At 42.3% G+C, this 288,358-nt stretch overlaps 4 protein-coding genes and 1 pseudogene across 5 annotated transcripts; 2 read left to right on the forward strand and 3 right to left on the reverse strand.

Moving 5' to 3' along the window:
- Nucleotides 1–11,393: 11,393 nt before the first annotated feature.
- On the reverse strand, nt 11,394–12,766 carry LOC106605644 (serine/threonine-protein kinase TAO1-B pseudogene; annotated as a pseudogene).
- Nucleotides 12,767–16,853: 4,087 nt separating this feature from the next.
- Nucleotides 16,854–119,148, forward strand: LOC106607177 (neuroendocrine convertase 2). The gene is made up of 12 exons (XM_014203849.3): nt 16,854–17,371; nt 38,576–38,680; nt 53,301–53,414; nt 53,875–53,983; nt 59,966–60,003; nt 67,423–67,499; nt 70,002–70,090; nt 74,463–74,638; nt 83,725–83,940; nt 87,723–87,823; nt 109,678–109,905; nt 117,944–119,148. The coding sequence occupies exons 1-12, from the start codon at nt 17,186–17,188 to the stop codon at nt 118,428–118,430; spliced, it is 1,926 nt and encodes a 641-aa protein (XP_014059324.1). The 5' UTR covers nt 16,854–17,185; the 3' UTR covers nt 118,431–119,148.
- Nucleotides 119,149–120,089: 941 nt separating this feature from the next.
- LOC106607169 (filensin) lies at nt 120,090–133,050 on the reverse strand. 2 transcript variants are annotated; one of them, XM_014203834.3, is made up of 8 exons: nt 132,464–133,050; nt 131,810–131,870; nt 130,942–131,037; nt 129,244–129,336; nt 128,599–128,706; nt 126,845–127,065; nt 121,882–121,973; nt 120,090–121,593 (listed from the first exon to the last, which is right to left on the reverse strand). In XM_014203834.3, the coding sequence occupies exons 1-8, from the start codon at nt 132,832–132,834 to the stop codon at nt 120,662–120,664; spliced, it is 1,974 nt and encodes a 657-aa protein (XP_014059309.1). In that variant the 5' UTR covers nt 132,835–133,050; the 3' UTR covers nt 120,090–120,661. The 2 variants fall into 2 exon arrangements, with proteins under 2 accessions (XP_014059309.1, XP_014059300.1); XM_014203825.3 differs by having other exon boundaries at nt 128,599–128,712.
- Nucleotides 133,051–155,801: 22,751 nt separating this feature from the next.
- LOC106605652 (prokineticin receptor 2-like) lies at nt 155,802–166,398 on the forward strand. Its single transcript, XM_045696169.1, has 2 exons — nt 155,802–156,271; nt 165,623–166,398. Exons 1-2 carry the CDS (start codon nt 155,802–155,804, stop codon nt 166,326–166,328), a joined length of 1,176 nt encoding a protein of 391 aa, XP_045552125.1. The 3' UTR covers nt 166,329–166,398.
- An 84,953-nt stretch (nt 166,399–251,351) lies between these two features.
- Nucleotides 251,352–262,295, reverse strand: LOC100195610 (pleckstrin). The gene is given in 9 exon segments (NM_001140639.2): nt 251,352–251,947; nt 253,753–253,825; nt 254,056–254,139; nt 256,899–257,003; nt 259,147–259,331; nt 259,461–259,552; nt 259,681–259,862; nt 259,965–260,120; nt 262,147–262,295. Coding segments are annotated over 9 exon segments (1,146 nt in total). The 5' UTR covers nt 262,276–262,295; the 3' UTR covers nt 251,352–251,807.
- Nucleotides 262,296–288,358: the final 26,063 nt, after the last annotated feature.

A 288,358-nucleotide genomic window follows, 5' to 3' on the forward strand; every position in this document is an offset into this window, starting at 1 on the left:
TCTCCTGGAACATTCAACTCCCTTGCCTGGCCGTCGGTGGATACAGTGACGTCATTGAATCCACCCATCTACTCTCATCAATTCACCTCCGCTGCCGCTTCGTCTCCTGGATCACTCAAATTACACATCAAGACTACCAATAAATACTCACCTTCATTTTACTCACCTTGTCCTGGTCTGCTTCTGGGTTCTGTCTTAGAGAATCGTGACAGAACGATCCGGCCAACAGTGAACCCAGCGGACCTGGACTCCGTTCGACATGCCATTACCCTTCAGGGTAAGATGTTCGAACAACACAACACGACACTACAGGAGATTGTGCTTTCGGTTCAGAATTTTTCTACTATTCTGACGAATATCCAGGATCAGCTCAGGTTGCTGGCGGATCATCCACCACCTGCTACACCCCTCTCACCTGTTGCTTTTGGAGATGTTTCCTTCTGTGAGCCCAAGGTTCCGACACCCGATAAGTACGAAGGGGATTTGGGAAGATGCCGTTCGTTTCTTATGCAGTGTGGACTAGTTTTTGATCTACAGCCCTACTCTTACGCCACGGACAAGGCTAGGATAGCCTTTGTTATTGAACTGCTGCGTGGAAGAGCTCTGGAGTGGGCATCAGCCATACGGGAACAACAGGACACCTGCATGGGGTCATACCAGGTGTTCACGGCAGAGATGAGGAAAGTTTTTGACCACCCTGTCCGAGGTAAGGACGCAGCTAAGCGGTTGTTCTCCCTTTGCCAAGGAGCTCACAGTGTGGCCGATTTTGTTATCGAATTCAGGACATTGGCTGTGGAGAGTGGGTGGAATGAGGAAGCACTACAAGCGGTGTTTTACCAGGGGTTGTCGGAGCAACTCAAGAATGAGTTGATCTCTTATCCTGAGTCTCGGGATCTGGACAGTCTGGTAGCATTAGCTATTCGGGTGGATAATAGTGTCCGAGAGAGAAAGAGGGAAAAGCAATGGGGCACGTCCAAGCAACCAGCTGCTCGGTTACCTATTGGGTCAGGTAATGGACCGGAACGAGTCGATCGTGATTCTACTCACGGGATTAGTGAGGGGGTTCTGCTTCCAGATCCTGAACTTATGCAAGTGGGGCGGTACGGGTTAACCCAGGAGGAGCGCCAACGTAGACATAAGACCAACAGCTGCCTTTACTGTGGTACCTCGGGACATTACATCTCCGCTTGTCCTCAGCGCCCGTTAAACGGCTGGGCTCGCTAAGGGTGGGAGGTCTTTTAGCGAGCCAGATACAACCTCCCAATAGTTCTGTTAGACCTCTTTTCCCGGTTACCCTCATGAACAAGACTCAGAGTTTAGCGATTAACGCATTATCGACTCAGGTGCAGATGGCAGCTTTATAGATGCCAACTTAGTGGAACAGCTGGGGCTTTCTAAGGAGAAGCTACCGGAAGCCATTGAAGCTACCACTCTTAACAGCAATAGTCTGGCTCATATCATGATGAGGACTGAACCGGTTAAGATGTTGTTGTCAGGGAATCATTCAGAGGTTATATCCTTCTTCATTTTGCCTTCTTCCCATGTTCCTCTGGTTCTTGGATATCCCTGGCTGAGTAAACACAATCCCACATTCGATTGGGTGACTGGCAAGGTAACTAGTTGGAGCACTGAATGCCATGCTAACTGTCTGAGGACGGCTTGTTCCCATTCGGTTCCCAGTAAGGTCAGTGATTCTAACTCCCCTGATTTGTCCCTGGTTCCTGAAACATATCACAAATTTGGTGAGGTGTTCAGTAAGCAGAAGGCACTGTCACTTCCTCCCCACCGACCGTATGATTGTGTCATTAACCTGTTTCCTGGAGCTGTCTATCCCAAGGGACGATTATACAGCATCTCTCGACCTTAACGGGAGGCTTTGGAGACCTTCATAAAGGAGTCTCTAGCGGCTGGTCTCATTCGTCCCTCGTCTTCACCACTGGGGGCAGGATTCTTTTTTGTTAGTAAGAAGGATGGTTCTCTTCGACCGTGTTTTGATTACCAGGGGTTGAATGATATTACGGTCAAGAACAAGTATCCCCTGCCTTTGATGAACTCTGCTTTCGATTCCTTACAGGGTGCGACGGTGTTTACTAAACTTGACCTACGCAATGCGTATCATCTGGTCCGGATCAGAGAGGGGGACGAGTGGTTGACTGGGTTCAATACACCGATGGGTCACTTCGAATATCTGGTGATGCCGTTTTGATTAACCAATGCTCCTGCAGTGTTCCAGAGCATGGTCAATGATGTATTGAGAGATATGATCGGTCTGTTCGTGTTCGTTTACCTGGATGACATTCAGATTTTTTCTAAGGAGCATTCCAGCCACGTCCAGCATGTCAGGCAGGTTCTGCAGCGATTGCTGGAGAACCGCTTGTTTGTGAAGGCCGAGAAGTGTGACTTTCACGCCCACACTACATCCTTCCTCGGATACATCATCTCCCGGGGTGAGATAAAGATGGACCAAGAGAAGGTTAGGGCAGTTCTGGATTGGGCCCAGCCTGATACGAGATTGCAGCTCCAGAGGTTTCTGGGGTTTGCGAATTTCTATTGTCGGTTTATCCGAGACTACAGCCATGTGGCCGCTCCATTAACTACTCTGACTTCTAGCACCAGGACCTTCTGTTGGCATCCGGAGGCAGATCGTGCGTTTCTGGAACTGAAGAGTCGATTCACCAATGCCCCGATTCTCTCTCAACCTAACGCTGCCCGACAGTTTGTCGTGGAAGTGGACGCGTCTGATGTGGGGGTTGGCGCCATCCTGTCCCAGCAACGCTCCACTGACGGCAAACTCCATCCCTGCGCTTTCTACTCTTGTCGTTTGTCGTCGGCGGAGAGGAATTACGATGTGGGTAACCGGGAGCTTCTTGCAGTGAAACTAGCCTTGGAGGAGTGGCGCCACTGGTTGGAGGGAGCGGAGCAACCGTTTATTGTCTGGACTGACCACAAGAATCTAGCGTACGTGCAATCGGCTAGACGTCTCAACTCGCGTCAGGACAGGTGGGCTGTTTTTTGGATGTTTTAATTTTTCCCTGACATTCCGACCTGGATCTAAGAACGGCAAGGCGGACGCCTTGTCCTGGATGTTCTCCAAGACGGAGGAGAGTGGGGCCAAGACCGAGACGATTCTTCCCCAGAACTTCGTCGTGGGAGCGGTCACTTGGAGGATTGAGGAGGAGGTTCTGGCAGCCCTGCGGATGCAGCCCGGTCCCGGTAACGGTCCACCTGGTCGGTTGTTTGTGCCTGAGTCTGTCCGGTCTGCTGTCCTCCACTGGTCACACGCCAGTAAGATGGCTTCTCACCCTGGCGTGGCTCGGACGATGGTGTTACTACGCAGACGTTTTTGGTGGCCGGCTATGGGAGAAGATACCCGGAGGTTTGTTGCTGCATGCCCAGTATGTGCACAAAATAAGAGTGTCAATCGGGCCAGTTCTGGACTTCTTCACCCCCTACCTATTCCCCGGCGACCATGGTCGCATCTGGCTCTGGACTTTGTTACGGGATTGCCCCCGTCTGAAGGAAACACGGTCATTCTGACTATTGTGGACAGATTCAGTAAGTTCGCCCACTTTGTGCCCATCTCCAAGCTTCCCTCTGCCTCAAACGTCCGAGATCCTGGTTAGGGAGGTTTTCAGGGTCCACAGGTTGCCTAGTGACATTGTTTCCGACCGTGATCCTCAGATTACCTCTGCTGTCTGGAAATCCTTCTGTTTGGCCAATGGAGATACAGTCAGTCTAACATCTGGATTTCACCCCCAATCTAATGGTCAGGCGGAGAGAGCCAACCAGAAGATGGAATCTACGCTGCGCTGCCTTGTCTCCTCCATCCCCGCCTCTTGGGCCTCTCAGTTGCCATGGGTCGAGTATGCCCATAACACTCTCCCTACATCTGCTACTGGGATGTCTCCCTTCCAGTGCCTGTACGGTTACCAACCTCCCTTGTTTCCTTCTCAGGAGAAGGATCTCGCGGTACCCTCGGTCCAGGCCCACATTCGTCGTTGCCACCGGACCTGGCATAGGGCCAGAAAGGCTCTCCTAAGGGTTTCTGACCGTTATCAGCTTCAGGCGAATCGTCGCCGGATTCCAGCTCCAAGTTATGCCATTGGAGACAAGGTATGGTTGGCTACACGGGATCTTCCGCTGCGGACGGAATCTAAGAAACTGTCACCTAAGTTCATTGGTCCGTTTGTGGTGGAGAAGGTGATTAATCCCGTGGTGGTTCGACTTAAGTTGCCTAAAACTCTCAGAGTCCACCCCACCTTTCATGTCTCCTGCCTCAAGCCTGTGCACCTCAGTCCTCTGCTACCCCCTCCGCCTCCTCCTCCTCTGCCTCGGATGATCGGAGGTGGTCCTGTCTACACGGTGCGCCGCATTATGGATGCCAGACGGCGAGGTCAGGGTTTTCAATATCTCGTGGACTGGGAGGGGTATGGTCCTGAGGAGAGGAGTTGGATTCCTCGGCGTCAGATCCTGGACAATACCCTCCTTACCGACTTCTACCGCCTCCATCCTGGCGCTCCGGGTTGTCCGCCCGGTGGCGTTCGTCGGAGGGGGGGTACTGTCAGGAATCCCGCTTCCTTAGTCTGTTTCTGCCTGAGATGATTGTTTTTTGTTTGGAGTGTGTCGAAGGGTGCATTCAGAAACCTATCTGGTTGCTAGGCAACGAAATTAGGCGGGAGATCTAGTGATTACCCGCACCTGCATTTCATCAACCTTCTGCACACCTGGTCCTGATCATCAACCCTTCTTAAGCCCTGAGCTCACATCCATTCCCTGCCGGATCGTTAGCAACGAACAGTATGTTGTGCCAGCGTATCAGCCACATGTTTCCTGAGCTAGTCTTGTTATTTTGTTCTTGGTTCTGGTTACTCACTCCCGTTTACTCTGTCTACAGTCATTCTCCTGGAACATTCAACTCCCTTGCCTGGCCGTCGGTGGATACAGTGACATCATTGAATCCACCCATCTACTCTCAATTCACCTCCGCTGCCGCTTCGTCTCCTGGATCATTCAAATTACACATCAAGACTACCAATAAATACTCACCTTCATTTTACTCACCTTGTCCTGGTCTGCTTCTGGGTTCTGTCTTAGAGAATTGTGACAGCTTTTCTGATGTATCAAATACTTATGTCATGCAATAAAATGCAAATTAATTACTTTAAAATCATACAATGTGATTTTTCTGGATTTTTGTTTTCTATTCCGTCTCTCACAGTTGAAGTGTACCTATGATAAAAATGACAGACCTCTACATGCTTTGTAAGTAGGAAAACCTGCAAAATCGGCAGTGTATCAAATACTTGTTCTCCCCACTGTAGCAATAAAAACTGTACCATAGAGGCACAAAAAGAACTGGAGGAACTTATTCAAGAAAGATCAAGTGATATATCTTATAAAAAATAAAGTGAACTGGATGGAATATCTATTTTACAACATAGAAATTCTACCAAAAATAATTAACTGAAATTTGTTCCAAATGATGGAATAACCCATGATTCACCAGATGATATTTGAAAGAGGAAGTAAAGTACTTTAAGCATACGTTTCCTCCATCTCCACTAACCAAAGTTAATTGCAAGGATTTCTTTCTATTAATAATGTAAAATGAACAGCTCTACAGAAAGACTCACGTGAAGGCCAAATTACAGAGGAGTAACTGCTTGAATCAATCAAAGGCTTTAAGTCCAGGAAAACTCCAGGGCTGGATGGCATACCAGTTGAGTCATATCAAACCTTTTTTGATATACTCAGAGGACCATTATCAGCATTTTTTAACCACTCCTATAAAAATGGTAGATTATCAGATACTCAATAAGGTCTGATTTCACTGTTACTGAAACAGAACCAAGGTGGTATATATAAAGATCCAGTCCACAAAACAAAATGGAGGCCTCTTAAACTTCAGTGTTGTGATGCAAAAATTCTAGCAAGATGTATAGCGCATAGAATTAAAAAGGTATTGTCGGATATTATTCATCCTAATCAGACAGGTTTTTACATGGATGGTAGATTGGAGAGAATATAATACAAGTACTGGAAACAATAGAACACTATGAAACATCTGTGAAACCAGGCCAACCTTTTCTGTAAACCAGGCCTGGTATTCATTGCTGACTTTGAAAAGGCTTTTGTTAACACCTCTTACATCTAGACGTTCCGCTAGCGGAACACCTGCTCCAATATCCAATGATAGGCGTGGCACGAATTACAAATTCCTCAAAAATCCCCAAACTTCCATTTTTCAAACATATGACTATTTTACACCATTATAAAGACAAGACTCTCCTTTATCTAACCACACTGTCCGATTTCAAAAATGCTTTACAGCGAAAGTAAAACATTAGATTATGTCAGCAGAGTACCCAGCCAGAAATAATCAGACACCCATTTTTCAAGCTAGCATATAATGTCACAAAAAACAAAACCACAGCTAAATGCAGCACTAACCTTTGATGATCTTCAACAGATGACACTCCTAGGACATTATGTTATACAATACATGCATGTTTTGTTCAATCAAGTTCATATTTATATCAAAAACCAGCTTTTTACATTAGCATGTGACGTTCAGAACTAGCATTCCCACCGAACACTTCCGGTGAATTTACTAAATTACTCACGATAAACGTTCACAAAAAACATAACAATTATTTTAAGAATTATAGATACAGAACTCCTTTATGCAATCGCTATGTCCGATTTTAAAATAGCTTTTTGATGAAAGCACATTTTGCAATATTCTGAGTAGATAGCCTGGCCATCATGGCTAGCTATTTTGACAACCACCAAGTTTGGTACTCACCAAACTCCGATTTACTATAATAAAAATTGGATTACGTTTGCTTTTCTTCGTCAGAATGCACTCCCAGGACTTCAATAACAAATGTTGGTTTGGTTCCAAATAATCCATAGTTATATCCAAATTGCGGCGTTTTGTTGTGCGTTCAAGACACTATACGAAGGGTGACGAAGGGTTACGCGCCCGACGCGTTTCGTGACAAAAAAATTCTAAATATTCCATTACCGTACTTCGAAGCATGTCAACCGCTGTTTAAAATCAATTTTTATGCTATTTTTCTCGTAAAAAAGCGATAATATTCCGACCGGGAAACCCTGTTTTCATTCAAAGACGAAAAAATAAAAACATGGTGTCGCCTCGTGCACGCGCCCCCGTCTCATTGTTCTCTGATCGACCACTATCCAAATGCGCTACTGTTTTTCAGCCAGGGCCTGCAAAGTCATCATTCACCATTTTGCCGCCTTCTGAGAGCCTATGGGAGCCGTAGGAAGTGTCACGTTACAGCAGAGATTCTCAGTTTTCAATAAAGAGAGTGTAGAAGGCCAAGGAATGGTCAGAGAGGGCACTTCCTGTAAGCAATCTTCTCAGGTTTTGGCCTGCCAAATGAGTTCTGTTATACTCACAGACACCATTCAAACAGTTTTAGAAACTTTGGAGTGTTTTCCATCCAAAGCTAATAATTATATGCATATTCTAGTTTCTGGGCAGGAGTAATAATCAGATTAAATCGGGTACGTTTTTTATCCGGCCGTGAAAATACTGCCCCCTATCCATAACAGGTTAAAGTACGACCGGATTTATATATAATATATATAGTAAGCCTAGGTGTTATATTGTAAATAATGGCTACTTCTAAGAAAGTATATAACTGTCAAGAGGAGTAAAACAAGTTTGTCCATTGTCAGCATATCAATTTTTTTATGGCCATCGAAATTTTTGCTATTAAAATCAGATCCAACAATAATATCAAGGGGCTAGAAAACCAGGTTTTAATAACAAGGTGTCATTGTAACCCGCAAAACACCAGTCTCAACATCGACAGTGAAGAGCCGACTCTGTAATGCTCGCCTTCTAGGCAGAGTTCCTCTGTCCATTCTCTGTGTTCTTTTGCCCATCTTAATCTTTTCATTTTATTGGCCAGTCTGAGTTGGCTTTTTTTTTGCAACTCTGCCTAGAAGGCCAGCATCCCAGAGTCGCCTCTTCACTGTTGACGTTGAGACTGGTGTTTTGCAGGTACCATTTAATGAAGCTGCCAGTTGAGGACTTGTGAGGCGTCTGTTTCTCAAACTTGACACTCTAAATATACTTGTCCTCTTGCTCAGTTGTGCACCGGGGCCTCCCACTCCTCTTTCTATTCTGGATAGAGTTTGCGCTGTTCCGTGAAGGGAGTAGTACACAGCTTGTACGAGATCTTCAGTTTCTTGGCAATTTCTCGCATGGAAATTCATTTCTCAGAACAAGATTTCTGAGACTGACGAGTTTCAGAAGAAAGTCTGTTGTTTCAGGCCATTTTGAGCCTGTAATCAAACCCACAAAAAATGCTGATGCTCCAGATACTCAACTAGTCTAAAGAAGGCCAGTTGTATTGCTTCTTTAATCAGAACAACAGTTTTCAGCTGTGCTAACATAATTGCAAAATAATTTTCTAATGAACAATTTGCCTTCTTAGATTTGTATATATTCCATTAAAAATCAGCAATTCCAGCTACAATAGTCATTTACAACATTAACAATGTATACACTGTATTTCTGATCAATTTGATGTTATTTTAATGGACAAAAAAATTGCTTTTCTTTCAAAACAAGGGCATTTCTAAGTGACCCCAAACTTTTGAACAGTAGTGTACATTGAAACAAAGAACTTGATTCATTGGTTGTATTGTCTCCTGACTAATCAGAACTATTTAATATGCAGTTGGGGGTTCTTGGGATCTAATTTGTTATATCGCAACCGTATGGTAAATCACAAGTGCATCGACTACATTTGGGAAGCCTGCAATTCATGCAGTGTGGGTGTGGCAAATATGAAATAGGAGATTGTCAATGGAAACATTATAAATAGCCCTAGACCTATCGCAATATTTTAAAATACAAAATTTGGGATAAACACAAACATCCCATATATTCAAAATGACCATTTTAAATATCTTATTGGTAAAACTTTACAATAAGGTACAAATTGTTTGTAATTGGGTTATAAATACATTATCAAATGTTATTTAATCATTCGTAAATGCATTATAAACCATTAATAAGCGGTTATATCGTATTGGTCAAAATTGTGTAATAACTGGTCAGTTTGCTGAATAGTGAGCCATATTTACTTCCAGTTATTAGCAATTTATGAATACACTTACAAATGCTTATAAAATAAACTCTTATTTATCATCATGCAACCTTATTTCCAATAGTTGCACAGTTGAACAATAGTTATTTTCTCTTTTGGGTGTGATGCATTGTTGCTCTGTCCCAGGAAAAGAAAAGGTTGGTTTTCATGATGTGTCTTGACCAACCTTTGAAACCCTGAAGCACTGGCCAAATTCACATACAATGTTATTTCTTACATGCGCTGAATACAGGTGTAGACCTTACCGTGAAATGCTTACTTACAAGCCCTTTACCAACAATGCAGTTTAAAGAATATAAATATATATTAAATAAACTAAAGTACATTTAAAAAAAGAATTATGAGGCTATATAAAGGGGGTACCAGAACCGAGTCTATGTGCAGTGGTACCGGTTAGTCAAGGTAATTTGTACGTGTAGGTAGCTGTAAAGTGACTATGCATAGATAATAAACAGCGAGTAGCAGCAGTGTAAAAACAAAGGGCGGGGGCGGGGGGTAAAAGCTGTTAAGGAGCCAGTGGGTGACTGGAGTCTGACGATTTTTTGGTAATTCCTCTGATACCGCCTAGTATATACAGTTGAAGTCAGAAGTTTACATACACCTTAGCCAAATGCATTTAACTCAGTCCTCAGTTCCTGACATTTAATCCTAGTAAGAATTCCCTGTCTTAGGTCAGTTTGGATCACCACTTTATTTTAAGAATGTGAAATGTCAGAATAATAGTAGAGAGAATGATTTATTTCAGCTTGTATTTCTTTCATCACATTCCCAGTGGATCAGAAGTTTACAAACACTCAAATAGTATTTGGTAGCATTGCCTTAAAATGTTTAACTTGGGTCAAATGTTTCGGGTAGCCTTCCACAAGCTTCCCACAATAAGTTGGGTGAATTTTGGCCCATTCCTCCTGACAGAGCTGGTGTAACTGAGTCAGGTTTGTAGGCCTCCTTGCTCACACACGCTGTTTCAGTTCTGCCCACACATCTTCTGTAGGATTGAGGTCAGGGCTTTGTGATGGCCACTCCAATACCTTCACTTTGTTGTCCTTAAGCCATTTTGCCACAACTTTGGAATTATGCTTGGGGTCATTGTCCATTTGGAAGACCCATTTGCGACCAAGCTTTAACTTCCTGACTGATGTCTTGAGATGTTGCTTCAATATATCCACATAATTTGATGCCATCTATTTTGTGAAGTGCACCAGTCCCTCCTGCAGCAAAGCACCCCCACAACATGATGCTGCCACCCCCGTGCTTCACGGTTGGGATGGTGTTCTTCGACTTGCAAGCCTCCCCCATTTCCCTTCAAACATAACAATGGTCATTATGGCCAAACAGTTCTATTTTTGTTTCATCAGACCAGAGGACATTTCTCCAAAAAGTCCAATCTTTGTCCCGATGTGCAGTTGCAAACCATAGTCAGGCTTTTTAAAGGCGGTTTTGGAGCAGTGGCTTCTTCCTTGCTGAGCGGCCTTTCAGGTTATGTCGATATAAGACTAGTTTTACTGTGGATATAGATACTTTTGTACCTGTTTCCTCCAGCATCTTCACAAGGTCCTTTGCATGTTGTTCTGGTATTGATTTGCAACTTTCGCACCAAAGTACGTTCATCTCTAGGAGACAGAACATCTGACGGCTGCGTGGTCCCATGGTGTTTATACTTGCATACTATTGTTTATACAGATGAACGTGGTACCTTCAGGCATTTGGAAATGTTTTATTTTACCTTTATTTAAATAGGCAAGTCAGTTAAGAACAAATTCTTATTTACAATGACGGCCTAGGAACAGTGGGTTAACTGCCTTGTTCAAGGGTAGAACGACAGATTTGTACCTTGTCAGCTCAGGAATTTGATCTTGCAACCTTTCGGTTACTAGTCCAACGCTCTAACCACTAGGCTACCTGCCGCCCCAAATCACAAGTGTGTTTAGTTCAGTGTGTGTTAAGATGGTTGTTACACCAGCTATGTGTGTTTCAAGGCTAACGACAAGTGTGTTCATCTTCTGTGTGTGTGTGTGTCTTCTGTGTGTGTGTGTGTGTGGTGTGTGTGTGTGTGTGTGTGTGTGTGTGTGTGTGTGTGTGTGTGTGTGTGTGTGTCTGATAATTATTTAACCCATTGTCTTACAAACCTTGGGAATTAGTCAAGGCTTATTGATTGTTGATTATTATCATTAAGATATAAAATTCCATTATCAGTGTCTTCAGTCTGTGTGTGTGTGTGTGTGTATGGGTCTTCAGTCTGTGTGTCTAGGTGTATGACAGGTGTGATCCGTTGGAGATCTGGGAGGTGATGCTGGCGCTCCTGCTCTTGCCCTGTTCGCTCCGCCCACCTCCCGACGTCGACGCCCTCCTCATAACCTGGGGTCTGTTCCTGACCCCCCCACGCCCACTCCCCCTCTGACTCCCCCCTCCAGAGGGCTGGTGCAGGCTCCAGGGAGGGGGTCCCCCAGCCAGCACAGGGTGACCCCACAGCTGCTGGGAGCTCGACCCCCCCTGGTGATGGCTGTGACCATGCTGAGATGCTCCAGATCCCCCTGGGCTGCCGTGTGCGTCTGAGCCCTGCAGGTTGGACAGGACCACGTTGCTGAAGCCTAGTCTCATGGACTCTGAGTCGAAAGCCTCCATCTCTCTGGCCTGGCACTCCAACAGAGACCTGATACGCTCCACACACTCATTCTGCAGAGACAACATCTCCTCCTCAATCTTGTGTTCCAGTTGAGCCCTGCGGAGCGACATTCTCTGCTCCAGATCCTTCCTCTCTCTGTCGTGCTGGGCGTCTGTCTGCATCTTGATCTTACTCTGGTAGGTGTTCAGCACCTCCAACTCCTGATGCAGTTGCTGCCTCAGCACCTGACACTCCCCTTCCTGGGCCTCGTCCAAACGCAGAGCTTGTGTGGACAACATGTGGTTGTTAGAGTGGTCATATTGCTCGGCCAGGATGGCCAGTTTCCTGGTCTGCTCCTCCTTCTGTCTCTTGACCACAGCCTTGTGGTCGGCTTTGGGAGTGCTCTCCAACAGGTGGTTCCTCAGGGCCTTGTACTGACGCGTCTGGATCTTACACGTGTCCTGGAACTGCTTCTTAATCTGCAGCTCTTTAGACTTTAAACTCTTGGGTTGCTGTCGAACCTCCATGACGTGTTTACATCTCAGCTCTCTCTCCCTCCTCTTGTTGTACTCCAGCTGATTGGTCAGTTCCGTCTGGTGCTGCGTCCTGATAAGCTCCGCCGTCATCTTCTGGATGGTTCCCAGATGTCTGAACTCCAACTCCTGCATCGACTCGTGATGTCTGAGCAGCATGGCATGCTCCAAGTCCTTCTGGGTCTGACGCTTATTCAACTCCTCTCGTGTCAGATCCTGCTCCACGTTGTGCCTGGCTATGAGTATACTCCGTTTGAAGCGTCGACACTCCAGCTCCAGGTACTGCCTCTGTCTCCTCAACAGGTTGGCTTCCTTCTCAGCCTGGAAGTGCTGGATGTTCTCCTTCTGCTTGGACAGCCACTCCTGTTTCTCCTTCTTAAGGGTAGACTGATTCTCACTCAACTCCTATTTGAGCCCTCCTTGCGTAGTTTGTACTCTTGTTGAGTGATGTCAACTAGCCTATCAGAAGCTTCTAAAGCCATGACAGAATTTTCTGGAATTTTCCAAGCTGTTTAAAGGCACAGTCAACTTAGTGTATGTAAACTTCTGACCCACTGGAATTGTGATACAGTGAATTATAAGTGAAATAATCGGTCTGTAAATAATTGTTGGAAAAATTACTTGTGTTATGCACAAAGTAGATGTCCTAACCGACTGTAACACCCTGGCCATAGAGAGGGTTTTTTTGTTCTTTATTTTGGTTAGGCCAGGGTGTTACATTGGGTGGGCGTTCTATGTTCCTTTTTCTATGTTTTTGTATTTCTTTGTTTTGGGCCGTGTGTGGCTCCCAATCAGGCACAGCTGAAGCTCGTTGTTGCTGATTGGGAGTCACACATAAGGAGCATGTTTTTCCTTTGGGTTTTGTGGGTAATTGTTTCTGTTAGTGTTTGCACCTGACAGGACTGTTTGGCTGTCAGTTTTCTTGTTTTGTTTGTATAGTGTTCTTTCTTTATTAAATATTCTAATGATGAACACTAACTCCGCTGCTCCTTGGTCCACTCTCTCTTCAGACAGCCCTTACACCGACTTGCCAAAACTATAGTTTGTTTTCAGCAAATTTTTGGAGTGGTTGAAAAATGAGTTTTAATGACTCCAACCTAAGTGTATGTAAACTTCCGACTTCAACTGTAGGTTCTGGATGGCAAGAAGCTTGGCCCCGGTGATGTACTGGGTCGTAAGCACCGTCTCTGACCTCCTCCCTATAGGCTGTCTCATCGTTGTCGGTGATCAGGCCTACCACTGTTGTGTCGTCAGCAAACGTAACGATGGTGTTGGTGTCATGCTTGGCCACGCAGTCGTGGGTGTACAGGGACTACAGGAGGGGACAAAGCATGCACCCCTCGGGGCTCCCTGTGTTGAGGATCAGCATGACAGATGTGTTGTTGTCTACCCTTACCACCTGGTGGCGGCCCGTAAGGATGTCCAGGATCCAATTTCAGAGGGAGCCTTTGAGGTTTTACCTCATTCTAGCTTGCTGGGTAGCTAATGTTTCCTAGCTAGATAGATAGGGCAGAGGTGCAATCAAATGTTAGCTATCTAGCTAGCTACTTAGCTAGCTGAGCAGTGTACTGAATCAATCAGCAGAACAAAGTGAAACAAATTGCATGGAGAATTTACCCTCTCCTCTGTCAACATTTTTTATCTTGTAAACAACTTTTATTTTGCGCAATCTCTTCTACCTGGCCTTGAAACACTTCTTATAGCCTCATCCATCATGATTCTTCACGACACACTGTCACATGATGTCAGTGTCAACAAAACATTCTGGGCTGAGCTGCTTCCACAAACATGAAACTCTTATGTTGTATATTTAATTTTGTTTGTTTACTGTTGGACTCGGACAGTCTGCCTGTTCTGTCAGCGGTGTTGGCAATAGGCCTAATAACGGGCTTGTTTGCCAAGGGACGTGTGTTGTTTCTTGGTCACATTTATCCTGTGTTGTGTTAAATGATGTAACGTGATTGCACAAATTTTCTTTTAAATATATTTGGGTGTTTTTGGTGTATTTTGCTGGAAAGTGTTGGCCCAGTAAATTTTACTCATGCCCAGCCACATGGCAATTTCTGCCTATGCGACTGAAATGAACACCCCCACACAATGTTTATTGAGCTTTGTTGTCATGACTCCCGCCGAAGTCGGCTCCTCACTTTGTTCGGGCGGCGCTTGGCGGTCGACGTCACCGGTCTTCTAGCCATCGCCGCTCCAACTTTCATTTTCCATTTGTTTTGTCTTGTTTTTCCGCACACCTGTGTTACATCCCCTCATCACTCTACGTGTATATTATCCTCTGTTCCCCCCATGTCTGTGTGTGCAATTGTTCGTTACGTGTCATGTGTGACGCTTCATGCTGGTTTTTTCGCCGGGTCTTGTTTGGAACCCGTGGTATTGTATGCTGTACATTATTTGTGTGACGAGTGCGCTATTTGCTTTTGCCTTCGGGGGAGGGGCGTTACGCAGTTGCGTCCGACTGTTTTCCTTCTACCAAATAAAGTGTGCCTGTTCACTCATCTCTGCTCTCCTGCACCTGACTTCAGTTAACCAGTTGCGCACACTGTTGACATTTGTATTGTTTTGTCATTACTATCAACGAGCTATTTCATATAATGGATTAATGGATTTGATTGATGGATTCAGTCTTTTAATGAGAAACAAAGTGACAATTTGTGAGACAAAATTGTCAAATATTTGCTATTTAAGACCTGCAAAACAGAACGAACTGACCTCTCCCAGCGTTTGTCAACATTGGTTTGCAGATGCCTGGTGTGCCTAGTTTGTGACTTACAGTTTTCTTTGTCGCAGGAAGAAATAAGGATGCTTACCTTGCCTGGCTAAATAAATCATTGTCTCACCACTGTAAAAAAGCAGGTGTGTGGGAGGGAGTCTGCAGGGAGGATGGAAACACTGATTACTGGAGAAGATAATGTTATATAAAAACACATCTCATTAGTAGGATCAATGTCTTTTTCCATGATGATATCAGGCCAGTCTCTGGGGAGGATACTACTGTATAGGTATTCCCTTGCATGATCCATCACGCCAAACCTTTATGTGGCATGTTAGTAACTGTAATTGACACAGCTTTACTCTAAGTGATAGATATAAAACATGTGTAATGGTGTAATATAAAAAACAAAGAAATAAGAAAATGAAAGCAGTCCAAGATTACTCATGTCTGGTTTCACTGTTTTCATTCTCAGATACACCTTTGAGATGAGGTCACTGTACCTGAGAGAAATACTGCTACAGATATCATGGAATCAATAAATTGAGAATGATGACACACATTTTGGCTGACTGTGTCTGCGAATTGTAATGAGGGAAGTAATAATCAAATAACTTGCTGTTTGGTATTGGTTAATTTCCAAATCTCCCCAAACATACTCAGCAGATAATGCTTTCTCTTTGAGAAAATCAACTTTTTCAGGGGCAGTCACAATGTGAGATATTGCCTTTTATAAAGCAGTGTAGGGTGTTAAAGATCTACAGCATGTTGTGTACAACACAGCCATGGAATATTATTAAAGATATAGTGAAAAAGATTGCTTTGACTGTTGTTTTGAAGCTCCTCACATCATCTCCATTCTCCTGTTGATTACAGTGCAAGGCCAAAGGAGCACCATTGTCTGATCTCCCATGGTTATAAAGAGTCAGGGAGCTGCAAAGATGTGCTCTATTGATGGGTAGATTGCAATGCTGCCAGACACAATCCTTGCAAGAACATGTAATGAAAACAACCAAATTTACATAGCTGCTTGTGTGAAAAGACAAGGTTTTATGCTACATGGTATTGTGTTATAGACTCAAAGACTTGTACCCTGGTTTGCTTAGGGTCCAGACCTCCAACCAATGCCCCATTTAGAGACCTGAATGGCCTTTTCTGGTTAATTTCACTCAGAAGAAGATAGCCTCAGACCCATCACACAGCAAGCAGAGAAAAATGAAAATATCATGTCTGTATCTGGGAGCCCAATCCCAAATACTCATTCACAAATTCTCTCCACACACATTTGCACCACAATATTTAGAAACAACTTGGGTATCAGATTGGCTCAATGTAAAACTCCCAAATTTGATTTGTTTTTCTTTGTTTCATTTTGCTTATCAACACAGTCTTCTCTGTTTCAATATAATAGTTTCTGTGAACCAGCTGCAAACAGAGACTACAGCACATTATTACCACCATACGGCAGTAAAATATGAGGTCCATTCAAGTATAGGCTACAGTCTATATCGTTGTGTATGAAATAAATAATTGAGGCACCGCTTTTCTATGCCCAACGCTACAAAGTCTACAGCATATATAGCCAATGTTTATGCCTGGTGCTGTACTTGGACACGTGTATTGTTCTGCACACCACAAAGTCAAATAACACAAGAAATCATACACAAACTTATTTGAGGAGCACAATATAGGCCGAGTTGCTGTAGGTGTTTCTATTCAGGACTTCCCTTGTCTGCCGCGCTAGTGTGCTTAGCACAATTTCTGACCAGAGAAGGAATTCTCCAGGGTCCTGAAAGTGTCCTCGCGCGCTCGAAAGTGCGAACATTCCTCTCTTCCAAAACGCACCAGAGCGGAGAGAGAGAGGAGGGAGACACCCGCCGGAGCCGATTGGTGGAACGTCACGAATAGAGGACCCGAACAGAGGGGCTGATAAATAATAGATGAAGGAGGAGAGAGGGAGCTGAGGATGCAGGTTTAGTCCCAAACACAATCATCCATCGAACCGTCTCGTAGCATCGCCCACGTCAAAGAGACGCTAAAACCTGAAGGACGGTCCAACTTCCACTAGCCCTCCGCTGCGGAGGAGATGTATTCCCAAAAGGACTGATTCATACATCTCTTCAAAGGAGCATCCCGCCCACAGAATTCACTTCGACAGGCACCTTGATACAAGCTAGAAATGATGATTGGATCTCTCAGATATGGGACAGCAGTTGTATTGATCTTACTAAAATCACTGTTTCTTGCGACACACGCCACAGAGGACGGGATCTTTACAAATCATCTCTTGGTTCAGTTGCATGAAGGTGCACATGATGAAGCGCACCAACTTGCAACAGAGCACGGGTTTCATAGTGCCCGGAAGGTAAGACATGTTAGGCTACAATGTTGCAGAAAATGTGCATAATGTATGCTAATGATGGGTTGTCGATTCGATATTCCCATCAAGCCAATAATTTGCATTGATGAACATGTCCAGTGTTTTTGTCACTCAACTCCACTTAAAAAAAATGCTCATGTTTCTTTTTTTATTTATATTACCTAGAATATTAAAAATCCTATTTTGGCTATGATGTTACCAACATAAATACTTGTTATGACTTCAGTTAAAACATTTCAATATATAGCCTATTATTTGAAATATGCCTTTGCCTATTTGTTTTGTTTTTCAGATGACCATCAATTAAGTTGATCTGTATAATTTATTTTGTTACATAATATCTAGGTCTATGTCGCCTCATTAAGTCTTAGGCTACAATAACATAAATATAAAGTCAGCCTTCATTTCTGCTAAATTCAAACATTTTGCCAATCTATTTTTTGTCCCCCAGTAATTTTGGAATGAGAAATGTGGGGTGAATAGATTATATGAATTAAGGCAGGCTAATAGCACAGTGTTAAAATTAAGTGCTTTGTACAACAAAACTAGTGGCAACTGAGGTGCCACAAACATGAAGGAGACGAAACCTTAACTTTACCTGAGTATTGAAACACATCATCCTGAGATGTTTTGAAACATTACATGGTGTGTTGTAACACCACTAAATCAAGTATTGTGCAACACCTTCCCAGGGACTGGGAGAACTAACAGAAAAGATTGATAACAATAGTTTTGTGTTTCTAGTCCTGTTTAGCGCAGAATTAGATACTTTCTCTTTTGGTGTCCTTTCCTCTCTCTAAAGCTTCTAAACACCATTGTGACATTTTGAATCCTGTCCAGTGCAGAATTAGATCCCCTTTTCTGAAATGTCTATGTTTAACATTGTTTTATGTATTTGATCATTTGCCATTATATACCGTTTGGAAGGCATTGTCAAGCACAGTGTTCAAACCACCAGCACTAACTGGAGATTGAACTGCAAGAATTGAAGATTCTGCACTTGCCTCTTCCGTTGACAATCATGAATGTGGGAATGGATGCTGTAGCCTAGCGGTTAAAAGCATTGGGACAGGGACTGAAAGGTAACCGAAAGTCACCATTGGCCTGATGGTGAAATCCCTGAGCGGTATCGTTCCTCTCCGGCAATTGAGTTAGGAAGGACGCCTGTATATTTGTAGTGGATGGGTGTGTTGATACACCATCCAAAGTGTATTTAATAACTTCAACATGCTCAAAGGAATATTCAATGTCTGCATTTTTATTTTTACCCATATATCAATAGGTGCCCTTCTTTGCGAGACATTGGAAAACCTCCCTGGTCTATGTGATTGAATCTGTGTTTGAAACTTACTGCTCAACTGAGGGACCTTACAGATAATTGTATGTGTGGGGTACAGAGATGAGGTAGTCATTACAAAATCATGGAATGAATCCTTGCAACTTATAGTGTGACTTGTTTAACAAATATTTACTTAGGCTTGCCATATCAAAGGGGTTGAATACTTATTGACTCAAGACATTTCTAAAAACCTAATTCCACTTTGACATTGTGGGGTGTTGTGTGTAGGCCAGTACACAAAATCTAAATTTAATCCATTTTATATTCAGGCTGTAACACAACAAAATGTGGAAAAAGGCAAGAGGTGTGAATACTTTCTGAAGGCACTGTATGCTTCATGCTCTTTATTCAAGATTAATTAACTGAATTCGCAATATAGAAAATGGACACCATTTTATCAGAAATCAACAGATTGCTTTCTCTTCAGATGTGGCAGTTGATCACCCATCTATTTATCCAACCACTTATTAAACAGCCCTGTGAATGCAGGCCTTGTCTGAAGAGGGAAAATTATCCCCCTGACTGTACTGCCTTGTCAAATGTCAGAATAAGAGTGCGAGTGCAATTAGCTGGAGAGCAAGGCACTGAGGCGTAGCCTAGAAATCGAGGGTATTGTGGTGTTGTGAATTAAGATGTTCACCTCGGCATTCAAGTAACAGCATGCCACTCTTGGCTACTCATTATTTGATGTTAAATTTGACTTAATAAGTAATAATTATATACTGAATGTGTTTTGTTTTGACTGAGGTTTAATGGCAGCATCTCTGACTTGTATTGTAGACACAATCATACAGTAGGCTACCCTCATCCATCCACTCCTTCACTGCTTCACACATACACCGCCTCTGGATTATGTAATCTCCAGCGTTATTTGTATCCATATCTGTGCAGTTTCAATGATCTCTTATTCATGCTTAATTAATTTAGCAAGCATGGAAACACATACCGGTGAATATACTTCAAAACAAAAATACAATTTATGCACGCACAAACACACACAAACAAACACCTCCGCATTAAGACAGTTCCCTAATGTACACTTTATACAAAATGGTGCCGACAGACACGGTCGCCCTGTTTCAAGCTCCTAACTTTGCAGTGTGTTGTTTTTTTCAGTGTTATTTCTTACATTATTTGCTCAGAACGTTTCTTGTATTAATACCTACAGCCGGAAATAACTTTTGGATATTAGATCTGCGGTCACTCACCAGAATTTTGAGCAGAAATTCGACTTCCCTGACCTGGATCCTTTGTGTAGCTATATTAATTCCGGGGGCTGCACCAAAACGGTGACGTCGAAGAAGAGGTAGAAAGAGTCAGGCGGCGTGCCTACCATCGACCGCTTCCAAGTATATTACTCGCTAATGTTCAGACCCTGGACAATAATGTAGATGAGCTCAGGGTGAGGATCTCCTTACAGAGACTCGCTCAAAACGGATCTGGTCAGATGACGCGGATGCTACACTACAGAACTGTTTTGCTAGGATTCATCTGGGATTCAACCAATGGCATTGAGGAATACACCACCTCAGTCATTGGCTTCATCAATAAGTACATCGATGACATCGTCCCCACAGTGACTGTATGTACATTTCCCAACCAGAAGCCATGGATTATAGGCAACATCAGCATCAAGCTAAAAGATAGAGCTACCGCTTTCAAGGAGTGGGAGACTAATCTGGACGCTTATAAGAAATCCCGCTATGCCCACAGATGAACCATCAAACAAGCAAAGCGTCAATACAGGATTAAGATTGAATCGTACTACACCGGCTCTGACGCTCGTCAGATGTTTCAGGGCTTGAAAACTATTATGGACTACAAAGGGAAACCCAAATGCTAGCTGCCCAGTGACGCGAGCCTACCAGATTAGCTAAATGCCACTTGGAGGCAAGCAACACTGAAGCATGCATGAGAGCACCAGCTGTTCTGGATGACTGTGTGATAAACACCTCCCTCTGCAACTGGATCCTGGACTTCCTGACAGGCTGCCCCCAGGTGGTAAGAGTAGGCAACAATACGTCTGCCACGCTGATCCTTAACACTGGGGCCCCTCAGGCCCCTCAGGGGTGTGTATTAAGTCCCCTCCTGTATTCCCTGTTCACCCTCGACTGTGTGGCCAAACACGACTCCAACACCATCTTTAAGTTTGCTGACGACACAACAGTGGTAGGCCTGATCACCGACAACGATGAGACGGCCTATAGGGAGGAGGTCAGAGAACTGGCAGTGTGGTGCCAGAACAACAACCTCTCCCTCATTGTGAGCAAGACAAAGGAGCTGATCGTGGACTACAGGAAAAGGCCTATATCCTGAGGCCGCTTTTACTGTAGTTTGGAGTTTATCCAGTTAGACCTCAATAGAATTCTAGAATGCTGCTTAAGATTACTGAGAATTTTAAAGATAAAACGCATTTCAAACAAACAAACAGACATAGGTAAAAAATGAAGAACAAATGACAATTACAAGTCTCTACAGATCGGGGTCCCACCCTTGGGATGGTTGAGATAATGTGTGCTAATGTGATTAGCATGATGTTGTAAGTATCAAGAACATTTCCCAGGACATAGACATATCTGATTTTGGCAGAAAGCTTAAATTATTTTTAATATAACTGCACTGTCCAATTTACAGTAGCTATTACAGTGAAACAATACCATGCTATTGTTTGAGGAGAGTGCACAGTTATGAACTTCAAATGTTATTAATACACCACTTAGGCACATTTGGGCAGTCTTGATACAACATTTTGAACAGAAATGCAATTGTTCATTGGATCAGTCTAAAACTTTGCACATACACTGCTGCTATCTATGGGACAAAATCTAAATTGTGCCAAAGCTGGAATAATACATTATGGCCTTTCTCTTGCATTTCAAAGACGATGGTACAAAAAAAATACAAAAAAAGTTTGGTATTTTCTTTGTATTATCTTTTACCAGTTCTAATGTGTTATATTCTCCTACATTCATTACACATTTCCACAAACATCAAAGTGTTTCCTTTCAAATGGTATCAAGAATATGCATATCCTTTCTTCAAGTCCTGAGCTACAGGCAGTTAGATTTGGGTATGTCATTTTTGGTGAAAATTGAAAGAAAGGGGCGGATCCTTAAGAGGATTTTAACTTAGTTCTAATAAGCACAACTTAATACGACACCACATTCATGTCAATAGGAATAACATACATTTTGTCTTCAATTGTGTAGACACTCACTATCAAAAATCTACTAACACCCAACACAAGAAAAACCTTTATAGTATTTAAATTGTCGCACATTTGACGAAATTACTCAGTCAAAATGTACCAAGTATAATATATTATACTTCGAAATATTATTTACATTTAAATATTTCAAAAATATTCCAAAATGGGACCAGAGAACAATATTCAGAGTATTTCAAATCCCACACAAAGTAGGCTCTTGAATTGACAAAGATTCTTTCTTCTGTAACAATTTTAAAATGCAGACAACTATTCAGAAACTATTTTAAAATGTAGATAACCTCTCTCAATAGGACTTAGTACAGACTAGGCATGAAAAAAATTATAAATAGTTGCCAACTTTGACAAAAATTCAGTAAATGACAAGAATTAGAGAAAAATTCCAACTATACAAAGTATTAGATAACAGAGATAAGATACAAAACACAAAACTGTTAAGAGAAAAAATTTGAAGTACACAATTTCCCTATAAGATTTGTAGGACAAATTCATATTTCACACTGTCATTTAAGTGTTTGCATTTAGCCTGCAACATGTCATGGAACTTTTGGAAGCACGGCCCCATCCTACAAAGTGGCACAGAATACGTAGAGGTTTCTACACATCTCCCACTCTTTGTCCTGCGTCCACTCTGGATACACAGCACACACCCGCTCTTGTGTCCTTCAAACTTCACCAGGGAGTGGCATGCTTTCAAATTATGAGTAACAACTCCTTCCCTGAGCTATTTGTGGACAGAAAATACACATCTCTTTTGTCTACCATCAAATTTGATCATTGCCTCATCCACAGAGAGGGTTTGCCAAGGGTGAAATTGTTTGGGGAAGTTATGTTGCAAAATTTGGATGAAAGACCTAAAGATTGCTTTATATAATCAGGTAAAATTTTAAGCTAACAAGGGGTACGCCTATGCTTTTAGCCATTTTCTTTAACAAAAGCCACAATACCCTCACTTACCCCCTTAATGCGAGCCCTGCTTTAAACTTAACACACCAAGCTCTTCACTGACACTGACATATTTAAGGAGTGCATGCTGACTGAAGGAATTGGCTGCCAAATCTATGGATATTAGACTATAATTTAGTATGTCAAACAGGTAGGCCTGCATCTTATTTCTTGAATAGGAATAAATAGTTTCAGCACAAAGGCCTCTTGTTGTTAGTAGCCAAAAGTCAAATTAAAATGAAGACTGTTTAAATGAATCAGGCCTTCTCGAATTAACCTACTTTCAGCAGCCATGCTCTGTCCATCTCAGCGGCTGCCACTTCATAGTAATGTAAGTGATGTAAATTACTCAATATTGTGAGGACAATAAATCTAATGGCTCCATTATGGGCAACAAAACATATTGTTTTGAATAAAATCAATTATAAAGGTCGCAAGCTTACCTCTGGTCCTCCTTCCCATCTTCCCGGTCTACTTTTCAGACTAAACAGGACATCAGTAGACCAAGTCCTTGCATTTTTTACAAATAAAGAAATAATTTTTGGAAGAAGCCTTTGACTTGCCTCCTGAAGTGCTACCGTACACAGCGCAAAAGGCTTTATATCAGCAACAGCAGTGCAGGCCGGGGCTCATGAATGGGAATGCCAATCGATTGCAGTGTGTAATGCAGTATAACATTGTTTTATACACAGTACCAGTCAAAAGTTTGGACACACATACTCATTCAAGGTTTTTCTTTATTTTTACTATTTTCTACATTGGAGAATAATAGTGAAGACATCAAAACTATGAAATAACACATATGGAATCATGTAGTAACCAAAAACAAATCAATATATATTTGATATATATAAGTTGCCACTCTTTGCCTTGATGACAGTTTTGTGCATTCTTGGTATTCTCTCAACCAGCTTCACCTGGAATGCTTTTCCAACCGTCTTGAAGGAGTTCCCACATATGCTGAGCACTTGTTGGCTGCTTTTCCTTCACTCTGTAGTCCAACTCATGCCAAACCATCTCAATTGGGGTGAGGTCGGGTGATTGTGGAGGCCAGGTCATCTGATGAATCACTCCATCACTCTCCTTCTTGGTCAAATAGCCCTTACACAGCCTGGAGGTGTGTTGGGTCATTGTCCTGTTAAAAAACCAATGACAGTCCCACTAAGCACAAACCAGATGGGATTGCATATCGCTGCAGAATGCTGTTGTAGCTATGCTGGTTAAGTATGCCGTGAATTCTTAATAAATCACAGACAGTGTTACCAGTTTCATCATAGAACTTGATGGTTTTTGCGACTGCACTTGAAGAAACGTTCAAAGTTCTTGAAATTTTTATAGATTGACTGACCTTAATGTAACATGCGCTCCTGCTGGTATATCTCACTGGTCACCCCCAAAGCCAATTCCTCCTTTGGTCGTCTTTCCTTCCAGTACTCTGCTGCCAATGACTGGAAGGAACTGCAAAAATCTCTGAAGCTGGAGACTCATATCTCCCTCACTAGCTTTAAGCACCAGCTGTCAGAGCAGCTCACACATCACTGCACCTGTACATAGCCCATCTGTAAACAGCCCATCTATCTACCTACCTCATCCCCATACTGTATTTATTTATTTATCTTGCTCCTTTGCACCCCAGTATCTCTACTTGCACATTCATCTTCTGCACATCTACCTTTCCAGTGTTTAATTGCTATATTGTAATTACTTCGCCACCATGGCCTATTTATTGTCTTAACTTACCTCATTTGCACTCACTGTATATAGACTTTTTGTTTTCTTTTGTTCTACTGTATTATTGACTGTATGTATTGTTTATTCCATGTGTAACTATGTGTTGTTGTATGTGTCGAATTGCTGCGCTGTATCTTGGCCAGGTCGCAGTTGCAAATGAGAACTTGTTCTCAACTAGCCTACCTGGTTAAATAAAGGTGAATAAAGGTGAATACTCTTGCCCAGAAATGAGAATATGCATATTGTTAGTAGATTTGGATAGAAAACACTCTGAAGTTTCTAAAACTGTTTGAATGGTGTCTGTGAGTATAACAGAACTCATATGGCAGGCAAAAACCTGAGAAAAATTCAACCAGGAAGTGTAGGATCTGAGAAATGTAGTTCTTCAATCTAGTCCCTTTCGAAACTACAGTATCTGTGCTGTTACGTTGCACTTTCTAAGGCTTCCATTGGCTGTCTAAAGCCTTCAGAAAGTGGATTGAGCCTTCTCCTGTCTCTGGGCAGAGTATAGGAGCTCAGTTACTGAGTGGTTTGCCTGAGGACAAAGGGATTGGATATGCGCGTTCATGCGAGCACGATGTTTTTTATTTTGCTCCTTGAATGAATAGACTATTGTTGCATACACTATTATCGCAATTTTACGTTAAAAATAACATTAAAATGTATTTTAAACAGCGTTTGACATGCTTCTTTGTACGGTAATGGAACATTTGATTTTTTGTGTCTCGAAATGCGCTCGTGCGTTACCCTTTGGATAGTGACCTGAACGCACAAACAAAACAGAGGTATTTGGACATAACTATGGATTATTTCGAACAAAAACAAAATTTCTTGTGGAAGTAGCAGTCCTGGGAGTGCATTCTGACGAAGATCAGCAAAGGTAATGCAATATTTCTAATACTAATTCTGAGTTTAGGTTGCCCGAACTTGGCGGGTGCCTGAATAGCTGTGATGGCGAGCTATGTACTCAGAATATTGAAAAATGTGCTTTCGCCGAAAAGCTATTTTAAAATCTGACACAGCGATTGCATGAAGGAGTTCTGTATCTATAATTCTTAAAATAATTATTATGCGTTTTGTCAACGTTTATGATGAGTATTTTTGTAAATTCACCGGAAGTTTTTGGTGGGAATACATTTTCTGAACATCACGCGCCAATGTAAAAAGCTGTTTTTGGATATAAATATGAAATTGATTGAACAAAACATACATGTATTGTATAACATAATGTCCCAGGAGTGTCATCTGATGAAGATCATCAAGGTTAGTGCTTCATTCAGCTGTGTTTTGGGTTTTATTGACATATATGCTTGCTTGGAAAATGACTGTGTGGTTATTTTGGTCTATGTACTCTCCTAACATAATCTAATGTTTTGCTTTCGCTGTAAAGCCTTTTTGAAATCGGACAATGTGGTTGGATTCAGGAGAGGTTTATATTTCAAATGGTGTAAAATAGTCGTATGTTTGAAAAATTGAAATTATTGGATTTTTGAGGTTTTGTATTTCGCGCCATGTGATCCCATTGGCTGTTGGCTAGGGGTTCCGCTAGCGGAATGCCTTGATGTAAGTAACACTTTTTGGGTTACTACATTATTCCATATGTGTTATTTAATAGTTTTGATGTCTTCACTATTATTCTACAATGTAGAACTAAAGAAAAACCCTTGAATGTGTAGGCGTGTTCAAACTTTTGACTGGTACTGTACACCATCCCAGCAGCGCAAAAAACTTGGGAAGGAAGTACATTATCTTAGAAATATAACTTTGCCCTATGCTTCCCCGAGTATGCTCTTTCTATAGCCTAGGTCTATAGCATATACTATAGGCTATGCATCATTTTATTGAGACCACACTAGGTGCACTTGATATTGCGCGCCCAGCAGCGAATCAGGGATGAAGGGAATCACGGGCACACATCGAGATACTACAATCAGCAACTCATTCTCAAACCCTGAGCAATATGAAATGTAATCAGTTACATATTACATAACCCTCCCCTGGACAAAAATACATAAATACTAAACTCTTTCCCTGACTGAAATTGAAAAACCATGACCCTCCCCCATTTTCATCTGGGTAACAATTGTTTCAAGTTCGACCGCTCCCTGCTAATGTTAGCAGATTAGTTACTGGTAGAAACAAGAGAAAACAATAAACTTGTTAGCTGGCTATGTAAACAACTATCACTGCAAGTCAATATAATTTGAGTGCCACTGCGTAAGCTTTTACCATAACATGTCAGCTAAGCAAGCTGTCAAATTAATAGGAAAATGAACTAGTATGAATATCTGTAACTAGCAAACATGACAAGCCATATTCTAAGTTCAACTGATGAACACTATTTCATGGATAGCTAGCTGGTTGTCTGTATGGCTAATGTTAGGTAGTGAAAGTGATGGCTTTACGCTTCATGAGTACAGCACACATTTAACATCACACAACTTTTCTAGCTAGCCTGACAGACGAATCTGGCTATACCAAGCAGCTTGGGTCTTTTCCATATAAATTACTTTAGTAGAAACAAGACAAAATAATCAACAAGTTAGTATAAGCCTACTGCTTAACAATGCTCCACCGCTGATGTGCTCACCTGTATCAACCTGGTGATCATGACATGACTTGCTAATCTGAGAGCTATTCCCCAAGTTTCACAGCATCAAACTTTGTCAACACCAAATATCTGCTGTTTAATTATTTCACTCACCTCTACGTCATCATCGCTTTCAAAGTGAAAGGAAGTGTCCGAATCCGTATCACCAACCAACACAGCCTCTTGCACAATGAAAAGTTGTGGTCGCTTCGGTGCCGTAACGAAGTGAAAAAAAAACATATAAGAAGTCATATGACAGCATACCCTGCTTCAAATCAAATCAAATCAACATTTAATTTATTGGTCACGTGTTTAGCAGATGTTATTGAGGGTGTAGTGAAATGCTTATGCTTCTATCTCCGACATTTCTTGTTAGATATTACTGCACTATCTAACATTTTCACATCATATACCCAAAATACACGTAAATCTAAGTAAGGAATTGATTAAGACTATTTCTTTCCTTCTTAATGAGTTTGAGCCAATCAGTTGTGTTGTGACAAGGTAGGCGTGGTATACAGAAGTTAGCCCTATTTTCATGTTTCTGGTTGATGACAACAGCCATACAAATAAGACAACTGGTCTTTGTCAACAATATTGACACAAATTTTATTGTTAGGAAAGCAAAGCTGTTCGCGGCCACTGTAGTAATTTAAAGAATGGCTGTCAATGGCCGCTATGGGTTCTAAACAGTTCATTAATAAAGGAAATCTGAAGAAAATGCTTCCAAAATTGTATTAACACATCTCCTGTGCTACACGGAACCTGGATCATTGCTACTGTCCCTTCCACTACAAGGCCCTCCACCGGCCTCCCTTCGACAAATCGGAACAGACCTCCATTCTGCTCTTCCCCACCTATAGGCAGAAACTTAAACAGGAAGCTCCATTGGTAAGGACTGTTCAACGTTGATCTGACAAATCGGAATCTATGCTTCAAGATTGTTTTGATATCAGCGGTCTGAGAAATGTTCGCCTCTGAGAATAGTATCGATGCATACACTGACTTGTTGACTGGGTTCATCATGAAGATGCATAGAGGATGTTTTTCCGAATGTGATGATTAGAACTTATTCAAACCCAAAACTGTGGATAGATGGGAGCATTCGCACAAAACTGAAAGTGCAATCCACCGTGACTGCGAACATGGACGTGTACAAATAGACCAGCTATGACGTCTATAGAGCAAACAAAGAGGCAAAACTACAGCACAGGAAGACATACAGTGTATTTGGAAAGTATTCAGACCCCTTAACTTTTTCCACATTTTATTAAGTTATAGCCTTACTATAAAATGCATTAAATACAATTGTTCTCATCAATCTATACATAATACCCCATAATGACAAAGAAAAAAATGGTTTTTAGAAATGTTTGCAAATGTATAAAAAATTAAAACAGAAATACCTTATTTACATAAGTATTCAGACGCTTTGCTAGCTGAGGTCTACCCTGTTTCCATTGATCATTCTTGAGATGTTTCTACAACTTGATTGGAGTCCACCTGTGTTAGATTCAATTGATTGGACATTATTTGGAAAGGCACACACCTGTCTATATAAGGTCCCACAGTTGAAAGTGCATGTCAGAGCAAAAAGTCATGAGGTCGAAGGAATTGTCCAGAGAGTTCCGATACAGGATTGTGTCGAGGTACAGTTCTGGGGAATAAGTTTCGAACCATCAAGACGCTTCCTAGAGCTGGCCTCTTGGCCAAACTGAGCAATCGGGGGAGAATGGCCTTGGTTAGGGATGTAACCAAGAAGCCGAAGGTCACTCTGACACTGCTCCAAAGTTCCTCTGTGGAGATGGGAGAAACTTCCAGAAGGTCAACCATCTCTGTAGCACTCCACCAATCAGGCCTTTTTGGTAGAGTGGCCATATAGAAGCCACTCCTCAGTAAAAGGCACATGACAGCCCGCTTGGAGTTTGCCAAAAGCACCTAAAGACTCTCAGACCATGAGAAACAAGATTCTTTGGTCTGATGAAACCAAGATTGAACTATTTGGCCTGAATGCTAAACGGCACATCTGGAGGAAACCTGGCACCATCCCTACAGTGAAGCATGGTGGTGGCAGCATCATGCTGTATGGATGTTTTTCAGCGGCAGAGACTGGGAGACTAGTTAGAGTAGAGAGAAAGATGAACGGAGCAAAGTACAGAGTGATCCTTGATGAAAACCTGCCCAAGAGCACTCAGGACCTCCGACTGGGGCAAAGGTTCACCTTCCAACAGGACAACAACCCTAAGCACACAGCCAAGACAACGCAGGAGAGGCTTTGGGACAAGTCTCTGAATGTCCTTGGGTGGCCCAGCCAAAGCCCAGATTTGAACCCGATCAAACATCTCTGAGAGACCTGAAAATAACTGTGCAGCGACCCTACCCATCTAACCTGACAGACCTTGAGAGGATCTGCAGAGAAATGTGGAAAAAGTGAAGTGGTCTAGACACTTTCCGAATGCACCGTATTTGGCAAGGACTCCAGACAATCACGGATTATAGAGGGAAAGCCAGCCACGTTGAGGACACCAACGCTTCACTCCGGATAAGATAAACACCTTCTTCACCCACATCGAGGAAAACAACATAGAGCCACCGATGCGGTCCCCGACACTCTCTCGTTCTCCGTGGCTGATGTGAGTAAGTGATTTAAGCGTGTTAACCCTCGCAAGGCTGTCAGCCCAGACAGCATCCCAAGCCACGTCCTCAGAGCACATGCAGACCAGCTGGCTGGAGTGTTTACGCACATTTTCAATCTCTCCATATCCCAGTCTGTTGTACCGACTTGCTTCAAGATTTCCACCATTGTTCCTGTACCCAAGAAAGCAAAGGTAACTGAACTAAATGACTATTGCCCTGTAGCACTCAGTTCTGTCATCGTGAAGTGCTTTGAGAGGCTAGTTATTAAGGCCCATTTCACCTCCACCCTATCCGACAACCAGGACCCACTACAATTTGCATATCGCCCCAACAGATCCATGGATGATCCAATCGCCATTGCACTGCACACTTCCCTATCACACCTGGACAAGTGAAATACCTATGTAAGAATGCTGTTCATCGACTACAGCTCAACCTTCAACACCATAGTGCCCTCCAAGCTCATCACTAATCTCAGGGCCCTGGGTCTGAACCCCTCCCTACGAAACTGTGTCCTGGACCTCCTTACAGCCCAACCCCATGTGTTGAAGGTAGGCAACACCACCTACGCCATGCTGATCCTCAACACGGGGGCCCCACAAGGGTGCATGCTCAGCCCCCTCCTATATTCCCTGTTCATCCATGACTGCGTGGCAACTTACGTCACCAGCTCAATCATCAAGTTTGCTAAAGACACAACAGTGGTAGGCCTGATTACCAACAACGATGAGATAGCCTACAAGGAGGGGGTGAGAGCCTTGGAGGAGTGGTGCCAGGAAAATAACCTCTCCCTAAAAATAAATGGAGGAGCTGATCGTGGACTACAGGAGACAGTAGAGGGAGCACTCTCCCCATCCACATCGACAAGGCCGCAGAGGAGATGATCTAAAGCTTCTAGTTCCTCGGTGTGCACATCACTGACAACCTGAAATGATCCCTTTACACAGACAGCATGGTGAAAAAGGTGCAACAGCGCCTCTTAAACCTCAGGAAGCTGAAGAAATACGGCAAGGCCGCTAAGACCATCAAACTTCTACTGATGCACCATTGAGAGCATCCTGTCGGGCTGTATCACCGCTTGGTACAGCACTTACACCGCCCGCAACCGCAGGGCTCTTCCAGAAGGTGGTGCGGTCTGCCCAATGCATCACCGGGGGCAAACTGCCTGCCCTCTAGGATATTTACAGCACCCGGTGTCAAATAAAGGCCAAGAAGATAATCAAGGATCTCAGACACCCAACCCATGGCATGTTCACCCTGTTACCATGTAGAAGGTGAAGACAATACAGGTGCATCAAAGCTGGGACCGAGAGACTGTTAAACAGTCACCACTAGCCAGCCTCCACCCAGTACCCTGCCCTGAACCTTAGTTACTGTTAAAGCTGGACACCACCCGCATTTCTCCTTTGCCAAAATAATCCTTCTACCTGACAAGTGTGGCATATCAAGAAGCTGATCAAACAGCATGATCCTTACACAGGTGCACCTTGTGCTGGGGACAATAAAAGGCCACTCTAAAATGTGCAGTTTTGTCACACAACACAATGCCACAGATGTCTCAAGTTTTGAGGGAACGTGTAATTGGCATGCTGACTGCAGGAATGTACATCAGAGCTGTTGCCAGATAATTTAATGTTAATTTCTCTACCATAAGCCGCCTACAACGTCATTTTAGAGAATTTGCCAGTACGTCCAACCGGCCTAACTGATGTTAACGTTGTGAACAGAGTGCCCCTATGTGGCGGTTGGGTTATGGTATGGGCAGGCAAAGCTACGGACAATGAATACAATTGCATTTTATCTATGGCAATTTCAATGCACAGATACTGTGAAGAGATCATGAAGCCCATTGTTGTGCCATTACTCCACCATATTTCAGCATGATAATGCATGGCCCCGTGTCACAAGGATCTGTACACAATTACTTGAAGCTGAACATTTCCCAGTTCTTCAATGGCCTGCATACTCACCAGACATATCACCCATTGAGCATGTTTGGGATGCTCTGGATTGATGTGCATGACAGCTTGTTCCAGTTCCCGCCAATATCCGGCAACTTTGCACAGCCAATGAAGAGGAGTGTGGCAACATTCCAAAGGCCACAATCAACAGCCTGATCAACTCTACACGAAGGACAGGTGTCACTCTGCATGAGGCAAATGGTGGTCACACCATATACTGACTGGTTTCCTGATCCACACCCCTACCTTTTTTATCTATCTGTGACCAGCAGATGCATATCTGTATTCCCAGTCATGTGAAATCCATAGATTAGGGCCTAATGAATTTATTTCAATTGACTGCAAAAAAAATGCAGTGGTCCTAGGAGCAAGCCACTGGAAAGGGCAAGTTCACAGCAACGAAGCCACAGTCAGCAGCACACCACCTAGAGAGCACAGTGGAGGAGGAAGAGCATTATTCCTACAACATGTTTAATGTGAGTGAGCCGCGTGCAGAGCCTATCTATGCTACAGAGGAGGTAGATGGAAAACAGATGAGGATGGAGGTTGACACGGGGGCCTCTGTTATCAGTGAGGAGACCTACAAACAAATGTGGGGCTCAAACCAGGCTTCTGCCCTCACACCGGTAGAGATCAGACTGCGTACATACACTGGGGAGACCAAACCATTGCTGGGGGCTCTGGGAGGTGGACATTGTATGTTCTACAGCCAGGAAGCGAGAGCACGGCTCCTGGTGGTAAAGTGTAACGGGCCTAATTTACTAGGGCGTGAAAATACAACTAAAAATACAACTGAACTGGGGTGAGATAAAACACATATGAGTGACTGAGGATGTCATTCAAAAGTACCCTGAGATTTTCAAAGATGACCTGGGCACACTGCAGGGCACTGCAGCTAAGCTGTTCATGGATCCTCAGGCCGAGCCTGGCTTTTTCAAGCCCACGAGAGTGCCATACGCCATGAAAAAAAGGTTGAGGATGAGTTGGAGTGGCTGCAGGAAACAAATATCATTACTCCCATCCAGTTCTCCCGCTGGGCAGCTCCAATCGTTCCCGTTCTGAAAAGTGATGGCACGGTGCGTATATGTGGGCACTACAAACTCACCATCAACAGGGCCTCTAAGCTGGATGCTTACCCGCTGCCGCGGGTGGAGGACCTGTTTGCGACGCTTGCTTGAGGCAAGACATTCTCAAAGCTTGACATGAGTCATGCCTACCAACAGCTCCTCCTGGACGAGGACTCAAGAGTATGTCACAGTCAACACTGACAAAGGCTTGTTCAGGTACAACCGCTTGGTTTTCGGAGTGGCATCCAGTCCAGCCAATTCCCAGAGGACAATGACAATGGACAATCTGCTGCAGGGGATCCCTCATGTAGCAGTGTACCTGGATGACAACATGGTTACAGGGGAGACGGAGGAGGAGCATCTCCACCATCTGGATCAGGTGTTAGAGAGATTCTCCAAGGCATGGCTGAGCCTGAAGTGTAGCAAGTGCACATTCCAAGCACAGAGTGTGACATACCTAGGTCACAAGATCACAGCGCAGGGTCTGTGTCCTGTGGAGGACAAAGTCAGGGCAATCAAGGATGCTCCAAATCCCAAGAACGTGTCTGAGCTCAGGTCCTTCCTGGGCATGGTGAACTACTATGGTAAATTCCTCCCGGAGCTGTCAACAGTGTTGGCTCCACTTTTTCAGCTGCTCCACAAAGACTGTAAATTGAAGTGGGGGCCAGCTCAAGAGAACGTTTCAAGGAAGTGAAAGCACTACTACAATCACCCCAATGCTGGTTCATTTTGATCAAGACAAAGAGATCATTCTGTCATGTGATGCCTCGCCCTATGGCATCGGGGCAGTACTCTCTCATCAGATCGAGGATGGGTCAGAGAAACCCATTGGATTCACATTTAACGCTGACAAGTACTTAGAAGGGTTACTCACACTTAGATAAGGAAGGCCATAGTTTTAGCTGTGAAACGCTTTCATCAGTACCTCTACGGTCGTTATTTCACCATATGCACTGACCACAAACCACTGATGAGCCTTTTCATTGAATCAAGATGCATTTCTCCCATGGCAAGGATACAGCGCTGGGCCCTCACACTGTCAGCTTACCAGTACACTATCGTGTACAGAGTGGGGAAGGACAATGCAAACACAGATGCATTCAGCCGGCTCCCGCTGCCAGAGATGCCCGCTACAACTGTGGTGCCTCCGAGACAATTTTCCTAATGGAGAGATTGTCAAACTCACCTGTAAATGCCAAACAGATCAAACAATGGACAAACTGGGATCCTATCCTGGCTCAAGTGAAAAGATTCCTTATGCAGGGCTGGCCTCCTGTAGTAGAGGATGATGGACTGAGACCTTATGCCAAGTGCAAAACTTTGCTGAGTGTATAGGATGGCTGCATACTCTGAGGGTCCAGAGTGGTTGTTCTACCCCCTGGTCATTCATGGATGAGTTCCATGAGGCTCACCCAGGTGCCTCCCGTCGAAAGGTTTAGCCAGATTTTACATCTGATGGCCGAACATGGATCGGGAAATGGAAAACAAAGTGAAATCATGTTCTGTGTGCCAGATCAACCAGAAGATGGCGCTACCCGCACCACTATATCTGTGGGAGTGGCCTGATCGCCATGGTGCAGGCTGCACATAGACTTTGCAGGCCTTTTCGTGGGTCACGTGTTCCTTGTCACGGTGGACGCACACTCCAAGTGGCTGGAGGCTCACATCATGAGCAACATCACAGCAACCACAACCATCGAAAAGCTTCGGCAGGTGTTTGCAACCCATGGTCTGCCTGACTCTCAACAACCTTTACTTGTGATTTGTTCCAAGAATTATTGCGGAGAAAAGGGATTTGCCATGTCCGCAGCGCGCCGTTTCACCCGACCTCGAATGGCTTAGTGGAGCGGGCTGTGCAGACACTGAAAGAGGGGATCAAAAAGATGACTGGGGGAACCATCACAACTAAGCTCTCTCGGTTCTTGTTCCAGTACCACATCACACCACAAACAACAACAGGACAGGCTCCAGTTGAGATGTTGATGGGCAGAAAGACAAAAGCTCACCTGGATCTACTGCGTCCGGACATCAAAGTACGAGTGGAACGGAAGCAGGAGAAACAAAAAGAGAGACATGACCACCACACGAGAGAGAGACAGTTAAAACCCAATGACACTGTCTACATCTGCAACTTCACAAGCAGGCAACGTTGGTTGCCAGGTACCATTCTGAGTCATTGTCCACGACTGATGTTCGAGTCATGCACAGACACCAGGACCACATTGGCCTGTACTATGACAAAGAAAATGCCATGTTTTCAGATGGAACAGCTGGTAGTATACAAGTGGAAACCCTACAGGAAACAGTATCTGAGGAACACGGCATTCATTGGTTCCTGCAAAGGGTGATGGACTTCCTTTCACAAACACCCAACCGGCTCCTGTGCCCTCAGACCCATCTCCACTGGGACACGCCTTACCTGTGTCTCGTGGCACACCAGGAGTACTGCGCAGATCACAACGTAGTCACAAGCCTCCTGAAAGACTAACTCTGTAGTTGAGACCAAGAGGCTTGTGGTGTTAGTGTTTGTTTGGAACAGCAGACTTAGTTGAAAATAAATAAGGACTGTCATTTTGTTTGTTTACATTTACAGTAACACCAGCAGAAGTTCTAAAGTCTTGAAAAGAAAAGAAAACACTGATGTGGTTTACTTGTTCATCTTATTTTCTTTTCTCACAGCGGGGATTGAAATTAAGGGGGAGAAGTGTTTTATATATATATATATATATATATATATATATATATATATATATATATATATATAAATAATTACATTGAATAGGTTATTGTACTTACCTGCAGTATAGTATGATTACTATTCATGTGTTCAAGGTTATTATTGGCATTGGCCTTGACTGTGACATTTCCGCTTTGATGATGTCATCTCCCAGAGTTGTACCTGTTCAGTGTGACTCTACCACAGGTTGAGTGGGCTGTATCTCTTTGCTGTGTTTGCACCGTTTGTACAGTGGCTTGTGAAAGTATTCACCCCCATTGGCATTTTTTTCTATTTTCTTGCCTTACAACCTGGAATTAAAATTGATTTTTGGGGGGTTTGTAACATTTAATTTACACAACATGCCTACCACTTTGAAGATGCAAAATATTTTTAATTGTGAAACAAACAAGAAATTAGACAAAACTACAGAAAACTTAAGCATTCTACAAGGCAAAACTGCTCCAGCTCCTTCAAGTTGGATGTGTTCCACTGGGGTAGAGCAATCTTTAAGTCATTCTACAGATTTTCAATTGGATTGAGGTTTGGGCTTTGACTAGCCCGTTCCAATACATTTAAATGTTTCCTCTTAAAGCATTCGAGTGTTGCTTTAGCAGTATGCTTAGGGTCATTGTCCTGCTGGAAGGTGAACTTCTGTCCAAGTCTCAAATCTCTGGAAGACTGAAACAGGTTTCCCCTCAAGAATTTCCCTGTATTTAGCGCCATCCATCATTCCTTCAATTCTTACCAGTTTCCCAGTCCCTGTCGATGAAAAACATCCCCACAGCATGATGCTACCACCACCATGCGTCACTGTGGGTTGGTGTTCTCGGGGTGATGAGAGGTGTTGGGTTTGCGCCAGAAATAGCGTTTTCCTTGATGGCCAAAAAGCTTAATTTTAGTCTCATCTGACCAGAGTACCTTCTTCAATATGTTTGGGAAGTCTCCCATATGCCTTTTGGCGAACACCAAAAGTGTTTGCTTATTTTTTTCTTTAAGCAATGGCTTTTTTTCTGGACACTCTTCTGTAAAGCCTAGCTCTGTGGAGTGTACAGCTTAAAGTGGTCCTATGGAGAGATACTCCAATCTCCGCAGTAGAGCTTTGCAGCTCCTTCAGTTTTGGTGGGCGGCCCTCTCTTGGCAGGTTTGTTATGGTGCCATATTCTTTCAATTTTTTAATAATGGATTTAATGGTGCTCCGTGGGATGTTCAAAGTTTCTGATATTTTTTATACCCCAACCCTGATCTGTACTTCTCCACAACTTTGCCTCTGACATGTTTGGAGAGCTCCTTGGTCTTCATGGTGCCGCTTGCTTGGTGGTGCCCCTTGCTTAGTGGTGTTGCAGATTATGGGGCCTTTCAGAACAGGTGTGTATATATACTGAGATCATGTGACAGATCATGTGACAGTTAGATTGCACGCAGGTGGACTTTATTTAACTAATAATGTGTCTTCTTAAGTTAATTGGTTGCACCAGATCTTATTTAGGACCTTCATAGCAAAGGAGGTGAATACATATGCACGCACCACTTTTCCGTATTGTATTTTTTTAAATCTTTTGAAACATGTTATATTTTCCTTTTTACTTCACCAATTTAAACTATTTTGTGTATGTCCATTACATTAAATCCAAATAAAAATCGATTTCAATTACAGGTTGTCATGCAACAAAGTAGGAAAAACGCCAAGGGGGATCAATACTTTTGCAAGGCACTGTACATGGCTGTACACCTTTTATTAATTAGGTTGAAGGTAAAGGAAAGTAATGTTGAATTGCATGTGGGCATTCCTTGTCAAGTTACTACACATAGATTAGGGCATAATGAATTCATTTAAATTGACTGATGTCCTTACATGAACTGTAACTTAGTAAAATGTTTGAAATTGTTGCATGTTGCGTTTATATTTTTGTTCAGTATATATAGAGTCATTGAACACTTTAATAATGTTTACATACTGTTTTACCCACTTTATATGTACATACTGTATTCTAGTCATGACTCATCTTATGTAACTAATACTGTTCACACCTTTTCTATTGATATACTGTCCATACTGACTTTACACAACATTATATGTATATATTTATATTTCGGTCATTGCTCGTTCTGATATTTATTAATTTCTTCATTTAAAAAAAAGAACATCTGGATTATGTGTTTATTTCATTTATTATTGCTAGGCAATACTGCACTGTAGGAGCTAGAAACACACGCATTTCACTGTACCTGCGATAATATCTGCAAATCTGTGTACACGACCAATAAACTTTGATTTGACTTGAATCACCAGCATTTACTGTAGCTAACATCCAGTGAAAAGGGAAGCCAGGATTTGTTCTTGAACATCCTCTCATATCAGCTATTTACGGTCAGTCTTACTGTACTGTACCATTGCAGTGAAGTCTGCTAATCAGACATTACCATAGCTCCATAAGCATACTGATTCCCATAGATCAGACTGGCACATCAGACTGGCACATAAGAATGTGTTTCATTAAAAACAGTGACCTGGCACCCCAGCCTTTATTACAGCATATGGAGGTATTTAATCTGACTAGGGAGCCTTAGGCATGGCTCATACCATGCATCTAGGTTCTTCCCTCAATGATTTATTCTAGTTGATTCCAGCAGTGCACTCCACTGTCTTAAAATAGACCATGTGTAGTGAGAATGTATTTATGCTGACCTTGTAGCTCTCTCTCTCTCTCTTTCATCTGCTCTCTATTCATTCTGTCACTCACACCATTACTTTCTATTTATATATTTCTGTCTATTGCTTCAATTTTACTTTCTCACCTGTGTACTTCTCTCTCTATCACTCTCTCTGCTTCCGTCAACCCCTCTTTCTCATTCCCCCATTTTTCTTTCCATCCTGTCATCTCTTTACCTTCCTTCTCCATTCACCAACGTCTCACTTCATCCCTCCCTCTCTCTTTCTCACCTTCTCTCACACCATTTTCTTTCTCTTTCCCAGCTTCCCTTTGGAGAGGGTCTTTTTCACTTCTACCCCCAGAACACCCATCAGAGGAGGAGCAAACGCAGCCTTCGTCACAGACAGCACCTGGAGAAGGACCGCAGGGTAAGTAAAACACACAGGCACACATGCATGTTTGCACACACACACACACACACACACACACACACACACACACACACACACACACACACACACACACACACACACACACACACACACACACACACACACACACACACACACACACACACAAACGTTCCCATGGATATGTGCCCAGATCCCCCGCCAATGCAAAACAATGGTTAAAATTTGAGGCGAGCTCCTCAACGGACAAACTAGCCAAGAACAAGTGTATTTATCAAAGGTATCGTCTTGTCTTGGCACACAATAGTATTTTTTAAATCCCTCATTCTTCTGCGGTATGAATATACTGATTAGGAGAAGTTTGGGCTGTAATAACCTTATCAGGTTTGAAGGTAAGACCCAGGTGCAGACAATGTCGAAGTAACAAAAGTTTATTAAATCGAACACGGGCAGGCAAAGGTACAGGACGGCAGGCAGGCTCAGAGTCAGGTAAGGAAGAAGTCGGTAATCCAGAGTAGTGGGGCAAAGGTACAGGACGACAGACAGGCTCGGGGTCAGGGCAGGCAGAGGTCGATAATCCAGAGTAGTGGGGCAAAGGTACAGGACGGCAGGCAGGCTCAGGGTCAGGACAGGCAGAAATGTCAAAACCGGGCAAACTAGAAAACCAGGAACTATAGACAAGACAGGCGCAAGGGGAAAACCGCTGGTAGGTTTGATGAACAAAACGAACTGGCAACAGACAAACAGAGATCACAGTTATAAATACACCGCGGATAATGGGGAAGATGGGCGACACCTGGAGGGGGGTGGAGACAAGCACAAAGACAGGTGAAACAGATCAGGGCGTGACACTTGTGTGTTTAGTGCTGAAGTCAGTTTGGTTTCTTACAGTAGCATAGTCACTTAGCAACAGTGTGTTATTCCATTCAACCCGTGCTGCGATGAAAGTACTAATTCAGTTCTTAAAACCTCTTGAACGTTATCGCAAAATGTAGATTTCCGCCTAAATAGATATACCCAAAAGTAGTTTTTTTCATGAGATGTCCATAAACAATACCTAGTAATCGAGAGCAGATAAGGTACCATCTTCAAAAATATGTTTCTGAGATAATTGGCTTTAATATTCCGAACCCTCATTGGCTTCGATGGTGTAAGTTATTTTTATTTTATTTTCTGTTGAACTTAACAATATTAGTTGGGGTATTAAGAGTACTATATAGGTAGAGAACATTGAACAGAACAAGGCAGTGTCAACATCTACATTTTGACAAAAACGTAGATTTTATAGTCTCAAGATCTCGTAATGCTGCATAGTTCTAGAATGGTCTGGAACTCACCTTTCTAGTAAAAATAGTAATACATCGTTGAGGTGTAATCACTTTCTAGGACATGCTCAATTACCTACCGTAGTACAAATGTTATGAAAATATGAAAAAGCATGGTGGGTGAATGAGGCTTGAAATGACTGAAATGAAATCTATTATCAATATAGTAACAATTCAATTATATAGGACTTACTATAATATCTCACTCTTCTTATAACTGTAAAATAAATATCATCAGTGACAGTACAAATTTTGCCCCATTTCATATACAGTGCCTTCAGAAACTATTTACACCCATTTACTTTTTCCACATTTTGTGCCACTGATCTACACACAATACCCCATAATGACAATTTCATGCATTTTTATTTTACATTTTCAAAATTAATAAATAATGAAAAGCTGAAATGTCTTTAGTCAATAAGTATTCAACCCCTTTGTTATGGCACGACTAAATAACTTCAAGAGTAAATATGTTGTTAACAAATCACAAAATAAGTTGCATGGACCCATTCTTTGTTCAATAATAGTGGCTAACATGCTTTTTGAATTGTTTGAAAGACTACCCCATCTCCGTTCCCGACACATACAATTATTTGTAAGGTCCCTCAATCGAGTTGTTATTCAACCACAAAGACCAGGGAGGTTTTTCAATGCCTCGCAAAGAAAGGCACCTATTGGTAGATGAGAGATGCTACCTATCCCTGTGAGCATGGTGAAGTTATTTATTAGGCTTTGGATGGTGTATCAGTACACTCACTAAAAAGATACATGCCTGCTTCCTAACTCAGTTTCCAGAGAGGAAGGAAACTGCTCAGGGATTTAATCATGAGGCCAATGGTGATTTTAAAACAGTTACAGAGTTTAATGGTTGTGATATGAGAAATCTGAAAACATCATAGTTACCCCACAATAATAAACTAAATGACAGAGTGAAAAGAAGGAAGCTATATTCCAAAACATTCATCCTGTTTGCAACAGGCACTTAAGTAATACTGAAAATATTGGGGCAAAGAAATTAACTTTTTGTCCTGAATACAAAGCATTATGTTTGGGGCAAATCCAACACAACACATCAGTGATTACCACTCTTCATATTTTCAAGCATGGTGGGAGCTGCATCATGCTTAGGACTGTTATGGTGACACTTACTATCTGGACGGCAGTCAAATTCCAGATGACCGTGTAGTCATGGTAGTTAGGCTTCTTCAAGCTCTGATGCTGCTGGTCAGTAGTAGCCTACCAAGCTTGCTAACTGCCTGGTACTCCGCACTCTATTATTCCTCTAATCACTCTGACAACAATGCAAATGTTAGCGAAAATCAAATTAAACCCTTCATGAGAGCCCATGAGCTTATGTTGCGCAACATTTCTATAGGTTATGCAATTGCGTGAGAAAACAGAGTGATGGCCTCTATTAAAAAGAGGAGGATCCTATCAGCTTCCTACAGGCTAGGCCTGCTATATTTATTTCTCAACTCTCCTAATATTAAGCACATTGCTTCTCTTTTCAACAGGAGTATAGCGTACCTGGCTGGCATTTAAATGAACCACGTGAAAGCATCCTCCATTCGCTATTTAAGTGCATAGATGACATGAAGTTTTTTCCGCTGCCCCTTTTTTTTTCACAGGTGCATAATAATGGTCCATTCTAAATCAAAACAAATTTTACACATATATTATTTAGTATATGTAAAAACAAGATTCAAATAACAATAGTGTGATGGGTGACAATATTAGCCTATCACTTGTGAATGAAATATTATCACTTGTGAATGATGTCCATTTTAAGGCAAACATCACATTCTTTTTTTTGCGACTTTTTCAAATCATGTTTTATTTATTTTTTATTTAACCTTTATTTAACCAGGAAGGGCTCATTGAGATTTGTCATTTATTTTTCAAGAGCGTCCTGGCCAAGATAGGCAGCACCAAGTCATTACACGAAGACCAGACAGACAACATGAAAAACTACATATAATTTAGTAAAAAAAGATTGAATTCACAAAAGTATAACAAAATCATTAAACAGCAAATTAAAAACATTGACAGGTCAGGGAATCAGCCTCAAAATCCTTCATCAATAGGGACAAGTGTTTCAGGTTTAAAAGTATTTTGTAAGGCATTCCAAACTGATGGCGCAGAGTACATGAAAGCCCTTTTACCAAATTTTGAAGAGTTTGGAACAGTTGGCCAAGCCCTTAGACCTATATGTTTAGATTAGTTATGTATCACAACAAAAGTGGCCAAATAACTTCTTAAAATAAAGCACATTAATCCGCTTTACAAGGGGTGTAGAGCATAACTGGCATATATATGCAGCCATACGTTTCAAGTTTGGGGAAGATAATTCTCTCCATAAAAATGCAACTTTATAATAAAAGCAATTCATGCATAATCACATTTGTGGAATGAGGGGTTAATCCGGTAATCGGGGGGAAGCTATAACCTTTAACTAACCTCGTTCAGTCTCCTCAGGACTTTAAATGGCCCCACAAACCGCGGACCCAGCTTCCGGCAGGGCAGGTGGAGGGGCAGGTTTCAGGTCGAGAGCCAGACCCGGTCACCCGGTGCAAACACCAGGGCCTCACTGCGGTGACGGTCTGCGATGGTTTTCTGGCACAGCGCGGCCCGCTGGAGGTGAACATGGGTGGCGTCCCATGTCCCCTCCGCGTGCCTGAACCAGTCATATACCGCAGAAGCCTCGGGCTGACTCTGATGCGAAGGCGCCAGAACCGGCTGGTACCCCAGTATGCACTGGAAGGGGGAGAGGTTAGTGGAGGAGTGGCGGAGCGAGTTCTGAGCCATCTCGGCCCAGGGCACGAACACCGCCCACTCCCCCGGCCGGTCCTGGCAATAAGACTGCAGAAACCTGCCCACATCCTGGTTCACTCTCTCTACCTGCCCATTAGTCTCGGGATGAAACCCTGAGGTAAGGCTGATAGAGACCCCCAGACGTTCCATGAACGCCTTCCAGACCCATGTAGACCCAATAGATCAACCGGTCACGGACAGCAGACGGAACGTACAGACGCCCAGCGGGACACTGGAGGGGAGTGGGCTCTGCATGTAACGCCTGCTCAATGTCTGCGTCCAGCTCCCACACTACCGGCGCTACCAGGCAGGAGGCCGGGAGTATGGGAGTATGATCCATGGGCCGCTCCTCTGTGTCATACAGCTGGGACAGTGCATCTGCCTTCATATTTTGGGAACCTGGTCTGTAGGAAAGGTTGAAAACAAAACGAGTAAAAAACATGGCCCACCTTGCCTGACGAGAATTCAGTCTCCTCGCTGCCCGGATGTACTCCAGGTTGCGATGGTCAGTCCAGATGAGAAAAGGGTGTTTAGCTCCCTCAAGCCAATGTCTCCACGCCTTCAAAGCCTTGACCATAGCCAACAGCTCCCGGTCCTCCACATCATAGTTTCACTCCGCCGGGCTGAGCTTCCTCGAGAAGAAGGCACAGGGGTGGAGCTTCGGTGGCGTGCCCGAGCGCTGAGAGGCGGGTGGTCGAAGACTGCCTGGAAGCGGCGGGTGAACTCCTTGAAGTGGTCCAATGCTGCATCTCCCTCTCCCCACACGGCGTTAGCCCACTCCAGAGCTCTCCCCGAGAGGCACGAGACGAGGTCAGACACCCTCTCCCTTCCCAAGGGAGCTGGGTAAATGGTGGCCAGGTATAGGTCCAGCTGTAGTAGGAAACCCTGGCAGCGTGCCGCCGTCCCATCATATTCCCTGGGAAGGGTGAAATGCATCCCACTGGGACCGGGTACAGGAGGGACGAGTAGTGGTAACTACTGTTGTGCTGGTGGAGGCACTGGAGGGACTCTCTGTCTCTCCCAGTGGTCCATGTTCTGGACGACTCGGTCCATCATGGCGCCGAGATGTTGCAGCATCGCCGCGTGCTCTCTGACGCGCTCCTCGACCCCTACAACCGGGGTACCTGCTCCTGCTGACTCCATGGTGGGTGTGTAATTCTGTCAACAGTGTGTGCAACTGGTTAACTGAAGTCAGGTGCAGGAGAGCAGAGATTAGTAAACAGAGCCGCTCGAACAAGGAGAGGAGCTGACTTCGGCGGGAGTCGTGACAAAAACTGTTTTTTTTATGCTAGTGGTTGTATTAATTTCAGATCGATCGCATTCCACAACTATCCCAGACTATGTTTGGAATATTTATTTCTCGCACAGAATAGAATAGGTCAACTTTTGTACTATGGGGGATAGTAGATTGACATAGGGTAGGGCTTTTGCGGTTTGGTAGGCCTACAAATACATTTGGACTGTCTTCACTTGTAGCCTGTGATGAAGAGCCATGTGAGTGAGAGGTGCTTCGGCAAGCAGCCGGGAAAAGGGAATTATTATTATTATTTTCAGCCCAAGGGCACAACGGTCGCTGGCCGCAAAAGGCATGGCTTTTTTTAGGGGGCATTACGGCCACACAAAGGGGATGCAGCTGGGAAATTTGAGGCATTATCAAGTGCTTGTCACATTGTGAATTAGAGACTGATGAAGTGTGTACAGCCTGCACAAAAAATAGAGCAGAGCTCATGCCTTTCATGCAACTTATTTCAAATCATCATTAGAGCCGCATCATGCAGCCTTGAGTGTATTAAAAATCAAAACATATTGCCCGCCATTTTTATCACAACTAGTTACATAAAGAACTCTAAATGAACTACCTCAAATTGTTTGGAGAACAGATCCTTTCTATTTTCAATTGTATTCTTCATACTATAAAATAATATTCTAAGTAAATCTTGTCTGCTAGTAAATGAACTAGTGTAGCCCACAGCCACATGGCATAGCCAGATCAGGGCCTAACATAAGGACAACTCAGAGTATGCTATTTTGTTCTTCTGAAATACACTACATTTTCTTCATATCATGTTTCTTTAGACCTGTCTAAAATAAATAATGGATTTATTGTGTTGCCTATATTACATGGATTTATGAGACTTTTTAAAATGTAAATGTTCCAAAGAATTTTGAAAATAGAAATGGGTAAATATTGTATAATCCAGGTGTGCAAAGCTCTTAGAGATTTACCCAAAAAGACTCACAGCTGTAATCGCTGCCAAAGGTGTTTCTAACATGCATTATCTCAGGGGGGTGAATACTTATCTAATCAAGATATATTAGTGTGATATTTATCGTAAAAAAATTGACATTAGAGTATTTTGTGTAGATCGTTGACCAAAGATGACATTAAATCCATTTTAATACCACTTTGTAACACAACTAAATTTGGAGGGGGTCAAGGGGCGAATACTTTCTGAAGGCACTGTACCTGACGACAGAGCATTATCTGCCAAGCCTCCTCAGAGCAATGCAGAGACAGACACCATTTGAATGTCTGCAGAGTTGTTACAACTTCATCTTCACACACAAAGTGATTACATCCCTCTGTGACCAAGAGAAAGTGGTTGTTTTTCAATTCTATGAAATTATTTAGTATTTTTTCATATTGAGAGCTCTAAATCCAGCTGAGAATATCACAGCAAGATGAGACAATGATTGCTAGACTGGCCCCTTCCTTGTGCTATCTCCCAGGTTGGGCTCCGTCGATCCGAGCGAGAGCAAATCGATTCTTTGTATGGATAGGACAGAAAATGTGACATGTCACTACATATGCAAATGTGGGGTGTGAAACCTGACAGTTCAAGTCAGCTCCACTGACAGAGTGGTAACGGAGAGCAGACCGATGGGGTTTTCTGGCACTATAAGGCACTGGACTTTACGATGTTCACAGAGCGCTTTGTACACAAAAATGTCAGTCGGAACTGGTCCAGAACTGCTAGAAGTCCCCAATATATGGGACTTAACATCAAAGAGGTTTATCGTTAAATATTTCACTATCTAGCCAAGTTTATTCACATAGATGTACTGTAAAGGTGAAAAAGGCATCGACAGCCCCTGGTTACTGGCTTGAAAAGAATGCCTACAGCAAATAGGCACCTAAAGTAGGTTACACCAAGCACATAGAAATGGCCTCAAAACTGCTGCAGATTTTATTCAGAGATTGAAAAGAAGAGCATAATATCAGTACTTCTTCATGAATGGGTTGCTTTTATCAGGATATGGAATGCAATTTCTGTGTTTAAGGGCGAAACAATTTTGTCGAAGATGCAATAGGCAGGCCTAACCACAATCATTATGATATATTATACACCGAGCAAGGCTATACAGAAAGGGTGCTCAAACTTTTGAGGGTATTGAAATAATAGCTTTTTTGAAAGTAATCACTACGCCAGCATGTCTGTGTCAATAACTGATTTCACCTGTATTCCTACACTTTGGACTTCAAAGTAACACTCAGCTTTGTTAAAAATACACTCAAGTAAAACTATTATATTCAGGAGTATAATATTCTCCACCAACATTAGACAACTATACAGAAATCCCTCAAATTGCTGAAATAAGTCAATTAAATCAATAATGAGAGAATAGTCAGATTAACTGATAACTAAAATAGCAGTGCAGATGACACTCTTTTGCTAAGTGCAGAGATGTTTTATAATTAATGCATCTGTAGGGGACTTTTACTAATGCTACAGACTTTGTGGCACAGCAGAAAGTTCAGCTATGTGAGCCACTCCAGATCACTAATCTGGCAAATGGACATAAATCAGCACCAACATGAGCAGATCTACATCTGGGATGCTCTGGTTTAATCAGCTGTCTGCTTGACATGATCTTTTGTGGTCCTGCAGTTATGGATTTTAGATTTTTTTGGTTCTGAAGTGTTGGGAGAGGTTAGCTGCACATTGTTGCTGCCTCCATCTCATTTGAAGTATTACTAGCTGGTTCTTCTGTTGTCTTTTGTATGTTTCTCCTAGCACAATAGATTGTATGACCCAGATAGAATCCCTTTCGATTACTTTGAAAGCAATTTTCTATTACTTTGAAAGCAACTGTCCTTTTTGCCACTCTTGTGTTATGAAAGACCACATTAGATTTTTTTCAGGTCATAGTCATTAATCTGAATTAGAAAACAAATACCCAGGTAGGTGTAATTTAGTTGCATTCATGAGCCTCTGAAAATTAATTTAAACAGACATAAGGAGTCATCCTGATCTTCCAGCAAGCCAGCCACAAAACATATTTTTAAGTGGCTTGTTGACTTAAGTAGAGTATTGATTAGGAGTTTCTGGATTAGATGTTTTTCCATCTCTCCAATAGAAAAGGTTGGGGGTTGGCTAATGCGATTCTAGATCTGGTTAAGTGCAACTTTTCCCTCAAGTTAACTACAGGTCTGTGACACGTCTTCTTGTGTCTTCATTTTTACATGATCCCTCTCCCTGTCCTTTCATGTCATGGCATTCATTCCATTAGGTGAATATGACCTTTCAATTATAATCCATTGGCCTACATTTCTGACCAAGAATGTAAAAGGTACTCTATCTTTGTACTTTATACCATCTTTGATATCACAAGCCATATAAAAAAAAAATCCACTCCCTTGTTGAGACAAAGTAACATGTTTGAAGGGAATGAACGTGTGCTGTATCTTGGTGCTCTGAAATAGAGATGATTTAGAGAGAGAGAGAAAGGGAGGGAGCGAGCGATAGAGGAATAAAGAAGGAGTACAGCACAGCCCTTTGAAATTATGTCTGGGTTGGTGGCATTTCTAGCATGCAGCCGAAACAGGGAGCAGGTGGAGAGAGGGTGGGGAGCAGAGAGGGTGGCGGGGTGCGGGCTCCGTCTGATGATGTGAGTAGGCGATATGACACGCTGGGTCGAGGGCTGTCTCGAGGGAAACACCAGTGATGTAATGGAAAGAACCGCTGATGGATTGATGGAGGGATGGAGGAAGATAAAGGGAGGGGGAGAGGAAGATGGAGGGAGATAGGCAAATTGAAGGAGAAAGGGAGAGAGATGAAGGAAGATGGATGGTTACTTTACGCGTGGCTACATAAAATGGCTATACAGCACACATGAGTTTATTCCATCTATGCTGTTGGACAGTTTACTGTAGCTAAAGGAAACGGTATACAGTATACAAAACATAAAATGCGTCTGAGACTGCAATTCTTTTGTGTCAAAATGTTAAACCTTTTTTCTGTAACATAGGATTGTCACGGGTCCATACTGAGTGCTATATCTGTTGCAGGTACTTAGGCAGTAAAAGAAGAAATATGTTTTCTATGGGCTTGATCCCTTTTAAAGACAACAATAAACTCAGCAAAAAAAGAAACGTCCTCTCACTGTCAACTGCATTTATTTTCAGCAAACTTAATTAACATGTGTAAATATTTGTTAGAACATAACAAGATTCAACAACTGAGACATGAACTGAACAAGTTCCACAGACATGTGACTAACAGAAATGGAATAATGTGTCCCTGAAAAGGGGGGGGGGGGGGGGGGGGTCAAAATCAAAAGTAACAGTCAGTATCTGGTGTGGCCACCAGCTGCATTAAGTACTTCAGTGCATCTCCTCCTCATGGACTGCACCAGATTTGCCAGTTCTTGATGTGAGATGTTACCCCACTCTTCCACCAAGGCACCTGCAAGTTCCCAGAAATGTCTGTGGGGAATGGCCCTAGCCCTCACCCTCTGATCCAACAGGTCCCAGACGTGCTCAATGGGATTGAGATCCGGGCTCTTCGTTGGCCATGACAGAACACTGACATTCCTGTCTTGCAGGAAATCACACACAGAATGAGCAGTATGGCTGGTGGCATTGTCATGCCGAAGGGTCATGTCAGGATGAGCCTGCAGGAAGGGTACCACATGAGGGAGGAGGATGTCTTCCCTGTAACGCACAGCGTTGAGATTTTCTGCTATGACAACAAGCTCAGTCCGATGATGCTGTGACACACCGCCCCAGACCATGACGGACCCTCCACCTCCAAATCGATCCCGCTCCAGAGTACAGGCCTCCGTATAACGCTCATTTCTTCAATGATAAACGTGAATCCGACCATCACCCCTGGTGAGACAAAACTGCGTCTCATCAGTGAAGAGCACTTTTTGCCAGTCCTGTCTGGTCCAGCAACGGTGCGTTTGTGCCCATAGGCGACGTTGTTGCTGGTGATGTCTGGTGAGGACCTGCCTTACAACAGGCCTACAAGACCTCAGTCCAGCCTCTCTCAGCCTATTGCGGACAGTCTGAGCACTGATGGAGGGATTGTGCGTTCCTGGTGTATCTCGGGCAGTTGTTGTTGCCATCCTGTACCTGTCCCGCAGGTGTGATGTTCGGATGTACCGATCCTGTGCAGGTGTTGTTACACGTGGTCTGCCACTGCAAGGACAATCAGCTGTTCATCCTGTCTCCCTGTAGCACTGTCTTAGGCGTCTCACAGTACAGACATGGCAATGTATTGCCCTGGTCACCTCTGCAGTCCTCATGCCTCCTTGCAGCATGCCTGAGGCACGTTCACGCAGATGAGCAGGGACCCTGGGCACCTTTCTTTTGGTGTTTTTCAGAGTTAGTAGAAAGGCCTCTTTAGTGTCCTAAGTTTTCATAACTGTGACTGTGTTGCCTACCGTCTGTAAGCTGTTAGTGTCTTAACGACCGTTCCACAGGTGCATGTTCATTAATTGTTTATGGTTCATTGAAAAAGCATGGGAAACAGTGTTTAACCCCTGTGCGGCCTCCGTCCCGTATGCGGGACGGACATCCAGCGAAAAATCCTATCTTTATTAGCATAACAAAATGTAATAATTTTTTTATTTCAATTTTTTTTTCTAATTATATCGTTTTATAGATACACCTCTCCTGAATCGAACCACATTGTCCGATTTCAAAAAGGCTTTACAGCAAAAGCAAAACATTAGATTATGTTAGAGGAGTATATCGTAAAAGTAGCCACATAGCCATTTTCCGACCAACCACATGCATCACAAATAACCAAAAAACAGCTAAATGCAGCACTAACCTTTGACAATCTTCATCAGATGACACACCTAGGACATCATCTTACACAATACATGCATTCTTTTGTTCGATAAAGTTCATATTTATATATAAAAACAGCATTTTACATCGGTGCGTAACGTTGACTAACTATTTTCCCTCAAATGCATCCGATGAAACAGCGCTACAATTTACTAAATTACTATTCGAAAACATTTTTAAAATGTAATATTGTCATTCTAAGATGTATAGATGAATATCTCTTGAAAGCACCTGTAATGCCAGATTTAAAAATAACTTTACTGGGTAATCACACTTTGCGATAAAAGGGGATGCAATACTCAGAAAATTACCTAGTAATACAGGTCAGCGCCATCTTGGAACAATCGCATATCACATCTAGTCTTGTATACTATTGTCAATAATCCCTTACCTTTGGTTGTCTTCATCAGAAAGCACTTCCAGGAATACCAGGTCCACAACAAATGTTTTTTCGTTCGAAAAAATTACTCCTTTATGTTCCAAGAGCTTGTTCTTGTTAGCGCGTCTGAAGGCTGATCCAAAAGCTCCGTCCGCCGCGGGACAGCTATTTCGAGAAAATGCATTTTTTTTCCATTTAGGTTCGTTCAAACATGTCAAACGTTGTATAACATAAATCTTTAGGGCCTTTTTCAACCAGAGCTCCAATAAGATTCAAGGGGGATGATTGCATTGTCTTTCAAAACGTTTCGAAAGGGGAGGGTAGCCAGGGCCGCCGGCGTCATAATGGTGATGGCCCTCCTCATGTGACCAATTTCAACAGCGTCTCATTCATTCCGTTTTAACAGTAGGAGACTCAAACCACTTTGTAAAGACTGGGGACATCTAGTGGAAGCAATAGGAAGTGCTCAATGAACCATAGCTCACGGTGTAATTAATAGGCAAAGTGGTGAAGTTGAGTCCACAATTCAGAATTCCACATCCTGTTACGATCGGTCTCGGGGTTTTGACTGCCATATGAGTTCTGTTGTACTCACAGACACCATTCAAACAGTTCTAGAAACTTTAGGGTGTTTTCTATCCACAAGTATTAATTATATGCATATCCTAGCTTCTGAGTTTGAGTAGGAGGCCGTTTAAAATGGGCACACATTTTTTTCAAAAATCGCTGTAGCGCCCCCTATCCTAGGCGACCGTCAAGAGGTTATTAAACCCTTTACAACGAAGATCTGTGAAGTTATTTGGATTTTTGCGAATTATCTCTGAAAGACGGGGTCCTGAAAAAGGGACGTTTCTTTTTTTGCAGAGTTTGTGTCCTCTAGTCTTGTAAAGAGCAGGTTTAACGGCTGATCCCTTATCTATGGTGGTAAAACACATCGGACGATGACTAGTCCACTCACACTCCACCATGTGTGTTTGCACATTTAAACACTCGGGGGGACTTTCTCTCATTCCATATCTTACTATTTTCAACAAGCACGCAGTTGAAAACAAATACTGACAGTGGGTTTATTCAATATTATTAAAATAAAATCATAGTAATTGGTAACCTAGCAATGGTTGAATCACTATTGGGCAACATTTTGCCACTAGCTGCAAGTTTTTATATTTTAAGGCAAGTCTTTAAAGGGAATTGAAAGATTTTGAATTCATTAGTAGCGTTGTGATGAAAATGTACCCTGAGATTATGCAAAATCATGTTAATTCCATCTCCGGATAAGCTGTTAGCAGGAGAGAGACATTTTTAGAGCTCGTCTTAAGACAGCACTGTGTACTGTACCAGTCATTCTGAGCAGGAGTTCTAAACCTTCCAACTAAATTATAGTGTCCTTGAGTAGCTGGTGACAAGTAGAGCAAGGTCCTTTTCTCTCTCTAATAACTTCCAGATAGGGCTGTAGAGAGAATAAAGCATTACTATACAGGCACTTGATTTGGTTCTGATCGCTGTCTGATTCATCTTCATTGCTATACATTTCTTTACCTTAATTTTACTTCCTCAGTGTCGCTGAGAAGGGCAGATGATTCAAGGCTTTTATCCGTTAGATGAGGTCCAATAAAATATTAAGCCAGGTTGCAAATTCATGTAACAATATTGGTTATATTTTCAGACTTCCTCCATTTTATTGACTTGAACTTTTCTGATGATGATATTGTGCATTTTGCTGTATAGTAAATGATAGACGAAAGCGTGTGGATTTCAATACATTTGCAGATGTGGAGATACCTCTGCTTTTAATGCTTGACTGTTGTTACTATCGTGTGTAGAGACGGACTAAGGCGCAGCGTGCTCTGAGTTCCACATTTTTTATTATTGTGAAACTTTACAAAAACAAAAGAGGAAACAAACAACAAACCGTAACTTAAGCGGTGCAGCATGCACTAACTCAAAATAATATCCCAGAAAACACAGTGGGGAAATGGCTGCCTACATATGATCCCCAATCAGAGACAACGATAAACAGCTGCCTCTGATTGGGAACCATACCAGGCCAACATAGAAAAAAACAACCTAGATAACCCACCATAGTCACACCCTGACCTAACCAACATAGAGAATAAAAGGCTCTCCATGGTCAGGGCATGACAACTGTTCAAATATTTCCTAATGGGATTTTTGGACTAAATGCTAAATAGGCTTAAATTACATTGCATCCAGCAAAACACACTGCCCCCTCACTAGATCATTAATGTCTACCTTTCATGTTGAATACTGTTTGTGTCCACAGTCAGTTTATCCTGATTAGATCAGACTATATAACCCACATATTAACAAACCTCTACTTCAGAAACACCATTGTAAGTCTTGAAATCATGAAAAAAACACTCTCTGATGTTGATCCTGTTTTTGCAAAAGGGTCCATGTTGGAGCTGTGAATAAGCTCTTTAGTAAAAATCATAGCACAGAATTCTCTTTGATCCACCCCAAAGTTTCTTTGATGATGGGAACAAACACAAGGACTTTGTCAGGCTAATTGGGATGTTATTTTGTTTACTACGACACCATCTGAAACAGTCTATGTGTGAGTGTTGTGGTACTGTAGGGACCCAGGGCCTCAGGTGTAGGCCCTGTGTTATTTAGATGATTAAGACTAGGACAAATAGAATTTGCCTGTTTTATGTGACGTCCTCCTCCCTACACCAGAGACACAGCTGGACGTGGGAGGGCATTAGGGACGTACTTTAAAACCCACGTATAGTGCCAATGTACCAATGTGCTTTGATTTAAAAGATAGAACGTTATGCCAACTAATAACATTCCCTTTCAATGTGTTCATCTCTATCGAATTAGCATAAATTATCTCCAATGTACACTGTCTTCAGTTATACAAATTACTTTCTGTAAGTGTTTATGAGTGAATTTTATTGTACAGTTACAATATACATACTGACGTACATTCGTATTATACATTCTGACTATATTGATTCAGATGACTCTCAATATAAAGGGCTCATGGTGTGATATTTGCATTTCCTTCCACAGGTAAAGAATGTGTTGGACCAAGAGGGCTTCGGCCGACAGAAGCGAGGCTACAGAAGCATCGATGAAATTTATATCAAAATGACCGACCCCCTATTCAGCAAACAGTGGTATCTGGTGAGTAGTCATCATTCATCATTTCATATCAGCCTCAATTATGTTATTTGACCCACTGATCACTGATCACTGATCCCAGACATATTCACTGCTGCTCCTCCTATGGAGATGATGTCTTTTCATTAGGCAGTCAATATTGCCCATGCCATCTCATCTCCCCGTTCATGTCAGCCCCCTCCCTCAATGTTTACCCTAAACTGGCAAGTGTGACTTTCCTTTCTTCCGGGGCCATGTGCCTTCCATTATTCCACTTGTCAGATTAAATGCTCCCCAGTAGGTTCCCAGCAATGTACCATATCCGTGACATTTACTTTCCCCCTCCCTCTCTTCCTCCACACCTCATCTCTTCCTCCCCCTTCCTTCCCATTATCTTCCTCCATGTTGAGTAATTCTCTAATGACTCCTCGGCTGGGTGTCCTGCATCATGGCCTGTCTCCATATTGTTTGTGTGACTGGTTAGATCAACACTGGCCAGGCTGATGGGACCCCCGGACTCGACCTCAATGTGGCTGAGGCTTGGGGACTGGGTTACACCGGGAGAGGCATCACCATAGCTATCATGGACGATGGTAGGTACCGGTATAGGCCTTACAGTTGAAGTTGTATCACTATCTCAGTAGAGATCATCACTGGGAGTGTAGTTCTGGGCTGGAGTTAAATTCTTCACATCAGGGGTGTCAAACTAATTTTGCCCGGAGGCCACATTCTGTCTTCACCGAGGGCCAGATGGTTGAAAATTCGGTTATATTTGCTCACTTGCAAAATGTGCAATTAATAAAAGTCTTCTATGTTTTTATTTTTATTTTTTATTTACTCTCACTGTTGAGCTTTCTTTTCTGGGATTGCTAGCAAGCTGAACAGAGTGAAGAGAATGTATGTAGAGCAACTATAATTTCTACACATTTTCGATTTGGTTTTAGTAATTTAAATATAGATTGACGTTATTTTTTTATTTTGTCAAACCACCCACGGGCCACATTGAAACGGCTCGTGGGCCAGGGGCTGTATGTTTGATACCCCTGCTTTACACCCTGTAGCTCTTCAAGACCAGAGTTGGTAGCCACTGGTAACCATCGGTGGCTACTACATTGTGTGTTGATTAGAAATAGCTTGTTATTGTGGTTAATTATAGTTCATTGTGACAAGGTATCTACATGTGGTTAATTAACTAATTACAGCGCCTTGCAAAAGTATTCATCCCCCTTGGCGTTTTTCCTATTTTGTGGCATTACAACCTGTAATTTAAATATATTTTTATTTGGATTTAATGTAATGGACATACACAAAATAGTTTAAATATTTGAAGTGAAATGGAAAAACTAAATTGTTTCAAAAAATTATAAAAAAAGAAAAGAAAAGTGGTGCATGCATATGGCGTGCATTAGATCTGGTGCAACCAATTACCTTCAGAAGTCACATAATTAGTTAAATAAAATCCACCTGTGTGCAATCTAAGTGTCACATGATCTGTCACATGATCTCAGTAAATATACACCTGTTCTGAAAGGCCCCAGAGTCTGCAACACCACTAAGCAAGGGGCACCACCAAACAAGCTGTCATGGCTGTCAAAATGAGCGGACCAAAGTGCAGCGTGGTTGTAGTTCCACATTTTATTAATGTCACGTCCTGGCCAGTATAAGGGTTAATTGGTATTGTAGTTTGGTCAGGACGTGGCAGAGGGTATTTGTTTTATGTGGTTAGGGGTGGTGTTTTTCTAAAAAGGGCATTTGATTTAAGTATTCCGGGGTTTTTGGGCACTGTTTGATTTTCATGTATTCTATGTTGAGTCTAGTGTGTCTGTTTCTATGTTTGGGTTCATTGGGGTTGGGACTCTCAATTGAAGGCAGGTGTTGTCTATTTGCCTTTGATTGAGAGTCCCATATATGAGGGTGTGTTTGTGTTTGTCTTTTGTGGGAGATTGTTTTTGCACTGCGTTAGGATAGCCTGCAAAACTGTTGCACTGTCATTGTTTATTGTTTTTTTGTATAGTGTTCACGTGAGCGATTAATTAAATTCAAAGATGAACACGACATCCGCTGCGTATTGGTCTACATTTTCAGACGACGATTTCGCTATATCGTCAGAAGACGAAGACAGCCGTGACAGAATCTCCCACCAAACCAAGACCAAGCAGCGGAGAGAGGAGCAGCACGCTCAGGATACGGACTATGGGGATCGATGGACATGGGAGCAGGTTATGGCCGGAGAAGGCCCATGGAGTAAGGATGGTATGGACCGGGAACGTTTCCGAGGGACACGACTGGCGTTGAAGCACGAGAGGCACCCCCAATAATTTTTTTGGGGGGGGCACACGGGTAGTTTGGCTAGGCCTAGGAAGAGCCGGGAAGCCAGCTACCCGTGGTTTTATGGAGGAGCGTATGAGGTGGAGAGCGCCATGTTTCGCTGAGGAGCGCACTCACCCATACGCACGCACAGGCCGGTGCGTGTTATTCCAGCCCCTCGCAGGTGCCGTGCTAGAGCGGGCATCCAGCCTGGTAGGAGGATGCCTGCGCAGCGCGTCTGGTCGCCGGTACGCCTCCGAGGACCAGGCTACCCAACTCCCGCTCTACGCACGGCTACCATCAGGCCCCTGCACAACACAGTCCGCCCTGTACAAGCACCCCGCTCGTGCAGGGCTACTAGTTCCATCCAGCCAGGACGGGTTGTGCAGGAGGTAAGATCAAGACCGCCTGTGCGCCTCCATAGCCCTGGGTTTCCAGCTCCTGTCTCTCGTGCGGACCCGGAAGTGCGTCAGCCCAGTCCGAATCATCCTGTTCCCGCTCCCCGCACTAGCCTGGAGGTGCGTGTTCCAAATCTGGTACGTCCAGTACCAGCACCACGCACCAGGCTTCAAGTGCGTCATTCCAGTCCGACGTCGCTAGAGCTGCCCGTCAGTCAAGAGTCGCCAGAACTGCCCGTCAGTCAAGAGTCGCCAGAACTGCCCGTCAGTCAAGAGTCGCCAGAACTGCCCGTCAGTCAAGAGTCGCCAGAACTGCCCGTCAGTCAAGAGTCGCCAGAACTGCCCGTCAGTCAAGAGTCGCCAGAACTGCCCGTCAGTCAAGAGTCGCCAGAACTGCCCGTCAGTCAAGAGTCGCCAGAACTGCCCGTCAGTCAAGAGTCGCCAGAACTGCCCGACAGTCAAGAGTCGCCAGAGCCGCCCGTCAGTGAGGAATCGCCAGAGCCGCCCGTCAGTGAAGAGTCGCCAGAGCCACCCACTAGTCAGGAGCTGCCAGAGTGGCCAGACTGCCCGGAGATGCCAGAGTGGCCAGACTGCCCGGAGATGCCAGAGTGGCCAGACTGCCCGGAACTGCCAGAGTGGCCAGACTGCCCGGAACTGCCAGAGTGGCCAGACTGCCCGGAACTGCCAGAGTGGCCAGACTGCCCGGAACTGCCAGAGTGGCCAGACTGCCCGGAACTGCCAGAGTGGCCAGACTGCCCGGAACTGCCAGAGTGGCCAGACTGCCCGGAACTGCCAGAGTGGCCAGACTGCCCGGAACTGCCAGAGTGGCCAGACTGCCCCGAACTGCCAGAGCTGCCAGACTGCCCGGAACTGCCAGAGCTGCCAGACTGCCCGGAACTGCCAGAGCTGCCAGACTGCCCCGAGCTGCCAGACTGCCAGACTGCCCCGAGCTGCCAGACTGCCAGACTGCCCCGAGCTGCCAGAGCTGCCAGACTGCCCCGAGCTGCCAGACTGCCCCGAGCTGCCAGAGCTGCCAGACTGCCCCGAGCTGCCAGAGCTGCCAGACTGCCCCGAGCTGCCAGACTGCCCCGAGCTGCCAAACTGCCCCAAGCTGCCAGACTGCCCCAAGCTGCCAGACTGGCCAGACTGCCCCGAGCTGCCAGAGTGGCCCGACTGCCTGGAACGGCCAGAACCGGAGCCCCCTCCAGATATAGGTGGGTTGGGGAGGGGGGGGTGTAGCACAGTGCCGTCGTTGACGGCAGCCACCCTCCCTTCCCTCCCTTTAGTAGGGGGATTTATTTTTTGTTGTTGTTGTTTGGGGTTGTTGTTTTCTTGTTTTTCTTAAGGTGCTTCCGGGGTTAGCACCTTTAGGGGGGGAGGGTACTGTCACGTCCCGGCCAGTATAAGGGTTAATTGGTATTGTAGTTTGGTCAGGACGTGGCAGAGGGTATTTGTTTTATGTGGTTAGGGGTGGTGTTTTTCTAAAAAGGGCATTTGATTTAAGTATTCCGGGGTTTTTGGGCACTGTTTGATTTTCATGTATTCTATGTTGAGTCTAGTGTGTCTGTTTCTATGTTTGGGTCCATTGGGGTTGGGACTCTCAATTGAAGGCAGGTGTTGTCTATTTGCCTTTGATTGAGAGTCCCATATATGAGGGTGTGTTTGTGTTTGTCTTTTGTGGGAGATTGTTTTTGCAATGCATTAGGATAGCCTGCAAAACTGTTGCACTGTCATTGTTTATTGTTTTTTTGTATAGTGTTCAAGTGAGCGATTAATTAAATTCAAAGATGAACACGACATCCGCTGCGTATTGGTCTACATTTTCAGACGACGATTTCGCTATATCGTCAGAAGACGAAGACAGCCGTGACAATTAAATCCGTGAAACTTTGCAAAACATAAATAACTGAATTGACAAAAACAACAAAACGTGACGCAGAGAGAAACAAACACTACTCAAAATATAATCACCCCCAAAACCCAGGAAGAAAAACCCCTACTAAAATATGATCTCCAATCAGAGGTAACGAGGACCAGCTGCCTCCAATTGGAGATCAACCGAAAAAACAACAACATAGAAATAGAAAAATTAGAACTTAAACATAGAAATAGAAAACATAGAAAAACACAAAACACCCCCTGTCACGCCCTGACCTACTCTACCATAGAAAATCACATCGTACTATGGTCAGGACGTGACAGTACCCTCCCCCCAAAGGTGCAGACTACGAATGCACCTAAAACAAAATAAACCACAAAACAAAAGGGAGGGTAGGGAGGGTGACAATTGTCTATGGCGTCTCAAATGTAGTCCACATAACCTTAACTTCCAGCAGAGGAGGCGGCTCTGGTTCAGGGCATACTCCCTGCTCCACCTGCTGATCCTTTCTTACCACCTGACCGTGGATCGTCGTCGAAAGAACCGGACTGTAGATCATTGCTGGAGGCTCTGGGCTGCAGGCCGCCGCTGGAGGCTCTGGGCTGCAGGCCGCCGCAGGAGGCTCTGGGCTGCAGGCCCGCCGCAGGAGGCTCTGGGCTGCAGGCCCGCCGCTGGAGGCTCTGGGCTGCAGGCCACCGCTGGAGGCTCTGGGCTGCAGGCCGTCGCTGGAGGCTCTGCGCGGCAGGCCATCGCTGGAGGTTTTGTCCTAGGGAGCATCGCTGGAGGCTCCAGACTGAGGAGCGTAGCTGGAGGCTCCGGACTGGGGTATCTGTCCATAGGACCACTTTACGCCGTACACTCCACAGAGCTAAGCTTTACGGAAGAGTGGCCAGAAAAAAGCCATTGCTTAAAGAAAAAAATAAGCAAACACGTTTGGTGTTCGCCAAAAGGCATGTGGAAAACTCCCCAAACATATGGAAGAAGGTACTCTCGTCAGATGAGGCTAAAATTGAGCTTTTTGGCCATTAAGGAAAACGCTATTTCTGTCACAAACCCAACACCTCTCATCACCTGAGAACACCATCCCCACAGTGAAGCATGGTGGTGGCAGCATCATGCTGTGGGGATTTTTTTCATCGGCAGGGACTGGGAAACTGGTCAGAATTGAAGGAATGATGGATGGCGCTAAATACAGGGAAATTCTTGAGGGGAAACCTGTTTCAGTCTTCCAGAGATTTTAGACTGGGATGGAGGTTCACCTTCCAGCAGAACAATGACCCTAGGCATACTGCTAAAGCAACACTCAAATGGTTTAAGGGGGAACACTTAAATGTCTTGGAATGGCATAGTCAAAGCCCAGACCTCAATCTGATTGAGAATCTGTGGTATGACTTAAAGATTGCTGTACCCCAGTGGAACCCATCCAACTTGATGGAGCTGGAGCAGTTTTGCCTTGAAGAATGGGTAAACATCCCAGTGGATAGATGTGCCAAGCTCATAGAGACATACCCCAAGAGATATGCAGCTGTAATTGTTGCAAATGTGGCTCTACAAAGTATTATCTTTGGGTGGTGAATAGTTATGCGCTCTCAAGTTTTCTGTTTTTTTGTCTTATTTCTTGTTTGTTTCACAATAAAAACATATTTTGCATCTTCAAAGTGATAGGCATGTTGTGTAAATCAAATGATACAACCCCCCCCAAAACTCTATTTTAATTCCAGGTTGTAAGGCAACAAAATAGGAAAAATGCCAAGGGGGTGAATGCTTTCGCAACCCACTGTAACTTTTAAGTAAATTACATGTACAGCGTACATGTACAGACCAGCTCCCAATTAGAATGTAATAAGCACAAAGTAAAATCAAAGTCACCATTTCCTTTTTCAGATTTTCTTATAAAAGTCCAAATATCCCCTCAAGACCTGTATTCTTTTGAAGAAAAGAAAAAGAAATATAGCATTACCTCATAAATTTCTGTTGAAATTATGTTACAGGGATCGATTATCTCCACCCAGATCTTGCATCAAACTACGTAAGTACTTGATTATTTCACAATCTTCTCCAATAATTCCCTGTATTGCTGTCCTGAAATAAAATCACGCCTTGAAGTGCCGGTTTTGGCTGGTCTGTTGTTGAGTGCCAGTGGCGGTGCCAGTGGCAGGTGTATTCCAAGTTTCCTTCATGGTTGGCAAGTATCCTTGTGTCCTTTGAGGACAGGGAGACGGGAAGCCAGCCAACCAAGCTGTTTAATGTTAATGCACTCAGCACTGTGGCAGGCGGGATGGCAGGCCGATCTGTCACTAGCACAGATAATGCCAGGGTAGCTAGCGCCGCATAATGTGAGGCTCCAACTCCAGAATACTGATAATAACACCTCGAAGAACTGTCAGTGTCGCTGGCCAGAAAGAGGGAAAAGAGGAAGGAGTAAAAGTAAGGAACTACGTCTTTGAAGAGTATCTTAAATAACTCACCACGCTCGCCTCCCCCTAAAAATGTCACTTGTCTTTTCCTAGTAGCACTGACTTTGCTTATAAATACTTTGTTGAGGGAAAATATAATTGATATGATTGTGATATGTTGGTGTCTCTCCTAACTGTTTTAAGATGAATGCACTAATTGTAAGCAACAATGTATAAGAGCATCTGCTAAATGGCTAAAATGTAAATGTAAAAATGGAACTCACATTACAAAACATATTATTTAACACTGACTATTAACATTGCAGCACTAATGAACATCTCCGGACTATGTACTCAATAAGCTCAGTGTGCAGTGTTAAATGGCTAACTTCTGAAATCCTGAAATGGCTGTTTTGCTTTGACTGATAGTGAGATCTGTGAATCTTATGGTGTCAGATCTGAGCCAATGACAGAGGCTTTATAGCAGCCCAATGCTGATACAGGGAAACAGTCTTTTGTAAAACAGCACCATCCAATAATGTGTTCTCTTATAGAAACACAGTAATGAACAGCACTGAAAGGCTTTGCTGCATAAGTGTAGTTGGACACACACACACACACACACACACACACACACACACACACACACACACACACACACACACACACACACACACACACACACACACACACACACACACACACACACAGCCTTTCCTCCATACCATTTTCTCTTTCTTTTCATATTGGAAAGATTTAGAGCTTCAGAGATGAGAAGGTGAGAGATGAGATGGCAAGGGAGCGAGGGAGAGAGAGGCAGGGAGGGAGAGAGAGGAAGGGAGAGAGATGAATAAATGTAAACAATTTTCTTTCACTCTAAGGATATTGGAAAAGCTTCAAACTGTCATAAACTTTGTGGTTCATGCATGATTCCTGTGTGTGTGTGTGTGTGTGTGTGTGTGTGTGTGTGTGTGTGTGTGTGTGTGTGTGTGTGTGTGTGTGTGTGTGTGTGTGTGTGTGTGTGTGTGTGTGTGTGTGTGTGTGTGTGTGCGTGCGTGCGTGCGTGCGTGCGTGCGTGCGTGCGTGTGTTTATTTCTTGCCTGTGAACGGGGATGAGTCTAAGCCCAAAAATAGCCGTAAGCGTGGCAGTCGGGTTGATGCAGGAGGAGCATGCTCTACTGGGCTGATGGATCATGATGTGTAAGGATCTAAAACTAACTTAGTGCTACACACTTCCTGTGTGTGTGTGTGGTGTATTTGTGTGATGTATATGCGTGTGTGTGTGTGTGTGTTTGTATAGATCACTGTTTCTGATCTTTTCATACTGATCCTCTGCAGCAATAATTCCCCCAACCATCAGTAAAACTATAACACATTGAATATGCCATTCACCATTCAATTGAGATTGAAATACATTTGTGTGTGTGTGTCTGAGAGGTGTCTGAGTGTGTGTGTGTGTGTGTGTGTGTGTGTCTGTGTGTGTGTGTGTGTGTGTGTGTGTGTGTGTGTGTGTGTGTGTGTGTGTGTGTGTGTGTGTGTGTGTGTGTGATTGTGTGTGTAAGAGGCAGATAAACTAATTTAGTGCATCTTCACTCTCTTCCAGGGCCGAAGTTGTTGTTGATATAATTTCTACTTATTTCCTCGAAGCCTACAGACACTGCAAATCAGCCAGTATTGATTGGTCTTCATTATTATGCGCAAGAGCGCACGTTTATATATATGGATGTGTGTGTGTTTGTGTGTGTAGGGATGCCACATTCTGTAAAACCTTGTATGAAATTGTTACCTTGTAGTAAATTATTTATCTTAATTTCCCTATTATCTTTGTGATGAAGAGTTGTTAAAGACCCAGTGCAGTCAACAATGTGATTTTCCTGTGTTTTATATATACTTCCACACTATGAGGTTGGAATAATACTGTAAAATGTTGAAAATTATGATAATGCCCTTTTAGTTTAAGAGATGTTTGAAAAGACCGCCTGAAATTTCAGCATGTTTTGGTGGTGTCACGGCTGTCGAAAGGATCGGACCAAAGTGCAGCGTGGTTGTAGTTCCACATTTTATTGAATCCGTGAAACTTTGCAAAACATAAATAACTGAATTTACAAAACAACAAACTGTGACGCAGAGAGAAACAAACACTACTCAAAATATAATCACCCACAAAACCCAAGAAGAAAAACCCCTACTTAAATATGATCTCTAATCAGAGGTAACGAGGACCAGCTGCCTCCAATTGGAGATCAACCCCAAAAACAACAACATAGAAATAGAAAAATTAGAACTTAAACATAGAAATAGAAAACATAGAAAAACACAAAACACCCCCTGTCACGCCCTGACCTACTCTACCATAGAAAATCACATCTTACTATGGTCAGGACGTGACAGGTGGGATGGAGTTTTGGCTTGCCTGGTGAATTAGTTAATAGACCAATAAGAAAGAGAGTTCCAAATCTCTCTGGCTATAACAGCTAGTTTTCTATTTTCTCCTCCCCACTCAGACCACTCCCAGTCCTAGCAAAATTCTAGCTTAAGAAATTTCTCTTTGCTAAGAATCACATTTTGTTTCCTTTTGACCATTTCAATTGAAAACAATCACGGTAAGGTACTGAATTGTTACCCAGAAATGCGATATTAAGATTAAAAATGGCTGCATTGGAGCTTTTAAAATTCATTGCCTATTGAATGACAGTTAAATCTAAAACCAGTCAATTTACACTCGGTAAATAGGTAAGATTTGTAAATCTACCACCGTGGCATTGTCGTTATTATAATATGAAAGGTGAATGGAGGGCGTTTTCCAGGCAAGTTGTAAAGCTCGTTCCCAAGTGCACCAATATAGTATGGCTCTGATTTATCAATGAAAACATGTGTATGTTAAGAGCAGCAGTTTGATAAACACAATAATTGGTTGCGCAGGCAAATTCGAGAATCGCCACGTATTCCAGAATTAAGGAAGAAGGTTGATACAGTGTATTTGGAAAGTATTCAGACCTCTTGACTTTTTACACATTTTGTTACATTACAGCCTTATTCTAAAATTGACTAAATAGTTTCCCCCCCCACATCAGTCTACACATATTGCCCAATAATGACAAAGCAAAAAACGATTTTTAGACATTTTTGCGAATTTGATAAAAATAATAACGGAAATATCACATTTACATATGTTTTCAGACCCTTTACTCAGTACTTTGTTGTCCATTTATTTTTCTGTCGATCCTGACTAGTGTCCCTGCCGCTGAAAAACATCCACACTGCATGATGCTGCCACCACTATGCTTCACTGTAGGGATGGTGCCAGGTTTCCTCCAGACGTGTTGTTTGGCATTCAGGCCTAAGAGTTCAATCTTAGTTTCATCAGACCAGAAAATCTTGTTTCTCATGGTCTGAGAGTCCTTTAGGTGCCTTTTGGCAAACTCCAAGCGGGCTGTCATTTGCCTTTATGGAGGAGTGGCTTCCGTCTCGCCACTCTACCATAAAAGCCTGATTGGTGGGGTGCTGCAGAGATGGTTGACCTTCTGAAAGGTTCTACCATCTCCACAGAGGAACTCTGGAGCTCTGTCAGAGTGACCATTGGGTTCTGGGCACCTCCCTGACCAAGGCCCTTCTCCCCGGATTGCTCAGTTTGGCAGGGCGGCCAGCTCTAAGTAGAGTCTTGGTGGTTCCAAACTCCTTCCATTTAAGAATGGTGGAGGCCACTGTGTTCTTACGGATTTTTAATGCTGCAAACATTTTTTGGTACCCTTCCCCAGATCTGTGCCTCGACACAATCCTGTCTCGGAGCTCTACGGACAATTCCTTCAACCTCATGGCTTGATTTTTTGCTCTGGCATGCACTGTCAACTGTGAGACTTTATATAGACAGGTGTGTGCCTTTCCAAATCATATCCAATCAATTGAATTTACCACAGGTGGACTCCAATCCAAGTTGTTGAAACATCTCAAGAATGATCAATGGAAACAAGATGCACCTGAGCTAAATTTCGAGTCTCATAGCAAATGGTCTGAATACTTATGTAAATAATGTATTTCTGTTTTTTATTTTGTAATAAATTTGCAAAAATGTCCCAAAAACTTTTCGCTTTGCCATTATATGCTATTGTATGTAGATTGATGAGGAGAAACATTTATTTAATCCATTTTAGAATAAGGCTGTAACATAAGAAAATGTGGAAAAAGTCAAGGGGTCTGAATACTTTACGAATGTACTCAGTATATTCTTAAGTATATGAGACCTCAGGGAACTTTGACATTGACACTCCATATTCAGAAGCTTCTGACCGTACAGCTCCTTTGGATTATTGTACTTTTTTTTATTCATAATGAGAATATAATAAGTGGTACTCTGAGAGATGCATGAGAGCATTTCTAGTGCATAGGTCATTTGAGGATGTGGTGTCCTAATATTTCAATACGGCAACGGATTGAAGATCTAAGCAGTGCTGACATATCTCTTAGTCTCCAAAGTTGAGCTTGGAGACCGGTTCATCCCAATCTAAATTTTTGAACATTAAATCCTGTTTGAACCCTTTCATATGTTTTACAGCTTGATATTAAGTGTGAACAAAGGATCAGCCCAAACCATAGCATGTTTGCCCTAACACCAGTACCTTTAAACCAGTACCTAACACCAGCGCCTAACACCAGTACCTTCTTGCCCTATCATCAAGCCTCAGCCTCAACCCTCTCTGTATACAGAGGTATCATCACCTCCAAACAATCTTACTCATACTACAGGCACAGTGATGGAAGTCATTCTCTTCACCTTCTTACCTGCTCCACACGTCTTTAATTACTGATACAGCAGATACAGCAGAGCAGTAGACTGTAGTGTTTGGCATCTCTTTGTCATTCCTATATCCTCGCTGGTAAATGTCAGCCGGTATCTCACTAAGGTCTGAGCATGCCGCTGGCCCGGTGAATGATCTGATAGGTTCAGCTCTATACTCCTAATGACCACCGCCACACTCTCACCGCCATCTACATTGTTTCTCTGGTGACCGAGGACACAACTCTGTAAAAACTCTGAGTCACGAACGCCACCCACACAGACAACAAGCTACAAATCGAGAAATGAGGGGGAATGGTAATTAGAAAAGACAGGGTTTTGAAAAAGGACTGAGCGAAAGGAGAAAGGAAGATGAGAGCGAGGAGTGGAGAGTTATAAAGAGTGAGAGAAAGAGAAAAACAGACTGTCTGAGAGAGAGAAAAAGGGGAAAGACAGTGACAAGAGACTTGTTGAAGGTGGCTGTTTGAAAAATGTTGGGTTAGAAGAGTGGTAAAAGAGGATGAGGAACATGAAAGAAAGAGTGGCTTTCAGACAACAAGAGAGTTTGAGGGATACATTATTTGAAGATTGTTTCAAATTAGCAATCTCAAAGAGAAGCAGGTGCGATAGAAAAAGAGGGTGAGGTGTAAAGAGAAAAATAGTTTTCGAGTAAAGAACAGATAGAGATTCCTGTAATGGTTGGTGGATTTATAGATTTGCGTGTATGGGTGTGTGCATGCCTTTGTGAGTGTGTGTATGTGTGATACTTCTGCAGAGCAGGCATTTGCTGATTATGCAGGCTGGGTTGATGACTCTCCGACAGATGTGTGCATGTAATGCATCTGTTTTCTCCTGCTTTTCCACTGTTATTTCCACTCTTATTACTTTTGGACACTTGAATTAAATGGCGGGAGTAATTGGTGTGTCAGTGTCTCAGCCGCTGTTCCTTGCAGTGACCATGCATTACTGTGACCATTCATATTAGTGCTGTGTGTGTGTGTGTGTGTGTGTGTGTGTGTGTGTGTGTGTGTGTGTGTGTGTGTGTGTGTGCGTGTGTGTGTGCGCTCGTGTTGGAAATGGTCTTCATATTAATCTGGTCCACATGACATACAGTATTTCCATCAGACTGAAAGGTTTTCATTGTAGTATGTTTGGCATGAGGGAATTCTAAACAATTATTTCTTGAAGCAATTAACCTTTTAAGGTCCCACACAGTCATCCTATTTCCCAAGTAAAAATAGCCTTTGAATGACCAAAATATCACCCATAATATTTTTACGCTATTAAAATGCTCCGAAATTACGAAATGTTAGCTTTTCTCTCATCTCTAACTATCAGGAAGCTTGAAAATACAGGCAGAGTGAGCGGGGATCTTAGGGATGGAAGAACAAAAAACATATAGTGACTATCAGATGTGTTACAGAAAATATACCGCTCACAACTCAAAGCAGCCACAGTTGCATTATCTAAATGTTGGCTACCATATATGGAAAACAGAAAAGAAAATGCTGCTCACTGCTGCTCATGCTCCCAAAGGATGCCTGATGAAGACCTAAGGGTCAAAACGTTGTTATAAATAAAATCCCCTGGGAGCAGCAGTGTGCAGCATTTTCCTTTCTATTCTCCATGTGTTTGCATACAACTCCAGCACCTGCGGAAACTACCTGGATGTGTGTATGTTCTTCAGCTTTTGGCTACCATATATGGCAATGGCTATTTGCATATAGGCCTACTGCAACTCTGAGTACGGACCTGTGTAGAGTACGGACCTGAGTCGTGCCTTTCAATGCAATAGAATCCTACTCCAATGCGCTCTGCCTACAAGGAAATCTCTTGCACAGATAGTTATGCATACTAAGTCTTGCATAGTTAGTTTCGTTTTGGTATGTTACATTAACGTGCCTAATATTGCATTGATTTGAGCACAATTCCCACAGTAGAGCAAAGTTCAATCTCATGTTTCTCTGCATGGGCTGATATTTCTTCTGTGCGACAGTCCAAGGGGAGATGGGCACCTGCGCATGCGCACAGCTTAGAGGGAACATAGATGCAGAGAGACAGCTACAACAAAAACATCAGTTCAGTCGTTAGTAAAGCAGACACATCACAGCAGTCTAGGTTGGGTCTGGTCAAGACAAGACTAGATTTGAGAAGGTCATTGCACCTTTAAGGAATGGTCTGTACTTTTGCGTTAACGCTACTCGTTTCCCCCTCAATCTTCCTCCTGTTGTGTCTTGTACTCTGCCTGATTTTAATGGTTTGTGTCCTGTCCTTTCAGAATGCAGAGGCCAGCTTTGACTTCAGCAGCAATGACCCATATCCGTATCCCCGCTACACGGATGACTGGTTTAACAGGTAAAGACTAGCTGGCCAGCCCATGTCCCTCCAAGGTCATCTGCCCCAAAGCAGTCATCAGCAGTATTGTATTTCTTGTGCCTGTTCAACAGTGCATGCATAGCTGTCAGCCAGGTTGTGACATTAGACATCTCAGTGTTGCCGCTGCTGAGTTAATGCAGCACAGGACTAGTTGGCTAATTAGCTGGTTGTTTATAAATAGCAGACTGTCTGTGGCAAATCATGCTGGGAGTGCAGAGAGGGCTCACTGCAATTACCCTGTGGGAAGCCCACACCGGAACACGCACACACACAGACACAGACACAGACACAGACACACACACAGACACACACACACACACACACACACACACACACACACACACACACACACACACACCACACACACACACACACACACACACACACACACACACACACACACACACACACGTAGACACATTGTCAGACAGTTATTGTCATGCAAAAGGGTGCCGGTCTCATGGTAATTAACCGTTAATTATTAATATAAACATGTTTAGCATCTCCAGGCTCCACACATACAAGCTGCATACAAGCCTCTGATGCACGCCTTTGGAACATCTACAATTAAAAAGTCTAATAAATCAATTTAATATACACCGTCACAATGAATCCATTATTTATTTTAGTCAGGTCTAAAGAAACATTATGATATGAAGAAAATGTATTTCAGAAGAACAGAATATTAGTTGGCTTATCTGTTAACCTCTCTGGGCTAGGTGGCACCATATCGTCCCACCTACGTAACAGCCAGTTGAATCCTGTGGCGCGATTTTCAAATACCTTAGAAATGCTATTACTTCAATTTCTCAAACATATGACTATTTTACAGCTATTTAAAGACAAGACTCTCGTTAACCTCTTACATCTAGACGTTCCGCTAGCGGAACACCTGCTCCAATATCCAATGATAGGCGTGGCGCGAATGACAAATTCCTCAAAAATACGACTATTTCACAGCATTTTAAAGACAAGACTCTCCTTTATCTAACCACACTGTCCGATTTCAAAAAGGCTTTACAGCGAAAGCAAAACATTAGATTATGTCAGCAGAGTACCAAGCCAGAAATAATCAGACACCCATTTTTCAAGCTAGCATATAATGTCACAAAAACCCAGAAGACAGCTAAATGCAGCACTAACCTTTGATGATCTTCATCAGATGACACACCTAGGACATTATGTTATACAATACATGCATGTTTTGTTCAATCAAGTTCATATTTATATCAAAAAACAGCTTTTTACATTAGCATGTGACGTTCAGAACTAGCAGGGGAATTTGCTAACAATTTACTAAATTACTCACGATAAACGTTCACAAAAAGCATAACAATTATTTTAAGAATTATAGATACAGAACTCCTCTATGCACTCGATATGTCCGATTATAAAATAGCTTTTTGGTGAAAGCACATTTTGCAATATTCTAAGTACATAGCCCAGCCATCACGGGCTAGCTATTTAGACACCCAGCAAGTTTAGCCTTCACCAAAAATGTTATTACCTTTGGTGTTCTTCGTCAGAATGCACTCCCAGGACTTCTACTTCAATAACAAATGTTGGTTTGGTCCCAAATAATCCATCGTTATATCCAAATAGCGGCGTTTTGTTCGTGCGTTCTAGACACTATCTGAAATGGTAAATCAGGGTTACGAGCATGGCGCAATTCGTGACAAAAAAATTCTAAATATTCCATTACCGTACTTCGAAGCATGTCAACCGCTGTTTAAAATCAATTTTTATGCAATTTATCTCGTAAAAAAGCGATAATATTCCAACCGGGAATCTGCGTTTCGGTAAATAGAGGGAAAAAAAGAAAGACGGGGGAGACCAGTGCACGCGCCTAAGCCCACTGTCCCCTGATCGGCCACTTGAAAAAGGCAATAATGTGTTTCAGCCTGGGGCTGGAATGACGACATTCAGCTTTTTCCCGGGCTCTGAGAGCCTATGGGAGCCGTGGGAAGTGTCACGTTACCGCAGAGATCCTTTGTTTTGGAAAGAGATGTCAAAGAAAGCCAATAAATGGTCAGACAGGCCACTTCCTGTAAAGGAATCTCTCAGGTTTTTGCCTGCCATATGAGTTCTGTTATACTCACAGACACCATTCAAACAGTTTTAGAAACTTTAGGGTGTTTTCTATCCATATCTAAGAAGTATATGCATATTCTAGTTACTGGGTAGGAGTAGTAACCAGATTAAATCGGGTACGTTTTTTTATCCGGCGGTGTAAATACTGCCCCCTAGCCCTAAGAGGTTAAGTTATCTGGCTATGCTCCATGCCATAGGCTGTAGACTTGATCATTTAGCTGACAACATAAGTCCTGTGACATTATTTTAGATTATATGATTTTAAAGTAAGAAAAATATAATTGAACAATAGGTGGTCAAAGACATGATACATTGACGAGTAACCAATTCCCACTATGTTTTCCAACTTTATCCCCATTCCCCAATCTACCTGTGTGTTTCTGTGTGTAGTCATGGAACAAGGTGTGCTGGTGAGGTGTCTGCAGCAGCCAACAACAACATCTGCGGAGTGGGAGTGGCCTACAACTCTAAGGTGGCAGGTATGTAGACTGCTCTAATACTGTGGTAAATAACATCTGGCTTTGAAGTAAAAGTAATATTGATCACAGTAATGTCAGAAAATGTGTAAAAGTGGCAGTGAGAATAACAGTACTAGTAGTGCTATGGTAGTGATAATAACAGTACTAATGGCAGCTATACTCAATAATAATTATATTATAGTCCATCTTACTTCTCTCATCATTACCTAAAATGGTGAAATGCATCTTATATTTATAAAGTATGCCGCACAGAATAATAATGGACACAGAAATGTTCCGGGTAGCCTCAGCGAATAACATCGATCTACACACTGACTCGGTGAGTGAGTTTATAAGGAAGTGCATTGAAAATGTTGTACACACACTGTGAATATTAAAACCTACCCTAACCAAAAACCATGGATGGATTGCAGCATTCGCACAAAAGTAAAAGCGCGAACCACCGCATTTAACCATGGAAAGAGGACTGGGAATATGGCCAAATATAAACAGTGTAGTTATTCCCTCTGCAAGGCAATCAAACAAGGGAAATGTTGGTATAGGGACAAAGTGGAGTCGCAATTCAATGGCTCAGTCACAAGACGTATGTGGCAGGGTCTACAGGCAATTACGGACTACAAAAAGAAAACCAGCCACGTCACGGACACCGACGTATTGCTTCCAGACAAACTAAACACCTTCTTTGCCCACTTTCAGGACAATACAGTGCCATCGACACGGACCGCTAACAAGGCCCCCCTCTCCTTCTCTGTGGCTGACGTGAGTAAGACATTTAAATGTGTTAACCCTCGCAAGGCTGCTGGCCCAGATGGCATCCCTAGCCGCGTCCTCAGAGCATGCGTAGACAAGCTGGCTGGAGTGTTTACGGACATATTCAATCGCTCCATATCTCAGTTTGCTGTCCCTGCTTCAGGACGGCCACTATTGTTCCTCTAACCAAGAAGACAAGGATAACTGAAGTAAATGACTATCGCCCCGTAGCACTCACTTCTGTCATCATGAAGTGCTTTGAGAGACTAGTCAAGGATCATATCACCTCCACCTTACCTGCCACCCTAGACCCACTTCAGTTTGCACACCGCCCCGACAGGTCCACAGACGATCCAATCTCCATTACACTGCACACAGCTCTATCCCATCTGGACAAGAGGAATACCTATGTAAGAATGCTGTTCATTGACTACAGCTCAGTGTTCAACACCATTGTCGCGTACAAGCTCGTCACCAAGCTTAGGACTCTGGGTCTGAACACCTCTTTCTGCAACTAGATCCTGGACTTTCAGACGTGCCGACAACAGGTGGGGAGGGTAGGCAACATCACCCCCACCACGCTGACCCTCAACTCCATTATCAAGTTCGCTGACAACACGACAGCGGTAGGACTGATCACTGGCGACGATGAGCCAGCCTACAGGGAGGAAGTCAGTGACCTGGCAGTCAGCAATCACTAACTCGGATTGGCTGCTGCCTACATAGAGATTCACTAGTCACTTTAAACAATGCCACTTTAATAATGTTTAAATATCTTACATTACTCATCTCATATGCATATGCTGTATCTTATACCATGTATTGCACCTTGCCTATGCCGCTCGGCCATGTCACGTCCTGACCATAGAAAGATGTTATTTTCCAGAGTAGAGTAGGTCAGGGCATGACAGGTTATTTTTCTCTCTATGTTTTCTATTTCTATGTTCATGTTCTAGTTTTGTATTTCTATGTTGGTTTTGTTTGGGATGATCTCCAATTAGAGGCAGCTGGTCTTCGTTGTCTCTAATTGGAGATCATACTTAAGTAGTGTTTTTTTCCACCTGGGTTTGTGGGAGATTGTTTCTGAGTTAGTGTATGTTTTTACTCTGCGTCACGGTTTGTTGTTCTTGTTCGTTCAGTTTATTGTGTATGTATTGCAAAGTTTCACAGTGTAAATAAAATGTGGAACGACACACACACTGCACTTTGGTCTGCTCCTCCTTTCGACAACCGTGACAGGCCACTGCTCATCCATATATTTACATGTACATATTCTTATTCCGTCCCTTTAGATTTGTGTGTATTAGGTAGTTGTTGGGGAATTGTTAAATTACTTGTTAGATATTACTGCACTGTCGGAACTAGAAGCACAAGCATTTTGCTACACTCGCCTCTAACATCTGCTAACCATGTGCATGTGACCAATAACATTTGATTTGATTCTACACAGACACTCCCCAGTACTGACCAGCTTGTGAACTCACAGCCAAATGATATCTTTGGTTTTATACAATTACTGTAAATGTGAGAATGCAGTTGCAGAAGCAAAATTACAACACTCGATATAGACAATTCCATTCTTCCATTTCTCATTGAATTCTCCCTTTGATTTGGCTCTGGAAGCAGCAATATAGAGGACAAGAAAATTACTATTGTTGCTTTGATTTGTCCACTCGTCCAGAAACCTGACATCAGCTCAGTATGTCACACTTTGTTTTGGGTGGAATTCAAATTTCCAATTGAGAGACTTTTACATTTTACATTACATTTAAGTCATTTAGCAGACGCTCTTATCCAGAGCGACTTACAAATTGGTGCATTCACCTTATGATATCCAGTGGAACAACCACTTTACAATAGTGCATCTAAATCTTTTAAGGGGGGGGGGGGGTTAGAAGGATTACTTTATCCTATCCTAGGTATTCCTTAAAGAGGTGGGGTTTCAGGTGTCTCCGGAAGGTGGTGATTGACTCCGCTGTCCTGGCGTCGTGAGGGAGCTTGTTCCACCATTGGGGTGCCAGAGCAGCGAACAGTTTTGACTGGGCTGAGCGGGAACTGTGCTTCCTCAGAGGTAGGGGGGCCAGCAGGCCAGAGGTGGATGAACGCAGTGCCCTTGTTTGGGTGTAGGGCCTGATCAGAGCCTGAAGGTATGGAGGTGCCGTTCCCTTCACAGCTCCGTAGGCAATCACCATGGTCTTGTAGCGGATGCGAGCTTCAACTGGAAGCCAGTGGAGAGAGCGGAGGAGCGGGGTGACGTGAGAGAACTTGGGAAGGTTGAACACCAGACGGGCTGCGGCGTTCTGGATGAGTTGTAGGGGTTTAATGGCACAGGCAGGGAGCCCAGCCAACAGCGAGTTGCAGTAATCCAGACGGGAGATGACAAGTGCCTGGATTAGGACCTGCGCCGCTTCCTGTGTGAGGCAGGGTCGTACTCTGCGAATGTTGTAGAGCATGAACCTAGAGAGGAGGACACAAGGGAGTTGTCAACAGTGATGGCGAGATCATGGAACGGGCAGTCCTTCCCCGGGAGGAAGAGCAGCTCCGTCTTGCCGAGGTTCAGCTTGAGGTGGTGATCCGTCATCCACACTGATATGTCTGACAGACATACAGAGATGCGATTCGCCGCCTGGTTATCAGAAGGGGGAAAGGAGAAGATTAATTGTGTGTCGTCTGCATAGCAATGATAGGAGAGACCATGTGAGGATGTGACAGAGCCAAGTGACTTGGTGTATAGCGAGAATAGGAGAGGGCCTAGAACAGAGCCCTGGGGGACACCAGTGATGAGAGCGCATGGTGCGGAGACAGATTCTCGCCACGCCACCTGGTAGGAGCAACCTGTCAGGTAGGACGCAATCCAAGCGTGGGCCGCGCCGGAGATGCCCAACTCGGAGAGGGTGGAGAGGAGGATCTGATGGTTCACAGTATCAAAGGCAGCAGATAGGTCTAGAAGGATGAGAGCAGAGGAGAGAGAGTTAGCTTTAGCAGTGCGGAGAGCCTCCGTGACACAGAGAAGAGCAGTCTCAGTTGAATGCCCAGTCTTGAAACCTGACTGATTAGGATCAAGAAGGTCAATCTGAGAGAGATAGCAGGAGAGCTGGCCAAGGACGGCACGTTCAAGAGTTTTGGAGAGAAAAGAAAGAAGGGATACTGGTCTGTAGTTGTTGACATCGGAGGGATCGACTTCTTCATCAGTATGTTGTTAATAACCTCGAACTCGTCAATTTCCAGGAGTTATGGAAGCACCATAATGAAGGCTTTGATCTTAAAATTAATTGGTTTTGAGATTTCATTATGGTTACATAACTTTTTTTCCAAATAGGTGCATCAACGGTGGCTGAATATGTTTCATATATACAGTTTGTATAAAGACTGGCCTAACATAAAGAGATGTTGGTTAAACTGTTGCACCAACACAAATTATCTAATTGCTAACTGGTATATTTTGTTATAAAGTACTTTCTCCAGTTTTTAAACCAATAGTCAAGCCATACAAAATATATTTGGTCAACAGTGGCTTAGCATTTTAATAATGTGTAACCAATGGCTTGACTGATTCATACGATAGACAATGTGTATCTTACACTACATGCCTCTCCCCACCCATCCTCTCCTCCTCCCCCAGGTATCCGTATGCTGGACCAACCCTTCATGACGGACATCATCGAGGCATCATCCATCAGCCATATGCCCCAGGTCATTGACATCTACAGTGCTAGTTGGGGTCCCACCGATGACGGCAAGACAGTAGACGGACCCAGAGAGCTCACTTTGCAGGCCATGGCTGATGGAGTCAACAAGGTGCACACACACACACAAACACACACTGGGCTGACTGGAGATAGCAGGCTTATAGAGTACCTGTACTTGTCTTACTGGGGTAACTGGGTTCTTTGAAGAGGCATACGGTATATTAGACTCAAGACACAGAATAGTAAAAAAAACAGCCTTGCTGTTATACACTTTCACAGACACCCCTTAGACACGCACAGTTAGTTAGCATACTGCCAGTGGCAATTAGTTGCTTGATGATTCACAATACCATGCAAGGGGGTGGTCTGATCTGCTCTGACCCTATCTCATCCAGTGTTGTTGAGGAGGTGCAAAATGTGCTCTAAGCATGGCTAAGATAAACACAACTAATCAAGCAGTATTCCGCTCAGCCTCTTTCATGCTAATGATCACATATGTAAACCATTACGTAGGCTAGGCACAATGCACGTTGTAGAACAACAAAAATAGCACTTTCTTTTCCACCGACCTAAGATGAGAATCATTCAATTCAATTTTTTTCCATTAAACAGCCATGCATGTTTTTTGTTATTCTCTCCAACAGCTGGGGAACACTTGTCACCCCCGCCCCGGTACAATCACTTCACTCTCAACAAGACACTTAGTTTGCATCTTGAGCGAGGTGGCTTCGTTTTGCAAATTGACATGGATAATGGAAATAAATCATATGGAATATTCTGGAAGCGGTGCTAGATACATAAGAGTGCTTCATTTGGGGAGCGCTGGAGACAATAGCCGTGCACATATGTAATCTCACTGTATTTCAAACGGCACTTTGCAATTTAGATGGAGAGGCAAGGAATAGATGTGGTGAGAGGGAGAACATACGTAAATCAGGTTTACCTAGATCAGGGGTTACCAACATAAGGGACCTTCCTTGATTTCAGGGAGAAAATATATACAGCTGTGGCCAAATATGTTGGCCACAACTGAATTATTCTTCAATAATTAAATAAACCCAGTCACTACAAAGATGCAGCCATCCTTTCTAACTCAGTTGACGGAGAGGAAGGAAACCGCTCAGGGATTTCACCATATCACGTTCACTTGTATCTTTGTAGGGACCAGGTGTATTGATACTATCCAAATTGTGATGATTAACTTCACCATTCTCAAAGGGATATTCAATGTCTGCTTTTTTATTATTACCCAATAGGTGCCTTTCTTTGCGAGGCATTGGAAAACCTCCCTGGTCTTTGTGGTTGAATCTGTTTGAAATTCACTGCTTGACTTCAATGCACATTTCACATGTTTTTTATAATTGAAGTAATTCAATGGTATGAGGGTTTTAACTTCTTGGGGCTATGTGGGACGCTAGCGTGCCACCCGTGGTGCACCCTATCAACAGCAGGTGCATTTCAAGAGCGGCAAATTTGAAACCAAATAAATGTCAAAATTCAAATTTTTCAAACATACAACTATCTTACACCCTTTGAAAGATAAACATCTCCTTAATCTAACCACGTTGTCCGATTTCAAAAAGGTTTTACGGCGAAAGCATAAAGTTAGATTATGTTAGGAGAGTACATTGACAATAGCTGTGTGTAATGTTTTGTCAATTCAAAGACAGGCCTCACCAAAACCATAAAACCAGCTAAAATGATGCAATAACCTTTCACAATCTCCATCAGATGACACTCCTAGGACATTATGTTAGACAATACATGCATTTTTAGTTCTATCAAGTTCATATTTATATCCATAAACAGCGGTCTACTATGGCGTTGATGTTCAGGAAATCATTTCCCTCCAATAGCCGGCAGTCAAGTCAGCACCACAAATTAAATAATTAAAATTAGAAAACATTGGTAAAATATTATATTGTCATTTAAAGAATTATAGATTTACATCTCTTGAACGCAATCAACTTGCCAGATTTAAAAATAACCTTACTGGGAAATCACACTTTGCAATAATCTGAGCACTGCGCCCAGAAAAATACGCTTTGCTATACAGAGAAACGGCCATGTTGGAGAGATCTAAAATCGAAAATACTATGTAAATAATCCATTACCTTTGATTCTCTTCATCAGATGTCACTTCCAGGAATCCCAGGTCCATAACGAATGTAGTTTGGTTCAAAAAAGCTCATCATTTATATCCAAAAAGCTCCGTGTTGTTAGCACATGATCTAAGCCAGCCGGACTTCTCGTCATGAACGAGGGGAAAAAATATATTTACGTTCGTTCAAACATGTCAAACGTTGTATAGCATGAATCATTAGTGCCTTTTTTAACCAGAACATGAATAATATTCAAGGTGGACGAATGCATTCTCTTTTATAACGTATTGGAACGAGGGTACCCAACATCAACTCGCGCGCCAGAGTCTAATCGGCCATCACCGTTCCATGGCTCTTGTTCGGTCAGATCTCACAGTAAAAGACTCAAAACACTTTGTAAAGGCTGGTGACATCTAGTGGAAGCAATAGGAAGTGCCAAAACATTAATCAACCCCTGTGTGTTTCAATGGCATAGGCTTAAAGGTAATTCAACACATCAGGTATCCACTTCCTGTCAGAAAATGTCTCAGGGTTTTGCCTGCCAAATGAGTTCTGTTATACTCACAGACACCATTCAAACAGTTTTAGAAACTTTAGGGTGTTTTCTATCCATATATAATAAGTATATGCATATTCTAGTTACTGGGTAGGATTAGTAACCAGATTAAATCGGGTACGTTTTTTTTATCCAGCCGTGAAAATACTGCCCCCTAGCCCCAACAGGTTAAGGTAAGTGGTACGCTGTTCCGCTAAAATGTTGAGCGTACGGAAATTCGTCAGTTATTCTGCGCTCTGGCACACTCAGACGAGAGTGCTCTAAAATCAGAGTAGATAGCCAGAGCGAATTTACCAGCTATGTCTGACAGTTGTCACAGTGACATCATAAAAATTATATTGAAATAGGTACTTGCATAATGGAGTCTTTTGGTTAGACATGTAGCTAACTAGCTAAACAATGCACCATAATCCCAACTCATAAAGTTACTACCCTACATGAATCGACAGGTAGCTAACCAACCAGGTTCAATGTTAGCTAGCTAATATTAGGCTACAACTAGCAATGCAAATGGCTCTGAGGTACGAATAATATTACTACATAGATCATACACATAACGTTAGACAGCTAGCCAGACAGCTAATGTTAGCTAGCTAACAGTACTTTAACTTGAAATGAAAATGACTGACAAAATTAGAAACGTGTAATATCTGAAAATGTAGCTAGCTAGACTCTCTTACCTGTATACATGGATGGACTTTTCTCCCTCTCTGTCACGGATGCTATGCTTGACCTTAGTTTGAAGATGTAATGTTCTCTTTTCCACTCTGTCTGCATATTTGCAATAAAATGCCTGAATTTTCTCCACCTCCTTAGCTATCATACTCTAATTCCACTAATTTAAAAACACGGTCCACCAAAAAGTGGAGAGCAACACTTATGCAGTTCTGCTACGTGATGTCTTATATGCACCTCGGAAATGGATAAGGATGCATGCTGTTGCATCCCGGTGTGTCTGTCTTCACTTGTAGCCTGTGAGAAAGACCCGATCACATGACTGAGAGCCATGTGAGTGAGAGGTGCTTCGGCACGCAGCCGGGAGAAGGGAATTAGAATTATCATCTCTCGGCATGTCCAGCACACTCATTATCTCAGCCAATCATGGCTAGCAGGAAGGTTCCTGACTTTTTCTGTGGCTAAACCAACTAGACCAACTAGACCAACTAACTAATTGAACAATTGTATTCATATTTACAGATGGCATACAAGTGTGTTATTAAGGCACATGAAAGTTCACATGTTCCGTAAGGCATTTCTGCCAAAAAAACGCATTTTGATAAATGTCGCTCCTGTGAAATAGTGAATTGCGACATACACCTAGTTTCTTGAAACGAGTCACATTTACATGTGCAGGGATACTGGAGTGATGGAGTTAGATACTGTGCAACGGGATATAAGATAAACAGAGTACAGTAGCAGCAGCTTGCATGTGAGTGAGTGGGCAGGTCTGTAGAGTCAGTATAAATGTATATGCATATTATGTGTAATTGAGCAAATGATGAGTATTGTGTGTGTGTGTTAGAGTGACAGTGTGTGTGAGTGTGTAGGGCCCTGTGAGTATGCAAATACATATTTGGCAAATATACACTGCTCAAAAAATAAAGGGAACACTTAAACAACACAATGTAACTCCAAGTCAATCACACTTCTGTGAAATCAAGCTGTCCACTTAGGAAGCAACACTGATTGACAATACATTTCACATGCTGTTGTGCAAATGGAATAGACAACAGGTGGAAATTATAGGCAATTAGCAAGATACCCCCAATAAAGGAGTGGTTCTGCAGGTGGTGACCACAGACCACTTCTCAGTTCCTATGCTTCCTGGCTGATGTTTTGGTCAATTTTGAATGCTGGCGGTGCTTTCACTCTAGTAGTAGCATGAGACGGAGTCTACAACCCACACAAGTGGCTCAGGTAGTGCAGCTCATCCAGGATGGCACATCAATGCGAGCTGTGGCAAGAAGGTTTGCTGTGTCTGTCAGCGTAGTGTCCAGAGCATGGAGGCGCTACCAGGAGACAGGCCAGTACATCAGGATACGTGGAGGAGGCCGTAGGAGGGCAACAACCCAGCAGCAGGACCGCTACCTCCGCCTTTCTGCAAGGAGGAGCAGGAGAAGCACTACCAGAGGCCTGCAAAATGACCTCCAGCAGGCCACAAATGTGCATGTGTCTGCTCAAACGGTCAGAAACAGACTCCATGAGGGTGGTATGAGGGCCCGACGTCCACAGGTGGGGGTTGTGCTTACAGCCCAACACCGTGCAGGACGTTTGGCATTTGCCAGAGAACACCAAGATTGGCAAATTCGCCACTGGCGCCCTGTGCTCTTCACAGATGAAAGCAGGTTCACACTGAGCACATGTGACAGACGTGACAGAGTCTGGAGACGCCGTGGAGAATGTTCTGCTGCCTGCAATTTCCTCCAGCATGACCGGTTTGGCAGTGGGTCAGTCATGGTGTGGGGTGGCATTTATTTGGGGGGCCGCACAGCCCTCCATGTGCTCGCCAGAGGTAGCCTGACGGCCATTAGGTACCGAGATGAGATCCTCAGACCCCTTGTGAGACCATATGCTGGTGCGGTTGGCCCTGGGTTCCTCCTAATGCAAGACAATGCTAGACCTCATGTGGCTGGAGTGTGTCAGCAGTTCCTGCAAGAGGAAGGCATTGATGCTATGGACTGGCCCGCCCGTTCCCCAGACCTGAATCCAATTGAGCACATCTGGGACATCATGTCTCGCTCCATCCACCAACGCCACGTTGCACCACAGACTGTCCAGGAGTTGGCGGATGCTTTAGTCCAGGTCTGGGAGGAGATCCCTCAGGAGACCATCTGCCACCTCATCAGGAGCATGCCCAGGCGTTGTAGGGAGGTCATACAGGCACGTGGAGGCCACACACACTACTGAGTCTCATTTTGACTTGTTTTAAGGACATTACATCAAAGTTGGATCAGCCTGTAGTGTGGTTTTCCACTTTAATTTTGAGTGTGACTCCAAATCCAGACCTCCATGGGTTGATAAATTGGATTTCCATTGATTATTTTTGTGTGATTTTGTTGTCAGCACATTCAACTATGTAAAGAAAAAAGTATTTAATTACATTATTTCATTCATTCAGATCTAGGATGTGTTATTTTAGTGTTCCCTTTATTTTTTTTAGCAGTGTATATTTTTTAAAGGTCAAGAAAGATACAAGGTAAACAGTGCGTGTAGCTATTTTGTTAGCTATTTATCCGTCATATTGCTTGGGGATAGAAGCTGTTCAAGAGTCTGTTGGTGTCAGACTGAATGCACCGGTACCTCTTGCCATGGGTGGTTGGGGACTTTGACGATTTTCTAGGCCTTCCTTTCACATCGCCTGATATAGAGGTCCTGGATGGCAGGGAGCTCGGGCCGAACTGACTTGTTGGAAAGGTGACATCCTATGACGGTGCCACATTTAAAGTCACTGAGCTCTTCAGTATGTCCATTCTACTGCCAAGGTTTGTCTATGAAGATTACATGGCTGTGTGCTCGATATTATTCACCTGTCAGCAACAGGTGTGGTTGAAATAGCACAATCCACTAATTTGAAGGAGTGTCCACATACTTTGTTTATATAGTGTAGCTAGCTAGTTAGCTAGCTAAACTAACTTGGCTACATGACATTTAAGGTAAACTCTAACGTTAGTTAGCTAACAGAATTTGCATCCATTCTCCTCAAGTCCGACTAAAGCTGCCACTGTCAGAAACCATTAAAAACCAGAACAGTAACGCCAGCTAACTCAATCAATGTCACGTCCTGACCAGTAAAGGGGTTATTGTAGTTTGGTCAGGACGTGGCAGGGGGTGTTTGTTTTATGTGGTTCGGGGTTTGTTGGGTTATGTGTTATGTAGAGGGCTGTTTGTTTAGAGTGTTCTGCGGTTTATGGGTTATGTTTTAGGTTAGTGTATTTCTATGTTAGATCTAGGGTGTTTAGTTCTATGTTTAGTTAATTGGGATTGTCCTTCAATTAGAGGCAGCTGTTCCTCATTGCCTCTGATTGAAGGTCCTATGTATAGGGGTGTGTTTGTAATGGGAAGTGTGGGAAGTTGTTTTTGCATAGCTGTGTGTAGCCTGCATTACTGTTTGTCGTCCGTTCATTTTCCTGTTTTGTTTCATAAGTGTTCTAAATAAAGTTAAAATGAGCACTCAACCCGCTGCGCCTTGATCCACTTCATACGACGGCCGTTACAATCAATCACCATGCAAGCATGAGATAAGCCTGCCAAATGGCTTGGTTAAATTAACCCATTTATAGAATAAGTAAAATCGAACATTGGTAACTTAGCTAGCTAGCCAGGAAATTTAGGTAATATAGCTAAGGAGTGAAACATTGTCTGAGACAGTCCAGAAGAAGTTTCAGACTAAGCTAGCTAAGGTACCTAGCTGGCTTTAACTAGCTACCATTACAGACACTGACAAAGTTTATACACTTCAGTAAGCTAGTGTCGCGGGCATGGTCGTGAGGCTAACTTCGTTAGCTAGCTAACGTTACCATAGCCAGAGATATTAGAACAGAAAATGGCTAGCTAGCTAACTGTTGTAAGCTAGCTAACTAACACTCAATCTAATGTAAGCTAGCTACCTAATTATGATAGGGCAACCTATTTAACCTGAATGACCATCAAATACATAACTCGTAACATTTGTTACATACAGTTGAAGTTGGAAGTTTACATACACCTTAGGCAAATACATTTAAACTCTGTTTTTCACAATTCCTGACATTTAATCCCAGTAAAAATGCCCTGTCTTAGGTCAGTTAGGATCACCACTTTATTTTAAGAATGTGAAATATCAGAATAATAGTAGAGAGAATGATTTATTTCAGATTTTATTTCTTTCATCACATTCCCAGTGGGTCAGAAGTTTACATACACCCAATTAATATAGGTCAAACATTTCGGGTGGCCTTCCACAAGATTCCCACAATAAGTTGACTGATGTCTTGAGATGTTGCTTCAATATATCCACATGATTTTCCTACCTCATGATGCTGGCTTGCAAGCCTCCCCCTTTTGCTCCAAACATAACGATGTTCATTATGGCCTAACAGTTATTTTTTGTTTCATCAGACCAGAGGACATTTCTCCAAAAAGTATGATCTTTGTCCCCATGTGCAGTCTTTGTCCCCACTGTAGTCTAGCTTTTTTATGGCGGTTTTGGAGCAGTGGCTTCTTACTTGCTGAGCGGCCTTTCAGGTTATGACAATATAGGACAAAGTTTACTGTGGATATAGATTCTTTTGTACCTGTTTCTTCCAGCATCTTCACAAGGTCCTTTGCTATTGTTCTGGGATTGATTTGCACTTTTTGCACCAAAGTAAAGTACGTTCATCTCTAGGAGACAGAACGCGTTTCCTTCCTGATCGGTATGACAGCTGCGTTGTCCCATTGTGTTTATACTTGTGTAGTATTGTTTGTACAGGTGAATGTGGTACCTTCAGGCATTTGGAAATTGCTCACAAGGATGAACCAGACTTGTTGAGGTCTACAATTGTTTTTCTGAGGTCTTGGCTGATTCTTTTGATTTACCCACGATTTCAAGCAAAGAGTATCTGAGTTTGAAGGTAGGCCTTGAAATACATCCACAGGTACACCTCCAATTGACTCAAACTATGTAAATTAGCCTATCAGAAGCTTCTAAAGCCATGACATAATTTTCTGTAATTTTCCAAGCTGTTTAAAGGCACTGTCAAATTACTGTATGCAAACTTCTGACCCACTGGAATTGTGATACAGTGAATTATAAATTAATTAATCTAGTCTGTAAACAAATTACTTGTGTCATGCACAAAATAGATGTCCTTACCGACTTAGTTTGTTAACAAGAAATTTGTGGAGTGGTTGAAAAATGAGTTTTAATGACTCCAACCTAAGTGTATTTAAACTGATTTTTTTGGTGTGTAAATTAGAAGTGTTGACCTGTCTGGTGCACCCATATTTCTCTGTCCTCTGTATTTTTACCTTGTTACTGATTTATAATAGAAAGCTAGAAGGAACAACACATGTTAAGAACAAATTCTTTTTTACAATGACAGTCTCCTGGGGAACAGTGGGTTAACTGCCTTGTTCACGGGCAGAACAACAGATTTTTACCTTGTCAGCTCAGGGATTTGAGTTACTGGCCCAACGCTCTAACCACTAGTCTATCTACCGCCCCAGCACGACTACCAATGTACTGCTATCACTACAGATGTAGGATCTTAATTTGAGCCAGTTTGCTACAGCAGGAAAATAAACCTGCAGCAACAGGAAATGTGAATTATTATCTGGATTATAATTAATGACTTTTTTTGTAGGTGTTGATACATTTTTCGTAAATAAAAATCAAGTCTGAAATGTATAAGTGGAATTACAAACTTCAGAAGCCTTTTAAAACCTCATATACACTATACATTTTATATTTCCTGTATTGTGATAAAAGGTGATAAAATTAAGATCTACATCTGTACCACTTCCACTGCTTCTACCCCTATAACACATCCTGAAGCCAGTTGATGTGTTGTCTCGTAGGGCCGAGGAGGGAAAGGCAGTATCTACGTATGGGCCTCTGGAGACGGTGGTAGCTATGACGACTGTAACTGCGATGGTTACGCCTCCAGCATGTGGACCATCTCCATCAACTCAGCCATCAACGACGGCCGCACAGCCCTGTATGACGAGAGCTGCTCCTCCACCCTCGCATCCACCTTCAGCAACGGACGCAAGAGGAACCCTGAGGCTGGTGTGGTGAGTGTGTGAGAAGGGGTGGGAAAAAAAGAAAGGGAGTGGTTGACCAAGTTCATCTCATTGTTATCCTCAGGCTGAGTACTTTGAGTACACTGAGTGCGTATATCTGCCATCAGGGTAGAGGACTGGGACAATGACATAGCAGAGATGGACTATAACTTTCTGCTTGGTTGTTATAGCTGCATTTATCTGGGGAATTATCTCCACGTGCAGAGTTATCACAAGACAATGTATGAATCATCTGTGCCATAGGGGGCGGAAGGGATGGAGAGAGGGATGAGATAGGCCCTAAATTGACACGTCACTATGGCAAACTATTGATCAAAACCTTGACAAAGTACAAGCTCAGTGAGCACATCCTTGCCATTGAGAAGGGTAGACACAGGAAAAACTGGCTCCCTGTTGAGGAAAGGCTGTGCAACCATAGCACCACAGCAGAACCCAAGACAGAGCTGCATTTCCTGACACAATTTAAAAAATATAAAGAGAGTGTAATTTCCCCAAATTTGAAAGTCTTATTCAAGGATTCAAATACCTCTCTGATGAGAATAGGCTACACGTCCTGTTGGGGGAGGACGCAGAGAGCTGTTTGTTGGCAAAGCACTACATTGCTACCTGCCATAAAATGAGGGACAGTGTCTGACAGACCAACCAACCTGCACATGGCCTCTATGTTATTGTTACTGCTCAATGTATGGTTATTTTGACCCTTGATTATTGTTGTTAATGGGGCTAGGGGGCAGTATTTGCACGGCCGGATAAATCGCCACGCGATTCCACTGGCTGTTGACTAGGCGTCCCACCTCGCCCAGGGAGGTTAATGATTGTCCCATTGACAATCTTGATAATTATGATTTTAATGATGTTAATATTGTAAATGTATCACTTAATCTCCAAAGTACGCTTTGGAAATACAGTGGCTTGAGAAAGTATTCACCCCCCTTGGCATTTTTCCTATTTTGTTGCCTTACAACTTGGAATTAAAATGTTTTTTTGGGGTGTTTGTATCATTTGATTTACACAACATGCCTACCACTTTGAAGATGCAAAATATTATTTATTGTGAAACAAACAAGAAATAAGGCATCAAAACAGAAAACCTGAGCGTGCATAACTATTCACCCCCCAAAAGTCAACACTTTGTAGAGCCACCTTTTGCAGCAATTTCAGCTGCAAGTCTTTTGGGGTATGTCTCTATAAGCTTGTCAAATCTAGCCACTGGGATTTTTGCCCATTCTTCAAGGAAAAACTGCTCCAGCTCCTTCAAGTTGGATGGGTTCCGCTGGTGTACAGCAATCTTTAAGTCATACCACAGATTCTCAATTGGATTGAGGTCTGGTCTTTGACTAGGTTATTCCAAGACATTTAAATGTTTACCCTTAAACCACTCGAGTGTTGCGTTAGCAGTATGCTTAGGGTCATTGTCCTGCTGGAAGGTGAACCTCCATCGCAGTCTCAAATCTCTGGAAGACTGAAACAGGTTTCCCTCAAGAGGCTTCCTGTATTTAGCGTCATCCATCATTCCTTAAATTCTGACCAGTTTCCCAGTCCCTGCCGATGAAAAACTTCCCCACAGCATGATGCTGCCACCACCATGCTTCACTGTGGGCATGGTGTTCTCGGGTTGATGAGAGGTGTTTGGTTTATTCCAGACATAGTGTTTTCCTTGATGGCCAAAAAGCTCAATATTTGTCTCATCTGACCAGAGTAGCTTCTTGTTTTGGGAGTCTTCTACATGTCTTTTGGTGAACACCAAACGTGTTTGCTTATTTTTTTCTTTAAGCAATGGCTTTTTTCTGGCCACTCTTCCGTAAATCCCAGCTCTGTGGAGTGTATGGCTTAAAGTGGTTCTATGGAGCTTTGCAGCTCCTTCAGGGTTATCTTTGGTCTCTTTGTTGCCTCTCTGATTAATTCCCTCCTTGCCTGGTCTGTGAGTTTTGGTGGGCGGCCCTCTCATGGCAGGTTTGTTGTGGTACAATATTCTTTACATTTTTTTCATAATGGATTTAATGGTGCTCAGTGGGATGTTCAAAGTTTCAGATATTTTTTTATAACCCAATCCTGATCTGTACTTCTACACAACTTTGTCCCTGACCTGTTTGGACAGCTTGGTCTTCATGGTGCCGCTTGCTTGGTGGTGCCCCTTTCTTAGTGGTGTTCCAGACTCTGGGACCTTTCAGAACAGGTGTATATATACTGAGATCATGACAGATCATGTGACACTTAGATTGCACACAGTTGAACTAATTATGTGATTTATGAAGGTAATTGGTTGCACCAGATCTTATTTAGGGGATTCACAGCAAAGGGGTGAATACATATGCACACACCAATTTTCCGTTTTTTATTTTTATTTCACTTCACCAATTTGGAATATTTTGTAGATGTCCATTACATAAAATCCAAATAAAAATCAATTTAAATTACAGGTTGTAATGCAACAAAATAGGAAAAACGGCAAGGGGGATGAATAATTTTTCAAGGAGCTGTATGTACATTGTTACATCATGCCAATATAGCAAATTGAATTGAGAGAGAGAGAGATTCATCTGAACTTAGTCATACTACAGTAATTCTGGTCATACTAATCCTTTGAACTCACTCAGGAGGTTTCCCCTGTCACGTTACCCCATAGTGTAGTAGCTTGTTATTGTTTTTTTTTTGTGTGTGTAGGCAATGTTATAAGAAAGCACAATACAAATACAATTTGATTTTATCGTGTTCAGTGAAGGCTATTCTGACAAATAAATCTCCCTCTCAGTATATTAATTATCAAGAGATGTCACACTAATACACTATAAGACCAAAAGTATGTGGACAACCTGCTCGTTGAACGTCTCATTCCAAAATCATGGGCATTAATATGGAGTTGGTCCCCCCTTTGCTGCTAGCATCCACTCTTCTAGGAAGGCTTTCCACTAAATGTTGGAATGTTGGGTTTTGCTTCCATTCAGCTACAAGAGCATTAGTGAGGTCGCGCGCTGATGTTGGGCGATTAGACCCGCAATTCATCCCAAAGGTGTTCGATGGATTGCCAGATGGTGAAGCGTGATCCATCACTCCAGAGAACACGTTTCCACTGCTCCAGCTGAGCCGTTGTTTCTCCTACACGTTTCCACTTCACAATAACAGCACTTACAGTTGCCTGGGGCAGCTCTAGCAGGGCAGAAATTTGACGAACTGACTTGTTGGACGCTGCCACATTGAAAGTCACTGAGCTCTTCAGTCAGGCCATTCTACTTCTAATGTTTTTCTATGGAGATTGCATGGCTGTGTGCTCAAATTTATACACCTGTCATCAATGGGTGTGGCTGAAATCGCCGAATCCACTAATTTGAAGGAGTGTCCACATGCTTTTGTACATATAGTGTATATGAGAACTGTATTTGACAGCACTGTTTGTGTTTTGACTTGCACCAGAAAGCCATGACGGTTGAGAGAGCCAAGGGTTCCCTCATGGGCTTCTTCCTCTCTGACTAATTGGATAAGATCTCTGATTATCTTTAATTAAACTACACATCTGAATCAAATGTTTACTGAATAATTTGCATTCTTGAAGTCTTTTCTTCTCCACTTTCCTCTCCCCTCCTCTCCTCTCCTCTCCTCTCCTCTCCTCTCCTCTCCTCTCCTCTCCTCTCCTCTCCTCTCCTCTCCTCTCCTCTCCTCTCCTCTCCTCTCCTCTCCTCTCCTCTCCTCTCCTCTCCTCTCCTCTCCTCTTGTTGAATGTTGTTAGCTCACTGATATGACTACAGTCTTTGTCTTCCATCGTTGTGTTATGGTAGGCCACCACGGACCTGTATGGAAACTGCACCCTGCGCCACTCTGGAACATCAGCAGCAGCTCCTGAAGCAGCCGGAGTGTTTGCCTTGGCGTTGGAGGCCAAGTATGTACACACACACATACACAAACACACACACACACACGCACGCACGCACACACACACACACGCACCTCATCTGCCCTACTCATCATTTGCCCCACACGCCCATGGACTAATGCTGCCGCTTAAAATATTTATATACCATTACCGGTCAGTGTCTGAAATACTTACTTCTACACAGAATATGGCTTCTGCTGTTCTCACTCTATTAACATGGATGAGATGTTTTGAATAAATGCAGCTCCGCAGTGACTGAAACCATGGCTGTCTCTACCGATTCAAACTACCTATTCCTTTCTCTGTCTTTCTCTCCCAGAGTCAAATTCAAGTTCAAATTTATCTCTCTCTCTCTCTCACACTCTCTCTCTCTCTATCTATCTCTCTCTCTCTCTCCTCATCAGGGCCTTTCTTCTTCTTATCTCCCTCCATTGCTCTCCTCCTCTTCAGACCACTTCATACCTTCTCTCTTCATTGAATCACTTATTTACCGAACCTGCCATTAGGCCCACAGACTTACTCCATGAAAAAAAGTGTTGTCTCGCCCAGTATTTACAAAGTCTCTGTGTTCGTGCCAGGGATACAAATAATGTTTGGCCTGGCTGGTGTTCTTTATACCTCATTACATGGCAGAAGAATATAAATATTTATATTGAAGACTGCGCTCAAAGCGCACATTCATATTTTATTAATTACCGAAAGGCACATATACATGAAACAGAGCGACTCAGCACTAGCTGGTGATGTAAAATGCTGGAGTGTTCTCCCAGCAATTCCAGCCGGGACACATAAGTCATGTTGTTGACAAGTAAACCAGAGGAATACCTCAGCCCATTTCCACAATGAAAAAATCCATAATAATAATGCATAGTTTTGTTTTGGGGTTTTATTATGTTCAACAAAGATTAGCACTATGTCAATAGCGATAATAAAAAATCTTTAATGTCAAACAACATGAATTCATAGCCGATGTGAAAACTTTTAATTTCGTCCTTATGGTCGCAAAAATGTAAAACATATACTAGGGAAGGCAATTGGCACATTTGATATGAATAATATCATATATTTGACTTGACAGTTACTGTAGACACTGTGGGAGCATGTAGGGTGGAGTCCTGCCACTGACCATAGCTAGGCCAGGCTCCAGGGTACAGTGTCTCCAGGATACAGGGATAAGGTCCTAAAATTATATAAATGTAGAATGTTCAGAATATACTATCTTATTAAGTACATGAAGCAACAGAATTTCTAGAAAGGTTTCACCTATTCTCCAAATAATTTTCAATCCCTTTAATTCAGTCTTTTTTACATACACTCTTAAAAATAAAGGTTTAAGTTAGAACCATATGAGTTTTCTGGCTCCACAAAGAACCTTATGTGGGCTAGTTCTTCCAAGAACATTTCTTTAATAAAGCAAACCTTAATAAAGCAAATCCGAGGAAAACGCTACCGAAGTTTTATCAACACATCGTCTGCGCTACTCACTCATCAAGAATTCTTGACCGTTGCTACCTCCCCTTCTGGGAAGGCTACAAGGCCCTTCCCCACCCTCCTTTCGGCAAATCAGATCAAGCCTCCATTCTGCTCCTCCCTTCCTATAGGCAGAAACTTAAACAGGTAGTACCCGTGGTAAGGACTTTTCATCTGAATCTACGCTTCAAGATCGTTTAGTCCATGCGGACTGGGATATGTGTTACCTCTGAGAATAACATTGACGTATACACTGACTCTGTGATTGAGTTCATCAGGAAGTTTATAGACAATGTTGTTCTCACTGTGACAATTAGAACTCACCCAAACCAGAAAATGTGGCTAGATAGCAGCATTCGTGCAAAACTGAAAGTGCTAACCATCTCATTTAACCATGGCAAGGTGACTGGGAACACGGACGAGCACAAACAATCCAGCTATGCCCTTCATAAGGGAATCAAACAGGCAAAACATCAAAGTAGAGCCGCAATTCAACGGTTCAGACATGAGAAAACAAGGTACATAGCGGACACCGACGCCTTGCTCCCGGACACCTTCTTCACCTGCTTCAAGAAAAACACAGTGTTGCCTAGGCGGGCCAACGCTGTTCACAAGGACTGTGAGCTCTCGTTCTCCATGGTCGAAGTGAGTAAGAAATTTAAGCGTGTTAACCCTCACAAAGCTGTCGGCCCAGACGGCATCCCAAGCTGTATCCTCAGAGCATGTGCAGAGTGTTTACAGACATATTCAATCTCTACCTATCCCAATCTGTTGTCCCCACTTGCTTCAAGATGTCCACAATTGTTCATGTACCGAATAAAGTAAAGGTAACTAAACTAAATGTAATCAGCCACCTCCTGTACTCCCTGTTCGCCCAGAACTGTGTGGCTGGCCACGCACGTCTCCATCTCATTCATCAAGTTTTCAGATTACATAACTGATTACCAACAACGATGAGACAGCCTACAGCGAGGAGGTGAGGACCCCAGCGGAGTGGTGCTAGGAAAATAATCTCTTCTCAATGTCAACAAAATGAAGGAGCTGATCGTGGACTTCAGGAGACAGCAGATGGAGCACACTCCCATCCAAATTCATGGGACCGTAGTGGAGAGACTGAAAAGTTTCAAGTTCCTCGGCATGCACATCACTGACAAATTGAAATGGTCCATCCACACAGAAAGTGTGGTGAAGAAGGCGCAACAGTGCCTCTTCAACCTCAGGAGGCTGAAGCAATTCAGCTTGGCCTCTAAGACCCTCATGAACTTCTACAGATGCAACATTGAGAGCATCCTGCAGGGCTGTATCACTGCCTGGTACGGCAACTGCACCGTCTAAAACCACAGGGCTCTCCAGTGGGTGGTGTGTTCCGCCCAACACATTACTGGGTGCACAGTGTCTATCCTCCACTACATCAACCGCTGTCACAGGAAGGCCAAGAAGATCATCAAGGACCTCAGCCACTTGAGACACGTTCTGTTCACCCCGCTACCATCTAGAAGGCAGAGAGAGTATAAGTGCATAAATGCTGGGACAGAGAGACTGAAAAACAGCTTCTATCTCCAGGCCATTAGACTGTTAAATAATCACCACTAGTCTCCACCCAGTACACTGCCCTGAACATTAGTCACTGTTACTAGCTGGCTACCACCTGGTACTCAACCCTGCAAGTTAGAGACTGCTGCCCTATGTACATAGTCCTTGAACACTGTTCAATATAATTATGTTTACATACTGTTTAACCCACTTCATACAGAGTCGTCGGAAACTATTCAGACCCCTTGCCATTTTCCACATTTTGTTATGTTACAGCCTTATTCTAAAATGTATTAAGTTGTTTTTCCCCCTTATAACTCTACACACAATACCCCATAAAGACAAAGCAAAAACAGGTTTTTAGAGAAAAAAAGAAAAACAATACTGAAATTTCACATTTACATAAGTATTCAGACCCTTTACTCAGTACTTTGCTGAAGCACCTTTGGCAGCAATTACAGCCTCTTAAAGTCTTCTTGTGTTTGACTCTACAAGCTTGGCACATCTGTATTTGGGGAGTCTCTGCAGGTCTTCTCAAGCTTTGTCAGGTAGGATGGGTAGCTATTTTCAGGTCTCTGCAGAAATGTTAGATCGGGTTCAAGTCTGGGCTCTGGCCGGGCCACTCAAGGACATTCAGAGACTTTTCCCGAAGCCACTCCTGCATTGTCTTGGCTGTGGGCTTAGGGTCGTTGTCCTGTTGAAAGGTGAACCTTCGAACCAGTCTGAGGTCCTGAGCACTTTGGAGCAGGTTTTCATCAAGGATCTCTTTGTACTTTGCTCAGTTCATCTTTGACTCAATCCTGCCTCAATCCCCGTCCCTGCTGCTGAAAAACATCCCTACAGCACGATGCTGCCACCACCATGCTTCACCTAAGGGATTGTGCCAGATGTGCCGTTTGGCATTCAGGCCAAAGAGTTCAATCTTGGTTTCATCAGAGCAGAGAATCTTGTTTCTCATGGTCTGAGAGCCTTTATGTGCCTTTTGGCAAACTCCAAGCGAGCTGTCATGTGCCTTTTATGGAGGAGTGGCTTCCGTCTGGCCACTCTACCATAAAGGCCTAATTGGTGGGGTGCTGCAAAGTTGGTTGTCCTACTGGAAGGTTCTCCCATCTCCGCAGAGGAACTCTGGAGCTCTGTTAGCTGGACCATCAGGTCCTTGGTCACCTCCCTGACCAAGGCCCTTCTCCCTGATTGCTCAGTTTGGCCCGGGCGGCCAGCTCCAGGAAGAGTCTTGGTGGTTCCAAACTGCTTCCATTTATGAATGATGTGTTTTTGGGGACATTCAATGCTGTAGAAATGTTTTGGTACCCTTCCCCAGATCTGTGCCTCAACACCATCCCGACACCACAGACAATTCCTTTGACCTCATGACTTGGTTGTTGCTCTGTCATGCACTCTCAACTGTGGGGCCTTATATAAACAGGTGTGTGCCTTTCCAAATCATGTCCAATCAATTGAATTTACCAAAGGTGGACTCCAATCAAGTTGTAGAAACCTCTCAAGGAGGATCAATGGAAACAGGATGCACCCGAACTCAATTTCGAGTCTCATAGCAAAGGGTCTGAATACTTATGTAAAGTTGTTTATTTTAAAATACATTTGCAAACATTCTAACAACCAGTTTTTGCTTTGGTATTGTGTGCAGATTGCTGAGGATTTTTTTTTTATTTAATCCATTTTAGAATTAGGCTGTAATGTAACAAAATGTGGAAAAAGTCAAGCGGTCTGAATACTTTCAGAAGGCACTGTATGTGCACTGAACACAAATATAAACACAACATGTTAAGTGTTGGTCCCATTTTCATGAGCTGAAATAAAAGATCCTAGAAATGTTCCATACTAACAAAAATCTTATTTCTCTCAAATGTTGTGCACAAATTTGTTTACATCCCTGCTAGGGAGCATTTCTCCTTTGCCAAGATAATCCATCCACCTGACAGGTGTGGCATATCAAGAAGCTGATTAAACAGCATGATCATTGTGCTGGGGACAATAAAAGGCCACTCTAAAATGTGCGGTTTTGTCACACAACACAGTGACACAGATGTCTAAATTTTTGAGGGAGCGTGCAATTGACATGCTGACTGCAGGAATGTCCACCAGAGCTGTTGCCGGAGAATTGAATGTTAATTTCTCTACCATAAGCCGCCTCCAACATCGTTTTGAGGAATTTGTCAGTACGTCCACGCGTATTCACGCCAGCCCAGGACCTCCACATCAGGCTTCTTCACCTGTGGGATCGTTTGAGACCAGCCACCCGGACAGCTGATGAAACTTTGGGTTTGCACAACCGAAGAATTTCTGCACTAACTGTCAGAAACCATCTCAGGGAAGTTCATCTGCGTGCTCATCATCTTTACCAGGGTCTTGACCTGACTGAAGTTCGGCGTCAAAACCGACTTCAGTGGGAATATGCTCACCTTCGATGGCCTCTGGCACACTGGAGAAGTGTGCTCTTCACAGATGAATCCTGGTTTCAACTGTACCGGGCAGATGGCAGACAGTGTGTATAGCGTCGTGAGGGTGAGTGGTTTGCTGATGTCAACTTTGTGAACAGAGTGCCCCTTTGTGGCGGTAAGGTTATGGTATGGGCAAGTATAAACTATGGACAATGAACACAATTGCATTTTATTCATGAAAATTTGAATGCACAGAGATACCGTGATGAGATCCTGAGGCCCATTGTTGTGACATTTATCTGCAACCATCAGCTCATGTTTCAGCATTATAATGCATGGCCCATTGTCACAAGGATCTGTACACAATTCCTGGAAGCTGAAAATGTCCCAGTTCTTTCATGACCTGCATACTCACCAGACATATCACTTATTGAGCATGTTTGGGATGCTTTGGATCAACGTGCACGACAACAAATTCCAGTTTCCGCCAATATCCAGAAACTTCGCACAGCCATTGAAGAGGAGTGGGAAAACATTCCACAGGCCACAATCAACAGCTTGATCAACTCTCTGTGAAGGAGATGTGCCAAGCTGCATGAGGCTAATGGTGGGCACACCAGATACTGACTGGTTTTCTGATCCACGCCCCTACGTTTTTTTAAGGTATCACCAGACCACCAGATCCATATGTGTATTCTCAGTCATGTGACATCCATAGATTAGGGCCTAATGAATTTATTTGACTGATTTCGTTATATGAACTGTAACTCAGTAAAATTGTTGAAATTGTTGCATGTTTTGTTTATATTTGTGACTCACCGCCTCGATTCGGTCTTATTGGTATATCATAAACTGCAGTTGAGGAACAATGGGAAAGTAATTATGCGTTGAAAGTTTATAAACTTGTAACCCCACCTTCTAGACAATTGCCCTTGAATGTTTTGGTACACCTACTGGAGAGCTCTTCTTTGTCTACACCCATTCAGCGTCGTTCTTATCTTGTTAAACCTTAACCCCACCCATCTCTTTAAGGATTCACCTGTGAGGCTATGTGCTAATCAGATTGAGTAGTGTAGTAAACCACCAAAGATTTCAAGACTAAAAGTGGTAAAAGTAGTAGCCTATAATAAGGAAAAACTCCAGGTAAAAATACACTTGCTCTAGTCCTTGGCTTATATCCTAGTCTGACTTTGGTGCAGGTTATGTTTTCTACACATTACAGTCTCTGGTAAACACACACTACAGTGCATTCGGGAAAGTATTCAGACCCCTTTCCTTTTTCCACATTTTGTTACGTTACAGCCTTATTCTAAAATTGATTAAATCTTATTTTTTACCTCATCAATCTACACACAATACCCTATAATGACAAAGCAAAAACAGGATTTTAGAAGGTGTTACATAGAAGACCAATAATTGTCCATAATCACTGCCAGACACACCTGGCTAACTTGATGGGTCATGTAAACATCTGAGACATGCAGAAAGCCAGTTTAACAATGAACCATAATCCCAACCCATAGAGTAACGTTAGCTAGTGAGCCAGCTAACTTTAGCTAGCTAACAGTACACTTTAACTTGAAGTATTTTGTTTAGACATGTAGCTAGATTGTCACGGATTTCGTCGTGGTGTTGAAGGGAGGACCAACATGCAGCGGGAATGTAGATACTCATTCTTTTAATGAAAATACGTAAAGCATCCACAGAACAAAAACAAAACAATAAACAGTACTCACGACTAGACAGTGTAGCAGGCTCAATAAACGCAGTGCTCACAAACAATTCCCCACAAACACACAGACAAACACACCCAACTAATATAGGACTCCCAATCAAAGGCAACACCACACACCTGCCTTCAATTGGAAGTCCACCCCAATTAACTATACATAGAACAACCCAACCTAGACAGAACATACAAAACACAACTCCTTCTGCCACGCCCTGACCAAAACTTATACACCTACTCCACCTGCTGGTCAGGACGTGACATTACCCCCCCTAAAGGTGCAGACCCCGAATGCACCTTCAAAACAATTAATCCACACACAATTAATCTTCTCCTTTCCCTCTTCTGATAACCAGGCGGCGAATCGCATCTCTGCATGTCTGTCAGACATATCAGTGTGGATGACGGATCACCAGCTCAAGCTGAACCTCGGCAAGACAGAGCTGCTCTTCCTCCCGGGGAAGGACTGCCCGTTCCATGATCTCGCCATCACGGTTGACAACTCCCTTGTGTCCTCCTCCCAGAGTGCTAAGAACCTTGGCGTGATCCTGGACAACACCCTGTCGTTCTCCACTAACATCAAGGCGGTGACCCGATCCTGTAGGTTCATGCTCTACAACATTCGCAGAGTACGACCCTGCCTCACACAGGAAGCAGCGCAGGTCCTAATCCAGGCACTTGTCATCTCCCGTCTGGATTACTGCAACTCGCTGTTGGCTGGGCTCCCTGCCTGTGCCATTAAACCCCTACAACTCATCCAGAACGCCGCAGCCCGTCTGGTGTTCAACCTTCCCAAGTTCTCTCACGTCACCCAGCTCCTCCGCTCTCTCCACTGGCTTCCAGTTGAAGCTCGCATCCGCTACAAGACCATGGTGATTGCCTACGGAGCTGTGAAGGGAACGGCACCTCCATACCTTCAGGCTCTGATCAGGCCCTACACCCAAACCAGGGCACTGCGTTCATCCACCACTGGCCTGCTGGCCCCCCTACCTCTGAGGAAGCACAGTTCCCGCTCAGCCCAGTCAAAACTGTTCGCTGCCCTGGCACCCCAATGGTGGAACAAGCTCCCTCACGACGCCAGGACAGCGGAGTCAATCACCACCTTCCGGAGACACCTGAAACCCCACCTCTTTAAGGAATACCTAGGATAGGATAAAGTAATCCTTCTAACCCCCCCCCCCCCCCCCCTTAAAAGATTTAGATGCACTATTGTAAAGTGGTTGTTCCACTGGATATCATAAGGTGAATGCACCATTTTGTAAGTCGCTCTGGATAAGAGCGTCTGCTAAATGACTTAAATGTAATGTAAATGTAAAATAAAACACAGAACACCCAAAACAAACCGAAAAAATCCCCCTAACTACAGGGAGGGAAGGGAGGGTGGCTGCCGTCAACGACGGCACTGTGCTACACCGGACCGTAGAGGCGCACTGGCGGTCTAAAGCGCAGGGTTGGCATCACCCCTGCTGGCTCGATGCCCACTTTCCCCTGGCACATGCGGGGTGCTGGTACTGAGCATACTGGCCTGAAAATACCAGGCCTTATCATAGCACCTACCCCAAAGCACGGGACCTGTCCAGTCTGTTTACCTCTAAAAAGGGTACGGGGCGCTGGCCTGGGTCTCCAGTCTTGCCCCGTCAAACAGCCCTTGTGCCCCCCCCTAAAAAATTATTGTGGGTGCCTCTCGGGCTCCCTTACCAGTCGTTTTCCCCAGTCCTCGCCAGAATTCTTCCGCTGCTTGGTCCTGGTTGGGTGGGGAATTCTGTCACGGATTTCGTCGTGGTGTTGAAGGGAGGACCAACATGCAGCGGGAATGTAGATACTCATTCTTTTATGCCCTTAGATTGAAGATGTAATCCAGATACAAGTGTTTTATACAACAGCCTTCTGTGTTCTCTTTTTGACTCCCTACGTGTTTGCAATCAAATGCCAGAATTGTATTAATCACCTTATCTATAGACAGAAGGTATAAGATGGCAGAACAATCCAAACTCATCTCTCGGCATGGCCAGCCCATTCATTATCTCAGCTTATCATGGCTAGCGGGAAGGTTCCTGACTTTGTCCATGGCTGCAATAACTAGGCTCATAATTTATTTATTTATTTGTACTTACATATGGCATACAAGTTTGTTATTAAGCCACATTAACGTTCAAATGCCTCTCCTGTGAAGTAGTGACATGTGACATACGCCTAGTTTCCTGAAACGAGTCACATTTTTGTGCAGTGTATATGCTGTATTCTAGTCATGGCTCATCCTATATAACTACTTCTGAACACACCTTTTCTATTCATATATTGTCCATAATGTCTATACACGCCATTATATACATAATAATTATATTCCAGACTCTGACATTGCTTGTTCTAATATTTCTGTATTTCTTAATTCCTTTCTTAATTTTGGGGGGATTTGCATGTTTTTTGTTGTTGTAACTTATTACTGTACGGTTGGAGCAAGTAACATAAGCATTTCGCTAAACTAAGCATTTTGGTAACCTCTTTTGCTGCTATGACAGCCTCCACTCTTCTGGCAGGGATTTCACTAGATGTTGGAACATTGCTGCAGGGACTTGCTTCCATTCAGCCACAAGAGCATTAGTGTGGTCGGGCAGTGATGTTGGGTGATTCGGCCTGGCTTCCAGTCGATGTTCCAATTCATCCCAAACGTGTTCGATGGGGTTGAGGTCAGGGCTATGTGCAGGCTAGTCAAGTTATTCCACACCAATCTCGACAAACCATTTCTGTATGGACCTTGCTTTGTGCACTGGGCATTGTCATGCTGAAACTGGAAAGGGACTTCCGCAAACTTTAGTTTTCTCTATGCATTGGGGCAGGTAGCGTTCTGCTGGCATCGGCCAAACCCAGATTCGTCTGTCGGACTGCCAGATGGTGAAGCATAATTCATCACTTAAGAGAATACGTTTCCACTGCTCCACAGTCCAATGGCGGCGAGCTTTACACCACTGCAGATGACGCTTGGCATTGCGCATGGTGATCTTAGGCTTGTGTGCTGCAGCTCGGCCATGAAACCCATTTCATGAAGCTCCAGACGAACAGTTCTTTTGCAGAGGTTCCTTCCAGGGGCAGTTCGGAACTCGGTAGTGTGTTGCAAACGAGGACAGACAATTTTTATACACAACATTGCTTCAGCACCCGGCGGTCTCTTTCTGTGAGCTTGTGTGGCCTACCACTTTGCAGCCGTTGTTGCTCCACAATAACAGCACTTACAGTTGACCAGGGCAGCTTTAGCAGGGCAGAAATGTGATGAACTGACTTGTTGGAAAGGTGGCATCATATGACGGTGCCTTATTGAAAATCACTGAGCCCTTCAGTACGGGCCATTCTACTCCAAATGTTTGTCTATGGAGATTGCATGGCTGTGTGCTCGATTTTATACACCTGTCATCAATGGTTGTGGCGGAAAAAGCTGAATCCACAAATTTGAAGGGCTGTCCACATTATTGTGTAGCTCTGGCTGTAGGTAAAAAGCTGGTGTGTGTTAGTGAGTGCAAAGACCCTTTTTACTGGCCAAACACACTTGAACTGTGTGGTGTCAGGAGTCAGTGAGTCAGCACAGAACAAACTGTCATTCCACAGTAGAGATAAGAAAGAGACGTGCTGCCAGATGTCTCAAAGCAAAGACCCTTTATGTTCACACATCTGAGGCTTCATCATTAGTGTATCAAGAGATCAGACCTTTATTCCATTCATTACTTTTATGAATGTATTAAATGCACCAGAATCCATTCAGTCTTTTATTGGATTTTTGTATAATTTCCCTTACTTTGTGATCTACAAGGAGGTATACATGATTAAGTACATGATTTGCTGGATTCTCAATTTTCTACTTTCATGTAGTCTACTGTGCTGTAGATAGGTGGTTTTGATAGCTTGCTTGTCAAGGTGAATTAGATTAATATTTTGTCAATAGATTAATGAATATGTTTTTATCTACCACCCCAGTCAACATGATATCATAGGAAATAATCCTTTCACGTTTTTCTAAAAGTTTTGATTCAACCAATTGACACTTTTGTCAATACATCACAGTCAATGGGAAAAGATGACTGCAATTGAGCTAGCTAACCGTCTTTCCACACAACCCATCGTGACCTTATAATTCCTTGTGCTGAGTTTCAGTTTGCTGTGGTAACAGGAACAGGCTTCATTCTGTCCCTGCAGTTACACAAAAAAAACAGTCTTCCATCCTCTCGAGAACGGTCAATACTTAATGTAAAAACTCAGGGCATTGTTAAAGAGTGTCCCCAGGAGGCCTTTCATTGAATTTCAGCTTCCTGTAATTACAGGAAGTAACTTAAAGGGGAATGGAAACACTACGTTTTAGAACACCAGCTAACTGTAACTGTAAATCCCATTTATTGGCATTGCTGCTTCACTGGCAGGATTTCCCAAAACTGGCTGAAAGACCATGAACTCTGCATGCATTAATGAGCAAAATATGCGGGTGTCAAACCAAGTATGAAATGATACATATTTTGAAAACTGAAGAACAGCCCTTTCAAATGATATGACATACAATGGCACCATATCAATCAAATTGTAATCAGACAAGAAAAAACACCTGTGAAAATGTGTATGTTCAAATTCTATAGAATGTTCAATTACAATAAAATTTGGTAACACTTTACAATAAAGTTCCATTTGTAAAGGGTTTATAAAGGGGTTAAAATGAAGTTATTAATGATTATTTAATATTTTGTAAATGCATTATAAACCATTCATAAATGGTTATCGCATTGGTCAAAATAGTGCAATAACTGTGTCAGTGTTTGCCAAATAGTAATCCAATATTTACCTCCAGTTATTATCCATTTATAAATGCCCTGACAAATGCTTAAAAGATTAAACCTTATGTATAAAAATACAACCTTATTTTGAATAGTTGCACAGTTGAACAATAGGTATTTTCTCACTTTTGGGTGCTCTGTTCCAGGAACAGAAGAGGTTGGTTTTCATGTTGTGTCTTGAACCACCTTTGAAACCTTGATGCCCTGGCCAAATTAACATCCAGGACATTATTCAATCATAATTTCTTACATACCAGATTATATCAACACACTTACCACTTCTCTGTGATAGTCAAAGTATGGTGAACGCTATGGTGTGAAATGGTAACCATAGTACCTTTTGGTTGGTGAAACAGTGGAGGTATCCTCTCACAACATTGAATATTTTGTTCTTCATACCCACCATTCATTGACTGAACATTGATCTAAACGTTTATCTTGAACTTTCTCTCATGTACGTAGTGATGATTACCCAATATTGCCTAAAGTATGTCTAAGCTCTGAGTGAACTCTCAAATCATCTATAAATGATTTATCCAAATGATTTACCCATGACCTGCTTGTATTTGTATTTATTATGGATCCCCATTAGCTGCCAAAGCAGCAGCTACTCTTCCTGGGGTCCAGCAAAATTAAGGCAGTTTGTACAATTTTAAAAACTTTACAATACATTCACAGATTTCATAACACACTGTGTGCCCTCAGGCCCCTACTCCACCATTACCACATATCTACAGTACTAACTCCATGTGTATGTATCGGGGGGGGCGTGTGTGTGTGTGTGTGTGTGTGTGTGTGTGTGTGTGTGTGTGTGTGTGTGGTGTGTGTGTGTGTGTGTGTGTGTGTGCCAATGTTTGTGTTGCTTCACAGTCCCCGCTGTTCCATAAGGTGTTTTTTTATCTGTTTTTAAAATCAAATTTTACTGCTTGTGTCAGTTTCTTGATCTGGAATAGAGTTCCATGTAGTCATGGCTCTATGTAGTACTGTTTGCCTCCCATAGTCTGTTCTTGACTTTGAAGAGACCCCTTGTGGCATGTCTTGTGGGGTATGTATGGGTGTCCGAGCTGTGTGCCAGTAGTTTAGACAGACAGCTCAGTGCATTCAACATGTCAATACCTCTCATAAATAAAAGTAGTGATGAAGTCAATCTCTCCTCCACTTTCAGCCAGGAGAGATTGACATGCATATTATTAATATTGTCTTTCTGTGTACATCCAAAGGCCAGCCATGGTGCCCTGTTCTGAGCCAAGTCATTTTTTTTTGTGGCACCTGACCACACGACTGAACAGTAGTCAAGGTGCGACAAAACTAAGGCCTGTAGGACCTGCCTTGTTGATAGTGTTGTTAAGAAGGCAGAGCATCGCTTTATTATAGACAGACAGCTCCCCATCTTAGCTACTACTGTATCAATAAGTTTTGACCATGACAGTTTACGATCTAGGGTTACTCCAAGCAGTTTAGTCATCTCAACTTGCTCAATTTCCACATTATTTATTACAAGTTTTAGTTGAGGTTTAGGGTTTAGTGAGTGTTTTGTTCCAAATACAATGCTTTTAGTTTTAGAAATATTTAGGGCTAACTTATTCCTTGCCACCCACTCTGAAACTAACTGCAGCTCTTTGTTGAGTGTTGCAGTCATTTCAGTCGCTGTAGTAGCAGTCGTGTATAGTGTTGAGTCATCCGCATACATAGACACTCTGGCTTTAACTTCTTAAAGTATAAGGGGCAGTATTTTCACGGCCGGATGAAAAACGTACCCAAATTAAACTGGTTACTACTCTGGCCCAGAAACTAGAATATGCATACTATTAGTAGATTTGGATAAAAAACACTCTGAAGTTTCTAAAACTGTATGAATGGTATCTGTGAGTATAACATAACTCATATGGCAGGCAAAAACCTGAAAAAAATTCAACCAGGAAGTGTAGTTCTTCTTTCTAATCCCTATCGAAACTACAGTGTCTGTGGGGTCACGTTGCACTTCCCAAGGCTTCCATTGGCTGTCAAAAGCCTTCAGAAAGTTTTTTCATCCGTCTCCTGTAACCGGGCAGAGAAAAGGAGCTCAGTCAATCAGTGGACTGCCTGGGGACAAAGGGATTTAGGATGCGTGATCCCGCGAGCACGCCGTTCCTTCTTTTTCTTCTTGAATGAATATGCTATTGTCCGGTTGGAATATTATCGCATTTTTACGATAAAGATTGATTTTAAACAACGTTTGACATGCTTCTATGAACGGTAATGGAACATTTTGACTTTTCGTCTCTGATACCGCGCTAGCGCGTTATGCCTTTGGATAGTGCTCTGTACGCATGAACAAAATGGAGGTATTTGTACATAAATATGGATTATTTCGAACAAAAACAACATTTCTTGTGGAAGTAGCAGTCCTGGGAGTGCATTCTGACGAAGATCAGCAAAGGTAAGAGAATATTTCTAATACTAATTCTGAGTTTTGGTGACCCCAGAACTTGGCGGGTGTCTGTATAGCTTGCTTTGATGGCGAGCTATGTACTCAGTATATTGAAAAATGTGCTTTCGCCGAAAAGCTATTTTAAAATCTGACACAGCAGTTGCATCCAGGGGTAGTCTATCTATAATTCTTAAAATAATTGTTATATATTTTGTCAACGTTTATGATGAGTATTTTTGTAAATTGATGTGCACATTCACCAGATGTTTTGGTGTGAATACATTTTCTGAACATCACGCGCCAATGTAAAATGCTGTTTTTGGTTATAAATATGAACTTTATCGAACAAAACATACATGTATTGTGTAAAATAATGTCCTAGGAGTGTCATCTGATGAAGATCGTCAAAGGTTAGTGCTTCATTTAGCTGTGTTTTGGGTTTTATTGACACATGTCCTTGCTTGGAAAATGGCTGTGTGATTATTTTTGTCTATGCACTCCCCTAACATAATACTTTTTTTGCTTTCGTTGTAAAGCCTTTTTGAAATCGCACAAAGTGGTTAGATTAACGAGAAGTTTATCTTTAAAATGGTGTAAAATAGTTGTATGTTTGAGAAAGTTGAATTATGACATTTTGTTGTTTTTGAATTTGCCGCCCAGATATTTCACACGCTAGCGTCCCACGTAGCCAATAGAAGTTAAAGCCATAACACATACGTTTTTTCCAGCAGCAGACTATTATTGATAATTTCAAAAGATGCACTGAAGTCTAACAAGACAGCCCCCACAATAATTTATCATCAATTTCTCTCAGCCAATCATCAGTCATTTGTGTAAGTGCTGTGTTTGTTGAGTGTCCTTCCCTATGAGCATGCTGAAATTCTGTTGTCAATTTGTTTACTGTGAAATAGCATTGTATCTGGTCAAACACAATTTTTTCCATAAATTTACTAAGGGTTGGTAACAGGCTGATTGGTCGGTTATTTGAGCCAGTAAAGGGGGCTTTACTATTCTTGGGTAGCGGAATGACTTTAGCTTCCCTCCAGGTCTGAAGGCACACACTCTCTAGTAGGCTTAAATTGAAGATGTGGCAAATAGGAGTGGCAATATCGTCTGCAATTATCCTCAGTAATTTTCCATCCAGATTGTCAGACCCTGGTGGCTTGTCATTGTTGATACACAACAATACATTTTCACCTCTTCCACACTGACTTTACGGAATTCAATTCTTGTCTTTCATAATTTGGTCCGACATAGTGTAGTGTTTGTTGCAAGTTTGTTGCTTGCTAAGTTTGCTTATCTTGCCAATGAAAAAATGTTTAAAGTGCCAATCCACTAGCTATTAACAAATGAGTTATCAACCTTTATAACTGCCAAAAAATATAGCTTAAAAGAAAGTGGAAACCTTATGTACATTTATTAATGAGTTGCAAACATTTCTAACAGCATGTAATCACCTCAAACATGCAATAAATAGAACAAAATGTAATTTAACCTTTCTGGGAAGGGGGTTCTGCTAGCGGAACACCTGGCCTACAGCCAGTGAAATTGCAGGGCACCAAATTCAAACAACAGAAATCTCATAATTAAAATTCCTCAAACATACAAGTATTATACACCATTTTAAAGCTAAACTTCTCATTAATCCAATCAGTGTCCGATTTCAAAAAGGCTTTACGGTGAAAGCACACCATGCGATTATGTTAGGTCAGCGCCTAGCCACAAAAAAACATATAGCCATTTTCCAAAGAAGGAGAGGTGTCACAAAAGTCAGAAATAGTGTTAAAATTAATCACTAACCTTCTATGTTCTTCATCTGGTGGCACTCCCAGGACTCCATGTTAGACAATAAATGTTTGTTTTGTTCGAGAAAGTTAATCTTTATATCCAAAAACCTAATTTGAAATTGGCGTGTTATGTTCAGAAATGCATTGTCTCAAACAAACATCCGGTGAAAATGCAGAGAGCCACATCAATTTACAGAAATACTCATCATAAACATTGATATATGATACAAGTGTTATACATACGATTAAAGATACACTTCTTGTTAATCCAGCCGCTGTGTCCGATTTCAAAAAGGCTTTACCATGAAAGCACACCATGCGATTATGTTAGCCACAAAAACCATACAGCCATTTTCCAACCAAGGAGAGGTGTCACAAAAGTCAGAAATAGCATTAAAATTAATCACTTACCTTTGATGATCTTCATCTGATGGCACTCCCAGGTCTCCATGTTAGACAATAAATGTTTGTTTTGTTCGATAAAGTTCATCTTTATGTCCAAATACCTCCTTTTTGTTTGCGCGTTTAGTCTCGTAATCCAAATGCACAAAGCGCGGGCACAAAGTCTAAACGAAAAGTCAAAAAAGTTCCATTTGAGTTTGTAGAAACATGTCAAATGATGTTTCTAATCAATGCTTAGGGTGTTTTTATCATAAATATTCAATAATATTTCAAGCGGACAATACTGTTGTCATTAGAAAGGAAAGGGAACAGAGCTCACGCTCACGGCCACACGCGTGACTAAACTAAAGGCTTTCACCTGGGCCATCTGCTTAGAGTGCTCTTATTCGCTCCCCTTTCACAATAGAAGCCTGAAACAACTTCTAAAGACTGTTGACATCTAGTGGAAGCCTTAGGAAGTGCAATCTGACCCCAAAGACACTGGATATTCGATAGGCATTCACTTGAAAACTACAAACCTCAGAATTCCCACTTCCTGGTTGGATTTTTCTCAGGTTTTCGCCTGCCATTTGAGTTCTGTTATACTCACAGACATTATTTTAGAGTGTTTTCTATCCAAATCTACTAATTATATGCATACTCTAGCTTCTGGGCCTGAGTAACAGGCAGTTTACGCTGGGCACACTTTTCATCCAAACTTCCCAATGCTGCCCCCTATCCCTAAAGAGTTTTAATAGAAGGATACATTGAGGAAATCATTTTAATTGCAGTGACTTAAATCTGTAGCATATCATTTGTATAGTGAATAACCTAGCTAATTCTGATAAACAGGGGTGTCTTTTTCTCCCCTTTTTAACATTACAAGTCAGAATAGAAATTGACAACAGATTAACTATTTAAAATACAACATACTGTAGGGTTTCATGGTCCCCTCCTGTCTTCATATGTTTCTTTCTTGTTCATTATTTTCCCATCCTGGAGTGTCAAGTTTTGGTTCAGTAAAGTTATTATTTCTTTATATGAATTATTTTTTTGGGGGGGGTGGGAGGTCGAGAGGACTAGCAGGTTTTTAATATACTCTTTGAAGAGGTAGGGTTTCAGGTGCTTTCAGGAAGATGGGCAGGGACTCTGCTATCCTAGCTTGAGGGGAAGCTGGTTCCACCATTGGGGTACCAGGACAGAGAAGAGCTTGGACTGGGCTGAGCGGAAACTGCCCTCCCGTAGGAGTGGGAGGGCCAAAAGACCAGAGGTGATTTGATTTATTAGGATCCCCATTGGCCGACGCTAATGGCAACAGCTAGTCTTACTGTGGTTCGACACACAACGATAAATGCATTACAGACAAAAAAATACTTTACAATTTACATACATTCAAAAACATTTACATGTAGTGTGTGTGTGTGTGTGTGTGTGTGTGGTGTGTGTGCATATATCAGTTACAAATTCATGTCAGCAAGATGTGCCGCTCTGTTCTGGCCCAGCTGGAGCTTAACTAAGTACATTTTGCAGCACTTGACCATATGACTGGGCGATAATCAAGGTAAGATAAAACTAGAGCCTGATAAATTTGCTTTCTTGGGTGTGGTGTCAAAAAAGCAGAGCATCTCTTTATTAGGTGGCAGAATAGAGTGCTCATGTTGGGGTGAAGGGTTTGAGCATAGCCTGAAGGTAAGGAGGGGCAGTTCCTCTTGCTGCTCCGTAGGCCAACACCATGGTCTTGTAGCGGATGAAAGATTCGACTGGAAGCCAGTGGAGAGTGTGAAGGAGCGTGGTGACATGGGAGAACCCCACCTGTTTTTGTTTTGGTTGTTGTTAATGACTCTTTGTTTTTTTCCCCCTTCTCTTTGGGCAACAATTTTTGTTTTTTTTGCTGAGGAATGTAACAAAATGGAGGCTAGTCCGGGATCTTGTTTCCCATGTGTATGATAGTCGCTCTAATCGCCTACTCTAAAGCTCTTCCCAGATATTTGAGTGTTCAAAATACACTTTTGTGGTAGAGTTTCTGTCACTGACATCCACCTAAAGGGGTTATAAGATTGGTTAAGTAATTTTGAAAGTTGCATAAACATACAGGCTAATATAAAAAAAAGCCATGGACTTTAAGTTGGAAGCATTTGTGCAAAACTCTACATGAGAGATGCTAGATACATGTACGAAGGCAGATCTATTTCTCTGTTTGAGTAGATTGCCAAATGAGCAGTGACCAAATATCTCACGGCCAAAGTGTTCTTGTGGGAAGAGCCCAGAAATTGTACGACACCAAAGCACAGATTATGATATTGTTAAAGCTGCTATCTTTCAGGTCTAACCATCAATAACGTAATTACAAATAAGGGTTTATAAACCATTTACAAATGGAATCTTGTTGTAAAGTTTTACCAACACTTTCTTATCTTGTTTGATTATTAAACACATATCTGCACCAAAACATATTACAAATGCCATTTAGTATTAAATATTATGAGGAAAAACATACGCAAATAATAAAATATTAATAAATCAAGAACTATATTAAAATAATTGTATTGAGGGTAATACATCTTGTTACTCAAACCTGAAAACAATGTGCAAGTTACATCAAACTTTGGAATCACAAAATATGATAAGAATAAGGTATATAATAACAATAATTAACTTTTACAGCTTCAATTGCTTCTGTACGTACTAGTCCTATAGCCTAATACACAAGGCATATAGTCTTATACCTTCCACTAGGCCTATAGCCTAATATATGAAGAGTCAGAATGGGAACAAATTAAAAGTGTGCATGGAAGGTGAAATGACCAGTGACAATCTGAGCTACTGGGTGAAGACTAGGATTCCCTTTACTAGTGCCATAACCATAACCATAACCTAAAACAATTTCGGTTCCCTATGATGCATAACTGCTTTCCCTTGCATTATAGTGCAACATAAAAAAACCACGTCATATTCTCCTTTCTATCTTTCTATCTAGGCTGTGAGGGTGTGATTGTCCCTCAGCCCGTCTGCAGCCTCAGCAGCATGTTGTCCAGTCTCTCCAGCCCTGTCTGTCCTTGGCAGCGTAGGGACAGCTTTTATTGGGGCGGCAGGTAGCCTAGTGGTTAGAGTGTTGGGACAGTAACTGAAAGATTGCTAGATCGAATCCCTGAGCTGATAAGGTAAAAATCTGTCATTCTGCCCCTGAACAAGGCAGTTAATCCATTGTTCCTAGGCTGTCATTGTAAATAAGAATTTGTTCTTAACTGACTTGCCTTGTTAAATAAAAAAATATTGAATGCCTGGTGCACAGGTGACATATCTACAGTGTAGTCCTCCTCACGATGGGCTGACAGTCTACCAGTGTCAGAGAGGAGAGATAAATAATTGCATACAGTATGTGTACATGTAGGATTAATAGTACATTACAATAATACATCATTGACAGTTGTAAACTAGACCATGATGATTTAGTTGCCATGCTGACTACCAGCCCGAGCTTTCAAAAGTCATAGCTATTAGCTAGCTACCTAGTTATCATCATAAGGCTTAGGCGCCATTCATTCTTGCAATCAACAGCCAGCAGGCTTATTATTTTTAGGAATCATATCACAGATAACGACACAATTAGATATCAAGCTAAGCATTTATTTATATATCTAACTGATGACACCAGGCAGGCTAAAACTCCATCCCACACAAAACATGGTGAAATTTCAGGCAGTCTTTTCAAACAGCTCTTACACTAAAATGACAATATCATCATTTTCACAATTTCACAGTAGTATTCCAATCTCATACTGTGGTAATATACAGTTGAAGTCGGAGGTTTACATACACCTTAGCCAAATACATTTAAACTCAGTTTTTCACAATTCCTGACATTTAATCCCAGTAAAGATTCCCTGTCTTAAGTCAGTTAGGATCACCACTCTATTTTAAGAATGTGAAATGTCAGAATAATAGTAGAGAGAATGATTTATTTCAGCTTTTATTTCTTTCATCACATTCCCAGTGGGTCAGAAGTTTACATATACTGAATTAGTATTTGGTAGCATTGCCTTTAAATTGTTAAACTTGGGTCAAACGTTTATGGAAGCCTTCCACAAGCTTCCCACAATAAGTTGGGTGAATTTTGGCACATTCCTCCTGCCAGAGCTAGTGTAACTGAGTCAGGTTTGTAGGCCTCCTTGCTCGCACATGCTTTTTCAGTTCTTCCCACAAATGTTCAATAGGATTGAGGTCAGGGCTTTGTGATGGCCACTCCAATTACTTGTCTTACTTGTCCTTAAGCCATTTTGCCACAACTTTGGAATTATGCTTGGGGTCATTGTCCATTTGGAAGACCCATTTGCGACCAAGCTTTAACTTCCTGACTGATGTCTTGAGATGTTGCTTCAATATATCCACATAATTTTCCTCCCTCATGAAGCCATCTATTTTGTGAAGTGCACCAGTCCCTCCTGCAGCAAAGCACTCCACAGCATGATGCTGCCACCCTCGTGCTTCACGGTTGGGATGGTGTGGTTCAGCTTGCAAGCATCCCCCTTTTGACTCCAATAATGGCCAAACAGTTCTATTTTTGTTTTATCAAACCAGAGGACATTTCTCCAAAAAGTATGATCTTTGTCCCCATGTGCAGTTGCAAACTGTAGTCTGGCTTTTTTTATGGCGGTTTTGGAGCAGTGGCTTCTTCCTTGCTGAACGGCCTTTCAGGTTATGTCGATATAGAACCCATTTTACTGTGGATATAGATACTTTTGTACCTGTTCACTCCAGCATCTTCATATGGTCCTTTGCTGTTGTTCTGCGATTAATTTGCACTTTTTGCACCAAAGTTCATTCATCTCTAGGAGACAGAACCTAACCGACTAGCCAAAACTATAGTTTGTTATCAAGAAATTTGTGGAGTGGTTGAAAAATGAGTTATAATGGCTCCAACCTAAGTTTATGTAAACTCCCGACTTCATTTGTTTATGAAACACAGAAAAATCTAGTTTTTGATTGCGCTCAGCCTTTAAATGCCTGTTCTGTCACCTGTGTACACCTGATACACACATCCCCTGAGTGCGCTCCCGAGTGGTGCAGTGGTCTAAGGCACTGCATTTCAGTCCTAGTGGTATTACTACAGACCCTGGTTCGATTCCAGGCTGTATCACAACCGGCTGTGATTGGGAGTTCCATAGGACGGCGCACAATTGGCCCAGTATCGTCTGGGTTAGGGTTTGGCCGGGCTAGGCCATCATTGTAAATAAGAATTTATTCTTAACTGACTTGCCTAGTTAAATAAAGGTTAAATTAAATAAATAAAAATCTAACTCTGTCTTGTCTCTCCCCCTCACCCCTTCACCCCCTCGGCAGTCCTAACCTGACGTGGAGGGACATGCAACACTTGTCCGTGCTGACCTCCAAGAGAAACCAGCTACATGACGAAGTGCACCAGTGGCGGAGGAACGGCGTGGGCCTGGAGTTCAACCACCTGTTTGGTTACGGTGTGCTGGACGCTGGCGGCATGGTCAAGATGGCCAAGGAGTGGAAGACTGTCCCCGAGCGTTTTCACTGTATGGCTGGATCATTGCAGGATGTCCAGTAAGTGACCGGGCACTGTACAGACAATGCATTACCGACCTGGCTGAAAATATAATTAGTACTAAGATGTAGGTTTGTTTGTATTTAGCTACAGTTGAAGTCAGAAGATTAAATACACCTTAGCCAAATACATTTAAACTCAGTTTTTCACAATTCCTGACATTTAATCCTAGTAAATATTTTCTGTCTTAAATCAGTTAGGATTACAACTTTATTTTAAGAATGTGAAATATCAGAATAATAGTAGAGAGAATGATTTATTTCAGCTTTTATTTCTTTCTCCACATTCCCAGTGGGTCAAAAGTTTACATATACTCAATTAGTATTTGGTGGCATTGCTTTTAAATTGTTAAACTTGGGTTAAATGTTTCGAGGAGCCTTCCACAAGCTTTCCACAATAAGTTGGGTGAATTTTGGCCCATTCCTCCTGACAGAACTGGTGTAACTGAGTCAGGTTTGTAGGCCTCCTTGCTCTCACACGCTTTTTCAGTTTTGCCCACAAGTTTTCTATAGGATTGAGGTCAGGGCTTTGTGATGGCCACTCCAATACCTTGACTTACTTGTCCTTAAGCCATTTTGCCACAACTGTGGAAGTATGCTTGGGGGTCATTGTTCATTTAGAAGACCCATTTGCGACCAAGCTTTAACTTCCTGACTGATGTCTTGAGATGTTGCTTCAATATATCCACATCATTTCCCTCCCTCATGGTGCCATCTATTTTGTGAAGAGCACCAGGCCCTCCTGCAGCAAAGCACCCCCACAACATGATGCTGCCACCCCCGTGCTTCATGGGTGGAATGGTGTTCTTCGGCTTGCAAGCTTCCCCCTTTTTCCTTCAAACATAACGATGGTCATTATGGCCAAACAGTTCTATTTTTGTTTCATTAGACCAGAGGACATTTCTCCAAAAAGTATGATCTTTGTCCCCATGTGCAGTTGCAAATTGTAGTAGTCTGGCTTTTTTTATGGTGGTTTTGGAGCAGTGGCTACTTCATTGCTGAGCAGCCTTTCAGGTTATGTCGATATAGGATTTGTTTACTGTGGATATAGATACTTTTGTACCTGTTTCCTCCAGCATCTTCACAAGGTCCTTTGCTGAGCCCCCCTCCCACCTTGACCATACTTGACGCCCCAGCTTACAAAAGCTTCACACTGGTCAAAATACTCTTCCCAAACCCAAACACAGACCTCACATTAAACAGATACTAATGGTCCACTCTATTAAAAGCCTTCTCTTGATCTAAAGAGACCAGTCCAAAGTTCACATTAGAGCCTCTCGACAAGTCCAATATGTCCCTGATTAAGAACAAGTTGTCCGTGATTGAGTGTCCAAATGGGACTTCAGTCTGTTAGAGAGGACCTTAGCAAAAATCTTGTAGTCCGCACAGAGTAATGCCACAGGCCTCCAGTTCTTAAGTTCACACAAGTCCCCTTTTTTGGGCAGGAGAGTCAGAGCCGCCCGACGGCAGCTCATCGGCAACACTCCTACCCCTACGCATTCACGCAACACGCAAAAGAAGTCCTGTCCAATTATTCCCCAGACATAAACGGGTAATCTGGGTAATGGCCTCTGCCAGTTCATGGGACAACAGAGGAATGTCCATTTCATCCCTCTGTGCCAGAGAGAGCTAAGGGAGTCCTTTGAACAAGGGAGTCCTTTGAACAAGACCTGAGCACACATAGGATCACACACTTCTGCCCTATAGAACTCATTATAAAACTTCACAGTCCTCTCCCGCAACTCCCCCACCAAAGAGGTAACCTGCCCATCAGACAGCCGTAGACAATGCATACCCTTGGCTTCACCACTCTGTCTTTCCAAACCAAAGAAGAAGGAGCTGGGAGCATCCATCTCCTTGAGCATGGAGAACCTAGCTCTTTTTTTAACCTTTATTTAACTAGGCAAGTCAGTTAACCTCTCTTGGGTAGGGGGCAGTATTTTCACGTCCGGATAAAAAACGTACCCGATTTAACCTGTTGGGGCTAGGGGGCAGTATTTGCACGGCCGGATAAAAAACGTACCCGATTTAATCTGGTTACTACTCCTGCCCAGTAACTAGAATATGCATATAATTATTGGCTTTGGATAGAAAATACCCTAAAGTTTCTAAAACTGTTTGAATGGTGTCTGTGAGTATAACAGAACTCATATGGCAGGCCAAAACCTGAGAAGATTCTATTCAGGAAGTGCCCTTTCTGACCATTTCTTGGCCTTCTATAGCCTCTTTATCAAAAACAGAGGATCTCTGCTGTAACGTGACATTTTCTAAAGCTCCCATAGGCTCTCAGAAGGCGCCAGAATGGGGAATGATGACTCTGCTGTCCCTGGCTGAAAAACAGTAGGGGTTTTGGATAGTGGTCGATCTGAGAACAATGACACGGGAGCATGTGAAGACACCATTTTCTTCTTTCAGTCTTTGAACGAAAACAATGTCTCCAGGTCGGAATATTAGCGCTATTTCACGAGAAAAATCGCATCAAAATTGATTTTAAACAGCGTTTGACATGCTTCGAAGTACGGTAATGGAATATTTAAAAAAAAAATGTCACGACATGCGTCCGCGCGTCACCATTCGGATAGGGACCTGAACGCACGGACAAAACAGAGGATATTTGAACATAACTATGGATTATTTTGAACCAAAACAACATTTGTGGTTGAAGTAGAAGTCCTGGGAGTGCATTCTGATGAAGAACAGCAAAGGTAATCCAATTTTTCTTATAGTAATTCTGAGTTTAGTGAACGCCAAACTTGGTGGGTGTCAAATTAGCTAGCCCGTAATGGCGAGCTATCTACTCAGAATATTGCAAAATGTGCTTTTGCCGAAAAGCTATTTTAAAATCTGACACCGCGATTGCATAAAGGAGTTCTATATCTATAATTCTTAAAATAACTGTTATGTTTTTTGTGAACGTTTATCGTGAGTAATTTAGTAAATTCACCGGAAGTTTTCGGTATGTTTGCTAGTTCTGAACATCACATGCTAATGTAAAAAGCTGGTTTTTGATATAAATATGAAGTTGATTGAACAAAACATGCATGTATTGTATAACATAATGTCCTAGGAGTGTCATCTGATGAAGATCATCAAAGGTTAGTGCTGCATTTAGCTGTGGTTTTGGTTTTTGTGACATTATATGCTAGCTTGAAAAATCGGTGTGTGATTATTTCTGGCTGGGTACTCTCCTGACATAATCTAATGTTTTGCTTTCGTTGTAACGCCTTTTTGAAATCGGACAATGAGGTTAGAGTAACGAGAGTCTTGTCTTTAAAATGGTGTAAAATAGTCATATGTTTGAGAAATTGAAGTTATAGCATTTTTAAGGTTTTTGAATATCGCGCCACTCGATTCCACTGGCTGTTGACTAGGTGGGGCGATTTCGTCCCACATACCCGAGAGAGGTTAAGAAAAAAATCTTATTTTAAATGACAGCCTAGGAACAGTGCGTTAAATGCCTTGTTCAGCGGCAGAATGACAGATTTGTACCTTGTCAGCTCGGGTATTCAACCTGGCAACCTTCGGTTACTAGTCCAATGCTCTAACCACTAGGCTACGCTGCCGCCCTCTTACAAGTGCTCCCTTTGCTTTAACCTGGAAAAAACTACCCAGGTCCCTATGAAATTCAGCTAAATTAGCCTGAAGACCTACATGGCCTTGCCCCACCATCTCTTCCTCCATCTCACTAATACAACGCTCTAGTTCCCCCAATACTCTCATAGCCTCTGAGGATGAGAGAGCTGTGTACTGTTGACAGGAAAGCCGAATTTGGACTTTCCCCACATCCCACCACTGACTCAGAGACTCATACTCCTCTCTTCACTGCCCCCTCCTTTCCCAAAAGGTCTGGAAACCTAAGCAAAAAGTGGCATATTGTAAGAGCTTTACATTGAATTTCCAATAGGATACCTGTCGGGGCCCTGGTCAAATAGACAGCCGAGCCATGGCTATGTGGTGATCCGAAAACCCCACCGGGAGAATGGTAGCGCCCAACAGCCTATTGCTCCAATTCCTAGACATGTATAACCGATCAAGTCGGGCTGCACTCACCCTAGCCCCAAAAACCTTCACCCATGTATACTGTTTTGTGTTGGGATGTTTAGTTCTCCAAACATCCACTAGGTCGAACTGATTAATGATGTCCCTTAAAACTCCCACCGACACTGAATGAGGCTCTTCTCCATTTCTGTCTTTCGTAAAATCCATTGTACATTTCCAGTCCCCTCCGACCACCAACGTCTCCTCAGGCGCTACCTGTGAGAGTTCCTGTCTAAGACTCCCAAATAGAACCCCTCTCTCTCTCCCTGTATTAGGCGCATACACATGTATAAAGACAAAACCCATGTTGTTAATTTCTGCTTTTACAACAAGCAGCCTACCCCTACACACCTCCTTTGAGGAGCAAATTTTTATAGACAGACCCGGTGTAAAAAGGACTGCCACCCCTGCACTAAAATTTGTCCCATGGCTCAACACACTTGCCCCTTTCCACCAGAGCACCCAATCAACTTCAGAAAGAAAGAACATTTAAATTTAAACAGTGTCTGAAGGTAAACCTTTATGCACTGTTGTGACCCACTTCCTCAACCTAAACCATTTCCTGGGTGAGAGGACACCATGCCCCTCATTTTTCATAGCATGTTTTACTGATCTTACAAACTTTCTCGGATCAGAAAAAAAAGCCTCAAGATTAACTTTTTCCCCTTGGTCTCATTCAGGAACCTTGTCAGTTCTCTCAGCATGTACTTTGACCCCTCTGCTTGACTGGCTGTCAGCTCTGGGCCCATTGAAGAGGAGTCTGAAAAAAATAACTCCTCATCCTCTTCCTCAGACTCACTTTCCTCCTCATCTCCATCTCCCATCCTGACCACCTGCCCTTCCTCTCTGGTCAGTGCCTCCCCCACAGCAACAGGCAAAGTTTCCATGGTGCCTTTGACCACACCCTTTTTCCTTTTCCGCTTGACACCCTCCTCCTCCCCCCTAGTCTCTTACACTTCCCCACTATACTCTCCTCATCCACTAGCATAACCTGACTAGACCCAGCCTCATCTACACCACCCTCCATAGTATGACTAGGCCCAGCATCATCTACACCACCATCCATAACCTGACTAGACCCAGCCTCAGCTACCCCACCATCTCTAGCCTGACTAGACCCAGCCTCTGCTACCCCACCATCCATAGCATGACTAGAGCCAGCCTCCGCTACCCCACCATCCATAGCATGACTAGACCCAGCCTCAGCTACCCCACCATCTCTAGCCTGACTAGACCCAGCCTCCGCTACCCCACCATCCATAGCATGACTAGACCCAGCCTCCGCTACCCCACCATCTCTAGCCTGACTAGGCCCAGCCTCATCTACACCACCATCTCTTGCATGACTAGGACCAGCCTCATCTACACCGCCATCCCTGGCATGACTAGGCCCAGCCCCTGCTGTCTGCATCTCATTACCCCCTGCACGTTGACCTCAATTTCCCCCACTGGCGCTTGTGCCCTCACCTTGTCTACGGCCTTTATGTGGGCACGCAAAGCTCTTATGCCCAAAATCCCCACACTCAAAACACCATAGACTATCTGTGCTGGCAAACCCTGCATAGAGCCCCTCCTCATGCCTCACTTTAAAATGCACATTTAGCTGTTGCTCATTGTTATTCAGAAACATAAACACCTGCCTCCGGAACGAAACAATGTGCTTAACGGCATCTGCCTGAAAACCTGCCGACAGTACACGAAACCCAGTAGCAAACTTACCAAAACGACTCAGCTCTTTCCTGATTTGATCATCCGTAATAAACGGAGGCAAATTTGCAACTGCCATTCTTGTTGAAGGGGTAGAGAGAGGTGAAATTGCACCAACACACCCCTTACAAATATTCCACTAGCAATTAGCCTACCAACCAAATTTGCTCTTTTCATGAACGCAAGCACAGCTTTGTTCATTCTAGAAGCAGAATGTATAAATTGAAGAAAGTTAGTTAGGACAGAGCCCTCCACACGAGAGAGAGAGAGAGAGAGAGAGAGAGAGAGAGAGAGAGAGAGAGAGAGAGAGAGAGAGAGAGAGAGAGAGAGAGAGAGAGAGAGAGAGAGAGAGAGAGAGAGAGAGAGAGAGAGAGAGAGAGAGAGAGAGAGAGAGAGAGAGAGAGAGAGAGAGAGAGAGAGAGAGAAAAAAAAAAAGAAAGAAAACACAGAAGGTTCGGGACAAGGTAGCACGTCCAGTGAACAGGTCAGGGTTCCATAGCCGCAGACATAACAGACTGACCCTAGTCCCCCGGCCATAGACTATTGCAGCATAGATACTGGAGGCTGAGACAGGGGGGGTCGGGGGACACTGTGACCCCGTTTGACGTTACCCGTGGACCAAGCAGAGAGAGAGAGAGAGCTTGCCAAAGTGACCCCGTTTGACGTTACCCGTGGACCAGGCAGAGAGAGAGAGAGAGCTTGCCAAAGCACAGCCCCCACACCACTAGAGGGATATCAACAGACCACCAACTTACTACCCTGAGTGAGACAAGGCTGAGTGTAGCCCACAAAGACTTCCTCCACCGCACCTGCTTGTCGAACATCTCATTCCAAAATGGGCATTAATATGGAGTTGGTCCCCCCTTTGCTGCTATAACAGCCTCCACTCTTCTGGGAAGGCTTTCGGCTAGATGTTGAAACATTGCTGCGGGGACTTGCTTCCATTCAGCCACAAGAGCATTAGTGAGGTCGGGCACTGATGAGGGGCAATTGGGCCTGGCTCGCAGTCATCTTTCTAATTCATCCCAAAGGTGTTCGATGGGGTTGAGGTCTGGGCTCTGTGCAGGCCAGGCAAGTTCTTCCACACAGTTCTCGCCAAACCATTTTTGTATGGACCTCGCTTTGTGCACAGGGAAATTGTCATACTGAAACGGGAAAGTACCTTCCCCAAACTGTTGCCACAAAGTTGGAAGCGCAGAATTGTCTAGAATGTCATTGCATGCTGTAGCGTTACGATTTCCCTTCTCCACCAAACTTTAAAGTTGGCACTATGCTTTGGGGCAGGTAGAAATCTCCTGGCATCCGCCAAACCCAGATTTGTCCAACGGACTGCCAGATGGTAAAGCGTGATTCATCACTCCAGAGAAAATAAAATAAAAATGTGGGAAATTATGCCACCACACATCAAGAAACTGTTTCAAAGCAGAGGCATGCATGAAATTAACACCTTGATCATCATATTCATCAGGGCACACTGTCGGAAAAGGTTTTTACAATGGAAAAAAATATTTATTTTGCAGGAAAAAGTTAATTCAATTGCATATTTTATGATGAAGAAATGCTTTATTTTGATTTATCAAGTGAATGTCAAACTCCAATAATGAATGCCAGCTAAGATAGGGATAGCAGGAAGGTAACATATTCTAGTCTAAGCCTAACCAAAAAGCCCACGCTTCGGTTTCCTAGAGTAATTTCATGGCAAACCAAGCGTGGTTTCTATCATTGTTGTGTTTCCGTGGGGGAGTAGGATTTTAGGCAGCACTAGTGCTCTGTCAGGGTCTGCTGGGTCCATGTTAAGTAGGTCAGGTAATAGTAGGAGCTGTGAGTGTGGAGGTCTAGACAGACTGGGCTATGGTAAATAGTCTGCACCCGCAGGCTGAATCTCAGATTTAATTAGATACAGGGACACCTGTGGTCTCAAGGAGCTGACCAGAATACTGATTATGTTATTATTTCTCTCTCTCTGTCCTTCTGTTTCTTCCTCTCTCGCCTCTCTTTCTTCCTTAATACATTTTTGTATTCCCGTATCCTTTTTTGTTAACTCGATCTTCCTCTCTATATCTTTCTGTCATGTTTTCCTTTCTCCATCTCCCCGTATTTCTGTCATTCTCTGACCCTTCCTTTCCCACCTTTCACCTTCTGTCTCCCTTTCAAGTCTTCTCCATCACTCTGTCCATCTCTCTCCCCCTGTTGTCCCTTTTCATTATCCTCCCTTTATCACCTTTTTTCCTTTGTCTCACTTGACTCTTCTTTTGCCTTCACCTTCCTAATCCCCCCCCATCTCTCCCTTCAGTAAGATCCAATCGGGTGACAAGCTGATCCTGACCATCTCCACTGACTCTTGCCAGGGGAAGGACAACTTTGTCCGCTACCTGGAGCACGTTCAGGCTGTGGTCACAGTCAATGGTAGTCGCCGTGGCGACCTCAACATCAACATGACCTCCCCCATGGGCACCAAGTCCATCCTGCTGAGCTGCCGGCCCCGGGACGACGACGCCAAGGTGGGCTTTGACAAGTGGCCCTTTATGACCACACACACCTGGGGAGAGGACCCCCGCGGGACCTGGGTCCTGGAGGTGGGCTTCCAGGGAGACGAGCCACAGAAAGGGGCCCTGAAAGAGTGGACCCTCATGCTCCATGGAACACAAAGTGCCCCTTACATAGACCAGATAGTGCGCGACTACCAGTCCAAACTAGCCATGTCAAAAAAGGAAGAGTTGGAGGAAGAGCTGGACGAGGCAGTGGAAAGGAGTCTGAAGAGCCTGCTGAGTAAAAACTAGCTGACGTAGCTAACTAAACACCGTCTGGTCAGGTCTGCATGCCGGGCCGGTCTCGCTCTCTACTTCTCTCCTATCTTTCTCTCACTTCCCCTCTCTCTTTCTTTCTTGCACTTTCCACTTCTCTCACTTTCTCTGCCCCTTCTCGCTTAATCTTGCCCTCTCTCACACTTTCTCTCCTGACTCCCTTTCTCTCCTCGCTCATTGTCTTTCTTTCCTCCCCTCCCACCCTTTTCTCTGCTTTTTGTTTTTCTGTGTTTATATTAGCCATCTACTTCCAATGAATGTTTCTTGTAATCTGATGATGATGATGATGATGATGATAAAAGTGTAACCTTCAAATAATCTGTTCTATAGAGAAAACAAAAAGATCCTATCTGGCTTTCGGTCTATGTTTTTTTACACTTGACAACAATGTATATAAACATAATGCATCCACTATATGGTGTTCTTGCTTTCCCCCACTCCTCCACCTCTGGTGAACCAACTGTTGTACAGTTTGTGACTGTAAATTATTTTCAGTGTCATTCTACTTAAAGTTTAATATCTTGCAAACAGAGCAGTGATACTTCTTTCCGTTTATATTCTTGTGACAAGTAACTGTTTCCTTATAAACAAGACAAGGATCGTGTGATTTATTTTGCAGACTGTGGTCCTCAAAGCGTATTGCAGAATAACCTTTGTCGTATACTATAATAAATCTATTCAGCTGTTTGTTAAAGCACTTCAGTGATTTGCACCACTCTGCAATGCACAGGCAGGTAGCAGAAATGTCTTGTTTGTCATTTGAATGAGGAAGAGAAATACAACTGGAAGATAGGTCAGACCCTGGGAATGTGGCTCTGTATTCCAATTTCACTTTCTAAGGTAAGTAAGTTGGCCTTACAATGCTCAATGCCAGACAATTGAAGCCTATGCTGTAATGGGAAGCACTTATCTGTTCACTCAAGTGCACAAAGCACAGGGACATTTACATCACACACTGGGTGTGAGACCTGGACGGAGAAAATAGTACAAAACAGCTTCTTCTCCCACTCGCTGTATCTCTTACTTTTGTTATTCTGTCACACACACACACACACACACACACACACACACACACACACACACACACACACACACACACACACACACACACACACACACACACACACACACACACACGTTTTCTGGCTCTCTCTTTCTCTCTCTCTTGTCTGTCCCTCTAAGGGAAAGTGGATTATGCAGAGTTCAGAGGTCGCTGTCTGCTCCTACAGTTCATCTCAATGAAAAATGGATGACTCTCCTTCAGTAACTGCACCTATCACTCCGTGCTGAGAGACACCCAATGTTTACTAAACACTGCACTAGCTCAGTCTAGTTTCCCCACTCTGATGCAATGTATGGAAGTCAAACAGGATGATCAGTTAAAAACTAGGCATCCATCACCTCGACCATCATTATAAAGTAAGTCAATAGTGCTGAATACAAAAAGTAAAAATCTAAAACATCCGCTGTTATTATTCAAAGAATATAATATGAATCATTTAATATCTTTTAGGCACATTTCAATGGATTGAAATGAGATGATATGAAGGATTAGGGGCATTCAGTTGTAATGCAACAAAGCTATGAGTGTGTCATAAGAGCGGTGCTAACGTCAAAACACAAAGACAGTAGAGCTTTGCGCTTTTGAAGCTTTGATTCTTTTTTATTATTAAAGCAATTTTAAACACAGAAAGTCTGTGTTGAGGGCAGTCGATGGCATCCAATTGAACAAATGAGCTCTTGGGTTTGGGGGCAGGTTTGGTTTGGAAGGGTGGCAAACATCCATGAGGGCAGTAGCATGTCATCAATTTATAAAAATGTTGAGTTTTTTTCACACATCAAAGCCATGTTTACTCTACTTTGGGGGTTGAGATGACAAGGGGGCTTGTAGTTTTGATGTTCGTACTTCATGTTTTCAGACAGTAAAGGCGTAAGGTTACGGCGTAGGAAGAAAACAACAATAGCAGCATTATGGAACCAGCTAACACTTGCTGAACGCAAAGCCAGAAAGTGTGAGCGAATAGAGGAGCTGTATCAGGAAAGGACTGTCTCTTTAAGGTTGGTTTCATATAGGGTGGGAACAGTGTCTTTAGAATGTGTCTTTAGCAGAGTCACATAATGGCTCAGTGTTTGTTCTTACTGGCATAAGGTGAGGTGAAACTTGTGTCTGTCCAGATATTTTGTCCAAGGTCGACCTTATCGCAGACTCAGTTCTTCTTTTTGCTGGTCTTCTCGATCATGGTCTCCACCACCATGGCTGTCTCCTCATAGCCCTTGGTCTTGCGGTCGTTGGAGAACTTTTCCACTGACTCCACCATCTCCACCTTCTCGTAGCTCATGGAGTCAGGGGGCATGCTGCTAGCACCACGGGGGGAGGGCATGGGAGGAGGGCCCCTGCGGTGACTGTCGTCTTTACCCCCCTTGGGTCCGGAGGGATTGCTGGGGCCTTTGGGGTCAGGGCCTGGAGCTGGGGCAGGGTTGGGCTGTGGGGGGGGAGTAGGGTCCTTAGGCCTAGGCTCGGGGTCTCCGCCCCTAGATTTCCCCTTCCCACCACCTTTTCCGCCCTTATCGTCTCCTTTTCCCCCCTCTCCGTCAGAGAGTGGGGTGGGGGTACGGGGACCCGGGGGTGGCATGGGCTGAGGATGAGGGGGGTTGGGGGAGGGGGTGTAAGGCCCGAAGGGGTCATAAGGGGAGACCATGCCGTTGCGGATGGTGACGAAGACGTGTCCGGCGGAGGGGCTGGAGGTGTAGAAGTGGGGGTGGGGGTAGCTGCCATCGCCTGTCACCAGCACATAGCGCCCCTTGGTGTAAAAGTCAGCAATTGGCTCTGGCTTCTTGTACTTCCTCATTCGGTCTCTGACGATGTTACAAAGCGTGTCGAAGGCTTTGCTGATCTGAGCCCCGTCTGGCACATCTTGGGGCGTGTACAGGGACCTCTGCTCCTCCCTCTTCACCTCGCCTTCCTCCCCTGCCACCCTTCGCTTCTCGTCCTCCATGTGTTCAGCTCCACCGACTCTCTCCTCCTGGCCGCTGTCCATCACATCTTTGGGGCTGATCTCCTTCTTCTTCAGGACCTTCTTGGCCAGGTTCTTCTGGCGAGGCTTGACACTGGTGATGTCCTGGATGGCTTGGGTGATGTCTGGAGACAACAAAACAACATAATACACTCACATTCTAAATACATTATCCAAGGAGGATAGTACCCCCACGGGACCATGATCATACTTATCTGCCATGAATAGACCTCAGGAGGATCCATTGTGCTTTCTGTTCTATGGTCTTTGTATCTGAGTGGGTAGGATACACATCACTGTGTATCCAGTGTGGTTATAGCCTATGATGACGATGGGGTGTTATGTGTCGGCTCTGTATGTATGGAGACTACCCATGTGAAGCAGCTGTGGAATGAGACATGGCATGTCCTCACCTCTGCCCCTGCTCGACACAGTGGGTTTGTGGGTGTAGCGGTAATTGGTGGTGAATAAGGTAATGGGAGTCCCAATTATCGCTGAATTCAACCTGTGGAAGAGAATGATGAAGAAATGTTAGTTACCACCACAACAACAGCATGTGATAGTGTATTTTTATGTGTTAGAAATAAACATTATACCAATGTTTAATTTAACCAGGCAAGTCAGTTAATAAGAACAAATTCTTATTTTCAATGACAGCCAAGGAACAGTGGGTTAACTGCCTTTTTCAGCGGCAGAATAACCGTTTTTTCCTTGTTAGCTCAGGGATTCGATCTAGCAACCTTCCGGTTACTAGTCCAAAGCTGTAACCACTAGGCTACCTGCCCCCCCATAATAATAATAATAACATTAATAGTAATGTGTATTCTAAGAGAAATGTATTTGTCTTTTTACAAATTTCACTGAACAAAAAACAAGAATGTGACACTCAACAATTTCAAAGATTTTACTGAGTTACAGATCATATAAGGAAATTGGTCAATCTAAATAAATTCATTAGGCCCTAATCTATAGATTTCACGACTGGGAATACAGATACACTACTGTACATGACCAAAGTATGTGGACACCTGCTGGTCAAACATCTCATTTCAAAATCATGGGCATTAATATGGAGTTGCTCCCCCTATAACAAACCTCCACTCTTCTGTGAAGGCTTTCCACTAGAAGTTGGAACATTGCTGTGGGGAGTTGCTTCCATTCAGCCACAAGAGCATTAGTGAGGTCAGGCACTGATGTTGGGCAAACAGACCTGGGTCGCAGTCAGCGTTCCAATTTGGGCTCGCAAGCGGCGCAGCGGTCTATGGCACTGCATCTCAGTGCCCAGCGGCGTCCGGGTTAGGGTTTGGCCAGGTAGGCCATCATTGTAAATAAGAATTTGTTCTTAACTGACTTGCCTAGTTAAATAAAGGTCAAATAAAAAATGTAATAAAAAAAATTCATCCCAAAGGTGTTCGATGGGGTGGAAGTCAGGGCTCTGTGCAGACCAGTCAAGTTCTTCCAAACCAATCTTGACAAACCATTTCCGTATGGACATCGCTTTGTGCACGGGGCATTGTCATACTGAAACTGGAAAGAGCCTTCCCAAACTGTTGCTTCAAAGTTGGAAGCACAGAATCATTTAGAATGTCATTGTATGCTGTAGCGTTAAGATTTCCCTTCAACAGAAGTAAGGGCACTGCCCCAAACCATGACAAACAGCCCCAGACCATTATTCCTCCTCCACCAAACTTTACAGTTTGCACTGTGCATTGGGGCAGGTAGCGTTCTCCTGGCATCCGCCAAACCCAGATTCGTCAGTCGGACTGCCAGATGGTGAAGCATGATTCATCACTTCAGAGGATACGTTTCCACTGCTTCAGAGTCCAATGGCAGCGAGCTTTACACCACTCCAGCCGACGCTTGGCATTGCGCATAGGGATCTTATGCTTGTGTGCGGCTGCGCGGCCATGCAAACCCAATTCATGAGGCTCCTGACGAACAGTTATTTTGCTGACGTTGCTTCCAGAGTCAGATTCAAACTCAGTAATGAATGTTGCAACCGAGGACAGACAACTTTTACGCGCTACCCACTTCAGCACTTGGTGGTCCCGTTATGTGAACTTGTGTGGCCTACCACTTCGCGGTTGAGCCGCTGTTGCACCTAGACGTTTCCACTTCACATTAACAGCATTTACAGTTAGTTGACTGGGGCAGCTCTAGCAGGGCAGAAATTTGACAAACTGACTTGTTGGAAAGGTGGCATACTATGACGGGCCCAAGTTGAACGTCTATGCTCTTCAGTAAGGCCATTCTACTGCCAATGTTTGTCTATGGAGATGGCTGTGTCCTCGATTTTATACACCTGTCAGCAATGGGTGTGGCTGAAATAGCCAAATCCACATACTTTTGTATATGTAGTGTATGCATCTGTTGGTCACAAGTACCTTAACCTCTATGGGCTAGGTGGTACGCTTACGTCCCACCTACTCAACAGCCAGTGTAATCCCGTGGCGCGTTATTCAAATTCCTCAAAAATGCAAAAACTTCAATTTTGCAAACATATGACTATTTTACACCATTTTAAAGATAAGACTCTCGTTAATCTAACCACATTGTCCGATTTCAAAAAGGCTTTACAACGAAAGCAAAACATTAGATTATGTCAGCAGAGTACCCAGCCAGAAATAATCAGACACCTATTTTTCAAGCTAGCATATAATGTCACATAAACCCAAACCACAGCTAAATGTAGCACTAACCTTTGATGATCTTCATCAGATGACAACCCTAGGACATTATGTTATACAATACATGCATGTTTTGTTCAATCAAGTTCATATTTATATCAAAAACCAGCTTTTTACATTAGCATGTGACTAGCATGTGACTAGCATTCCCACCGAACACTGCCGGTGAATTTACTAAATTACTCACGATAAACGTTCACAAAAAGCATAAATTATTTTAAGAATTATAGATACAGAACTCCTCTATGCACTCGATATGTCCGATTTTAAAATAGCTTTTCGGTGAAAGCACATTTTGCAATATTCTCAGTAGATAGCTCGGCATCACAGGGCTAGCTATTTAGACACCCAGCAAGTTTAGCACTCATCAAAGTCAGATTTACTATAAGAAAAATGTTATTACCTTTGCAGTCGTCGTCAGAATGCACTCCCAGGACTTCTACTGCAATAACAAATGTTGGTTTGGTTCAAAATAATCCAGCGGCGTTTTGTTCGTGCGTTCAAGACACTATCCGAAAGGGTAAATAAGGGTGACGAGCATGGCACAATTCGTGACAAAAGAATTCTAAATATTCCATTACCGTACTTCGAAGCATGTCAACCGCTGTTTAAAATCAATTTTTATGATAATATTCCGACCGGGAATCTGCGTTTAGGTAAACAGACGAAAGAAAATAAAGCATTCGGTCGACTCGAGCACGCGCCTAAGCCCATAGTACTATTATCGGCCACTTGCCAAAAGCGATAATGTGTTTCAGCCAGAGCCTGCCTCGATATCGTTCAGCTTTTTCCCGGGCTCTGAGAGCCTATGGGAGCCGTAGGAAGTGTCACGTTATTGCAAAGATCCTCAGTCTTCAATAAAAAGAGCCAAGATGAAACACAATTTGTCAGACAGGCCACTTCCTGCATGGAATCTTCTCAGGTTTTGGCCTGCCATATGAGTTCTGTTATACTCACAGACACCATTCAAACAGTTTTAGAAACTTTAGGGTGTTTTCTATCTAAAGCCAATAATTATATGCATATTCTAGTTACTGGGCAGGAGTAGTAACCAGATTAAATCGGGTACGTTTTTTATCCGGCTGTGTAAATACTGCCCCCTATCCCCAACAGGTTAAAAAAAGATAGTGGTGTTGATCATGCAACGCAACACATCTCCTTTGCATAGAGTTGATCATGCTGTTAATTATGGCCTGTTGAATGTTGTCGAACTCATCTTCAAATCGCTGTGCAAAGATGCCAGATATTGGTGGGAACTGGAACATGCTGTCGTATACATCGATCCAGAGCATCGCAAACATACTCAATGTGTGACATGTCTGGTGAGTATGCAGGCCATGGAATAAGTGTGACATTTTCAGCTTCCAGGAATTGTGTACAGAACCTTGCAACATGGGGCCATGCATTACCATGCTGAAACATGAGGTGATGACGGCGGATGAATGGCACGACATTGGGCCTCAGGATCTCATCATGGTATCTCTGTGCATTCAAATTGCCATTGATAAAATGCAATTGTGTTCGCTTATGAGTGCCAAAACCATAACCCCACCGCCAACATTAACAACGTTGACATCAGCAAACCGCTCGCCCACACGACGCTATACATGCTGTCTGTCATCTGCCTGGTACAGTTGAAACCGAGATTCGTCCATGAAGAGCACACTTCTCCAGAGTGCCAATGGCCATCGAAGGTGAGCATTTGCCCACTGAAGTCGGTTACGACGCCAAACTGCAGTCAGGTCAAGACCCTGGTGAGGACTACAACACAGATGTGCTTCCCTGAGAAGGTTTCTGACAGTTTGTGCAGAAATTCTTTGGTTGTGTAAACCCACAGTTTCAACTGTCTTGGTGGCTGGTCTCAAGGTGAAGAAGCCGGATGTGAAGGTCCTGGGCTGGCGTGGTTACATGTGGTCTGCGGTTGTGAGGCCTGTTGGAAGTACTGCAAAATTCTCTAAAACGAAGTTGGAGGCAACTACTGGTAGAGAAATGAACATTACATTCTTTGGCAACCACTTTGGTGGACATTCCTGTAGTAAGCATGCCAAATGCACGCTCCCTCAAAACTTGACACATCTGTGGCATTGTGTTGTGTGACAAAACTGCACATTTTAGAATGGCCTTTTATTGTCCCCAGCACAAGATCCACCTGTGTAATTATCATGCTGTTTAATCAGCTTCCTGATATGCCACACCTGTCAGGTGGATGGATTAGTTTGGCAAAGGAGAAATTATAATTGACAGGGATGTAAACACATTTGTGTGCAGAATTTGAGATAAATACGCTTTTTGTGCATATGGAACATTTCTAGGATCTTTTATTTCATCTCATGAAACATTGGACCAACACACTACGTGTTGCGTTTATATTTTTGTGCAGTATACTTTTTGATTTTTGCATTGAGAGACTGAAAAGAAAAAGTGTTAATACAGTAAACAAAAGAAAGATTAGGCACTATTAAAGGGAATTAAATAGTACATCAAAAATAAATAACACTGAAGAGATATTCAACCATTATCGAACAAATCTGAGGTGGAAAAACACACAAATATAATATCCCAAACTGCCGCCATGTGACTGATACAGTATATTCTACTACTGGTTTTCCATGAGCCAATACATTGAAGTGCTGCCTATATCCAGTAGCAGCAGGACACTGGTCAATGTGTGTTGTGGTTAGAAAATTACCTGTTGTCCTCGTTCTCGATGATCCTCTTGTACCTCTCCAGCTCATTCTCCAGTGAGGTCTGGTACATGGCCAGGTTGCGGCACTCATTTGTGTATTTCTCCAGGGATCTCTCGGCTTCCTCGATGTCCTTCCTCAGAGACTCAATCTGCTCGTTGTACAGCTGGATCTCATCGTCATAGCTCTCCTGGGTGCTCTTGATGGAACTCTCCAACACTGACGTCTGACACAGACAGACAGATGGATGGACGGAGAGATACTTTAAACTGCTTCTTTAAAAAAAACTGAATGCATTTCATATTTCCATTAAGAGTTAAGCTAATGACAACCAAACTTAAAGGGATAGTTCACCCAAATTACAAAATTACATATTGGTTTCCTTACCCTGTAAAGCATCTATGTTCAAGGTATGACAGCACTCCATGCATTGGTTTAGTTTCCCTGGCACTGTTTCCAAATGCTAATGTTTTAGCATTTGTGGCACAAATCCCATTCAAGTAATGGGACCTATTAGCATTTTTTACGCATCATGTCCAGTTCATCCGACAGTCTCTACAATTGATTGTGAAGCTCACCAAAGTCACTTAAAGATCATTCGTTTTCTGAACATCAGCATTTGGAAACATTGCCAGCCACTGCCAGGGAAACTAAACCAAAGCATGGATTGATCTCATACCTTGTATATCGGAAACCAATGTGTCATTTTGTAGGTTGGGTGGACAATCCCTTACATTTCTTGCCTAACTCAGAAGATTTATTCGTGTGGTCTTTTGTAGCTCAGTTGGAATAGCATGGACTTGTACTGCCAAGGTAGTGTGTTCGATTCCTGGGACCACCCATACGTAAAAGTGTCTGCTAAATGGCATGTATTGATGCAATCTTTGTCATTCTTGCATCTGCATGTGAATGAACTTCAGTTGAGGGATTACTGTGGTCACTGAACTACCTCATGTGCCAGCTGTCTGGCTATACAAAGACTGAATAAATCAGAACTTTATCCAAGAGAAACTCATGATTACTGTACTCTCTGAGGATGTTGTGGTGACAGCTGTAGTACTGCAAAGGTGTTCAACCCATATATTGAATCTTTCATGGCAACCTGTCTCGAATTGAAAATGGAATGGAGTCTTCGGTAAACATTCAGTAAAATATTCAGATTTCTTGCAACAATTATATTGAAACATTTTAAAATAAAATGTATTTCAGTTATAGAACACCATTTGAAAACCTTTTTTCTAGGGAACACAGAGAGCTATGAGGTACAAGCTACTGAAAATGAACAAAGTGAAAAGCATAATTTGAGAATAAAGCTGAGGTAGGAAAAATCTGTAGGGACAAAATAAAACTCATTTGAAGGGATGTTCATCTTAAATATTATTCAACAGATTCACAACTTTCGAAAAAATAAACATGGACTTTGATGAATGATGTCTTATTTTTACAAATATTATTTTCTAAGAAATACACTTGTATTTTCCTACTTCTCTGTAGCTTTTATCACCTTTACTCACTAATCCGAAGGTTATGACTGGGACCTACTGGCACTTCTTTGCAACTACAACCAATTTACAGTATGTACTGTACTCCATGGGTGCATCTCAACTTTCTACATCAAGCAAAGTGGCTACCTCATCTCCCTTCCTCACTAATATGCATAGGGGGTAGGGCTTAGGGGTTGATTTGGAGTGGGACAATTTCAAACAATTGAGCTTGAGATGCTTCCTAAATTGTCATGGTGACGGAGACGGGGACCTACCTCGTACTGCAGATGCTGCTTCTGTGCTTGGAGCTGGCAGAGGGCACTCTTGTACTCCTCCAGCTGACTCTGCAGGGCTGGAACTCTCCTCTGGGCCAGCTGCTTCTCCTGCTCCTTCACACAGAGGGAGGACAGACCAGTTATAATACACACTGATCACACAGAGGCAAGACAGACCAGTTATTACACATAGAGACCACACAGAGGGACTACAGGCCAGTTATAACACATAGAGATCACACAGAGACAAGACAAGCGAGTTATATTACAACTAGATAGGCATTCAAAACATACAGTGCTTTACTTGCAACTTCAAAGACAGACAAGCAAACAGCTTACAGACTAACTGACTGCATCAGCATACTTTCTGCAGAGAGACAACATGACACACAGAGCTGGGATTACCTGTCACAACACACAGAAGCTTATTATAAAAGGCAGTCACACTTCACAGAAAGGTCAGTACACCTCAACACATTGGAACACATCACAACACATTTTCCAGTCACGGACACACGGTTATCCACAAAGTTATGCACACATAGCTGATTTCAAGGCCCTATTGTTATCTGGTCTGACACCTCTTGTCTGATTCAGCTGGTTCCCGTGGAAACAGACAAATGCATGTGACGGGGGAGACCATACCTCAGAGGTGCCCACGGCCATATGTGGCACCAGGTGTATCGTCTGGTTGATCTGGTGCAGGATATTCACGTAGGTCTGGATCTCTGACAGGTTCTACGGGGGGAGGAGACATTTCCCAAGAAATGATTAGACCCTGGACTCCACATACACAGTGCACACAACACTGAGGAAAATAAAGGGAAATGTCATACAGGGTGGGTGTATTTAACAAGGTTGCAATATTAGAGTACAGTACACAATGTCTATTCTGTCACTGCTAAAATAATAGGGTGGGTGATTAGAGTTCAAATTAAGATCCTACATTTGTAAATTGTAATACGGGATGCTATGCACACTGTATCTGTTTCCTTTACAATAAATCTGATGTAAATGTATACATTTACAGTACAAAGGCAGAATGAGGTGATTTGTACAGGTGATTTGTACAATGCATTCAGAAAGTATTCAGACCCCTTGACTTTTTTCTACATTTTATTCCGTTACAGAATTATTCTAAAATGGATTAAATTGCATCCTGTTTCCATGAATCATCTTTGAGATGTTCCTGTAACTTGATTGGAGTCCATCTGTGGTCAATTCAATTGATTGGACATGATTTCGAAAGGCACACACCTGTCTATATAAGGTCCTATAGTTCACAGTGCATGTCATAGCCAAAACCAAGCCATGAGACTGAATGAATTGTCTGTAGAACTCCGAGACAGGATTGTGTCAAGGCACATATCTGGCGAAGTGTACCAAAACATGTCTGCAGCATTGAAGGTCCCCAAGAAAACAGTGGCCTCCATTATCATTCTTAAATGGAAGAAGTTTAGAACCACCAAGACTCTTCCTAGAGCAGGCCACCCGGCCAAACTGAGCAATCGGGGGAGAAGGGCCTTGGTCAGAGAGATGACCAAGAACTGATGGTCACTCTGACAGAGCTCCAGAGTTCTTCTGTGGAGATGGGAGAACCTTCCAGAAGGACAACCATCTCTGCATCACTCCACCAATCAGGCCTTTATGGAAGAGTGCCCAGACGGAAGCCACTCCTCCGTATAAAGCAAATTACAGCCTGCTTGGAGTTTGCCAAAAGGCACCTAAAGATTCTCAGACTATGAGAAACAATATTCTCTGGTCTGATGAAACCACAAATAAACTCTTTGGCCTGAATGCCAAGCGCCACATCTGGAGTGAAGGTTCCCCTTTCAACAGGACAACAATCCTAAGCAGACAGTCAAGACCACCCAGGAGTGGCTTTGGGACAAGTCTCTGAATGTTCTTGAGTGGCCCAGCCAGAGCCCAGACTTGAACCCGATCGAACATCACTGGAGAGACCTTAAAATAGCTGTGCAGCGACGCTCCCCATCCAACCTGACAGCGCTTGAGAGGATCTGCAGAGAAGAATGGGAGAAACTCCCCAAATACAGGTGTGCTAAGCTTGTAGCATCATACCCAAGAAGACTCAAGCCTGTAATCACTGCCAAAGGTGCTTCAACAAGGTACTGAGTAATTTTGCATTTTCTTATTTTTGATATATTTCCAAACATTTCAAAAAACCTGTTTTTGCTTTGTCATTATGGGGTATTGCGTGCAGATTGATTAGGGATTTTTTTTTTTTAATCCGTTTTAGAATAAGGCTGTAACATACATTTTTGGGGGAAAAAGTCAAGCGGTCTGAACATTTTCCAAATGCACTGTATGTTGTACACCTCTTACCTTTCTGTGTCTGTCTTTGGTGGAGTTGATGTCATCCTGAAGGAACTGGGACTGAATCTGAAACTCCAGGTTCCTGAGCAGGTTATGGTCAACCTCCTAGGAGAGGAGAAGAAAGGGGAAAAGGAGGAGTGGCGAGGAGAGAAGAGAAAAAAATAAGAGAAGGGAAGAGAAGAAGATGGAAGAAAAGGGGAGAAGAAAGAGAAGTCAATAGGTCTATATCGACTCCACTCCTCATAAAGCCTCAAACAATATGACAATGCTGGTATTGTTGAACTGAACACCACACAAAGCCTTTTTCTTCACTAGTACATTCGTCCATTAAGTCCAAAGCCTCTAAGATCAATAGAAGCAATTTTAATTCAGTTCCATCACCACACTGTATTGTCCTGATCTCATAACCTTTGTCTCTCAGACCACATAGTTCTACCAGGGTTGCAGTTACACAATTTAATTATGATTCTGACACTCTGGACAAAGCTTGTAGATTATTAACCAGACAGATTATATAATACATACTTATTTTGTGCCACATTGCAAAGCCCCTTTCATGCACAGGGGTATGCAGAAAACGTTACTCACAAGTTGAGTGCACAACCTGTTTTTTATGACTTTGCCGCTAATAATGCAACATGACAGTTTAGCATATTATGGGAGATTTCCCAGAACAGATTAAGTTTACTGTAGTCCTGGACTAAAAAGCAAACTCAATGGAGAATATCCATCAAAAATATTTTTGGGTCCAGCTTAATCTGTGTCTGGGAAACCACCCTTATTTGTGTATTTTAACTAAAGAAAGAATCAGTCAATTTTCTTTATAATAAAAACAAACAAAAAAAATGGGAAATTGTCATAGGACTCAAACACATACCTTGTTGAGTTGTTCCAATGTACCCCGCAGCTGTTCTTGATACTCACACTCATTTCTGTATCTATGGAGGACAAAACATAAATCACAAAACATAAATTCAGGAATTCCACAATTATGTGTGGCCTACTTTTTATTGATCTGTAATTTTAACAAGTTTGTGTGTTGAGCACATAAGAGGATGGATTTTCATCTACAGGGCTTTTCTGACTTTACAATGTCTGTATTGATTAACTATTTATTGTCCTTAATCAACCTGGCTCTCCTTGAGTGCACTTGAAATGGCTGTTGCTTCTCTTTTTTTTCAGAACACAACCACCTGTGCAGCATTCATCTAAATCCTGTTTTGGTGTTAGAATTAAGAAATCCATGACACTTACCATGACTGATTTCCAAGGCAATAGACACCTTTATTGAAGACAGACTTTTAGCAGTTGGACAAGTTTTCACAGAGATAAGATCAGGTTATCTGGAAGCCTTCACCAGCACAAAAACAGTTGGTCTAGATAAGGGCTCGTCACTGCACTGTGTATGCACAGAGGGTGGCCCATACACACTTTCCTTCTCTCTGACCCACACATCAGTTAAAAAAACACATAGCCCTACTGACGCACACACAAACACAGGCACTTACACTTTCAAAAGCGCATCACTTACTTGTTGGTGAATTCGTCCAGCATGCGGCATGCGTCCTTCAACTCGCGCTCAAGTTTGGCACGGTCGGCGGAGAGCTCGCAGATGCGCTGCCGGTTCAGGCCAATCTGTTCAGTAAAGGCCTCCTCAAGCCCACTGGCCTCTTCCATCCGCTGCAGCGTCTCTAGCTGCTTGCGGAACACGGAATTGCGCTGCTCCAGCACCCGTGCCCGATTAATATAGCGGGCGAAGCGGCTGTTGAGCTCCTGCAGGCTCTCCCAGCCCTGGATGGCTGAGGTGCCCGCCGATGCATCAGGGCCGTAGGGCTCCTCGAAGACATCAGAACGCTCATACTTCTCCTTGCGCACCTCGCGCCGATAACTGGTCTTGTACATGGTGGTGGTCGTCACTATCCCGCTGCCTCGGTTGGTGTTATCCCCGGAGTGCGTTCTTCCCTGCGGCACCTTTAGTATGTGAAAACTCGGGTGCTCACCCTCGCTGTCTCATTCTAGACTAAAGGCTGCCTGGCCCAGGGCTGCTGCGAAATAGACCCCCAAAAATCTCACGCTGGCCTGTTCCCACGCAAGCCTCACGCGTGGGACCTTCCAGAGTTTGTTAGCCTTTGTGGCTGACATTACAAAACGCTCTGCCAATGATGACCAAGCAAAAAAACAAAAACAAACAAAAGGCAGGCGAGGGAGAATACTGCTGTGTCAAATGTACCATTATAAGAAGACCCTTTGTTTCCAATCAACCGTTTTTCTAGATCTTTGTTTGAGGGAATGTTCGAACATGGCCTTGGTTTACCACATGACAAAGTGGAAATAGCATCCTGTGCAGTTTGTTACAGGCCGTATACAGTTACTAATGTGCCAAAAGTAGGCTAGTAAACTCTAGAGCATATTGTGTTCTCCTTATTATAGCCTACATAGGGAAGACCAGGGATGGTTGAAACAGGATATAGTTTCAGTGATGGCTGGCCCATTAGGTCACAATTGGTCAACAACAAAAACTTGTGTAAATATAGGTACCAGTCAACACTTTAGACACTCCTACTCATTCAAGGGTTTTTCTTTATTTTGACTATTTTCTACATTTTAGAATTATAGTAAAGACATCAAAAATATGAAATAACACACATGGAATCATGTAGTAACTAAAAAAGTGTTAAACAAATCAAAATATACTGCTCCAAAAAATAAAGGGTACACTTAAACAACACATCCTAGATCTGAGTGAAAGAAATAATCTTATTAAATACTTTTTTCTTTACATAGTTGAATGTGCTGACAACAAAATCACACAAAAATAATCAATGGAAATCCAATTTATCAACCCATGGAGGTCTGGATTTGGAGTCACACTCAAAATTAAAGTGGAAAACCACACTACAGGCTGATCCAACTTTGATGTAATGTCCTTAAAGCAAGTCAAAATGAGGCTCAGTAGTGTGTGTGGCCTCCACGTGCCTGTATGACCTCCCTACAATGCCTGGGCATGCTCCTGATGAGGTGGCGGATGGTCTCCTGAGGGATCTCCTCCCAGACCTGGACTAAAGCATCCGCCAACTCCTGGACAGTCTGTGGTGCAACGTGGCGTTGGTCGATGGAGCGAGACATGATGTCCCAGATGTGCTCAATTGGATTCAGGTCTGGGGAACGGGCGGGCCAGTCCATAGCATCAATGCCTTCCTCTTGCAGGAACTGCTGAGGTCTAGCATTGTTTGCATTAGGAGGAACCCAGGGCCAACCGCACCAGCATATGGTCTCACAAGGGGTCTGACGATCTCATCTCGGTACCTAATGGCAGTCAGGCTACCTCTGGCGAGCACATGGAGGGCTGTGCGGCCCCCCAAAGAAATGCCACCCCACATTGATATTTCTTTTTTCATCTTTATTTAACCAAGTAGGCTAGGTGAGAACAAGTTCTCATTTACAACTGCGACCTGGCAAAGATAAAACAAAGCAGTGAGACGCTGCTGTGCGTTTTGTTGCCGATCTTACTTTGCTACCTGACGGTTTTTTACTTTTTCATTAGCGTATATTTTTACTTTTTCCCTCACTCAACTTTTTTCATTCAACTTTTTCACCCCGGAGTATTATCTGGACATGGTTCGTCAGGACTTCAAACAGCCGAAGCTAAGTAACATTAACATGATGCCTTCTAATTGCAGTCGTTGTACTTATAATATACAGGAGAACGATCGCCTTACGGCAAGGATAGCTGTGCTGCAAGCCCAGCTTCAGACGCAATCGTTAGGCAAGGGCAATTTCAGTGTAGGAAAGGATGAAACAGCGTCTGTGCCACCAGTAAGTACAGATAGTAACGTTAGTATAAACCCCCTCGCACGGTCCCCGCAGCCGGACAACTTTCTCATGGCTTCTGGAGGGAAACGCTGTAGGAATGCTCAACCGGTGTCGCTTATTCAGCCGACAGAAACTTTCAACCGGTTCTCCCCATTAAGCGAGTCGGAGTCGGAGGCCGAGACTTCTCTGGTCTCTACTCCTCCCATTGTGGGGTCTGAGACGCCGACGGCTCCCACCATTAGCTCTGACAAATTGAAAACCCTAGTCATTGGCGACTCCATTACCCGCAGTATTAGACTTAAAACTAATCATCCAGCGATCATACACTGTTTACCAGGGGGCAGGGCTACCGACGTTAAGGCTAATCTAAAGACGGTGCTGGCTAAAGCTAAAACTGGCGAGTGTAGAGAGTATAGAGATATTGTTATCCACGTCGGCACCAACGATGTTAGGATGAAACAGTCAGAGGTCACCAAGCGCAACATAGCTTCAGCATGTAAATCAGCTAGAAAGATGTGTCGGCATCGATTAATTGTCTCTGGCCCCCTCCCAGTTAGGGGGAGTGATGTGCTCTACAGCAGAGTCTCACAACTCAATCGCTGGTTGAAAACTGTTTTCTGCCCCTCCCAAAAGATAGAATTTGTAGATAATTGGCCCTCTTTCTGGGACTCACCCACAAACAGGACCAAGCCTGGCCTGTTGAGGAGTGACGGACTCCATCCTAGCTGGAGGGTTGCTCTCATCTTATCTACGAACATAGACAGGGCTCTAATTCCTCTAGCTCCACAATGAAATAGGGTGCAGGCCAGACAGCAGGCTGTTAGCCAGCCTGCCAGCTTAGTGGAGTCTGCCACTAGCACAGTCAGTGTAGTCAGCTCAGCTTTCCCCATTGAGACCGTGTCTGTGCCTCGATCTAGGTTGGGCAAAATTAAAAATGGTGGTGTTCGCTTTAGCAATCTCACTAGTATAAAGACCACCTCCATTCCTGCCATTATTGAAAGAGATTGTGATACCTCACATCTCAAAATAGGGCTACTTAATGTTAGATCCCTCACTTCCAAGGCAGTTATAGTCAATGAACTAATCACTGATCATAATCTTGATGTGATTGGCCTGACTGAAACATGGCTTAAGCCTGATGAATTTACTGTGTTAAATGAGGCCTCACCCCCTGGTTACACTAGTGACCATACCCCCCGTGCATCCGGCAAAGGCGGAGGTGTTGCTAACATTTACGATAGCAAATTTCAATTTACAAAAAAAAAAAGAATTACGTTTTCGTCTTTTGAGCTTCTAGTCTTGAAATCTATGCAGCCTACTCACTCACTTTTTATAGCTACTGTTTACAGGCCTCCTGGGCCATATGCAGTGTTCCTCACTGAGTTCCCTGAATTCCTATCGGATCTTGTAGTCATAGCAGATAATATTCAAATTTTTGGTGACTTTAACATTCACATGGAAAAGTCCACAGACCCACTCCAAAAGGCTTTCGGAGCCATCATCGACTCAGTGGGTTTTGTCCAACATGTCTCTGGACCTACTCACTGCCACAGTCATACTCTGGACCTAGTTTTGTCCCATGGAATAAATGTTGTGGATCTTAATGTTTTTCCTCATAATCCTGGACTATCGGACCACCATTTTATTACGTTTGCAATCGCAACAAATAATCTGCTCAGACCCCAACCAAGGAGCATTAAAAGTTGTGCTATAAATTCTCAGACAACCCAAAGATTCCTTGATGCCCTTCCAGACTGCCTCTGCCTACCCAAGGACGTCAGAGGACAAAAATCAGTTAACCACCTAACCGAGGAACTCAATTTAACCTTGCGCAATACCCTAGATGCAGTTGCACCCCTAAAAACTAAAAACATCTGTCATAAGAAACTAGCTCCCTGGTATACAGAAAATACACGAGCTCTGAAGCAAGCTTCCAGAAAATTGGAACGGAAATGGCGCCACACCAAACTGGAAGTCTTCCGACTAGCTTGGAAAGACAATACCGTGCAGTATCGAAGAGCCCTCACTGCTGCTCGATCATCCTATTTTTCCAACTTAATTGAGGAAAATAAGAACAATCCGAAATTTCTTTTTGATACTGTCGCAAAGCTAACTAAAAAGCAGCCTTCGCAAATGGAGGATGGCTTTCACTTCAGCAGTAATACATTTATGAACTTCTTTGAGGACAAGATCATGATCATTAGAAAGCAAATTACAGACTCCTCTTTAAATCTGGGTATTCCTCCAAAGCTCCATTGTCCTGAGTCTACACAACTCTGCCAGGACCTAGGATCAAGGGAGATACTAAAGTGTTGTAGTACTATATCTCTTGACACAATGATGAAAATAATCATGGCCTCCAAACCCTCAAGCTGCATACTGGACCCTATTCCAACTAAACTACTGAAAGAGCTGCTTTCTGTGCTTGGCCCTCCTATGTTGAACATAATAAACGGCTCTCTATCCACCGGATGTGTACCAAGCTCACTAAAAGTAGCAGTAATAAAGCCTCTCTTGAAAAAGCCAAATCTTGACCCAGAAATTATAAAAAACTATCGGCCTATATCGAATCTTCCATTCCTCTCAAACATTTTAGAAAAAGCTGTTGCACAGCAACTCACTGCCTTCCTGAAGACAAACAATGTATACGAAACGCTTCAGTCTGGTTTTAGACCCCATCATAGCACTGAGACTGCACTTGTGAAGGTGGTAAATGACCTTTTAATGACGTCAGACCGAGGCTCTGCATCTGTCCTCGTGCTCCTATATCTTAGTGCCGCTTTTGATACCATCGATCACCACATTCTTTTGGAGAGATTGGAAACCCAAATTGGTCTACATGGACAAGTTCTGGCCTGGTTTAGATCTTATCTGTCGGAAAGATATCAGTTGTGAATGGTTTGTCCTCTGACAAATCAATTGTACATTTCGGTGTTCCTCAAGGTTCCGTTTTAGGACCACTATTGTTTTCACTATATATTTTACCTCTTGGGGATGTCATTCGAAAACATAATGTTACATTTCACTGCTATGCGGACGACACACAGCTGTACATTTCAATGAAACATGGTGAAGCCCCACAATTTCCCTCGCTAGAAGCCTGTGTTTCAGACATAAAGAAGTGGATGGCTGGAAAATTTCTACTTTTAAACTCGGACAAAACAGAGATGCTTGTTCTAGGTCCCAAGAAACAAAGAGATCTTCTGTTGAATCTGAAAATTAATCTGGATGGTTGTACAGTCGTCTCAAATAAAACTGTGAAGGACCTCTGCGTTACTCTGGACCCTGATCTCTCTTTTGAAGAACATATCAAGACTGTTTCAAGGACAGCTTTTTTCCATCTACGTAACATTGCAAAAATCAGAAACTTTCTGTCCAAAAATTACGCAGAAAAATTAATCCATGCTTTTGTTACTTCTAGGCTGGACTACTGCAATGCTCTACTTTCCGGCTACCCGGATAAAGCACTAAACAAACTTCAGTTAGTGCTAAATACGGTTGCTAGAATCCTGACTAGAACCAAAAAATTTGATCATATTACTCCAGTGCTAGCCTCCCTACACTGGCTTCCTGTTAAGGCAAGGGCTAATTTCAAGGTTTTACTGCTAACCTACAAAGCATTACATGGGCTTGCTCCTACCTATCTTTCCGATTTGGTCCTGCCGTACATACCTACACGTACGCTACGGTCACAAGACGCAGGCCTCCTAATTGTCCCTAGAATTTCTAAGCAAACGGCTGGAGGTAGGGCTTTCTCCTATAGAGCTCAATTTTTATGGAATGGTCTGCCTACCAATGTGAGAGACGCAGACTCAGTCTCAACCTTTAAGTCTTTACTGAAGACTTATCTCTTCAGTAGGTTCTATGATTAAGTATAGTCTGGCCCAGGAGTGTGAAGGTGAACGGTAAGGCTGGAGCAACGAACCGCCCTTGCTGTCTCTGCCTTGCCGGTTCCCCTCTTTCCACTGGGATTCTCTGCCTCTAACCCTTTTACAGGGGCTGAGTCACTGGCTTACTGGTGTTCTTCCATGCCATCCATGGGAGGGGTGCGTCACTTGAGTGGGTTGAGTCACTGACGTGGTCTTCCTGTCTGGGTTGGCGCCCCCCCTTGGGTTGTGCCATGGCGGAGATCGTTGTGGGCTATACTCGGCCTTGTCTTAGGACGGTAAGTTGGTGGTTGGAGACATCCCTCTAGTGGTGTTGGGGCTGTGCTTTGGCAAAGTGGGTGGGGTTATATCCTGCCTGTTTGGCCCTGTCCGTGGGTATCATCGGATGGGGCCACAGTGTCTTCTGATCCCTCCTGTCTCAGCCTCCAGTATTTATGCTGCAGTAGTTTATGTGTCGGGGGGCTAGGGTCAGTCTGTTACATCTGGAGTATTTCTCTTGTCTTATCCGGTGTCATGTGTGAATTTAAATATGCTCTCTCTAATTCTCTCTTTCACTCTTTCTGTCTTTCTCTCGGAGGACCTGAGCCCTAGGACCATGCCTCAGGACTACCTGGTATGATGACTCCTTGCTGTCCCCAGTCCACCTGGCCGTGCTGCTGCTCCAGTTTCAACTGTTCTGCCTGCGGCTATGGAACCCTGACCTGTTCACCGGACGTGCTTGTTGCACCCTCGACAACTACTATGATTATTATTATTTGACCATGCTGGTCATTTATGAACATTTTAATATCTTGACCATGTTCTGTTATAATATCCACCCTGCACAGCCAGAAGAGGACTGGCCACCCCTCATAGCCTGGTTCCTCTCTAGGTTTCTTCCTAGGTTTTTGGCCTTTCTAGGGAGTTTTTCCTAGGGAGTTTTTCCTAGCCACCGTGCTTCTTTCACATGCATTGCTTGCTGTTTGGGGTTTTAGGCTGGGTTTCTGTACAGCACTTTGAGATATCAGCTGATGTACGAAGGGCTATATAAATACATTTGATTTGATTTGATTTGACACCATGACTGACCCACCGCCAAACCGGTCATGCTGGAGGATGTTGCAGGCAGCAGAACGTTCTCCACGGCATCTCCAGACTCTGTCACGTCTGTCACGTGCTCAGTGTGAACCTGCTTTCATCTGTGAAGAGCACAGGGCGCCTTAGGCGAATTTGCCAATCTTGGTGTTCTCTGGCAAATGCCAAACGTCCTGCACAGTGTTGGGCTGTAAGCACAACCCCCACCTGTGGACGTCGGGCCCTCATACAACCCTCATGGAGTCTGTTTCTGACCATTTGAGCAGACACATGCACATTTGTGGCCTGCTGGAGGTCATTTTGCAGGGCTCTGGCAGTGCTCCTCCTGCTCCTCCTTGCACAAAGGCGGAGGTAGCGGTCCTGCTGCTGGGTTGTTGCTCTCCTACGGCCTCCTCCATGTCTCCTGATGTACTGGCCTGTCTCCTGGTAGCGCCTCCATGCTCTGGACACTACGCTGACAGACACAGCAAACCTTCTTGCCACAGCTCGCATTGATGTGCCATCCTGGATGAGCTGCACTACCTGAGCCACTTGTGTGGGTTGTAGACTCCGTCTCATGCTACCACTAGAGTGAAAGCACCGCCAGCATTCAAAAGTGATCAACACATCAGCCAGGAAGCATAGGAACTGAGAAGTGGTCTGTGGTCCCCACCTGCAGAACCACTCCTTTATTGGGGGTGTCTTGCTAATTGCCTATAATTTCCACGTGTTGTCTATTCCATTTGCACAACAGCATGTGAAATTTATTGTCAATCAGTGTTGCTTCCTAAATGGACAGTTTGATTTCACAGAACTGTGATTGACTTGGAGTTACATTGTGTTGTTTAAGTGTTCCCTTTATTTTTTTGAGCAGTGTATATTTTGATTCTTCAAAGTAGCCTCCCTTTGCCTTGATGACAGCTTTGCACACTCTTGGCATTCTCTCAACCAGCTTCACCTGGAATGATTTTCCAACATTCTTGAAGGAGTCATATGCTGAGCACTTTTTGGTTGATTTTCCTTCACTCTGCAGTCCAACTCATCCCAAACAATCTCAATTGGGTTGAGGTCGGGTGATTGTGGAGGCCAGGTCATCTGATGCAGCACTCCATCACTCTCCTTTTTGGTCAAATAGCCCTTACACTGCCTGGAGGTGTGTTGGGTCATTGTCATGTTGAAAAACAAATGATAGCCCCACTACGCGCAAACAAGATGGGATGGCGTATCGCTGCATAATGCTGTTGTAGCCATGCTGGTAAAGTGTGCCTTGAATTCTGAATAAATCACTGACAGTGTCACCAGAAAAGCACCCCCACACCATCACACCTCCTCCACCATGCTTCACGGTGGGAACCACACATGCCGAGATCATCCATTCACGTACTCTACGTCTCAACAAAGACACGGCGGTTGAAACCAAAATTCTCCAATTTGGACTCATCAGACCAAAAGACAGATTTCCACCGGTCTAATGTCCATTCATTGTGTTTCTTGGCCCAAGCAAGTCTCTTCTTGTTACTGGTGTCCTTTAGTAGTGGTTTCTTTGCAGTAATTTGACCATGAAGGCCTGATTCACACAGTCTCTTCTGAACAGTTGATGTTGAGATGTGTCTGTTACTTGAACTCTGCGAAGCATTTATTTGGGCTGCAATCTGAGGTGTAGTTAACTCTAATGAACTTCTTCTTCTGCAGCAGAGGTAACTCTGGGTCTTCCTTTCCTGTCGTGGCCCTCATGAGAGCCAGTTTCATCATTGCGCTTGATGATTTTTGCGACTGCACTTGAAGAAATGTTCAAAGTTCTTGAAATTTTCTGAATTGACTGACCTTCATGTCTTAAAGTAATGATGGACTGGACTTTGCTTATTTTAGCTGTTCTTACCATAATATGTACTTGGTCTATTATAAAAGAGGACTATCTTCCGTATACCACCTCTACCTTGTCACAACACAACTGATTGGCTCAAACGCATTAAGAAGGAAATACATTTCACGATTTAACAAGGCACACCTGTTAATTGAAATGCATTCCAGGTTAACTCATTGTCATATATACTCCCTCACCGGCGCTCGAGGTCACCATTCTGCTCATTATTACGCACAGCTGTCACCACCAGATGTGACAATGCTAACCTTGTCTAGCTGAGTGCGAGCTCTGGTAAAGGTTGAGAATTTAGTTTTTTGTATATTCAAGACCAGTTTGAGAGCATAAAGGGAGGCCTGCAGTAACTGAAAAGCAGTCTGGAGCTCTTCAAAAGCCTGAACCAGAGGAGGACATTAATTTATACTTTGCTGGTTGCATCTCATTTCCCAGATCATAAATACAAATTGAGAACAACACAGGAGGTGAAATGGAACCCTGGGGCACACCTCTATTAATCTCAAGAAAGCTAACCTTTGCCAGCATATACACATTGTGTTCAGTCAGAAATATAGTTCCTAACCCAATGTATTGCCCCTTCACTGAGACCAATGTTACTGAGTCTAGCTAGCAACAATTTATGGTTAAATGAATCAAATGCCTCTGTGCTGCTCTGTTTGTTTATTTTTCAATGTTGCTTTTTATCAAATGCATTTATGTCATTTTCCACTGCCATAGCTGCAGTTGTGGTGCTGTGCCCCGAGCTAAAGCCAGACTGAACCCCACTGAGCATGTTATTTTCAATTAAGAAGTGTTTTTAACTGTGAGTTCATTAGAGATTAATGTACTTTGGCCAGGATAGGGAGTTTAGAGATAGGAAGATAGTTAGCATCTGAGGGATCTCCATCCTTTAGTAGTGAAAGGACATTAGCTGATTTCCAAATGCTGGGTATGGAATTGGTCAAGACTCAAGTTGAAAATGTGAGCCACAGGTTCGGTAATAATACCAGTTGCTTTCTTTAAGAGGTAGGGATCCAGGTTGTCTGGACCTGCAGTCGTTTTAGGGTCTATTGCCTTTAATACTTTATAGACCTTAGCATAAGAAACAGGCTTAAAGTTAAAATGGTTCACGAGGGCCTATATCATTGTTTAACGTAACAGCGCTTACATTAGAGGCCTGGGCCGCACCATTATCAAAACCTGAACCAGCAGATATGAAGTGCTTGTTAACAACCCATACAATATCACCTTTATCCTTCATTTCATTGGAATCCATCATTAAATGGTCAGGAAGGCCAGAGGATACATTAGAGCCTGACACTGATTTGATTATCTTCCAGAACTTGGTAAGGTTGTTTAGGTTCTTTGTGACTGCATTTAGATAAAAATCTGATTTGGACTTCTTGATCAATCCTGTACATTTGTTTATTAGCGCTCTGAGGGAGGCCCAGTCAACAAGAGCATTTGAATGTCTAGTATGGACCCAAATTTCATATAAAAATAGTGCCAGGCAGTATCACCATCGGGAGACTTACTCTGTCAATATTATGGTACAGTTGATGTAAGAATGCTTTGCTCATCAAACTGTCTAAAATGTATTTTCAAAATGTAACGGGGTTTGATTTTGGTAATTTTTGTATTTCTAACACAATCAATTGCACAATGATCACTGTAGTATCCTTAGAGGCTTCTTAGATTGATGACTCATGACACGTAAGTACGGTTTAGCATTTCATTGTAACTTAGAATAACATTCTCTAATGCACCTGGCTTAAATCACGGTTATATAGGCAGACATAGGAAATGGCTACGGATAGTGGAAAGCAAACCCCTGTCTTGAGTCAATACTGCCATCTATTGGTAAACATAAATATACCAGGTTACTACATTCCGCCCCTTTAAAGCTAATAACCCTACTCAATTCCTTTCTGAGCTATGCTATTTTCATATTTACATTTCTTCTAACATGATCTCCTTTAGGATCTGAAAAAGTCTGGCAGACATCTCACTCTAATAGAGCGTCACAGAGGTGGTGTTGCTGGTGCCACCAGCTCTTCACCCCTTGATGGTGAAACAAAGTCCTATTGTGGAGACTTCACAGGAGGAGGTCGTCCTGGACTGATGGTCTCAGGAAGTTGAGCATTGTTGGTCTTAAGTGGTTTGTCCAACTGTAACTCTGGGGAATGTTCCAATGTCCTGTCCTGCTCGTTTAATCATAGATCCAGATCCCCATATGGAACTGGAATTCGAGCTCGGATCTGATCCACGTGTCTCCTTAGTCTTTGTCCACTTCCGATGATCACAGTATAGAATACTAGTCCTGAGCAATCCTCAATGGTAACTGGAATCCATTTAGGACCAAACCCATAGTTTCTTGTATAGACATCATCTCCAGGTGAGAATCTCCTGAGTTTGGCTCAGTTGTCATGATTACATTTTTGATTCACTTTCAGGTCTGGTCTGATGAGATCCAAGGTTGACCTTAAACACCATCGGACCACGCAGCCATCATACCGCTCAGGAAGGAGACGTGTTCTGTCTCCTAGAGATTAACGTACTTTGGTGCAAAAAGTGCAAATGAATCCCAGAACAACAGCAAAGGACCTTGTGAAGATGCTGGAGGAAACAGGTACAAAAGTATATATATCCACAGTAAAACGAGCACTATATCGACATAACCTGAAAGGCCGCTCAGCAAGGAAGAAGCCACTGCTCCAAAACCGCCATAAAAAAGCCAGACACGGTTTGCAACTGCACATGGGGACAAAGATCATACTTTTTAGAAAAATGTCCTCTGGTCTGATGAAACAAAAATATAACTGTTTTTGGCCATAATAACCATCGTTATGTTTGGAGGAAAAAGGCGGAGGCTTGCAAGCCGAAGAAAACCATCCCAACCGTGAAGCATGGGGGTGGCAGCATCATGTTGTGGAAGGTGCTTTGCTGCAGGAGGGACTGGTGTACTTCACAGAATAGATGGCATCATGAGGAGGGAAAATTATGTGGCTGTATTGAAGCAACATCTCAAGACATCAGTCAGGAAGTTTAAGCTTGGTCGCAAATGAGTCTTCCAAATGGACAATGACCCCAAGCATACTTCCAAAGTTGTGGCGAAATGGTTTAAGGACAACAAAGTCAAGGTTTTGGAGTGGCCATCACAAAGCCCTGACCTCAATCCTATAGAAAATTTGTGGGCAGAACTGAAAAAGCGTGTGTGAGCAAGAAGGCCTACAAACCTGACTCAGTTACACCAGTTCTGTTAAGAGGAATGAGCCAAAATTCACCCAACTTATTGTGGGAAGCTTGTGGAAGGCTACCAGAAACATTTGACCCAAGTTAAACAATTTAAAAGCAATGCTACCAAATACTAATTGTGTGTATGTAAAATTCTGACCCACTGGGAACGTGATGAAAGAAATAAAAGCTGAAATAAATCATGCTCTCTACTATTATTCTGACATTTCACATTAAATTAAAGTGGTGATCCTAACTGACCCAAGACAGTGAATTTTCACTGGGATTAAATGTCAGGAATTGTGAAAAACAGAGTTTACATGTATTTGGGTAAGGTGTATGTAAGCGTCTGACTTCAACTGTATATCCATGCTGCCCTGCCTTTCTAAAGTTTTCGAAAGCCAAGTGAACAAACAGATCACCAACCATTTTGAATCCCACTAAACCTTCTCCTCTATGCAATCTGGTTTCCGAGCTGGTCATGGTGCACCTCAGCCACGCACAAGATCCTAAACGATATCATAACCGCCATCGATAAAAGACAGTACTGTGCAGCCGTCTTCATCGACCTGGCCAAAGCTTTCAACTCTGTCAATCACCGTATTCTTATCGACAGACTCAACAGCCTTGGTTTCGCTAATGACTGCCTCGCCTGGTTCATGAACTACTTCTCAGATAGAGTTCAGTGTGTCAAATCGGAGGGCCTGTTGTTCGGACCTCTGGCAGTCTCGATGGGGATGCCACATGGTTCAATTCTCGGGCCGACTCTTTTCTCTGTATATATCAATGATGTCGCTCTTGCTGGAGGTGATTCTTTGATACACCTCTACGCAGACGATAGCATTCTGTATACATCTGGCCCCTCTTTGGACACTGTGTTAACAAACCTCCAAACGAGCTTCAACGCCATACAACACTCCTTCCATGGCCTCCAACTGCTCTTAAATGCTATTAAAACAAAATACATGCTATTCAAACGATCGCAGCCCGCACCCGCCCGCCCGACTAGCATCACTACTGTCGTGTCTTTGGCTATGCCGGATTAAGTGATATGACATGCTATTCTATAAAATAATTTCTCTGTAATTAATATTACCTGATTAAGCAAATCAGGTAAATGTAATTAACTAGAAAGTTGGGGCACCACGAAATAATGTTTATAGAGCTGTTATCTTCCGAATAAACTCTTAAAGAGCTAGTAATCTTTTACATCAGTAGCAGTCAATATTTAATCTTCACTTTATTCAGTCTCATCTGAAAGTTGTAAATTCTTGGTTATCTTCACAAACTCTGGTTAACAAGTTGAATCAGCAATACAAAATGTGGTTTAATTATTTATTTACTAAATAATCACACAGAATTACATCTACACAGAATGGATCATACATTGATTACAAATTATGTCATAAAGGAAAACGTCCCTAGCGGATGGAACAGATATGACGGCTGGTTACACAAAGAATGAAAGAGCGGGAAGACTGAGTATCAAAGGGAGAAGCTATGCTATCGTAAATACAGAATCTTATGCATTCTAAATAACCGCCCATTTGGAAAAGGAAAATGCAAGGAATATGTACTCTGAGGTGCGCTTCAATAGGTTGGTCGTAGAAGGAAGGACGGGTTGCCCAGCAGGGATCTCTTGTCCTCTGAAGAATGTCTCTGGTGGTAAACTGAATACGTTGTAGTATCGTTGTGTGTGTTAGACTGGATACGTCGTCCGTCCTTTCCCAGCCCATGTTTACAGCGGCTGCTGCTAACTCAACGGGTAGGAGGTATCACTTCTGGAGTGAATAAGAGTTCAAAGTTCATAGCAAGTTGCCATACTCTTAAGCTTGTGTTATATTCTGGCAGGTATAGTCAAAATTCATCCTTTCGGCGTGTCGATCGTCACCTTCACATTGAACACGATGCGAATTTCGTTATTATCTGAGCACTTTTAACGTAGGACCATCGTCCTCAAGTCCTCGGAACAGAAAGTAGAATTTTCGTCAACAGGTTTATATAGTGGTGAAAGAAGGGCGTTTCATAGTTAACAACCAAAGTCTGTTCACTATTGACTGTACGTTTGTTTATCCCATGTGTAACTCTGTGTTGTTGTTTTTGTCGCACTGCTTTGCTTTATCTTGGTCAGGTCGCAGTTGTAAATGAGAACTTGTTCTCAACTTGCCTACCTCGTTAAAGAAAGGTGAAATTAAAAACAAGAAAAAAATATTCAGATGGGTCAGGTAAATTATAATATACAAGACCTTCCCTTATGAATGTAGCATACCAACCACCCTGTCCAGTTGATCTATCAGATATGGTTGAGCAATAAACAGGAATAATACAATCTAAATGTGGTCTAAGCCATGTTTCTTGAACACATACTGTATCACATCAGGTTTGATCTCTAAATCGATTACATATTTCTTAAACTCCTGACCGTTAGCAGTAAGGCTTCTGGCATTACACTGAAGGATAGCAAAAACTATGACTCTAATTATCATCATATTTAGACGTTCCATCATTAGTATTATTAGGAGTCAACATATCAACAATCATGGCGACAGTAACATCTGTTACTCCTAAAAACTATTTTGCTGCTTCCACAATGATCTTCAACTTGGCAGTTGTTCTTTCCACAAACGCAGTCACGTTGATAACCTTTCCAATGAAGGCTATGAAGTCAATCTGATTAAGTATTAAGGTGTCCTTTGACCCAACATATCTGATGTTATCTCCATCATTATGCCTATTAGTTCCACCAATCTGCCTTAAGAGACATTATGAGTGATTTTATATCTTTGGGTCTCTCTAGCCTCTTTCTGCACCTGGCATCCACCAAATGCTGCACTGTGTCTCCTCCCCCCCCCCCACACACACAATTACAACAGTTAACTTTGACATTGTTCACACATTCACTATAATCATGTTCCCCTCCACAATAGCACATATTTTCTTTCCTTTGCACAGAGCCACTACATGTCCCATTCTTTGGCATTTAAAATGGAAAGCCAGGATGCCCATCTGTATTTTCTTTGATAAAACCTTCTCAAAATGTAATAGCATTGACAGTTTTTCACTTCTCTGCCCCTCTTTCTTACTGCACAGCCTTTTGGCTTCAACCACTATGCCCCCCTCTACATTATTTTTACAATATAATCTATGAAATGCCCAGCTTAGCTGAAGCTCCAGGGAAATGAGTTGTAATTTTCTTCCCATTGAGAGTTTTCATTTTCAGAATTTTCCCTTGCTGAACATGGTCATTACAGAATATTAACAGTCTTCAATTACCAATGAACCGGGCTAACGTGACTTCACCTATCTCTTTCTTAACAGCATTGGTTAATGGAATAGGGTGTAGATGAGGCCCCGTTGTTGCATCAAACACAATTACAACTTTCCACTCCGACACATCATGACTTTTGTTTTTCACTACCTTCACCCTCTTAATGTTCTCAACACTAGAAGTGCCACTGTTGTCAGCAGCACTTATAGCAGTGCCATTCTTTTTCCTTTTACATTTCACCACAGACCATCCAGGTCCATGACTTTCATCAACCCCACCCATACCATCAGAACTATCATCCATGTCGACCGCAGTCCAGCACAGCTATGCTAAAACTGCCTGCTACAATATAGAACGATGGATTATATTTCGCTTCCTAGTTTGAAGTCGAACCCTCGAATGCGTCTTCCCACTCCCACTTCCGTATCAGGCACCAACTTCAGTTCAATTTCTTCCTGCATGACAGCTGATGCGTTCTTAAAGTGGCAGCGCAGGCTGAAGTCTGTGCAGAATTACCCCACACCCTTATGCTTGTCGACTCTGCCCTCCTCTGGGCTCAGTTGGGATTGTACCTTTTTAGGGAAGTAGTACCTATTCAATATGGGAATTGGGACAGAAGAGCTCATACACTAAACAGTCTCAAAAGAAGATATAAGACTGAATGATTGGGCAAAATTTAGATTTCCGCCTAAATAGACGGGATGGTCACGAGATGGTCACCATCACGAGATAGCCATAAATAATAACTGGTAATGTTTTAGAAAGATCTGGAACTCACCTTCCTTGCAAAAACAGTACATAGTACAAATATTGTGAAAATATGAATAATCATGTATTATTATTTTTCCTATTCAACAAAAGTGGGGCAATAGCTCTAAATATTGTAAAAATTGAATTATAAATGACTAACTATAATATTTCACCTTTCCTATAACTGTAAAAGAAATATCATCATACTTTATGACAGTACAATATTGCCATTATTTCATATAACTGATGACAGAGACTTTTATCCTGAACGTCCACTGAGAGGCGCAGAGACACCATTCAAATGTATGTAGACTAGTTACAACTTCAGCTTTTTAAGCACAATGTGATTTTGTCCATCTGTAGCCAAGAAAAAGTGGTCTTGTTACAATTTTGCACCATACTGGGGACTTAACATCTAAGAAGTGTTTTCTTGAATGTGAATTTACTGTTGGCTTTGGAAATATCAGTTGATAAGGAGTTCCATTCAGTGATGGCTCTGTATATAACTGTTGATTTTAGAAGATTTTTCCTTCTTCTGGTGGGTATCAGATGACCCAAACTTGCCTGTCTGGTTTGGTCATAATGTCTATTGCCGTGATACACAAATTGGTCTGAGAAATAAGGGGGTTTCTATATCTCCTAAACTGACAATTCTATTCCCTGTGAGGATACCTTTCCAGTACTGCAGATTGAGATTAGGGATACAAAGGGATTTGATTATTTCCCAAAAACCTGGTTGTTGGGTTGGTTTTTTCACTTATCACTGGTTCAAAGGAAAAAATAATACTGTCACTACGATGCTTTCCAAACAAGATGCATTCACAAATGAGCTGAAAATGTTAAACATTTTCACCAAAGAGGACAATGGAAGTGGACTTCAAAGATACACATTCATTATATAAACCAATGTGTTATGATTTACAGGTTTCATCTGTATATTTTCACATTTATATACACACACTCAAACCAGTATATGTATTTCTATTTGAAAACAATTTATACTGAGAAGAAAAATGTAAACGCAACATGCAACAATTTCAATGTATTTACTGAATTACAGTTCATATAAGGAAATCAGTCAATTTAAATAAATTCATTAGGCCCTAATCTATGGATTTCACATGACTGAATAGTCTTGAATTTGCATTTTAGAAATTGTGTTAAACATTGTGGCCTCGTGAGTGAGTGAACTGTGACCTCTGCCAAGATACTGGCAAAGCTCTCCATTAGGAACTGTAGGCTACAACGTTATTACAGTTGCAACACAATTCAATTAGCAAAGCCAGTGATGTCAAAGTAGGCTAGCTGGAACAGGACTTCCCACATCCAATAGTGACTGAGTCAACAACATCACACATAAAGTACACTCACCCCAGAACACTTTCTCAGCTAGAACGGGAGCCTCTCCTCCTTCATAAAAATGAATAAGCAGGGAGAGGATCAAGACTGTCACGTCCTGACCATAGAAAGCTTTTATTTTTCTATGGTAGAGTAGGTCAGGGCGTGACAGAGGGTTTTGTCTAGTTTATTTATGTCTATGTTGGTTCTAGTTGTTGTATTTCTATGTTGTTTTTTTGGGATGATCTCCTATTAGAGGCAGCTGGTTATCATTGTCTCTAATTGGGGATCATATTTAAGTAGTTGTTTTTCCCACTAGGAGTTGTGGGAGATTATTTTTGAGTAAGTGTATGTTGCACCGCTTTGTCACGGGTTGTTGTTGTTGTTGTTGTTGTTGTTGTTGTTGTTGTTGTTGTTGTTGTGTTTATTCATTTATTTGTATGTATTGCATAGTTTCACAGTTTAAATAAAATGTGAAATGGTACACACGCTGCGCTTTGGTCTCCTTCATCTTCAGACAACTGTGACAAAGACACGTTTTTTTGCTTCTCTAGGGCATGTTGGTGGAGAGGAGAGAACCAACAGCGAGGAGGAAAGGAGCGACAGTGCACTATGGAGAGGATAGGACCTGTTATTTTCTAACATTAACCTAGGGTAATACATGCCTGAGAAAGTTCATGTTAAATCAATGAGCTGCTCAAGATGAGCTTGATAATGCAAGAAGACTGTACAATTCATGGGATCTGCTTAAAGTAAGTGAGTATTCTGCATAGATTTTCAGTCTTATGTATCAAAGTGGTGGTAAAACATTTTTTTTTGTGTGTGAATTAAATTTACAATGAAACCTCTTAAAAAAGCAAAAGGACATGGGGTTACAAAAAAGTAACAATTATAAATATATATTACTTTCCACAACCGTAAATGTACAATGCTTATTGAATAACTTACCCATAGTGACAGCTTTATTTGGATTTCTCTACCCCATGTCCTTTTGCTTATTTAATTTGAAGAGGTTTCATTCTAAATTGATTTCACATATTGAGAACACATATAGGAAGGTACTGTCTGTATGCATGCGTAATCAGATGTTTGTAGCCTATCCATTAGAATAACTCTCCCCACATAGTGGTTTAACTTCAGCTCATTAAATATGCCTATAAACATTTTATAGTTAGATGTTTAATCTTAAAAAATCTATGATGCTTTATTGGACAGTGCATTGTTCGTAATTAATATTATTTTCATTGGGGTGAGAATGAGATCAAATGTTATTGGTCACATACACATGGTTAGGAGATGTTATTGCGAGTGTAGCGGAATGCTTATACTTCTAGATCCGACAGTGCAGCAGTATCTAACAGGTAATATCTAACAAGTTCACACACTCTAGTAAAGGAATGGAATGAGAAGGGACAGAGCAGCTAAGATGCAATAGATAGTAAAGAATAGATAGTGAAGGATACAGTATACAGTATATACAAATGAGATGAGTCATATGGAAAGAAATTTAAAGTGGCTTTATTAAAGTGACTAGTGGTCCATTTATTAAAGTGGCTAATGATATAAAGTCTGTAGGTAGGCAGCCGCCTCTCTGTGCTAGTGGTAGCTGTTTAACAATCGGATGGCCTTGAGATAGAAGCTTTTTTTCAATCTCTCTGTTCCAGCTCTGATGCATCTGCACTGACCTCGCCTTCTGGATGGAAGCGTGGTGAACAGGTAGTGGCTCGGGTGGTTATTGTCCTTGATGATTTCTTTTGCCTTCCTGTGACATTGGGTGCTGTAGGTGTCCTGGAGGGCAGGTAGTTTCCCCCCAGTGATGTGTTGTACAGACCGCACCACCCTCTGGAGAACTATGCGGTTGTGGGTGGTACAGTTGCCGTACCAGGCGGTGATACAGCCCGACAGGATGCTCTCAATTGTGGACCTGTAAAAGTTAGTGAGGGTTTTTAGTGACAAGCCCATTTTTTCAGCCTCCTAAAGTGGAAAAAAGGTGCTGTTGCTCCTTCTTCACCACACTGTCTGTGTGCGTGGACCATTCCAGTTTGTCGGTGATATGTACACCGAGGAACTTAAAACTTTCCTCCTCCTCCACTGCTGTCCCGTCGTTGTGGATGGGGGATGCTCCCTTTGCTGTTTCCTGAAGTCCACGATAATCTCTTTTATTTTCCTGACACCACACTCCGAGGGCCCTCACTTCCTCCCTGTAGGCTGTCTCGTCGTTGTTAGTAATCAAGCCTACCACTGTAGTGTCGTCTGCAAACTTGATGATTGAGTTGGAGGCGTACATGGCCACGCAGTCATGGGTGAACAGGGAGTACAGGAGGGGGCTGGCATGCACCCTTGAGGATAGGGATTGATTGAATATGTCTATAAACACACCAGACAGCTGGTCTGCGCATGCTCTGAAGACGCGGCTAGGGATGCCGTCTGGGCCGGCAGCCTTGCGAGGGTTAACATAACACATTTAAATGTTTTACTCAGGTCGGCCCGGAGAAGGAGAGCCCACAGTCTTTGGTAGCGGACCGTGTCGGTAGCACTGTATTGTCCTTAGTGTTGAGGATCAGCGGAGTGGAGATGTTGTTTTCTACCTTCACCACCTGGGGGTGGCCTGTTAGGAGGTCTAGAATCCAGTTGCACAGGGCGGGGTCAGGACCCAGGGTCTCAAGCTTAATGAGTTTGGCGGGTACTATAGTGTTGAATGCTGAGCTTAATCAATGAACAGCATTCTTACATAGGTATTCCTCTTGTCCAGATGGGATAGGGTAGTGTGCAGTATGACGGTGATTGCATTGTCTGTGGACCTATTGGGGTGGTAAGCAAATTGGAGTGGGTCTAGGGTAACAGGTAGGGTGGAGGTGATATGATCCTTGACTAGTCTCTCAAAGCACTTCATGATGAAAGAATTAAGTGCTGCGGGGCATTTGTAATTTAGTTCAGTTACTTTAGCTGTCTTGGGAACAGGAAAAATGGTGGCCATCTTGAAGCATGTGGGGACAGCAGACTGGGATAGGGATTGATTGAATATGTCTGTAAACACACCAGACAGCTGGTCTGCGCATGCTCTGAAGACGCGGCTAGGGATGCCGTCTGTGCCGGCAGCCTTGCGAGGGTTAACATAACACATTTAAATGTTTTACTCAGGTCGGCCCGGAGAAGGAGAGCCCACAGTCTTTGGTAGCGGACCGTGTCGGTAGCACTGTATTGTCCTTAGTGTTGAGGATCAGCGGAGTGGAGATGTTGTTTTCTACCTTCACCACCTGGGGGTGGCCTGTTAGGAGGTCTAGAATCCAGTTGCACAGGGCGGGGTCAGGACCCAGGGTCTCAAGCTTAATGAGTTTGGCGGGTACTATAGTGTTGAATGCTGAGCTTAGTCAATGAACAGCATTCTTACATAGGTATTCCTCTTGTCCAGATGGGATAGGGTAGTGTGCAGTATGACGGTGATTGCATTGTCTGTGGACCTATTGGGGTGGTAAGCAAATTGGAGTGGGTCTAGGGTAACAGGTAGGGTGGAGGTGATATGATCCTTGACTAGTCTCTCAAAGCACTTCATGATGAAAGAATTAAGTGCTGCGGGGCATTTGTAATTTAGTTCAGTTACTTTAGCTGTCTTGGGAACAGGAAAAATGGTGGCCATCTTGAAGCATGTGGGGACAGCAGACTGGGATAGGGATTGATTGAATATGTCTGTAAACACACCAGACAGCTGGTCTGCGCATGCTCTGAAGACGCGGCTAGGGATGCCGTCTGTGCCGGCAGCCTTGCGAGGGTTAACATAACACATTTAAATGTTTTACTCAGGTCGGCCCGGAGAAGGAGAGCCCACAGTCTTTGGTAGCGGACTGTGTCGGTAGCACTGTATTGTCCTCAAAGCGCGCAAATAAATTGTTTAATTTGTCTGGGAGTATTGTATGTTTTCTGCACTTGAATATTTGACATAACCTAACAGTCTGTTCATGGACTGCTAAAAAGCCATCAGTCTGCTAATAGTTAAGTAAATGGTTACCTGGACTATCTGTACAAGCAAAACCTTAGAAGAAAACCTGGTTCAATTTGCTTTCCACCAGATACTGGGAGATTAATTGATCTTTCAGCAGGACAATAACCTAAAACACAAGGCCAAATCTACACTGGAGTTGCTTACCAAGAAGACAGTGAATGTTCCGGAGTGGTCAAGTTACAGTTTTGATTTAAATCTGCTTGAAATCTATGACAAGACCTCAAAATGGTTGTCCAGCAATGATCATAAACCAATTTGACAGAGCTTGAAGAACTTTAAAAGAATAATGGGTAAATGTTGCACAATCCAGGTGTGGTAAGCTCTTAGAGACCTACCCAAAAATACTCACTGCTGTAATCACTGTAAAAGGTAATTCTAACATGTATCGACTCAGGATGTTGAATACTTACAGTATCTAATCAAGATTTATTAGTGTTTTATTTAAATATATACAAATGTTAGATTTTTTCTCCCAATTTGACATTACAGACATTTTTGTGTAGATCATTGACATTCGTGTAGATCAATTTTAGTCCCACTTTGTAACACAACAAAATGTTGAAAATGTCAGAGAGTGTGAATACTTTCTGAAGGCACTGTATCTACCTCCAGTTACCTCGTACCCCTGCACATTGATCTGTTACTGGTACTGCCTGTATATAGCTCCATTCTTATGAATTGTATTTTGTGTTACTCTTATTTAATTGTATGTTTTACCTCTGCATCTTTGGGAAGGGCTCTTTAGCATGCATTTAACGGTAAAGTCTACAACCGTTGTATTCGACAGGTGACAAATCAAATTTGATTTGATGGAATATTCAACCTCACAATTAGTGATCTCAGTTTGAATTATATTACTGATTAGCCAATGTGTGTGCACAATTGATCCTAGGAATTATATTAATTGATTGATTGTGCTCACAAACACACACACACACACACACACACACACACACACACACACACATAATTCCTTCCCTCTCTCTATCTGTACCCCCCCCTTTTTTTTCTGAGTGTTTCATATCACTCTATTGTGCGTTGGATGGTGTCCAGGTTACTACAGCCAGCTCATATTCCACAATATTATTCTAACCCTGAGAATAAATTGGCAATTCTCTTTCATCTTTGTCATGGTTATTCTTTCCTCTGGCCACAAATCACTATTTTTAATGAACATAACGTTAGGTCATTAACCCAGGGTATCTCTTGGATAGAGAGAAGTCTGGGGGCATGAATCTGTGTCATTGACCAATAATAAAACTATTAGCAGAAAATAAATTATGTCATTGGTAATTCTTATTATTTTACGAGCTCTGCAATGTCAACAACAGCACACACAAGATGACTTTTTTTTTCATGCTTATTTGATCCAGCCAGCATGTTCGCTTCTGAAATGTATATTTAATTAATCTTCAGAAACATTCTCTGGTCTCTGTGTGAGTCATGCTAAATTGAGATCAACTGTCTTCCAGGTGAAGATGTTCTCTTTACTGTCTGAGTGACAGTGGGATCTTCTCTTCACTCCAAAAGACCCTCTATCATCGATCCTGCAAGACACTTACACCATGACCCAAACACCTTATGAAATGATTCCTGGAAGACACTGACATAAATTATAAAGTAGACACAAATAAAAACAAGAAACACAAAACTTCTTGGGAATTCACAATGGGAGATCCCAACATCAGCCACTTAGCGGATGTATATGTTGAGACCCGTGACCACATGCTGGGAGGAAGCAAGCTTGACCCATTGACGGATAACTACGACATGGACTATGGTGTTCCCGACAACGAGATGCCCGACACCACGCAAGGCACAGCCTTCTTCGTCGCCACCATTGTCATCACCGTGGTGCTCATCTGCATTATGCTCGTCTGCGGTGTTGGCAACTTCCTGTTTATAGCTACTTTGGCACGGTACAAGAAGCTGCGTAACATCACTAACCTACTCATTGCTAACCTTGCAATATCAGACTTCATAGTGTCAGTGGTGTGTTGCCCGTTCCTGGTGGATTACTATGTGGTGAAGCAGCTGTCCTGGGACCATGGCCTGGTGCTGTGTGCCTCAGTTAACTACATCAGGACTGTGTCTCTCTACGTGTCCACTAACGCACTGCTGGCTATCGCAGCAGACAGGTGGGTGCCTCATTCCCTTTTATTGGTGTCTTTCAATGACAGGCATGTGTGTGTGTGCGTGTGTGTGTGTCCAGTAATTGCCTTGCACAGTTCTATTTTGTTGAGGCCGTCTTGACCCCTTGTTTTCTTGGTACATAAGTCAGCCTTATTGTAATCAATAAGGAACTCAGCAGGATCTACCATCAAAGTCAGTGTCAATATCTCTAAATTGTCCCCTGTACGTGTCTTCCTTCCTTTGTCGCACTGACCTGAAAAATAAATAGGTTTGTTTGGTTGAGTTTCTTATATATTGCTTCCACCTGTCAAATCATTTCAAAACAAACTAAAAAAAGAGGAAGAAGGTAAGCTATTGGGGAACATCTTTAATAAGGAGGACCAGCACAGAGAAAAAAATGTATGAAATGTATTCATTCACTACTGTAAGTCGCTCTGATAAGAGCGTCTGCTAAATGACTAAAATGTAAAATGTAAATGTAAAAGATCAGCCTGCTGTATAGAAGAGAACGACTAATCTAAGGCGGGATTCAACAGCTGTTTCTTCATTCACTCATCTAAAAGACTTGTCTCTCATCTTTTACATGCTTGAAAAACATATTTTAAATCAAAACTGTATCAATAATTAGAGAAGAAGTTCATCACACTTCTGGATATGAGTAGTTAACTTTCTTCATGCCAATGGCTTGTGTATATATTAATTGTCTTTTGTGCTGGCTACAGTAGGTACTGGATTTGATTGTGCTGGTTGAGGTGTTCAAGTCTATAAAGAACGAAAACAGCAGATAACCCTAACACACCACGTAAATTCAATGTGGAAATGTTGGTAATATTTGGTAAAGACTGTGCTCAATGAAAGTTCAAACTTTATTCACCTAGGTTTGTTGAATTCCCAATGGGATATCACAAAAAAAAAATCTGATTTTTGGTTTAGTTGTCATCTAAATGTGTTATCATCGCGCTTTCAACCATTTAAAAACACAACAAAGTTCACATGGGAATACTATGTCAGATATTTTGTATTTAAACAACAACTTAATGTATCACTGTGCTTAATCTGAGATACATAGTGCAAGTGATCAATGCTGTTTGAGATTCTGCACAGATTATTATACCAATTGTGAAGATCTTCACAGAACTGCGATCTTTGCATGCTATCATGAACATGCATGCTATCTATGATTATATTAGACGTAGTTATAGTTACAGTAGGCTAACTTCAAAATGTGGCTATGGATGTGTGACTCATTTTAAGGTTGAATAAATACTGTTACATTAGTTTGTAAAACAGCCTTAACATTAATCAATTTCCTGTATTACAAAAGTAATATTGAATTGTGTCTGGTTGTCAAAGCAACCAAATATCAACATTTAAAGGATGTCTAATGCTTGGATAGTTTCATCTGAGCCACTGGCTTTATGCTATTTTTTGGTTTAGTTGGAGATGGGAATCCAACATATCATTTGTTTAACTTGTCAACAAGTTAAAAGGCTTTTAAATTTTGTTTATTTAACTAGGCATGTCAGTTAAGAACAAATTCTTATTTAAAATGACAGCCTAGTAATAGTGGGTTAACTGCCTTGTACAGGTGCGGAACGACAGATTTCTACCTTGTCAGCTCAAGGATTTGAACTAGCAACCTTTTGGTTACTGGCACAATGCTCTAACCACTAGGCTACCTGCCACCCCAATATTTACTCTATAGCAAAAGTGGTACTGAATTGTGTTTGGTTGTCAACACAACCAAATATCACACTTGAAGGAGATGTATCTTTGTGCCACTGTCTGGCTTTAATTCCAGTTTGTCTACAAAATAGTCATTGATATGTTGGATTCACATTTCCATCTCAACCAAGAATCAAAGTTAAAGAATAGGACTACATAAATTAACTTTAAATAAAGTGCATTTCAAGTTTGATTTGATTGGATGTAGTCATTTTCTAAAACTTTGAGGTTTGGTTGAGAATCCAACATGTCAATTATTAATTTGTAGACACATTTGAACAGGACTAAATCTAACTAAACTTTAAATGCACTTTAAATAAGGTTTATTTTTAGGGACCACTTTTGTCCCGTGGAAGATACTTTTACAACTACTGGTTAAAAAGTGTATGAAAGTACAGCAAAATCACTTTAACTTCAGTTGATAACGCATTGTCCATTTGATGAAACAATTCAGAATTCTATAGCTATGTTACTGATTCAAGGCCCATGGCTTTGACTGCAGCACCCTCAGCACCCACACTTCCCACAGCTATGAGTACATGCAACTTAATATGTGAATTGTTAACCCTTTAGACCCAAATAGAATAAAAAAAAACCTGCTGCTGTAGATTACTGAAAATTTTCAAGATAAAGCTCATTTTTTACTAAAGTATGTGGACACCTGCTTGTCAAACATCTCATTCCAAAATCAGGGGCATTAATATGATGTTGGTCCTCCCTTTGCTGCCATAACAGCCTCCACTCGTCTGGGAAGGCTCTCCACTAGATGTTGGAACATTGCTGTGGGGACTTACTTCCATTCAGCCACAAGAGCATTACTGAGGTTGGGCACTGATGTTGGGCAGTTAGGCCTGGCTCATAGTCGGCATACCAATTCATCCCAAAGGTGTTCATTGGGGTTGAGGTCAAGGTTCTGGGCAGGCCAGTCACGTTCTTCCACACCGATCTCTACAAACTATTTCTGTATGGACCTCGCAGTGTGCACGGGGGCATTATCATGCTGAAACAGGAAAGGGCCTTCCCCAAACTGTTGCCACAAAGTTGGAAGCACAGAATTGCTGTAACGTTAAGATTTTCTAAGGGGCCTAGCCCAGACCTTGAAAAACAGCCCCAGACCATTATTCCGCCTCCACCAAACTTTACAGTTGGCACTATGCATTCGGGCAGGTAGCATTCTCCTGACATTCACAAAACCCAGATTCATACGTTGGACTGTCAGATGGTGAAGCATCATTCATCAATCCAGAAAACGCGTTTCCACTGCGATGAGCTTTACACCACTCCAGTCAATGTTTGCATTGCACATGGTGATCAAATGTACCAAGTATAATATATTATACTTATAAATATTACTTACGTATAAATATTTTTTTAATTATCCAAAATGTGAGCAGAGGACAATTTTCAGAAAGTATTTCAAAAGCCACACAAAGTAGGACATCTGATTGTTACAGAAGTAAGAAGAATATTTAGAACCTACAGGCTACTTATTTCATCCCAGGGACTGTTGAACTGTTTTCTGATTAGAAGAAACATTCTGTGAACACTTATGAGGAAATCTCACATTTATCTTAAGGGACATGACTGCGCTGAATTCTCAGAAGCCCTGTCCGGCCTACTCGGCCCACCCTCTGTGAGTATCCATAAAAATGACATAACTTGTAAACAGACGTGACATCAAGTTTCTTTGACACCATGAGGAACAAATGACCTAACTCTCCTTGGAAACCAATCACCGATTGACAAAAACCTATCCTACTCATACCGAAGCAATCATCCCAGAGGTGGTCCTGCAGGAATGCACTGTTTGCTGCATTTGAGACGGACTAAGTTTGCAATCCATCCCGGCTGGGAGCAGAGGAAGAATTCACTGCATGGAAGAGCTCACATAGACTTTACTTTCCTGGACTGAGAACTGAGAGGGAGCGAGAGAGAGTCTTGGACAACACGCCTTTTTCAGATAAACATTCTATCGTAACGTAATCCTACCTGGCAAACAACATCAGTGTACAAATAAAATACCGCATTGCAATATTAATTTCCTCTGAAAGTGGCGCTTTGTGTGTGTAAAGTGGTGGAAGTCTTTGAGTGTTGTAAGACGGCAGTTTAAATTTACAAACCCATGGTCAATATTGTCCCAGCACTGTCCACCTCAGATGCTAATCGATTGCCTAGTTCATGTCTATTCCTGGTTGGGGAATTATATTGTTCACGGTTGCGAAAGCCTATGTTGACGTACTCCTCTCACATTTTCTCTTTCAATGAATAAGATAATACCATTATCAAAGGTCCTGTAAATGTGTTCTGTTGTTCCCCATTGTACCCTGTTAATAAGAGTCTATTGACGTACCCGTGAATCAATCTAAGTAGCGTAATGAAAAAATCCCCATCAAACTGTCAGTTTAAGCTAGAAATATTTGTTTTGCACACCATGAAACATCTCAAAAATTGGTCTTCTCACAAAAACATCTGTAACGTCGGAACGGTTTGAGCTATGGTTTGGGCTACCACTGTGAAAAAGGGAGACTCTCTTGAACATGATGATGTTCTCCGTTTATAAAAATAATTTATGCATGTGTTATTCAATCCGTTTCTATGGGTAGTAAAGGCCAAAATAAATATTTGATCAAATTCCAAATCCAATATGACCATCTTAAAACAATTCCATATGTAATCTTAGTTAAACCCCCCCCCCCCCCCCAATTATTTAGTGTAGTAAATACAACTTTGAAATGTATTATTTGTGGCATGGAATTGTTTTAAGATGGTCACACTATGGATAATTGTTCTATTTATACATTGGAGATGCTTACCATACAACATTGACAAAGCTTGAATAATTATTTAAAGAATAATGTGCAAATATTGTACAATCCAGGTGTGCCAAGCTTTTACAGACTTACCTAGAAAAACTCACAGCTTTAATCGCTGCCAAATGTGATTCTAACAGGTATTGACTCAGGGGTGTGAATAAATTTGTAATTGACAATTAAAAAAAAAACAACATGTTTTCACTTAGTCATTATGGGGTGTGTGTAGATAGTGAGAACACTTTATTTTATTTTATTCAGGCTGTAACACAACAAAATCTGGAATAAGTCAAGGGGTATGGATACTTTGTGAAGGCACTGTATATATAGTGTATTGTTACGGCCTTATTTACAATTGTATTAAATACATTTGTTCTTCATTAATCTACACACAATACACTACAATGACAAAGCGAAAACAGGTTTTTAGAACTGTTTGCAAATGTATTAAAAATAAAAACAGAAATACCTTATTTACATAAGTATTCAGACCCTTTACTATGAGCCTCCGAAATTGAGCTCAGGTTCAGTCTGTTTCCGTTGATCATCCTTAAGATGTTTCTCTAACTTGATTGGAGTCCACCTGTGGTAAATTCAATTGATTGGACATGATTTGGAAAGGCACACACCTGACTATATAAAGTCCAACAGTTGACATTACATGTCAGAGTAAAAACCAAGCCATGCGGTCTAACGAATTGTCCGTAGAGCTCTGCGACAGGATTGTTTTGAGGCACAGATCTGGGGAAGAGTACCAAAAAATGTCTTCAGCATTGAAGGTCCCCAAGAACACAGTTGCGTCCATCATTCTTAAATGGAAGAAGTTTGAAACCACCAAGACTCTTCCTAGAGCTGGCCACCCGGCCAAACTGAGCAATCGGGGGAGAAGGGCCTTGATCAGGGAGGTGACCGATAACCCGATGGTCACTCTGACAGCGCTCCAGAATTCCTCTGTGGAGATGGGAGAGCCTTCCAGAATCTCTGCAGCACTCCACCAATCAGGCCGTTATGGTAGAGTGGCCAGACGGAAGCCACTCATCAGAAAAAGGCACATGACAGCCCGCTTGGAGTTTGAAAAAAGGCACCTAAAGGACTCTCAGACCATGAAAAACAAGATTCTCTGATCTGATGAAACCAAGATTGAACTCTTTGGCCTGAATGCCAAGCGTCTGGAGGAAACTTGGCACCATCCCTACGGTGAAGCATGGTGGTGGCAGCATCATGCTCTGGGGATGTTTTTTAGTGACAGGGACTGGGAGACTAGTCAGGATTGAAGGAAAGATGAACGGAGCAAAGTACAGAGAGATCCTTGATGAAAACCGCTCCAGAGCGCTCAGAACTTCAGACCTGAACCTTGAACCTGATCGAACATCTCTGGAGAGACCTAAAAATAGCTGTGCAGCGACGCTCCCCATTCTACCTGAAAGAGCTTGAGAGGATCTGCAGAGAAGAATGGGAGAAACTCCCCAAATACAGGTGTGCCAAGCTTGTAGCATCATACCCAAGAAGACTCGATGCTGTAATTACTGCCAAAGGTGCTTCAACAAAGTACTGAGTAAAGGGTCTGAATACTTATGTAAATTATCGAGGCACAAGGCGAGACCCAGAAACAGGCAAGGGTCAAAACCCGGGAGGAATAGAAAAAGGAGAATAGCAAAAAGGAGTACGAGAAAAACACACCGGTTGACTTGACTAAACAAGTGGCCCCCTGGAGAGGTTCAAATGCCGAAGAGAGGAGAGGTAGGGGGTAACGATTCTTGACAGTAATGTCATTAAGTCCCCGGTAGTCAATGCACGGACGCAGGGTCTTGTCCTTCTTCTCTACAAAGAAAAACCTTGCACCGGCAGGAGATGCAGAGTCCTCTATGTACTCTCCATAGCTTTGGTCTCTGGTTCTAACAGAGAGTACAATCGACCCCGAGGTGGTGTAGTGCCTGGGAGAAGAGCAATGGCACAATCATAAGGACGGTGCGGGGGAAGGGATGTAGCACGTGCCTTACTGAACACTTCCAGGAGGTCATGGTATTCTGTGGGGATAGCAGAGACATCCACAGTCTTGCTGACATCCAGAGGAAGACAACTTGAGGAAGGCTGTGCTGCTTGAAGGCAGTGGGAATGGCAAAATTGGCTCCAACCCAGGATGGGCTTGTGGTCCAATCAATCATCGAATTGTGCTTTTGAAGCCAGGAAAATCCCAAAACAACCGGGACATGGGGAGATGCAATGAGGAGGAACTGTATTGTCTCACTGTGGTTACCAGAAACCCGTAATTGAACGGGCACAGTACTATGGGTGACTTCCCCTATAGAGCGACCGTCCAGTGCCCTAGCATCCATGGGCACAGAGAGAGGCTGAGTGGGAACACCAAGCTCCGAAGCTATCGTGGCATCCATAAAACTTTCATCAGCCCAAGAGTCAATGAGCACTCAGAGAGACATAGATTGGTCTCCCCACAGCACAAGAGCAAGAAGGGGTGTGCAGGTGATGGGAATTAGGGAACTCCCAGTCTGACTCACCATAGTACTGGCACCAACTAGAGACAAGGTTTTCCTAATAGGGCAGGCAGCTATAAAATGTCCTTCCCCTCCACAGTACAGACAACAGTTATTATTCATCCTTCGTGAGCATTTCCCAACTGATAACCTAGCTCTTCCCAACTGCATAGGCTTAGGAGTATCCAACTCACCGGTCATAGATTCCCAAGAGGGCTCGGGTGGCTTCGAATCTTCTCAGAAGAGCTGCCTTCGCGCCATAGCGGGTGCACAAGTGTGACCAAGACCAGACCTCCTCTCACTCTTGCGTTCCCTTAGGCGTCCATTAATTTAAATGGTAAAGGCGATAAGGGAGCAGAGATCCATTGGCAATTCCCGAGCAGCTAGCTCATCCTTGACCACCTCAGATAATCTGTGCAAAAAAGTATCAAAACGAGACTCTGGATTCCAGGCACTCTTGGCGGCCAACGTGCGAAAATCAAACGCGTAGTCTGCCACACTACGGGAGTTTTGACGTAAGTCAAGCAGTTTACTGGCTGCCTTTCTCCCGGAAACCGGAGACTCAAATACCTTTCTCACTTCTGCCATGAATTCCTCCAGATGACCACAAATGGCAGATTATTGCTCCCAAACCGCCGTAGCCCAGGAGAGCGCCCTTCCCGACATTAGCGTAATAATAAACGCTATCCTCGATCTGTCTGAAGGAAACGAAGATGGCTGTAGCTCAAAAATAAGCGAGCACTGAGAAAGAAAACCCCGGCAGGTACCAGGATTCCCCGAATATCGCTCCGGAGGAGGTAAGTGGGGTTCTCGGGGAGCCAGGATAGGCTGTACAAACTCACCACAGATAGGAGAAAAATTACAGGGTGATTAGGGATTTTCAGAGGTGGCAGGTAGCCTCTGAGCTAACTCCCTGATTTGCTCCATAATAGCCTTTAACCCATGATCATGGTGTTCCGTTAAGGACCTGAGCCCTTCCAAAAGGCCCTGTAGCAACTTCTCATGTCTCCTAATGGTGGCTCCCTGCAGGGAGACAGCATGGCGGAGCTGGCCCAAGACTGCTGGGTCTGTCATGGCCAGTTCATACTATCAAGGCACAAGGTGAGACACAGAAACAAGCAGGGGTCAAAACCGGGAGGACTAGATAAAGGAGAACAGCAAAAGGAATACGGGGAAAAACACGCTGGTTGACTTGCCTAAACATACAAGACGAACTGGCACAGACAGACAGGAAACACAGGGATAAATACACTGGGGAAATAAGCGACACCTGGAGGGGGTGGAGACAATCACAGGAACAGGTGAAACAGATCAGGGTGTGACAGTAAATGTCATATTTCAGTTTTTTTTACCTGTTTTGGTTTGTCATTATGGGGTATTGTGTGTAGACTGATGAGGAAGAAAAAACGATTTAATCCATTTTACGTAACAAAATGTGGAAAAAGTCAAGGGGTCTGAATGCATTGTTAAACACTTTCATATAGTGTTTTGTGTATGTCCCTAACAGGGTCGAAATATCTCATGGTCCATGTGTGAACAATCCACCTACAATTATTAGGATTTAAGAGCCTGAGCTTGACCAATGTGTTTTTCTTAAAGTCAAACATGTAATTCTTCTGATAGAATACTAAAAACATGACATCTAGCTTTTCCCCTAAAAGTTATGAGGTACAATAGGTACCAGATAGTAGGAGTGGCCCAGCTCTGTTCACCATGGGCAGTGCAGCCAGGGCTAGCACATTAGGGAGCGACACCACTTTATATTTTCATGTCTATTACAAAGAGACACCCGCATCAGCTATGCAGGTGACGGTTATCGTCGGTTAACACTTGATCTGATTGAATCTAGGCGTTAGCCCCGCAATGATTATGAGAAGGTTGCGATATTATTTTAAAACATTTTTCTCATGGCCCAGGCTTAAGTTTTTCCTGGAAGATAGAGCGGTGATCTGTTGATGAGAATACTGGAATTAGGAAGGTTTTATTATACCATCAAACGAGCATTTATCTTATTTACCCTGGGTGATTTACCCTGGCTGATATTCATCCACTCTTGGTAGAGCATGGAAAACTGTTTAGAATTTTTCATTAACATTTTTGTTGAATTGTCATCATCCTCCAAGAGCAGCTCTACTGTTTGTAGACCCCATTAGGATTGGTTTCATGCACCTACGTTAAATTGTAAAGGAAGCGACAGTATACTTTTCATTTGCATGTAGCCTAATGCAAATCTAAACTGACTATTTCTCTTCCCTTGATGCAAGTAGTGGCCACATTTGTTTACTTTTTAACTTTTTATATACATTAATACACCCTCCTCTGTCCTCAGGTACATGGCCATCGTCCATCCTCTGAGGCCCCGTATGAAGTACCAGACGGCCTACTGTCTGATTACTGGTGTGTGGATCGTACCCATCCTCATCTCCATCCCTTCTGCCTTCTTTGCCTCTGAGACCATGTACCCTCACGGTGGTGCCAGCGCCTCTCACAATACCCACAAGACCTTCTGTGCCCAAATCTGGCCTGTGGACCAGCAGGCATACTACCGCTCCTACTTCCTGTTTATCTTTGCCCTGGAGTTCCTCGGGCCCGTTTTTGTCATGGCGCTATGTTATACACGGATTTTCCGTGAGCTCTGGTTCAGGAACGTCCCGGGCTTCCAGACGGAGCAGATCCGGAAGAGGTTGCGTGGTCGGCGTAAGACAGTCATGGTTCTGATCGTGATCCTGACGGCATACATTCTGTGCTGGGCACCATATTATGGCTTCACCATCCTACGCGACTTCCACCCGACACTCATCTCCCGCCAGAGGAACTCCCTGGTGGCCTTCTACATCATTGAGTGCATCGCCATGAGCAACAGCATGATCAACACCTTCTGCTTTGTCAGCGTCAAGAACAACACAGTCAAGTATCTGAAGAGGAATGTGCTGCTGTGCTGGAGATCCACCTATGCTCCCCGTAAGACCATTGACATGATCGACATCCAGGCATGCTCCATGCCCGAACCAAGGAAGTCGAATGCATTCGCTTGAGGTGAACGGGGAGATGCCATTTTGAAACATTCATACATGTTTTTTGGATGTTCTTGTTGCATCTGAAACTTGAGGCAGGGTTAGGGTTTGGAGTTCCACAGTTGTTATGATGTCTCTTTCATGGAGATGTCTTTGAGTTGGTGTGTTCCTGTGTTTTGGCACAACAGAACTTCAAAGAAGCTAATGTAAATATTGTTTTATGATATCACCACACATCCTAGTATCCTGGTACAATAAGGGATTAAGGGAAATTGACCATCTCTTTTTTCTGTCAACCAAGTAAGTGAGAAATTCTGTATTCCGTCAACCCATTTGTTTAGATTTTTTCAAGTCCGACATACAATCACCGGTCACTTTATTCGGTACACACATCTGGTACCTGGTCGTACCTGAATTCTTCGGGCATTCTCCAAGGTGTTGGAAATGTTCCACAGGGACGTTGGTCCATGCAGGCGCGATGGTATCACACAGTTGCTGCAGATTGGACGGCAGTACATTCATGCTGTGAACAGCCGATTTCATCTCATCCGAAAGATTCTCCATTGGAGTGAGGTCTGGCGACTGTGCAGGCCACTCAAGTAAACTGAACTCGTTGTCATGTTCCATGCAAGGTTTTTCCACTCTTCAATTGGCTAGTGATGGTGATCGCGTGCCTACTGGAGCCACTTCTTTTTGTTTTTAGCTGATTGGAGTGGTACCTGGTGTGGTCATCTGCTGCAATAGCCCATCCGTAACAAGGATCATCGAGTTGTGTGTTCCAAGATGCTGTTCTGCACACCATTGTTGTATTGTGCCGTTATTTGTCTGGTTGTGGCCCGCCTGTTAGCTTGCACAATTCTTGCAATTCTCCTTCGACCTCTCTCATCAACAAGCTGTTTTTGCTCACAAGCCTGCTGCTGACTGGATGTTTTTTGTTTGCCACGCCATTCTAAATCCTAGACACTGTCATGAGTGAAAAGCCCGGAAAGGGCGGCGTTTCTGAGATACTGGATCCGGTGCACCTGGCACCGACAATCATGCTATGCTCAAAGTCGCTTAGGTCACTCATTTTGCCCATTCTAACATTCAATCAAACAGTAACTGAAGGCCTCAATGCCTGTCTGCCTGCTTTATATAGCAAGCCACAGCCACGTGACTCATTGCCTGTAGGAGAGAGCCATTTTCGTGGTGTACCTAATAAACTGGCCAATGAGTGTAGGGTTCAATTGAAACAGGGTTCCCTTGTGCAGTGGTGGAAAAAGTACCCAATTGTCATACATGAGTAAAAGATACCTTAATTGAAAATTACTTAAGTAAAATTAAAAGTCACCTAGTAAAATACTACTTGAGTAAAAGTCTAAAAGTATTTGGTTTAAAATATACTTAAGTATCAAAAGTAAATGTAGAGGTATAAATTATTTCAAATTCCTTATATTAAGCAAACCAGACGGAACCATTTTATTTTTTTATTTTATTGACAGATAGCCACGGGCACACTCCAACACTCAGACCTCATTTACAAAAATGAAGCATGTGTGTTTATTGAGTCCGCCAGATCAGAGGCAGTACGGATGCTCTGTTGATAAGTGTGTAAATTGGACCATTTACCTGCCCTGCTAAGCATTCAAAATATAGTGAGTACTTTTGGGTGTCAGGGAAAATGTAGTGAAGTAAAAGTAGTCAAAAATATGAATAGTAAAGTAAAGTATAGATACACCCCAAAACTACTTAAGTAGTACTTTAAAGTATTTTTACTTAAGTACTTTACACCACTGCTCTTGTGGAACCCAAACCTTCTAAACGTGATGTCCTACTGAGACATTTAGAAAAAACTGTGAAGTGTACTTCTATGGTTTATAAATTGTTGTTAGATCACATGCCAGTAAACACAGATGGAAACAAGATTTACAGGTGGAAATAAGGTCTTACTGTATCTTTGAAAGCCCACAAATGTTCCTATAACCTCTAAGCTAAGTTCAGACACACCCTCTCTCAGTTTAAAACAATTCACATAGGGCCCGATTCCAATCGGAGTTAAGCGCACGTAAGTTGAATGCAATTTTTTTTTATGCACTTTTCTCTCTTTGCGTATTCTGTCCTTGAACTTAAGCATGAGTATAGTGTGCTATTCACCTGCTATTCATTTTGAGTGGAGATCGAATAAAGGTGTGTCTACAGACATGCTGTATTCTGACCTTTACTTAATTCCCTAATAATTCCACCACTTTTACGCACAAGGAAACAATGAATAAGTTCTAGCGAATCTACTGGTTCAAAGTGGAAAAAGCATCTACTTAATTTTTTTCCGATAGAAATAACAACATTTTCCATGCACTGTAATTTCCAACTTGATTAGAGCTGTTGATGAGAGCTAGGCAAATGAGTAATCCGCTTGGATAAGGGAATTGTATATATGTGACACATTTTACCTTATTATAGCTGGAGACAAATATGAAAAAGGTCCTATGGCAGCTGTTAGGTTCTAAATTCTGGCACAAATTCATTGTATCTAATCCAAGTTTATTATTTTACGGGACACCGGATAAGACAGGAGAAATACTCCAGATATAACAGACTGACCCTAGCTCCCCGACACATAAACTACTGCAGCATAAATACTGGAGGCTGAGACAAGTGGGGTCGGGAGACACTGTGGCCCCATCTGACGATAGCCCCGGACAGGGCTAAACAGGCAGGATATAATCCCATACATACTGTATGCGCCTACAGTAGAAACGACAACACGATACACAGAAAAAAAGGAACTTTGATAGGAACGCACACATGTCCAAAGTTAATATGTGTAAGGAAAACAACAAGGAAGGCAAAGCGAGCGCCAGCAAGAAAATGACCTTTGGTCATTCATAACTCATGCATAATGGCTTAATGATGTAAACACAAATGTGTTAACACTTAGGGAGTTATCACTAACAGCTTAAACAGATAAACATTAAAGCCATAAACTATACATTTCCTTTTATTTGTACATTTTTTAAACAATACAAATACATTCAGTAAAAGAAAGTCCAGCAATGCAATTACAATTAACATTACATATGACTGTGAATAGTGTAGCTTGACCAAAAAGGCACAGACAGAGAGGGCTGCCTCGCTTCTAGTCCTGAGGAAACTTTGCAGTATTTTGTTGGACTTCCTGACAGGGCGCCCCCAGGTGGTGAAGGTAAGAAACAACATCTCCACTCCGCTGATCCTCAACACTGGGGCCCCATAAGGGTGCGTGCTCAGCCCCCTCCTGTACTCCCTGTTCACCCATGACGGCATGGACATGCATGCCTCCAACTCAATCATCAAGTTTGCGGACAAGACAACATTAGTAGACTTGATTACCAACAACGACCAGACAGCCGACAGGGAGAAGGTAGGGTCTCTCGGAGTGTGATGTCCGGAAAATAACCTCTCACTCAAAGTCAACAAAACAAAGGTGATGGTCATGGACTTCAGGAAATGCAGAGGGACCACGCCCCTTTCCACATTGACGGGACAGCAGTGGAGAAGGTGGGAAGGTTTTAAGTTCCTCTGCATACATATGACTGACAAACTGAAATGGTCCACCCACACAGACAGTGTGGTGAAATAGGCACAACAGCGTTTCTTGTCACCTAAAACCCTCACAAACCTTTATTCATGCACAATTGAGAGCATCCTGTCGGGCTGTATCACCGCCTGGAATGGCAACTGCACCGCCCACAACCGCAGGGCTCTCCAGAGGGTGGTGCGGTCTGCACAACGCATAACTGAATGCAAACTACCTGCCCTCCATGACACCTACAGCACCTGATGTCACAGGAAGGCCAAGAAGATCATCAAACACAACAACCACCCAGCCACTGCCTGTTCACCCAGCTACCATCCAGAAGGCGAGGTCAGTACAGGTGCATCAAAGCTGGGACCGAGAGACTGAAAAACAGCTTCTATCTCAAGGCCATCAGACTGTTAAACAGCCATCACTAACACAGTGAGGCGGCTGCCTACATACAGACTTGAAATCATTGGCCACTTTAATAAATGGAACACTACTCACTTTAATAATGCCACTTTAATAATGTTTACATATCTTACATTTCTCATCTCTTATGTATATGCTGTATTTTAAACTATCTATTGCATCTTAGCCTATGCCGCTCTGACATTGCTCATCCATATATTTATATTTTCTTATTCCATTCCTTACTTAGATTTTTGTGTATAAGGTATTTGTTGTGCAATTGTTATATATTCCTGCACTGCCGGAACTAGAAGCACAAGCATTTCGCTACACTCGCAATAACAACTGCTAACTATGTGTATGTGACCAAACATATTTGATTTGATTTGTCCCTGAGCTGGCCGACAAATGGTTCTTGCCTCCCTGCCTGCTGGAGGTACTGCATGTTTGTTCCAACCTTAAAAGTAACAACAAAGAAGGTCTGTTAGGAAATGCCTTTGTCACACCATCTGGATTAGGGCATTTCTGTGCTGCACCAAAACTCTAAATGGGGAGATGAGAAACTCCATTCGATTCGTATCATTATATTCCTCTTTCATTCACAAATCTCATGACGTGACTATGGGATGTGGATGTATGTAAGGGGATTTTTATTTAGCTGAGACTGCTAGCTAGCTCAATTTCGTCTAGCTAGCAATAACTGTGAAGTAACTGAATTTATTTGAAATAACTACTGAGGTAGCTGCATTATGTAATCTAACTCAACCCTTAACTATTACAAACAAATGTAAATTACAATAAATAAAGGTTAACCTCTACAGGATCGGTGTCCCGACCTCGGGGCGGTTGAGCTAAAGTATGCTAATGCAAATAGGATGAGGTTGTAAGTAACAAGAACATTTCCCAGGACATATCTGATATTGGCAGAAAGCTTAACAATTCTTGTTAATCTAACTGCACTGTCCAATTTACAGTAGCTATTACAGTGAAATAATACAATGCTATTGTTTGAGGAGAGTGCACAGTTATGAACTTGAAAATGTATTAATAAATCAATTAGGCACATTTGGTTAGTCTTGATACAAAATTTGAACAGAAATGCAATGATTCATTGGATCAGTCTAAAACTTTGCACATAAACTGCTGCCATCTCGTGGCCAAAATCTAAATTGCACCTGGCCTGGAATAATATATTATGGCTTTTCTCTTGCATTTCAAAGATGATGGTACAAAAAAATACAAAAAACCGCATGGTTTTTTCTTTGTAATATCTTTTACCAGATCTAATGTGTTAAAATCTCCAAAACTGCAAAGTGTTTCCTTTCAAATGGTATCAAGAATATGCATATCCTTGCTTCAGGTCCTGAGCTACAGGCAGTTAGCTATGGGTATGTCATTTTAGGCCATTTTTTTTTAGAAAGGGTCCGATCCTTGAGTTTTTCGCTGTCCGGTGGGCATAATTGGGAATTTGATTTGCAAACTCATCACATGATCAGCAACTCGTCAGCAACACTAAAAAACTTATTCCGGGTCAAGGAATTTCGGACATGTTCTAATTAAAAGTCCCCTACGTAATAGCATAAATGTGTCAACAATATTTATATATTAATGATATATGATTTTTTTTCTTGACAGTAACAATGATTCATATTTCTTCATATTTAAGTAACATTTGTGTCATGTTCTGACCAGTAAAGGGGTTATTGCTATTGTAGTTTGGTCAGGACGTGGCAGGGGGTGTTTGTTTTATGTGGTTTGGGGTTTGTTGGGATATGTGGTTATGTAGAGGGGTGTTTGTTTAGAGTGTTCCGGGGTTTTGGTTAACCTGTTGAGGACAGACGTTCCGCTAGCGGAACCCCTAGCCAACAGCAAATGGCATCGCACGGCGCAAAATACAAAACCAACTAAAATACCACAATTCAATTTTCTCAAACAATCAACTATTTTACACCATTTTAAAGATAAGACTCGTTAATCTAACCACATTGTCCGATATCAAAAAGGCTTTACAGCGAAAGCAAAACATTAGATTATGTTATGAGATTACATAGACACAAATAATCACACAGCCATTTTCCAAGCAAGCATATATGTCACATAAACCCAAACCACAGCTAAATGCAGCACTAACCTTTGATGATCTTCATCAGATGACACTCCTAGGACATTATGTTATACAATACATGCATGTTTTGTTCAATCACGTTCATATTTACACCAAAAAACAGCTTTTTACATTAGCATGTGATGTTCAGAACTAGCATACCCACCAAAAACTTCCGGTGAATTTACTAAATTACTCATGATAAACGTTCACAAAATACACAACAATTATTTTAAGAATTATAGACACAGAACTCCTTTATGCAATCGCTATGTCCGATTTTAAATAGCTTTTCGGCGAAAGCACATTTTGCAATATTCTGAGTACATAGCTCGGCCATCACGGCTAGCTATTTTGTTATCCGCGAACTTCGGGGTCACCTAAACTCAGAATTACTATTAGAAAAATTGGATTACCTGTTCTTCGTCAGAATGCAATCCCAGGACTTCTACTTCAACAACAAATGTTGTTTTGGTTCCAAATAATCCATAGTTATATCCAAATACCTCCGTTTTGTTTGTGTGTTCAGGTCACTAGCCGAAGGGTAACACGCGAGTGCATTTCGTGACAAAAAATTTCGAAATATTCCATTACCGTACTTAGAAGAGTGTCAAACGCTGTTTAAAATCAATTTTTATGCTATTTTTCTCGTAAAATAGCGATAATATTCCAACCGGGAAACGTTGTATTCATTCAAAGAGAGAAAGAAAAAAATGGCGAGGTCTCGTGACCGCGCATCTCCAGTCTCACTGTCCCCAGGCTGACCACTTACAAACTCTGCTCCTATACTTTGCCCAGAGACAGCAGACACCCCATTCCACTTTCTGGTGGCTTTAGAGAGCCAATGGAAGCCTTAGAAAGTGTCACGTTACAGCACAGATGCTGTAATTTCGATAGAGATGCAACAGAAGGACAACAAATTGTCAGACAGGGCACTTCCTGCATGGAATCTTCTCAGGTTTTGGCCTGCCATATGAGTTCTGTTATACTCACAGACACCATTCAAACAGTTTTGGAAACGTTAGAGTGTTTTCTATCCAAATATACTAATTATATGCATATTCTAGTTTCTGGGCAGGAGTAGTAACCAGATTAAATCGGGTACGTTTTTTATCCACCGTGAAGATACTGCCCCCTATCCCAAAGAAGTTAATGTTCTGTTAGTGTATTTCTATGTTCTAGTCTAGTCTTTCTATTTCTATGTTTAGTTGATGGAGTTGACCTTCAATTGGAAGCAGCTGCTCTTCATTGCTTCTAATTGAAGGTCTTATTTAAGAGGGGTGTTTTTGTCATGGGATTTGTGGGAAGTTGTTTTTGCATAACTGTGTGTTTAGCCTGCAATACTGTGCGTTCGTTCGTTTTCTTGGTTTGTTGTTTACGTGTTCTAATAAAAGCTAAAATGAGCACTCAACCCGCTGCGCCTTGGTCCATTACATACGACGGCCGTTACAATTTGCATTAAATGTGGGTTTTAAAATATGTTCCAAGGTCATATAAATGCCCACAATTTGAATCACTGTATATGGAATACATATTGGCTTATAGTGCAAAAACTGTTCTGCGTGCCGCAGCAAAAGTATTGTTGGGAGTACTCAGTTGGGTCTGTAGAATGTATATATATGGTGTCATTTCAAGGGGCTCTGAATAACCTGTTGCTGGCCCTTTTATTCTACCCATTTCAATAGTGGCCACAATGCAATTCACTTTATATGGAACACATAATCATCACATGTGATTACTGCACTACAGAAAACCCTCTAACCAAACAACAGTGCAGGGTATGCACACTGAATTACAACCCAACTACTCTCAAAAATCTAAGTTTCTTAGATTTTTCACACACCTCAAAAGTCAACCCCTGATGTGGTTTAAGCATTGTGGTGAACACAGAAAATGAAATGTTGATTTTCCATTTAAAAAGTGTGAAAAAACTGGGGGGAAACCTAAAAACATTTTGCATATCCGAAGCCTGGAAAAACAAAACAGAGAAAATTGAATTTTGGGGGAAAAAAATGGGAGGGTTTTCAGCAGAATAATTACATTTATTCAGTGCGCGCAAGGGAACAACACCTGCAAAGTCCATTACGCACCTTTATAAGGTAAGACTGAATACCAACTACTGAGAAGAGCTTAGGAAAGGCGTGCATACGAAAGGCGTAATTTCCTAAATCGGAATCGATCCCAGAGATTACTATACACCGGAAAAACATCATAAAATGAATGCTGTAATGTATTTCTGTGCTGGCTCTGTACAAGGCAACAACTAAAAATTGTACTGTACATGTGTGTACTTAAAAGGGGCAATCTGCAATTGAAACAATAACAACGCAAACCTTGCCACTGGTTTGGTAAACGGCTGAGTCATTGGGCTAGAGAAATGAAACCATTATCAAATTCACAGATGGATGCAAGGACTGACCTTCCATGATATCAACATTCCATTTTTAACAATGATTTGAGGCTAAACAGTGTTTGTTTACATTTACATTGTTTACAAACAAGGTAGGAAAACCACATTTTGGGATTTTGATTGGATACGACCATTGAAATAAGCCCATTAAGCATTTATAAGTTATATTCATGAATCAAAGGGTATAAATGATGAATTTAAAATCCAAAAATTGATGTAGCAATTTTCAGATTGACCCTTTAAATGTCGCAAGTCATGGGGAGATAAAAAGAAAAACGGGTACATTATTGACGTAATTGTTTCTTCTTCTACACATACAAATAATTACATGTACAGTGAGGGAAAAAAGTATTTGATCCCCTGCTGATTTTGTACGTTTGCCCACTGACAAAGAAATGATCAGTCTATAATTTTAATGGTAGGTTTATTTGAACAGTGAGAGACAGAATAACAACAAAAAAATCCAGAAAAACTGGTCAAAAATGTTATGAATTGATTTGCATTTTAATGAGGGAAATAAGTATTTGACACCCTCTACATCAGAAAGATTTCTGGCTCCCAGGTGTCTTTTATACAGGTAACGAGCTGAGATTAGGAGCACACTCTTAAAGGGAGTGCTCCTAATCTCAGTTTGTTACCTGTATAAAAGACACCTGTCCACAGAAGCAATCAATCAATCAGATTACAAACTCTCCACCATGGCCAAGACCAAAGACCTCTCCAGGGATGTCAGGGACAAGATTGTAGACCTACACAAGGCTGGAATGGGCTACAAGACCATCGCCAAGCAGCTTGGTGAGAAGGTGACAACAGTTTGTGTGATTATTCGCAAATGGAAGAAACACAAAAGAACTGTCAATGAAAAATGATATGAGGTGAAAAAGTCAGTCACTCCTCCAATGGCATCACATGACTTCCTCCTAGCAGCTAGCTAGCTAGCTTTCTAGCTACGTTAGGCTCTGTGTTTTTAGTTTGCTACATAAATAGATATGCTATCCTATTAGCCACATTATGACTGACTTGTGATCATTGCCCTTGCTAGTTTGATTGTATTGGCATTCCCAGCCTTAGTTACATGTGTTGGTTTTTGCCGAAAATATTGAGTATTTGAAACTGAAACAGTGCATCCCGAATGGATGCAGCAAACAGTGTACCAGGCCAGCTGTGATTTACAAGCTGATAGCAATATTTTTTGGACTACCAAGAAATGTATTGGTGAATTATATTTATCACGCATTGAACTTCCTCCTTCTGTTCTGCCAACAATGCCTTAGTGTACATCAGTCAAATAGTTGGGAATTTGTATTGTCTGTTTGTTTCATATTTGCAAAGTAATTAAAATGCTGTGAATTCCACATTAAAGACATGAGCAATGGTTACAATTCAGAGGAGGGTTTCAATAGAGAGTTGACAGTTAACAGTGGGCTGGATATGACCCAAATACCAATTGTATGAATCATACGGATATTTAGATACTGAGTCCATGTGTGTCTTAAAGTTAAATAATACAATATTTGATAAATATTTCTTCACTGCAAAATCCAGTCTTACATACTGATACGCTCTCTTAATTTGACCCTGCTTCTCACGGCAGGATAATTATGTGGATTATAATTTTTTTGTATGGGTTGATGCATTTTCTGTTAGGGCAAACTTTTAAAGTCTAAATTACAAACTTTAGAAGCAATTTTAAACCTTGAATACACTACATTTTGCATTCGCTGTCCTGTAGCTATAATGTATTTCTTATCAAGTACAGCATAATTTAAATTCATTACATTATATTCTGTAACTCTGTAACTTTGACAGGGGAAGACATGCTCTTTTCCATTGAAAAAAAAATTGACTTGGTAAAAATATATTTTAAAAAAGACCAGCATAACTATCCTGGGCCCTTGTTAACCAAAAGCATCTAAAGGCTAAGTGAATCCCAAAAGCATGGTTGCAAAAGCAACGTTGCACTTGAAAGACCACTCGTAGAACAGCTAAGTGCGTTGTTAGATGCTTTTTTGCCCTCCTGCGTGACTTTATACACAGAAGATCCTGCTAAATATTGAAAAACATGGCTTACCCGCTAGTAACTTCAGAGCAAAGTTGAATAGAAATACAACTTTACAATGTCTTTGCAATTGATACAAACAAGCAAAGTATAAAAACATTATTCAAATGAAAAAACGATGACTGCTTTAAAATATAAACCTTTCATATTGAAATACATTTCATTTTCAACCAAGTTCTATTTTGCTATTTGTAGTCTACTGTCTGTAATTTGTCTCAATATATTTCATTGTGTGTAGCCTGACATGTGCGCAATGATGTGCCAAATTGGTGATTTAGTGCATTTGCATTGGGTAAGCATTATAATAAGCCGTCTCAATATTTGCAGCCGTCAGTGGTAATACTGAATCTCTCTAGGAGCTGATCCGTTGTCAGCATTGTGAAATAATTATAATATTAAGGTAAGATTTGAATGGCGAAAGCTGATAACAGAGCAGCGCTGCTTTTTTTCCGATCCTATCAGTATCAACACATGCTCCAACGATGCACTAAACTAATGTTCTTTCTTTATGGTGTTTTGGGAAACACATGTTACATCTTTGGCCGTTGCAGGAAAGATCAATCTTTAAAAGACTCGTAAGCCTAAGTTTCATCACTATCAGGAAACTGGGCCCTGGGGGCTAAATGGGTCTTTATAAATGTATTAGTACACTGTAGGACTTCCTATATCCTGATTGGTTAGCACTGGAGCACCAGATTAACTGGTAAAACTCATGTCTATCATGCTGGGATGATTATGTACTGTCATCTGATCATCGTTACTCTGCCTCAACCCACAGCAACAGGTTAGAAGGCCAGCTTGCAAAGTACAGCTTTCTCATGAATAGCAACAACCACTTATTCACCATAACATGATGAATATATAACGCGGTAGTTGACCTATCACTGCAGGTACTATAATTAACATACATTTTTATATTACCTCATTTGGATGCTGAGCAAACAGTGACCTCAGCCCTCCATCCACAGTACCTGTCCCTTGTGTTTTTCAATTAGCTGCCGTGATGCTCCTTGTCAGTTTATGGGTGATTATTTAGCATGCTGGCAACTAATGGTGCTTGTTGCGCTATGCTAATTAACTGCAGGACCTTGGTGTGAGACTGGGAGCTGTTTATTTGCCACTATCAGTTATTGCTGACATCAGTCTCCCTTTAGGTGGACTGTCATTTAGCTGCACAAGAGCTGAAGCTCACTGGTTTTGCTCCTCTCTCTCCATAAGAGCCCAGACATTAACACCCATACTACAGACACACATTGTTGTCTGTAATGCCAATTTTCACCAGGTTCTACAGCTTCAATATGGCACTTTCAATAAGTGGTTGTGTATCTAATCATTTACAGAAGCTATCCCTATCCTATTTGGCACAAATAAGCAAGGCCATTTAGACTGACAAAAAAATGTCAAAAGAATAGTCTCTGTCTGTCTGTCTGTGCGTGGCAGGTGTTCTAAAATTGTTCCGAAACTCCCTGTTTCCATCACAGCTGTTGTCATATTTTTTATACGGTATGACTACTCGAATATCACAGCTGTCGTGATTTTACCAGCATAAAAACTGTACGGAAACGTGGTTTATGTATGGGAAATGAGCATACTGTACCTTCCGCTTCAAACCAATGTGAAGCAACAAGTTGGTGAAATATATGTTTACAAGAGTAATAGGCACAAGTGAAACCAGGCATGTTGAGGGCACAGGTCGCCCGCTGCCTGATTAATCAAATGGTTGTGTACATCTACACTGCAGGTTTTCATGGCCAGATATGTTTGTGACAACAAATAACTGGCTGGTCATGAATAATGGCACTGATTCCAGGCTCAATTAATGCTCACCGGCAAATCATTTCATAAATTATGTTCTTGAGGCAATGAGGAACTGCCTATTTGTCACCACTATAAGAGAAACATATGCCACAGTGAATGCAGCGATTGAATTGAACCTTGCTCTCTGTGGCATGGATGGACATGCACCACAGGGCTTGACATATACATTTACATAAGTATTCAGACCATTTGCTATGAGACTAGAAATTGAGCTCAGGTGCATCCTGTTTCCATTGTTTGTACAACTTCATTTGAGTACACCTGTGGTAAATTTAATTGATTGGACATGATTTGAAAGGGAACACACCTGTCTATATAAGGTCCCACAGTTGACAGTGCATGTCAGAGCAAAAACCAAGCCATGACGTCGAAGGAATTGTTCGCAGAGCTCCAAGACAGGATTGCGTCGAGACACAGATCTGGGGATGGGTACCAAGAAATTTCTGCAGCATTGAAGTTCCCCAAGAACACAGTGGCCTCCATCATTCTTAAAAGGAAAAAGTTTGGAACCACCAATACTCTTCCTATAGCCGAATGCCTGCTGAGCAATCGGGTGAGAAGGGCCTTGGTCATGGAGGTGACCAAGAACCCAATGGTCACTCTGACAGACTCCAGAGTTGCTATGTGGAGATGGGAGAATCCTCCAGAAGGACAACCATCTCTGCAGCACTCCACGACTCAGGCCTTTATGGTAGAGTAGCCAGACAGAAGCCACTCCTCAGGAACAGGCACATAACAGCCCGCTTGGAGTTTGCCAAAAGGTACCTAAAGGACTCTCAGACCATGAGAAACAAGAATCTCTGATCTGATGAAACTTGTCATGATCGAGGGAAAGATGAACGGAGCAAAGTACAGAGAGATCCTTGATAAAAACCTTTTCCAGAGCGATCAGGACCTCAGACTGAAGCAAAGGTTCACCTTCAAACAAGATAACAACCCACAGCCAGGACAACGCAGGAGTGGCTTCGGGACAAGTCTCTGAATGTCCTTGAGTGGCCCAGCCAGAGCCAGGACTTGAACAAGATCAAACATCTCTGGAGAGACCTGAAAATAGCTGTGCAGTGACACTCCCCATCCAACCTGACAGCGTTTGAGAGGATCTGCAGAGAAGTGTCATGACTGTCCTGATCAGGTCAGGGTACAGGAGACCACCACCCTACAGATTATCTCCCAAACCCCAACAGAGGAGGAGAGATCTAGGGGTCTGAAGATGTGGGGGGGGTTTATGACACCTCACGCCCATAATAAACCTTAGGCCACTGAGAAATTCCTTTGTCCTCTCACTATGGAGAACTGGCCTCAGAGCATTAAACATGCAATAAAGGGACTTTGGAACAATGGTTTCCGTCAGCCACAATGGTGGTCATGACGAGAGGTGGAATATGAAAATGTATGTAACTTTTGAATTGTTATTAAAGGTTAAGAGATGACGTTATTATGAAAACATTGTACCTTTAAGAGTTTTCCCAGTATATGCCTGATGTTTATACATTGTACGTTGTGTGGAAAATATCCAAATCAAAGAGAATGTTTTGGTAAAGATGAGATGTGAAGGTAGTGTCTAAAATAGGATTTTAGTCAAATCTAGGCCTTGCCCCTTAACTTGGTCCGCCCAGAGAATTGCCCTAAAGGCGGTTACGCCCACTTCTGACCCTAGGGTATAAGACAGGAGAGTGAAGAATTAACATATCAGACTAATTGACCCCAAGCTGCAGCGAAGGTCTAACAAAGTCAACAAACCCCAAAACGAAACACAAGGTTGAAGACAAAGAAATCTTTTTCTACACGAGCTACGGACGAGTAGCTGTGTCTAAGCTTGCTAGTAAATAAATAATCAACTAATATTGGTGTGGTAAACTCATTGGTGAAGCCCGGGTCCGTGCAGATTCCCGGATTATGCGACATTCAGAATGAGACTGTAGAGGAAATTGATTAATTTAGCGACTGTTGTAAAATCGATATTCTGATATCCTTTGAGTGAATTTGGGAAATAGAAACTCAATCAAAATACTGTTCCCATGGTGCCCCAGGTTGATGAGTTAATAATTGCTTGATTCATTGCTTAATTCATTTAATCACGCAATTATAAACCATTAATCATTCGATGAGCAACAGTCGTCACATGAACTAATACAACGTCACGACATATGGCGCCCCCTGTGAGGAGTCTAAGATAGGACTAGGCCGCACTGTTGGGTTATTCCATATCAATTGTGTAGCAAGATACATACATTCCATTAATAGCTATAGGCAGGACTAGTGCGGGAGAGAAGTGTGTGTGTCGTTCCATTTCACCCAGATACTGGTCGGAATAGAACGACCCCTGTTGTATATCTGACCAAAGCAGTGTGAAGGGGGTCTACTGAATGCTACGAGCTAGGACATATGTACCAGCCGATGTAGGCATTCTGAGAAATAATACTCGTTGGGCCTAACCTAGTGTTATTTCTGTCGATCGCTTTCAGGAGTGATCTGACTCGGTCATAAGTAATTCCTAGAGCAGAGGACATATGAGCCAGCCATTACGGAAATTAGAGTAGATCTATTCGTTTGACCGAAGCGAAGTTATTATCTCTCTACCTCTCGCGTTTGGTAAACGGGAAGAGGTTAAGGGTTGAACGTGAGACGTCACCAAGTAAACCTGTTCCCTTGTTGGAGGGAACTTCCCTTGTGCGGCGAGGGGGAAACCCCGCGCAAGGAAAGCTAAGCATTGCGCCAGATGCTAGGCTAACAAAGGGGAGCAGCCATTTTTGTTTTCCTCTTTGTTCATAGTGAATTCCCGCGTTAGGCAGGAATCCTGTGAGATCTCAGCTGGGGCTATCCGTAACCTCTGGCGAAGAATCGCCAGTCATTTTTCGTGAAATAAATCAGGTTACGCTGTAGGATATCAAACCAGTCTTAACTGATTAGATATCATTGTCTTGTTCAATTTTATACATACATTAAATTGATACACTACCTTTCCAGGTTGGTTATGGGAATAATACACACACGAATGTGCCATAACCAATGAGACATAGTTAAACTTTTCAACGTTAACTTAGATATAGCAACTAATTCAGGTTAATTAAAGCTAATTCCTTTAGCCTATACGGGGTTGACTAATCATTCAAATTGATTAATAGATTAAAGCTGTTTTACCAGCTTAATGGTGTTTAGGTAGACTTTTTAACAGTATTGTAAAATTCTATTTTCACTGGTACTCTGTCGATTTTAGCTTGTGTTAACAGTGACCTCCGGTGGTGAAGAATCACCAGTAATTATTTTTAAATAATTCAGGTTATGCTGTACGATATCTAACCAGTCTCAACTGATTGGATATCATTGTCTCGTTCAATTTAATATACATTAAATTGCTACACTACCTGTCCAGGTTGGTTATTGGAATAATACGCAAACTAATGTGTTCTAACCAATGAGACATAGTTAAACTTTTCAATGTTAACTTAGATATAGCAACTACTTCAGGTTAATTAAAGCTAATTCCTTTAGCCTATACGGGGTTGACTAATCATTCAAATTGATTAATAGATTAAAGCTGTTTTACCAGATTAATGGTGTTTAGGTAGACTTTTTAACAGTATTGTAAAATTATATTTTCACTGGTACCCTGTCGATTTTAGCTTGTGTTAACAGTGACCTCCGGTGGTGAAGAATCACCAGTAATTATTTTTAAATTATTCAGGTTATGCTGTACGATATCTAACCAGTCTCAACTGATTGGATATCATTGTCTCGTTCAATTTAATATACATTAAATTGCTACACTACCTGTCCAGGGTGGTTATTGGAATAATACGCAAACTAATGTGTTCTAACCAATGAGACATAGTTAAACTTCTCAACGTTAACTTAGAGATAGCAACTCTTTCAGGTGAATTAAAATTAAAATTCCCAAATAGCCTATACAGGATAGATTTATCATTAAAATCGATTTAATCAATTAAACCTGTTTTGGCAAGTTCGGTAATAACCAACTCACATTACTGACCCAGTCTTGATGATTCATTGACGTTTACAAACTAAGTTAAATCGTGTTTGCAGCCTCCAACTAAAAAACCCAAACATTACGTAAATTGAAATAACTGACAATCATAATAATGAGCAATCCATCAGATGGGTGTCCACCCATTTCCCCTCTAATCAACGGACCTTCACCCACGGAAAGATTGATCGCGGACCTCAGCAACGATGCAAATCCTAACTATGCCGAGGGGCTGAAAATGTTAGATTTCAATGCCATAAGCGAGAAAAATGCAGAGATTGCGACAGACGCTCTTCAAAATAGACCATCAGGCGGAGGCCTTGTGAAGGTTCTCTCCAGTTTAGCCCTCAACTATGCCCACCAGCAGAGATGGACAGTGCACCAGTACCTCAGTGCCCAGCAGAGGCACGAGCAGGAAGCTGGGGAGTTCAGGGTACAGGTGGAGAGAAGCAGGGAGCTGGCATCGAAAGCCGAAAAAGATAAGCTACTGCTAGCCGAGGAACTGTGTGTGAGAACAGATAAATTGGAAGATCTGTCTAACACTTATAACAAAGAACGCGAACAAACTCTTGACCAAGTCCGTATTCTAAAAGAACAACTCGGTTTAGCTAAAACTAAATACGATGAAGTCCACGCGAAACTAGATGAATCGGACGAGCTAGCTAGAAAACGGGGGGAGCAAATTGATGCCCTGCAAGCGGTTGTGAATGAAACCACTCAAAGCAATAATGCTCTATTCCAAAAGCTGCAGACCAAAGACGATCAGTTAATAAACACAATGACCAAGTTGGAGGACAAAACAGCAGAACTCATTGAAGTCGCTGATTTAATGAAGGATGAGAAAGACCAGGTGAGAAAGTTGGAAAATGTGACCTCTAAACAAAAGGAGGACATCGCATCACTGGATCTCTCACTCCACACTCGCGACCTCTCCCTGCAAACCATGACAGATAAGTATGAGGCCGAGCGAAGCAAGGGCGACACCTACGTGTCGAAAATAAACACCCTCAACTCCCAGGTGGACTCTGTGATGCAGCATACACCACCCTTAGGTATCATCTGGAGGAACTCCAGAACAGTCACGCGCTATCGCGGGACAACCAAACCAAGCAACCTAGCTCACATCCGGAGCTAAGAGAACGAGGGAAGGTAGATGACAGGAGATTTCAGCCCCTTTCTCTTGGCCATTCGGCCCACAGTGAATTGGGGCCTCCTCGCCAACACAACCACAGCTTGACTTTTCCTCTTGGCCTCTCGGCCCACAATTCTCCACGGGAGAGTGCAGATGCTCCCCGCGCACTTGGCGGGGATCGCCTTGACAAAATCGTCAAAAACTTCCGCCTCTTCGACCCCGTTCCGGGAAAGCCAAACGACACTGAGACATTCTTAGCAGACATAGAGGACGCCTTGGATGGCTACCCAAACGCTACGAATGCAGATAGGCTCTATCTTTTGAAGCGAACGTCCAACAGACACGTGACAAGGTTCATCCGTCTACAAGAGCAAAACGACTATGCTAAACTTGCCACAGTTTTGAAAATAGAATTCAGTGGTTCTGCGACTCGCAAACACGATAGTTCGTTGGCTAACAATATCAGACAAGCTCGAAATGAACACCCACAAGCCTACTATCACTGGCTTTGTTCAGCTTACTTTGGCATGCTCACTGAAACAGGAATGGAAGACCTATTACCGTTCAAACAACTTTTTCTGTCACACATGTCTCCCAACTTCATTAACGACTTGGGCCCTACTGCCCACGTCGGGTTGCCAATCTCGACGCTCCGAGAGCTGGCAAGCACCGCTTGTGAAGCATCAAAAGCAAGCCGGGCTAAGAGCCCGGACCCCTCGACTTTGGAGCTTAGGCAGGAACCATCACTCGAATTAGAAGGGGCTGCATCAGGGACATATGCGGTAAAAGAGGACGATCAAAGGGGGTGGCTACCAAGTAACCACCACCCCGACAACCACCGCCGTATCAATAGCTACGATGAACGTCCCCAATCTAACAGGTCCCGTAGAGATCAACCTAGCCGACATGCCCCTCCGCCTAACTCTCACAAAGGGTCAGGACACAAGGGTAACAAGCGTAACAAGGGCAACAAAGTGTTCAACAATGATTTAAACGCTAACCGAAATGATATAGAAGCTCTGATAAAAGATGTACTCCATCGTAAGAAATTTGAGAAAGAGGACAAGGATAAGTCCTCATGACTAGGCGTAAAATCGTTGGAAACCGAGTCCGCCGAAATTCATGCAATTCAAGAGGACGCAAACATTTCCATTACCACCGCCCCCACTCAAATCCCTGTCCAGGTACCGCCCGTTCTAGACACAAGCCCGCAGGTTTTGTCTACAGACTTGGACACGGAGGTGGAGATGCACGAGATAAGCAGCTTTGCAACAGATGATTCCTCTCCCATTCCGATAGAGGACCCACTGGGTCACGTAGGTGACTTATCTGTCTTGGAAATCGACGCAGATTACAAACCGCTCCGTTCTCCCAACCCACTCCATTTTGTTGGGGATATGACGAGAAAAACCAACTCGAACAGGCCATTCCTTAGAACAGTCCTGGAGGACTGTGTGACCTGTCACGCTCTGATAGATTCGGGTTCGACAATTTCCCTCATATCCGAAACCTTGCTGGATGAACTAAAAAGGGCAGTGGACCCAACAAAACGTTGGTTGAAAACGGAACATTGCGATACGAATCTTCGAGGTTTCACTCAAGCTACCTCGCCCCTTACCAAACGTCTCCTACTTAAACTCAACTTCGAAAGCGTGTCACTGATACACCCCGTGTATGTGACTAGCATCGAAATCGAACGGATGCTGATTGGGAGTGATTTAATTGACCGTTTGGTACCACTAATGGATTGGAAAACCAATCAAATCTGGTCACAAATACCTATGCCAACTCCATTGACTTCGCCGCATTCTTCCAAGGCTACCTGCCATACATTGTGCAAGGACGTGGGTCCGACGTCAGCATCTGACGCAAACCCGGTGAACTTGGCCATGAGCCCGCCATTTGTGGCAAATGACAATGTGAGTTCGACTCGGAACTTAACCGAACATGAGGTTTTCTTGTGCGGCTTGGGTGATTCACCAGCCGACACTTACCGCCCTCCTCTGATAGGGGGCGTGTGCCTGAACGGCACTATGGCTGAGGATACCAGGCTGGCCACCTGGTCAGAAAAATCCGCAATCAGTTTGGAAATGTTCAACGAAATTTCGAAAACAGCTAACTGCCATCCCCTTGTGCCGAAAACTTTTAGATTTCCACTGGGAACGACTCCCCAGACAACACTCACCGCAATAGGGGTGTGTGCGCTATCGATCCGCATTGGAACCAAGGAATTATCCCACTACCTACTGGTTGTTGCGGACCTCCCACATACAGTCTATGTGGGAGCGGATATCTTGGTAAGATTGGGTGTTAAACTTGATACCATACACCAAGTTCTTTGGTCTTTGGCGCAGCCAAACCAACATGCCTTGTCTTTCGACCCGGTGCGAATGGCTTCCGGGCAGACTATTCCTGAAGCTTGCAAGGCGATAACTGAGTCCGCCATGTTGATACCGGCAAGAACCACAGAGGTTTCTGTAAGACTGAACCTGGCGCCCAGATACCGGATGGAAGGCACCACTGCGTTCTTCCAACCCTCTCCAAAACTATTCGACTTGGGGCTAACTATCAATGGCAACCCACTGTTGGAACTAACCGCTAGATCCACTTACCTCCTGGTACAAAATCTGACTCAAGCGGATATTTCCATTCCTCGGCACACTCAGCTAGGAACATTGATCGATTACGCCTTCCATGATTTTGAACTAGTTGTTCCCGTGATTGGGCCTCTTCCGTCCTCCCTAGACCTAGATGGCGAGGGAGGTACACTGTTTACTTGTCAGTCAAAAGCAATAGCACTAACTCCCGTATTGCCACTGGACGACACATCGGCGTTCCGGCTGGATGTCGATCCTGACAGCAACCTGTTAATATACTCCATCGTCACGAAGGATGATATTGCGTCTCCTCCGGCATGCGAAGTACACTCTTGTGAGGTAACAACCGATGACTCTTCCAAAAGTGACATGCCGTCACCACCCGATGAAGACCTGTACAATGTCGCCGAACCATATCCTGGTTTCCATGCACAGGTAATACAACTACTGTCGGAGGCTGATGCTCTTGTCAATGACACTGAACGCCATCAGTTGAGAGAATTGTTTAATAAACACAGTGAGATCTGGTCGACAGACTCGCTGGATTGCGGGGTTACGGGTATCCATGTGGTGCGTATTCCTACGCCACCCGGAGCAACTCCTACGTTTGTTAGACAATACAAAATCCCGCTCGCAGCATACGCAGCAGTACAAGAGATTATCGATTCCTTATTAGCTAAATGGATAATCACGGAATGTAACAGTACGTACAGCGCTCCCGTGTGGCCCGTTCTGAAACCAACGGGTAAATGGCGTCTTACCATTGACTATAGACAACTCAACAAACTGGTTCCGTTGTCTCGTTGGCCAATGACACAGCTCGACCAAGAGTTGCCAAAGGTGGCAAACGCCAAGTACTTCTCCACCGTCGACGTGGCAAATGGTTTCTGGACCATGACAGTCGACCCGCGTGACCAACACAAGTTGGCTTTCTCTTTCTCAAACAAGCTCTTCACGTTCAATCGTTGCCCATTCGGGTATGCGAACTCCCCCTCAGAGTTCAACATCTTCCTGCACAAGGCGATGCCAGACGCAGCCTCTAGGGGGACGATAATTTACGTGGACGACGTTCTCATGAGAAGTGAGACTTGGTCACATCACCTCAATGAAATGGACCACGTTCTCACCCAACTCGGGACTGCAGGGGCTAAGTTGGCCATCATGAAAGGACAATGGTGCAGGACCAAGGTAAACTACGTTGGGCTTCTGGTGGGTGCCGAGGGCATCCTGCCACAGTCTAACCGAATCCAAGCAGTCCGTAACATCAAAACACCTACAAACCTTTACGAGGTGCGCAGCTTCTTGGGAGTATGTAATTACTCCCGTCAATTCATCGAAACCTACGCCGACTTGTCAAAACCGTTGACTCACCTTCTTCAGAAAGACACCCCATTCGTTTGGGATGCCACTCACAACGAAGCGGTGGCTTCCTTGAAAAACCTGCTTTGCGAGGCACCCTGTCTGGTATACCCCAACAAAGACAAGACATTATTTTTGGAAGTCGGTTTCTCAGAGCACTGCCTTAGCGCTGGGTTGTACCAAAAATACGACCAAGACAAACGTGTGGTTGCTTACGCGAGCAAAACACTCAACCCCGCCGAACACAAAAACTCAGACTGCGAAAAAGCGCTGCTGTCGAGTCTGGGCAATCAAACACTTCACCAGTTATGTCGGCGGACAAAAGGTGATCATAGAAACATGTCACCAGCCTGTGACTTTTCTGAAAAGCCAACGAATCCGTGAGGGTGCTGTACACAACAGCAGGATAGCGGCTTGGCTCATGACGCTGCAGAGCCATGATGTAGTAATCAACTACGCAAAAGCAAAAAACCTGCCTTTGGGCAGTGCTTTGGCGATGTGTCAACACTGTGGTGACGATGAAACCGACTCCGGACCACCCCCGCGTGACATCGCTCCGCCATTGCCTTCGAACCATCACTATTTCGAAGAGAACGTGTGTCTCGACATGCCGATGGCATTTGTAGATGGCTGTTCTTACCGCCATCTAGACCACTTGCAAGCTGGGGTGGGATTGGTATGGCACAACGACATTCCGTGCAAACCACTTCAATTTCAGCTCGGCAACAAGACCAGCCAGTTTGCAGAAGTGGCTGGCGTGCTGATCACCCTGCAAACAGCGGTAAAACACGAATTGGCAGAACTGGCGATCTGCACCGACTCAAACTACGCGAGACTCACCTTCTTATGCCACTTGCCGTTTTGGAAACAAAAGCACATGACTACTTCAAGTGGTAAAGAGGTGAAAAACAAAGAGCTCATTCTAGCTTGTGATGACCTCATCACCAAACACGACATACAGGTGTATTGGAAGAAAGTCAAGGGACACTCCAAATCACCTGGTCGTGACAAACTTGGCAACGACCATGCTGACAGCATAGCGAAATCTGGTGCAATTCACGGCACCCCTTGGGTGTTTGATGCTCGAGACGAGAAACCCACTGAGGAAGCTATGGTGTCTGCGGTAACGCGTAGCCATGTAGCACCACGGAAAACGTCTTCGCACGAACATAATGTGCTACTAACGCATTCATTCATGAATGGCGACCTGGTAGCAATGCAACACCAAGATGAGTCCCTCGCCACTTTGATGGCATTCTTGTCGGATCCTGTCAACCACCCAGTGTCCGAACTGGCTTTGGCAGGTTCACACGACTTGCGTTCGCTGTACGCAACTAAACAGCACCTCACACTTGTAGATGACCTATTGGTGTATGTTTCAGAAACCGACACCGCTCGAAGGTGGGTGGTTCCTAAAACACAGAAGGGGATAATGATAGCTCATGCCCACGACGATTCATGTGGAGGCCATAGGGGGGTCAAGGCTACATGTGAAACATTGCGACAGGTGGCCCACTGGCCTCACATGGAACAAGACGTGGCACGATACGTGAGGGGGTGTCTAGTTTGCTGCCAGTTTCAACCCACCAAGCCACTTCACAGAGCACCCCTGCAACGCAAGGGTGTGTCTTACCCCTGGAGCTCGATCCAGATCGACTGGGTCGGCCCAGTTGCCAGGTCGGCCAGAGGCAACAAGTACCTCCTCACAGTGACTTGCGCATTCACAAAGTGGGTGGAGTGCCTGCCGGCGACCAATGACACAGCGGAAACCACTGCCGTTCTTTTGCTAAACCACGTTTTCAGTCGTTTCGGCCTGCCAGGAGAAACTGTGGACAGCGACAGAGGAACCCACTTTTCAGCAGCTGTAATGACCGAACTGTGGAAACTCCTGGGAGTCAAAGCTAAACTCCACATCGCGTACCACCCTAGGAGCTCGGGGGGGGGGGTAGAAAGGAGCAACCAATCAATTGTCAGAATCTTGAGGAAATATGTGGCAGCCAACCACAAAGATTGGGACCTCAAACTCCCATTGGTACTGATGGCAATCAGAGCCACACGCAACAGGTCTACGGGAATGACACCCTTTGAGATGATGACGGGCCGGCAAATGACCCTTCCACTGCATCTCCTGTACCAACCGGGAGATGTCGCCGCAGCCACCGCCTACACGGCTCATCAATACGTGACCGACTTGCGGAACCATCTCCAGACTACCTTTGCGTACGCTCAAGGACAATTGGAAAGAAGTGCAGAAGGTGACAAGACCTATTACGACAAAAAAGCCTCACACCAGGTGTTCGAGGTCGGAGATAAGGTGTGGTACTACATATACACCAAACCCGCGGGCGTCGCAACAAAGTTCCTGCCCCACTGGACGGGGCCACACGAGATTGTGGTGAAGCTATCACCTGTAGCTTACCAGATCAAAATCAGCAAAGGTCGACAAAACGCCACATTAAAGTGGGTCCACCGGAACCAAATCAAGTTGTACACTCCCCCCATGGGAATAGAAGGGGTGCTAGCCAGCACCGAATAGATAAAAACCCTAGCAAAACCAGAGGTACTAAGAAAATTCTTAAGTACCCTCAGCTGATCCCTTCCAGGAGACCAGTATGTTGCACCTAATATCGTTTATTCTCTTCCCAGCTACCAGATATACATCTGTTGTCACTAGTGATATCGTCCTGCGCTGTACTGATTAAAAATAAGAAAAACAGAAAAATAGTTGTCAAAACAATTTTTGTTTACGAATACAAATAACTGAAATAATCCAACAATCTCTGATTATGCGTTTCCGTAGGATGGAGTTCCTTTGGATGATCCTGACACTCTGCGCCCTGGTCAAAACCAACCCAGCAGACGTAATCACGAACGGACCCCCTACGGGAATCGTTCTCCGCGACGATCCAGGACTCCTCATAACTAACTGCAGAGTACACACGCAGAGGGTATATGTCCGCCTAGATGCAGAGAATGTGTACCGCCAACACATTCCACCTGCGGCGCATTTGAGTTGGGCCGGGGCTGACTGGACCAGCCAGGCAATTAAGCACGCCCAGCTAGACACTGCCCATATGTTGGCCCAACTCCAAAAGTTCACAGTAACACAGTCAGAACTAGCTGAGGCCAGGCGAGAAAAACGATTCGTCGGGGCGCTACTATCGATAGGGGCAGCCGTAGGGTCACTATTTGCCCTAGGTACCACTGCCGTCAACGCAGTCAGTCTAGCCACAGTCAAGAGGAATGTTAGGGAGATTACTGAAGAGATGCCACTTATCCAGCAACAGATGAAGGCACAGGCCCTTAGGTTGCAACATGTGGGAAAGTCTCTCCAGGACACTATTCTGGTGGTCAACACACACGCTACTCTCCTGAACAAAACTATCCTGTCTGTAGGAAAGCTAGCAGAGGTCATGAACCATGACTATGCCCATGTCCAATTGGTTCAATTGTTACTGGAGAATTTTCTCCGTGAAGTTAGCTCTTCTATGGACCACTTGGCCATGAATAGAATCCCCTCATATCTAGTGCCCCTCTCAATGGTGCACGACATATTGACCTCAGCTACTTCAACCACGATAAGGCCGTTACAGTCACATTTGGCCTATAGTCTGGGGTCGGCCATCCCAATACACGTTGATGTGGATCGTAATGAAGTGGGTTTTCTACTGACGCTGCCGGTTGTTGAACTGGAGAATATCTATAGATTGAAAACGGTTCTCAATGTAGGATTTTGGCGCGACAGTACCCACGTAAAGATTGTCACGCCCCCAGTTGTAGCTTACCAGGAAAACAACCCAGATTTCTATCTCACCCCTAACCTGCTAATGTGTACTCTAACCAAAGATGTCCACTACCTTTGTCCTAGCAAACCATTTGTCAGGGATAACACAGAGCGTCTTTGTGGTATTAAAGCTATCACCAGCGAAGAACGCTGTAGAGCCAAACTAACAGCCAGGGATGGGGCCACCACCACACAAGTGGAGGTGGTAGGGAACCGATGGTTAGTCAACACACCGTTCGCGTCCGCCACTATGACTTACGAACGCCATGACTCCATCACCCAATTGAACCTCCCCAACCAGACTGTTTTTGTTACGGTACCAGAGGGGGCGATTATTCACGAAGACGACCTCGCTCTATACCACCTTCCCGACGACCGGATAGACACAGAGATTGAAATGCCGGACGCTTTTGCTAAACGTTCCCTTGAGTTACCACAAGCCATTCAATACCAAATCCAGTACGAGGGACCCATGACTGTTGATCTTAGCGTACTGAATGAGGCACTGTTAGTCGACCCGACTGACTACAGACCAAAAGATTGGTCTGTCGCCCGCTCTTGGACGGTGCCGGACAGTATCCTGACTGTGACTATGATCCTTGGTCTCATTTCCCTTGGCGTGTCCACCTACTACGTACACAGGCGCACACGTGCAATGGAAGACCTAATGAGGTCTTATACTAGGATCACCCGTGGGACGGAAGCGATCCCGATTTTTGGAAAGTTGGCAATGGATCCGGAAACCCTCTTACAGGGCCCAGTCCCAGCCTCCTCTCCCGAACTCGCTAGGTCAGCCCAGTAATGTCCCTAATGTAAGCTTTGGCCTTCAGGGGCCAAGTTTTTCCAAGTGCCTTAACTACCCACCTGCAAGTAGGATCACCCTAGACATGACATTAGAGACAATGCCATGATAGAGTCATTTAGCCAAGACCTTGGACATATATAGAACATAGTCCATATTAGATGATTAAGGTGTGGTAGACATATTTTGTATACTTTTATGTTTTTATTCAAATTTTTCGTTTCATTACCTTTGACACTTAGGAAGCCTTAGAGCCAAGACGCCGCTCGTTTGGGGAGGAAATGTAATGATGTATTGCCTGAGTGTTGTGCGTTATTAACGTCTGCCAAGTTACTGCCTAGGTCCACTAGCCGGGATAACCGGATGACGGGCCGGAACACAGAGCCACTGCCAGACCTCCTAGGTCCATTCTGGTGGTGATCCACAGCTTGCGGAAAGCCTACCAGGGTGAACCACCAAAGGGGGGGGGGCTGCTCTGATGATCCACAGACCAGGACATCCGATGGTCATTCTTATGGTGGGTTGCAACATGCAGAATCATTCCAAGTTGAACCTACCAGAGGGGGACTGTCATGACTGTCCTGATCAGGTCAGGGTACAGGAGACCACCACCCTACAGATTATCTCCCAAACCCCAACAGAGGAGGAGAGATCTAGGGGTCTGAAGATGTGGGGGGGTTTTATGACACCTCACGCCCATAATAAACCTTAGGCCACTGAGAAATTCCTTTGTCCTCTCACTATGGAGAACTGGCCTCAGAACATTAAACATGCAATAAAGGGACTTTGGAACAATGGTTTCTGTCAGCCACAATGGTGGTCATGATGAGAGGTGGAATATGAAAATGTATGTAACTTTTGAATTGTTATTAAAGGTTAAGAGATTACGTTATTATGAAAACATTGTACCTTTTAGAGTTTTCCCAGTATATGCCTGATGTTTATACATTGTACGTTGTGTGGAAAATATCCAAATCAAAGAGAATGTTTTGGTAAAGATGAGATGTGAAGGTAGTGTCTAAAATAGGATTTTAGTCAAATCTAGGCCTTGCCCCTTAACTTGGTCCGCCCAGAGAATTGACCTAAAGGCGGTTACGCCCACTTTTGACCCTAGGGTATAAGACAGGAGAGTGAAGAATTAACATATCAGACTAATTGAGCCCAAGCTGCAGCGAAGGTCTAACAAAGTCAACGAACCCCAAAACGAAACACAAGGTTGAAGACAAAGAAATATTTTTCTACACGAGCTACGGACGAGTAGCTGTGTCTAAGCGGGTGAATTCAAGCCGAACCACCCAGCCTCCACTCTCCATTGAATCGTGGTATATACACCGTTTGAGTCCGAAGCTGTGAGCTCTGAGCTACAGAGCTGTCTGTCCTCAGAAGACCCCTTTCAGATCAAGGGCGAGGGATCAGACCACTTAGCCAAGAAGGACACTGACATCGTGAGGACAACCAGAGAGTTGCGCCGGAGAAGTGCATCATTGAGAAGCCTAAACGACACACGCGGAGCTTCCCACCTGAGACCTCCAACACGTAATTACATCATTATATTCTGACCCATAAGAGCGGCAGTTCGGGGCAAGGCTAGGTTTAAATAAGCATGGCTGACAAATGAACCCAAATGTATATTTCTCTCATGTACTTTCTTGGTTTCTCTCTCTTTTAAATCCCCATTTTGGGTAACACGCACCATAGTGTGTTGGCCCGTTATACTAAGTCCTAATCAATAGCTAGACTGTGTTTTGTGTATGTGTATTTTTATCATCATTTTAGCTTGCTAGTAAATAAATAATCAACTAAGATTGGTGTGGTAAACTCATTGGTGAAGCCCGGGTCCGTGCAGATTCCCGGATTATGCGACGTTCAGAATGAGACTGTAGAGGAAATTGATTAATTTAGCGACTGTTGTAAAATCGATATTCTGATATCCTTTGAGTTAATTTGGGAAATAGAAACTCAATCAAAATACTGTTCCCATGGTGCCCCAGGTTGATGAGTTAATAATTGCTTGATTCATTGCTTAATTCATTTAATCACGCAATTATAAACCGTTAATCATTCGATGAGCAACAGTCGTCACATTAACTAATACAACGTCACGACAGAAGATTGGGAGAAACTCCTCAAATACAGATGTGCCAAGCTTGTAGTGTCATTGCAAAAATGTATAAAAACCTGTTTTTGTTTTGTCATTATGGGGTATTGTGTGTATATTGATGAGGGGAAAAAATGTTTTAACACATTTTAGAATAAGGCTGTAACGTAACAAAGTAAAGGGGTCTGAGTGCTTTCGGAATGCACTGTATTTGTCAAATTATTGAGCATGTCCTCAAAACTCAAATAAGCACCTGAAATTGTCCTTGTTTAGCATATCAAAATCCTGGTATGGACCTCAGTCAAGAGCAAATGCATTGTATGTGCTGAGAAAATATACTATGTAGGCCTACTGTCAGTATTTGTCATCATATAGAGAAAATAAGATATTTACATCGGCCTATCTCAGAATATCTAATGAGTCAATATCTGGTCATACCATCTATGATATCCAGAGGGAATCCAAAAATGATTTGGGCATGAAAGAAAAATGTGGATTTCATATTTGTCAAATTATTGAGCATGTGCTGAAGACTCAAAAATGTACGGAAGAGTATTAGGGCCAAGTGAAGAGAAAAATTATACATATATATCTTTTTTTTCACACAATACTACGATACTACTTAAAAAGTGGTAATATAAGTTGGCAGTATTTTGAAAATAAAGTGGAAATATTTCCAGAATAAAGTGGCAATATTTTGAGAAGTGGCAATATTTTGAGAAAAGACTCGAAAATTTAGATTAGATAATAAAGTCAAAATTTGAAGAAAAGTAGGTGCATAGTATATTTTAGAGAGCAACAGCTAGGCCAGCAGCCTATATGTCGAAACAAAAGGTGCATTTGTTTATTTGTGAGTAACGGCATACTGTTTGATGTAGACTACACTTCCAATGAAGTATTCTCAGAGTCCTTTGCTTATTATCTTGTGAATGTAGGCTAGGTCAAGGATTGCGTGGAGAAGGATTGTGTGTTCCTGTCGGGCTCAAGGGCTGCCCCCAAGCCCCTGTCATGGACCTTGCATAGCCATGGGGCAGGGATTAAGGTAAAGCCCCATCTGAGATAGGTTATAATACTGGCCAGTAAAATAACCTAACAGCCAAAGTTAGCGGTATAGCTGAGACAAATAGCCTATAACGGAGATGATGCCCCTGCTTTGGGATAACCTATGCATCCTTCATTTCTCCAAACCTTGAAGACTAATAGATGGATAGTGAAAAGAGATAATACCAACCATGTCATGTCAGATCAGTGGTTATTTATTTATAGCCTATATAGCTAATAGGCCTATATTTAGAACAATTACTATTTCAAGAAAGGGAGAATCCGTCCATTAATATATTCAAACAGCACCTCAGATTAGCTGGTTTGCGCATGCAGAAGTGGTCCTTGAGTTGCATCTCCTCCCACAGGCACTTGAGTAAAACCCCTGCTTTGTTGTTCATTCCTCCTGCAGCCATTGGATAAGCCTATAATTTACTTTCACTTGCCCACTGTAATGTACAATTAGCCTGCAGGTTAGGGTACTCAATCTAGTGGGCCGCTATAGGTTTATAATGTGCTGCAAAATAGCTGTGTTGTGTCAAATTTGTAGAGCAGCTTGACTTGGGACTTACACACACATAGCCCCTGGTCTCCAGGATCCCAAGATAATACATTTTTATTTATTGGGTGTGCTCACATAGCCTACTAGCCTTTAGTCATTTGAAGGATAATTGCCATCAGGGGGGATACTACTGTTAGTAAAGCACCATGGATAAGGTTGTTAATAGTTGCCATTATGCACAGACTTTTTTGCAAGGTGTTCTCCTAGGATATGCAGCAGTTTTTTGTTTGTGCTCATAACACACAATGGCCGTTAGTATGCCTGTAGTCTGAAATTCCAAGGGGATACATGGTGTATGTGTGTGTGTGTGCATGTGTGTGCGAGTTATTAGATCATTTGATTGATAAACGTGAGTGACGCCTGTTTGAATGAGTGTATTCGATTGATGGCCATTTGTTTGTTTTGCCCCTACTTTTTAACGTCCATACACACACTTATATACACACACAACCCTATGTATGTAAGCATGGTTCCTCCTTCTGAAAATAATCTGTGGCAAAACATTTTCCAGGCCCTAATACTTATAATAATATGTTTATTATGTGCTGAAAGAGCAAGGATTTCCATTTTACTAAAGCCAATTCTAAAATATAGTTTCATCAGGTCATCTAACTCAGGAATTTCAAAGGTGGCACGCACAGCAAAAGGGAGCCAGGGACACATACACTTAACTAAATCCCCTATCTTGAAATATAACTGTAACTTTATTCTCTAAATTAAATCTCACATTTAGTCTTGAAATATTGCTACTCTATTCTCGAAATATTGCCACCTTAATCCCCAAAAAGTTAATTCAACTTTATTGTCGAAACATTTCCACTTTATTCTCTAAATACAGTACCAGACAAAAGTTTAGGTACACCTACTCATTCAACGGTTTTCCTTATTTTTTTTTTACAATTTCTCCATTGTAGAATAATAGTGAAGACATCAAAACTATGAAACAACACATGGAATCATGTAGTAACAAAAAAGTGTTAAACAAATCTAAATACATTTTATATTTGAGATTCTTCAAAGTAGCCAACATTTGCCTTGATGACAGCTTTGCACACTCTTGGTATTTATGAAAATGTATAAACACAAAAACAACAGGCTGCATGACATCAGCAGTCTGGTGGTCCAAAATAGCATAACTATTTTTAACACCAATAAACAAAACCGTTTAAAAATGTATATAGTGTATGTCAATCCAGCAAACCAGGTAACTAAAAGCAACTTTCTAAATTATGTTTTGGTTTGTTTCTAGCTTGTAAGCTAGCTAATGTTAAGTTCACTGGCTAGCCAGGTCAAATAATGACCATGTCATATAGCTGACAACGTCTTCACTTTAGCTAACTGGCCTTCATCATTTCAGAAAAATAAACTTACAACAAGATCATTATTTACAAGTTAATGGCGAGCCAATTAAAGAAAATAGCTTGCAGTTGTGAGTGCGACAAAATAAAAGCAGGGCATTCTACGGGATAATGTTTTTACTTGGACACAGTCTCGTTGGCCTAATGTTATACCTTAATTTGACTTTGGTTCAGGTCATGTTCTTCGCATTACCGTCTGTGGTAAACACTTACTATATCAAATAAAATCAATGTTTATTTTTACATGCACAGAATACAGAAGGTGTGGTGAAATGGTTACTTGCATAGTGGAGTCTTTTGTTTAGACAGATCATCCACGTAACGTTAACTAACGAGCCAGCCAGCTAACGTTAGCTAGCTAGCTAACAGTACACTATAACTTGAAATGAAATGACTTTCTGACAAAACAAAATATCTGAAAATGTAGCTAGCTAGACTATCGATGGACGCTTCTCCCTCTCTGTCACGGATCCCATGGTTTCCCTTAGTTTGAAGATGTAATCCGGAGACAGGTGTTTTATACAACAGTGTTCTCTTTTCGACTCCCTCTGCATATTTGCAATCAAACGGCAGAATTTTCTCAATCTTCTTAGCTATCATACTCTAATTCCACCGGGCATTCAACTGATTCAAAACTCGGTCCTCCAGAGTTTTTTGCAGTTTTATGTGGCATCTTTCAAAAAAGATGTGTAAGAAATTATCACCTACATGTAACAGTGTAGGTTCCGTCCCTCTCTTCACCCCAACCTGGGCTCGAACCAGGGACCCTTGCACACATCAACAACTGACACCCCACGAAGCATCGTTACCCATCGCGCCACAAAACCATGGCCCTTGTAACACAAGGGGAAACCCTACTTCAAGTCTCAGAGCGAGTGACGTCACTGATTGAAATGCTATTAGCGCGCACCACCGCTAACTAACTAGCCATTTCACATCGGTTACACTCACCCCCCCCCCTTTGACCTCCTCCTTTTCCGCAGCAACCAATGATCCGGGTCAACAGCATCAATGTAACAGTGTAGGTTCCGTCCCTCTCTTCGCCCCAACCTGGGCTCAAACCAGGGACCCTTGCACACATCAACAACTGACACCCACGAAGCATCGTTACCCATCACGCCACAAAAGCCGCGGCCCTGATTGAAATGCTATTAGCGCGCACCACCGCTAATTAACTAGCCATTTCACATCGGTTACATACACTTACTGACCAGCTCATGTTATAGGCAGAAGTGTCCTGCATGGTAGACCAATCTGAACTCATCTCTAGGCATGTCCAGGCCATTTATTATCTGAGCCAATCATGAGTAGTGGGAAGGTTCCTGTCTTTTTTCCGTGGCTAAATCAACTAGGCTCATAATTTAACAATTGTATTCATATTTACAGATGGCATACAAGTTTGTTATTAAGGCACATGCAAGTTCACATGTTCCAGAAGGCATTTCTGCCAAAAGACGCATATCCATAAAACTAAAAATATGCATTGGAAATGGTATATATTCTCTAGAATATCGAAAAAGTGTAATGTAAAGATATCCCCTGATATGGACCCTTTTCGCCCAGTGCTCCTCAGAAAGTGTCTGCTGTTTGTCTTATCTTGAACAACCACCATCTTAAAACCTTTCTCAAGATTAACTCATTCAACTTGACTCTCGATGAACAAAAACATTTTTTTCAGCAAATAGATTCAATTGAAATAACTATTTTTCTGAGCGAAATTGCTTTCAAACTCACATTTCTAGTTATAATCAGTTGCTGCCTAATATTTTGCTACAAAATATATGCTTATTTTGGTCACACTTTATTTGGATAGTCTGTACATGTTCTACAAATGGTCATACTTTCAACAAACTATCTGTTGATAAGCAACTGCTTGCTAAGGTTACAGTTAGGGTTAGGTTTATAATAAGGGTTAGGGTAAGGGTTAAGTTTAGGGCTATGGATAGGGTTAGGGTAACGGTTAAATTTATGATGAGGGTTAAGGTTAGGGTTAGGGCTAGGCTTAGTAGATAGTTGAAATGTTACTTATAGTCTGTATTCCATCTACAGATGGACTATCCAAATAAAGTGTGTGGTGGTTAATTTCTGTATTATCAAACGAGGAGAGACAAACTTCACACAAGTCAGACTTATACTTAAACTACTTCTTAACATATTAAGAGCTTTGCAATAGCAATGACTTTCAACGATTCCCTATTTCTAATGAAACGTTGAGAGTCACAACACAATGGCTACTGAGATCTTTTAGAGCAAAGATCTACCCCCCTAGTCGACATAACAAACCACAGATATTAGGAACAGTTCACAAAGGAATACTTTATAATTGAGAAAGGAGTATTGTCACGATCCTCTTCGTCTGAAGATAGAGAGAAATCGCTGTCGGAAAAAGTGGACCAATACGCAGCGGGTTGCGTGCTCATCATTATATTTATTAAAATGTGAACACCACAAAAAAACAAGAAACAATGACCGACAGGAACAGTTTTGCAGGCTATATACAACGCAATGCAAAAACAACAACCCACAAACCCCAGGTGAAAAACACACTCCTAATATATGACTCCCAATCAGGAACAACGACATACAGCTGTTCCTGATCAGGAGCCACACAGACTAACAAAGAAACAGAACAACTAGATAAACCATACAACACAAACCCCTCTGCCACGTCCTGACCAAAATACTAATACAATACTCCCTCTGCTGGTCAGGACGTGACAGTACCCCCCCCAAAGGTGCAAACCCCGGAGGCACCTTAAAAGAACACACAAAAATCCCCCAATACCACTACAACAACAAAAAAAACACCCCCTAAACAAAAAGGGAGGGAAGGGAGGGTGGCTGCCGTCAATGACGACACTTGTGCTACACCCCCCCTCCTCAACCCACCTACACTGGAGGAGGCTCTGGTTCTGGCCTCCTGTCCACCCGACTGACGACATAGTCTCTTGGTTCTGGACCGTAGGCAGACTCCCTCAGTTCTGGGTTGTAGGCAGACTCATTTGGTTCCACGCTGTAGGCAGACTTACACAGTTCATAGTTAATTTCAATCTCACCCGGTTCCGGGTCGCAGGCAGTCTCACCGGGTTCCGGGTCGCGGGCAGACTCACCCGGTTCCGGGTCGCGGGTAAACTCACCCGGTTCCGGACAGTGGGTAGACTCACCCGGTTCCGGACAGTGGGTAGACTCACCCGGTTCCGGACAGTGGGCCGTCTCCCCTGGTTCCGGACACTCTGGACGAGGCACTGTTGCCGGACACTCTGGACGAGGCACTGTTGCCGGACACTCTGGACGAGGCAATGTTGCCGGACACTCTGGACGAGGCACTGTTGCCGGACACTCTGGACGAGGCACTGTTGCCAGACACTCTGGACGAGGCACTGTTGCCGGACACTCTGGACGAAGCACTGTTGCCGGATACTCTGGATGAGGCACTGTAAGCCTGATGCGTGGGGCTGGTAGTGGAGGTACCAGCCTGGGGACACGTACCTCAGGGCTAGTGCGAGGAGCGGGAACAGGCTGAGTAGGACTAGGCTGACTCCTTGGAAGCTTGATGCGTGGTGCTGGTACTGGACGTGCCAGACTGGAGGTTCACACTTCCGGGTCAGCACGAGAGGCGGGAACCGGAAAGACTGGGCCATGGAGGCGCACAGGTGGTCTTGACCGCACCTCCTGCACAACCCGTCCTGGCTGGATGGAACTAGTAGCCCTGTACGTGCGGAGTGCTGGTACAGGGCGAACTGGGCTGTGCAGGGGCCTGATGGTTGCCGTGCGTAGAGCGGGAGTAGGGTAGCCTGGTCCTAGGAGGCGTACCGGCGACCAGACGCGCTGCGCAGGCATCCTCCTACCAGGCTGGATGCCCACTCTAGCACGGCATCTGCGAGGGGCTGGAATAGCTCGCACCGGACTGTGCGTGCGTATGGGCGAGATTGTGCGCACCTCAGCAAAACACGGCGCCCTCCACTCCATACGCTCATCCATATAATCACGGGTAGCTGGCTTATGGCTCTTCCTTGGCCTAGCCAAACTACCCGTGTGCCCCCCCAAAAAGAATTCTTGGGGGTGCCTCTCCGGCTTCCTCGCCAGTCGTGTTCCCCGGTAGCGTTCCCGGTCCTCACCAGCCTTCCTCCTTCTGGCCCTCTCCGGCCAGAATCTGTTCCCATGTCCATTTCTCTCGATAGTCCTTATAATCCACCTGCTCCTTTTTCCGCTGCTTGGTCAATGTTTGGTGGGTTGTTCTGTCACGATCCTCTTCGTCTGAAGATAGAGAGAAATCGCTGTTGGAAAAAGTGGACCAATACGCAGCGGGTTGCGTGCTCATCATTATATTTATTAAAATGTTAACACCACGAAAAAACAAGAAACAATGACCGACAGGAACAGTTTTGCAGGCTATATACAACGCAATGCAAAAACAACAACCCACAAACCCCAGGTGAAAAACACACTCCTAATATATGACTCCCAATCAGGAACAACAACATACAGCTGTTCCTGATCGGGTGCCACACAGACTAACAAAGAAACAGAACAACTAGATAAACCATACAACACAAACCCCTCTGCCACGTCCTGACCAAAATACTAATACAATACTCCCTCTGCTGGTCAGGATGTGACAAGTATCCCGTAGCCAGATAGCATTCACTATAAATTATCGTTCAGTTTGGTCCCTAAGACGAGGTTCTAATCTCATTCCTGGTACAGTATAGCACAAACATTACCTCATGTTCTCTGGAATGCTCTTTAGGTTTTATCACCCAAAGACATCGTAAATCTCCTCTGTCAGTGTTATCTCATAGAAGCCCATCCTCAGTAGAACACACACACAATAGTTAACCTCTTGGCGTTCCCCTAGGATAGGGGGCGCTAAAGCGATTTTTGAAAAAAATTCGTGCCCATTTTAAACGGCCTCCTACTCAAACTCAGAAGCTAGGATATGCATATAATTAATACTTGTGGATAGAAAACACCCTAAAGTTTCTAAAACTGTTTGAATGGTGTCTGTGAGTATAACAGAACTTATATGGCAGTCAAAACCCCGAGACAGATGGAAACAGGAAGTGGAATTCTGAATTGCGAACTCAACTTCATCACGTTGCCTATTAATCAAACCGTGAGCTATGGTTCATTGAGCACTTCCTATTGCTTCCACTAGATGTCCCCAGTCTTCACAAATTTGTTTGAGCCTTCTACTGTTAAAATTGAATGAATGAGACGCTGTGGAACGTGGTCACACGGAGAGGGCCATCACCATTATGATGCCGGCGCCCCTGGTTACCCTCCCCTTTCGAAACACAATGCAATCGTCCCCCTCGAATCTTATTGGTTCTCTTGTTGAAAAACGCCCTGAAGATTTATGTTATACAACGTTTGACATGTTTGAATGAACCTAAATGGGGGAAAAATGCATTTTCTCGAAATGGCTGTCCCGTGGCCGACGGAAGTTTTGGAGCAGCCTTCAGACGCGCTAACAAGAACAAGCTCTTGGAACATAAAGGAGTCATTTTTTCAAACGAAAATACATTTGTTGTGGACCGGGTATTCCTGGAAGTGCTTTCTGATGAAGACAACCAAAGGTAAGGGATTATTGACAATAGTATACAAGACTAGATGTGATATGCGATTGTTCCAAGATGGCTAGCCTATTGCTATTGCTAGCCTATTGTTCTGAGTATCGCATCCGCTTTTATCGCAAAGTGTGATTACCCAGTAAAGTTATTTTTAAATCTGGCATTACAGGTGCTTTCAAGAGATATTCATCTATAAATCTTAGAATGACAATATTAAATTTTAAAAATGTTTTCAAATAGTCATTTAGTAAATTGTAGCTCTGTTTCATCGGATGCATTTGAGGGAAAATAGTTAGTCAACGTTACGCACCGATGTAAAATGCTGTTTTTATATATAAATATGAACTTTATTGAACAAAAGAATGCATTTATTGTGTAACATGAAGTCCTAGGTGTACCATCTGATGAAGATTGTCAAAGGTTAGTGCTGCATTTAGCTGTTTTTTGGTTATTTGTGATGCATGTGGTTGGTCGGAAAATGGCTATGTGGCTACTTTTACGATATACTCCTCTAACATAATCTAATGTTTTGCTTTTGCTGTAAAGCCTTTTTGAAATCGGACAACGTGGTTCGATTCAGGAGAGGTGTATCTATAAAACGATATAATTTGAAAAAAAAAAAAAATGTTTTAATTATTACATTTTGTTATGCTAATGGCGATATGATTTTTCGCTGGATGTCCGTCCCGCCGCACAGGGGTTAACAGTCGAATAAAACAACCATTATAATGCAATACAAGCATTATAACATAATCTTGCAATTTCCATGACAAGTGTTATCCCTCTACAGTAAACACGTTGTTCCTGAGACAACATTATGATTGTTTTCATTTCATTACATTGTTATTCTTTTGTCAAATTATCTAACTTTGTTCACATACTGTACTTTAATTGACCAATAAGGCATTGAGACATAGGGGAACTGTCACGGTTGTCGTCTGGAATGGAGGACCAAAACGCAGCAGGAATGTGGATGCTCATCTTGATATTTATTTTAAACCAAGCGAACACCAAAATAACAAAACAACGAACTTACGAACAACAAAACAGTCTTGTAAGGCTCACACAGGCAAAACAAGAAACAATCTCCCACAAACACTAAACCAAACAATTACCCATATATAGGACTCTCAATCAGAGGCAACGAGAAACACCTGCCTCCAATTGAGAGTCCAGCACCCAAACCTAAACATAGAAAACCAAAACTAGACAACATGCAGAAATACAACCTGGAACATACACCCAAAACCCAGGAACACATAAATCAAACACCCCTCTCTAACACACACAAAACCCCCACCATACAAAACAAACATCCCTCTGCCACGTCCTGACCAAAATACTAAACAACTACTCCCTCTGCTGGTCAGGACGTGACAGTACCCCCCCCCCCCCCCCCCCCTAAAGGTGCAGACCCCGGATGCACCTCATAACTAAACAAAAAAAACAAAACAACAACAAAAAAATCCCCCTAAACTAAAGGGAGGGAAGGGAGGGTGGCTGCCGTCACCGACGGCACTTGTGCTACACCCCCCTCCCCAACCCACCTATACAGGTGGTGATTCAGGCTCCGGCCTACTGTCCTCCAGAATGCAGACAGACTTGATCAGTTTCGGGCCGTAGGCAGACTCCCCTCGTTCCGGATCGTAGGCAGACCTCTTCCGTTCCACACTGTAGGCAGACTCATTTGAAACACAGTTACTTATATTTAGTTCTGGATCGTCGATAGACTTACTCAGTTCCGGGTTGCTGATAGACTCCCTTGGTTCCGGCTCATAGGCAGACTCACCCGGTTCTGGGTCACAGGCAGACCCCTTGGGTTCCGGGTCACAGGCAGACCCCTTCGGTTCCGAGTCACAGGCAGACCCCTTCGGTTCCGGGTCACAGGTAGATTCCCTCGGTCCCGGGTCGCAGGCCGACCCCCTCGGTTCCGGGTCGCAGGCCGACCCCCTCGGTTCCGGGTCGCAGGCCGACCCCCTCGGTTCCGGGTCGCAGGCCGACCCCCTCGGTTCCGGGTCGCAGGCAGACTCCCTCGGTTCCGGGTCGCAGGCAGACTCCCTCGGTTCCGGGTCGCAGGCAGACTCCCTCAGTTCCGGGTCGCAGGCAGACTCCCTCGGTTCCGGATCGCAGGCAGACTCCCTCGGTTCCGGATCACAGGCAGTCTCCCTCGGTTCCGGACTAGACACTGCTGCCGGATACTCTGGACTGCACACTGGTGCCGGATACTCTGGACTGCACACTGGTGCCGGATACTCTGGACTGCACACTGTTGCCGGATACTCTGGACTGCACACTGTTGCCGGATACTCTGGACTGCACACTGTTGCCGGATTCTCTGGACTGCACACTGTTGCCGGATTCTCTGGACCGCACACTGTTGCCGGATTCTCTGGACCGCACACTGTTGCCGGATACTCTGGACTGCATACTGTTGCTGGATACTCTGGACTGCACACTATTGCCGAACTCTCGAGGCTTGGCTGACGCACTGGAAGCCTGATGCGTGGTGCTGGTACTGGAGGTATCAGCCTGGGAACACGCACATCAGGGCTAGTGCGGGGAGCGGGAACAGGACGAGTCGGACTGGGCTGACGCACTGGAAGCCTGATGCGTGTTGCTGGTACTGGAGGTATCAGCCTGGGAACACGCACCTCAGGGCTAGTGCGGGGAGCGGGAACAGGCCGAATCGGACTGGGTTGATGCACTGGACCGTAGAGGCTTACTGGCAGTCTCGAGCGCAGAACTGGTATCGCTTTTACGGGCTGGATGCCCACTACCCCCTGGCAAATGCGGGGCGCTGGTATAGCGAGTACCGGCCTAAAAATACTTGGCCTCGCCACAGTACCCATTACCCCGAAGCACGGGACCTGTCCATTCACTGGTTGCCCAGAAAAGGTACGGGGATTTGGCCTGGGGCTCAAACCTCGCCCAGCCAAACTACCCATATGCCCCCCCAAAAAAAAATTCTTGGGGCTGCCTTTCGGGCTTAAACGCCAGTCGTGTTCCTCGGTAGCGTTCCCGGTCTTCGCTCCATTTTCTCCATGGGCCATCTCCGGCCATAATCTGTTCCCATGTCCATTTCTCCCGTTGGTCCAACTTAAATTCCCCTTGCTCCTCAAAGTCCACCTGTTGCTCCTTCCTCCGCTGCTTGGTTCGTTTGTGGTGGGAGATTCTGTCACGGTTGTCGTCTGGAATGGAGGACCAAAACGCAGCAGGAATGTGGATGCTCATCTTGATATTTATTTTAAACCAAGCGAACACCAAAATAACAAAACAACGAACTCACGAACAACAAAACAGTCTTGTAAGGCTCACACAGGCAAAACAAGAAACAATCTCCCACAAACACTAAACCAAACAATTACCCATATATAGGACTCTCAATCAGAGGCAATGAGAAACACCTGCCTCCAATTGAGAGTCCAGCACCCAAACCTAAACATAGAAAACCTAAACTAGACAACATGCAGAAATACAACCTAGAACAACTAACCTAGAACATACACCCAAAACCCAGGAACACATAAATCAAACACCCCTCTCTAACACACACAAAACCCCCACCATACAAAACAAACATCCCTCTGCCACGTCCTGACCAAAATACTAAACAACTACTCACTCTGCTGGTCAGGACGTGACAGGAACCCAACAGTCACTGCAGCACATCAGTTGTAGTTAAGTGTTAATAACACTTAAGTTGATAGGTCCTACGGGACAAGATATCTCAGTAGGAAGGGAGGTGATACATTGACATATGTCTTGTAACAGCTTCTGAATGGCTCTCTAGTTGGCAAAAATCTGGTACAGTATATATAAGGTGTAGATTTGGCAAAGGTCAAAGTTGATATCTGTCTTTTCTGACTGTACAGTACATTCTCCTGTTATGTATGCTAAGTGAGGTCAACAGCTATTGGTAAACTATGGTTACTGCTCTCTGTTGACATTGATTGCTTATTTAGTGGAAGATATTAATTATTACCTCTACAGGAGGTTAAAACTGGCTAATACTGCACTGTGTTTCTCTTCTTTGGAGCCAGATGCATCTGAGTCTGGGCAGCATCCTCTTTTCCCTTCACATCTGCCCCTCAGCATCGAGATGCATGAAATCAAGCCGGCAACCTACTGTTCCTCTGCGTGGTTAGCTGTCAGGTCGCCTCAACTTTTTCCTGACACCTGTCGAGCATTTGTGACAGGCTGTCAGAAGCCAACGTTTTAGTTACCCAGCGGGAGGAGGAACACATACCTTAAGCATATCTGCATACTCATCAAGTGCCTATCCCCATTTCTAGTACACACATCAGTATTCATGTTTCTAACACAAATACCCAGGGTTTTTTCGTACAAGACGGCCCACGTCAATCACATTGTTCAATTAGTGTCTCGGTCTGGCCGCCCATAATAGAAAACGAGAACATTGCATCAATAGGAAGAGATTAATTGTGTTAGAGGAAGGGCAGAGAGAAAGATTGGAGTCGCCACCACTCCTCAGCAGACACCTGTCAGGATGGTACAAGACAAATTATATTAAAGCCACAATGATCTCGTAACTGCACTGAACAGGGAAATGCATGGCATCTGAATGTGGGTAGTATTTAAATGTGTTAATTTCTTTCTAATGAACTGTTGGTGAGTATTTTCTAAGGCTAGTGATGATGGGGTTTCTGGGTTTTCAATTCCTTCAGTTCTGTAGTATTGGTGATCTATATCTGTCTATATTAGTTACTATGCTGTTACTAAGCAGTAATGTATTATGGCAGTGTTATGTTTCGACACCTAATAGGAAGTGCACATGCGTACCTTTTTTACTAAACAGCACTCCCAACTCCTGCCTGGTAATTTTCTCCACAACACAAATATTACAGTGGCATCAAGGTCATTCATATGTATCCTTTATTTAACTACTCAAGTCAGTTAAGAACAAACTCTTATTTACAATGACAGCCTACCCCAGCCAAACCCGGACAATGCTGGACCTATGGTGCACCCTATGGGACTCCAATCACAGCCAGATGTGATACAGTCTGTATTCAAACCAGGGACTGTAGTGACTCCTCTTGAACTGAGATTCAGTGCCTTAGAACGCTGCGCCACTCGGGAGGCCATTAAGCTTCTTAAACAGACATTGCTTGAAGGGAAGAATGTTGAGTGAGTAATGAAGCTCACTATAATGATGTAAATCATCAGGTTGTTTTCCACCAGTAGAAGACTGCTTATGCTAAGCACTGCTAGCAGGCACGGTGTTCGGGAGTGGCCAAGTAGCAAGCCTATTGGAGTCCAGAATAGGGACACAGCCCTCTGGTGGTTAAAGTAAGAACTGTCATTGAACCTATTGAAAATAGATGATGTCAGTGGAGAAATAAAAAATATATATATATTTAAATGCAAAGACGAAAAAGAAGAAACCTAACACAGTGTGTACATTATTACAAATGCGTGCAAAGAATGAAGAAATTGCAGAAACTTCTGAAATGGAGAAAGTGAAGAATTAGATGAAAATTCTGAAAATGTAGGAATATAAGGAATGTGCCAACTGAACAGATTAACTGTGAAAATGGCAACCATTGGTCGAGTACCAGAGTCTGATGCTACAAAAGAGGATTTGGATTCTTATTCAGAGCCCTTTGAGCGTTGGCTGGCTGCAAATTAAATCAAAGATGAAAAGAAAGCAGACGTATTTCTCAGTGTTTTGGATCCAACTGAGTATGGATGGCTGAAAGGTCTCATTGAACCAACAAAAGCAGTGGAGTTCACCCACGCAGAACTGACTGAAAGTCTCTCAAGGCATTTCAAGCCTAAGCCAATTCTCATTGCAGAACGCTTCAGATTCTACCAATGTCACCAGAGTCATTGTTCATATACACATGGTTAGCAGATGTTCTTGCGAGTGTAACGAAATGCTTGTGCTTCTAGTTCCGACAATGCAGCAATATCTAACAAGTAATCGAACAATTCCCGAAACAACTACCTAATACACACAAATTTAAGTAAAGGAATGGAATAATTATATATAAATATAAATATATGGATGAGCAATGACAGAGCGGCATAGTCAAGATGCAATAGATGGTATAAGTTACAATATATACAAATCAGATGAGTAATGCAAGATATGTAAAGATTATTAAACTGGCATTATTAAAATTACTAGTAATCCATTTATTAACAATCTCTGCTGTGGAGTTTTGCAGCTCCTTCAGGGTTATCTTTGGTCTCTTTGTTGCCTCTCTGACTAATGCCCTCCTTGCCTGGTCCGTGAGTTTTGGTGGGCGGCCCTCTCTTGACAGGTTTGTTGTGGTGCAATTTTCTTTCAATTTTTTAATACTGGATTTAATGATGCTCCATGAAATGTTAAAAGTTTTGGATATTTTTATAGCCCAACCCTGATCTGTACTTGATGGTGCCCCACAGATTATGTGACACTTAGATTGCACACAGGTGGACTTTATTTAACTGATTATGTTACTTCTGAAGGTAATTGGTTGCACCAGATCTTATTTAGGGGCTTTATAGCAAAGAGGGTGAATACATATGCACTCACCAGTTTTCCGTTTGTAATTTTTTAGAATTGTTTTGAAACAAGTACTTTTTTTTCATTTCACTTCACCAATTTGGACGATTTTGTGCATGTCCATTACATGAAATCCCCCCAAAAATCAATTTAAATTACAGGTTGTAATGCGACAAAATAGGAAACACTCGAAGGGGGATGAATACTTTTGCATGGCACTGTATTATTAACTCTGTTATTAGCAGGACAATATAAACTCAGCAAAAAAGAAACGTCCCCTTTTCATGACTATGTCTTTCAAAGATAATTCGTATAAATCCAAATAACTTCACAGATCTTCATTGTAAAGGATTTAAACACTGTTTCCCAGGCTTGTTCAATGAACCATAAACAATTAATGAACATGCACCTGTGGAACGGTCGTTAACACTTCTTTGGGATAGGGGGCGGTATTTTGATGTCCAGATGAAAAGCGTGCCCAAAGTAAACTGCCTGCTACTCAGGCCCAGAAGCTAGGATATACATATATATACAAAAACACTCTAAAGTTTCTAAAACTGTTAAAATAATGTCTGTGAGTATAACAGAACTGAAATGGCAGGCGAAACCCTGAGGACAAACTCTGTCACCCCGAGGGCGAAACCCCGAGGGGTGATGGTCGGATTCGTGTTTATCATCGAAGGAATGAGTGTTACACCGAGTCCTGTACTCTGGAGCGGGATCGATTTCGAGGTGGAGGGTCCGTCATGGTCTGGGGCGATGTGTCACAGAATCATCGGACTGAGCTTGTTGTCAATGCAGGAAATCTCAACACTGTACGTTAAAGGGAAGACATCCTCCTCCCTCATGTGGTACCCTTCCTGCATTCTCATCCTGACTTGACCCTCCAGCATGACAATGCCACCAGCCATACTGCTCATTCTGTGCATGATTTCCTGCAAAACAGGAATGTCAGTGTTCTGCCATGGCCAGTGAAGAGCCCAGATCTCAATCCCATTGAGCACGTCTGGGACCTGTTGGATTGGAGGGTGAGGGCTAGGGCCATTCCCCCCAGAAATGTCCGGGAACTTACAGGTGCCTTGGTGGAAGAGTGGGGTAACATCTCACATCAAGAAATGGCAAATCTGGTGCAGTCCATGACGAGGAGATGCACTGCAGTACTTAATGCAGCTTGTGGCCACACCAGATACTGACTGTTACTTTTGATTTTGACCCCCCCCCCCCCCCCTTGTTCAGGGACACATTATTCAATTTCTGTTAGTCACATGACTTGTTCAGTTTATGTCTCAGTTGTTGAATCTTGTTATGTTCATAAAAATATTTACACGTTAACCTGTTGGGGCTAGGGGGCAGTATTTTCACGGCCGGATAAAAAAAACGTACCCGATTTAAACTCGTTACTACTCTTGCCCAGAAACGAGAATATGCATATAATTAGTAGATTTGGATAGAAAACACTCTAAAGTTTCTAAAACTGTTTGAATGGTGTCTGTGAGTATAACAGAACTCATATGGTAGGCCAAAACCTGAGAAGATTCCATGCAGGAAGTGCCCTGTCTGACAATTTGTTGTCCTTCTGTTGCATCTCTATCAACATTACAGCATCTGTGCTGTTACATGACACTTTCTAAGGCTTCCATTGGCTCTCTAAAGCGTTCAGAAAGTGGAATGACGTGTCTCCTGTCTCTGGGCAAAGTACAGCAGCAGAGTTTGTAAGTGGCCTGCCTGGGGACAGTGAGACTGAGATGCGCATTCACGAGACTTCTCAATTTTTTTCTTTCAGTCTTTGAATGAATACAACGTTGTCCGGTTGGAATATTATCGCTATTTTACGAGAAAAATAGCATAAAAATGGATTTTAAACAGCGTTTGACATGCTTCTAAGTACGGTAAAGGAATATTTTGAATTTTTTGGTCACGAAATGCGCTCGCGCGTTACCCTTCGGATAGTGACCTGAACGCACGAACAAAATGGAGGTATTTGGATATAACTATGGATTATTTGGAACCAAAACAACATTTGTTGTTGAAGTAGAAGTCCTGGGAGTGCATTCTGACGAAGAACAGCAAAGGTAATCAAATTTTTCTAATAGTAATTCTGAGTTTAGGTTGCCCCAAACTTGGTGGGTGTCAAATTAGCTAGCCTGTGATGGCCGAGCTATGTACTCAGAATATTGCAAAATGTGCTTTCGCAGAAAAGCTATTTTAAAATCTGACATAGCATTTGCATAAAGGAGTTCTGTATCTATAATTCTTAAAATAATTGTTATGTATTTTGTCAACGTTTATCATGAGTAATTTAGTAAATTCACCGGAAGTTTTCGGTGGGTATGCTAGTTCTGAACATCACATGCTAACGTAAAAAGCTGGTTTTTGATATAAATATGAACTTGATTGAACAAAACATGCATGTATTGTATAACATAATGTACTAGGAGTGTCATCTGATGAAGATCATCAAAGGTTAGTGCTGCATTTAGCTGTGGTTTTGGTTTTTGTGACATATATGCTTGCTTTGAAAATGGCTGTGCGATTATTTTTGGCAGGGTACTCTCCTGACATAATCTAATGTTTTGCTTTTGCTGTAAAGCCTTTTTGAAATCGGACTACGTGGTTCGATTAACGAGAGTCTTATCTTTCAAATGGTTTAAAGTATTCATATGTTTGAGAAATTGAAGTTATAGCATTTTTGAGGTATTTGTATTTCGCGCCAAGCGATTCCACTGGCTGTTGACTAGGGTAAACGTCCCACTGGCCCAGAGAGGTTAAGTTTGCTGAAAATAAATGCAGTTGACAGTGAGAGGACGTTTCTTTTTTGGCTGAGTTGATATTGGTCATATTGGTCATGGCTTCCGAGCGACACACAATGGGATTACCTTGCAGTTCTCCAGCTGTAACCATTGAATGCGCTCGAGGTCCAAGGCATGCGTGCAGGTGGCATGGGATGGGCCACAGAGCAGCGCACAGAAGACAGACCTAGCGCATGGGGAAGGGAGAAGGAGGAAGGGGGAGGGGGGTGGACCGCCACTCAGCCACTCCGCTACACTAGGTAGCACAGAGCTACACTTAAAGGGGCATTGCACTAATAATAATAATAATGGTGCTGACTAGGGAAACGTTCCCATTGTTCTTAGTGCCAGTCTGCACTTTCAAACTAAAACAATGTAACTAATAATGCCATCTTTATTCTTTTGTTAATAAAATAATGATAAAAATACTCTTTAAAAATGCTGATGTTTATTTAGTTATGGATCCATAACGAATTACTATGGGAGTAAATATCATTGGAACAAAATATTGGAACAAAGTTGTCTAATCAATGTAAACAAATTGTTGCTTACTGGAAAATATTCTTTCAAACACACAGTCATGTTGTACAGCGCCATTATGGCTATTAGCAGGTTGCTGGACAATAGACTTGCCTAGAAGGAGGGTAGGTGTAGAATTCTATCGTGAAATGTATTTCTTAGTTAAGTTGACTGTATCACAACCGGCAGTGATTTGTTGCAATTTCAGTTTAAACCACCAGAAAAGACAAAACAAATAATACTACAAAAAGTATTATTATTATTATTATGTATCACATCTGACCGTGATTGGGAGTCCTATAGGGCGGTGCACAATTGGCCCAATATTTCTCTCCCTCTAAAAACAGAAAGAAATGTTTGGCCTTTATTCAGATTACAATCGCTCACTTTCGTTTTTTTTAAAATGAAATAACCTACACAATATCGTTATATCTTATCAAGTTGATGGCACAGTCATATAGCCGGCACCTACATAAAGCTGAGTGACTCACTCATTCATGGCTTTTGATAAAATAGAAATAAGTAATAACATTCTTTCTGATAGTCTTTAATAACTAAATGTTTTGGTTATCCTGACCTGGACACCATGTACAGTATTATAATAACCTATTATGGGCTATTTGCAGGACAATATACCTTTACCAACACCTCTCTGTATTTTGATACTTTGTGGACGGGGCCTCCCCAGTGGCACAGCTATCTAAGTCACCACATAGCAATGCAAAATGCGTTGCTACAGAGACCCATGCCGGCCGCCACCGGGAGACCCATGAGGCGGCTTTTGGTTTTAATTTAGAATCCTCAAATCCTCTATATATAATTATTGGTGGAGAGTCACGTCATATTTTTCGATATACTGTAGGCCTACCATAGGCAACATGAGTCTCACTAGTGTTGCGTAATGTGCTGTTAAAAGTGGTGTAGGTCTTATTTATTTAAAGAGCATATTGACGTTAGAAGCAATAGGATTTGAAGCAATAGCCTACAACTATTTTAGCACCGTTTCGCGCTGCTCTGAGACAAGCATGGAGACCGGTCTTGATAAATCAATGAGATTGTTATTTTCACTGAATCTCCATTTGGGTATTTTTTAGACTACAATTATACAATTAGGGTGTAGAAATGTTATGCGCTTAGTGTAACCTTTATTTAACTGTGCAAGTCAGTCAAGAACAAGGAGTAGGACAGCCTACTCCTTCCTCCCTGTTGGGGAATTTAACCGCCGTCTCACGTATGCCAGCACGACATGGGGATTCTTTAGCTTAATAGCCCAGTACTGTAGCCTACTCCCAACCGTCACGTTGTACAGCGCAATATTTTCCATTCCATTCTAATGGAAACACAGAGAGTTTTTCATTTTTATTGGAATAGAAACACCATAATATTAATCAAATGAATTAAGAAACATTTCTTAAAATCAGTCACATATACTATGTTCTTACAAAAAAGGTTTTAACCTCTCTGGGCTAGGCGGGACGAATTCGTCCCACCTACGTAACAGCCACTTGCAGCCTGTGGAGCGATTTTCAAAACCTTAAAAATCCTATTACTTAAATTTCTCAAACATATGACTATTTTACAGCTATTTAAAGACAAGACTCTCGTTAATCTAACCACACTGTCCGATTTCAAAAAGGCTTTACAACGAAAGCAAAACATTAGATTATGTCAGCAGATTACCAAGCCAGAAATAATCAGACACCCATTTTTCAAGCCAGCATATAATGTCACCAAAACCCAGAAGACAGCTAAATGCAGCACTCACCTTTGATGATCTTCATCAGATGACAACCCTAGGACATTATGTTATACAATACATGCATGTTTTGTTCAATCAAGTTCATATTTATATAAAAAAACAGCTTTTTACATTAGCATGTGACGTTCAGAACTAGCATACCCCCCGCAAACTTCCGGGGAATTCGCTAACATTTTACTAAATTACTCACGATAAACGTTCACAAAAACAATTATTTTAAGAATTATAGATACAGACCTCCTCTATGCACTCGATATGTCCGATTTTAAAATAGCTTTTAGGTGAAAGCACATTTTGCAATATTCTAAGTACATAGCCCAGGCATCACGGGCTCGCTATTTAGACACCCGGCAAGTTTAGCACTCACCATAATCATATTTACTATTATAAAAGTTTGATTACCTTTTGTTGTCTTCGTCAGAATGCACACCCAGGACTGCTACTTCAATAACAAATGTTGGTTTGGTCCAAAATAATCCATCGTTATATCCGAATAGCGGCGTTTTGTTCGTGCGTTCCAGACACTATCCGAAATAGTAAAGAAGTGTCGTGCGCATGGCGCAATTCGTGACAATAAAATTCTAAATATTCCATTACCGTACTTCGAAGCATGTCAACCGCTGTTTAAAACCAATTTTTATGCCATTTATCTCGTAGAAAAGCGATAATATTCCGACCGGGAATCTGCAATAAACTAAACAGCCGAATTAAAATACTCCACGGGGGCTAATCGCGCACGCGCCTCACTCCATTGTCACCTAATGGGACACTTGAATAAGATGATCATCTGTTTCAGCCTGAGGCTGCCTCGTCAACCTTCATGATTTTCCCGCGTCCTGAGAGCCTATTGGAGCCCTAGGAATTGTCACGTTACAGCTAAGATCCTTACTTTTCAATAAACAGATGCAAGACGCACGACTCCTTGTCAGACAGGCCACTTCCTGCATGAAACCTTGTCAGGTTTTTGCCTGCCATAGGAGTTCTGTTATACTCACAGACACCATTCAAACAGTTTTAGAAACTTCAGGGTGTTTTCTATCCAAACCTGAACAATAATATGCATATTCTAGCTTCTGAGTTGGTGTAGGAGGCAGTTAAAAATGGGCACATATTTTTTCCAAAATTCTCAATACTGCCCCCTAGCCCAAACAGGTTAACCTGTTAGGGCTAGGGTGCAGTATTGACACGGCTGGATAAAAAACGTACCCGATTTAATCTGGTTACTACTCCTGCCCAGTAACTAGAATATGCATATAATTATTAGATATGGATAGAAAACACCCTAAAGTTTCTAAAACTGTTTGAATGGTGTCTGTGAGTATAACAGAACTCATATGGCAGGCAAAAACCTGAGAGATTCCTTTGCAGGAAGTGGCCTGTCTGACCATTTATTGGCTTTCTATGACATCTCATTCCAAAACAAAGGATCTCTGCGGTAACGTGACACTTCCCACGGCTCCAATAGGCTCTCAGAGCCCGGGAAAAACCTGAATGCCGTCATTCCAGCCCCAGGCTGAAATCCATTATCGCCTTTGTCAAGTGGCCGATCAAGGGACTGTGGGCTTAGGCGCGTGCTCTGGCCGCCCCCGTCTTTGTGTTTTTTCCTCTGTTTACCGAAAAGGAGATTCCCGGTCGGAATATTATCGCTTTTTTACGAGATAAATTGCATAAAAATTGATTTTAAACAGCGGTTGACATGCTTCGAAGTACGGTAATGGAATATTTCGAATTTTTTTGTCACGAATTGCGCCATGCTCGTAACCCTGCTTTACCCTTTAGGATAGTGTCTGGAACGCACAAACAAAACGCCGCTATTTGGATATAACAATGGATTATTTGGGACCAAACCAACATTTGTTATTGAAGTAGAAGTCCTGGGAGTGCATTCTGACGAAGACAACAAAGGTAATAACATTTTTGTTATAGTAAATCTGATTTTGGTGAAGGCTAAACTTGCCGGGTGTCTAAATAGCTAGCCCGTGATGGCTGGGCTATGTACTTAGAATATTGCAAAATGTGCTTTCACCAAAAAGCTATTTTAAAATCGGACATATCGAGTGCATAGAGGAGTTCTGTATCTATAATTCTTAAAATAATTGTTATGCTTTTTGTGAACGTTTATCGTGAGTAATTTAGTAAATTCACCAGAAGTTTGCGGGGGGTATGCTAGTTCTGAACGTCACATGCTAATGTAAAAAGCTGTTTTTTGATGTAAATATGAACTTGATTGAACAAAACATGCATGTATTGTATAACATAATGTCCTAGGGTTGTCATCTGATGAAGATCATCAAAGGTTAGTGCTGCATTTAGCTGTCTTCTGGGTTTTTGTGACATTATATGCTAGCTTGAAAAATGGGTGTCTGATTATTTCTGGCTGGGTACTCTGCTGACATAATCTAATGTTTTGCTTTCGTTGTAAAGCCTTTTTAACATCGGACAGTGTGGTTAGATTAACGAGAGTCTTGTCTTTAAATAGCTGTAAAATAGTCATATGTTGGAGAAATTGAAGTAATAGGATTTTTAAGGTATTTGAAAATCGCGCCACTGGATTACACTGGCTGTTGCGTAGGTGGGACGAATTCGTCCCGCCTAGCCCAGAGAGGTTAAATTCACTAGTACAGCCACTATTGAAGGCTATCAAATGCGTCTCAAAGATGCCCTCTGGTGGTCAAACTAGCACTAACTAGCATTAATGGTACCAGTGGTTGACACTTAAATAACGTGCAGTAGAATTCTGCGGCACCATGCAAAGAATAGGGCTTTTATTGATAAATGTGATGTATTAGAGCTAAATGGCAAAGATTAAACATGTATGCTGTCTGTATTTCTTGTAATTGATATAAGTCAACATCTAAGTATTAAGTATTTTTATTTAAATTGTTATGCCTGTATTGTTTTAAAAACCCAATAATGTTGTGGGTCCATCAGACCCGCGAACATTGGGTGAATATCAAAAGCATGAACACCACAAACATGTACATTCTATGCAGCTCCAAAAACAGTACAAATTGAGAGAATTTGAAAAATGTATCTTCCTCTCATTTGGGTTGCCGATCCCTGGTTTAGAAGCTAGAACCGAGGGTACATTGGGCTGTGGGAACATAGGGCTGATGGAAAATGGCCTGAGGGAACATGTGCTGAGGGAACAGCGGGCTGAGGGAACATGGGGCTGAGGGAACATGGGCCTGAGGGAACAGGGGGCTGAGGGAACATAGGCACGAGAGAAAATGGGGCTGAGGGAACAGGGGGCTGAGGGAACATAAGCACGAGAGAAAATGGGGCTGAGGGAACATGGGGCTGAGGGAACTTAGGGCTGTGGGAACTGAGGGAACATAGACATGGTCCCATCTCCTGAGACATACTCAAATTCTCGTATGGAAGACTAATTGGATGGGGCAGGGGTTCCCAAACTTTTTTGGCAAGACTTTGAGTATGTCTCGGGAGATTACTCAATATAGGATTATTGCATCGTTAAATAAACTGTTAGCAGTGTGCAACAAAGGAACAAAAGGCCTAACTCACATAATGCAAGAAAATAACATCTAGGACTAGAAAGTTGTGGTAGAAAGATTTGACTTTTCAGAGTTTGACTCTGAGTTGGTGCATCATTATAATGTGAAGAAAGAAAAAACATCCCTTCCATCACCTTATTAGGCTATAAAGTGAAGCCAGAAGTCACTCAACTTTTAACTGTAGACATAAACTTCAAAGGAGTTTCAATATCTCACACACACACAAACACACACACAGCTTGAGGCTATGTTGCACTTGAACAGACAGAGATAAGAGGCTCTGACAAGTGCAGGTTTGACACTGAATGAGAATAAAGTGTGGAAACTGGATGTGGAACACATTGGATGGGACTTTCCAACCAGATTGAGAGAGAGAGTTAGTTTCCCATTGGGACTTCAGACACTGCACCAGGGGAGTTTCATGGAAGTCTTTATAACTGTATATTCCATCTCCTTCTTTCTTCTCTAATTATATGTTCTCTCTCTATCGCTCCGTTTCTCTCTCTCTCACTCGCTCTCTTTCTCTCTCATCTGTCAAATTCCACATTGAACCAACCTGCTCCATTGATATTTCAAAGGAGTACTAATAGGTAAGGCTATGGAAGTCATGAAATTCTGTCATCAGGTTACTGTAATGCAAAAGACTGCCGGTCTCAAGGTAATTTAGCATCTCCTGGCTCCACTCATACAAGCAGCGTACAAGCCTCTGATGCGCGCGATCAACATTAAAAAAGTTGAATAAATCAATTGAATATACACCATCACCATGCATTCATTATATATTTTAGGCAGGTCTTAAGAAACATTATGATATAAATAAAATGTGTTTCAGAAGAACAGAATATGAGTTGGCCTACTGTATGTTATCTGGCTTTGCGCCATGCCATAGGTCAGGCTGTAGGCTTGTTCATTTAGCAGACAAGACATGCTTATAAGTACCATGGCATAATTTTATCATTTAAGGTTTTATAGTAAGAAGAATATAATTCAAATTAGCTGAATAAAATAGAATTGATATTTTTCCCATTCCGGAGCGAGAGTGGGAGCATATAAAGTGGCTGTGTTGAGTGTAAAAGTACTACTTTGAAACAGGTCCTATATGCTTGATTTTGAGTTATTTGGCAACTTTAGTTGTGAATGATACAAACCTTAGAATGCCTTAGAAATCAAAAGATATATGGGCTGCATGATGCGACTGTAGGTTATTGATGATTTGAGAAAGTTGTAAAAGAAAGCTTGAGCTCTGCTCCTTCACGCAGGCTGCACATGCTATTCTCTCATCAAGTGATCATATTTTCACCCATCAGACTATTCTCAATTTAAACTTGTCTTTACTAATATGTAAAATTTGTTTCGATTTAGCATGGCCCATTATCAAATGGGCAAGAACAGGGGCAAGACTAAAAAGACATATCATCCGTATGCACTAGAATAGGGAGATGTAAGATGGCGCCGGGGAAGAAGGCAGACGTTTTACGTGCCCCCAGCCGATTGTGTTTTTTAGTTAGTTTTTTTGCATTGTTTGTAACTTCTTTTTTTACTTATTTTGTACATAATGTTGCCGCTACCATCTCTTATGACCAAAAATAACTTCTAGACATCAGGACTGCGATTACTCACCACGGACTAGCAGAATCTTTTCTTTCCTTTCACGACTCTGACAAGCCCGACGCAAACGATATACTGCTTCCTCAGGAACAGGCACTGATCCCAGGGCCTGATCCCCGTGATCCGTGTGAAGAGAAGGCAGTGAAAGAGGGGCCGAAGGTCGAGCTGCCTTCTGAGAATTCGTAGGCCATTGAATAAACCCCCACTCCCCTCCATTCTGCTAGCAAACGTGCAATCTTTGGAGAATAAAATTGGCGAGTTACGCAGCAGATTAACCTCTATGGGCTAGGCGGGACGTAATCGTCCCACCTACGCAACAGCCAGTGTAATCCAGTGGCGCGATTTTCAAATACCTTAAAAATCCTATTACTTCAATTTCTCAAACATATGACTATTTTACAGCTATTTAAAGACAAGACTCTCGTTAATCTAACCACACTGTCCGATTTCAAAAAGGCTTTACAACGAAAGCAAAACATTAGATTATGTCAGCAGAGTACCCAGCCAGAAATAATCAGACACCCATTTTTCAAGCTAGCATATAATGTCACAAAAACCCAGAAGACAGCTAAATGCAGCACTAACCTTTGATGATCTTCATCAGATGACAACCCTAGGACATTATGTTATACAATACATGCATGTTTTGTTCAATCAAGTTAATATTTATATCAAAAAACAGCTTTTTACATTAGCATGTGACGTTCAGAACTAGCATACCCCCCGCAAACTTCCGGGGAATTTACTAACAATTTACTAAATTACTCACGATAAACGTTCACAAAAAACATAACAATTATTTTAAGAATTATAGATACAGAACTCCTCTATGCACTCGATATGTCCAATTTTAAAATGTATTTTCGGTGAAAGCACATTTTGCAATATTCTCAGTAGATAGCCCAGCCATCACGGCTAGCCATTTAGACACCGACCAAGTTTAGCCCTGACCAAACTCCGATTTACTATTACAAAAGTTTGATTACCTTTGTTGTCTTCGTCAGAATGCACTCCCAGGACTGCTACTTCAATAACAAATGTTGGTTTGGTCCAAAATAATCCATCGTTATATCCAAATAGCGGCGTTTTGTTTGTGCGTTCAAGACACTATCCGAAGTGTAAATAAGGGTCACAAGCATGGCGCAATTCGTGACAAAAGATTTCTAAATATTCCATTACCGTACTTCGAAGCATGTCAACCGCTGTTTAAAATCAATTTTTATGCCATTTTTCTCGTAAAAAAAAGCGATAATATTCCGACCGGGAATCTGCGTTTAGGTAAACAGACGAAAGAAAACAAAGCATTCTGTCGACGCAGGCACGCGCCTGAGTCTCACAGTACTGTAACCAGCCACTACCCAAACGCGCTACTTTTTTTCAACCAGAGCCTGCAAAGCCACGATTCAGCTTTTTGCCACCTTCTGATAGCCCATGGGAGCCGTACGAAGTGTCACGTGACAGCAGAGATCCTCTGTAATGGATAGAGATAATCAAGAAGGGCAAGAAATTGTCAGACAGGACACTTCCTGCATGGAATCTTCTCAGGTTTTGGCCTGCCAAATGAGTTCTGTTATACTCACAGACACCATTCAAACAGTTGTAGAAACTTTGGAGTGTTTTCTATCCAAAGCTAATCATTATATGCATATTCTAGTTTCTGGGCGGGAGTAATAATCAGATTAAATCGGGTACATTTTTTTATCCGGCTGTGAAAATACTGCCCCCTAGCCATAACAGGTTAAACAGGTCAACATTCACAAGCCTGCATGGCCAGATGGATTACCAGGACGTGTACTGCGAGCATGCACTGACCAACTGGCAAGTGTCTTCACTGACATTTTCTTTATGGTGTTGTATTCAATTGTGCTTATGCTACATTCTTCTTATAGCTCTGTAAAACAATGCTAATTGCGTCAGAGAAGAATTTGCTTGTGTTGTATTTTGTAGCTAACCTGGCCTTATGACTCCCAAGTCGCATAGTGGTCTAAGGCACTGCATCTCAGGGCTAGAGACATCACTACAGACATCCTGGTTTGAATCCAGGCTGTATCACAGCCGGCCGTGATTGGGAGTCCCATAGGGCAACGCAAAATTGGCCTAGCTTTGTCCGAGTTTGGCCAGTGTAGGCCGTCATTGTAAATAATAATTTGCTCTTAAATGACTTGCCAAGTTAACCTGTTGAGGTGTAGTGGGCAGTATTTTCACGGCCGGATGAAAAACGCACACAAATTACACTGGTTACTACTCTGGCCCAGAAACTAGAATATGCATATTATTAGTGGATTTGGATAGAAAACTCTGAAGTTTCTAAAACTGTTTGAATGGTGTCTGTGAGTATAACAGAACGCATATGGCAGGCAAAAACCTGAGAAAAATCTGTCCGAGATTTTGTAGTTCTTCATTTGATTCTCTATCGAAACTACAGTTTCTGTGGGGTCACGTTGCACTTCCTAAGGCTTCCATTGGCTGTCAACAGCCTTCAGAAAGTTCTTTCAGCATTCTCCTGTCACTGGGCAGAATATAGGAGCTCAGTCACTGAGTGGACTGCCTGGAGACAAAGGGATTGGATATGCGCGATCCTGCGAGGGCGCCGTTCCTTCTTTTTCTTCTTGAATGAATATGCTATTGTCCGGTTGGAATATTATCACAATTTTATGTTAAAAATACCATAAAGATTGATTTTAAACAGCATTTGACATGCTTCTAAGTACGGTAATGGAACATTTAGACTTTTCGTCTCTGGTACCGCACTCGCGCGTTATGCCTTTGGATAGTGCTCTGAACGCACGAACAAAACGGAGGTATTTGGACATAAATATGGATTATTTCGAACAAAAACAACATTTCTTGTGGAAGTAGCAGTCCTGGGAGTGCATTCTGATGAAGATCAGCAAAGGTAAGAGAATATTCATGATACTAATTCTGAGTTTAGGTGACACCGAACTTGGCGGGAGTCTGTATAGCTTGCTGTGATGGCAAGCTATGTACTCAGAGTATTGAAAAATGTGCTTTCTCGGTAAAGCTTTTTTTTAAATCTGACACAGTGGTTGCATCCAGGAGTAGTCTATCTACACTGCTCAAAAAAATAAAGGGAACACTTAAACAACACAATGTAACTCCAAGTCAATCACACTTCTGTGAAATCAAACTGTCCACTTAGGAAGCAACACTGATTGACAATAAATTTCACATGCTGTTGTGCAAATGGAATAGACAACAGGTGGAAATTATAGGCAATTAGCAAGACACCCCCAATAAAGGAGTGGTTCTGCAGGTGGGGACCATAGACCACTTCTCAGTTCCTATGCTTCCTGGCTGATGTTTTGGTCACTTTTAAATGCTGGCGGTGCTTTCACTCTAGTGGTAGCATGAGACGGAGTCTACAACCCACACAAGTGGCTCAGGTAGTGCAGCTCATCCAGGATGGCACATCAATGCGAGCTGTGGCAAGAAGGTTTGCTGTGTCTGTCAGCGTAGTGTCCAGAGCATGGAGGCGCTACCAGGAGACAGGCCAGTACATCAGGAGATGTGGAGGAGGCCGTAGGAGGGCAACAACCCAGCAGCAGGACCGCTACCTCCGCCTTTGTGCAAGGAGGTGCAGGAGAAGCACTGCCAGAGCCCTGCAAAATGACCTCCAGCAGGCCACAAATGTGCATGTGTCTGCTCAAACGGTCAGAAACAGACTTCATGAGGGTTGTATGAGGGCCCGACATCCACAGGTGGGGGTTGTGCTTACAGCCCAACACCGTGCAGGACGTTTGGCATTTGCCATAGAACACCAAGATTGGCAAATTTGCCACTGGCGCCCTGTGCTCTTCACAGATGAAAGCAGGTTCACACTGAGCACGTGACAGAGTCTGGAGACGCCGTGGAGAACGTTCTGCTGCCTGCAACATCCTCCAGCATGACCGGTTTGGCGGTGGGTCAGTCATGGTGTGGGGTGGCATTTCTTTGGGGGGCCGCACAGCCCTCCATGTGCTCGCCAGAGATAGCCTGACTGCCATTAGGTACCGAGATGAGATCCTCAGACCCCTTGTGAGACCATATGCTGGTGCGGTTGGCCCTGGGTTCCTCCTAATGCAAGACAATGCTAGACCTCATGTGGCTGGAGTGTGTCAGCAGTTCCTGCAAGAGGAAGGCATTGATGCTACGGACTGGCCCGCCCATTCCCCAGACCTGAATCCAATTGAGCACATCTGGGACATCATGTCTCGCTCCATCCACCAACGCCACGTTGCACCACAGACTGTCCAGGAGTTGGCGGATGCTTTAGTCCAGGAGATCCCTCAGGAGACCATCCGCCACCTCATCAGGAGTATGCCCAGGCGTTGTAGGGAGGTCAAACAGGCACGTGGAGGCCACACACACTACTGAGCCTCATTTTGACTTGTTTTAAGGACATTACATTAAAGTTGGATCAGCCTGTAGTGTGGTTTTCCACTTTAATTTTGAGTGTGACTCCAAATCCAGACCTCCATGGGTTGATAAATTGGATTTCCATTGATTATTTTTGTGTGATTTTGTTGTCAGCACATTCAACTTTGAAAAGAAAAAAGTATTTAATAAGATTATTTCTTTCATTCAGATCTAGGATGTGTTGTTTAACCTCTCTGGGCTAGGTGGCACCAAATCGTCCCACCTACGTAACAGCCAGTTGAATCCTGTGGCGCGATTTTCAAATACCTTAGAAATGCTATTACTTCAATTTCTCAAACATATGACTATTTTACAGCTATTTAACCTGTTAGGGCTAGGGGGCAGTATTGACACAGCCGGATAAAAAACGTACCCGATTTAATCTGGTTACTACTCCTGCCCAGTAACTAGAATATGCATATAATTATTGTCTTTGGATAGAAAACACCCTAAAGTTTCTAAAACTGTTTGAATGGTGTCTGTGAGTATAACAGAACTCATATGGCAGGCCAAAACCTGAGAAGATTTCAAGCAGGAAGTGGCCTGTCTGAGAAGTAGTGTTTCATCTTGGCTCTTTTTATTGAAGACTCGGGATCTGTGCAATAACGTGACACTTCCTACGGCTTCCATAGGCTCTCAGAGCCCGGGAAAAAGCTGAACGATATCGAGGCAGGCTCTGGCTGAAACACTTTATCGCTTTTGGCAAGTGGCCACTCAGAGTACTATGGGCTTAGGCGCGTGCCCGCGTCAACCGAATGCTTTCTTTTCCTTTGTCTGTTGACCTAAACGCAGATTCCCGGTCGGAATATTGTCGCTTTTTTATAAGAAAAATGGCATAAAAATTGATTTTAAACAGCGGTTGACATGCTTCGAAGTACGGTAATGGAATATTTAGAATTTGTTTGTCACGAATTGCGCCATGCTCGCCACCCTTATTTACCCTTTAGGATAGTGTCTTGAATGCACGAACAAAACGCCGCTATTTGGATATAACGATGGATTATTTTGGACCAAACCAACATTTGTTATTGAAGTAGAAGTCCTGGGAGTGCATTCTGACGAAGATAACAAAGGTAATAACATTTTTCTTATAGTAAATCTGACCTTGATGAGTGCTAAACTTGCTGGGTGTCTAAATAGCTAGCCCTGTGATGCCGGGCTATCTACTGAGAATATTGCAAAATGTGCTTTCACCGAAAAGCTATTTTAAAATCGGACATATTGAGTGCATAGAGGAGTTCCGTATCTATAATTCTTAAAATAATTGTTATGCTTTTTGTGAACGTTTATCGTGAGTAATTTAGTAAATTCACCGTCAGTGTTCGGTGGGAATGCTAGTCACATGCTAGTCACATGCTAATGTAATAAGCTGGTTTTTGATATAAATATGAACTTGATTGAACAAAACATGCATGCATTGTATAACATAATGTCCTATAAGAGTCTTATCTTTAAAATGGTGTAAAATAGTCATATTTAAAAAAAATTGAAGTAATAGCATTTCTAAGGTATTTGAATAATGCGCCACAGGATTCAACTGGCTGTTGAGTAGGTTGGACGCTAGCACATAGAGGTTAAAGACAAGACTCTCGTTAATCTAACCACACTGTCCGATTTCAAAAAGGCTTTACAACGATAGCAAAACATTAGATTATGTCAGCAGAGTACCCAGCCAGAAATAATCAGACACCCATTTTTCAAGCTAGCATATAATGTCACATAAACCCATACCACAGCTAAATGTAGCACTAACCTTTGATGATCTTCATCAGATGACAACCCTAGGACATTATGTTATACAATACATGCATGTTTTGTTCAATCAAGTTCATATTTTTTCAAAAACCAGCTTTTTACATTAGCATGTGACGTTCAGAACTAGCATAACCCCCGCAAACTTCCGGGGAATTTACTAACAATTTACTAAATTACTCACGATAAACGTTCACAAAAAGCATAACAATTATTTTAAGAATTATAGATACAGAACTCCTCTATGCACTCGATATGTCCGATTTTGAAATAGCTTTTTGGTGAAAGCACATTTTGCAATATTCTAAGTACATAGCCCAGCCATCACGGGCTAGCTATTTAGACACCCAGCAAGTTTAGCCTTCACCAAAATCAGATTTACTATTACAAAAGTTTGATTACCTTTGATGTTCTTCTTCAGAATGCACTCCCAGGACTTCTACTTCAATAACAAATGTTGGTTTGGTCCCAAATAATCCATCGTTATATCCAAACAGCGGCGTTTTGTTCGTGCGTTCAAGAAACTATCCGAAATGGTAAATCAGGGTTACGAGCATGGCGCATTTCGTGACAAAACATTTCTAAATATTCCATTACCGTACTTCGAAGCATGTCAACCGCTGTTTAAAATCAATTTTTATGCAATTTATCTCGTAAAAAAGCGATAATATTCCGACCGGGAATCTGCGTTTCGGTAAATAGAGGAAAAAAAAGAAAGACGGGGGCGACCAGTGCACGCGCCTAAGCCCACTGTCCCCTGATCGGCCACTTGACAAAGGCGATAATGTGTTTCAGCCTGGGGCTGGAATGACGACATTCAGCTTTTTCCCGGGCTCTGGGAGCCTATGGGAGCCGTGGGAAGTGTCACGTTACAGCAGAGATCCTTTGTTTTGGAATGAGATGTCATAGAAAGCCAATAAATGGTCAGACAGGCCACTTCCTGCAAAGGAATCTCTCAGGTTTTTGCCTGCCATATGAGTTCTGTTATACTCACAGACACCATTCAAACAGTTTTAGAAACTTTAGGGTGTTTTCTATCCATATCTAATAAGTATATGCATATTCTAGTTACTGGGTAGGAGTAGTAACCAGATTAAATCGGGTACGTTTTTTATCCGGCCGTGTAAATACTGCCCCCTAGCCCGAAGAGGTTAAGTGTTCCCTTTATTTTTTTGAGCAGTATATCATTCTTTAAATAATTGTTATATATTTTGTCAACGTTTATGATGAGTATTTTTGTAAATTGATGTGCACATTCACCAAAGGCTTTGGTGGGAATACATTATCTGAACATCACGCGCGAATGTAAAATGCTGTTTTTGCATACAAATATGAACTTTATCGAACAAAACATACATGTATTGTGTAACATAATGTCCTAGGAGTGTCATCTGATGAAGATCGTCAAAGGTTAGTGCTTCATTTTAGCTGTGTTTTGAGTTTTTGTGACACGTGTCCTTGCTTGGAAAATGGCTGTGTGATTATTTTTGTCTATGTACTCTCCTAACATAATCTAATGTTTTGCTTTCGCTGTAAAGCCTTTTTGAAATCGGACAATGTGGTTACATCAAGGACAAGTGTATTTTTAAAATGGTGTAAAATAGTTGGATGTTTGAGAAAGTTTATTATGACATTTTGTTGTTTTGAATTTGCCACCCTGATATTTCACTGGCTGTGTCCCGCAGGTGGGACGCTAGCGTCCCACGTAGCCCATAGAAGTTAAATAAATACAAAATATGATAATGGTTTGTTTTCATTTGGCCTATTTAGCACAGCTCAGTTCTGCCCTGCCCTGCCCCCGTATGGAGCTCAACTGTTACTGTTGCTCACTGTTATAAATGAAATTTTGTAAATGCAATATATTATTTTTCTAGCAGTGTTTATTATGTTACTACTTTGTAATATTGTGTTATTGCTATATCCTGATATTGTATTCTAATTACTAATAATTCCTCTTTATTCTGTACTTTCGGAAACCACACACACAAACAGTATTTGCCGATATCATAACTGGAACTGGAGCTGGACATCTTTCGAGCTGAAGATTGAGGCCAGCTTTTGTATGCTGGAGTACACTCCTTAACAGTTTTACTGGATGAAAACACAGCAAGAAAACACATAGGCCAATATTTAATAGTTGTCTATTTTATTGCAGTATTGCAATGCTCCAGCATTCTCTTGGGGAGTTCTTCTTTACGATTCCCATGAGAAGGACTTTCACCAGGAAGGTATACATTTCACAAATGGTGGTTGTCACTGGCTCTCTCTTTTCCTGTAGCTCCAAGGCATAGCGATTGGTCTCCTCTACTATGTCTCCCACCAGCTCCTCTGTCAGAAACAACTTGAAGCTCTCTGCCTCAGATGGAAATGGCAAGGGGTAAGGGGTAAGGGGCAGGGCCAGGAGGGGTGAAATGGCTGCGGGCCTTCCAGCTACCACAGAACTCCTGTACTTCATCCACTGTCGGTTTGCTTCCATCACCACCAGCATCTTCAAAGGGACCTGGGATTTCGTCAGTGGACAATGGGTCCTCAGATTCTGGGTCCTCAATGGATACAAGGTTGGGGGGCAGCTCCTCACTGTCACTGTCAGAATCTGATTCATGACTCTCATACTCAGACTCATTGTCAAAATAAAAAAAAAACATCTCCAGAATTTCAGCATTTGTGAGTTGTATCCTTTTGAAAGACATTGCTCGTGCTACAGCTTAGCTCACTAGCTACATACATAAACAACAACACTGAATGGCTCAGAGTGGGAGTGAGAGGTTATATGATTGACTGTGCCACTTGTATCAATAAATCGTGCGTGCTTGGGACTCTGCTGTTTTTATTCTATATTAATGATATGAAAGATGCTTGTTCTTGCCGTCTTTTTCTTCTTGTGGATGACTCTACACTTCTGGTGTCTCACAAAAGTAAAACTATGTTGGAGAGCATACTTAGCATAGAGCTTAAGCTATCTCTGCACTTAGGGAAAACTGAAGGAATTATTTTTGGATCCAGACCTAAATTGTGTAGGTCGTCTGAAATCAGAGTGGAGTTAGGGAGTGAGATGCTGACTACTAAAACTTCTGTTAGCTACTTGGGATGTATCCTTGATGAACGCTTGCGAGGTGTGAGCATGGCCAATAAAGGGCTAGGGAAGGTTAATTCCAGGACTAAGTTTTTGGCTAGAAAGTCCAAGCTGCTTGATAAGGACTCCATGAAAGTGCTAGCTACTGCCCTCATTCAATGCCATTTTGACTATGCTAGGACTTTCTAGTTTGGGAGCTTATCTAAACTTATGAAGGGGAAGCTCCAGATAGCCCAGAATAAGGTGATTAGGGTAGTATTGAAGGTGAGTCCACGTACTCACATAGGCAGGAGCTGCTTTCAGGAACTAAACTGGCTGCCTGTTGAGGCTAGGGTGTCCCAGATTAGATTAGGTTTGGTTTACAGGAGTATTTATGGTCCTGCGCCCACATATCTAAGTGATTACTTTCCCCATGTTAGTGATGCACACAATCACAGCACCAGATCAGGTGTTGCTGATGTGTGCTTATACAGGTTCAGAAGTAATGCTGGGAAAGGTACTTTCTTGTATACTGGAACCTCCGAATGGAATGAGTTGCCTCTGCCCATAAAAACAACATCCTCTCTGGGCAGCTTTAAAAATAAAGTAAAAATATGTTTGATGTCTTCTGTGCCCCTATGATGTAACTGAAATGATGAGATAGATGTTCTTCTTCTCTGTTTTTGTTTTATTGTTTCACTGCCATACTGTGTTCGATCTTGTCTAGTCATCTTGTCTCAAGAGGACCACAATGGAAATAGTCCCAGACTTTGTGTGTTATCCTTGATGATTTTATTAATGTGCATGTATGGCTTTTTCAAGTCTTATGTGTGCTTGTTTTTTAAAATGGTCGAATTAATCAACTAAACTAAAACAGAAAATGTTTTGTGTTGTAATTATTTAAATATTTACTATTTTATTCACATGTTTTCTAGTACTGGTGACAAAACACGCATTCCAATTCTTGCATAGATTGTAATGGACACATATGTGTGTAAAATACTTTTTTGATGTGTGTACTGATTATGATGAGCTAAGCTAAATCCAGCTATGTGTGGAGCCATGTTTGTTGACATACAATGCATTCTGGGTTTCACGTAATCGTCTGTCGGACCAAAGATATTATAACAAAATGAGGTGAGTAAGGGTTCACTCATTTTTCGACAACTCCAGGAAGTGAATGGTGGGATGTGAACGATGGTAGATGACACCCCCTTCAACTTGCATACTATAAACAGACCAAACTCATCTTGTGTCCTAGTATTATCTTTGGTTTCGGTGAATAAACAAACATGGTGACGTGCAGAATCTACCCATTGTTGGATTACTTTAGATTTCTTGAAAGTGTTTTACTCAATTATTTAGATCAATGGTGAGCTTACCCGTGATGTGATTGATTATAAATAGTCACTGCTATTAGCTAATTCATATTGTAGTTTCAGTCAGCCGAGAGTTATAAAAATTTGACTGCTTGTGTCAGTTAGCGCTAGGACAAATGTAGCCTACATTTTTCCGGATTGTATGATTGTGTTATGCTGTAGCTACTTCTGTGAATGTCTGAACATTGCATCCAAAAATAAACTGCTCACATTCTGGACATAACTTTGTAAGGACTGTGTTTGTGCAAAATGTTTCAGAAAAAACTGTGTCCAGCTCAATTGCCGATTGTTGCTCCATACCGAAACTGAACGTTCTAAATAAGCATTCTAATCACACCGGTTTGATCGTCCGCTACAGGGACCACTGTAGAATGATCATATCCATGTGTTGGTACGTGTGAAAAGGTTAAGGGACAGCAACTGATTTCAGTAAGTCAATTTAAATGATTTTGTATAAATATAAAAATATTATTTATTTAAACAAAATTAAGGTGAGTAACTGTAACGGCCGTTGTAGTGAATGGACCAAGGCACAGCGGGTTGAGTGCTCAACTTTAACTTTTATTGAACACTAAACAAAAACAAGAAACCGAACGACAGCTAGACAGTTTTGCAGGCTACACACACAGCAATGCAAAATCAACTTCCCACAAAAGACAGGTGGAAAAAGGGCTACCTAAGTATGGCTCCCAATCAGCGACAACGATGTACAGCTGTCCCTGATTGAGAGTCATACCAGGCCAAAACAAAGAAATACAACACATAGATATGGAACATAGAATGAACATACATCAAAACCCCGAAACACACAAAACAAACACACCCCTGCCACATCCTGACCAAACTACAATACCAAAATGACCCCTTACTGGTCAGGACGTGACAGTAACGCATAAAAAGGTACCCATAGTCTTATAGAGAGAAGACTAGAGCGAGGGCAACCGTACCATGTAAAGCCCCGCTGACAGCTGCCTATAGGCATTTAGAAGAGATGTCTTTGTGGTCTGCAGCCACAAAAAAATAACACAAGGTATTTGGATTATTTGTATTATAAATTAATTTAAATTATTACCTATTAGATTGGAATTTGGATTGAAATGTGGATAATAAGATGCTTGAAATTGAGCTATTAAGTATTGAGTGAATGAGAGCTGTCAGTGGGACTAGCTTACATGTGAAAGAGGTGAATGAATGCCACAGCCAGTTCTGTGTGAGCTGTGTTTTCTAGTTCTTTGAGTTTTCCAGTTTTGTGTTAGCTCATAAGTAACGTTTTCTAAGGTCTGTCCAACACCTCCATTGGATCCACAGGTAGAGGATAACATGTCTCAGAAATATCAGAGGATAACATGTCTCAGAGGATAACATGTCTCGTTAGTAAGGAGGATAGCATGTCTTGTTTACGTCGAGGATAACATGTCACATTGGTAACGAGGATAACATGTCTCTGAGGATAACATTACTTTAGATGATATGAGGATAACATGTCTCATCAGTGGAGTTTGATGTATAGCATTATTATGAATGGAGATATGAAAGAAGAGATTACTATTTTCAAATATGCTGTTAAATAGAAGTAGTGTAAATATCTAAACCCCTGTATGAATAGAACACTAGTCTAGAGGAGGAATTTGTGATGTAACATAAATGTATAATGGGTTACTAGAGATATAGTATGATACTATTTAGTATGATGGGTTATTATGATGATCTGATGAAGTAAGAAGGGAAAAATAATATACAACTAGCACACCCACACGTAGACGTACATGAGTGGTGACAAAGTATTCTGAGGAATGTTCAGAGTGTTCCCTTTATGGATAATTTGTATGGTTAGAGTTAAAGTATTGTACAGGACTTGACTTACCCCTAACCAATAGAACTATAAACGCTTAGAAGATTTTCTCCACCCTGGTAATGCATTTTGAAACACCCCATATCCTGTTAAATAGAACCAATGAATGTTGAACATGATTTTCTGTTAACTAAACTTAAAAGGCTACAATTTATTGTACTCCCGATTGAGTTTTTGTTGATATGATGACGTTCTAAGCCAATTCATGAGTAGGCGAAATGGAGACCGCATCTTTTTCCTTGTCTATGCTGTCTCAGGTGCCAGACGTATTATGGACGGAGCGCGACATCTACTGGGGACTGATAGACAGTGCAACCCAGTTAATACATATTGATCCCTCCAAAGCATTACATATGAATTTTAAAATAATAGACATTTAATAAATAAAAATAAATTGAAGCAAAAAGTGTATATTCAACAGAGACTGGTAATAAAAATGTTGAGTAACTTTTTGAAGGGATACTAAAATGAAAACAATGCCTTCCAAATATGGAGAAAGTTATCATGTTTGTTTGTTTTAACCCTTGCAATAGGGGGAAAAGCAGAACATTGTTTGAGAGTGGTCCGTGTGTATTAGTATAAGTGATTGAAAATGTTTTTTTTCTACTGGAAAGAGTAGAAGGGTTTAGTTGAAGGAAACAGATTATGGAGACAAGTGAAAGTAACAAAGTGAATGATAGCAATCAGATAACAATCCAATAATGCAATATTTTAGTAATTTGAAGAAGTAAACAGAGGATTGAGCATTGGGACTGATATTAAATTAGAGTCTGCTCACTCTTCAAGGCCTGGTCCACTGCTCTGTGTTTAAATCATCTGTTGTTGGATTAGCGAAACCATCCTGTTGAACAGTAGAAAGCTGCCAGTACACACTGAACTCAAACAGGCTGTGAGAGACACAGTGGGGAAATTTGGGACAGTTTGTACATAATTATATGTCAATGCAACAGGTCAAAAAGACGGAGAATGTTCAGGACTGATTTAAATATTTGTTAGTGAAAACTAAGTACATGTTTATTTTCTTTCTTCCAGTACTGATGGAATGTCAGTTGCAAAGTTTTTTTTCTTCATGTTTATCAATGATTCTGTATCTCTCCCCTTGAAAGATTGTCCTGAGGCAGTTGCCTTGGGAGAGCAGTTAAAAGTGCACAGATCCAACTGTTAATGGATTTTTGCCATTCAAATGCCAGCACCCACACACAACTCAGCTGTTAATAAATATTTGTTAGTGGTTCATACTCTGTTTGATTTAGAAGTGTGGTTTCTTTTAAGAGTGTGCGCCTAATCTCAGATCGTTACCTGTATAAAAGACACCTGGGAGCCAGAAATCTTTCTGATGTAGAGGGGGTCAAATACTTATTTCCCTCATTAAAATGCAAATCAATTTATAACAATTTTGACATGCGTTTTTCTGGATTTTTTTTTGGTTATTCTGTCTCTCACTGTTCAAATAAACCTACCATTAAAATTATAGACTGATCATTTCTTTGTCAGTGGGCAAATGTACAAAATCAGCAGGTGATCAAATACTTTTTTCCCTCGCTGTACCTCCATTTTGTTCGCACGTTCAGATCACTATTTCAAAGGCATAATGCGCGAGCACAAAACCCGAGACCAAAAGTCAAATAGTTCCATTACCGTTCGTAGAAACATGTCAAACGATGTTTACAATCAATCCTTAGGGTCTTTTTAACATCAATCTTCGATAATATTCCAACCGGACAATAGCGTATTCATTACAGAGGAAAAAGAAGGAACGGCGCGCCTGTGTGCCAGTGCAGTAAACAACTCATTGGTCCCAGGCTTGAGACAGCTCTTATTCTCTCCCCAGTAACAGTAGAAGCATGAAACAATGTTCTAAAGACTGTTGACATCTAGTGGAAGCCTTAGGAAGTGCAAAATGACCCCACAGACATTGTAGTTTGGATAGTGAATCACTTGAAAAACTACAAACCACTTCCTGGTTGGATTTTTTCTCAGGTTTTTGCCTGCCATATGAGTTCTGTTATACTCACAGACATCATTCAAACAGTTTTAGAAACTTCAGAGTGTCTTCTAACCAAATCTACCAATAATATGCATATCCTACCTTCTGGGTCCGAGTAGCAGGCAGTTTAATTTGGGCACATTATTCATCTGAATTTCCGAATACTGCCCCCTGTCACCAAGAAGTTAATTTTGTTTTTGTCAGTTTTTCATGGGTTAGAAAGGATGCTGTACACAAATTACAGTTTCTATTGTCAGAGTTTTGGTTGCACACATGCAAATTCTCTAAGAAATGTACTGAACAACCTAATGTAAACCTGATACACAAAATGTTTAAAATGTTTGAAATATCTTTAAATAATGTCTGAGGTACAGGAAAACAAACACACACTTAATGGCTGACTGACCTCTGACCTCTGTTCTGACTTCCTGGTGAGTCCTGATCACCCTTACTAGGAAGTTACTAGTGTTTTTTTATTGGCTATGTAAAAACAAATCATTATAAAGAAGTTTATAATTGATCAATAGTCCTATGTGTAATTCGGACCATGAGAAGGACAGAGAGAGAGAGAGAGACCTGTCTCTACTCTATTTTAGCATTACCTTATGGTATAAAACTCATTATTGAGTTGTCAAGAGATAATTCGATGAGTTATACTTTTTTCGGGGGGGGGGGGGGGGATTTAATAACAGTTGTGTTTTTTTTCAGATGCATGAATCACGATGTGAGTCATGTGTCCAAAGAGGGAATTACCGGTCCCCTGGAGCCCTTTGGTAAATATGCATATGTATTTCCTTCACATGCCTGTCTGTAAAAAAGAAAAAATATGTTTTGGTAATGGATGATAGTTACTTCAAATGAATTGAAGTTTTCCCCCACATCGAGTGATAGATATGTATTGCTGTTGTCGTTTTCTTTCTTTGTTTTTGTTCTACTTCAATAACAAATTTCACCTGAGATGGATGGTCACGATTTCTCCCTAAGGATTAGCCCTCTGACTCCCTGACCTGTAACTCTGCAGTGAGATCGCCAAGATGGTAGGTGAGTAAAAGCCAATTTGTGGGTGGGGGGGGGGGGGGGGGGGGGGTAGTGTATTGTAGTTCTCTGGATTTCCTGAATCATATTCGGAAAATTAATAATCTTCCACACTAACTTCTCTCTCTGCATAAAGTACTGATTGATTGTCTGGGGACTGTTCAGAGTGTTTTCTTTTAGTAAACAATGAAAGGGTGTTAGTAAACACCACACAAGGGTTAAAAGGAAATTCTTCCCATTTTCAACGTCATATTCATTACTTCCTGCATCATACAAGTGTCTACATTTGTAAAAATTGTGTGTTTCTATGGTCTGTCGTAATCCTACCCTGTGCCATCAAAGTGTAGGATTAAAAGAAAAATATCCTTCCTCTAGCCAGAGGGAGGGTATTTTCTGGCTCCCCATGTCACTGCAAATTTTAGAGTGTTTGAAAATGTGGAAATGCATTGTTTTCACATACAGTATGTACACAGTAGAATTGTGCTGGAGAAAATGAGGTTGGAAAGTGGTGGAATAGCCCTTTAAGAATACAATTACATAAGCTTGACCTCTGAAGCTTACATTAATGGATCAATGTGTGTGCAGCACTGGAGGCTGCTGAGGGGAGAACGGCTCATAATAATGGCTGGAATGGAGTGGAATGGAGTGGATGTGTTTTAAACCATTCCAGACATTATTCCATTCTAGCGCTACACAGCTGATTCAAATAACCAACTCATCGTCAAGCTTTGATTAGTTGAATCAGCTGTGTAGTGCTAGGGTAAAAACCTAAATGTGCACCCACAAATTTGTAAGGAACTCTCACCTCGTTGTCTAGGTCTTAATTGAAAGGAAAATCCAAAAATCCGCAGATACTCGGCCCTCCGTGGAATGAGTTTGACACCCCTGAGGTTCATCCTAGCAGAGAGTTGTGAAATTAGAAATTGATCACATCTGAGAAGTGTGAAGTTACTATGTTAGAAAAGAGAGGGAAAATCCAGTTTGTGATTGTGGTAGACATTGGTGTCTGCAGAGAACAGCCAAGATAATGATTGTTACATAAGTATCTAGAGCAGGGATGGGCAACTCCAATCCACTGGGGCCTTTTGCCCAAGCCCCAGCTAACATACCTGACTCCAATATTCAACTATTCGTGATCTTCAGAATGCAATTAGTTTAATCAGCTGTGTTTGCTAGAGATCAGGAAAAGTGTGACACCACTCCGGCTCCCGAGGATTGGAGTTGCACATCTAGATTTAAACTTCAATTCACATTGATTCTCGTAATAATGTGTTGTTGTCAAGTGCCTTGAATCCCTATTCTGCTGATGATCAACCGTTTCATATCATCTTATTTTCTGTTGAGGATTTGCATCTTAGATCAGAGAAAACACACACACCTCTACACATCTATTTTTTACTTTAACTTTAATGTGCTCTGAAGTTGAAAGGTTCAAGTGTGCATGTGTGGGAAAGCATGCTTTGCTCAACTGTTTCATTTGATGTCTGGGTTGCTGTGAAGCTAGACACCCAGTAATGATTCCAGACAGGAAGGTTCAAACAGAAAGCAGCTCTTTGGGGACAGGGTATTTTTATATCAGAGTAATGGCTCCACATAATACAATTTTTGCAGTTAATGTCATGTTGGATATCAATGGGCTCCCCTGTGAGTCATTCGGATATGACTGGTCTCTTTTCATCATTTCGGTTAGTGGTTCCCAAACATGATGTCGGGACCCCAATAGTGTTCGTTCCACTGACATTTAAATGGAGTCACCTTTGAAAATATGTTATCATATAAAACAAAGAACTTTTTTCTTTTCAAATGGGTATTGAATATAACGTTTAGTGTCAACTAAAGATTTTTTTTAAAGTATTAGAATGTGTTGTATTGTTTTAGTTTGCTTGGTACTTATGTATGTATGGTATTAGGGTGCTCCTATGTCTACACTCTGTATGGTTTATGCAGCCCCTTCAAAAAGGTTTCAGACCCCATTACTTTTTCCACATTTTGTTGTGTTACACCCTGAATTTAAAATGATTGAATACCTCATAATGTCAAAGTGGAATTATGTTTTTATATATTACTTTTTTTATTCATACAAAATTAAAAGCTATAATGTCTTTAGTCAATGAGAGTTCAACCCCTTTGTTATGGCTTAAATAAGTTCAGGAGTAAACATTTACTTAACAAGTCACATAATACTATAAGTTGCATGATTTTTTAATACTATCATCTCTCTTCCCCACACACAATTATCTGTAAGGTCTCTCAATTTCAAACACAGATTCAACATCAAAGACCAGGGAGGTTTTCCAAAGACTCAAAGAATGGCACCTATTGGTATATATATAGCAAAAAAAAGCAGATTTTGAATATCCCTTTGTGCACGGTGAAGTTATTAATTATACCATGGATGTGGTATCAATACACCCAGTCACTACAAAGTTACAGGCATACTTCCTAAATCAGTTGCCGGAGAGGAAGGAAACCGCTCAAGGATTTGATTATGAGTCGAATGAAACAGTTACAGAGTTGAATGGCTGTGATGGGAGAAAACTGAGGATGGATCAACAACATTGTAGTTACTCCACAATACAAACCTAAATGACAGAGTAAAAAGGAAGCCTGTGCAGAATCTTTTTTTTTCAAAACATGCATCCTGTTTGCAATAAGGCATTAAAGTAAAACTAGAAATAATGTAGCAAAGAAATTAACTTTATGTCCTGAATACAAAGTGTTATGTTTGGGGCAAATTCAATACATCACTGAGTACCACTCTTCATATTTTCAAGCATGGTGGTGGCTGCATCATTTAATGAGTATGTTCGTCATCGGCAAGGAATAGGACGTTTTTAGGATAAAAAGAAATAGAATAGAGCAAAGCACAGGAAAAAATCTAGGGGAAAACCTGGTTCAGTCTGCTTTCCAACAAACACTGGAAGACAAATTGATCTTTCAGCAGGACAAGAACTTAAAATTCAAGGCCAAATATACACTGGAGTTGCTTACCAGGACGACATTGAATGTTCTCAAGCGGAACACATATTTTTTATTTTAACATATTACAATTATGCTAAAGTATACGTAGATATACTAGAAATTCTAATAATATACTTCAAATACAAGATGTATTTTTCTAGTATATCTTAAATATACTATAAATAAAATATCACAATTCAATACACTTATTAAAATTGTACTTTAAATTCATTGTTTTTTCAGTCTTTTAGTATACTATAAACATAGTATCATCAACCTTCAATACACTTGTTAAAAGTATACTTTAAATTCACTATTTTTCAGACTTTACGTATTCACTATCATTTTAAACACACTCATTAAAACTGAGTGTGTTTAATTTCAAACACTTTAATTGAATTTAGTATATTCATTCAAATTACACTTGGAGTTGTTTTTTTAATTTAATCATAGATTTTTTTTTTTATAAAACTCTGCTTGTGAGTGATCAAGTACACTATAAGTATACAGTGCCATGCAAAAGTATTCATACCCCTTGTATTTCTTCACATTTTATTGTGTTAAAAAGTGGGATTAAAATGTATTTAATTGTAATTTGTTGTCAATGAACTCAAAACACTTTAATGTGAAGTGGAAGAAAAAATATAATAAATAAGATTCATAAAAATATGATAACTGAAATAGAGTCATTGCATAAGTATTCAGCTACTTTAATTAGGCAAGCCTAAATTAGTGTAATGGCTGTCGTAGAGAGGGGACCAAAGCACAGCGTGTTGATTGCTCATGATGAATATTTATTATAACTCAAAACACTAAAGGAAAAATAACAAAGAGAAAAAACGAAAGCGCACAGTTCTGTCAGGTACATAAACTAAACAGAAGACAACTACCCACAAACACAGGTGGGAAAAACCCCTACTTAAGTATGATCTCCAATTAGAGACAACGAGGACCAGCTGCCTCTAATTGGAGATCATCCCCCCCAAAAAAACATAGAAATAGAAAAACTAGAATCTAAACATAGATATACAAAACATAGAAAAACACAAAACACCCCCTGTCACGCCCTGACCTACTCTACTATAGAAAATAACATCTTACTATGGTCAGGACGTGACAATTAGTTCAGGAGAATAATTTGGCTTAACAAATCACAGTTACAATGTTACATGGACTCTGTGTGAAATAATAAGCGGTTGATATGATTTTTAAAATGACTAACCCTTCCTCTGTCCAACATACATACAACATCTGTAAGGTCCCTCAGTCATGTATTGAATTTCAAGCACAGATTGAACTACAAAGACCAGGGAGTTTTTTTAATGCCTCATAAAAGGGTAGCCATTGGTAGATTGCTAACAGTATCAAATCAGACATTTAATATATCTTTAAGCATGGTCAAGTTAATAGATATGTTGTGGATTATGCATTAAACCACCCAGACACATCAAAGATACAACCGTCCTTCTGAACTGAGCTGCAGGACAGGAATGAAACTTCTCAGGGATGTCACAGTACCATGAGGCCATTGGTGGTTGTAAAACAGTTATAGAGTTCAATGGCTGTGATGGGAGAAAACTGAGGTTGGATCAACAACATGGTTGTGACTCCACAATAATGATTTCAATGACAGAGTGAAAATATTAATAAAAATATACAGCATATAAATATTCCAAAACATACAGTGAAGGAAAAAAGTATTTGATCCACTGCTGATTTTGTACGTTTGCCCACTGACAAAGAAATGATCAGTGTATAATTTTAATAGTAGGTTTATTTGAACAGTGAGAGACAGAATAACAACAAAAAAATCCAGAAAAACGCATGTCAAAAATGTTATAAAATGATTTGCATTTTAATGAGGGAAATAAGTATTTGACCCCTCTGCTAAACATGACTTAGTACTTGGTGGCAAAACCCTTGTTGGCAATCACAGAGGTCAGACATTTCTTCTAGTTGGCCACCATGTTTGCACACATCTCAGCAGGGATTTTGTCCCACTCCTCTTTGCAGATCTTCTCCAAGTCATTAACCTGTTAGGGCTAGGGGGCAGTATTTACACGGCCGGATAAAAAACGTACCCAATTTAATCTGGTTATTACTACTGCCCAGAAACTAGAATATGCATATAATTATTGGCTTTGGATAGAAAACAGCCTAAAGTTTCTAAAACTGTTTGAATGGTGTCTGTGAGTATAACCGAACTCATATGGCAGGCAAAAACCTGAGAAGATTCTGTACAGGAAGTGCCCTCTCTGACCATTCCTTGAGACTGAGGCGCGTGCACGAGGCGACCCCATGTTTTTATTTTCTCTCTCTTTGTACTAAAACACAGATTCCCGGGCGGAATATTATCGCTTTTTTACGAAAAAATTGCATAAAAATGGATTTTAAACAGCGGTTGACATGCTTCGAAGTACGGTAATGGAATATTTCGAATTTTTTTGTCACGAAACGCGTCGGGCGCGTCACCCTTCTTTACCCTTTCGGATAGTGTCTTGAACGCACGAACAAAACGCCGCTATTTGGATATAACTATGGATTATTTGGGACCAAACCAACATTTGTTATTGAAGTAGAAGTCCTGGGAGTGCATTCTGACGAAGAACAGCAAAGGTAATAACATTTTTCTTATAGTAAATCTGACTTTGGTGAGGGCTAAACTTGGTGGGTGTCTAAATAGCTAGCCCTGTGATGCTGGGCTATCTACTTAGAATATTGCAAAATGTGCTTTCACCGAAAAGCTATTTTAAAATCGGACATATCGAGTGCATAGAGGAGTTCTGTATCTATAATTCTTTAAAAAAATCTGGGTTTTTGTGACATTATATGCTAGCTTGAAAAATGGGTGTCTGATTATTTCTGGCTCGGTACTCTGCTGACATAATCTAATGTTTTGCTTTCGTTGTAAAGCCTTTTTGAAATTCGACAGTGTGGTTAGATTAACGAGAGTCTTATCTTTAAAATGGTGTAAAATAGTCATATTTTTTAAAAATTGAAGTAATAGCATATCTAAGGATTTGAATAACGCGCCACAGGATTCAACTGGCTGTTGAGTAGGTGGGAGATAATCCGTAAAAAAGATATCTTCTGTTTCCAGCTACAATAGTCATTTACAACATGTTGGGGCTAGGGGGCAGTATTTTCACGGCCGGATAAAAAACGTACCCGATTTAAACTGGTTACTGCTCTTGCCCAGAAACGAGAATATGCATGTTATTATTTGATTTGGATAGAAAACACTCTAAAGTTTCTAAAACTGTTTGAATGTTGTCTGTGAGTATAACAGAACTCATATGGCAGTCAAAACCCTGAGACAAATCCTAACAGGAAGTGGAAATCTGATGTGTGGAATCACTTTCAAGCCTTTGCCTATGAAACACACAGTGAGTTAGGATTCATTTAGCACTTCCTAAGCCTTCCACTAGATGTCAACAGTCTTTACAAAGTGGTTTGAGTCTTCTCCTGTAAAAACTGACCGAACAAGAGGCCTAGAAAGTTTGTCATAGGGGGAGGGCCATTACTACTATGACGCGTGTGCATGTGGGTACTCTTTCGTTCTGAAAAGTTTTGTAAGACAATGCAATCGTCCGCCTTGAATATTATTGAAGTTCTGATTGAAAAAGGCCCTAAAGATTTATGCTATACAACGTTTGACATGTTTGAATGAACGTAAATAAAAAAAAAATGGTACTTTCGTGACGACATGTTACGCACGCCTTCGGAACGCGCTAACAAGAAGGAGCTATTTGGACATAAATTATTAACTTCTTCGAACAAAACAACATTTGTTGTGGATCTGGGATTCCTGGAAGTGCCTTCTGATGAAGATAATCAAAGGTAAGGGAATATTTACAATAGTATATTTGATTTTAGATGACTCCAAGATGACGCTAGTCTGTATCGCCTAGCCTATTTTTCTGAGCATTGTACCTCGTTTATTGCAAAGTGTGATTTCCCAGTAAAGTTATTTTGAAATCTGGCAATGCGGTTGCATTCACGAGATGTTAATCTATAATTCTTTGAATGACAATATCATATTTTACCAATGTTTTCGAATAGTAATTTTGTAAATTGTAGCGCTGATCCACCGGCAGTTTTGGAGGCTAAATATTTCTGAACATCACCGCCATTGTAAAATGCTGTTTTTGGATATAAATATGAACTTGATAGAACAAAAAATGCATGTATTGTCTAACATAATGTCCTAGGAGTGTCATCTGATGAAGATTGTCAAAGGTTAGTGCATACTTTTAGCTGGTTTTATGCTTTTGGTGACGCCTGTCTCTGCATTGAAAATAGCTGTGTGTAATGTTTTGTCTATGTTTTGTCAATGTACTGTCCTAACATAATCTAACTTTATGCTTTCGCCGTAAAGCCTTTTTGAAATCGGACAACGTGGTTAGATTAAGGAGATGTTTATCTTTCAAAGGGTGTAAAATAGTTGATTGTTTGAGAAATTTAAATTATTAGATTTTTGCTGTTTTGAATTTCGCGCCATGTATCTTGTCAAGCAATCCCGTTACTGGGATCCGAACGGGAAGGGGTGGCCCCAACAGGTTAACAATGTCTACAATGTATTTCTGATCAATTTGATGTTATTTTAATGGACCAAAAATGTGCTTTTCTTTCAAAAACAAGGAGATTTCTAAGTGACTCCAAACTTTTGAACGGTAGTTAAAACCTCTTACATCTAGACGTTCCGCTAGGGGAACACCTGCTCCAATATCCAATGATAGGCGTGGCGCGAATTACAAATTCCTCAAAAATACAAATACTTCAATTTTTCAAACATATGACTATTTCACAGCATTTTAAAGACAAGACTCTCCTTTATCTAACCACACTGTCCGATTTCAAAAAGGCTTTACAGCGAAAGCAAAACATTAGATTATGTCAGCAGAGTACCAAGCCAGAAATAATCAGACACCCATTTTTCAAGATAGCATATAATGTCACAAAAACCCAGAAGACAGCTAAATGCAGCACTAACCTTTGATGATCTTCATCAGATGACACTCCTAGGACATTATGTTATACAATACATGCATGTTTTGTTCAATCAAGTTCATATTTATATCAAAAAACAGCTTTTTACATTAGCATGTGACGTTCAGAACTAGCATACGCCCCACAAACTTCCGGGGAATTTGCTAACAATTTACTAAATTACTCACGATAAACGTTCACAAAAAGCATAACAATTATTTTAAGAATTATAGATACAGAACTCCTCTATGCACTCGATATGTCCGATTTTAAAATAGCTTTTTGGTGAAAGCACATTTTGCAATATTCTAAGTACATAGCCCAGCCATCACGGGCTAGCTATTTAGACACCCGGCAAGTTTAGCCTTCACCAAAATCAGATTTACTATTATAAAAGTTTGATTACCTTTTGTTGTCTTCGTCAGAATGCACTCCCAGGACTGCTACTTCAATAACAAATGTTGGTTTGGTCCAAAATAATCCATCGTTATATCCGAATAGCGGCGTTTTGTTCGTGCGTCCCAGACACTATCCGAAATGGTAAATCAGGGTCGTGCGCATGGCGCAATTCGTGACAAAAAAATTCTAAATATTCCATTACCGTACTTCGAAGCATGTCAACCGCTGTTTAAAATCAATTTTTATGCAATTTATCTCGTAAAAAAACGATAATATTCCGACCGGGAATCTCCTTTTCGGCAAACAGAGGAAAAATCACAAAGTCGGGGGCGGCCAGGGCACGCGCTCTAAGCCCACAGTCCCTTGATCGGCCACTTGAGAAAGGCGATAATGTGTTTCAGCCTGGGGCTGGGATGACGACATTCAGGTTTTTCCCGGGCTCTGAGCGCCCATGGAAGACGTAGGAAGTGTCACGTTAGAGCAGAGATCCTTTGTAAAAGATAGAGATGGCAAAGAAGTTCAAGAAATGGTCAGACAGGCCACTTCCTGTAAAGGAATCTCTCAGGTTTTGACCTGCCATTTGAGTTCTGTTATACTCACAGACACCATTCAAACAGTTTTAGAAACTTTGGAGTGTTTTCTATCCAAAGCCAATAATTATATGCAAATTCGAGTTACTGGGCAGGAGTAGTAACCAGATTAAATCGGGTACGTTTTTTATCCAGCCGTGAAAATACTGCCCCCTAGCCATAACAGGTTAAGTACCAAGCAAACTCAGACAACACATTCTAAAATTTAAAAAATCCTTAGTTGACACAAAGTTTGTATTCTATACCCATTTGAAGAGAAAAATAGTTAGTATTTGTTTGATATGACAACATATTTTCTAAGGTGACCCAATTTAATTTTCAGGGGATCCCTAATGGGGTCCTGACATCATGTTTGGGAACCACTGACATAAATGATGAGAAGAGACCAGACATATCCGAAAGACTCACAGGGGAGCCCATTGAAATCCAACATGACATTAACTGCAAAAATGTGTATTATGAGGAGCCATTACTCATACATAAAAAGACCCTGTCCCCAGAGAGCTGCTTCCTGTTTGAACCTTCCTGTCTGGAATCATTACTGGGTGTCTAGTTTCACAACAACCCAGACATCAAATGAAACAGTGGAGCAAAGGATGCTATCCCGTTTACGCACACTCAAACCTTTCAACTTCAAAACACTTAAAGTCAAAAATATGTGTAGAGGTGTGTGTGTGTTTTCTCTGATCCTCAGCAGAAAATAAGATATGAAAACGTTGAGCATCAGCAGAATAGGGATTCAAGGCACTTTGACTACAACACATTATTACGAGAATCAATGTGATTTGAAGTTTAAATCTACTGTAGATGTGCAACTCCAACTCTAGATCAGGGATGGACAACTCCAATCCTCGGGAGCCGGAGTGGTGTCACACTTTTCCCGATCTCTAGCAAACACAGTTGATTAAAATAATTGCATTCTGAAGATCATGAAGAGTTGATTATTTGGAGTCAAGTGTGTTAGCTTGGGCTGGGGCAAAAGGCCCCGGTGGATTGGAGTTGCCCATTCCTGCTCTAGATACTTATGTAACAATCATTATCTTGGCTTTTCTTGATAGACATCAATGATACTTATGTAACAAACATTATCTTGGCTTTTCTTGAAAGACACCAATGTCTACCACAATCACAAACTATGAATTTTCCCTCTCTTTTCTAACATAGTAACTTCACACTTCTCAGATGTGATCAATTTCTAATTTCACAACTCTCTGCTAGGATGTACCTCAGGGGTGTCAAACTCATTCCACGGAGGGCCGAGTGTCTACTGGTTTTTGGATTTTCCGTTCAACTAAGACCTAGACACCCAGGTGAGGGGAGTTCCTTACTAATTAGTGACCTTAATTAATCAATCAAGTACAAGGGTGGAGCAAAAACCCACAGACTCTCAGCCATTGTGGAATGAGTTTGACACGTGATCTACAGCCCCCTTGGTATTTTTCGTATTTTATTGCCTGACAACCTGGAATTAAAATAGATTTTTGGGGGTTTGTATCATTTGATTTACACAACATGTCTACCACTTTGAAGATGCAAAATATTTTTTCTTGTGAAACAAACAAGAAATAAGACAAAAAACGGAAAACTCGAGTGAGCATATCTATTCACCCCCCCAAGTCAATACTACGTCGAGCCACCTTTTGCAGTATTTACAGCTGCAAGTCTCTTGGGGTATGTCTCTATAAGCTTGGCAAATCTAGCCACTGGGATTTTGGCCCATTCTTCAAGGCAAAACTGGTGTACAGCAATCTTTAAGTCATACCACAGATTCTCAATAGGAATGAGGTCTGGGCTTTGACTAGGTCATTCCAAGACATTTAAATGTTTCCCCTTAAACCACTCATGTTGCTTTAGCATTATGCTTAGGGTCATTGTCCTGCTAGAAGGTGAACCTCTGTCCTAGTCTCAAATCTCTGGAAGACTGAAACAGGTTTCCCTCAAGAATTTCCCTGTAGTTAGCGCCATCATCATTCCTTCAATTCTGACCAGCTTTCCAGTCCCTGCCGATGAAACACATCCCTACTGCATGATGCTGCCACCACCATGCTTTACTGCGGGGATGGTGTTCTCGTGTGATAAGAGGTGTTGGGTTTGCGGCAGACATAGCGTTTTCCATGATGGCCAAAAAGCTCAATTTATCTCATCTGACCAGAGTAGCTTCTTCCATATGTTTGGGGAGTCTTCCACATGTTTTCGTTTTTTTTTCTTTAACCTCTATGGGCTAGGTGGGACGCTAGCGTGCCACCCGTGGTGCACTCCATCAACAGCAGGTGCATTTCAAGAGCGGCAAATTTGAATCCAAATAAATGTCAAAATTCAAATGTTTCAAAAATACAACTATTTTACACCATTTGAAAGATAAACATCTCCTTAATCTAACCACGTTTTACGATTTCAAAAAGGTTTTACGGCGAAAGCATAAATTTAGAGTATGTTAGGACAGTACATTTACAAGAGTTGTGTGTAATGTTTTGTCAAGTCAAAGACAGGGTCACCAAAACCATAAAACCAGCTAAAATGATGCACTAACCTTTTACAATCTCCATCAGATGACACTCCTAGGACATTACGTTAGACAATGCATGCATTTTTAGTTCTATCAAGTTCATATTTATATCCAAAAACAGCGTTTTACTATGGCATTGATGTTGAGGAAATCGTTTCCCTCCAATAACCGGCAGTCAAGTCAGCGTCACAAATTAAATAATTAAAATTAGAAAACATTGGTAAAATATTATATTGTCATTTAAAGAATTATAGATTTACATCTCTTGAACGCAATCAACTTGCCAGATTTAAAAATAACCTTACTGGGAAATCACACTTTGCAATAATCTGAGCACTGCGCCCAGAAAAATACGCGTTGTGATACAGACTAGACGTCATGTTGGGGAGATCTAAAATCGAAAATACTATGTAAATAATCCATTACCTTTGATTCTCTTCATCAGATGTCACTTCCAGGTATCACAGGTCCATAACGAATGTAGTTTTGTTCAAAAAAGCTCATCATTTATGTCCAAAAATCTCCGTCTTGTTAGCACATGATCTAAGCCAGCCGGACTTCTCGTCATGAACGAGGGGAATAAATTTATTTCCGTTCGTTCAAACATGTCAAACGTTTTATAGCATAAATCATTAGGGCCTTTTTTAACCAGAACATGAATAATATTCAAGGTGGACGAATGCATACTCTTTTATAACGTATTGGAACGAGGGTACCCAACATGAACTCGCGCGCCAGGTGTCTAATGGGACATCATCGTTCCATGGCTCTTGTTCGGTCAGATCTCCCTCCAGAAGACTCAAAACACTTTGTAAAGGCTGGTGACATCTAGTGGAAGCAATAGGAAGTGCCAAAATATTCCTCAGCCCCTGTGTTTTTCAATGGGATAGGTTTAAAGTCAATACAACACATCAGGTATCCACTTCCTGTCAGAAAATGTCTCAGGGTTTTGCCTGCCAAATGAGTTCTGTTATACTCACAGACACCATTCAAACAGTTTTAGAAACTTTAGAGTGTTTTCTATCCATATATAATAAGTATATGCATATTCTAGTTACTGGGTAGGATTAGTAACCAGATTAAATCGGGTACATTTTTTTATCCAGACGTGCAAATGCTGCCCCCTAGCCCTAACAGGTTAACTTCTCTAGGGTAGGGGGCAGTATTTTGACGTCCGGATGAAAGGTGTGCCCAAATTAAACTGCCTGCTACTCAGGCTCAGAAGGTAGGATATGCATATTATTAGTAGATTTGGATGGAAAACACTCTGAAGTTTCTAAAACTGTTTGAATGATGTCTGTGAGTATAACAGAACTCATATGGCAGGCAAAAACCTGAGAAAAATCCAACTAGGAAGTGTTGAAATCTGAGGCTTGTAGTTTTCCAAGTGATTCCCTATACAGTATACTGTGATTTAGGATTAATTTTCCACTTCCTAAGGCTTCCACTAGATGCCAACAGTCTTTAGAACGTTGTTTCATGCTTCTACTGTGACTATGGAGTGAACAAGAAGGCCTGGAGTCAGATGAGTGCGAAAATGACATGAGCTCAGAGGTGCGCACTCACGTGAGTGTGAGCCGTGTTCCTTTTCTTTTTTGAAGACATTGCAATTTCCGGTTGGAATATTACTGAAGATTTATGTTAAAAACATCCTAAAGATTGATGCTATACATCGGTTAACATATTTCTACTAACGTAAATATAACTTTTTTAGACTTTTCGTTGTGACATTTTCGCGCGCTTCCTGCATTTGGAGTAGTGGACTGAATGCGTGAACAAAAAGGAGGTATTTGGACATAAATGATGGACTTTATCGAACAAAACAAACATTTATTGTGGACCTGGGATTCCTGGGAGTGCATTCTGATGAAGATCATCAAAGGTAAGTGAATATTTATAATATTATTTCTGAGTTTTATTGACTCCACAAAATGGCGGGTTTGGTTTTGTGTCTGAACGCTGTACTCAGATTATTGCAAAGTGTGCTTTCGCTGTAAAGTTTTTTTGAAATCTGACACAGCGGTTGCATTAAGGAGAAGTGTATCTATAATTCTTTGAATTACAGTTTAATATTTTATCAACATTTATGATGAGTATTTCTGTAAATTGATGTGCTCATTCACCGGAAGTTTTGGGAGGCAAAACATTTCTGAACATTACACGACAATGTAAAATGTTTTTTTTGGGGATATAAATATGAACTTTATCGAGCAAAACATACATGTATTGTGTAACATGAAGTCCTATGAGTGCCATCTGATGAAGATCATCGAAGGTTAGTGATTCACTTTAGCTGTATTTCTGGTTTTTGTGACGCCTCTCCTTGCCTCTCCTTGCCTCTCCTTGCTTGGAAAATGGCTATGTGGTTTTTCTTGTCAAGGTGATGTCCTAACATAATCTACTAACATAATCTAATGCTATGCTTTCGCCGTAAAGCCTTTTTGAAATCGGACAATGTGGTTGGATTAACAAGAAGTGTGTCTTTAAAATGGGATATAATAGTTGTATGTTTGAGAAATTTGAATTATGAGATTTTTGTTGTTTTGAATTTGACACCCTGCTATTTCACTGGCTGTTGAATAGTGTGCCCCAGAGAGGTTTAAGCAATGTCTTTTTTTCTGGCCACTCTTCTGTAAAGCCCAGGTCTGAGGAGTGCACGGCCTTCAGGGGTATCTTTGGTCTCTTTGTTGCCTCTCTGATTAATGCACTCCTTGTCTGGTCCTTGAGTTTTGTTGGGCGGCCTTCTCTTGGCAGGTTTGTTGTGGTGCCATATTCTTTCCACTTTTTAATAATGGATTTAATGGTGCACCAAGGAATGTTCAAAGTTTTGGATATTGTTTTATAACCCAACCCTGATCTGTACTTCTCCAGAACTTTGTCGCTGACCTGTTTGGAGTGTTCCTTGGTCTTCATGGTGCCACTTGCTTGGTGGTGCCCCTTTCTTACTGGAGTTGCAGACTTTGGGGCCTTTCAGGACAGGTATATATATACGGAGATCTGTGACACTTAGATTGCACACAGGTGGACTTTATTTATCTAATTATGTGACTTCTGAAGGTAATTAGTTGCACCGGATCTTATTCAGGGGCTTCATAGCAAAGGGGGTAATTTTTTTTTTTTCATTTCACTTCACCAATTAGCACTATTTTGTGTATGTCCATTACATGAAATCCAAATAAAAAGCTATTTAAATGACAGGTTGTATTGAGACAAAATAGGAAAAACGCCAAGGGGGATGAATACTTTTACAAGGCACTGTACTTCATAACAATTCTACGGAGAAGAGGTGACATTCCACATTTCTTTAAAGCATGGTTTCCCACACTCGGTCGTGGGGTGCACATTTAGGTTTTTACCCTAGCACTACACAGCTGATTCAACTAATCAAAGATTGATGATGAGTTGGTTATTTGAATCACCTGTGTTGTGCTGGAATGGAATAATGTCTGTAGTGGAGTATAATAGCTGGAATGGAGTGCACAGAATGATATCAAACACATTCACTCCATTCCAGCCATTATTATGAGATGTCCTCCCCTCAGCAGCCTCCAGTGCTGCACACACATTGATCCGTTAATGTAAGCTTCAGAGGTCAAGCTTATGTAATTGTATTCTTAAAGGGCTAATCCACCACTTTCCAACCTCATTTTCATTATCTCCAGCACAATTCTACTGTCTACCTACTGTATGTGAAAACGATGCATTTCCACGTTTTGTAGTAAAACAAATTTGACCATGAAGGCCTGATTCATGCAGTCTCCTCTGAACAGTTGATGTTCAGATTTGTCTGTTACTTGATCTCTGAAGCATTTATTTGTGCTGCAATTTCTGAGGCTGGTAACTCTTATGAACTTATCCTCTGCAGCAGAGGTAACTCTGGGTCTTCCTTTCCTGTGACGGTCCTCATGAGAGCCAGTTTCATCAAAGTGCTTGTTTGTTTTTGCCACTGCACTTGAAGAAACTTTCCTGATTGACTGACCTTTATGTCTTAAAGTATTGATGGACTGTCGTTTCTCTTTGCTTATTTGAGCTGTTATTGACATAATATGGACTTGGTCTTTTACCAAATATACCACCCCTACCTTGTCACAACACAACTGTTTGGCTCAAACACATTAAGAAGAAAGAAATTCAACAAATTAGCTTTTCACAAGGCACACCTGTTATTTGAAATGCATTCCAGGTGACTACCTCATGAAGCTGGTTGAGAGAATGCCAAGAGTGTGCAAAGCTCTCATCAAGGCAAAGGGTAGATACTTTGAAGATTCTAAAATATAAAATATATTTTGATTTGTTTCACACTTATTTGGTTACTACATGATTCCATGTGTTATTTCATAGTATTGATTTCTTCACTATTATTCTACAATGTAGAAAATAGTAAAAATAGAGAAAAACCATTGAATGAGTAGGTGTGTACAAACTTTTGAATGGTACTGTAAGTATTCTGACCCTTTGCTATGAGACTCGAAATTGAGCTCAGGTGCATCCTGTTTCCATTGATCATCCTTGAGATGTTTCTTCAACTTGATTGGAGTGCACCTGTCGACAATTACATTGATTGGACATGATTTGGAAAGGCACAGTTTGATATGATATGTTTGCTCTTCTGCTTTTCATGAAAGTTGCCTTTTATTGTATTCGGGAGGCATTACATCTTTCAGGATGTCATAACGCCCGGTCGGAGTAGATTAACACGAGGAGAGTCAAAGGTACATGTAAAATAGTAGGGGCACACAATTCTTGGTTGTTTGAAAACTTTTTTGGACATTTACTTTTTGACAGAAACCAGAAGGTGGAGACAAAGAGCAGATATTTAATTGATACTTTTTGACAGACACTCGATTTAGAACACAGCGATATACAGTCAGTACATAGACAATGTGCATATCTAGTGATATGGGATAAGAACATCATGAAAACCACAGAGTGACAAGGGTCCTCAAAGGCAGGATATGATAAGTGTTTGTTCAGTCATAGGAACTGTCTGCAATGGTGAGATTCTTGTAACTGTCCTATTTCTTTCAGGCAGCTGGATGGAAAAGCGTAAATGTGTAATCATTCAACATAAATACAATAAGAAACATACAACTCGTAAAAGCTGAATTTTGGATCAGTCATTCATCCAAATTCTAAGGCTAAATTATTTAAATTCAGATTCCTTCTGGCTCTGCAACAAGTATTTGTACATACCGACCTTAATCCATATCCCTTAATGTAAGTTGTTCAAATTAGCTATCTGGCCTGTTGTGATTATTTTCCGGTTTTTGACACAGTGTGGATGGCTTTGATCCACTCCTTCCTCTCCTCGGGTGTAGTCGCTTGTAAGAAATAGTGTGTGTCATCTGAAGTTATGATCTCAAAGAGATTCCCATCAACATCATACCTCTTGGCTGAACCAAGAAACAATGAAGAAGAAAAAATTGTCAAAAGAGTTCAAAGGGAATTGCTAACAGTAAACAGTACACTTCATAGTCCTAGGCCTAGATTCAATCAGATCAAGCATTAACCGGGAGAGCAGACACCCGCATAGTGGATGTTTTGGCGGTGTCAGAGGTGGAACTGGGTTGGAGCAGTCAAATCGGTGAGCAGCTGCTCTTGTGATCATTGTCACGAAGCCACACCCACCCTATTCACGTAGTTCAGAATGAGAAAGTGTAGGCCATAATTACACTCAAATTGAAAAATCATGAAACAAAATAATGAGTATTTCTACAATCCTAATCAAGGTGTAGATTATATGTCACAGTCTAGTGTTTTCAAACTTGTAAACAAGGCTGCATGGGCAATGGCATCTTTAGGTATAATGCCTGGAGCCACTTGTGAATTTGACAGCTCTAACTCAGTTCCACCTCTGACACTGCCAAAACAACTGCAATGAATCGAGCACTAAGTCACAGTGAGTACAGTTACAGGCATACAATAATGTGATTAATGTAGGAGATAGTCAGATTAATATATTCGTTTGATTACAACGTTTACATGCCTTGCAAGAAGAACGATTTCCCTAATAAACCTATTTATATGGACACATCTAAAAACAGGCTACCTTATGGCATTCTGATTAATGCAGAAATAATCTAAATAATCTAAATAAATGTTCTACCACAGTGACCATTTTATTTTCGGGAAGCATATTTGATTTTGAGTTCGGACATATAAAGCAGAATTTTTTGCCAGGTGCTCTTTTGCGAACTTCAGACGTGCAGCAATGTTTTTTTGGGACACCAGTGGCTTCTTCCATGGTGTCCTCCCATAAACACCATTCTTGTTTAGTGTTTTACGTATCGTAGACTCGTCAACAGAGATGTTAGCATGTTCCAGAGATTTTTGTAAGACCTTAGCTGGAACTCTAGGATTCTTTTTAACCTCATTGAGCATTTTGTGCTGTGATCTTGCAGTCATCTTTGCAGGATGGCCACTCCTAGGGAGAGTAGCAACAGTGCTGAATTTTCTCCATTTATAGACAATTTGTCTTACCGTGAACTGATGATCATCAAGGCTTTAGAGATCATTTGTAACCCTTTCCAGCTTTTTGAAAGTCAACTATTCTTAATCTTAGGTCTTCTGAGATCTCTTTTGTTCGAGGCATGGTTCACATTAGGCAATGCTTCTTGTGAATAGCAAACTTACATTTTCTGAGTGTTTTTTTGTAGGGCAGGGCAGCTCTAACCAACATCTCCAATCTCGTCTCATTGATTGGACTCCAGGTTAGCTGAATCCTGACTCCAATTCACTTTTGGAGGTCATTAGCCTAGGGTTTCACATACTTTTGCCAACCTACACTGTGAATGTTTAAATGATGTATTCAACATAGACAAGAAAAATACAATAATTTGTGTGTTATTAGTTTAAGCACACTGTGTTTGACTATTGTCGTGACTTAGATGAATATCAGATTGTGATGTTATGACCAATTTATGCAGATATCCAGGTAATGCAAAAGGGTTCACATACTTTTTCTTGCCCCTGTACTAATAATTTGAAAGATTACAAAAAAAACTGGTGTTTTAATTGACGTATACTTACTTCGATTTTGACCTTACGCTAACTAAGATAAGCAGAGTAAGGAGTTTACATCATCTGCCTGCTGCCATAATCAGTTTAATATCGAATTATTACTGTGCATGTAAATGTACTCAGTGAGTCAGTGTGGGATTTGGATCGGTGTATGTCCACCCCCCAGGAATTAACTCACCCTCAGGAACAAACTCTACCGCTGTGATCACAGACCCTCGCAGGTGGATAGAGCCCAAAGGATTCTCATCACCCTATAGAAAGAGAGGGTGGGGAAGGGGGAGAAAGAGGGATTGAGGGCAAAGAGAGAGAGAAAATAACAGATTAGCTAGAGAGACAAAGTCAGGATGGAGATGAACGAAAGACATTATCCAAGAGCGAGGGAAAGATTGAGAAAGACACATTTTTCATGTTATGTTCTTGAAAATTATATTGAAATTGTAAATCATTTTGTGTCATGTTCCACTCAGCTGTAATCCTGTACCTTGGTGGGGTCGTAATAGTGAATATAAGCAGGATCATCCCGGAGGATGAACTTCCGCACGTTCCAGTTTTTCCTCCGATGACCCTGGGGGGAAAAAAGAGAGCATGAAAACAAAGCCTCATGGACGGTTCTGTTTCTGATTACTATCAGTTGTGAAAACAGCACCGACCACAGATATGGTGCTGTGTGTGTGGTACTTTCACTTCTTCCTTCATCGCAGACATCCTTTTTACTTTACACAATTTCTGCCTGCAGATTGCCCCTTTTTAAGTATGGAATAAAGCATCATTCAGGACATCCCAAAATATCAGATTTTGTATTTATTTTACCAGGTAAGTTGACTGAGAACACATTCTCATTTACAGCAATGACCTGGGGAATAGTTACAGGGGAGAGGAGGGGGATGAATGAGCCAATTGTAAGCTGGGGATGATTAGGTGACCGTATGAGGAGCAGATTGGGAATTTAGCCAGAACACCGGGGTTAACACCCCTACTCTTACAATAAGTGCCATGGGATCTTTAATGACCTCAGAGTGTCAGGACACCCGTTTAACCTCTTGACGTTACCCTAGGATAGGGGGCGCCACAGCGCATTTTGGAAAAAATTTGTGCCCATTTTCAACGGCCTACTAATCAGACTCAGAAGCTAGGATATGCATATAATTAATACCTGTGGATAGAAAACACCCTAAATAATATTCAAGGTGGACGAATGCATCCTCTTTTATAACGTATTGGAACGAGGGTACCCAACATGAACTCGCGCGCCAGGTGTCTAATGGGACATCATCATTCCATGGCTCTTGTTCGGTCAGATCTCCCTCCAGAAGACTCAAAACACTTTGTAAAGGCTGGTGACATCTAGTGGAAGCAATAGGAAGTGCCAAAATATTCCTCAGCCCCTGTGTTTTTCAATGGCATAGGTTTAAAGGTAATACAACACATCAGGTATCCACTTCCTGTCAGAAAATGTCTCAGGGTTTTGCCTGCCAAATGAGTTCTGTTATACTCACAGACACCATTCAAACAGTTTTAGAAACTTTAGAGTGTTTTCTATCCATATATAATAAGTATATGCATATTCTAGTTACTGGGTAGGATTAGTAACCAGATTAAATCGGGTACATTTTTTTATCTAGCCGTGCAAATACTGCCCCCTAGCCCTAACAGGTTAAGGAATACCTAGGATAGGATAAAGTAATCCTTCTAACCCCCCCCCCCCCCCTTAAAAGATTTAGATGCACTATTGTAAAGTGGTTGTTCCACTGGATATCATTTACATTTACATTACATTTACATTTACATTATATATCATAAGGAGATAGGAGATGATAGGAGATTTTAATGTGAGGTGTAGTAGAATATCATAAGGTGAATGCACCAATTTGTAAGTCGCTCTGGATAAGAGCGTCTGCTAAATGACTTAAATGTAATGTAAATGAAACTCAGTGAATGAGACGCTTTGGAAATTGGTCACAGCGGGAGGGCCATCACCATTATGACGCCGGCGGCCCTGTCTACCCCCACCTTTGGAAACGTTTTGAAACATATTGAAATCGTCCCCCTCGAATCTTATTGGCTCTCTTGTTGAAACAGGCTCTGAAGATTTATGTTATACAACGTTTGACATGTTTGAACGAACCTAAATGTGAAAAAAAATGTACTATTTCGAAACCACTGTGGCGCGCAAGGCAGATTAGTTGGATATGCCCTTCGGACGCACTAACATCAGCAAGCTAATTGAACATAAAGGATGGACTTTTTCGACCGAAAATACATCTGTTGTGGACCTGGGATTCCTGGAAGTGCTTTCTGATGAAGACAACTAAAGGTAAGGGATTATTGACAATATTATACAACATTAGATGTGAAATGCGATTGTTCCAAGATGGCGCCGAGCTGTATTTAATTGCTCATTTTCTGAGTATCGCATCCCCTTTTATCGCTAAGTGTGATTACCCAGTAAAGTTATTTTTAAATCTGGTATGACAGGTGCTTTCAAGAGATATTCATCTATAAATCTTAGAATGACAATATTACATTTTAAAAATGTTTTCGAATAGTAATTCAGTAAAATGTAGCACTGTTTCCCTGGATGCATTTGACGGGAAAATAGTTAGTCAACGTCAGACGCCGATGTAAAATGCTGTTTTCATATATAAATATGAACTTTATTAAAAAGAATGCATGCATTGTGTAACATGATGTCCTAGGTGTGTCATCTGATTAAGTTTGTAAAAGGTTAGTGCTGCATTTAGCAGTTTTTTGGTTATTTGTGATGCACGTGTTTGGTCGGAAAATGGCTATGTTGCTGCATTTTACGATGGACTCCTCTAACATAATCTAATGATTTGCTTTTCCTGTTAAACCTTTTTGAAATCGGACGACGTGGGTCGATTCAGGAGAGGTGTATCTATAAAACGAAAAAAATATATATATATATTTTTTTTAATTATTAAATTTTGTTATGCTAATGGCAATATGATTTTTCGCTGGATTTTGATCCCGCTGACGGGATGAGACACTGAAGAGGTTTTAACGTCCCATCTGAAAGACGGCACCCTACACAGGGAAATGTCCCCAATCACTGCCCTGGGGTATTGGGATATTTTTTTTAGACCAGAAGAAAGAGTGTCGCCTGCTGGCCCTCCAACACCACTTCCAGCAGCATGTGGCCTCCCATCCAGGGACTGACCAGGACCAACCGTACTTAGCTTCAGAAGCAAGCCAGCAGTGGGATGCAGGGTGGTATGCTGCTGGCAATCTGGTAATCCAGTAATAATCACAATTGTTCATCACCTAGATATTCAATGAGTGTTTACACAGTGTTTCCAGTCTCACCTGTTTGAGTAAGCAGCCCTGTTTTATTATGTTACCCCTAAACTCCTCCTTCAAAATCACGTCTTCATCACTGGAGTAGCCTTCACAGAAGAACCCACTGTCTGCCTGCAACACACCATACAATGTAAATTCACATTTGGATACAGTATTATCTCATAATTTAAAACGCACTTATAATACATTGTATCTTTTACATACAATACCAGTCAAAAGATTGGACACACCTACTCATTCAAGGGTTTTTCTTTAGTTGTACTATTTTCTACATTGTAGAATAATAATGAAGGCATTCAAACTATGAAATAACAGATATGGAATCATGTAGTAACCAACAGTGTTTTTTGAGATTCTTCAAATAGCCACCCTTTGCCTTGATGACAGCTTTGCATACGCATGGCATTCTCTCAACCAGTTTTATGAGGTAGTCACCTGGAATGCATTTAAAGTATCAGGTGTGCCTTGATGAAAGTTCATTTGTGGAATGTCTTTCCTTCTTAATGCGTTTGAGCCAATCAGTTGTGCTGTGACAAGGTAGGGTTGTTATACAGAAGATAGCCCTATTTGGTAAAAGTCCAAGTCCATATTATGGCAATAACAGCTCAAATACGCAAAGAGAAACAATAGTCCATCATTATTTTAAGACATGAAGGTCAGTCAATCAGGAAAATGTATTAAAGTGCAGTTGCAAAAACCATCAAGCACTATGAAAAAACTGGCTCTCATGAGGGAAGGAAGTCCCAGAGTTACTTCAGCTTCAGAGGATAAGTTAATTAGACCAGCCTCAGAAATTGCAGCCCAAATAAATGCTTCAGAGTTCAAGTAACAGACACATCTCAAAATCAACTGCTCAGAGGAAGAAAAAATACACTACTAAATGAACACAATAAGATGAAGAGACTTGCTTGGGCCAAGAAACACCAACAATGGACATTAGACCGGTGGAAATCTGTCTTTTGGTCTGATGAGTCTAAATTTGAGATTTTTGGTTGCAACCGCCATGTCTTTGTGAGACACAGAGTAAGTGAATGGATGTTCTCTGCATGTGTGGTTCCCACCGTGAAGCATGGAGGAGGAGGGTGTGGGGGTGCTTTGCTGCTGACACTGTCAGTGATTTATTTAGAATTCAAGGCACACTTAACCTCCATGGCTCCCACAGCATTCTGCAGCGATACACCATCTGTCACGTCCTGACCAGTATAAGGGTTATTTGTTATTGTAGTTTGGTCAGGACGTGGCAGAGGGTATTTGTTTAATGTGGTTCGGGGTGGTGTTTTTTTGTAGAAGGGTATTTGATTTATGTATTCCGGGGTTTTTGGGCACTGTTCCTTGTTAACGTATTTCTATGTTTAGTCTAGTTAGTTGTATTTCTATGTTTAGGTTAATGGGGGGTTGGACTCTCAATTGGAGGCAGGTGCTTTCTCGTTGCCTCTGATTGAGAGTCCTATATATGGGTATGTGTTTGGTTTAGTGTTTGTGGGAGATTGTTTCTTGTTTTGTGTATATAAGCCTGACAAGACTGTTTTGTTGTTCGTGTGTTTCGTTTTGTTGTTTTGGTGTTCACTTTGTTTGAAAATAAATATCAAGATGAGCATCCACATTCCTGCTGCGTTTTGGTCCTCCATTCCCGACGACAACCGTGACACCATCCCATCTGGTTTGCGCTTAGTGGGACTATCATTTGTTTTTCAACAGGACAATGACTCAGCACACCTCCAGGCTGTGTAAGGGCTATTTGACCAAGAAGAAGAGTGATGGAGTGCTGCATCAGATGACCTGGACTCCACAATCACCTGACCTCAACCCAATTGTAATGGTTTGGGATGAGTTGAAAAAGCAGCCAACAAGTGCTCAGCATGTGTGGGCACGCCTTCAAGACTGTTGGAAAATCATTCCAGGTGAAGCTGGTTGAGAGAAGGCCAACAATGGGCAAAGCTGTCATCAAGGGTAGCTACTTTGAAGTTTCTAAAATATATTTTGATTTGTTAAAGACTTTTTTGTTTACTACATGATTCCATATGTGTTATTTAATAGTTTTTATGTCTTCACTATTATTCTACAGAGAAAATAGTAAAAAATAAATAAAAACCCTTGAATGAGTAGGTGTGTCCAAACTTTTGACTGGTACTCTACATATATTTCTAACATCAGAAGTGTTCAAACATATCCCAGTCTGTGTGGTCTTCTATGGAATAATATATTGAGACTAGCAGTTACATTACTAACAACAACAATCAACCCATCCACTCACAAAGTAATAGAGTGCATCTGGATCATCGAGGACGGCAGACTCTGCCCCTCCCTCAGACGCTTCTTTGGACAGGTCCCCTGCGGGCTGCAGGAAACCTTCATTCAGGAGTCCTGTAGCCAACATCAGAGCCTCAGGCCTGTTCCTGGCCTTGTCCTTAGAGATCAGCCAGTCCACCACCGTACCACCTGCAGAGACATGCATAAAGAAGATAATCAAAAGTGGTATGATCTATCTCAATGAGACTCAATGACTCAAAACGAGTTAAATGAAATCCACTTTCACCTAAGTCCTAGTACATTTATGAGCTACTGTACCTGTGAAGCAGTGATTGTAGACTCTCTTCTCCTTCTCCAGCTTCAGCTCTTTGACACCATCCTCCTGGTCTCTCATTAGAATGTACAGCTCACTGAGGAAAGGCAGACAAGAAAGCAGACAAGACTTTGTAAGTTATCAAATGACTTAGTTCCAATGACCTGTACGTAGCTCCTGTAAGCGTAGTCATGGATTATAGGTAGTTTGTATGTCAGGTCATACCTGAGGTTGATGGTATCAGGGAGGCGAATGGACCTCCTTGTGGACTTCCTGGTGAACTTTCTGTCCCCCTGCAGACAGGTGATGACTCTCTTGATGTCCTTCACCCAGGACTCTCTCTCCTCCAGGTGGGATGCCTGGAAGTAATGGTCCTGGTTTTTGGCCGTTCTCAGCTTAAAAACAAACTGCAAGAAAATGGCAATGTTGCATTACATGGGGGCAGGGGCACTACAGTAATGACAGACACTTACACTCGTATTTAAAACTGAAAGGTGACGTGAACGTACCGTCCTCTTGCTGAAGTCCTGACAGGGGCTGGTCAGAACAGCTCCCTTCAGTGGGATCATTCCTTTGGGAGCATTGTCTGTCTTTCTCTTGAAGAACTCCATCCCATCTTCAGACAACATCACCCACACCACCTTCCATGAGTTCAGCACTGTGCCCTGAAGAATAAAGGAGGAAATGTACATGTTGATTGAATTTGTAATCACATTGTAATTGTGTAGTCATTGAGCTGAGCTGTTTTTGTTATTACACAAGTTAATCTGTCCCTATACCACAGATATTACACAACCGCTCAACTCTGTTCCTAAAATACAAATACAATGCAATTAGAAACATGTAGATTAAAGTAGATTACATTGTTAATAGACAGGTATAAGAGAAATATCATGTAAAGTGTTATCAAATCCATATCGGCTTGCCTGGATGCTGGGCATGAAATGTATATAGTTAACATGAATAATGTATTTTAATGTTGCTTAATCAATCCTTATAAGTAGAGAATACACTCAAGAGCAAAAAAAAGGTAATACAAAAAGGAAACACACATAGGAAATCATCAATCCAATAGTCAGTTTTGTGAAATGTTCTCATTTCAGTTTCACTTAACTTTGTTAATAACGGTTCACCATAGAGAGTTATGATGCAAAAGTATCACAGGCACTGCCTATAGTTCTACTAATATGAACCAATGATACTGAACAACTGATAACAATTGGAATGCATAAGAATAGCACAGGCAAAAGTTTATATGCAAAGAATGTGACGTGACAGAATCATCTTCTATTCAATAGATTAAATTATATAGATTATGATTAATCCAGTGAGGTTATGGGTTATCCATCTTCATCTGACCCCAAACTAAGAGTCACGAGACCAATCATCTGAGTTAGTCATTTGCCAGGCCATGAGAAATACAAATTGTGAAGACTTTTCAGATAATGTGGTTTGTGGCGGAAACAGTTTTGTTCCTATCCGCTCATGTCTCTCTAAACTGAGCTAATTTACAAAAAACAAATTATGTAGTTAACTGTAGTGTGCTGTAGAAAACTATACTACACACTGTACTATTCTTCAATCATGTGTAGTACTTATACTACAGACTGTACTATTCTTCGATCATGTGTAGTACTTAGTTTAGAATGTTGTAGTATGCTGTAGAAAACTATAGTAAATACTACAGTATTATCCACAAAAAAAGTGTAGTAAATGCTACAAAAACCTCTGCAAAAACACTACAGTCCAAAAAAACACTACATTTTTTAGCTGTAGTAAATACTACAGTATGTAATTTGCATATATTCTGCCCATTCCCCTCCCCCATATCCCAATTTGTACACCCCGTAAGTAAGAAACCTACATGCCATGTATAAAGCATTTGGTTATAGACAAGGGCAGAAGTGCTGAATTCTCTGTTCAGTTACCAGTTTGCCCTACCTACAGGTTATGGCATATTTGCTCTCTTAGTATTTCTCCAGTAGGTTTCCGAAAGGAAAAAGCCCCCCACTTCTATGTCAAAGATAATAAAACAAAAATACTACAGTAAATACTACAGTAATATCCCCCAAAACACTACAGTAAATACTACAGTATATTACAGTCTGCAAAAGCACTACAGTAAATACTACAGTATACCATACTACAATCGGCAAAAACACTACAGTAAATTCTCTAGTATATACTACTATTTTTGTTACTGCAGTATTTATACTATAGTAAACTGTAAATACTGCAGTAAATACTACAGTATTCACTGTAGTGTTCTTATCGGACTGAAGTAAATACTGCAGTAAAGTCCACAACAACACTACAGTGATTACTGTAGTATTTCTACCATAGTACACACTATATATTTTTTTTTTCATGTGGGAAGCGTTCAAGTCTCAGGGCAAATAGTCCTAGAACTAATCTACTAACTTTCAGTTTAATTTAGAGCACTTGACTGACAACTTAAGTTGGACGTAAAAAGTTAAATATAGTGCCAGCTGACTTGATGTTACTAGCTCTTGTCAGAGTCTCCATCGGTGGATCTTGTCCCTAACGTTCTCAAATGTGAGATCATCTATTTTCTAATAACTAAGCCGTCCAGAACACATCTACAGTATTACATTCTGGCCCAAGTTAAACACAAAGACCTATAGTAATCCATTTTTTTAAGGGGAACATGTTTTACTCTATCAACCTCACCTTTTTGACCAGGTATCCTTCTTTGATCTGTTTTGGCTCCATGTCCTCTGGCTGCTGGTCTCTGTATCTGAGTGACTGATGCAGACACAGTCGCTCTTTCTCTATAGTAGTTTTAGGAGGAACACCCATCACCCTCACATATGACCTCCAGTATTGTGTGCTTCTGCTAGAGACAGGGGGAAGTTGAGTGGGGTGTGTCACAATGCTGGTGGCTTGCATGGCTTCCCCTTCCTACTCAGTGGTAGTAAAAAAGGTTGGCCACAGCTCATTCTCTCTCTATTTGGGCTTGGTCAAAGAGAGGATGCCTGTGTAATTGTTTGATATTGAACCTTGGTTGTAGTCAGGGGTCGCTCTTTTCTGTTCCTTTTTAAACCTCTTAAATCATGTATTTTTTGTACATTTAGCTCAACATTAAATTACTTCACCAATGCATAGAGCAGCTTGTTATGGAGCAGGCAAACTATGTACATGCATTGGACAGACAAGTGTAGTGTTGGGTGCGATATGCTGGTTGACTTTTTTTGTCATGGCAATAAAAGAGGCTGTTCCGAATAAGCTTAATACTTTTTTACTGAAACAGCATTCCAATCTCACAGTATGGTGGACTGGGAGTTAGACACCAAGTTAATTACACAAGTAAATTATCAGGGTAAACTCATTGATGGATTTTATTTTTTACATCCGTGTGTAGGCTAATAAATGTAAAATAGCCATATTGGATCATCTGAAACAATCCCACTGGGCACATCATTTCAACAACAACAACAAATCCAATGTGATGATTTTGAAGTTGTATCAACATTGATGTTGTATCAATGTGGAAAACTGATTGGATTTGAAAAAAGTAATCAATGTTTTTTTTCCACACAACTTTTAAACGAAATCCAATGACATGGTGTGTCGTTGGCAGGATGTGGTTTCACTTTACACCATACCACATTTTATCAAGTGTTGCCTCTATGCCTGTGGTCTCAGTGGAATGTATCTGCTGTAACTATTCCTGCAGAAGTCTAGAACTTTTGTCCACACTAGCTAGTTTTCCATTCAATTGGCGACAGATTTATGTAAATATAAAAAAATCTGCATGAAGAAAATATGCGCATTTACCAAGCAGTGGTGTGTTTCCACCAAATAGACATGTTGCGGATAAAAATCAAATGTAGTGCACACATTCATTTTTTATCAAAAGTTTTCATTACCGAAAAATTATCTCAAATTCAATGTGTTTTCATGTTGTTTTTTTTCTCTACCGATAGTTTTTTTTTTCACAAAAACTGTTGCATTAAATAGCAAATGTGCCTGCTCTGGTCTTGGCACTTGTGCTCTAGCCAACAGCTCACAGATAATAGCGAGAATATTTGTATTTGTCAAAAAGCATAGATCATCATGTCACCAGAATCAGACCATCGATACGTATTGGAAAAGAGCATCAAGATCACCGTGCACTTTTACAACTCTGAAGTTCATCATAAATTAGTGAATCTGTAGTCGAATAACCTGCCTGATTTTCCGAGTTGTAGTGGGAGGACCACACACCATATCATCGTGTCCCAGTTTACTTCGATGTGATGGTTATTATATCAATTTTTGCGCATAAAGCCGTTTCCACTGGCATTTCACGCATAATTGATTTTACAGAAGTGAAAAGATCCAAAATTATCTTTCACCATTTCTAAAATTGTATCGAAACGTCCTGTTTCCATCACAGCTGTCTTGATTTTTATTAATACTGTGTGACTTTACACGCATAAAAACTGTGAACGGAAACGTGGTGTGTGAATAGCTTAAATTTAACCTCAGGACACAGACACTGGTATTTACTATCTCTCAAATGTGTTGCCTTTCCATGACAATTTTAACAAACATCTGAGGGAAGTACATCTGTCAGAGTTCCAATAAGCTTAGTCAACTAAAGTGTGATGTAGTAAAATATCCTCCAGAGGACGCCACATAGACACAAAACAGCAAACACAGCAGCATCTTTGCCAAGCACTGACTACATTATATTTGAATTGTGCTTGGACATTTCAGCAAGGGACAAAGACGAAAAAGCTAGATAAAGAACAAAATAACAGAAGTGTCAAGGAAAAGCAGAGACAAGATACATACATATATATATATATATATACATATACACATACATATACATACATATATATACATATACATACACATATATATACATACACATACACATACATATACATACATACACATATATATACATACACATACACATACATATACATACACACACATACATACACACACATACATATACACATACATATACATACATATATATACACATACATATACATACATATATATACACATACATACATACATATATATATACATATACATACATACATATACATATATATATATACACACACACATACATACATACATATATATAAGCAAAGCAGTTAATAACATTTACAATGAGATTTAATAAAAATGAAAGAGTGGCATCTGCTGGTGAATAGAGGGAGGAGTGTTGACATAAAGATGTGTTGAAATCATTCACACAATATAATACATGATTCAAAAGACTAGATCTAATGACAAAGTAGAGAAAGGTTAGGCTACTACAAATATGCTTTAACCTACAGAGTTGTGTCAATAAATAGCTGCTCTGTTTATAAGTTACCTTGTGATTACCATCCTATCTTTATAAGACTCTGAAGAACTCAAATCCCTGGAATGTGATCTGTGAGGTCAGTAATAGAAGACAATGAATAAATAACATACTGTACATTCTGTGGGCTTAAATCACTCTTTACTTTTAATAACCATCAGTGATGGGTGATGTTGATGAGTTTATTGATGGCTCTTGGGAGATTGAGATGCATTAAGTGCCACCCTGAGGCTCATCTCTTAGATGCAGTGATTGGAAAATGACCCTGGTCCCTGGCAATGGAATAGTAATTCACTGACAAATAAAGCAGGGGCAGGGGCATACTGAGGACATTCAGTTATATTTAGAAAGTTGGTTGCCAGCACTGAATGTTATACACAATGCGTGTGGGTAGGAGTTTGTGGAAGGAGTTCTTTGTGACCCTTCAAAGACTATGCCATTACAGGGGGATTAGAAAGAAAAAAAACATAGTCATTTCCTTTTTTCTCCTGTTTTTTTTTTACCTTTCTTTGTAAGTACACACTACATTGGTCCCACTGGGCACACACTGGTTGAATCAACATTGTTTCCACGTCATTTCAGTGAAATTACATTGAACCAAAATGGAACAGACGTTGAATTGACGACTGTGGTCAGTGGGGTGATTGTGTTGTGTTCCCTTTACCACTGGTGAGTTCCCAAAAGTCATTAGTTCTAGTGACTCAATGTAACATGCTTGTTAATAGATGTGAAGCTGACCCATTTTGTTCTTAGCCTATCTTCTCCATACCCCTCTCTTTTCCCCCTCAATTTCCCTTCAATTTGGCTGAAGCAGATGAACAGAAGCAGGAGCTGTGGAGTGATAACGTGTTGCGCATGCATCACATCCTGTGGTAGTGTAGGATTAGAGAAGTGGGTCAAGTTGTCACTCTGGTACAGGGACGATGTGTTCAACTGAGAGGAATGTGAGGTAAACATGATGAAACACCTGAAATACAAAGTATATTACCCCCCTCTTTTCTCCTCCACACCTCCCTTTGGAGTTGAGTGCTTATGAACTTCAATTATTTTTTGTATTTCAATCAAACCCACATTTTTTTCAAGCTACACAACTGATGTGTTTTCCAAAAAGTGAAGTGAAGTATGTCGGGAATCCAGTATGTGTACAGTCATGCCATTATTGTAAGCTGATTGATCCAAAAGAGTTCCAACTATGTTCATACAGTCACAAACTGATCAAATGATTTCTGCACAAGATGACGCATTGTGCTCTCAATGTGAATCCATGCCCACCAGTCGGTCATCAAGTGCTGGAAATGTTGGAATTTTTACATCAACATGACATACTTTGTGAAAGCGATAACATAGCATTGGCTGTCGATAACTTTCTAATCAAATGTTGTTTTATTCAAGTCATGGCTCAGATATGAATTCCATTACAATCACAGGCTCCCTGACAGCCCTGTGGATACAGAGGTAGTGCACCACATGTCACCATGCATTTTGTTAGCAGATTTGTCAGAACAAGAACAGTCTAGAACCAGGAGAATATCAAAGATTTTTTCCTCACTACAGCTGAAAGGAGCTAGCACGTTCTCAGGTCACGTCATTCAATTCCAATAATTTACAGTAGAAACTTTATTCTGGAACCAATGTTGACTATATTTTCCCTTTCTGGCCTAAGGTCAATGTTGAGATGCACCAATACATGCCTGCTGTTTTCAATTCACTGTCGTTTTTTCACGTTTTCTTTCCTATGTTGTGAGCAACACAGGAAACATCAATATTTCTACTGAGGAGTGCAATAGACTTAGCAAAAGGGGGAACTGATGATGGCTTCCTGTGAAACAGTCCAGCTCTCTCTGTCTCTATCTGTGTGTTTTCCAACGCCCTCTCATACAGTGCCTTGCAAAAGTATTCATCCCCCTTGGCGTTTTTCCTATTTTCTTTGCATTTACAACTTGTAATTTAAACAGATTTTTATTTGGATTTAATGTAATGGACATACACAAAATAGTTTAAATTGGTGAAGTGAAATAGAAAAAATTACTTGTTTTAAAAAATAATAAAAAAACAGAAAAGTGGTGCATGCATTTGTATTCACCAATTACCTTCAGAAGTCACATAATTAGTTAAATAAAGTCCACCTTGGTGCAATCTAAGTGTCACATGATCTGTCACATGATCTCAGTGTATATATACCCACCTGTTCTGAAAGGCCCCAGAGTCTGCAACAGCAGTAAGCAAAGGGCACCACCAAGCAAGCGGCACCATGAAGACCAAGGAGCTCTCCAAACAGGTCAGGGACAAAGTTGTGGAGAAGTACAGATCAGGGTTGGTTATAAAAAAATATCTGAAACTTTGAACATCCCGCCGAGCACCATTAAATCCATTATTAAAAAATGTCAAGAATATGGCACCACGAAAAACCTGCAAAGAGAGGGCAACCCACCAAAACTCACAGACCAGGCAAGGGGGGCTTTAATCAAAGAGGCAACAAAGAGACCAAAGATAACCCTGAAGGAGCTGCAAAGCTCCACAACGGAGATTGGAATATCTATCCATAGGACCACTTTACGCCGTACACTCCACAGAGCTAGGCTTTACGGCAGAGTGGCCAGAAAAAAAGGCATTGTTTAAAGAAAAAAATAAGCAAACACGTTTGGTGTTTCCATAAAGGCATGTGGGAGACTCCCCAAACATATGGAAGAAGGTACTCTGGTCAGATGAGACTAAAATGTAGCTTTTTGGCCATCAAGGAAAACGCTACTTCTGGCGCAAACACAACACCTCTCATCACCCCGAGAACACCATCCCCACAGTGAAGCAGTGGGGATGTTTTTCATCGGCAGGGACTGGGAAGCTGGCCAGAATTGAAGGAATGATGGATGGTGCTAAATAGAGGGAAATTCTTGAGGGGAAACCTGTTTCAGTCTTCCAGAGATTATGAGACTGGGACGGAGGTTCACCTTCCAGCAGGACAATGACCCTAAGCATACTGCTAAAGCAACACTCGAGTGGTTTAAGAGGAAACATTTACATGTCTTGAAATGGCCTAGTCAAAGCCCAGACCTCAATCTAATTGAGAATCTGTGGTGTGACTTTTTGCCTTGAGTTTTGCCTTGAAGAATAGGCAAAAATCCCAGTGGCTAGATGTGCCAAGCTTATACCCCAACAGATTTGCAGCTGTAATTGCTGCAAAAGGTGGCTCTACAAAGTATTGACTTTGGTGGGGTGAATAGCTATGCACACTCAAGTTTTCAGTTTTTTTGTCTTATTTCTTGCTTGTTTCACAGTAAAAAATTATTTTGCATCTCAAAGTGGTAGGCATTTTGATTCAAATGATTCAACCCCCCCCCCCCAAAAAAAAATATATATATATATATATTTTAATTCCAGGTAAGACAACAAAATAGAAAAAATGCCAAGGGGGTGAAAACTTTTATTTATGATTTCTGCTGCATTGACAGCATGCACCCCCCCCCCCCCCCCCCACACACATCACACACACACACACACACACAAAATATGTGTATTAGTGTGATAACTCCATTGATTGGATGAAGACGTATTAGAGCAAATAACTTTATACAGTGCACGCGGGGTCAGACACCTTGACTTTTCCACCTTTTGTTACGTTACAGCCTTATTCTAAAATTGATTAAATCGTTTTTTTCCCATCAAACTACACACAATACCCCATAATGACAAAGCAATAACCAATTTCTTGAATTTGTATCAAATTTTTGCTATGGAAATATCATATTTACATAAGTATTAAGATCCTTTACTCAGAACTTTGTTATAGCACCTTTGGCAGCGATTACAACCGCGGGTCTTCTTGGGTATGACAATACAAGCTTGGCACACCTGTATTTGGGGAATTTCTCCCATTCTTCTCTACAGATCCTCTCAAGCTTTCAAGATGGATGGGGAGTGTCGCTGCACATCTATTTTCAGGTCTCTCCAGAGATGTTCAATCAGGTTCAAGTCTGGGCTCTGGCAGGGCTACTCAAGGAAATTCAGAGATCCCGAAGCCACTCCAGCATTGTTTTGGCTGTGTGCTTAAGGTCATTGTCCTGTTGGAAGGTGAACCTCCCAGTCCCCGCCGCTGAATAAACATCACCACAGCATAATGCTGCCACTATCATGCTTCACCGTAGGGATGGTGCCAGGTTTCCTCCAGACATGATGCTTGGCATTCAGGCCAAAGAGTTCAATCTTGGTTTCATCAAACCAGAGAATATTTTTTTCTCATGGTCAGAGTCCTATTGGTTCCTTTTGGCAAACTCCAAGCTTGCTGTCATGTGCCTTTTACTGAGGAGTGGCTTCCGTCTGGCCACTCTACCATAAAGGCCTGATTGGTGACCATTGAGTTCTTTTCACCCCCCTGACCAAAGCCCTTCTCCCCTGATTGCTGAGTTTGGCTGGGCGGCCAGCTCTAGGAAGAGTCTTGGTGGTTCCAAACTTTTTCCATTTAAGAATGTTGGAGGCCACTGTGTTCTTGGTGACCTTCTATGCTGCAATAATGTTTTGGGATCCTTCCCCAGATCTGTGCCCCAACACAATCCTATCTCGGAGCTCTACATACAATTCCTTCGACCTCATGGCTTGGTTTTTGCTCTGACATGCACTGTCAATTGTGGGACCATATATAGACAGGTGTGTACCTTGGCCACGGAGTCGTCGGTGAACAGGGAGTACATGAGTGGACTAAGCACACACCCCTGAGGTGCTCCAATGTTTAGGATCAGCATGGCAGATGTGTTGTTGCCTACCCTTACCATCTGGGGGCGGCCTGTCAGGAAGTCCAGGATCCAGTTGCAGAGGGAGGTGTTTAGTCCCATGGTCCTTAGCTTAGTGATGAGCTTTGTGGGCACTGTGGTGTTGAATGCTGAGATGTAGTCAATGAACAGAATTCTCACATAGGTGTTCCTTTTGTCCAGGTGGGAACAGGCAGTGTGGAGCGCGATTTGAGATTGTGTCATCTGTGGATCTGTCGGGGTGGTATACAAATTGGAGTGAGTCTGGGGATTCTGGGATGATGGCGTTTATGTGAGCCATGACCAGCCTTTCAAAGCACTTCATGGTTACCAACGTGAATGCTATGGGGCGGTAGTGATTCATGCAGGTTACCTTCGCTTTCTTGGGTAGAGGGACTATGGTGGCCAGGACTGTAAACACAGTCTTGTTGGCAGCACAGCTTACTGTGTAAATATACACTAGATATACAAAGTATGAGGACACCCCTTCAAATTAGTGAATTCAGCTATTTCAGCCACAGCCATTGTTTACAGGTGTATAAAATGGAGCACATAGCCATGAAATCTCCATAGACAAACATTGGCAGTACTTTGGTCTTTCTGAACAGCTCAGTGACTTTCAACTTGGCACAATTATAGGATACCACCTTTCCAACCAGTCAGTTCACAACATTTCTGCCCTGCTAGAGCTGCCCAGTCAACTGTAAGTGCTGTTGTTGTGAAGTGGAAACATCTAGGAGCAACAACGGATCAGCCACAAAGTGGTAGGCCACACAAGCTCACAGAACGGGAACGCCGAGTGCTGAAGTGTGTAGCGTGTAAAAATCGTCTGTCCTCGGTTGCAACACTCACTACGGAGTTCCAACTGCCTCTGGAAGCAACGTCAGCACAATAGCTGTTCGACATGAGCTTTATTGTCACGGATCCCTCTGGAACTGTGTCATTACGCACACCTGGTCCCCATTTCCCTGATTGTATTTGTATATATGTGCCCTTTGTTTCCCCCATTGGGAGGTCGATTATTGTTACAATGTCCATTGGTTGTGTGAGTACCTGTGCTGTGTTGTTTTGGCTTTCGTGCCACTTGTATTGCGCAGATGATTACGGGTTTCGTCCCGTGTTGTATCATTGTGCGTTTGTGTTATTTATTCGAGGTACTTCTCGCTCTTTTGTTTGGGTTTCAACCCTGTGTTTTGTATACGTGTTTGTTTGGTCTTCGTCCCCGTGCCTCTACATGGCACGCTGTAAATAAAAAACCCTATTACACATTCATGCACCTGTCTCCCGATCCGTTTATATCAATGTGACATTTATGAACTGGGTTTCCATGGCTGAGCAGCCACACACAAGCCTAAGATCACCATGCACAATGCCAAGCTTCGGCTGGAGTGGTGTAAAGGTCACCGCCATTGGACTCTGGAGCAGAGTTAATGTGTTCCATGGAGTGATGAATCACGCTTCACCTTCTGGCAGTCCGACAGACCAATCTGGGTTTGGTGGATGCCAGGAGAACACTACCTGCTCCAATGCATAGTGCAAACTGTAAAGTTTGGTGTAAGAGGAATAATGGTCTGGAGTTGTTTTTGTTCATGGTTTGGGCTAGGTCCCTTAGTTCCAGTAAAGGGAAATCTTAATGCTACAGCATACAATGACATTCTAGACAATTCTGTGCTTCCAACTTTGTGGCAACAGTTTGGGGAAGCCCCTTTCCTGTTGCAACATGACAATGCCCTCATGCACAAAGCGATGTCCATACAAGATCGGTGTGGAAGAACTAACTGGCCTGACCTCAAATACATCGAACACCTTTGGGATGAATTGGAACGCCAACTGCGAGCCAGGCCTAATGGCCCCACATCAGTGCCCGACCACACTAATGCTCTTGTGGCTGAATGGAAGCAAGTCCCTGCAGCAATGTTCCAACATATAGTGGAAAGCCTTTCCAGAAGAGTGTAGGCTGTAATAGCAGCAAAGGGGGAACCAACTCCATATTAATGCCCATAATTTTGGAATGAGATGTTTGACGAGCAAGTGTCCACATACTGTTATAGTGTTGATGTGTGTAGATGGTATAGAAACTGACTCTGCTAGACAGGTGAATAGATTTGAGTCAACATGAGATAGTTAGGCCATGTTACATAACATCTTGCCATTCTTATGCCTGTAAGTTATAAACAATAAAACATGAGTTGAACCAAAATAGAGCACCGATAAAAGATAAAGTACCTAAATGAAAATAGCAAACAAAATACGATGAAGTGCTTTCAAGGAATGAAGACATCAAATCATCTACTGAACACTTCAAGCATGATTTTGTGATTCATTCTTCTGTATTCCTTCCTCACAAGAGGATCAGCTGATGGATTTCTTATTTTTCAGATTGCTCACTATTATCTAATCATCCCAACAGCATTATTAGCTAGAGCAGAAGAAAATGTCTCATCAGTGATTCTCTGGGAATAGAGAAGTCTTACCAGGATCCAGACAATACCTAGTGATTTTAGAGCATTAGCAGATTCCATCACTCTGATGGTGGCATTGATTACAGGGATGGAACCAGGCTCTAATGCACTTAGATAAAGTAAAGTATGTCAAAACCTGAGCAATACAACTGTGCACCTTATGGCTCGAGGTTACTTTGATCCACATACTAGTGATCAGAGTAACCTACCCTCAATTCTAAGTACACGCACATCACATGTACACACATCACATGTACGCACAGCGCACACACACACACACATGTGGTGTAAAGTACTTCGGTAAAAATATTCAAATAGCTCTCTCACTATTTTTCAGTATCTGTACTTTAATTTAAATGCATATTTGACTAATTTTACATTTACTTCACTGCATTCCTAAAGAAAATAATATAGTTTGTACTCTATACATTTTCATTGACAACCAAAAGTACTCGTTACATTTCCAATGCTTAACATGAAAGGAAATGGTCCAAATCACTAATTTCTCAAGAGAACATCCCTGGTCATCCCTACTGCCTTATATTTGAGATATAAAGTAGCTACCCTTTGCCATGATGACAGCTTTGCACACTCTTGGCATTCTCTCAACCAGCTTCACCTGGAATCCAACAGTCTTGAAGGAGTTCCCACATATGCTGAGCACTTGTTGGCTGCTTTTCCTTCACTCTGCAGTCCAATTCATCCCAAACCATCTCAATTGGGTTGAGGTTGGGAGATTGTGGAGGCCAGGTCATCTGATGCAGTACTCCATCACTCTCCTTCTTGGTAAAATAGCCCTTACACAACCTGGTGGTGTGTTGGGTCATTGTCCTGTTGAGTAACAAATGATAGTCCCACTAAGCACAAACCAGATGGGATGGCATATCGCTGCAGAATGTTGTAGTAGCCATGCTGGTCAAGTATGCCTTGAATTCTAATTAAATCACAGACAGTGTCAACAGCAAAGCACGAGCACACCTCCTCCTCCATGCTTCACAGTGGGAACTACACATGCGGAGATCACCTGTTCACCCACTTTGCGTCTCACAAAGACATGGCAGTTGGAACCAAAATGCTTAGATTTGGATTCATCAGACCAAAGGACAGATTTCCACCGGTCTAATGTCCATTGGTTGTGTTTTTTGGATCAAGCAAATCTCTTCTCATTATTGGTGTCCTTTTAGTAGTGGTTTCTTTGCAGCAATTCGACCATGAAGGCCTGATTCACACAGTCTCCACTGAACAATTGATGTTGAGATGTGTCTGTTACTTAAACTCTGTGAAGCATTTATTTGGGTTGCAATTTCTGAGGCTGGTAACTCTAATGAATGTATCCTCTGCAGCAGAGGTAACTCTGGGTCTTCCTTTCCAGTGGCTGTCCTCATGAGAGCCAGTTTCATCATAGCGCTTGTGTGTTTTTGCCATTGCACTTGTAAAAACTTTCAAAGATCTTGATATTTTCCAGGTTGACTGACCTTCATGTCTTAAAGTAATGATGTACTGTCATTTCTAATGCTTATTTGAGCTGTTCTTGCCATAATAGGGACTTGGTCTTTTACCAAATAGGGCTATCTTCTGTATATCACAACTGATTGGCTCAAACACATTAAGAAGGAAAGAAGTCCCACAAATTAACTTTTAACAAGGCACACATTCCAGGTGACCACCTCATGAAGCTGGTTGAGAGAATGCCAAGAGTGTGCAAAGCTGTCATCAAGGCAAAGGTTGGCTACTTTGAAGAATCTCAAATATAAATCTATTTTGATTTGTTTAACGCTTTTTCCGTTACTACATGATTCGATGTCTATTATTTCATAGCTTTGATGCCTTCACTATTATTCTACAATGTAGAAAATAGTACAAATAAAGAAAAACCCTTGAATGAGTAGGTGTGTCCAAACTATTGACTGGTAATATGCACAATTGAAGTCGGAAGTTTACATACACTTAGGTTTGAGTCATTAAAACTCATTTTTCATCCACTCCACAAATGTCTTGTTAACAAACTATAGTTTTGGCAAGTCGGTTAGGACATCTAGTTTGTGCATGACAACTAATTTTTCCAACAATTGTTTGCAGACAGATTATTTCACATAAAATTCACTGTATCACAATTCCAGTGGGTTAGAAGTTTACATACACTAAGTTGACTGTGCCTTTAAACAGCTTGGAAAATTCCAGGAAATGATGTCATGGCTTTAGAAGCTTCTGATAGGCTAATTGATATCATTTGAGTCAATTGGAGGTGTACCTGTGGATGTATTTCAAGGTCTACCTTTAAACTCAGTGCCTCTTTGCTTGACATGATGGGAAGATCAAAAGAAATCAGCCAAGACCTCAGAAAAACAATTGTAGACCTCCGCAAGTCTGGTTCATCCTTGGGAGCAATTTCCAAATGCTTGAAGGTACCATGTTCATCTGTACAAACAATAGTACACAATTATAAACTCCATGGGAACACGTAGCCGTCATACCGCTCAGGAAGGAGACACGTTCTGTCTCCTAGAGATGAATGTACTTTGGTGCGAAAAGTGCAAATCAATCCCAGAACAACAGCAAAGGACCTTGTGAAGATGCTGGAGGAAACAGGTACAAAAGTATGTATATCCACAGTAAAATGAGTCCTATATCGACATAACCTGATAGGCCGCTCAGCAAGGAAGAAGCCACTGCTCCAAAACCACCATGAAAAAGACAGACTACGGTTTGCAACTGCACATGGGAACAAAGATCGTACTTTTTGGAGAAATGTCATCTGGTCTGATGAAACAAAAATAGAACAGTTTGGCCATAATGACCATTGTTATGTTTGGAGGAAAAATGGGGAGGCTTGCAAGCCGAAGAACACCATCCCAAATGTGAAGCACAGGAATGGCAGCATCATGTTGTGGTGGTGCTTTGCTGCAGAAGGGACTGGTGCACTTCACAATATACATGGAATCATGAGTAAGGACAATTATGTGGATATATTGAAGCAACATCTCAAGACATCAGTCAGGAAGTTAAAGCTTGGTCGCAAATAAGTCTTCCAAATGGACAATGACCCCAAGCATACTTCCAAAGTTGTGGCAAAATGGCTTAAGGACAACAAAGTCAAAGTATTGGAGTGGCCGTCACAAAACCCTGACCTCAATCCTACTGAATATTTGTGGGCAGAACTGAAAAAGCGTGTGCGAGCAAGAAGGCCTACAAACCTGACTCAGTTACACCAGCTCTGTCGGGAGGAATGGGCCAATATTCACCCAACTTATTGTGGGAAGCTTGTGGAAGGCTACTTGAAACGTTTGACCCAAGTTAATCAATCTAATAGCCATGCTACTAAATACTAATTGAGTGTATGTAAACTTCTGACCCACTGGGAATGTGCTGAAAGAAATAAAAGCTGAAAGAAATAATTCTCTCTACTATTATTTCACATTCTTCAAATAAAGTGGTGATCCTAACTGACCTAAGACAGGGAATTTTTACTGGGATTCTCTGCCTCTACCCCTATTACAGGGGCTGAGTCACTGGCTTACTGGTGTTCTTCCATGCCGTCCATGGGAGGGGTGCGTCACTTGAGTGGGTTGAGTCACTGACGTGGCCTTCCTGTCTGGGTTGGCGCCCCCCCTTGGGTTGTGCCGTGGCGGAGATCTTTGTGGGCTATACTCGGCCTTGTCCCGGGATGGTATGTTGGTGGTTGGAGATATCCCTCCAGTGGTGTGGAGGCTGTGCTTTGGCAAAGTGGGTGGGGTTCTATCCTACCTGTTTGGCCCTGTCCGGGGGTTTCATCGGATGGGGCCACAGTGTCTCCTGACCCCTCCTGTCTCAGCCTCCAGTATTTATGCTGCAGTAGTTTGTGTCGGGGGGCTAGGGTCAGTCTGTTACATCTGGAGTATTTCTCGTCTTATCCGGTGTCCTGTGTGAATTTAAATATGCTCTCTCTAATTCTCTCTTTCTCTCTCTCAGAGGACCTGAGCCCTAGGACCATGCCTCAGGACTACCTGGCTTGATGACTCCTTGCTGTCCCCAGTCCACCTGGCCGTAATGCTGCTCCAGTTCCAACTGTTCTGCCTGCAGCTATGGAACCCTGACCTGTTCACCGGACGTGTACCTGTCCCAGACCTGCTGTTTTCAACACTCTAGAGACAGCAGGAGCGGTAGAGATACTCTCAAAGATCGGCTATGAAAAAGCCAACTGACACTTACTCTTGTGTTACTGACTTGTTGCACCCTCGACAACTACTATGATTATTATTATTTGACCATGCTGGTCATTTATGAACATTTGAACATCTAGGCCATGTGCTGTTATAATCTCCACCCGGCACAGCCAGAAGAGGACTGGCCACCCCTCATAGCCTGGTTCCTCTCTAGGTTTCTTCCTAGGTTTTGGCCTTTCTAGGGAGTTTTTCCTTGCCACCGTGCTTCTACACCTGCATTGCTTGCTGTTTGGGGTTTTAGGCTGGGTTTCTGTACAGCACTTTGAGATATCAGCTGATGTAAGAAGGGCTATATAAATACATTTGATTTGATTTACTGGGATTAAATGTCAGGAATTGTGAAAACTGAGTTTAAATGTATTTGGCTAAGGTGTATGTAAACTTCCGACTTCAACTGTACATTTTTCAACTCCAAGGTGACCTGTCCAAATGACTATCGCCCTGTAGCACTCACACCTGTAGGCATGACATGCTTTGAAAGGCTTGTCATGGCTCACATCAATACCAGACACCCTGGACCCACTCCAATTCACATACTGCCCCAACATATCCACAGATGCCGCAACCTCTATTGCACTCCACATTACCCTCTCCCACCTTGACCAAAGGAACACTTATGTGAGAAAGCTGTTCATTGACTTCAGCTCAGGGTTCAACAGCATATTGCCCTCCAAGCTCATCACGGACTGCAATTGGATCCTGGACTTCCTGACGGGCTGCCCCCAGGTGGGAGCCCCGCAGGGGTGCATGCTTAGTCCCTCCTGTGCTCCCTGTTCACCCATGACTTTGTGGATGCTCATGACTCCAACACCAACATTCAGTTTGCTGACAACACGACGCTGGTGCCAGGACAACAACCTCTCTCTCAACATCAGCAAGACAAAGGAGCTGATGGTAGACTACAGGAAATGAAGGGCCGAGCACACCCCCATCCACATTGACAGGGCTGTAGTGGAGCGGGTCGAGAGCTTCAAGTTTTTTGGTGTCTACATCACTAAGGCATAATCATGGTCCACACGTACCAAAACAGTCGTAAAGAAGGCTTCTTCCCCTAGGAGGTAGAAAAGATTTAGCATGAGCCATCAGGTTCTAAAAAAGTTCTACAGCTGCACCATTGAGAGCATCTTGACAGGCTGCATCACTACTTAGTATGGCAACTTCATGGCTTCCAACTGCATACGGCCTAGTACATCACGGTGGCCAAGCTCCCTGCCATCCAATACCAATATACCAGTGGGTGTCAGAGAAAGACACAAAAAATTGTCAAAGACTCCAGCCACCCAAGTCAGGAACCTGAACAGATTCAACCCCCAAGCCATAAGACTGCTAAGTAGTTAGTCTCGGTAGCTCTTTGTTAACCATTTAACTATTTGTATTGTCCCTTTTAGTACTAACTCTGTAGACTCATCACATACGCTGCTGTTACTGTCACTTTATCCCTACCTACAGTGCATTGGGAAAGTATTTAGACCACCATTTTTTCCACATTTTGTTACATTACAGTCTTATTCAAAAATGGATGAATGACATTTTTTCCTCAATCTACACACAATACCCCATAATGACAAATGTAAAAAAAGTAAACAGAAATACCTTATTGTATAAGTATTCAGACCCTTTGCCATGAGAGTCAAAATTGATCATACTTGAGATGTTTCTACAACTTTATTGGGGTCCACCTGTGGAAAATTCAATTGATTTTACAAATCATGTCCACTCACACCCCAGTCTATATAAGGTCCCACAGTTGACAGTGCATGTCAGAGCAAAAACCAAGCCCTGAGGTCGAAGGAATTGTCCGTAGAGCTCCGAGACTCATCTAATACCTACTGCCCAAATGCATGATATATGCATGCAGTATGTTGATATCTATATCTTTGATAACAATCCCCATCCCATAACACACTCCCCCATCTACACCCTCCTGACATTTGCAACTTTCGTAACCAACACTACACAGAACCCACCCACACACATCCCACATTACCCTCATCTCTCACCCACCACATACATCAAAGCACAGATTTGGGTACCAAAACATTTCTACAGCATTGAAAGTTCCCAGGAACACAATGGCCTCCATCATTCCTCCATGGAAGAAGTTTGGAACCACCAAGACTCTTCCTAGAGCTGGCCGCCCCGCCAAATCTAGCAATCTGGGGAGAAAGGCCTTTGTCAGGGAGGTGACCAAGAACCCGATGGTCACTCTGACAGAGCTCCAGAGTTCCTCTGTGGAGAAGGGAGAACCTTCCAGAAGGACAAGCATCTCTGCAGCACTCCACCAATCAGGCCTTTATGGCAGAGTGGCCAGGCGGAAGCAATGTTGCCAACTCCTCAGTAAGGAAAGTCGCTATTGGCTGTCCTAAAAGTAGCTAGAAGTCGCTAAATGACGTCATCACCTAATTTGCATAATTGGCCATGTGCATGTAATTGTGATGGACGCTGTAGGAGAGAGAGACAAAAACGTCGTGGGAGAGACAAAAAGTGAGTAAAAAACACCCTAAATATGTTTAGAACTACAAATGAACTTTCTTCTGTCGAATATTGTTTTTTTTTATGTCACAATTCCAACCCTCCTCCTTTATCCAGGCTTGGGACCGGCAAAAGTGACCCAAAGAGACACTCTTGCGGAGTTACTTCGTTTTTAATTTTATTTTTTTGTTTCGTTTCTTAATTTGGTTTGGTTTTTAACCGTATGGTCCACTTAGGAGCCTACAACAAGTCACAGTGAAACATGAGCATTTTTAACCATTACATTTTTTATTTTTTTTTGTATACAATCTACATTAACAATCTAAATGGACCAAAAAGAGACAATAGAAAAAACTGTCAATGCAATGTGAGAAAATGATAGTAACTCGTCTGGCCCTAATTCAGGTTAATTGTTTTTTTTCCAGACCCCCCTCCACACACACACAGGCTGTGCTGGCTCACAGAAAGAGTGGGTTATCGTCATTTTGGTCAAGGCTCTCTATGGCAGTTTCAGCAACTGAGGTAGCTGACTTAAAACCTGTTAGGGATAGGGGGCAGTATTTCAACGGCCGGATAAAAAACGTACCGATTTAATCTGGTTACTACTCCTGCCCAGAAACTAGAATATGCATTTAATTAGTAGATTTGGATAGAAACCACTCTAAAGTTTCTAAAACTGTTTGAATGGTGTCTGTGAGTATAAGAGAACTCATTTGGCAGGCCAAAACCTGAGAAGATTCCATACAGGAAGTGCCCTGTCTGACAATTTGTTGTCCTTCTGTAGCATCTCTATCGAAAATACAGCATCTGTGCTGTAACGTGACATTTTCTAAGGCTTCCATTGGCTCTCGGAAGGCGCCAGAAAGTGGAATGGGGTGTCTGCTGTCTCTGGGCGAAGAACAGCAGGATAATTTGTTAGTGGTCAGCCTGGGAACAGTGACACTGGAGATGCGCGTCCATGAGACTACTCCATTTTTTTCTTTCAGCCTTTGAATGAATACAACGTCGCCCGGTTGGAATATTATCGCTATTTTACGAGAAAAATAGCATAAAAAAATTGATTTGAAACAGCGTTTGACATGCTTCGAAGTACGGTAATGGAATATTTTGACATTTTTTTACACGAAATGCTCTCGCGCGTCACTCTTCGGCTAGTGACCTGAACGCATGAACAAAACGGAGCTATTTGAATATAACTATTGATTATTTGGAACCAAAACAACATTTCTTGTTGAAGTAGAAGTCCTGGGAGTGTATTCTGACGAAGAACGGCAAAGGTAATCCAATTTTTCTTATAGTAATTCTGAGTTTAGTGAGCAACAAACTTGGTGGGTGTCAAATTAGCTAGCCTGTGATGGCCGAGCTATCTACTCAGAATATTGCAAAATGTGCTTTCACCGAAAAGCTATTTTAAAATCTGACACCACGATTGCATAAAGGAGTTCTGTATCTATAATTCTTAAAATAATTATTATGTTTTTTGTGAACGTTTATCATGAGTAATTTAGTAAATTCACCGGAAGTTTGCGGTGGGTATGCTAGTTCTGAACATCACATGCTAATGTAAAAAGCTGTTTTTTGATATAAATATGAACTTGATTGAACAAAACATGCATGTATTGTATAACATAATGTCCTAGGAGTGTCATCTGATGAAGATCATCAAAGGTTAGTGCTTCATTTAGCTGTGGTTTTGGTTTTTGTGACATATATGCTTGCTTTGAAAATGGCTGTGTGTTTATTTTTGGCAGGGTACTCTCCTGACATAATCTAATGTTTTGCTTTCGCTGTAAAGCCTTTTTGAAATCGGACAATGTGGTTAGATTAACGAGAGTCTTGTCTTTAAAATGGTGTAAAATAGTCATATGTTTGACAAATTTAAGTTATAGCATTTTTGAGGTATTTGTATTTTGCACCACGCTCTACCATTGGATATTGGTGAGGCGTTCCGCTAGCGGAACATCTAGATGTAAGAGGTTATAAAGGTTTGATTGATTTACTTAAAGAAGATCTTGTCTGCTGATTTCTACTGATTTCACCAATAAGCCAATGATTGACAAGGAACCTACCCCGACAACGTCTGTCCCTAAAAGGTTAAATGAGTAAGCAGCTTATGTGCCAAAAGCTGCAAAACATTATCAGGCAGCTGGTGCTCATAGCAAGTCTCACCAGACAGCTTCAGTCCATATTGAATGTACCGGATGGAGTTAAGGGTCTGCAAGGACATCCAATTAATACGTTTGCTTTTTACCACACTCATCTGGCTGAATACTCTCTCGACTTCAGCATTTGAGTGTGGCAAGGGCAACACAGACACAGCAGCCATGGCAAGTTCTTGAAACGGGTTGATATCAGCTGCATCCCTGAACTTCCAAATCTCACTCCAGAAGCCCAGTGTGTTTTTTGTCTCATTCCATTTACTAAGATGGATGGCACACCATTGCTGGACAATATTGTCTATCGCTGCAGGGGAGTAGCCAAGGAGCTTGGCTATTTTTTCTATTTCTCCAGGGCTCTTATTGTGCTTTAGAGTTTCCTCCATATTGAAAACTGACATGTACTGCAAGGCTTCGATGTTGTCCGGCAGTCTCACCCTCAACTCATTAGTGAGGGAGATGGTGAAGGCTACACACTGCTTTCAGATATTGTTTTCATCCTCAGGCGTGTAATAAAGATAATCTAACGTTTTACCTAATGATATATAAGGAGGGCATTTGCACAACATGTTTCACAACAGCACACAACAAAATTCCAGAGACATATTGAGCGACCAACTGATACCAATCACGACCACACCCAGAGACAGATGGCTGACTTAAGCCCTAGCCACACGAACTGACCACTGGTGTAAAGAACAACATTCCATGAATATCGCAAGCACCCAGACACGAATTACCAGAAATACACACACACACACACACACACACTTAGGTGTGTTGGACTCCGAGGACAAAGGACACTGCCAAGGGCCAATGGGAAGTCGACACCACCTGGAGAGTGGACCGTCCCTCCACTCATCGACCAGTCAGGAGAGCGGACCTACTAGACTCAACGTCAACACACTGTTATTTCATTGTATAAATTGGATGTACACTATGTTTCGGGGCTCTCTTCTGCTAGTTCCCTATGCGCTAAACGAAGGAGTCCGTGCACGCTCAGCCAAATATCTTTGTCTCATAATAAACTGCCTTAACATAAACTGAATCCACCTGGTACAGCGTCTTGACTTGGTCTCCTTCTCAAGTAATTGATCATCAACAGGCGCAAGGTGGAGCTCAGCTGCCTTTGACTCAAAAAGTTAACCAAGGTACGGTTTGGGACTGATGTATCCATCTTTTGGCCCTTTGAGTACATCAAAATTTGCCAGTGGATTCAGCACCATGCTGCTCACAGACTTGATCAGGCTAACCAAGCTGTCAAGTAGCTTAAGAGGATCTACGTGCTCTTCGTCAAAAGCCTTGACGGCCAACTGTACCTCACCCAGCACTGACATCAAAAAAGTCAGATACAATATGTTTTGAGGATCACTGTACATGGAGTATAAAACCTCAGCCATGTAGCAGTGTTCACTGGACTTGGTGACTGAGAAATGCAGCCTAATCTCCTCCCACTGGTCCAAAATGTGTGAAACCGCAGGTTCAATGGAGAGCCAACGTGTGGCACACACCTTGGTTATCTGTAAAGGTTTCTCCCCACAGATGATGGTCTCATATAGGGCCTTGTAGGCCTCCCTGCACTTTGGAGACACTGAAAACCAGTTATAAGTCTCTCGTACCAAGTACTCCACACTACGGGGGATGGTGTCATTGGAAGCATGACTTACAGCAAGCTGCAGAGAGTTGCACACACAGCAAATAAGAACCAGATATTTGAGGCCATACTCCTCCTTCAGCACTTTATGGACCCCATTGTTAATCTCCGTCATAACAGAGGCATTGTCAGTCCCTATCCCCAGGAGTTTCTCTTTAAGACAACACTTAGAGGAAAGCCACAACAGTACGGGCTATAGATTTGGCATCTCCTCCCTCGAACTCAACAAGCCCCAGAAATGTTGATGCAATTGTCTTCTTGGTGTCACTAAAGTACCTTATCACAACCCCCAGGTACTTAGAAACACTTACATCCGTGGACTCATCGAGGAGGAGGCTGAAACGCTGGTCACCCACATCTGCGACCAACTTTTTCATAAAGTATGGTACTACAACACCATTAATATTTTCTGTGCACTTTGTCCTGTGAATTTTGAAGTGGGTAGCAGCAGTGGAGTCTGAGAAAGCAGCTCTACATGCTCCTCCAATATGATCACATGCCAGCATGGAACAGTGTTCAGTGATACCTAATGCCATGGTGGCCTCAGCCTTTTTTGCAGAGTCAATTTTTTTAACCATAAATGGCAGCTTGTTTTGGGTGGAACTTTTATAAGGCTTTGCCTTTTTGAGTATGTTTTCAAGTTGTCATGTGTTTTTTTACATCACTAAGTTTGGCGTAGATATCAGCCTTACAATACAGGCAGTATGCCCATGTATCATCTCCAATACACGGCTTCAACCAGCCTTTGAATTCAGGGTTTGATTCCCACTCCTTTCTGTATTTTTGAGTGTACAGTTTAGACTGAGACATGGTGTGCTAGCCAGCTAGATGTATTAGCTTTTGTCACAGATAGGCACACACACAGTGGACAAGGTGAGTAAGTGACTGAGGCTGTGTGAGTCAAATGCAGTGATTTATTTTTGTGCAGTGATTTATTTTAGACAAAGAACATTTTACATTTACATCCCGCCCTGAATGTAAGCCAGGCCAGAATGAGCCAGCATCGGCTTCCCGCATGCGCGATTCATTTGCAGTCTGGACGCGGAGGGGTGAACATCTCCTGCTCTGACTGCAGCTGGGAGGGACAGCTGCACGAGGACTGGGCCGCCTGTGAGTGCTTTGAGACAGGGGTGGGGCCCACGGAAGCACCCGCTGCTTGTTGAGAAGAGTAATAACGATACGTGCTTTCATGTCAGAGTCTCCAAAAGTTTACAATAACACCAGAAAAAGTCGCTAGATATGTCACTAGTCAATTATTATTTATTTTTTTATGTGTCGCTAGAGGGGTCTGAATACTCGCTAAATATAGTGGCAAAGTCGCTAAGTTGGCAACACTGGGTGGAAGCCACTCCTCAGTTAACCTCTCTTGGGTAGGGGACAGTATTTTCACGTCCGAATGAAAAGCGTACCCAAAGTAAACTGCCTGTTACTCAGGCCCAGAAGCTAGGATATGCATATAATTGGTAGACTTGGATAGAAAACACTCTAAAGTTTCTAAAACTGTTGAGTGGTCCCTTGAGGGGCCCAGCCAGAGCAGACTTCAACCCAATAGAACATCTCTGGAGAAACCTGAGAATAGCTGTGCAGCATCGCTCCCCATCCAACCTGACAGAGCTTGAGAGGATCTGTAAAGAACACAGTGTCTGTGTTCTTTTCCCCATCTTAATGTTCTTTTATTGGCCAGTCTGCGATATGGCTTTTTCTTTGCAACTCTGCCTAGAATAACAGCATCCCGGAGTCACCTCTTCACTGTTGACGTTGAGACTGGTGTTTTGCGGGTACTATTTAATGAAGCTGCCAGTTGAGGACTTGTGAGGCATCTGTTTCTCAAACTAGACACTAATGTACTTGTCCTCTTGCTCAGTTGTGCACCAGGGCATCCCACTCCTATTTCTATTCTGGTTAGAGCCAGTTTGCACTGTTCTGTGAAGGGAGTAGTACACAGCGTTGTATGAGATCTTCAGTTTCTTGGCAATTTCTCACATGGAATAACCTTAATTTCTCAGAACAAGAATAGACTAACGAGTTTCAGAAGAACGTTTTTTGTTTCTGCCAATTTGAGCCTGTAATCAAACCCACAAATGCTGATGCTCCAGATACTCAACTAGTCTACAGAAGGCCAGTTTTATTGCTTCTTTAATTAGGACAACAGTTATAATTAAGTGCTAACATACAGTTGAAGTCGGAAGTTTACATAGACCTTAACCAAATACATTTATACTCAGTTTTTCACAATTCCTGACATTTAATCTGAGTAAAAATCCCCTGTCTTAGGTCAGTTAGAATCACCACTTTATTTTAAGAATGTGAAATGTCAAAATAATAGTGGAGATAATTATTTATTTCAGCTTTTATTTCTTTGAATTTCTTTAAATTGTTTGACTTGGGTCAAACATTTCAAGTAGCCTTCCACAAGCTTCCCACAATAAGTTGGGTGAATTTTGGCCCATTCTTCCTGACAGAGGTGGTGTAACTGAGACAGGTTTGTAGATCTCCTTGCTTATACACACCTTTTCATTTCTGCCCACAAATTTTCTATGGGATTGAGGTCAGGGCTTTGTGATGGCCACTCCAATACCTTTACTTGGTTGTCGTTAAGCCATTTAGCCACAACTTTGGAAGTATGCTTGGGGTCATTGTCCATTTGGAAGACCCATTTGCGACCAAGCTTTAACTTCCTGACTGATGTCTTGAGATGTTGCTTCAATATATCCACATAATTGTCCTTACTCATAATGCCATCTATTTTGTGAAGTGCACCAGTCCCTCCTGCAGCAAAGCACCCCCACAACATGATGCTGCCACCCCCGTGCTTCACGTTTGCGATGGTGTTCTTCGGCTTGCAAGCCTATCCCTTTTTCCTCGAAACATATGGCCAAACAGTTCTATTTTTGTTTCATCAGACCAGATGACATTTCTCCAAAAAGTACGATCTTTGTCCCCATGTGCAGTTGCAAACCATAGTCTGGCTGTTTTATGGCGGTTTTGGAGCAGTGGCTTCTTCCTTGCTGAGTGGCCTTTCAGGTTATGTCGATATAAGACTTGTTTTACTGTGGATATACATACTTTTGTACCTGTTTCCTCCAGCATCTTCACAAGGTGCTTTGCTGTTGTTCTGGGATTGATTTGCACTTTTCGCACCAAAGTACGTTCATCTCTAGGAGACAGAATGCGTCTCCTTCCTGAGCGGTATGATGGCTGCGTGGTCCCATAGTGTTTTGTTCTTGCGTAGTATTGTTTGTACAGATGAACATGGTACCTTCAGGCATTTGGAAATTGCTCCCAAGGATGAACCAGACTTGCGGAGGTCTACAATTTTTGGGGGGTCTTGGCTGATTTATTTTGATTTTCCCATGATGTCAAGCAAAGAGGCACATAGTTTGAAGGTAGGCCTTGAAATACATCCACAGGTACACCTCCAATTGACTGAAATGATGTCAATTAGCCTGTCAGAAGCTTCTAAAGCCATGACATAATTTTATGGAATTTTCTAAGCTGTTTAAAGACAGTCAACTTAGTGTATGTACACTTCTGACCCACTGGAATTATGATAGTGAAATAATCTGTCTGTAAACAATTGCTGGAAAAATGAGTTGTGTCAGGCACAAATTAGATGTCCTTAACCGACTTGCCAAAACTATAGATTGTTAATAAGAAATTTGTGGAGTAGTTGAAAAACAAGTTTTAATTACTCCGACCTATGAGTATGTAAACTTCCGACTTCAACTGAAATTGCAAAAGGGTTTTCTAATGATCAATTAGCCTTTTAAAATGATCAACTTGGATTAGCTAACACAACATGCCATTGGAAAACAGGAGTGATGTTTGCTGATAATTGGCCTCTGTACGCCTATGTAGATATTTCATAAAAATCAGGCGTTTCCAGCTACAACACAACTCTGCTATCATCATTATCATAAAAAGACAGTACTGTGCAGCCGTCTTCATCGACCTGGCCAAGGCTTTCGACTCTGTCAATCAAGGTATTCTTATCGGCAGACTCAATAGCCTTGGTTTCTCAAATGACTGCCTCGCCTGGTTCACCAACTACTTCGCAGACAGAGCTCAGTGTGTCAAATCGGAGAGCCTGTTGTCCGGACCTCTGGCAGGCTATGGGGGTACCACAGGGTTCAATTCTCGGGCCGACTCTTCTCTGTATACATCAACAATGTCACTCTTGCTGCGGGTTATTCCCTGATCCACCTCTTCGCAGACGTCACCATTCTGTATACATCTGGCCCTTCTTTGGACACTGTGCTAACTAACCTCCAAACGAGCTTCAATGCCGTACAACACTCCTCCTGTGGCCTCCAACTGCTCTTAAACACTAGTAAAACCAAATGCATGCTTTTCAACCATTCGCTGCCCGCACCCGCCTGCCCGACTAGCATCACTACTCTGGATGGTTCTGACCTAGAATACGTGGACAACTACAAATACCTAGATGTCTGGCTAAACTGTAAACTCTCCTTCCAGACTCATATCAAACATCTCCAATCCAAAATCAAATCTAGAATCAGCGTTCTATTTTGCAACAAAGCCTCCTTCACTCACGCCGCCAAACTTACCCTAGTAAAACTGACTATCCTACCGATCCTCGACTTCGACGATGTCATTTACAAAATAGCTTGCAATAATCTACTCAGCAAATTGGATATAGTCTATCGCAGTGCCATCCGTTTTGTAACCAAAGCACCTTATACCACCCACCACTGCAACCTGTATGCTCTTGTCGGCTGGCCCTCGCTACATATTTGTTGCCAGACCCACTGGCTCCAGGTCATCTATAAGTCTATGATAGGTAAAGCTCCACCTTATCTCAGCTCACTGGTCACAATAACACCCACCCGTAGCATGCGCTCCAGCAGGCATATCTCACTGGTCATCCCCAAAGCCAACACCTCTTTTGGCCGCCTTTCCTGACTGGAACGAATTGCAAAAATCACTGAAGCTGGAGACTCATAACTCCCTCACTAACTTTAAGCACCAGCTGTTTGAGCAGCTCACAGATTACTGCACCTGTACATAGCCCACCCAATCTACCTACCTCATCCCCATATTGTTTTTATTTACTTTGCTGCTCTTTTGCACACTAGTATCATTACTTACACACCATCATCTGCTCATCTATCACTCGTGTTATTCTGCTAAATTGTAATTACTTTGCTACTATGGCCTATTTATTGCCTTACCTCCTCATGCCATTTGCACAAACTGTATATAGACTATTTTTTTCTATTGTGTTATTGACTGTATGGTTGTTTATTCCATGTGTAACTCTGTGTTGTTTCTGTCGCACTGCTTTGCTTTATCTTGGCCAGGTCGCAGTTGTAAATGAGAACTTGTTCTCAACTAGCTTACCTGGTTAACCTCTTAGGGCTAGGGGGCAGTATTTACACGGCCGGATAAAAAACGTACCCGATTTAATCTGGTTACTACTCCTACCCAGTAACTAGAATATGCATATATTAGATATGGATAGAAAACACCCTAAAGTTTCTAAAACTGTTTGAATGGTGTCTGTGAGTATAACAGAACTCATATGGCAGGCAAAAACCTGAGAGATTCCTTTGCAGGAAGTGGCCTGTCTGACCATTTATTGGCTTTCTATGACATCTCATTCCAAAACAAAGGATCTCTGCGGTAACGTGACACTTCCCACGGCTCCCATAGGCTCTCAGAGCCCGGGAAAAAGCTGAATGTCGTCATTCCAGCCCCAGGCTGAAACACATTATCGCCTTTGTCAAGTGGCCGATCAGGGGACAGTGGGCTTAGGCGCGTGCACTGGTCGCCCCCGTCTTTCTTTTTTTCCCTCTATTTACCGAAACGCAGATTCCCGGTCGGAATATTATCGCTTTTTTACGAGATAAATTGCATAAA

The sequence above is a fragment of the Salmo salar genome, chromosome 01, assembly GCF_965601325.2.
Source record: "Salmo salar chromosome 01, fSalSal1, whole genome shotgun sequence".
NCBI lineage: Eukaryota > Metazoa > Chordata > Actinopteri > Salmoniformes > Salmonidae > Salmo > Salmo salar.

Coding starts and splice junctions, on each gene's coding strand:
- LOC106607177 (XM_014203849.3), top strand. CDS start 17,186: ATGATGATTGGATCTCTCAGATATGGGACAGCAGTTGTATTGATCTTA. Junction 67,500..70,001: donor ACGGATGACTGGTTTAACAG/GTAAAGACTAGC, acceptor TTCTGTGTGTAG/TCATGGAACAAGGTGTGCTG. Junction 87,824..109,677: donor GCCTTGGCGTTGGAGGCCAA/GTATGTACACAC, acceptor CCCCCTCGGCAG/TCCTAACCTGACGTGGAGGG.
- LOC106607169 (XM_014203825.3), bottom strand. CDS start 132,834: ATGTACAAGACCAGTTATCGGCGCGAGGTGCGCAAGGAGAAGTATGAG. Junction 131,038..131,809: donor CATTGGAACAACTCAACAAG/GTATGTGTTTGA, acceptor CTCCTCTCCTAG/GAGGTTGACCATAACCTGCT. Junction 121,974..126,844: donor ATCGAGAACGAGGACAACAG/GTAATTTTCTAA, acceptor TCTCTTCCACAG/GTTGAATTCAGCGATAATTG.
- LOC106605652 (XM_045696169.1), top strand. CDS start 155,802: ATGGGAGATCCCAACATCAGCCACTTAGCGGATGTATATGTTGAGACC. Junction 156,272..165,622: donor CTGGCTATCGCAGCAGACAG/GTGGGTGCCTCA, acceptor CTCTGTCCTCAG/GTACATGGCCATCGTCCATC.